Source organism: Lineus longissimus, chromosome 2, assembly GCF_910592395.1.
Source record: "Lineus longissimus chromosome 2, tnLinLong1.2, whole genome shotgun sequence".
In the NCBI taxonomy this organism is placed as follows: domain Eukaryota; kingdom Metazoa; phylum Nemertea; class Pilidiophora; order Heteronemertea; family Lineidae; genus Lineus; species Lineus longissimus.
Genome location: NC_088309.1, coordinates 15,708,338 through 15,996,695, shown reverse-complemented (window position 1 = coordinate 15,996,695; position 288,358 = coordinate 15,708,338). Strand labels below are relative to the sequence as shown.

The 288,358-nt window shown below is 41.3% G+C and overlaps 2 long non-coding RNA genes across 2 annotated transcripts; both read left to right on the top strand.

The window, feature by feature from the left end:
• The first annotated feature begins 57,443 nt into the window (after positions 1-57,443).
• Positions 57,444-286,395, top strand: LOC135482679 (uncharacterized). The gene is made up of 3 exons (XR_010446262.1): positions 57,444-57,482; positions 58,077-58,451; positions 286,302-286,395. It is a non-coding gene; the product is annotated as an uncharacterized LOC135482679 (long non-coding RNA).
• Positions 272,258-278,882, top strand: LOC135483440 (uncharacterized). Its single transcript, XR_010446318.1, has 3 exons — positions 272,258-272,320; positions 273,083-273,152; positions 278,838-278,882. It is a non-coding gene; the product is annotated as an uncharacterized LOC135483440 (long non-coding RNA).
• Positions 286,396-288,358: the final 1,963 nt, after the last annotated feature.

Here is a 288,358-nt window from a genome sequence, read left to right as displayed (position 1 = left end):
CCGTGTAAACTTGTGAAGATTAATCTTCTGCCTGTCGGGTGGTCGATTTGTGACAATCCCCTATCCAGAGCATCGGTTGGTCGATCTGTCGGGCCGTGTACTTGAATTATTATGTTCGACCTGTCGGGTGATATATTTGTGTTTCTTATAAGATAGGGAAACACAGAAATGTGCGTCGCCGAGTTGATTGGTGGGGCGGTGGGTTGGTTGATTTTTAAATGGTATAAGTATGACACGAAACGTATTATATTGTCAAAACTATTATTTATTTCCTCCCAACATATATAGTTACACCTCCATGATGTACCACGTCACACATGCTCAATACAAACATTATAATATGAGGCTAAATTTAACATCGTCCTACTACATTCATCATCATCATCACACAGCTAAACACGTACATAGTGAATGTAAGATGATAAAATGACATAGGTATCGTCTGATACGGGTAGTTGTAAAACAAGAAACACAGAAACGAAACAGAAACACAGAAACACAGAAACGAAACGCAGAAACCAGTCTTGTGGCGAATTCTGGTCTGCAGACTCCATCTTGTTGCCATGGTTGTGGCCGCGAACGCGGGTGTAACTGAAACTGGTATTCAGTCGGAATGGAAGGAGGAATGCTCATTTCCCAATACCCCTTTTAGCCTCATCAATGTGTGCGCAGATTGGCAGCATCCGGCCTTGATCGTGCCCCTGACCAAAAACGGCCCCAGGCAGCAGCTGGGCAGACAAGATTGAGTTACTCCAAGTCCAAGTCTAGTGCCCGCCCGCCCCCCCCCCCACTTTACTCTATTCTAGTCGCCAAAATTGGTCTCTCACGTCTCACATAACGTCGAAATGATTCACCCATGTACTGGTACCGTACCATGCATTTAGTGCTGCATCAAACGGGATTTGTAGGATGATCCTGGTACTTCATGTAAATTGAACACTACAAGGCAAGATGTTGCACTGCACCTTCATTTAAAATAACATGCTGTAGGAATCGAATCGAACCTACCAAAGTACCACACCACCACCTCAAAAGACTTCGCCCATATCGTGCCGCCCCCTCCCCCCCCCCCAAGTTGCTCCATGTATCCCCTCAACAACTCTATTGCATTCCGGCTGGCCGCAACCCACCAACCTCAGATTGGGCAAGGAAAGTATCGGCGTGCCGCTTGATTCCAACTTTTATGAAAACCCGTTTGATTTTCGTTTCTGCGTTTCTGTGTTTCTGTTTCGTTTCTGTGTTTCTTGTTTTACAGCTACCCGTCTGATACGGCCTATCGTTATCAGTCCGTATCTGATGCACTGGCGGTTGCTGCTCCACTTGTACTTGGTCCGGCTGATGGCTGCATGGTTGCCCCAGACGATTGGGTGTCTTGAGAGGACTGCGTTGGAGTGTCGAGGATGGTGTCCAACATATCGGCATGCGGGTGATGCTCCATGCAAATGGCTGACAGTCTGGGTGTCATCTTTACGGTGTCATTGAAAGCTCCAGTGTATGCATCCATCGTGACCCCCCCCCCCTTGAGATATAATAGTCGACCTGTCCGTAAGAGAACCAGGCCAGGGCTTGAAGATCACCGTCGTCTTCCACCTGTCCTCCGTGGTCAAATAGGTGAAGACACCGTATTTTGACATCTTGTCTATCTCATCTGGAAATAATGTTATAGTATTGTAGGTTTAGAACAAAATGATATTATAAAAGTTTTATATCACCGTAAGCATTCGTTATGACAAGGTCCATTAGGGGAGGTTTTATTCCCAATGACTTAACACATCGAGAATGAGGGGTATAGGGTATAGATTATTATATGGCTACATAGCCTTTTTCGACAAGATCTATGAGTTATATCGAATGGGTTTAAACATACTGCCTATATACATGGATGGATAAAAGAGCAATATACAGTACCTTTTAGGTGAACAATCTGTGAGCCGTGTACACATTTTTGCACCTCTGTTGTTGTTGTCAAGGGTCCTGTTTTGATGTAATACTCGGAACCACTTTATCATTCCAAATTCCATCATCTAAAAAATAAGTACAACGGTGTCTGAGTACATCTTAAGTCCACTACACACCAAAACCAGCGTTGAACGCAGAGGAAAACGAAGCGGTTTCCGCCCACATAGAAGGACCAAATCTCACGCGTGAAACGATGCGGGAGGCGCATTTGAAAGGCAAATAAAGCCATTATTTTCACACGTTCTAATTCATTTACCTGTTATTTTTTTACATCTCATCATTAAAATCGGTTATTTTGTGATGGCTTCCCCTTATCGTACAAGTACCAGGGCATATCTCTTTGCTCTTGCTTTCGGCATGGTCCAGCCGGAGTTAAAGTAGTTGAAATATACCCAGTACCACTGCCAGTAAAACGATCGCACCCTCGAGTCACCTTGTCTGCTGACTGGGCGGGTGCAATAGGAACAACCGTCGCGGCGAGCGCATCGAATTAAAGTACAGGAGTCATTTCGGGTAAAATTTTGCCGATTGGCTTTGATGTGGCATATTTATTCAACGTCTATGGAAGTTATTTTCGCGGCGGTGAACGCGCGTCGTTTTTCGCCGTCGCGGCACGGTTTTGGTGTGAACAGGCCTTTATTCATAGTCACTGCACCTCGGAGTCGGAGAGGTGACGGTAGAGTTTTCACTGAAAAATTCTGGAGGACCCCAAACATTAGTGCGTTTACAATTTTGTGTAACATGAATTTCATTCAAGCGTTTGCAATACGCAGCAACCCCCCCCCCCCCCACGCCCCAAACATTCGAAAGATATATTGGGTGGCGATCGTGTAGCTTTCTACGATGTTCAAGGATATGGATTTAACCAATGACCAACCTATCGTACAACTTTGGACCATTTTCACCCAATTTTACGGTAACGAACCAAAATTTCGTATCTCTGGAATCAACAAATTAGAAAAAAAGACACATGAATCGGCGTTAGGGATTGGTCAGGTAGCAGGCCACTGAAAATTAGGTTAAAAAAAGAGGGGCCCATCTTTCGTGAGGACTCAAGGATAACTAAGCTGAAAAACTGCCCTTTCTAATTCAAATGTCATAAGCATACAAGTATAAAAAGAGGGGATTCTTTTTGCCTTCGATTTTTTAAAATTTTTTTTGATAGGATCATGTATCAGATTACTCACACAAACAACAACATCTGCAATTAGTAGTGTTTTATCGAGGATCAGAAAGGGGCAGGGTTTTTGTGAAGATTTATTGAAAATGGCAGGGTACTAAAAAATGAGCATTCAGAGTTATGAAGTACTCATGCAATACCAGAAGCCTGCAGAAGCCTTTAAGACCTCACGAAGCTGACCAGGCATGCCAGATGAATGTGCACATTCATTTCATTACTCATTCTAAATATAACTGTTAAACTTAATCAGATATAGAAGGTGGAAGCGCAGAAAATGGCAGGGTACTAAAAAAAGAGCATTCAGAATTATGAAATATCAATGCACTACCAGAAGCCTACAGAAGCCTTAAGTGTCAGTCCATGATACCACCATGCAGAGGGTGGCAAGGTGGGGGTCAACCGTTTTTAACGAGATTAGGTATGCAAGATCCTTCCACTAAGACATCATTACACAGCAATTCATGACTCTCAAAAATCACTAGCAACCGAGTTAGGGGCAGGCCTAGTTAGGGGGCTTGTTTTAGCTTTTTTCCCCCTATTTTTTGTGTATTTTTGGGTCAATGTTGGGCACTCCTGCAGAGACTAAAAAAGTAGCTGGATTTTCCCCCTTTGTATGATGGAAGTATTTGATGAGATCTTCCATTCTGCAACAGGTCATTGAGTAACACTTCATACTTTGGTCGTGCTAGGCCTAGTAATAATGCATACCTAGGGGCAGTGCTTAGGAAGATCTCTCTATCGACGCTCATATCTCCAACACTGCAGGTCTTTGAATGCTGTGGCTTGCACATGATAAAGGCAATGATACCTACTTTCAAAATCAGAAATAAAATTTCCGGCCGCTTTAACTGTTTTCCCAGGATAAACCAAGGAAAAAGTGCTATTTTCCACCAAAATGACACTCATTGGCTAGTGCTGCCACCTTGTGTACACTTGATGAATTATAAAATAAATGCATAATGAACACATAATTTATGCTTGGTGCTGGCCATGAGGATTAGTAGTTACTGTCAACAACCATGATCACCCCCCCCCATGCCTAGGCCTACTAACCTACTTTAAGTAGGCCTACCGGTAAATAACTCCACTTGCATTTTTCCCCCAAAAAAAGAACAAGCTCATCACTACAAATTTGCCCTTGATGAAAGCCCTTTGGGGAATTGGGCCCCATAGGTCCTGAAATGCTGATTTGAATTTCAAATAACATTTCGGCCTTGGCCTACCTGATGGCAACGTAATTGAATAAGCTACATGTAGCCTTCTTACAGTCCGAAAACCTAAAGAAACCCCCCTGTTGGTGAGGATGCTAATGTTGACCCATTCATTAGCCTGTGTCATGCTGCCAGAGCATGTTGTAAGGGTTGGACCCCCCCCCCCCCCCCCATGGCTAAGGCACCTGAAGGGCATGTGGTATGACCTACTAATACATCTTTATCAACCCATGCAGGGATCATCCTATTCCTAAGAACCTTGCAGAAGTGCTCATTTCACATACTAGTAACACCTTCCATTGCTAAGGAGCCAATTGACCAAAGGTGCAGTTCCTACTGTAATTACTGTTTGATGAGGACAACCCTGCAGTTGGCTGCACCGTCAGAGTACTGCTATTGGAAGTTTTTAGCTCCTTGGTTGGCGGTGAAATGTTCTCCTGGAATTGTACATATACATGTACTGGAATGGAGAAGTTTTTCTTGAACTGAGTTACGGTACTGTCCAGTCCCTTAGGAGAGATCACAACTTTCCACATGCTACACTTGTACCTGTCTGCAGAGGACAGTGCAGCCACCTAAGAAGCAGGGACACTTTTTTTTTACAAATGGGTGATTTATTTACAATCTAATATAATGATACATAGAAAATAGGCTATTTTGCAGACAATAGCCAAACCACTACTAACCACTACTAGGGAGGGACCAATACTAGTAACACCTCATTTACGGTACTACATGTCAGGCCCAAGTGCAGGATAGTATCAGGAGAGAGTCCCACTTTCCAGTAGCAGGCTTGGTTGTTCAAAACTGACATTAGCGCTACTAAGTATACTGACATTAAAAATCTATCTTGGCATTTACAATTGTTTACTGAAAGCCAAAGTTCAAATTTATCCCAAGATATCGCTATAAAATCATTTTTTAACCAAGCCCCGCATTTTACCTGATGAACCATCCGCTAGATATACTAGAACATCAAATCTGGATGTCCTTCATATTGCAGGTTATGTTAGTCAAGGGAGACAAAAACACAGCATGTAACAGTTTTAGGAAATTCACCATGTATTTATTTTAGAAAAAGAGAGATGTATTGTAGAATGCGAACAATGCATTTGCAATCAATGGCGTGGAAAATCTCAGGTCAAGCCTGATGAATGTACATCCAATAAAGTCGTACCCTTTCATTCTAAATCAAGAATTCTTGATGTGTAGCTGACAACTTTCACTGGGCTAATTCTGCCCAGTCATGACTCAAAGACCAACATTTCAGAAAATCTGTCTCCACCCTCTTATCATTTCTCTCTCCCAGCTCAAGAGTGCTTGACCAGCAGTCCTTATGATACTGTTGCAACAACATTACCCATCAAATTTGCCCTTCTGTCCCGTCTGCTAGGTTTTCTAAGGCGTCGGCTGGTTGAACAGAGGAAGAGGCAACAGCGGACTGAAAAAAGATATTGATGGAGAATCAGGTTTGGCTTAGAATCCCTCATTGCCAAGGAGATGGGAGCCAGAATGGCATCAAGGTTTTCAGCTTAGTCCCTCCTCTCTCATCAGTGACCTTCTTACATGTAAGTCAGTCGCTGCAGGCAGAATTAACCGATATTCACTTTGGCTTGCCCCGAATCTTTCCCCTTTTTTTCATTCAACTCACCTCTGTAGCCATGTGTGCTGGTTCTACTTCTGGTTCTACATTTGCCACAGATACTCGATGTTTAGCCTCACATCCTTTACACAGAGCTGAAAAGGCACCAGATTATGGGGTAATGATAATATGATGTGCAATATAATAGTGTGAGGACATGATGATGATGATAGACTTGTTTTGATAATGCGACCGGCCATGCTGATTTTGTACGGCAGTGAAGCATCACCTCCAGTGGCAATGGCAGGGAATCATAACTGGGACTTCCTGATCATCAAGCCAAGGCTCCAATCAACTTCCTAGGAAGAACACAAGTGAAGTGGTAAATCGTTATCACTCAGTTGGTTTTGCACCAAAGTTAGGTTTAGTCAGAGTGGGTATCATTACAGGCCTACTGCTTCTTTTCTACTTCAGTGATTTTGAGACTGATCCCTTACCTGAGCCAACTGGGACAAAAACTCCCCACTTGATGTATATTTCCCCGAGACATCACTCGATGAACTGAACCACCATCTTTTCTGGGCTTCCGACTTGTTTTAAAGGGTTGATGAAGTGGGTGCTGGCATCTCCTTTGCTGATTCCATGATAATAAACTCAACTTGTATCGGTGGTTCGGGCATATTGTGGTGTCCAGAACTGGAGAACTCATATCAAACACGCCAGCACGAAGTGCTATGAGCTCCCATTCACTTTGGACTTGACTGGCTTTCCTGGAGGACATCCAACGCATCAAATGGGAGTGCACGTCCTTCTTACATTGTTTCAAGGGGATCACACTCTTGTCATTGGGGTATGAAGCGTCAGTACCACACTCGATATCTCTCCTTGGATATGACAGCAAATCCACATTTCAACTGTGATTTTTCAGGTTCCATTTTCAATAGACTATCACACAATGTACACGTGCATGTAGACAATGCATTGTAACTGTAACTGCTGTTGTTGTTGTCGTTGCTGGTGTTCGTTTCCGCCTAGACCGCTAAGCCTCCACAGGGGTAATAAAGGCCTCTAGGTTGTTTGAGGGAGTGTGTGGGAGGGGCAAGGGAGAGGGGGGTTCACTAACATCTAAAAATGTAATTTTATTTCGAAAGCATGTGTATTTCGTCAGTTATCTGAGGGAATGGGCAAAAAATGGGCACCAGTGAGAAGAACGCGACTCGACCCCCTCACCGGAAAACCGTAAGGGCGGCCGGATTTTTTTCTTTTGCAAATTAAAAAACAGCATTCTGACTTCCTTACCTGGAAGTGGCATCACCTAAAAAACTGCAGTGTTGGAGCTAAAGGAGAGTTAACATTGCCTTTTTACTGAAATTTGAGATTGCATTGTTTTTGGGACGTACTGTACCTGTCATTAAAATGTACCTGGGGCAAAACAAAAGGCATAAAAAGGTAGCTCAGATCATGTACTTTCAATTTCAATAGGCGGTGTTTAGTGATAATTCTGTTTGATGGACGAAAATTGACAAAAGACTTAGCCTATTTTGAGGGATAATGCATGTTTTTTTAAAAAGAAAATGAGTAGGAAATGGTTAACAGCCGTACCCCAAAACTGTGGGGTTATTTTCGAAACCAATCCACCAGCAGAAAGTGTATATTGCGATGATAGGAACTAGGTTATGCTTTAGGCCCTTTTGACCAAAGACCTTACAGGTCTTTTGCCCCAAATAAGCCTACAACCCCAAAGAACCAATCCACCACAATACACACTTTCTATCATTCATGAGATTCCCAGTGAAGCGTTGCAATGAAATGGTGAGGGAATATACTGTAGAAATCTGTCAGCTTTAACAAAATATCGATCGTATTACGGGGAAAACACTACCTCGTAAACCAGCCAATACGAGGAAAATCCAATTAAGTCATTTCGCAGTAAGTGATTCTCTTAGAAGAGAATCCAATCAATCTGACCTAGATATTCTCTTAGAAGATAATCCAATGACCTAGTTATTCTCTTCTAAGAGAATCTTATTGATTACTACGTTTGCGAAATGAGTGATCTTCAAAGTCCACATAATTTTACTAGTAAATAAATAGAAAATGGCAACAGGATATTTATTAAATACCGAAAGGGCACATAAGATTCCACTTGGTTTAAAAGCTGAGAGGCAGCATCATATCATTACTCATAACCCCTCATCTGCTAACCCCAAAGAAACTTTGTATGTTAGAATACCGGCATTGCGAGAGAATACATTCTTTGTAATGAACCCTTGAAGTTCGCACATCTTGACAGTCCCAGCGTATTCCAATAAATGCTGTAGGCCTACACGACAGCTGTTACAGTGATTAATCATTGTTGCTTGAATCTATTGAAAATATTGTTGACAGAGTCTGCATGTACATGGTAACATATGTTACGAAACAATACTCACGTCCCAAAGTATTACAAAGGTCTATTGTTCGTTAATGCGTTTATCCGACAGAATTTAGAGAAATTATTTTAACGACGCAAAAATAATTTTCAGCGCTGAAAATATTTTCGAAAATTCTGTCGGATAAACGCATTAAGACACAATAGGCCTTTTCATGTCTTTGACAAGCAAAAATAATTAATGACTGCAACATCTGATATGGCCATTGTAATTTGCAAGCACAAATAATTAATGACTGCAACATCTGATATGACCATTGTACAACTGAATATCACTATGGTTTAAAGGCAAATGTTATTCTGTCCATGGAGACATGATGTTAACGTCACACTTTCTCCATCTGGTGAGATTATTCCATTAAAATAAATGGCCTTTTTACTGTCTTCATTATCCAAAACTGAAGTTAAAACCAAACATAATTATTCATCAGCTTCTGGAGTAATAAAGTATTATCCAATAGCAAATCAACATAAAAGTAAATTCACCTATGACTTCTTTAATTTAGAAGTAACTGTTAATACTAATAACTTCTTCCGCCTACAAGAAACTAAGATAACACCTGGGTTTTTGAGCCTGAAAAATAAGAAAGACTGTCTGCGACTGGAAAAGAATCCATTATCGTTTTACCAGAACCAATTTAACATGGCTGTTTGGTTTGCTACAACAGGTTGTGGTATTTCAATAGACGATCACTTGAATCACAGTGACCCATTGATAAGGTCAATTTACAGGTTTCATGTTTACTATCAAATATTGAAGATCATGAAGAATCTAGAGATACCAATTCCAGGTGAAAGTGATTTTAATGAGACAAACAATAACATTAACCGTAGGAAACTAGGAGGGTTATTGAGTGAATTTGGTTTAAAAGACGAATATGATTTCTCGGTGTTTGAAAATAACGGTGGTTGGAGGTCATGGAGTGTACCGGATTACAACCCGAACATAACTGATCCCCGATATTACATCAATGATTCTAAAATCAATTTCTTCCTCATGCAAGTTCATGAAAATAGAATGCCACCGATGTTCAGTAAAGACTGGGATGCTGGAATGGCTAATTTCAAATATCCAGATACCGTCATTAAGTATCATGTGAAACAACACAAGAATGTATTTGATGTAATTACACAAAATGAATGTCAAACCTATCAACAATTCATGATATTTAAATCAAATGGTTTCTCTAATCCTGGAATAGAGAGGTTGAATGACACAATAAGAACATATGTTTACTGTATTCTGGGTGCTCAGGCGTTGACCAGAACACCAATAATTGGAGTACCGGGTACAGAATTGGATGCTCAGAAGGAATTTAACAAACTATTAAAGGACTCGATTAATCAACATCCTGATATTCCCACTTCAATTCAAAGATATCAAAAAGCAGTGAGTGACACTCATACAAGACTAGATTATGTAATAGCACCAGGATTGTATGTAATAGGATCAAATATGGTACTCGTTATTGGTAAGCTGGATAACTACAATAATAACATTTTAATAGCACCAAAAAATGCTAAACCCGGTAAGAATGACATTAACCACAAAAAGACCTTACCACCACCACTGATGGAAGGAAATAGTTCTAAGAAAATAAGAGTTAAGAGTAGCGTTGGTACTGTCAAGACGGACTTCGTCCTGAGAGCAAAGCTCGAGACCAGTCATAAACCAAAGAGTAATGTTGATACACCAAAAACAACTGAAACCTCAATGAATATTCCTACTACTACTAAACTTGACACCAAAGTTGAGAAGGAGGATGATACTCATGAAACAATTAAATTCATGCTTTACTCAGTTGTTGGTACATTGATTGTTTTTATGGTTAGATAAATAAGTAATTATGGCTGAAGGAGGTGAAAATTATGAAATGGATGATTACGATTCACAATTATCATCATCATCATCAGGATCTGATGAAATGATTCTTGATTGGAGAAAGTATAACCTTTATCCAGATTATCGCACAAGATACGACATTATGGCTGAAGGAGGTGAATATATCCAAATGGATGAGATAGATCCTAATACAAGTGAAACCAATAGAACTTTTCAAGATGACGGCACAACATACAACACAGGAGGTGGAAATCTTACTACTGAAACTTCATTCAGTACACCGGAAAGAGTAAGAGGTATTGTCCCTGAATTGATGGAAAAGGAGTTAAGTTACGATACAATAGAGGATAAACTTGATACAGCATTGGGAGGATCAAACTGGAATTATGACAAGAAAAAATTGAGTAATCTTTCACCACACATTAGTTACAATGGAAACAAACTTTATTACAATCCGAGAAATTCTGAATTTGATTTGATAAAAGATAAACTAGAAAACAAAAATTTATTTGAATATCCTGATAAAAATGGAGAAAAGATAAAGTTTATTCCTTTAACTAAGGATAATGGAAGCTTCTATGCTGAAGGCACATTAAAGACTAAGTTTGGTACTAGATTTTTTGACATGATTAGAGGTATGATTGCACCTGACCCACCAGTAAGGGAACCTACATTAGTAACATCTGAAACACAGGCAGTAATTAATGAGGTAAACAGTTCAAACAAACCAATAGATAAACTGATAGATTCTAATGATGATGAACTTAAATCACTGGGTTTTACTGAATATGCCTTGAGAGAACTTAGAGGGTTAAAACAGGCTGGTGATAAACTAGCTGCAGTAAAGAGGGATAAGGACATGCAAATACAAGAACTAGAAAATCAACTTCATAATTTAACAAGAGACTATGTAAAGTCTGTAGAAGAAGATGCTAAAGATAAAGGAGAGTTGAAAAAGCAAATAGATGAACTAAATGACAGATTGCATGAGGAACAGTCAAAGGTATGGAGGTTAGACAATGACAGGGAGTCACAAACTAGAAGAATTAAACGTTTAATTGTTGATGTTCTAAAGAAACCAGATTCAACTATTCCTCTGAAGGACAGAATAAAGTTACTTTTTAAGACGTATGGTGTAACTATTAGCGCCATAATAACAGCTGTTGTAATGACATTTACAACTCTAGGTCTTAGTATCAGTAGTGCTTTAAGTGGTGCCACTAAATCTGTAAAACCAACTCCAGGACCAGGACCATCTCCAGGACCAGACCCAACTCCAGGACCTACACCAGAACCTGGACCAAAACCATCAATACCAGATAAAGTAAAAGAAGGTCTCAAGAAGTTTGCTGAATGGCTAAAAGAACTAGCCAAGAAATCAGCTGCGGCTTTACCGGGAATCATCGGTTCTATCGTATCATTTCTCCTGAAAACAATTGGTGCAGTTGTTGGCTTTCTAGCTGAACATCTGATCATAGCAGTTATTGCTATTGTGAGCTCCATAATTTATGGTTTAATTGGGGGTGTTAAAGCCTTAAAATCACGTAAAACAGTAAAATCACGTAAAAGGTCTTAGGTGACCTTCTATCAAAACAATGTTTAAAAAATAATTATTATGTAAATATGAATAAATACATCTCATTAAAAGACTATTATTCTAGTGAGTCGGACTTCGTCCTGAGAGCAGAGCTCGAGTGGAACAATGAGAATCTTAAAGGATACATTCGTCCTAGGGTCATGGATAGAAATTTTAGTGAAGAAAATGTCAGCAAGAATTATGACAGTGGGAAATTTGATAAGCCTACTGAGACAATCAAAGTAGTCCTGCCAAGAATGAAAGAATATGACGTCAGTACCAACACTAATGCTCAATTCTGCCGTAATTGTAAAAGGTGGACACTTTTTGAGTATCAAAAAAACTTGAATTCAGCAAGGTACGCAGCTAAAACTGTGAAGTATCAATTCTGCACCAATTGCAATTCGACTACTTACGACGATGATTTTAAAACTCTTGAGATCAATATTGACAACAAGACACGTTACTTTGACAGTATTCTAAGGAAACTTGGATGGAGTCGGCTGTCCGAATCGGCAGTTAAGTATTTAAAGGACTTTGTGGAAGGGTATTTACAGTGCTACTTTTCAAGTCACAGAAAATGTCTTAGTAAGCAGAGATATGAAAGTACTCTTCAGTCAGCCCTAAAAATGGGTATTAACACTCTCCCCTCTAAGTTATGTAACCAAGGGTTACATGGTGAAGCCATGCTTTTTAAATTTCACTGTGGGGAATATGATTGGTTTCTTGCCATTGAATTTATTAACAGGGCAATTGGTAAACCGCAATTAACCGATGAGAATATCACTGACCTTAGACTAGTGTACTATGCTTTCCTTAGATTTCTGCATTACTGTGGTGTCAAGGTCACCATTAACTACAAGGTATTTTTACACCAAGCCTTTAAAACGCTGAAAATTGATTATGTAATATTTACACCTTTTTTAACCAACAAGGAGCGAGTAAATGATTTGGAGAGATTATGGTATGATTTCACTCAAAGTATTTTCTTCCAGAATTACAAGGTTGAGAAGGAATATGACCAGGATATTGACAAGCAGTTTGACGTTTTACTGAGTGCCAGTGCAGGTCGAGACATTCACTGCATCAGTAATATTAAGTTTACACCAGCCGGACTTCGTCCTGAGAGCACAGCTCGAGCCGGACTTCGTCCTGAGAGCATAGCTCGAGCTAGTGTTAAGATGCAATAAAGTTGTGAAAACAGCATTTTGCACTTAACAGTCATTTTTCCATAATTTTAAATGAATAATCAGCAAATGAATAGTCAGACATCTGCAGTGATTGAACAACAGATGAAACAGATTGGTGTTATGAGTCCTGAGAGCTTAGCTCGAGTTGGGGCTTCTAACCAACAGAACACTGGTAGTTACCAACAAAACAGAACTAACTTTCAACAGAACTGCTCTACAAATCAACAAGTTTCAAACAAGCAGTTGAATAGTTCAAATTTTGTTAATCCTAGTCAAGGAATAGTTAATCCCAGTCAAGGAATAGTCAATTCTAGTTGCCAACTAGGCTCAACTCGAGCTACGCTCTCAGGACAAAGTCCGACTAGCAATCAACAAAATTTGAACTATTTGACTGATAGTGGCCTTAAAGCCAAACAAGACTTAGAGATTCTAGTTGCAACTGGTAAAAGCAAGGATTTCCTTAATAAACAAATAACTTTTAATGACTTAGATAATATGACTGAAAAAGAAATCTTAAAACACCATAGAATGTATGAAACAAAGATGGCTGCCAGACTTAATGATTCTTTGGGTAAGACAGTAATTACAGCTTACACTAAATTATCAAGGTGGTTATTACCAATAGATGATGAAGATAATCTTTACCATGATCTTAGAAATGATTATTTGATAACTAACGAGTTGGATAAATGGCTTGGATGGTTGAGTTTGAGAATGGGACCATTAACTGCACTTGCCTCAACAACACTTATTACTTTAGGTCATTGTCATGAGGAATCATCTATGAATACATCGAGTATGACTGCATCAAATATGAATACACCAAATATGACTGTCTCTGAATGTGACAAATCAATAGATGAAAGTCTAGATATCACAGGTAGTGATGATAAAGAAGACTAAATTAACCTGGTTATGAGAACATAGTTCGAATTAAATTCGGCCAAGATAAATGGAACTTGAAACTGTAACTGATACTACTCGAGCTATGCTCTCAGGACAAAGTCCGACTAAAGTTTCAGTGTCTAAGAAACCTCGATCAGAGAAACAATTAGCATGGTCTAGAGAACTGGGTAGAAGATCTAAGGAATTTAAGAGGATAAAAAAGGATAAGACGACATTTAAAGTACAGGACTCCTCACCAAAAAACAGAGTTGTGGAAAAGGAGGAAGAAGAAGTAGAGGAAGAAGAACCACAATCTCAAAATACTGATGTATCACTGCGTGAATCTAGTAGTAATACTTATGTCTATGTACTAGGTTTAGGTGCAATTATTTTAGCATCATTTATCATGTTTAAGAAACTTCCTAAAAAAGTAAGTAAAGAGCAGCGATCAGGCTTGAATCGAGCTATGCTCTCAGGACAAAGTCCGAATGAAGCAGTCATGAAGGGATCAATTAACCCTCTTGTTAAACCTGTAGTTAAAGAGAAGAAATGTACTATTCCTTTAATGGAATGATCTCATCAGGTGGTCCGACTTCGTCTTGAGAGCTCTGCTCGAGTCGAGCTTTGCTCTCTGGACCTTGTCTCAGTCAGACTTCGTCTTGAGAGCAAAGCTCGATTCTTAACTCTAAAGAAACCTCTGTTCCTCTGAAATTAACTAGCTTACCATTCTCATCAGTGATTTCGAATTTTATGTGATTAGTACACTTATTTATCGTTTTCTTACAATTCGGTTCGTATCGCTGCATTTTTATTTGGTCACCATCTTCTACAGGTATGATGCAGAAAATGTTAGATGGTTTATTGTTGTAGAGGGTATTAGCTTTGTCAACCAAATTAGCTTGCAGGAATAGATATTTCCTGTAAAAATTGAGTGGTCTTGTGGAGTAGTATTTTCCTTTCTTGGTGAATTTAGTTTGCTTAAAGCCAAACCACTCATTCACCACTGTGAGCTGTTTTTCTATCACCTCTCTTATGGTTTTGCTTATTTGAAAACCTTCTGTGTTTCTCTCAATCTTGATTTTTTCATTTTTATCTAACTTGTCTACTTTCAGAGGGTACTCTTTATCCTCTGTAAGTTCAAGGGTTATGTAATTATTGTTATCACAGTAAATTTTCACATGGCTTATTCCAATTTCTTTTATGTATTTTTGCCATACCTCACAAAACTCACTTAAACTAAAATGTCGAGAGTATGGAAATGTGTATTGAGTAATGGTGTCTTTAGTTGTGGTAGAATCATTTTCCAAATGCCGTTCGCAAATTTTCATGACTTCCTTTTCAAGTGTATCTGTTTCAAGTCCAGGAGCAAATAATGTCCTACACCATAATCTTTTATCTAAGGGCTCATGTTTTGTAATTCTGGTTATTTCGACTAGAAATGAGAAAATCCTTACTCCCTCTGGTAGAAAATCACCTGTCCACCATGAATTGTAAAAGGTTATCGATTTCAAAGTAATGGATTTTATGTCTAATTGGTCTGTTAAGTAGTACTCAAATTTGGCTTCATTACATTCTTGTTCATTGATTATGAAGTCCATTTCTATTTAATTCAAGATATTTATTGAATTTAATAAATTTTAATCTAATAAATAGAATGACTGATAAGAATCAGAAAATACTTTGCACTACATGTGACAAGTACATATCCTACAATAATATGGCTATTCACAGGAGAACCAAAGGTCACTTAAGTAAATTAAATCCGGATTATGTCCCTATTGCTCAACCCCGAGCCCAATCACTGATCCCTAAAACTATGGATAAGAAACTTGCATTTGAGGAAAATGAGCTAGATGGCATAAAGAAAGTGAGTGGAATAGAAATAGTAAAACAATTTGGCAAGCCTGTAGTCACCATTAGTTTGAAGATTGACAGAGAAGCTAAACAAGTGTATGAATACAGAGATAAATTAGAGGAGGTATTATTTCAACTCAATGATTACCATCACAAAATTAGCATATCAGTATTTGCTCAGTTTGATCGTCAGGGTGAAAGTGTAACACACCCCATACAGTCTCCAATGGAAAGCATAATTTCAAGGAACCAGGCAATTTATGCCATAACCAACCAGTTAAACTACATTAAGACACAGATTGAGGAAAGGTACTTTCAAGGTTCTGGACTTACTTTAAATAAAATAGAGTCTTGTAACATGACCATCTGTTCTTACAAGAGGTGTAAAGGTGGTCATTACACTAAATTACCATTTAAAACAAAAGCAGTAATAAATGTGGAATCAAATGACAATAAATGTTTTCTCTGGTCTTTATTGGCCGCTAAATATCTGAAAGAAAATCCAGAGACGGACTTTGTCCTGAGAGCAGAGCTCGAGAGTACATTCAATATCACTACCGATATGCTAGAAATGACTTCGTCACGAGAACAGAGTTCGAAAACTACTGATATCAAAATCAAATCATTTCCTGTATGTATTCAAAAGGATATCCCTAAGATAGAGAGTGATAATAATCTCAAAATTAATGTGTTCAAGTTAGAGAACGAATCGGCTAAGAGCACATGTGAGGCAAAACTAGAACCTCTCTACCTGTCCAAGAATTATGATGATGATGATGTCATCGATCTGTTGTATTTCAAGGACCATTTCATGTACATAAGAGACATCAATCTTTTCTTCAGGACACTAGCTCATAGAGTGTATCTTTGCAGGAGATGCATGAATTACTTTTACAGGAAGTCAACACTAGATAAACATAAAAAGAAATGTGGAGAACACGATTACTGTAAGATTACTTTGCCTCCACCTAACAGTAAATGGTCACAAATTAAATTTGAAAAACACTCATTCAAAAATAGAGTTCCGTTTGTGATCTATGCTGATTTCGAAGCGATAAGCGAACCTTGTTCTTCTGCCGAAGGCAACATACCAGTAGTATCAGTAGAGCCACCTATGATGAAAGAACCGAGTTCAAAGAAACTTTTTAAACAAAATGCATCAGCTGTTGGTGTTTATGTTCACTCAGACTACACACACCTTTACAGTAGCCAGTATGTGTCTCACAGGGGTGCTGATGTTGTAGATGTGTTCTGTAATTGGCTAATCAGGATGGAAGAACAATTCTCTAATTTATTGAACTGTAACTTTCCTCTAACAATGACAGATGAAGACTGGCATAAATATCAATTAGAAACACATTGTTACTATTGTAATCAACCTTTGGGATATGACAAGGTCAAGGATCATGATCACTACTGTGGTAGATATCGAGGTGCTGCTCACAACTCGTGTAATTTGAATGAAAAGAAAGCTATGTTTGTTCCAGTGTTTTTTCACAATCTCAGTAATTACGATTCTCACTTATTTATTAAAGAATTAATGAATAAGCTACCGAAGTACAAGAAACTGAAAATACTTGCCAAAACATCAGAGGAATACATCTCATTTCAGTTCGGTTGTTTCAGGTTTTTGGACTCGTACAGATTCCTGCAGTCCAGTTTAGACAACATAACCAAATCAATGTTGGATGATGATTTTAAAATTACCAGACAGCTGTTCCCAAATACCACTGACTTTAAGCTATTGAGGAAGAAGGGTTCAGTACCTTACTCTTTTTACACATCACATGAAAGCTACAATGTTACTTACCTAGAAAAGTCTATGTTTTTTGACGAATTGAAAAATGAAATGGCACCTGATTCTGCCTATGATGAGGCTAAGGTAATATGGGATCATTTCAAGATCAGGAATCACGGTGAGTTCATTGACCTCTACCTCAAAACTGATGTGATCCTTTTAGCTGATTTATTTGAGAAATTCAGGGATGTCAATTTGAACTACTTTCAGATAGATCCCTGTCACTGTTACTCGGCACCAGGCCTAACCTGGCAAGCTGGTTTGAAGTACACAGGAATAAACCTAGAACTACTGACTGATACCAACATCTTACTTACTTTTGAGAAAGCAATACGAGGTGGAATTTCGGGTGTTATGGGAACAAGACATGTAAAGGCAGATGAACACCACAAACTACTCTACATAGACGCAAATAATCTCTACGGCTGGTCCATGATGGAACCTCAACCCTATGGTAGTTTTGAAATGATAGATATTGATCCACTCGAGCTATGCTCTCAGGACAAAGTCCGACTTAACATGAATGTTATCAGTAAAGAGCAGATTATGGCAATTCCAAGTGATAGTGAAGTAGGCTACTTCTTAGAGGTTGATTTGGAGTATCCAGGAAATATTAAATTTAAGTCAAGGAACTTTCCATTCTGTCCCGAATCTCTCTTTATTGAAGATGATGAATTAAGTCCTTACCAGAGAGAGTTACTGGGCGATGATAAAAGATCAAATGTAGAGAAACTAATACTAACACAAAAGGATAAAACTAATTACATAGTGCATTACAGAATGCTACAATTTTACCTAAAGCACGGAATGGTACTTAAGAGGGTTCATTCAGTGATAAGCTTTAAACAATCAAAGTGGTTAGCACCATACATTGATTTTAACACTAAAAGACGTATGGATTCTAAGACTGATTTTGAGAAAGACTATTTTAAACTGATGAACAATGCGTTCTATGGAAAAACTTGTGAGAATGTAAGGAACAGGGTTGAAATTGAATTTGTATCGGACGGGGAGAGAGCCAGGAATGTAATGGCCAATCCCAGGTTTTCATCGATATGCGTATTTGACGAACATAATGCTGCTATTAGCATGAGGAAAACATCAATGAAATTCAACAAACCAATCTACATAGGAGCTTCAGTACTTGAATTAAATTATTAATGTATGAATTCTATTATGAAGTTCTTCAACCGTACTTTGGTGAGAAAAATATTGAACTGCTGTATCTAGATACAGATTCCTTTGTACTTAACATTAATACTGATGACTTAACTAAAGACTTAAACGAGTTGAGACACTATTTTGACTTCAGTAATTATCCAAAAGATCATCCACTCTATGATACCAGTAAGAAGAAGGTACCTGGCTACTTTAAGGATGAGCTAGGAGGAGTAGAGATGACTGAATTCATTGCCCTGAGAAGTAAGATGTACGCTTACAGGACCAAGACTATGTCTGGAGAGCAAGGCTCGACAAAAGATTACGATTCTAAGAAATTGAAGGGTATTGCCAAGAATGTAGTAAGGAGAAATATCTCATTTGATGACTATGTTGATTGTCTTGAAAAGAGTAGGTCATTTTACCACAAGATGAGACACTTAAGATCAGATAAACACCAAATCTATTTGGAAGAAGTTGACAAAAAAAGCCTCAGTCCTTTTGATGACAAGAGGTTCATACTTGAAGATGGAATAAGCACCTTACCATTTGGAATGTATTATGAAGGCTACATAGATTACAGTGATTCAAACTTCGCTTGAGTCGGACTACGTCCAGAGAACAAAGTTCGATTAAACTAATGAATAGGGTGGGGCTGATGGTAGTGTTACTTGGTGAAATTCATCCCTAACACCGAAGTCATGATAATAGTGATAGTGATACACCACATTAGGATTAGGACGTCGTCCGGGTCCGACTTCGTCTTGAGAGCATAGCTCGAGTCCTGTTTGATTTATTGAACTTTTAGTTTTTCTAGCATCTCTGTCTGTGCTAGTTTTTTTCCTTCTTCTAAAAAAGTCTTCTTTAAAGACTCTACATCAACAGCTGAACTTGCCTCCCTTTGTTTTTTCCTAATGGCATTTTTCATCGAAATGTATTTCTCCTTCTCCTTGAGAATCAAAGTAAACTCATCTGTAGATATGTGAGAATCGGTTAAGGCTTTACTAACCAAATCATTGATTGTGTTCAGTTTTGAAATTGCCAACCTTCTGATATTCTCATGCTTTTCAATTTTCTTAAGAATATTCTTTTTCTCCCAGCCTAAGGCTGATGAAATAATGGCACTACCTATTGTTACGCCACCCAAAGCTAAGCCTATCGGTGCCGTGATGACACCAGCTAGAGCGGAAACACCAACAGATCCGGCTGCTACGCTAGTTAAATTAAGGAAATGGCTAATGCCAGTAATTACGCTAAATGCTTTTTTGTACTTTGAAAATATCTTTCTTCTAAATTCAATCTCGCTTTCTAAGAAACTCTTAACCTCACATATTTGTTGTAGTCTGAAAGCCTGAGGGTTACTTTCTGTATGCTTTTCAGACCTTTCATAGTTCAAATGACTTTCAGAGTTTAAATTACTTAAATCTGGATAAACCTTATTGTCTCCATCCATTTAATTAGTGGGAATAACTAGAATCAGTTGTTCTGTCATTTCTAGTGTTTAGTGTTGATCCTACAGACACTACAGGTTTTTGAAGTACATTAAATTTTAAAGGTTTTTCTGTCCCAACAGGTTTTTCTGTCCCAGCAGGCACAGCAGGTTTTAAAGGTTTTTCGGGACCAGGCTCCAACTTTGACTCTACTTCTGCCTCTAATTCTCTATGAAATCGTTCTAATCTTTCTTTCCAATTACGTGGTCGTTTTGTGTAACCCCAAGTTCTATTCATTTAATTAAGTAAAATAAAATCAATTCACTGCAAAGAGTAAATTTCTTTCAAGTCTATTATTCAACTTAATCATCTCGTTTATGATTTCTGTCTGACTACATATGTTAATGTTCTGGTTCATTCTCATGTTATTATTTAAATTCGATAATCTATCAAGCAGAATCATATTTTCATCACGAAGATAATCCCCGAAATGCTGTGATATCACTATTTTCCAATTTGGTGTTACATCCTGGTCTCGAAAGACAAACCAGTTTTCACTTCTCATTTTTACCATGAAATCCATTGACCTATCCAATTGATCCTTAAATAGTGTGTAGTCTACTTTAGCACTCTTCTGTTTGTTTTGTGTTTTAGACATTGGTCTAATGTTAAACCAAGCAAAGCACAGTTCAGGTTTATCTTTGAATTCCTTGATTGGTAAGACATGATCCAACTCTTCTTCTACTTTTCGAACTCTGTTCTCGGGACTTTGTCCTATTGGAGATAGACTCCTCTGGTACTCTAACCACTGTGAGAAGAAACTGTCTGTACATCCTAGATTGAATGATGAATTACCGGTACACTCTCCCTTAGAAATGCGGTTTAGACCAACCCTAATTTTGTGTCTGTCTCTATTACCATTTTGGTCAAGGTAATCCTTTTTGTAATATGAATTAAAACATGATCTGCAGTTACCTCTATTTCCGTCTTTACCAAATTCACCATCACTTAGTAATTTATTTTCATAACATTTATTACATCCCTTGATTTTACTTGAACCACATTCTTTACAGTAATCAAGTAGTTTATTACGCCTGTTCTTTTCAAAATTAATTTCAGGTTTCTTTTCACAGCACTTAACACAATAAATTGTAGGTCCTGAAATTACTGGTTGTTGCTGATACATAGGTTGCTGCTGAAACATAGGTTGCTGCTGATACATAGGTTGTTGCTGATACACATTGACAGTAGCATTAAATATTGCTCCATCCATTTCTTTCTTTATTTAGTAGGACATTTTTTTTTTAAATTACGTTTTTCGAACTTGTTCTTGTGACTTAAGTCACTTTAGAGACTTTATTTCATTTCAATGATTTGATATCAGAAACTGGTAACCATTCATTGAACTTATCACTGTAACCCTTCCACTTCACTAATCCGTATTTCTTGCCTTTACTGGTCTTGTACCTTAGGATTTTCTCGATCTTGTACTCTAGCTGGTCAGGATTAGGAACATAGCTCAATTCCTCTTCATAGAAATATCCTTGAATTTCTTCTTTGTGGTAATCCTCAAGCTGGTAGACGATAGGGTGAGTAAAGATGATCTGTTTGATTTGGAACACCTCCTCAGTGTAGTTGGGCATGTAACCTTTACCGAAAATGGACTTGTACTTTGAAATTCTTACACTGTCACCTACTTTGTACTTTGGATCACCAAATGTCTCTTTGAGGTGAAGACCGTAAAGATTGTACCACACTGTTCCTTCGTTTTCCATCTTTCTGGCGTCTACAGGTTTCATACCTATTGATGAGTGAAATGTGTTATTGTAGCCGCTGACCAGGTCATCCAGAACGTCAATCCACTTGTCAGTCTCCTTAGCGGTGAAATAACGCCACATTTTTTCTTTAAGGGTTCTATTGAATCTCTCTACTACTGCTGCCTTCTTATCAGATTTTGTGGAGAACCATTCTATGTCATTTTCTGTTAAGAGTTCCTTGAAGTGTTTATGGTAAAATTCTTTACCGTCATCAAACTGGATTTTCGTTGGTTTTGCTTCCTCAAATATCACTTTAAATGCATCTCTGATTTCTTCTCACCTCTTACTCTTAACTGCTAGAGCCCAAGAAAAACGACTAAATAGATCTATGACCGTTAAAATGAATCTGAAACCCTTATTCTGTTTCTCAAATTTTTGCATGTCAACCAGATCTGCTTGCCATTGTTGATCGATGTACGATACCATTGTCTTCCTGAAGGTGAATTTCTTAATGGCCGGTTTGTGTAGTTGGTGAGTTGGTAGTGTTTCTAGAAATTCTTTCACTTCTTTTTTTTTAATAAGTTTTCCTGAGCGGGACTTTGTCCCTAACAACGAAGTTGTGCTCTGCTCTCGTGACGAAGTCATATCTTCCTTGACCTGTTTCCAGATTTTACTCAAAGAACTGTAAGCCACGGGACTCTCAGGGTTGTAGTACAAATCCCTTAGATACTGCTGTGTGTCATCCTTTACATTCATTTAAATGAGTGAAGTATTTATTTACGAGCCACACAATATGTTAATTTCTGGTGTTACCAATTGTGGTAAGACATATTTTGCCCTTGACCTCTTAGAAAAGGAGTATCGGCACAAGTTCCAGAACATAGTAATTTTCTGTCCAACATATTTCAACAATAAGACATATGAAAGGAAATGGATTTACCAAGACAAGAACGTCTACATAGTTAATCCCGAAGCTGTGGCCAGTAATTTGGACCTTGTGCTTCAGTTTGCTACTCTGACCTTTGCTGGTTCTAACACATTATTCCTCATTGATGACTGTGCTAATTTGAGAGACACAAAAAAGAAGGTGTCCCAGTTATGTAATCTTGCCTTTTCCGGCAGGCACTACAATCTCACTGTTTGGTTACTAGTTCAGAAGTACAATTCAGTTGTTAAGGACTACAGAGAGAACATAAGAATTTTAGTATTATTTTTTAATAAGGATGAATCAGCCATGAAAGATGCCTTAGAAGAAAACAGTGTTATTCCTAAGGAGAAAAGACAGTACTACATAGAAGAACTTAAGATGAAAAAAGGATCAAAACTGATCATTAGACTACAACATCCATTTGGATTTACTCTTTCCCATCAAAAATCTTAGTCCTGCTTCTGATCGAGCTATGCTCTCAGGACTGTGTCCGATCATCAGGACTGTGTCCGATCAGTTGTCTTAGTCTTTCTAACCCTAGTAAAATAATAAATTATTAACCCTAAACCACTAAGTCCTAGGATAATCCATAGGTACTCGTATTTCTTCATTTCATCACTAGGTTGGTAGTAATCACTTAATTGTGGTCGCTGAGGTAGTACAATAGTTCTTTCTGGATGTAAATGATTGTAAACAGTAAGTGCTGAATCAGTATTGTTAAAATCAATAGAAGCGTCTCTTTCTCTCTTTAATTCAAGATTAACGAAGTCAATGGTACTTTTCCTATGCTCATCCCATTCTGTGGAGGCCTTCTGTAATTGCTCCTGAGCCAAATCATGTCTTTTCACTTCATATTCATAGCCATTCTTGTCTAGTTTTTTAAAAAGGTAACCGGATCCAGTGAATGCTAATCCATTGATTATTGCAGATCCAAATAACATGCCAATGCCAGCCATTTAATTTCAACGAATTTTAATTTCAATGATGTGTCCCTGAGAGCATAGCTCGAGTTAATACCAATTGGTACTGTACATTATGACCATTAAGATCGATGATTTCACCTTTTTCATCAGTTAAGCGAATATTCAGCTTATTGAATCTTGGTTCACAGGGAATTGCTATTGGTTTCTCAAATGTGTATGCTATTAAATCCCCAAAATTAGCTTCCTTTATTGGTCTTGTGGTTAGCACATCAGATGCTTCACCATTACTTAATACACTATTAGATTCGATTATGTCACAGTGAAAAACAAAATGGTTAATTGGTCTAAAATTGATGGGTTTCTCGCTTACAACATCATCCTTACTTTTATTGTCTAAAGGGTAAGGCCATTGTGATTTCATGCCAAATAATTCATTACTTTTACCAAGAAAATAGATCTGATAATGCGCCTCATTTTTTCTCTTTAGGAAGTGTAAGATGGCCTTACCTGTTGGTTCTTCAAGGTCAAATCTGACAGCACCTCTACTCATACTATTTTCTTTCAACTTATCCGCAAATACTTTTGAAAAGCTCTGTAGGTCATAGAGACCATCTGGTAGCGTAATCTCTGCCACATCAAACCCCTTAACTTTGATTCGGTTATTCTCCCTGGCTGCACTTATGTTGTAGAATGTACAAGGTATTACTGCAAAAGTTAAAGTGATGTTACATGCATCCTGAATTTCAGTCTTGAGATTGACTGTTAAATCACTTGAACTCTGATCTGGATAGTCACTTGAATCTATGTTCATTACAGTAACCATTTACTTAAGCAAATTTTCGTTTTCAAATTTAGCTTTTATCAAATAAGTAAATTATTCTTACTTCATAATATTTTTGGGTAGGATTCCTTGATCGTAAAGGTACTCTAATGTTCCATTACTAATAGCTACAGTTCCTCCCAGTTTAAGAATTTCCTCTAGGTTGGCCTGACTTGGGGGACCAATATTGATTCTCAAGAACCTTTTCAGTAACATAGAGTAACCAATTGTTGTTGATGCCAACAGTACACTTTGATACAGTGTATTTATGATATCTTTCTTTCCTGGTGTATCCATTTAATTACTTAGAAAATCACTAGTAAAACTCATTTATCTAGTATTCAGTGTTGGAGCGAACTTTTGTTCTTGCAGCACCTCAGTGCTGGAGTGAAGCAATCTGAGAATTCTGGATGTTTACCTGGGCGTCAGAAACCACGAATATGTGCATTTTGTATGGTCCCTTTCCAGATTTCTTTGTAATAGATAATTGAATACCATCTTTTGTGTTCTGGAGCTTCTTTCCTGATCCGTGAAGGCGATTATCCTCAGAAGTTCTCAGGTCCAACCATAAACCATAGTGATTAGAATCACCATAGTATTTTTCCATGGTCATGTTACAGTCATGAGTTTTCTTCAAATCTTCAGACATAAAATGTTTCTTGATCTCCTCCCATTGATCCATCATTCTCATTCCTTCTGGGAACACCTGATTGGCAACACCCTCTATTGTGATCTGCACTTTACTTATGTTAGGGTTTTCAAACTTCTCTGAATCTCTAGCTCCATCTACATAGTCAGACACAAATAGTAATAATAATCCTTTAATAGACATTCTTGGAAAGTTGATGTTCTCATTAATTAGTGTTTCATTAGCAGTAACATTGACTGTCTTAAAATGGTCTACCCAATCATAAAATATTGAGAATCCAGAATTGTACTTGTTACTCAATTGACTAGCAATCATTTTGTTGGCTACGGTATCATATTCAAAACAAATATTCTCTAGTTTGTAGCCCATGCTAGCTGTGGTTGTGGTGTCTATGATTTTCTCCTTTGGTGCTAAAGTTATTTCAATGATAACATCTTCTTGAATTGGAAACTTGTAAAATGGAGCATGATGATGGAATAGTTCAAAATCTAATGGTATTTTGTACTTCTTGTCAAACACTTTCTTTAAAGTCTTTTCATTAGCTGTTTCTCCAGTGACATCAGCTTCAGCGACTCCTGATCTTAATTCTCTAAGATTTTTTGACTGAATACCCTGAAAAACTCTATCATTTCTTTCTTCTTCTGTAAACCACAGATCTTTAAATGTAGAATAATGACTGTATTCGTCAAGGTCAAATATCTGCTCTGTTCCCCACTTAACCACCATCTTTGAAATCAGGTTTCTACCAAGATTATTTACAACACTATTTTTAGAATCACCAGAAATGGTTACATCAGCAGACAGATAAAGAGATTTAGGTACAAAGAATGTATTCTCTCGCAATGCCGGTATTCTAACATACAGTGTTTCTTTGGGGTTAGCAGATGATGGGTTATGAGTAATGATATGATGCTGCCTCTCAGCTTTCAAACCAAGTGGAATCTTATGTGCCCTTTCGGTATTTAATAAATATCCTGTTGCCATTTTCTATTTATTTACTAGTAAAATTATGTTACATTTTCCAGGCAAAATTAAGACCTCTAAAAACAACTTGGTTCCACAGTAAATAGAAATACTACAGGTGGCGCCACATGGTGTCAAACTGGTACATCATTCCCCTTACTACACAGATAAACCACCGCATCTAATCCCTTTAAGCAGAATTACATATATCTTTGACTACCGGTAGTTCAAAAATTCCCGCCCATGACGTCATCACCTAGCTCATGAAGAACTGAACAACACACAACACACTTCTTTACTAGAGGACTGTTTTATTCTAGACTAAAAGATTTTGAAAGATATCCTCATGTCATCCTATCAATTTACATGAAATCTATTTTCAAATGTTGGTTTAAAGAGAGTTATCCGCAAAGATAATCAGTAGGGTCCACTCCTGAATGTAATTGGCATTCCCATCACGGCTGTGGTCTGTCAAAATCAGTGTCACCAGGGCACACCAGGGTACATGTGAATGGACACAGTCGTCGTCAACTGGGGCCTACCAGTGGTTGTCTGCAAGATGAATGAAGATTTCAGTTACACACAATCTCACCAGATGGAGGAAGTGTGACGTTAACATCATGTCTCCATGGAATCAATAACAGCATTGTGCAAGAATAATACCAGGAGGCTTACATCTGTGGTTACGGTTGTACAATTGCGGAGCATACATGAATCTACAAATAAAAGATTGGAAAAAGCACTAACCTGTGTTAAAAGTCTTCCTTCATGATTTCTGATTTCCTCAAATCGATCTCTTTCTCAATCGATTGAAGTTCCTGATGGTCTTTGAGAATTTCAAAGGAGAGTTTTTCCATACGTTCTTTTTTCTTTTTAATCTTGTCTAGCAATCGATTTCTGTCCTTCCTGAGATCCCTCAAAATGTCGTTTGAGTTGCCTGGAAGCTTTCGAATCGAAAGTAAACTTTCATAAAAGTGTGCCAATGTTTGTGATCTATCGGTCACGGGCAGAACTTGCGAATTGGACGTTTCCATTGGTGATTGTTGCTGCATTTGCGGCTGAACATGTTGTTGAAACTGTTGTTGCTGCATTTGCGGCTGAACATGTTGTTGAAACTGTTGTTGCTGCATTTGCGGCTGAAACTGTTGTTGCTGGGATGTGCCAGGATTTGAAAAATTGGATCCTTCCATTATTAGAGACTTATGATGTGTCACACAGCGCTTAAATCTGGTGAGAGATATTTCATCAGAATAACATTTGCCTTTAAACCATAGTGATATTCAGTTGTACAATGGCCATATCAGATGTTGCAATCATTAATTATTTTTGCTTGTCAAAGACATGAAAAGGCCTATTGTGTCTTAATGCGTTTATCCGACAGAATTTTCGAAAAATATTTTCAGCGCTGAAAATTATTTTTGCGTCGTTAAAATAATGTCTCGAAATTCTGTCGGATAAACGCATTAACGAACAATAGACCATTGTAATACTTTGGGACGTGAGTATTGTTTGGTAACATATGTTACCATGTACATGCAGACACTGTCAACATTATTTTCAATAGATTCAAGCAACAATGATTAATCACTGTAACAGCTGTCTTGTAGGCCTACAGCATTTATTGGAATACGCTGGGACTGTCAAGATGTGCGAACTTCAAGGGTTCATTTCTCTGCCATTTCTCAATGGATATTTGCAATGATGTATCCTTGGAAAGCTATTGACGTGTACTTTCTGTTGGAATACAGTAAGTCATGATTACATTAACCCATTGAACTCTAGTATTCCCTTACCATTTCACTGCAACGCTTCACTGACCATTTCATGAATGATAGAATATATGTATTGTGGTGTCTGGTTCTTAGGTATTTTGAAGCTAATTTGAGACAAAAAGGCCTGTAAGGGCTTTTGTTAAAATAGCTTCAAAATACCTAGATTCCTACCACCACAATACATATATTCTTAGATGAACTAAATGACAAATTGCATGAGGAACAGTCAAAGGTATGGAGGTTAGACAATGACAGGGAGTCACAAACTAGAAGAATTAAACGTTTAATTGTTGATGTTCTAAAGAAACCAGATTCAACTATTCCTCTAAAGGACAGAATAAAGTTACTTTTTAAGACGTATGGTGTAACTATTAGCGCCATAATAACAGCTGTTGTAATGACATTTACAACTCTAGGTCTCAGTATCAGTAGTGCTTTAAGTGGTGCCACTAAATCTGTAAAACCAACTCCAGGACCAGGACCATCTCCAGGACCAGACCCAACTCCAGGACCTACACCAGAACCTGGACCAAAACCATCAATACCAGATAAAGTAAAAGAAGGTCTCAAGAAGTTTGCTGAATGGCTAAAAGAACTAGCCAAGAAATCAGCTGCGGCTTTACCGGGAATCATCGGTTCTATCGTATCATTTCTCCTGAAAACAATTGGTGCAGTTGTTGGCTTTCTAGCTGAACATCTGATCATAGCAGTTATTGCTATTGTGAGCTCCATAATCTATGGTTTAATAAGGGGTGTTAAAGCCTTAAAATCACGTAAAACAGTAAAAAAAACATAAAAGGTCTTAGGTGACCTTCTATCAAAACAATGTTTAAAAAATAATTATTATGTAAATATGAATAAATACATCTCATTAAAAGACTATTTTAGTAAATGTAGCAATGAAAATCTTACTGGATTCCTTTGTCCTAGGGTTATGGATAGAGCTTTGCTCTCAAGACGAAGTCTGACTCGAGCAGAGCTCTCAGGACGAAGTCCGACTAGGACAAAGTCCCGAGAGCAAAGCTCGACTGAGACACACAAAGTAGTCCTGCCAAGAATGAAAGAATATGACGTCAGTACCAACACTAATGCCCAATTCTGCCGTAATTGTAAAAGGTGGACCCTTTTTGAGTATCAAAAAAACTTGAATTCAGCAAGGCATGACCGCCAGACCCCGTTAGCGAAAGATGAGCAAAATAGGTGGAATGCCTCTCAGCTGGATGTTTATAATAGGTCAGATAAGCTGATTGATTGCACTCCAAGGCCTTCCTCCTAGACATCTGCTATTGGGTAGTTGTAAAACAAGAAACACAGAAACGAAACAGAAACACAGAAACGCAGAAACGAAACGCAGAAACGAAAATCAAACGGGTTTTCATAAAAGTTGGAATCAAGCGGCACGCCGATACTTTCCTTGCCCAATCCGTTGTTATTGTCGTTTAAAAGTAAAATCTGAGGTTGGTGGGTTGCGGCCAGCCGGAATGCAATAGAGTTGTTGAGGGGATACATGGAGCAACTTGGGGGGGGGGGGGGGGGGGGGCGGCACGATATGGGTGAAGTCTTTTGAGGTGGTGGTGTAGTACTTTGGTAGGTTCGATTCGATTCCTACAGCATGTTATTTTAAATGAAGGTGCAGTGCAACATCTTGCCTTGTAGTGTTCAATTTACATGAAGTACCAGGATCATCCTACAAATCCCGTCTGATGCAGCACTAAATGCAAGGTACGGTACCAGTACATGGGTGAATCATTTCGACGTTATGTGAGACGTGAGACACCAATTTTGGCGACCAGAATAGAGTAAAGTGGGGGGGGGGGGGGGGGGGGGGCACTAGACTTGGACTTGGAGTAACTCAATCTTGCCTGCCCAGCTGCTGCCTTTAAATAGTCCCTTTAAATATATGTTTATGTTAATGAGGTTGCAGTAGGGAAGTTCAGCCTAGTGTCGTGCACAAACCATGGAATGTACAAAAGAACAGGACTCGCTATTCGAAGGACTATTTTCTATTTACGCCGTGTAGTACATACATGTAGTGTATTGGGGAGGTCAGTGTAAATAGAAAATAGTCCTTCGAATAGAGAGTCATGTTCTATTGTACATTCCTAGCAGGCCTATGGTCGTGTTCTGGTCATTGGTCATGCCGACTTACTGGCGGCTCATATCGATCATAAAGTCCTCATGCCCTACAGATGGTGGATCGGCATGGTCATGGGTTAGATTCCTGTCCTCGAGATTGAGTGGTGCTTTGGTCATCACTCATTGGTAGACCCATCTGCAGTGCGTCAGTGATCGGGAAGGAGGACCATTTTGTCTTGGAGGCAGAGCCTTTTTAATTGAGATGAAGATGACAACTGATGGAAATTAACATCATTCAGATATGGATGACTCATGGCCCAAGACTGACAGGATGACATCTTTGAGTCCAGCTAAAGCATAACCAGTAACAATGATTTTCAATGGATCACTTTCTTCTTTAATATGAAAATACATGTCAAAAACTACCAGTAAACAACATAGAATTTCTAATTTCAAAGTAGATCAACACAAAACTGGCCCATTAGGGGCACTTTAAAACTATGGAGTGTCCCAGAAATTATGCTTGGTGAAGAAGTAAATGTTACAACATCAGTTACATGACTAATATCAGCCTATGAGCACATGCTTCAATATGTCCCTGAGTAAAGCAGTTTATTGCTTCCTGTGCCTAGTCAGCATCAAGGCCTATTGCAGAATTGTAGCGGGAAACTTTCTGGGACACTGTAGCACTACATGATAAGAGACCATACAAATAAAATTTTCTACCTACATAAATCAACATCAATAACATGACCATTTGCAAAGATTAAGTCAAATGGCCAGGGGCAAATGAGAACACCTGCAGGTACATGTACACCGACCGAGGACGTGAAGTAGGCCTACTTGTCATGCTGCCCTGGTGGCCACATTTGGAATTCGATTTTGCCAAAATGCTGCCCGAGGTGTAATCACACTAAGTTTTAGTGTTACGATACATGACGGTGAAAATACACCACATGTAGTATGAATCAAGCAATGTGATAAATGATTTGAATTAAAATTTACAAAAACAACAAAAATGAGAATTGAAAATATGAATAGTATCCCGAAAAATTACCATGTATGACTACCAGTTAAAACCAGGGATATGGTCCAGTAAATAAATCAATTAAGTGCTCCATTAGATTTGCACACGTTGATGAGGCTAAAAGGGGTATTGGGAAATGAGCATTCCTCCTTCCATTCCGACTGAATACCAGTTTTAGTTACACCCGCGTTCGCGGCCACAACCATGGCAACAAGATGGAGTCTGCAGACCAGAATTCGCCACAAGACTGGTTTCTGCGTTTCGTTTCTGTGTTTCTGTGTTTCTGTTTCGTTTCTGTGTTTCTTGATTTACAACTACCCTCTGCTATTGCACTACAGACATCACCTGCTGTGTTAGGTTTACCTGTCTTACTGGGTTCATTACACTTGGTGCAATATGGGTATGTGGATTAGTGGATTAGATCAATGCACTCAATGTGTTGCTGAATTCGTGCCATGAATTGTTATATAATGTTATATAATGATGAGTCATGGATTGGTCAAGGAACAGTTGCTTCAATGATTGTGATGCAGAGAAGCAGTGTATGCTTCTGCATTGGTTTCTATCTGATGTCCATGAAATTTCGTTCAAAGTCACTCTACAAACCCTTGGCAGATTTGAAGCAATATTCCTGTTTGTCACTGTTACAATACACCTTGGGATTTCACCCCAGACTGACCATAAAATTCCTAGGCCAAGGTCTGCATGGTCTGTGTGTTAACAGAACAGGTAAAGATGAAACAGCATGCTTCATGCTAAACTGGACATTGCATGATAGGCAGTATATCCACACCTGATGCATTGCAATTTTTTTTAGCTTAAGTTGAAATTGGATGGATAGTTCTGACCTGGCTACAGGGAGTCTGTGTCAGTAAGTAGGCCACGCAATAGCATACATTATATAGGCCGCAGGGATGTGTACTATTTTCAAGTTAGGTCGAGATAGAGGCAAGGCTCCTCTCCTGAGAGTAAGAGTGGGGGTGGTCAAATTCGGATGGATGACAGTGAGCCCAGGGTAATCTAGTTGTACCCCATTCTGTCCCACTGCTTTGCACACGATCGCTCTTCGCAGGGCGGAACAATATTGTTTAAAGCCTTCAAGGCCCCTATGTCATTATTGTTTACAGGCCTAACTTGAAAAGCAAGGTACATGGTTTAACCAGTCTGATTAAAAACTATGAAAAAAAAGAAATGTTTTTTCCACATAGGCCTACTATAAACAAACAGTCCGAAAAAGCAGTTACATCCTGCACCATGATCAACTACAATATTGCAATATAGAAACAAGCATCAGACAGGACCAATCAGGTCTTCATCTGAAGCATTGCCATTAGGCCTACATTGAATACACTCTGATTTTGTCAGATGATGTGCCACTTACAGGCAGTAACGATAACAAATTCCGTAACACCTGCTGTGGTAGGTCAGCCAGACATGCCATAGGCTAGATTGCGCTAATCTCTGATCACGCCTGATTACCCTAATAACAACATCATCGGGCAATTCAAAGAGAAACTCCAACCTCACGGCCTCAATGCATTTGCCTTTGCAACCTCAGGTTCGCTTTTTGACCTTCGCTAACGGGATCTGGCTGTAATGGTACGCAGCTAAAACTGTGAAGTATTATTTCTGCACCAATTGCAATTCGACTACTTACGATGATGATTTTAAAACTCTTGAGATCAATATTGACAACAAGACACGTTACTTTGACAGTATTCTAAGGAAACTTGGATGGAGTCGGCTGTCCGAATCGGCAGTTAAGTATTTAAAGGACTTTGTGGAAGGGTAGTTACAGTGCTACTTTTCAAGTCACAGAAAATGTCTTAGTAAGCAGAGATATGAAAGTACTCTTCAGTCAGCCCTAAAAATGGGTATTAACACTCTCCCCTCTAAGTTATGTAACCAAGGGTTACATGGTGAAGCCATGCTTTTTAAATTTCACTGTGGGGAATATGATTGGTTTCTTGCCATTGAATTTATTAACAGGGCAATTGGTAAACCGCAATTAACCGATGAGAATATCACAGACCTTAGACTAGTGTACTATGCTTTCCTTAGATTTCTGCATTACTGTGGTGTCAAGGTCACCATTAACTACAAGGTATTTTTACACCAAGCCTTGAAAAAGCTGAAAATTGATTATGTAATATTTACACCTTTTTTAACCAACAAGGAGCGAGTAAATGATTTGGAGAGATTATGGTATGATTTCACTCAAAGTATTTTCTTCCAGAATTACAAGGTTGAGAAGGAATATGACCAGGATATTGACAAGCAGTTTGACGTTTTATTGGGTGCTAGTGCAGGTCGAGACATTAACTGCATCAGTAGTATTAAGTTTACACCAGCCGGACTTCGTCCTGAGAGCATAGCTCGAGCTAGTGTTAAGATGCAATAAAGTTGTGAAAACAGCATTTTGCACTTAACAGTCATTTTTCCATAATTTTAAATGAATAATCAGCAAATGAATAGTCAGACATCTGCAGTGATTAAACAACAGATGAAACAGATTGGTGTTATGAGTCCTGAGAGCTTAGCTCGAGTTGGGGCTTCTAACCAACAGAACACTGGTAGTTACCAACAAAACAGAACTAACTTTCAACAGAACTGCTCTACAAATCAACAAGTTTCAAACAAGCAGTTGAATAGTTCAAATTTAGTTAATCCTAGTCAAGGAATAGTTAATCCCAGTCAAGGAATAGTCAATTCTAGTTGCCAACTAGGATCAACCAGCAATCAACAAAATTTAAACTATTTGACTGATAGTGGCCTTAAAGCCAAACACGACTTAGAGATTCTAGTTGCAACTGGTAAAAGCAAGGATTTCCTTAATAAACAAATAACTTTTAATGACTTAGATAATATGACTGAAAAAGAAATCTTAAAACATCATAGAATGTATGAAACAAAGATGGCTGCCAGACTTAATGATTCTTTGGGTAAGACAGTAATTAAAGCTTACACTAAATTATCAAGGTGGTTATTACCAATAGATGATGAGGATGATCTTTACCATGATCTTAGAAATGATTATTTGATAACTAACGAGTTGGATAAATGGCTTGGATGGTTGAGTTTGAGAATGGGTCCATTAACTGCACTTGCTTCAACAACACTTATTACTTTAGGTCATTGTCATGAGGAATCATCTATGAATACATCGAGTATGACTGCATCAAATATGAATACACCAAATATGACTGTCTCTGAATGTGACAAACCAATAGATGAAAGTCTAGATATCACAGGTAGTGATGATAAAGAAGACTAAATTAACCTGGTTATGAGAACATAGTTCGAATTAATTTGAGCAAGATAAATGGAACTTGAAACTGTAACTGATGCTACTCGAGATATGCTCTCAGGACAAAGTCCGACTAGGACTACATCCAGCGAACAAAGTTCGACTAAAGTTTCAGTGTCTAAGAAACCTCAATCAGAGAAACAATTAGCATGGTCTAGAGAACTGGGTAGAAGATCTAAGGAATTTAAGAGGATAAAAAAGGATAAGACGACATTTAAAGTACAGGACTCTGTCCCAAAAAACAGAGTTATGGAAAAGGAGGAAGAAGAAGTAGAGGAAGAAGAACCACAATCTCAAAATACTGATGTATCACTGCGTGAATCTAGTAGTAATACCTATGTCTATGTACTAGGTTTAGGTGCCGTTATTTTAGCAGCATTCATTATGTTTAAGAAACTTCCTAAAAAAGTAAGTAAAGAGCAGCGATCAGGCTTGAATCGAACTTTGTTCTCTGGACGTAGTCCTAATCGAGCTATGCTCTCAGGACAAAGTCCGAATGAAGCAGTCATGAATGGATCAATTAACCCTCTTGTTAAACCTGTAGTTAAAGAGAAGAAATGTACTATTCCTTTAATGGAATGATCTCATCAGGTGGTCGAGCTTTGCTCTCTGGACTTTGTCTCAGTCAGAATTCGTCCTGAGAGTTTAACTCTATTCAGACTTCGTCCTGAGAGCATAGCTCGATTCTTAACTCTAAAGAAACCTCTGTTCCTCTGAAATTAACTAGCTTACCATTCTCATCAGTGATTTCGAATTTTATGTGATTAGTACACTTATTTATCGTTTTCTTACAATTCGGTTCGTATCGCTGCATTTTTATTTGGTCACCATCTTCTACAGGTATGATGCAGAAAATGTCAGATGGTTTATTGTTGTAGAGGGTCTTAGCTTTGTCAACCAAATTAGCTTGCAGGAATAGATATTTCCTGTAAAAGTTGAGTGGTCTTGTGGAGTAGTATTTTCCTTTCTTGGTGAATTTAGTTTGCTTAAAGCCAAACCATTCATTCACCACTGTGAGCTGTTTTTCTATCACCTCTCTTATGGTTTTGCTTATTTGAAAACCTTCTGTGTTTCTCTCAAACTCGGTGTGTTCATTTTTATCTAACTTGTCTACTTTCAGAGGGTACTCTTTATCCTTTGTAAGTTCAAGGGTTATGTAATTATTGTTATCACATTTGACCTTAACGTGGTTAATTCCAATTTCTTTTATGTATTTTTGCCATACCTTACAAAACTCACTTAAACTAAAATGTCGAGAGTATGGAAATGTGTATTTAGTAATGGTGTCTTTAGTTGTGGTAGATTCATTTTCCAGTTCGCAAACTTTCTTGACTTCCTTTTCAAATGTATCTGTTTCAAGTTCAGGAGCAAATAATGGCCTTAATTCATCATTACACAATAATTGTTTACCTAAGGGCTCATCATTTTTTGTAATTCTGGTTATTTCGACTAGAAATGAGAAAATCCTGACTCCCTCTGGTAGAAAATCACCTGTCCACCATGAATTGTAAAAGGTTATCGATTTCAAAGTAATGGATTTTATGTCTAATTGGTCTGTTAAGTAGTACTCAAATTTGGCTTCATTACATTCTTGTTCATTGATTATGAAGTCCATTTCTATTTAATTCAAGAGATTTATTGAATTTAATAAATTTTAATCTAATAAATAGAATGACTGATAAGAATCAGAAAATACTTTGCACTACATGTGACAAGTACATATCCTACAATAATATGGCTATTCACAGGAGAACCAAAGGTCACTTAAGTAAATTAAATCCGGATTATGTGCCTCTTGCTCAACCCCGAGCCCAATCACTGATCCCTAAAACTATGGATAAGAAACTTGCATTTGAGGAAAATGAGCTAGATGGCATAAAGAAAGTGAGTGGAATAGAAATAGTAAAACAATTTGGAAAGCCTGTAGTCACCATTAGTTTGAAGATTGACAGAGAAGCTAAACAAGTGTATGAATACAGAGATAAATTAGATGAGGTATTATTTCAACTCAATGATTACCATCACAAAATTAGCATATCAGTATTTGCTCAGTTTGATCGACCTTTGGTCGAAGAGCAGAGCATTGATCGTCAATGTGAAAGTGTAACCCGGACTACGTCCAGAGAGCATAGCTCGACTAGGACAAAGTCCCGAGAACAAAGTTCGACACACCCCATACAGTCTCCAATGGAAAGCATAATTTCAAGGAACCAGGCAATTTATGCCATATCCAACCAGTTAAACTACATTAAGACACAGATTGAGGAAAGGTACTGTCAAGGGTCTGGACTTACACTGAACAAAATAGAGTCTTGTAACATGACCATCTGTTCTTACAAGAGGTGTAAAGGTGGTCATTACACTAAATTACCATTTAAAACAAAAGCAGTAATAAATGTGGAATCAAATGACAATAAATGTTTTCTCTGGTCTTTATTGGCCGCTAAATATCTGAAAGAAAATCCAGAGACGGACTTTGTCCTGAGAGCAGAGCTCAAGGATTACATTAAATATTACTACCGATATGCTAGAAATGACTTCGTCACGAGAACAGAGTTCGAAAACTACTGATATCAAAATCAAATCATTTCCTGTATGTATTCAAAAGGATATTCCTAAGATAGAGAGTGATAATAATCTCAAGATTAATGTGTTCAAGTTAGAGAACGAATGGGCTAAGAGCACCTGTGAGGCAAAACTAGAACCTCTCTACCTGTCCAAGAATTATGATGATGATGATGTCATCGATCTGTTGTATTTCAAGGACCATTTCATGTACATAAGAGACATCAATCTTTTCTTCAGGACACTAGCTCATAGAGTGTATCTTTGCAGGAGATGCATGAATTACTTTTACAGGAAGTCAACACTAGATAAGCATAAAAAGAAATGTGGAGAACACGATTACTGTAAGATTACTTTGCCTCCACCTAACAGTAAATGGTCACAAATTAAATTTGAAAAACACTCATTCAAAAATAGAGTTCCGTTTGTGATCTATGCTGATTTCGAAGCGATAAGCACAACAGTCAATGATAACTCGAGCTCTGCTCTCACAACTCAGACAGATACCACTGTTACCACTAAAACACTTTTTAAACAAAATGCATCAGCTGTTGGTGTTTATGTTCACTCAGACTACACACACCTTTACAATAGCCAGTATGTGTCTCACAGGGGTGCTGATGTTGTAGATGTGTTCTGTAATTGGTTAATCAGGATGGAAGAACAATTCTCTAATTTATTGAACTGTAACTTTCCTCTAACAATGACAGATGAAGACTGGCATAAATATCAATTAGAAACACATTGTTACTATTGTAATCAACCTTTGGGATATGACAAGGTCAAGGATCATGATCACTACTGTGGTAGATATCGAGGTGCTGCTCACAACTCGTGTAATTTGAATGAAAAGAAAGCTATGTTTGTTCCAGTGTTTTTTCACAATCTCAGTAATTACGATTCTCACTTATTTATTAAAGAATTAATGACTAAGCTACCGAAGTACAAGAAACTGAAAATACTTGCCAAAACATCAGAGGAATACATCTCATTTCAGTTCGGTTGTTTCAGGTTTTTGGACTCGTACAGATTCCTGCAGTCCAGTTTAGACAACATAACCAAATCAATGTTGGATGATGATTTTAAAATTACCAGACAGCTGTTCCCAAATACCACTGACTTTAAGCTATTGAGGAAGAAGGGTTCAGTACCTTACTCTTTTTACACATCACATGAAAGCTACAATGTTACTTACCTAGAAAAGTCTATGTTTTTTGACGAATTGAAAAATGAAATGGCACCTGATTCTGCCTATGATGAGGCTAAGGTAATATGGGATCATTTCAAGATCAGGAATCACGGTGAGTTCATTGACCTCTACCTCAAAACTGATGTGATCCTTTTAGCTGATTTATTTGAGAAATTCAGGGATGTCAATTTGAACTACTTTCAGATAGATCCATGTCTCTGTTACTCGGCACCAGGCCTAACCTGGCAAGCTGGTTTGAAGTACACAGGAATAAACCTAGAACTACTGACTGATACCAACATCTTACTTACTTTTGAGAAAGCAATACGAGGTGGAATTTCGGGTGTTATGGGAACAAGACATGTCAAGGCAGATGACCACCACAAACTACTCTACGTAGACGCAAATTATCTCTAGGGCTGGTCCATGATGGAACCTCAACCCTATGGTAGTTTTGAAATGATAGATATTGATCCACTCGAGCTATGCTCTCAGGACAAAGTCCGACTAGGACAAAGTCCCGAGAGCATAGCTCGACTTAACATGAATGTTATCAGTAAAGAGCAGATTATGGCAATTCCAAGTGATAGTGAAGTAGGCTACTTCTTAGAGGTGGATTTGGAGTATCTAGGAAATATCAAATTTAAGTCAAGGAACTTTCCATTCTGTCCCGAATCTCTCTTTATTGAAGATGATGAATTAAGTCCTTACCAGAGAGAGTTACTGGGCGATGATAAAAGATCAAATGTAGAGAAACTAATACTAACACAAAAGGATAAAACTAATTACATAGTGCATTACAGAATGCTACAATTTTACCTCAAGCACGGAATGGTACTTAAGAGGGTTCATTCAGTGATAAGCTTTAAACAATCAAAGTGGTTAGCACCATACATTGATTTTAACACTAAAAGACGTATGGATTCTAAGACTGATTTTGAGAAAGACTATTTTAAGCTCATGAATAATGCGTTCTACGGAAAGACTTGTGAGAATGTAAGGAACAGGGTTGAAATTGAATTTGTATCGGACGGGGAGAGAGCCAGGAATGTAATGGCCAATCCCAGGTTTTCATCGATATGCGTATTTGACGAACATAATGCTGCTATTAGCATGAGGAAAACATCAATGAAATTCAACAAACCAATCTACATAGGAGCTTCAGTACTTGAATTGTCTAAATTATTAATGTATGAATTCTATTATGAAGTTCTTCAACCGTACTTTGGTGAGAAAAATATTGAACTACTGCATCTAGATACAGATTCCTTTGTACTTAACATTAATACTGATGACTTAACTAAAGACTTAAAGGAGTTGAAACACTATTTTGACTTCAGTAATTATCCAAAAGATCATACACTCTATGACACCAGTAAGAAGAAGGTACCAGGCTACTTTGAGGATGAGCTAGGAGGATTAGAGATGACTGAATTCATTGCCCTGAGAAGTAAGATGTACGCTTACAGAACAAAAGATTACGATTCTAAGAAATTGAAGGGTATTGCCAAGAATGTAGTAAGGAGAAATATCTCATTTGATGACAATGTTGATTGTCTTGAAAAGAGTAGGTCATTTTACCACAAGATGAGACACTTAAGATCAGATAAACACCAAATCTATTTGGAAGAAGTTGACAAAAAAAGCCTAAGTCCTTTTGATGACAAGAGGTTCATACTTGAAGATGGAATAAGCACCTTACCATTTGGAATGTATTATGAAGGCTACATAGATTACAGCGATTCAAACTTCGCTTGAGTCGAGCTTTGCTCTCTGGACTTTGTCCTAGTCCGACTTCGTCTTGAGAGCATAGCTCGAGTTGCAAAAATCATTATTCGGACTTTGTCATAGTCGAGCTTTGACCTGAGAGCAGAGCTCGATTAAACTAATGAATAGGGTGGTGCTGATGGTAGTGCTACTTGGTGAAATTCATCCCTAACACCAAAGTAATGATAATAGTGATAGTGATACACCACATTAGGATTAGGACTATTTAGTCGGACTTCGTCCTCGGGACCTTGTCCTAGTCCGACTTCGTCTTGAGAGCATAGCTCGAGTCGAACTTTGTTCTCTGGACGTAGTCCGGGTCCTGTTTGATTTACTGAACTTTTAGTTTTTCTAGCATCTCTGTCTGTGCTAGTTTTTTTCCTTCTTCTAAAAAAGTCTTCTTTAAAGACTCTACATCAACAGCTGAACTTGCCTCCCTTTGTTTTTTCCTAATGGCATTTTTCATCGAAATGTATTTCTCCTTCTCCTTGAGAATCAAAGTAAACTCATCTGTAGATATGTGAGAATCGGTTAAGGCTTTACTAACCAAATCATTGATTGTGTTCAGTTTTGAAATTGCCAACCTTCTGATATTCTCATGCTTTTCAATTTTCTTAAGAATATTCTTTTTCTCCCAGCCTAAGGCTGATGAAATAATGGCCCTACCTATTGTTACGCCACCCAAAGCTAAGCCTATCGGTGCCGTGATGACACCAGCTAGAGCGGAAACACCAACAGAGCCGGCTGCTACGCTAGTTAAATTAAGGAAATGGCTAATGCAAGTAATTACGCTAAATGCTTTTTTGTACTTTGAAAATATCTTTCTTCTAAATTCAATCTCGCTTTCTAAGAAACTCTTAACCTCACATATTTGTTGTAGTCTGAAAGCCTGAGGGTTACTTTCTGTATGCTTTTCAGACCTTTCATAGTTCAATTGACTTTCAGAGTTTAAATTACTTAAATCTGGATAAACCTTATTGTCTCCATCCATTTAATTAGTGGGAATAACTAGAATCAGTTGTTCTGTCATTTCTAGTGTTTAGTGTTGATCCTACAGACACTACAGGTTTTTGAAGTACATTAAATTTTAAAGGTTTTTCTGTCCCAGCAGGCACAGCAGGTTTTAAAGGTTTTTCGGGACCAGGCTCCAACTTTGACTCTACTTCTGCCTCTAATTCTCTATGAAATCGTTCTAATCTTTCTTTCCAATTACGTGGTCGTTTTGTGTAACCCCAAGTTCTATTCATTTAATTAAGTAAAATAAAATCAATTCACTGCAAAGAGTAAATTTCTTTCAAGTCTATTATTCAACTTAATCATCTCGTTTATGATTTCTGTCTGACTACATATGTTAATGTTCTGGTTCATTCTCATGTTATTATTTAAATTCGATAATCTATCAAGCAGAATCATATTTTCATCACGAAGATAATCCCCGAAATGCTGTGATATCACTATTTTCCAATTTGGTATTACATCCTGGTCTCGAAAGACAAACCAGTTTTCACTTCTCATCTTTACCATGAAATCCATTGACCTATCCAATTGATCCTTAAATAGTGTGTAGTCTACTTTAGCACTCTTCTGTCTGTTTTCTGTCTTTTCCATTGGTCTAATGTTAAACCAAGCAAAGCACAGTTCAGGTTTATCTTTGAATTCCTTGATTGGTAAGACATGATCCAACTCTTCTTCTACTATTCGAACTCTGTTCTCGGGACTTTGTCCTATTGGAGATAGACTCCTCTGGTACTCTAACCACTGTGAGAAGAAACTGTCTGTACATCCTAGATTGAATGATGAATTACCGGTCGGACTTCGTCCTGAGAGCAGAGCTCGATTACACTCTCCCTTAGAAATGCGGTTTAGACCAACTCTAATTTTGTGTCTGTCTCTATTACCATTTTGGTCAAGGTAATCCTTTTTGTAATATGAATTAAAACATGATCTACAGTTACCTCTATTTCCGTCTTTACCAAATTCACCATCACTTAGTAATTTATTTTCATAACATTTATTACATCCCTTGATTTTACTTGAACCACATTCTTTACAGTAATCAAGTAGTTTATTACGCCTGTTCTTTTCAAAATTAATTTCAGGTTTCTTTTCACAGCACTTAACACACTAAATTGTAGGTTGATTTTCCATGTTTTGATTCATCATATTATTCTGATTTATCACATTTTGATTTTCCATATTTTGATTTTCCATGTTTTGATTTTCCATGTTTTGATTTAAGATAAACTGATTTATCATATTTTGATTTAACATAATCTGATTTATCATATTTTGATTTAACATATTATTTTGATGCAAATAATACAAAAACTTCTGAATATTCTGATTCATCATATTATCATAATTCATCATATTATTCTGATTCATCATACCATTTCGATTCATCATACCATTTTGATTATCAAATATTGCTCCATCCATTTCTTTCTTTATTTAGTAGGACATTTTTTTTTTAAATTACGTTTTTCGAACTTGTTCTTGTGACTTAAGTCACTTTAGAGACTTTATTTCATTTCAATGATTTGATATCAGAAACTGGTAACCATTCATTGAACTTATCACTGTAACCCTTCCACTTCACTAATCCGTATTTCTTGCCTTTACTGGTCTTGTACCTTAGGATTTTCTCGATCTTGTACTCTAGCTGGTCAGGATTAGGAACATAGCTCAATTCCTCTTCATAGAAATATCCTTGAATTTCTTCTTTGTGGTAATCCTCAAGCTGGTAGACGATAGGGTGAGTAAAGATGATCTGTTTGATTTGGAACACCTCCTCAGTGTAGTTGGGCATGTAACCTTTACCGAAAATGGACTTGTACTTTGAAATTCTTACACTGTCACCTACTTTGTACTTTGGATCACCAAATGTCTCTTTGAGGTGAAGACCGTAAAGATTGTACCACACTGTTCCTTCGTTTTCCATCTTTCTGGCGTCTACAGGTTTCATACCTATTGATGAGTGAAATGTGTTATTGTAGCCGCTGACCAGGTCATCCAGAACGTCAATCCACTTGTCAGTCTCCTTAGCGGTGAAATAACGCCACATTTTTTCTTTAAGGGTTCTATTGAATCTCTCTACTACTGCTGCCTTCTTATCAGATTTTGTGGAGAACCATTCTATGTCATTTTCTGTTAAGAGTTCCTTGAAGTGTTTGTTGTAAAATTCTTTACCGTCATCAAACTGGATTTTAGTTGGTTTTGCTTCCTCAAATATCACTTTAAATGCATCTCTGATTTCTTCTCCCCTCTTACTCTTAACTGCTAGAGCCCAAGAAAAACGACTAAATAGATCTATGACTGTTAAAATGAATCTGTTGCCTTTATTTTGTTTCTCGAATTTTTGCATGTCAACCAGATCTGCTTGCCATTGTGAATCGATGTACGATACCATTGTCTTCCTGAAGGTGAATTTCTTAATGGCCGGTTTGTGTAGTTGGTGAGTTGGTAGTGTTTCTAGAAATTCTTTCACTTCTTTTTGTTTAATAAGTTTTCCTGAGCTCTGCTCTCGTGACGAAGTCATATCTTCCTTGACCTGTTTCCAGATTTTACTCAAAGAACTGTAAGCCACGGGACTCTCGGGGTTGTAGTACAAATCCCTTAGATACTGCTGTGTGTCATCCTTTACATTCATTTAAATGAGTGAAGTATTTATTTACGAGCCACACAATATGTTAATTTCTGGTGTTACCAATTGTGGTAAGACATATTTTGCCCTTGACCTCTTAGAAAAGGAGTATCGGCACAAGTTCCAGAACATAGTCATTTTCTGTCCAACATATTTCAACAATAAGACATATGAAAGGAAATGGATTTACCAAGACAAGAATGTCTACATAGTTAATCCCGAAGCTGTGGCCAGTAATTTGGACCTTGTGCTTCAGTTTGCTACTCTGACCTTTGCTGGTTCTAACACATTATTCCTCATTGATGACTGTGCTAATTTGAGAGACACAAAAAAGAAGGTGTCCGAGTTATGTAATCTTGCCTTTTCCGGCAGGCACTACAATCTCACTGTTTGGTTACTAGTTCAGAAGTACAATTCAGTTGTCAAGGACTACAGAGAGAACATAAGAATTTTAGTATTATTTTTTAATAAGGATGAATCAGCCATGAAAGATGCCTTAGAAGAAAACAGTGTTATTCCTAAGGAGAAAAGACAGTACTACATAGAAGAACTTAAGATGAAAAAGGGATCAAAACTGATCATTAGACTACAACATCCATTTGGATTTACTCTTTCCCATCAAAAATCTTAGTCCCGCTTCTGATCATCAGGACTGTGTCCGATCATCAGGACTGTGTCCGATCATCAGGACTGTGTCCGATCATCAGGACTGTGTCCGATCATCAGGACTGTGTCCGATCAGTGGTCTTAGTCTTTCTAACCCTAGTAAAATAATAAATTATTAACCCTAAACCACTAAGTCCTAGGATAATCCATAGGTACTCGTATTTCTTCATTTCATCACTAGGTTGGTAGTAATCACTTAATTGTGGTCGCTGAGGTAGTACAATAGTTCTTTCTGGATGTAAATGATTGTAAACAGTAAGTGCTGAATCAGTATTGTTAAAATCAATAGAAGCGTCTCTTTCTCTCTTTAATTCAAGATTAACAAAGTCAATAGTACTCTTTCTATGCTCCTCCCATTCTGTGGAGGCCTTCTGTAATTTCTCCTGAGCCAAATCATGTCTTTTCACTTCATATTCATAGCCATTCTTGTCTAGTTTTTTAAAAAGGTAACCGGATCCAGTGAATGCTAATCCATTGATTATTGCAGATCCAAATAACATGCCAATGCCAGCCATTTAATTTCAACGAATTTTAATTTCAATGATGTGTCCCTGAGAGCATAGCTCGAGTTAATACCAATTGGTACTGTACATTATGACCATTAAGATCGATGATGTCACCTTTTTCATCAGTTAAGCGAATATTCAGCTTATTGAATCTTGGTTTACAGGGAATTGCTATTGGTTTCTCAAATGTGTATGCTATTAAATCCCCAAAATTAACTTCCTTTATTGGTCTTGTGGTTAGCACATCAGATGCTTCACCATTACTTAATACACTATTAGATTCGATTATGTCACAGTGAAAAACAAAATGGTTAATTGGTCTAAAATTGATGGGTTTCTCGCTTACAACATCATCCTTACTTTTATTGTCTAAAGGGTAAGGCCATTCTGATTTCATGCCAAATAATTCATTACTTTTACCAAGAAAATAGATCTGATAATGCGCCTCATTTTTTCTCTTTAGGAAGTGTAAGACGGCCTTACCTGTTGGTTCTTCAAGGTCAAATCTGACAGCACCTCTACTCATACTATTTTCTTTCAACTTATCCGCAAATACTTTTGAAAAGCTCTGTAGGTCAAAGAGACCATCTGGTAGCGTAATCTCTGCCACATCAAACCCCTTAACTTTGATTCGGTTATTCTCCCTGGCTGCACTTATGTTGTAGAATGTACAAGGTATTACTGCAAAAGTTAAAGTGATGCTACATGCATCTTGAATTTCAGTCTTGAGATTGACTGTTAAATCACTTGAACTCTGATCTGGATAGTCACTTGAATCTATGTTCATTACAGTAACCATTTACTTAAGCAAATTTTCGTTTTCAAATTTACCTTTTATCAAATAAGTAAATTATTCTTACTTCATAATATTTCTGGGTAGGATTCCTTGATCGTAAAGGTACTCTAATGTTCCATTACTAATAGCTACAGTTCCTCCCAGTTTAAGAATTTCCTCTAGGTTGGCCTGACTTGGGGGACCAATATTGATTCTCAAGAACCTTTTCAGTAACATAGAGTAACCAATTGTTGTTGATGCCAACAGTAAACTTTGATACAGTGTATTTATGATATCTTTCTTTCCTGGTGTATCCATTTAATTACTTAGAAAATCACTAGTAAAACTCATTTATCTAGCATTCAGTGTTGGAGTGAACTTTTGTTCTTGCAACACCTTAGTGTTGGAGTGAAGCAATCTGAGAATTCTGGATGTTTACCTGGGCGTCAGAAACCACGAATATGTGCATTTTGTATGGTCCCTTTCCAGATTTCTTTGTAATAGATAATTGAATACCATCTTTTGTGTTCAGGAGCTTCTTTCCTGATCCGTGTAGACGATTATCTTCAGAAGTTCTCAGGTCCAACCATAAACCATAGTGATTAGAATCACCATAGTATTTCTCCATGGTCATGTTACAGTCATGAGTTTTCTTCAAATCTTCAGACATAAAATGTTTCTTGATCTCCTCCCATTGATCCATCATTCTCATTCCTTCTGGGAACACCTGATTGGCAACACCCTCTATTGTGATCTGCACTTTACTTATGTTAGGGTTTTCAAACTTCTCTGAATCTCTAGCTCCATCTACATAGTCAGACACAAATAGTAATAATAATCCTTTAATAGACATTCTTGGAAAGTTGATGTTCTCATTAATTAGTGTTTCATTAGCAGTAACATTGACTGTCTTAAAATGGTCTACCCAATCATAAAATATTGAGAATCCAGAATTGTACTTGTTACTCAATTGACTAGCAATCATCTTATTAGTAACCGTGTCGTATTCAAAACAAATATTTTCAAGTTTGTAGCCCATGCTAGCTGTGGTTGTGGTGACTATGATTTCCTCCTTTGGTGCTAAAGTTATTTCAATGATAACATCTTCTTGAATTGGAAACTTGTAAAATGGAGCATGATGATGGAATAGTTCAAAATCTAATGGTATTTTGTACTTCTTGTCAAACACTTTCTTTAAAGTCTTTTCATTAGCTGTTTCTCCAGTGACATCAGCTTCAGCGACTCCTGATCTTAATTCTCTAAGATTTTTTGACTGAATACCCTGAAAAACTCTATCATTTCTTTCTTCTTCTGTAAACCACAGATCTTTAAATGTAGAATAATGACTGTATTCGTCAAGGTCAAATATCTGCTCTGTTCCCCACTTAACCACCATCTTTGAAATCAGGTTTCTACCAAGATTATTTACAACACTATTTTTAGAATCACCAGAAATGGTTACATCAGCAGACAGATAAAGAGATTTAGGTACAAAGAATGTATTCTCTCGCAATGCCGGTATTCTAACATACAAAGTTTCTTTGGGGTTAGCAGATGAGGGGTTATGAGTAATGATATGATGCTGCCTCTCAGCTTTTAAACCAAGTGGAATCTTATGTGCCCTTTCGGTATTTAATAAATATCCTGTTGCCATTTTCTATTTATTTACTAGTAAAATTATGTGGACTTTGAAGATCACTCATTTCGCAAACGTAGTAATCAATAAGATTCTCTTAGAAGAGAATAACTAGGTCATTGGATTCTCTTCTAAGAGAATATCTAGGTCAGATTGATTGGATTCTCTTCTAAGAGAATCACTTACTGCGAAATGACTTAATTGGATTTTCCTCGTATTGGCTGGTTTACGAGGTAGTGTTTTCCCCGTAATACGATCGATATTTTGTTAAAGCTGACCGATTTCTACAGTATATTCCCTCACCATTTCATTGCAACGCTTCACTGGGAATCTCATGAATGATAGAAAGTGTGTATTGTGGTGGATTGGTTCTTTGGGGTTGTAGGCTTATTTGGGGCAAAAGACCTGTAAGGTCTTTGGTCAAAAGGGCCTAAAGCATAACCTAGTTCCTACCATCGCAATATACACTTTCTACCAGCCTTCATAGTACCCTAGGACAGGTCTGTGGTAGAAATTACAACTAGATCTGTTGACCCCCCACCTTGCCACCATTTGCATGATCCTGCATGGTGGTATCATGGACTGACACTTAAGACCTCACGAAGCTGACCAGATAAATGTGCAAATTCATTTCATTATTCTAAATATAATTGTTAAATTGAAGCAGCTTGTTTAGAAAGTGGCAGCTCGGTTTCCCTTTAAGTGACACTGACAGAGGAACATGCGTGCCTATCAATCAAGGAGCGGGTTGACAAGACTGAGAATAGTGTTGTACCGGTATTGATTATAATTCTATTTTTATGGCAATATCGATGATTTGACACAGACTTTGTGTCAAAATATTGAAAATAAGGATAACATACTGACATAGTGAACCAAATATCAAAGTGTAAATGGGTGTGTGCATGCTACAATCCAGCCTTTCGTTCCAGTTAATACATTTTTTAATATATTTAAAAAAAAAGAGCATTCAGAATTATGAAATATCAATGCACTACCAGAAGCCTACAGAAGCCTTAAGACCTCACGAAGCTGACCAGATAAATGTGCAAATTAATTTCAGTATTCTAAATATAATTGTTAAATTAAAGCAGCTTGTTTAGAAAGTGGCAGCTCGGTTTCCCTTTAAGTGACACTGACAGAGGAACATGCGTGCCTATCAATCAAGGGGCGGGCTGACAAGACTGAGAGTGAGAATAGTGTTGTACCGGTATTGATTATAATTCTATTATATATGCCAATATCGATGATTTGACGCAGACTTTGTGCCAAAATATTAAAAATAAAGAACAAATACCGGTAGTAATAATATTTTCAATCTATCTAAAAATTAGCATTCAGAGTTATGAAATATCCATGCACTACCACTACCAGAAGCCTACAGAAGCCTTAAGACCTCACGAAGCTGACCAGATATATGTACACATTCATTTCCTTACCCATTCTAAATATAACTCCTAAATTGAAGCAGCTTCATATAGAAGGTGGCAGCGCAGTCCCCCTTAAGTGACAGAGGCCCATGCACGTGCCTATCAATCATGGGGCGGGCTAACAAGCCCGGGTATAGTGTTGATTACAATTCTATTTTATATGCCAATATCAGTGATTTGACATAGACTTTGTGTCAAAATATTCAAAATAAGGATCACATAGTGAACCAAAATAACAAAGTGTAAATGTTGTGTGCTGCAATCCAGCCTTCCGTTCGAGTTAATACATTTTTTTTCAAGTATCAATTTCAAAAGAATGAGCATTCAGAAAATGAAATCTTCATGCACTACCAGAAGCCTACAGAAGCCATAAGACCTCACGAAGCTGACCAGATAAATGTGCACGTTAATTTCATTATTCTAAACATAGCCTTCTCTTGATTTGATAATGAAAACATGAAAACAGCTTAATTTCCGGTAGGCATCTTCATTGGTGGCAGAAGGAAGTGTGAACACATGAAACCAAGTATAAATACAGTACGGTAGATGGTTGGTATATCAAAGTTCGAAGAGAGCATCTTAGTATAGCAATTTAATAGCATTACATTATAAAATCAAACCTACCTTTTTCTGCACCTGGTAGGCCTATGTCATTGACATCACCGGGATCCATCATGCTGAACACAAACCTGAAATAATTGGTGGTGGAGATGGGGTTTAAATATTGTACGATAGTTTAAATCTTAAATGCATTGGAGAATACCGGGGAGAATACAGTCACCCAAAAAACAATCTGGGGGTATCGGTATCACTTAGTATCACAACGCCCTCAAAAAATTTATCTTGTTGTTGTCGGTTGGATTAAAATTTATAACATTTATACGCATGTAGTTACTCTACCAAACGCTACTTCAGTCTGTTAACGTCATAAAGTAGACCTATATGTCATTTGGTTGGTAATAAAGAGTGGGTAAGTTCGAAACTTTAATAGTCATATACCAAGGCAATACGGCCACCGCGCTGACGATGTTTATTATATTTTTTGCAGCGTGGTATTGGCAGGACTCATTCAAATGGGAGAGCCAAGAGTACCAATATAGGGAATGGCTAGGATAGGCTATAGTGACTACTATAGCATACAGTCATGCGCAGTTACACAACGGCAAGTCTTGGAGGCAGGAATGATTTTGCCTATACATACATGTCATGTCTGGGCCGACCGCAAGATCGATGTGCGCGAATCGGTACTAATTTAATTCTAGTCATAGACCTAGGCCTACTTGATACAAGCCTAACTACTTGAAATGAAAATTTTTAGGATTGATATTCAACACATGCGATCGGCCCTGATGTCGCAGGACTGTGAAAAGATAGGCCTTTAAAAGCGCTTTTATAGGCCGAGTACTAAAAACAGTGATACGGTAGCAATTAGAAGCAAATTTCTCTAGATGCAACTGTTGAATCTCAATTAGACTTACCGATAAGGATCGAAAATAACAGAGATAAATGGGCGAAGTACACATCCGTCTTTCAAGATAATCAATGAAAGAATGAAATAAAAGCATCGCATGCGCATTTCGTGCAAATTTCGTTTCAAACGAAGTACGTTTCAAGTTCGTTTGATAGTGCGTTTTCCGTTCGTTTGAAACGAAGTTCGTTTCCAGTTCGTTTGAAACGAAGTGCGTTCGACAATCGTTTCGATTGAAACGAAGTTCGTTTGACAATCGTTTGACGTGCGTTTGAGATCCGTTTCGTGCGATCGTTTGGAAAGCGTTTGGGAAGCGCTCTGATCGGGCGTGTTCGTTTGGGAGCGTTTCGAAATTTTCGTCTGGGGTGTGCGTTTGTTTTCAAACGCTTTTCAAACGGCTGATAAACGGCAGATAAACGGATGATTTTCGTTTGAATTTCGTTTTAGAATAAACGCTTTTTGCCCGTTTCAAACGCGTTTGAAACGAAATCAATTTGGAGACGGCCCCTTACTTAAGGCATGACCGTACAAGTTCGTACAATCGAGCGGCACGATTTCTTGTCGGGGTAGTTCTGGGTTGTAGTTCGGACCAATTTCTGGAAGATTTGCCTCTGCGTGTCGTAGCATGACAGAAGCGACCCCACCTCTAATTCCTCGTTTTATCCAGTGCACCATCTCTAGATTGGTCAATATTTCCAACTGCACCTGTGTACATTTCAACATGGCATGGTATGCAAAGTGAGGCAGGGTTAGAAACTTGCCGGTGTCCATTTGGAAATATTGCATTAACAAATTGCGAAATTGTTCGAAGCAACTTGCCAGCAATAAGACATCGGTAATCAGATACACCAGTAGATAGTCTTTCAGTGTCTCACATGACATTGCCCGCCACACATGTTTTGCATGTTCATAATCAGCCATTGTAATGTCGATCTGATGAAGCGAATCGTAAAACTGATCTCTTGGCGGAAGCGCGTCGAGTTTAAGTTTCTCGATCTCATCCAGGAAATCATAGCAGAAAACACCTTTTCTAGTCATGAGCTGATATCGTTCCTCGTTTCTCTGAACATACTCCCATAAGAGGGGGAACGCGATTGAATTGCGATCCTTTTCACTGCTTATGGTGCTTTTATCATTCTTCATAGAGTCTGCAATCGATGCCAGGGAGGCTTTCATGAACTCAAACGAGTCTTGAAAGACTAATTCTCCATCAAACACAGCTAAATAATGCTCAGTGTTTCGCGGTAAAATCCGTGGAGGTGGTTTCCCACGTTTTTTATTCCGTCGCGCTATGGCCTTTATTAGAAGGTGCTGATCAAATCGTACGCCTCCATGAGCGAAACACGGTACTGATGCTGTTGTTTTCTCACTACCATAAGTCAAGTTACAGCGATTGCACAAAGCGAAGCGGAATTTTCCAGAAAGATGACAATGATCTTTGTATGGAGAGTTTAGCTCGGTAAAAGCCTGTCCACACATTTCACAGGATGTTTGTCGATGAAAGCGAAACCAGTTTTCGCGAGTCATTTTCAAAGGCTGGTTTTCAGTAGCGTTTATGATCTGAATCTCTTGTCGTTGAGTGTCAAGCCAATCGAGGAAGCGTTCGACGCAATCTAGACCGACCCGATGATGTAGTGACGAGTTATACGTTCTATTGGGGTTACATATTCTGATCGCTGCCACAGCAATAGGCACGTGTCTACGTCGATTATTGTCTTCTGGGCAGGGGATTTGCATTGTTTCAAAGTCGTAATAGATGGCAAATCGGCTCATGAACATTTTTTCAAACTGAGAAAAACGGACAGTTGTTGGAGCACTCGGTGTTTTGTAAAGCTGCGCTTTTTGGGAGCAGCAGCTAATCCAATGTTCGGTCCGTCGTTCTTCTGTCGTGAATCTGCAGAAACACGACCGACAAACAAGTTTCTTTCCCTGAGAAACGTTATTACCTAAAAGACGACTTAAACTTTTTATTAGAAAGTAGTGTTTTCGATACAGCAATAGGTCAGTGCAGCATTCTTCTGTTGGGCGACTGGTCAAATTCTTGCTTAGATAGTAGATTCGAAGGGGCGGGTGATCCCTTTTTTGTTTTGTTTCGCTGACTCCAAACACGCTCAGGACTAGAGAGGGATTGTTTCGTTCAAAGATTGCCATTTGACTCAAAGGTGTAGGAAAACTTAAACCCGAAAAGTTAAGCGAGCTTTTCGTGTACCAACTCTCAACTTTATATCGAGGAGGTGGTTGTGTCCACCTTCCCCGATTTTCAAAGAGTAGTAAACAGTCACGGAAACACACATCGTCTTTGGCTTTCGGAGGAGAGACACAAGCGCGTTTTCCACTCAATGATCGGGGTAGTACGCTGTGTCGCCTTATAAACGGATCCAGTGCACCTCCTCGAAAAGGTGTGAAAGCCGATAGATAGAGGCGTAAGCTCTGAACACACACAAAGCTCCAGCCGGACCCTTCGTGGTGGAAAGTATCAACTTTCCCAGAAATTTCCTCTAGCTGTTCTTGAATATCGTCCCCGATCTTGTCTTGTCCTGGATATATACTGCGATTTTTAGTGTTGAACCACGGTTCTGCACTATGCTCTACGAATTCCCTAGCCGTGTTATCTTCGGATCCCTCCGGGTGAGCAACCGGTACCAATTTACTGAATAAAACCTGAAGTTCAACATGATACTTTAAAGCTTCATTGTTTTTTGCAGCAGTGGCTAGCGTCTTTCTAAGCTTCCGGACTATTAACGGACGTGCTACTTTAGTTAAAAATAACTGTAAATCGTTACTCAATCGTACCGGAGGTCCGTAAACATATTTTTGCGCCGTGCGACCTTGTGGTCCAAAAATGTTTTTGAGGCGAAACATGATCTTCGTGAACGTAAATCACAACACTAAACCGGTATATTGCTTTCTTGGATTCTAATCAGTGATAACACGACAGACGTTTTCTCAGATCAATTAGTTTAACTGATTGTCGATTGTCGCCTTCGAAAGTGCATGGTACAAATAACCTTCCCCCAGGCAAAATTCACTTCTTCACCGGATTCGTGGCGAATGTCAATGTCTATCTCATTAAAGAATGTACCATTTAACGGTAAGTATCGAGGACAAACGAAAGCGTGTGAGAGATGTTTTGTGCGATCCCGTGGATTGACAGGAATACTCCTCAGTAAAGGCGTATACACATTGCCGACAGGCGTAGATTTTACAATGGAAGAGTATATGAACAAATTGTACGCATTGTAATCGAGATTTGGTTTGCGAGACGCTTTAATAAGGTAACGTTTTGCGTCTTTCAGTCGTTGATCTGTGGCGATCAAGGCGCTACTCGAAGGTCCAGAAGCTCGTTCATCGGTTTCAGTGTGCTGGTGAGAAGCTCGATCCTCTTGCATGTCCTCCGAGGTGATTTCACTCGGCATAGAAGTAGGTCTATCTATGTGTGGAGTCGTCTGTGGCTCGGACGAGCTCGCCGTGTCCGTGGAAGCCAGCCGAGAAGTTTCAATGTCTTTTTCCTTTTTCCTTCTCTTCGATCGAGTCTTAGAAGCTCCCTCAAAATCCTCTTCTTCAAATTCGGAATTACCCGACGCTGTTTGTTCTCGTCGACGTTTCGTTACGGACTCTTCATCTTGCTGCTTACCCTGGACGATCAACTTGTCCTCGGAAAACGGTCCCTTTGTTTTAGACTCTGTGCCGTCATTGAAAAAGTTCTTAGTATTATCAAATCCTAGAACTTCGGCCACGTCAGAAGATAGCTCAATCGCTTCGCCTTCGAATAGATGGATTTGAGCAAACCCCGTCGATGACAAACGAAATTTTCCCGCCCATATTTTATTTGGTAAATGATCAAGTCGTGGTCGTCGGAGATTGAGTCCTTCGATGAGGTCTTCTGCACTGCCATAGTCCAATAGTTCTTTCCCTGCGGGAATCAAGGGTTGTCGGATATTTGCGTCTCACTTCGCGGTCAATCCATGGCGGATAGCTTTTGTCACGAATAGTTTTCCGCGGAATAAAGCGGTCTAATCCAGTGTTATACACACCTAGCCACTCTGACCACAAATTGTCAATGCCGTCCTGGCCATTTTGCAAACAGAAATCAGAGTTGGGACCAAGCTCGTCACAAAGGAATGACCTTAGACCTGTGTAGTCCGCACGCGTAAAGTCATAAACAACGCGCGAAATTCCAACACGACGGGGCATTCTAGTACGGAAATTCGACACTACGGGAAAATGATCAGAATCGTACATTCCTGGCCATGTTTCCGTGTCACTGAATCGCTCTGGTTGATTTGTCAGAATTAAGTCGAGTATGTTTCCATGCTTATGAGTAGGGTTGAGGACGAGCTGTGTTAACGAGAAATCGTTCACGATATTACAAAACTCCCCAGACACATGAGAGCCATTGACACTAGACACAGTGTCCCAATTGATGCTCGGAATGTTTAGGTCGCCTGAGAGACAAATATTGCTGAATTCTCCCTCACAACTTTTGAGAACGTCCCTGAGGTCCCCCAGGAACGCCATCTGCTCATCGACATTATCCGGTGGATTATAGCACACAATAAGAGCAAAAGGCTCGTCAGAATCTGGTTTGACCTCGCACACAAGAATCTCGGAGTTTTCTTTTTCCAGATCAGTTCTACGGTACGACGGCATGTCCGATCTACATGCCATTAGAACGCCGCCACCACGTTCTTGGTCCTGCGAGTTGCGGTCCCTTCGATGGATGGTGTACGAAGGCGGCAGTATTTCACCGTCTGCTACCTCTGCGTTTAACCAAGTCTCCGAAACACACACGAAATCAAACTGATTACAAACCACCAACTGCTGGAACTGCGCCAGCTTATTTTTCGACCGATTTACAGTTTTTAGACTACGAGCGTTCAGCAACATAAATGAATATTGTGTCATGTAGTGTTAGGTTTGATGTAGGTCCAAGCAATTACAATTTCCCCAAAATGGCCAATTTACAGTACATTCGACCTCTGTGACCTTGAAAAGTAGGTCAAATCAAAGAAGACCAGGGTGACACATTGAATGGTTGTTAGAATTAGATGTACCTATGATATAAAATTGGTGCCAATCGGGCAAGTAATACTAGGAATAATGGCATTTTGTAGAATTTAGGATTTGGCCCCCTCCCTGGAGGCCAAACGGCAAATCAGATCGCACCAAACTTCTGTACCTGAGACCACCTGACCAAGGGGTACATGTGTACTTAATTTGTGATCAATAGTCATTGCAGTTAAGAAACGTGCCATAGTTACGGCCTGACGGCGAATTTACGCCATTTGACCTCTGTGACCTTGACAAGAAGGTCAAATTAAAAACCTGTGTGACATATACTGTATGGTGGTTAGATGTACCCATGATATCAAATTGGTGGCAATCGGGCAAGAAGTTAAGGAATAATCACATTTTTAAGGTTTTTGGATTTTGCCCCCTGGTGGTCAAGTGGTGAATCATATTGGACCAAACTTCGGTCCCTGAGATCACCTGACTAAGGGGTAAATGTGTACTAAATTTGGGATCAATAGTCATTGCAGTTTAGAAACGTGCCATCGTTACATCCTAACGGCCAATTTACACCATTTGACCTCTGTGACCTTGAAAAGGAGGTCAAATCAAAAACCCGGAGGATATATGATGCACCTTTGCTAGAAGTACCTACCATATTTTTTTTCAAAATTTCCCGACTACTATTAAGGGAGATATTGCATATTTTCACTTTTAACGTTTGGCCCCTGGTGGCCAAACCATGAAACGAATCGGACCGAAACTTGGTCTCCAAGGTGTCATTACATAAGGGTACATGTGTACCAAGTTTCAACTCAATAGCTCTAACAGTTACGAAACGTGCCCTGCTAACGGACGACGGACGACGACGACGACGACGGACGCCACGGTATGGGATAAGCTCACCTCTGCTAAGAGGTGAGCTAAAAACGAATACAGGCGTTTATCGGTTTCTTTCTGCTGGGGATCTGTTGACTGAAGTAAAATCCTCGACACAAATTTTCGAGTTCAAAATCATGCCATAGTTTAATTCGCACAAAAATACCAGTTTCTGCAGAAAAATCAGAGAAATAGTCTTGCACAGCAAGAAGTATATGGTTTAAAGGAGACTTCACAAAAAGGCGTACCAATTCTCGAAGTTTTAATCCGGAATTAGTCGGTGAGAAAACCACCGCACCTTGAAGTAGTTTGAAAACGACGTTTTCCGTACAGAAATTATCTCGGTGAGCTTTGGAGAAAAAACGAATTAACTTCGCATCAAGATACGCAAGAATCCGATGAAATCCCTCGTTTCGTAACCAATACTGTGAATTTTTCAAAAAATATATATTAACGAAGAGCCTTTTAGATACAGCTATGGTAAAATCCTCATACCGTTTCGTAGTCCACCCGCGAGGGGTAAGACTAACACGTGCCGTTTTCTTACTGTTAAATACCTTTTTTAGGTCAATACACACTTTCCTTTTAAGTGGTGGTGGCCGAAACTGAAAAACTACCTGGCCTAAGTCACATTTTAAATACGGCTTGACGAGCGAAAAACGCATCTGCCAGATGTAATTATTGAACTCTGTGAACGGCTGCCTTCGTCTCCCTCAATGCAGTACTTACATATCAAATCACTCCGTATTCAAAAAGGCAATTTCACTGAAACGAAAAAAACAACAACAAAATAAGTCTCCCATCAGAACAGAAATCATAGGTAATCACTGGCCTTATGTTCTATTAGTTTAAACATAACTCTCTAAGCAGGAGTTGTTTACACAAGACTAAAAACATACTACTCAAAAGAAACATACTACTTAGAATAAACAAGACTCATTGCCGTGCGTGTGCGAGATCAGTTATAGTAAGTGCGGAGAGCAATATTAACAGTGAGTGTTGCCATCTTTAAATATATTTCGCAATGAATTGGTTCCATGTGGTAGATGTTCTTTTGAGACATTAAAACATGTTTCCCGCTTATTGGTAATCATCATTTGGAAATAGAAAGATTAGACCCTTTTCATGAGAGAGAAACATAAAGACTTACCAAATTTCGTTTATCTCGTCCAATAATCCACAGATCCATGTCGCTGCCTTTATATCAGTTCTTCGAAAACAACTACATTTGGATCATCACATCCAGCCAGATTTAAGCCAAGGGTAAAAAATATTCCAACTTTAAAAGTGCGGAAAAAAGATAGTCGATCCTCCTGAACGTCTAGCGCCGTTAGCCGCATCGAGTGAAATGGGCTGTTGGGGCGTTGATGATATATCTTGACCTACGGTCGCAGGAGATTTTTCTGTGACGTCGTCAAAAATACCGACCATCATTGGTTCAGAGCGCCTAAAACCTCTTGCCAAATGTCATAATTTGAATCCCGGGGTCTACCTAGGGACTTGGCGAGAGTGCAAAAATATAAGATACAGGTATAAAAACAGGAAATACGATTCTCTTGTTTTCAGGTAAATTGAAACTCTTGAACGGAACAAAAACAGACTTCATAATTACCAGTTCCGGAATAACAAGTAATGATACGGTCGTTAATATCAAATATTGATGGATCACAGACCAACAAACTGCGTCGTTACCTTCGTTCGCTTTAAGACCAACGCGTTTCCAATATACAAGATGGAGATATGCCAAATGGGCCAACTCGTTATTGCGTTTGCTGACTTTACTGAGCGTTTCTTTCGGAGGCTTACCTGGTCATATTCAAAGCAGTCCTTTCTGCTGTGGTATTCTGAAACTTAAAAAAGATAAAATCCCCCACATGCGAAAGAGCAGTAGGCAGGGAGAGTAGCAGCCTTCCTAAAAAAAAAAAGATATCGCAGGGATCCCAACATTCCGTGTCATAAACCAGGATATACGCTGTAGTTCCGTTTGCTGATGATTTCTTGGTGATTTTAAACAAACACATTTTAAATGCAAACGCTAATTTTCGTTGCGTTTCCATTTTCCGTTGCGTTTGCAATGCGTTTGATGATTTAAACAAACACATTTTAAATGAAAACGCTATTTTTCGTTGCGTTTCCATTTTCCGTTTGTGCTTGCATTGCGTTTGCATTTAAAATGTGTTTGTTATATACTACTGGTCACATTTCACAAAAGGTCTACAATAGGGAAATGAACAACAAGTCCGTATCAACCTGTCAAGTTCAGATGCGACAAGCGCCTAGTTTTGGTAGAGCGGGTCACAAATGTAAAATAAGCTTCGTGGTTTCTCGGAAACCTAAAAACTAGGTCGCGTATGCGCGCGCACGTTGTGTATCAAAACAGCCGATTCCGGCCCGTGGTTCTGACATGCTGCGAGGATTCAAGTATTGCATGTACTGGGACTAATCAGGAGCAAAAACGCCCGTGACTGGATAGTATAAGCTTGTCCGGGACCTACGATGCTAGTGATTGGATAGTTATTGCCAGTCCTAGCCACTACTGATTCTGTGAAACTCGGGGATAGGAGCTGTATATGACATGACAAACGGAATAGGAAAAACGTGAGTACAGTCTTGATTTTAGATTATATTTTTTTATTTAGTTTTGTGCTCTGCGGACATCGCCGCAACACAGTGTAGGCCTATGTAATGCAATGATGATAGGGTCATCCCTGTGTTCCCCTGTATGACGGTAGTTGATAAAGCTTGGAATCAGTGAAACCATGTAACCAGTGATAAACCTTGGAATAGTCAGTACTAAACCGTGGAATCACTGTGCAAGTTCCGCGTGAAATCGGGCGCGTTCCTTCCACGATTTATACCCACCCAACTGCCAATCTCGTCCCAGCTTACTTTATTGATTGCAATTTGCCAGTAGTTCCAGAATCAACCTTTTGTTGAGGATGACGTCATCATTGAATGCATTGGAAATGTGTTGTTGTCGTTTAAAAATAAACTTATATTCATGATGGGCAGCCATTTGCATGTATCTAATTATTGCTCTTCGATGAAAGCGAAAGTCAGCTTTTGTTATTGTTTTGTATTCCATAAACTAAAATAAAACGTTTTTATTAGAAGAATCATTTGTATATATAATGCTCTGATAAAGCTCAGTAAGAATAATAATAATGGGTTGATAGGAATCCGAGGTATTTTGAAGCCCTTTAGACCAAAGCCCTTACAGGCCTTTGGTCTCAAAAAGGCTTCAAATTAGCTTAGAAACCCCTAAGAACCAGCCACCCCAGTATTATTATTCTTAGGGAATACACTGGTAGTCAATGCATTTTACGAGTAAATAAATACAAGATGGCCACTGGATATTTATTAAATACAGATAGAGCACATAGAATTCCACTCGGTTTGAAAGCTGAGAGGCAGCATCACATCATTACTCATAATCCCTCTTCTGCTAATCCCAAAGAAACTTTGTATGTTAGAATACCGGCATCGAGGGAGAATACATTTTTTGTACCCAGGTCTCTTTTTCTGTCAGCTGATGTAACCATTTCTGGTGATTCTAAAAATAGTGTTGTAAATAATCTTGGTAGAAATCTAATCTCAAAGATGGTGGTTAAGTGGGGAACAGAGCAGATATTTGACCTTGACGAATACAGCCATTTTTCTACATTTAAAGATCTGTGGCTAACTGGGGAGGAAAGGAATGACAGGGTTTTTCAAGGTATTCAGTCAAAAAATCTTAGAGAATTAAGATAGGGAGTAGCTGAAGCTGATGTCACTGGTGAAACAGCTAATGAAAAGACACTAAAGGAAGTGTTTGATAAGAAGTACAAAATACCATTAGATTTTGAATTATTCCACCATCATGCTCCATTTTACAAGTTTCCAATTCAAGAAGATGTGATTATTGAAATAACTTTAGCACCAAAGGAGGAAATCATAGTCACCACAACCACAGCTAGCATGGGCTACAAACTTGAAAATATTTGTTTTGAATACGACACAGTTACTAATAAGATGATTGCAAATCAACTGAGCAACAAGTACAACTCTGGTTTCTCGATATTTTATGATTGGGTAGACCATTTTAAAACAGTTAATGTTACTGCTAATGAAACACTGATTAATGAGAACATCAACTTTCCAAGAATGTCAATTAAAGGATTATTGTTATTATTTGTGTCTGACTATGTAGATGGAGCTAGAGATTCAGAGAAGTTTGAAAACCCTAACATAAGTAAAGTACAAATCACAATTGAGGGTGTTGCCAATCAGGTGTTCCCAGAAGGAATGCGAATGATGGATCAATGGGAGGAGATCAAGAAACACTTCATGTCTGAAGATTTGAAGAAAAATCATGACTGTAACATGACAATGGAGAAATACTATGGTGATTCTAATCACTATGGTTTATGGTTGGATTTGAGAACCACAGAAGAAAACCGCTTACACGGATCAGGAAAGAAGCTCCAGAACACAAAAGATGGTATTCAATTATCTATTACAAAGAAATCTGGAAAGGGACCATACAAAATGCACATATTCGTGGTTTCTGATGCCCAGGTAAACATCCAGAATTCTCAGATTGCTTCACTCCAGCACTAAGGTGCTGCAAGAACAAAGTTCGCTACAACATTAGATTTTTATCCTAATTAAATGGATACACCTGGAAAGAAAGATATCATAAATACACTGTATCAAAGTTTACTGTTGGCATCAACAACAATTGGTTACTCTATGTTACTGAAAAGGTTCTTGAGAATCAATATCGGTCCCCCAAGTCAGGCCAACCTAGAGGAAATTATTAAACTGGGTGGAACTGTAGCTATTAGTAATGGAACATTAGAGTACCTTTACGATCAAGGAATCCTACCCAGAAATATTATGAAGTAAGAATAATTTACTTAACTAAATGGTAACTGTAATGAACATCGATTCCAGCGACTACCCGGATCAGAGTTCAAGTGATTTAACAGTCAATCTCAAGACTGAAATTCAAGATGCATGTAGCATCACTTTAACTTTTGCAGTAATACCTTGTACATTTTACAACATCAGTGCGGCCAGGGAGAATAACCGAATCAAAGTTAAGGGGTTTTATGTGGCAGAGATTACGCTACCAGATGGTCTCTATGACCTACAGAGCTTTTCAAAAGTATTTGCGGAGAAGTTGAAAGAAAATAGTATGAGTCGAGGTGCTGTCAGATTTGACCTTGAAGAACCAGGTAAGGCCATATTAAAGTTCCTAAAGAGAAAAAATGAGGAGCATTATCAGATCTATTTTATTGGTAAAAGCAATGAGTTATTTGGTATGAAAACAGAATGGCCTTACCCTTTAGACAATAAAAGTAAGGATGATGTTGTAAGCGAGAAACCAATCAATTTTATACCAATTAACCATTTTGTTTTTTACTGTGACATAATCGAATCTACTAGTGTATTAAGTAATGGTGAAACATCTGATGTGCTAACCACAAGACCAATAAAAGAAGCTAATTTTGGGGATTTAATAGCATACACCTTTGAGAAACCAATAGCAATTCCTGTAAACCAAGATTCAATAAGCTGAATATTCGCTTAACGGATGAAAAAGGTGACATCATCGATCTTAATGGTCATGATGTACTGTACCAATTGGTATTAACACATCATTGAAATTAAATTCGTTGAAATTAAATGGCTGGCATTGGCATGTTATTTGGATCTGCAATAATCAATGGATTAGCATTTACTGGATCTGGTTACCTTTTCAAGTCACTAGATAAAAACGGTTATGAAGCTGAAGTGAAAAGACATGATTTGGCTCAGGAGCAATTACAAAAAGCTTCAACCGAATGGGAGGAGCATAGAAAGAGTACTATTGACTTTGTTAATCTTGAATTAAAGAGAGAAAGAGACGCTTCTATTGATTTTAACAATACTGATTCAGCACTTACTGTTTACAATCATTTACATCCCGATAGAACTATAGTACTACCTCAGAGACCACAATTAAGTGATTATTACAAACCTAGTGATGAAATGAAGAAATACGAGTACCTATGGATTATCCTAGAACTTAGTGGTTTAGGATTAATAATTTATTATTTTACTAGGGTTAGAAAGACTAAGACCATTGATGAGAAGCGGGACTAAGATTTTTGATGTGAAAGAGTAACTCCAAATGGATGTTGTAGTCTAATGATCAGTTTTGATCATTTTTTCATCTTAAGTTCTTCTATGTAGTACTGTCTTTTCTCCTTAGGAATAACACTGTTTTCTTCTAAGGCATCCTCATGGCTGATTCATCCTTATTAAAAAATAATACTAAAATTCTTATGTTCTCTCTGTAGTCCTTGACAACTGAATTGTACTTCTGAACTAGTAACCAAACAGTAAGATTGTAGTGCCTGCCAGAAAAGGCAATATTACTAAACTCGGACACCTTCTTTTTTGTGTCTCTCAAATTAGCACAGTCATCAATTAGGAATAATGTGTTAGAACCAGCAAAGGTCAGAGTAGCAAATTGAAGCACAAGGTCCAAATTACTGGCCACCGCTTCGGGATTAACTATGTAGACGCTCTTGTCTTAGTAAATCCATTTCCTGTCATATGTCTTATTGTTGAAATATGTTGGACAGAAAATGACTATGTTCTGGAATTTGTGTCGATACTCCTTTTCTAAGAGGTCAAGGGCAAAATATGTCTTACCACAATTGGTGACACCAGAAATTAGCATGTTATGTGGCTCGTAAATAAATACTTCACCCATTTAAATGGATGTAAAGGATGACACACAGCAGTATCTAAGGGATTTGTACTACAACCCCGAGAGTCCCGTGGCTTACAGTTCTTTGAGTAAGATGTGGAAAAAGGTCAAGGAAGATGGTAAACTTATTAAACAAAAAGAAGTTAAAGAATTTCTAGAAACACTACCAACTCACCAACTACACAAACCGGCCATTAAGAAATTCACCTTCAGGAAAACAATGGTATCGTACATCGATCAACAGTGGCAAGCCGACCTGGTTGACATGCAGAAATTCGAGAGTAAGAATAAAGGTTTCAGATTCATTTTAACAGTCATAGATCTATTCAGTCGTTTTTCTTGGGCTCTAGCAGTTAAGAGTAAGAGGGGAGAAGAAATCAGAGACGCATTCAAATTGATTTTCAGGACTTCGTCCAAGGAGCAAAGCTCTAGAGAAGCAAAACCAGTTGTGGCGATACCAGAAAAGATCCAGTTTGATGACGGTACAGAATTCTACAACAAACACTTCAAGGAACTCTTAACTCTTTCACTGCCAGATATTTTTTCGATAAATACCCCTAGTTTGCCAGGAATTGCTGTATTTTGACCATTTTTGTGAAATAAAAATGAAATAGAAATAAAGAAGATATACCAATGAAACATGTCTTATTTTCTTTGTCTATGCTTCCTCTTCATGAAACAATTCAATAATACTTTCTTTCTGAGTGGTATACATTGAAACATTCATCTGGACAAAGGGTAACTTTGCACTTTACACAAAAGTAGCGAGAATCGCGCCTTTTTCCCTTTTTTTGACATACTCTACATTTCTTCTGCTTATGCTTCTTTCCCTCCCCAGCAGGGAACATAGCCTTCTTGTGGACTTTAAACCCACCAATGAGCCTACCTTGGGGGTCATGAATGGGTGCTCTACGGGGTGGTTGGGGTGCTGGAGGGGGGTTCTCATCATCTGAGCTGGACGGCATTTCCTCATCAGTTTTGCATAATTCTTTGATTATTGATAGCTGAAAGTCCAGTAATGACAACTTGTCATTTGGGTTATTGTCATTGTAAATGACATGGGCATTGTGTAAGGACAGTTCTAACAAATATAATACAAGTTTCTTGGTCCACTTGATTGTTTTTCTCACAGAGGGGTAGTACGAAAGCATCTGGTCAATGCGGTCAACCCCATTCATATTCTCATTATAATCTATGACACACACAGGTTTGTTCACATTGGTACGAGCGCCACCCCTTCCCCTGATCTGAATTTCTCTCATTGCATTGTCATGCTTTGTACTTATAACTCTCACAGTTCGATTGTCCTGCCAAGCCATTATAAGGCAACGTCCATTGTCTCTGGCAATAGTATCTCCTTTCTGAAGAGCGTGTCCACGAGTCCCAGCTTCACGAATCTCCAGTGGCTCTCCACGGTTTTTCCTCAGTGTACCAACAACATAGGTGTTCCTATCAAGTAATGTTTCACTCAGAGCAACTGAATTATAAAAGTTATCCATATAGAGTGAGAAGAAGTGTCCCAGTAGTCTGCCACAAAGAGCCATTACTATCTCCCGAAGTGTGTTTCGAGTTCCATCATAGATCTGCAAGTTCCAGCAGTACGCTGTATGAGAGTCTGCAAGGATGTAACTCTTTATACCGTACTTGATTGGTTTCATAGGGTTATAAACCCTGAATGCTAGCCTCCCTTTCCAACGGAGCATACCTTCGTCTATGGATATGTGCTCATTCGGAGTGTAATAAGCACGAAACTTAGGAAGTAATGCGTCCAGGACAGGCCTTATTTTATAAAGCTTGTCTGCGTTGTCAGCAGGCATCGCTGCATTATCGTTGAAATGCAGGAACTTCATCAACAGCTGAAACCTGTTTCTAGACATAGTGTTATTGAAGAATGGGGTGGCGAGCACTTCATCAGTAGACCAGAACATAGATAACTCAGGCTTTTTCGTGATACCAGTCAGCATGAGCAACCCGAGTAGTTTTTTCAACTCATCCATAGTCATAGCATCCCACTTTCGAACTCGTGAATGAGGGGAGGGAATAGCATTCAGACCAGTGAAGTATTGATCTGCATACCTGTTTGTTTCATTTACGATACCTTCCAAGACATCGTCATCAAAAAACAGGCGGAAATGATCGAGTGGGTTATTCCCTAGGTTGCGTGCAGGCCCTCTAGGCCCAGGGTTCCCGTCACAGGGCTGCACCACTGGCTGACGTCCAGCAGGCCCAAATGGATTAGGGGGAAGAACTTGTGGTCTCCCTCTGCCTCTCCTGGCTCTTGCAGGTCCTCCACGATTCTGTTGGCCCCGGGCATGATTTGGTTGACCTCTACCTCGATTTTGTTGACCTTGGGCCCCTCTCCCCCTTCCTTGGTTCCCTCGTCGACCTCTACCTCGTCTACGTCCCCTGCCCTGTCCCCTAGGAGTAGCAACTGGTGCTAGAGGCCCACCATCACTATCTGAATCACCTGAGGCATTCCCTGCATCACTCCCGGAAGTGTCCATGCGGGCTGGACTATGGCCATGGCGTGCCCTTATTCTAGCACCACGGCGTACAGCCCCACGACCCCTAGCTGCATTAGTAGTAGTACTAGGCCCTGGTAAAGGTTCATTATCAACAGTGCTACCATCGTCACTATGTATATCTATATCTAAATCAGGCCTATTACTGCCGAGAGCATCGCCACTTTCACTGTCACTTTGATACACAGGCACATAGTCATTGTCTCTACCATTATCGTTATCAGAGTCAACATCTGGGCCACCAAAATCGCCATCAACAGACTCAACAGCTCTCTCACCTGTATCAAGGCCTTCCTCAACATCACAATCATATTCAGTGTCTGAATCATCGCCAAAAGGATCGCTTTCCGAACCAGAATCAGCGCAAATCTCAGCGACTTCTTCCACAGTGAAAGTTTTCCCTCTCCTGCCCGCCATTTTTGGCCAATGACGTCGCCTCGTAATGCTTACGCACACTTTCGATCGTCTGCTTGATGCCACATGAGTCATACATTGATTCTATGAGCTCAAATCGCCACGCCATCTGCTATAAGACCTTGAACTAAAAAAACGTTGATCGACGTCCTTTGGCAGTCAAGTGATTTATAGCAAAAACGTCGAACGACGTCCTTTGGCAGTCAAAGAGTTAACAGAAAATGACATAGAATGGTTCTCTACAAAATCTGATAAGAAGGCAGCGGTAGTAGAAAGATTCAACAGGACTCTTAAAGAAAAAATGTGGCGTTATTTCACTGCTAAGGAGACAGACAAGTGGATTGACGTACTGGATGACTTGGTCAGTGGCTACAACAACACATTTCACTCATCAATAGGTATGAAACCTGTAGACGCCAGAAAGATGGAAAACGAAGGAGCTGTGTGATACAATCTTTACGGTCTTCACCTCAAAGAAACATTTGGAGATCCAAAGTACAAAGTAGGTGACAGTGTAAGAATTTCAAAGTACAAGTCCATTTTCGGTAAAGGTTACATGCCCAACTTCACTGAGGAAGTATTCCAAATCAAACAGATCATCTTCACTCACCCTATTTTCTACAAACTTGAAGATTATCATAAAGAGGAAATTCAAGGATATTTCTATGAAGAGGAATTGAGTTATGTTCCTAATCCTGACCAGCTAGAGTACAAGATCGAGAAAATCTTGAGGTACAAGACAAGTAAAGGCAAGAAATATGGATTAGTGAAGTGGAAGGGATACAGTGATAAATTCAATGAATGGTTACCAGTTTCTGATATCAAATCATTGAAATGAAATAAAGTCTCTAAAGTGACTTAAGTCACAAGAACAAGTTCGAAAAAAACGCAATTAAAAAAAAAATGTCCTACTAAATAAAGAAAGAAATGGAGGGAGAAATATTTAATGCTACTGTCAATGTGTATCAGCAACAACCTATGTATCAGCAGCAACCTATGTTTCAGCAGCAACCTATGTATCAGCAACAACCAGTAATTTCAGGACCTATTGTGTTTTGTGTTAAATGCTACGAAAAGAAACCTGAAATTAAATTTGGAAAGAACAGACGTAATAAACTACTTGATAACTGTAAAGAATGTGGTTCAACTGAAATCAAGGGATGTAATAAATGTTATGAAAATAAATTACTAAGTGATGGTGAATTTGGTAAAGATGGAAATAGAGGTAACTGTAGATCATGTTTTAATTCATATTACTAAAAGGATTACCTTGACCAAAATGGTAATAGGCAGACACAAAATTAGGGTTGGTCTTAACCGCATTTCTAAGGGAAAGTGTACTGGTAATTCATCATTCAATCTAGGATGTACAGACAGTTTCTTCTCACAGTGGTTAGAGTTCCAGAGGAGTCTATCTCCAATAGTAGAAGAAGAGTTGGATCATGTCTTACCAATCAAGGAATTCAAAGATAAACCTGAACTGTGCTTTGCTTGGTTTAACATGAGACCAATGGAAAAGACAGAAAACAGACAGAAGAGTGCTACAGTAGACTACACACTATTTAAGGATCAATTGGATAGGTCAATGGATTTCATGGTAAAAATGAGAAGTGAAAACTGGTTTGTCTCTCGAGACCAGAATGTGATACCAGATTGGAAAACAGTGATATCACAGCATTTCGGGGATTATCTTTGTGATGAAAATATGATTTTGCTTAATAAATTATCTAATTTGAATAACAACATGAGAATGAACCAGAACATTAACATATGTAGTATGACAGAAATGATAAACGAGATGATTAAGTTGAGTAATAGACTTAATAGAAATTTACTCTTTGCAGTGAATTGATTTGACTTTGTCTTTTGACTTAATTAAATGAGCATAACTTGGGGTTACACTAAAAGACCAAAGAATTGGAAAGATAGGTTAGAACACTTTTACAAAAAACTAGATGAGCTTGACAAGCAAGACGTGGAGAATCCACCAGTTGTGGAGAATCCACCAGTTGTGGAGAATCCTCCTTCTAGGCCTAGGAGATCTACTTCAGGCAGTACTTTGTCCTCAGCAAAAGAGTTGAGCTTTGATCCAAGGATAAAGCCCTCTAATGCTAATAGTAATAAACTTATTTCTGGTGTTGATTCTAGTTTTTCACATTAGTTTTTTTAAACTTAATTAAATGGAAGACAGAAGTAGGCTTTATCCTGATTTGAGTAATGAACAGAATACCGGGACAGTAAACCCGGACTACGTCCAGAGAGTTCAACCAGACCCTCAGTCTTTCAGGCTTAATGCAATTAGTGATGTTAAGAAGTTATTTGAGTGCGAAATTGAATGCAGGAGAAAGATATTTTTAAAATACAAAAAAGCTTTTGATGTGATTACTGGCATAAGCCATTTCCTTAATTTTGCCAGCATTGCAGCTGGCTCTGTTGGTGTTTCCGCTCTAGCTGGTGTCATCACGGCTCCGATAGGTTTAGCTCTGGGTGGCGTAACAATAGGTAGTGCCATTATTTCATCCGCCTAAGGCTGGGAGAAAAAGAATATTCTAACGAAAATTGAAAAGCATGAGAAGATAAGCATGTTGGCCATTTCCAAACTGAACACAATCAATGATTTGGTCAGTAAAGCCTTAACCGATTCTCACATATCTACAGAGGAATTCGGCTTAATACTCAAGGAGAAGGAGAAATACATTTCGATGAAAAATGCCATTAGGAAAAAACAAAGGGAGACCAATTCCAATGTCGATGTAGAGTCTCTCAAAAAAACCTTTTTAGAACAAGGAAAAAAGATAGCTCAGACAGAGATGCTAGAAAAACTAAAAGTTCAGTAAATCAAACAGGACTAAATAGTCCTAATCCTAATGTGGTGTATCACTATCACTATCACCATGACTTCGGTGTTAGGGGTGAATTTCCGCCAGTGCCACTACCATCAGCGCCACCATATTCATTAGTTTAAGAAAGATTTTGCACTCAAGCGAAGTTTGAATCGCTGTAATCTATGTAGCCTTCATAATACATTCAAAATGGTAACGTTCTTATTCCATCTTCAAGTATGAACCTCTTATCATCAAAAGGACTGAGGCTTTTTTGTCAACTTCTTCCAAATAGATTTGGTGTTTATCTGATCTTAAGTGTCTCATCTTGTGGTAAAATGACCTACTCTTTTCAAGACAATCAACATAGTCATCAAATGAAATATTTCTCTTTACTACATTCTTGGCAATACCCTTTAATTTCTTAGAATCGTAATCTTTTGTCCTGTAAGCATACATCTTACTTCTCAGGGCAATGAATTCAGTCATCTCGACTCCTCCTAACTCATCCTTGAAATAACCTGGCACCTTCTTCTTACTGGTGTCATAGAGTGGATGATCTTTTGGATAATTACTGAAGTCAAAATAGTGTTTCAACTCCTTTAAGTCTTTAGTTAAGTCATCAGTATTAATGTTAAGTACAAAGGAATCTGTATCTAGATGCAGTAGTTCAATATTTTTCTCACCAAAGTACGGTTGAAGAACTTCATAATAGAATTCATACATTAATAATTTAGACAATTCAAGTACTGAAGCTCCTATGTAGATTGGTTTGTTGAATTTCATTGATGTTTTCCTCATGCTAATAGCATCATTCTGTTCGTCAAATACGCATATCGATGAAAACCTGGGATTGGCCATTACACTCCTGGCTCTCTCCCCGTCCGTTACCAATTCTATTTCCACCCTGTTCCTTACATTCTCACAAGTCTTTCCGTAGAAAGCAGTATTCATGAGCTTGAAATAGTCTTTCTCAAAATCACTCTTAGAATCCATACGTCTTTTAGTATTAAAATCAATGTATGGTGCTAACCACTTTGATTGTTTAAAACATATCACCGAATGAACCCTCTTAAGTACCATTCCGTGCTTGAGGTAAAATTGTAGCATTCTGTAATGCACTATGTAATTAGTTTTATCCTTTTGTGTTAGTATTAGTTTCTCTACATTTGATCTTTTATCATCGCCCAGTAACTCTCTCTGGTAAGGACCTAATTCATCATCTTCAATAAAGAGAGATTCGGGACAGAATGGAAAGTTCCTTGACTTAAATTTAATATTTCCTGGATACTCCAAATCCACCTCTAAGAAGTAGCCTACTTCACTATCACTTGGAATTGCCATAATCTGCTCTTTACTAATAACATTCATGTTAAGTGGATCAATATCTATCATTTCAAAACTACCATAGGGTTGAGGTTCCATCATGAACCATCCGTAAAGATTGTTAGCATCAATGTACAGGAGCTTATGACTCTCATCGGCCTTGACATGTCTTGTTCCCATAACACCCGAAATTCCACCTCGTATTGCTTTCTCAAAAGTAAGTAAGATGTTTGTATCAGTCAGTAGTTCTAGGTTTATTCCTGTGTACTTCAAACCAGCTTGCCAGGTTAGGCCTAGTGCCGAGTAACAGTGACATGGATCTATCTGAAAGTAGTTCAAATTGACATCCCTGAATTTCTCAAATAAATCAGCTAAAAGGATCACATCAGTTTTGAGGTAGAGGTCAATGAACTCACCGTGATTCCTGATCTTGAAATGATCCCATATTACCTTAGCCTCATCATAGGCAGAATCAGGTGCCATTTCATTTTTCAATTCGTCAAAAAACATAGACTTTTCTAGGTAAGTGACATTGTAGCTTTCATGTGATGTGTAAAAAGAGTAAGGTACTGAACCCTTCTTCCTCAATAGTTTAAAATCAATGGTATTTTGGAACTTCTGTCTCGTAATTTTAAAGTCATCATCCAGCATTGATTTGGTTATGTTGTCTAAACTGGACTGCATGAATCTGTACGAGTCCAAAAACCTGAAACAACCGAACTGAAATGAGATGTATTCCTCTGCTCTTTTGGCAAGTAATTTCAGTTTCTTGTACAGTGGAACCCCGGTTGGCGACCACCCCGGTAACGCGACCACCCCGCTAACGCGACCACGATTCTCCGGTCCCGAATGGTTTCCTCTCTAATTACCATTAAGAGACCCCCGCTAAGACGACCACCCCGGTACCCCGACCGCGACCACTGGCTTGGCCGGTCCCAAACTGAAAATCAACCCCGCTAACCCGACCACCAGGCCTAATTGCCGTAATCGGTCGCGACCGCGGCATAGTAATTAGCACCTCGCTGCCAAGCTTTGTTGAGACGGGGACAATGGCCATGGGAATACATATGAAAACAAAAAATACAATGTGATTTTGCAGGTATGATCAATTGTATGAGTGTAAATGAATAAATAAACTTTCCTTTTCTAACGTTTTCATGGTTTGTTTTCATTACTGAGCCAGTTCAGTACCAGACATGCGCACTCAGCAGCAGCAAAATCATGTGATTTGCGTGATTTGCATATGAACTTATAATAAACGGCGGGTAGTTTGAAGACCACACTTAAGACAATAACAAGCTTGCGAGATGTTTGAATGTTTTATGATATGGAGAACTTGGTTGATTTACTACAGTATCATTTTATATTTCTTTAAATATTTTGACTGAAAATAGATTTGATTAAAACTGTAGCATTACTCAACTCATCATTCACGTGGAATCATACCACAAGTTTACTTCAATCGTCACAAACAGTCGGGTACATGGAGGATGATTCACCAAATAGCCCGCAAATGCGTCACGTCGGGCAGATAATGAAACTTTGTGGATAAAATGAGTTACAAAATTACCTTTTCTAACTCATTCTGAGAATGTAACATGTAATTTTATCGACGAACTGTTCTTGCGAGGCATGATAACAAAACTTTGGAGCGTGCATCATCTCAATCAGGCAGCGTTGCTGTGGGTAGTACAGCGTACACACGCCATGCAGTCGGCAATTTTGGCGGGAAAAATAATCATGTATTTCGTCTGGGGATTCCCAACCTCGCTAACACGACCACCCCGGTAACACGACCACTCCGACCACGGTCCCATGAGTGGTCGTGTTACCGGGGTTCCACTGTACTTCGGTAGTTTAGTCATTAAGTCTTTAATAAACAGGTGTGAATCATAATTACTAAGATTGTGAAAAAATACTGGAACGAACATGGCTTTATTTTCATTCAAATTGCATGAGCTGTGAGCAGCACCTCGATATCTACCACTGTAGTGATCGTGATCCTTGACCTTGTCATATCCTAAAGGTTGATTACAGTAATAACATTGTGTTTCTAATTGATATTTCTGCCAGTTGGACTTCGTCCTGAGAGCAGAGCTCGAGTCTTCCTCTGTCATTGTTAGAGGAAAGTTACAGTTCAATAAATTAGAGAATTGTTCTTCCAGCCTGATTAACCAGTTACAGAACACATCTACAACATCAGCACCCCTGTGAGACACATACTGGCTACTTTAAAGTTGTGGGTAGTCTGAGTGAACATAAACACCAACAGCTGATGCATGTTGTTTGAATAGCTTCTTTGAACTCGGTTCTTTCATCATAGGTGGCTCTACTGATACTACTGGTTCGCTTATTGATTCAAAATCAGCATAGATTACAAATGGAACTCTATTTTTAAATGAGTGTTTTTCAAATTTAAGCCGGTGGAGGCAGACTGATCTTACAGTAATCGTGTTCTCCACATTTCTTTTTATGACTGTCTAGTGTAGACTTCCTGTAAAAGTAATTCATGCATCTCCTGCAAAGATACACTCTATGAGCGAGTGACCTGAAGAAAAGATTGATGTCTCTAATGTACATGAAATGGTCCTTGAAATAGAGCAGATCAATGACATCATCATCGTCATAATTCTTGGACAGGTAGAGAGGTTCTAGTTTTGCGGCATAAATGCTTTTAGCCCATTCGTTCTCTAACTTGAACACATTAATTTTGAGATTATTATCACTCTCTATCTTAGGGATATCATTTTGAATACATACAGGAAATGAGTCTATTTTGATATCAGTAGTTTTCGAACTCTGTTCTCGTGACGAAGTCATTTCTAGAATATCAGTAGTGATATTGAATGTACTCTCAGGATTTTCTTTTAGATATTTAGCGGCCAATAAAGACCAGGAAAACATTTATTGTCATTCGAATCCACATTGATTACAGCTTTTGTTTTAAATGGTAATTTAGTGTAATGACCACCTTTACACCTCTTGTAAGAACAGATGGTCATGTTACAAGACTCTATTTTGTTCAGTGTAAGTCCAGACCCTTGAAAGTACCTTTCCTCAATCTGTGTCTTAATGTAGTTTAATGGTTGGTTATGGCATGCCTGGTTCCTTGAAATTATGCTTTCCATTGGAGACTGTATGGGGTGTGTTACACTTTCACCTTGACGATCAAACTGAGCATATACTGATATGCTTATTTTGTGATGGTAATCATTGAGTTGAAATAATACCTCCTCTAATTTCTCTCTGTATTCATACACTTGTTTAGCTTCTCTGTCAATCTTCAAACTAATGGTGACTACAGGCTTGCCAAATTGTTTTACTATTTCTACTCCACTCACTTTCTTTATGCCATCTAGCTCATTTTCCTCAAATGCAAGTTTCTTATCCATACTTTTAGTGATCAGTGATGGGGCTCGGGGTTGAGCAATAGGGACATAATCCGGATTTAATTTGGTCAGGTGACCTTTGGTTCTCCTGTGAATGGCCATATTATTGTATGATATGTACTTGTCACATGTAGTGCAAAGTATTTTCTGATTCTTATCAGTCATTCTATTTATTAGACTAAAATTTATTAAATTCAATAAATCTCTTGAATTAAATAGAAATGGACTTCATAATCAGTGAACAAGAATGTAATGAAGCCAAATTTGAGTACTACTTAACAGACTAATTAGACATAAAATCCATTACTTTGAAATCGATAACCTTTTACAATTCATGGTGGACAGGTGATTTTCTACCAGAGGGAGTCAGGATTTTCTCATTTCTAGTCGAAATAACCAGAATTACAACAAATGAGCCCTTAGATAAACAATTATGGTGTATGGATGAATTTAGGACATTATTTGCTCCTGGACTTGAAACAGATACACTTGAAAAGGAAGTCATGAAAGTGTGCGAACGGTATTTGGAAAATGAATCTACCACAACTAAAGACACCATTACTAAATACACATTTCCATACTCTCGACATTTTAGTTTAAGTGAGTTTTGTGAGGTATGGCAAAAATACATAAAAGAAATTGGAATAAGCCATGTGAAAATTTACTGTGATAACAATAATTACATAACCCTTGAACTTACAGAGGATAAAGAGTACCCTCTGAAAGTATACAAGTTAGATAAAAATGAAAAAATCAAGATTGAGAGAAACACAGAAGGTTTTCAAATAAGAAAAACCATAAGAGAGGTGATAGAAAAACAGCTCACAGTGGTGAATGAGTGGTTTGGCTTTAAGCAAACTAAATTCACCAAGAAAGGAAAATACTACTCCACAAGACCACTCAACTTTTACAGGAAATATCTATTCCTGCAAGCTAATTTGGTTGACAAAAGTAGGACACTATTAAACAATAAACCATCTGACATTTTCTGCATCATACCTGTAGAAGATGGTGACCAAATAAAAATGCAGCGATACGAACCGAATTGTAAGAAAACGATAAATAAGTGTACCAATCACATAAAATTCGAAATCACTGATGAGAATGGTAAGCTAGTTAATTTCAGAGGAACAGAGGTTTCTTTAGAGTTAAGAATAAAGTTAAACTCTTGTGGTGAAGACAAGCACCTCGGACCACCTGATGAGATCATTCCATTCAGGGCTCAAAGTTCAATTTTTTACTTAGGAGCACACAGCTCCTTACCTCCAAATTTTAGGAGCTGAGTTGCAATATTTAGGAGCTGAATTTTCAGCTCCTTACCTCCAACTTTTGACCTACAGCTCTTGCTGGTCTAGTACTGTATAAGAAAACAAAAGAGACAGCATTATCGCACCGGTAGCCAGTGAATTCTACTAAAACAAATTGTGTTTTTCTCAGGATCAAAATCAGCTGAGACATCCCCTGGACATAACAACGATAGATTACACTATGCAAGGAAGGTTCAACTGTACTGTACTACAGCAGCTGTACTACAGGGTCTTCCCTGGGATTTCAATGAACAACCATGTCGGATTTTCGCTTGGGTGCGCGCGCGGCAAAATAAAAAATAAAAAAAGAAGTTTTTTTTGCTTCAAATTAAGGCATTCTGACCCCTTTTTCTGTCTTCTGGGGCCCCAGGCATAATTTGCATTCTGATGGTGACATAACAGTCACTCAGAACGTACGTCCTTATCCACAATTAAAAAAAAAATTAAATTAATTTTTTTTTTAAGGATGTCGGACCTAGTGGCGCCCTCTTTAATTGTGACAAGCCGACATGGTTAAAACAGCCAGGTAGCCTCTGCCCTAAAGGGACACTTCACTCATTTGGAAATTTAGAAATATCCTTAATACATTCAAATTAATTGATATCTGCAATATTAGGCGTCAGATTTTTTTTACATCAGCGAACAAAAATTCAAATTTTTTCAATGAGTGGAGTCTCCCTTTAACAGCATCAGCAAGTATTAAAAGTCTGCCTTATTTTTCAAACGAGACTAATCATTTTTGGCTCACCGTAGGGGAGTCTATACAATACCACAGTGTCCGTCGTCCGTCGTCGTCTGTCGTCGTCCGTCGTCGTCGTCGTATCCTGTTTCAAAAACAGTGGCACGTTTCTTAACCGCTAAGCCTATGAACTTGTAACTTTGTACAAAGGACTCCCTTGGTCAGATGACCTGTGACACTAAATTTCGATCCGATCTGATTCTTAATTTGGCCACCAGGGGGCCGAATGTAGATATCTAAAAAGCGTCATATCTCGCTTATTAATGACTTGTGTTGAATGAAATTTTTGTGGTAGGTACTCATAGCAAGGATACATCATATATCATAGGGGTTTTTAATTTGACCTACTTTTCAAGGTCACAGAGGTCAAATGGCGTAAATTGGCTGTTTCAGTGTAACTATGGCACGTTTTTCAACCTCCACAGCTATGAACTTGAAACTTAGTACATATAACCCCCTATACCAGATAACCTCTGGTGCTGAATTTCGGTCTGATCTGATTCTCAACTTGGCCACCAGCGGGCCGAATGTGGATACCTAAAAAGTGTGATAATTCGCTTATCAATAACTTGTTTTCAATAAAACTTTCGTGGTGGGTACTCATAGCAAGGATACATCATATATCGTACGGGTTTTTAATTTGACCTACTTTTCAAGGTTGCAGAGGTCAAATGGCATAAATTGGCTGTTTCAGTGTAACTATGGCACGTTTCTCAACCGCCACAGCTATGAACTTGAAACTTGGTACATATAACCCCCTATATCAGATAACCTCTTGTGCTGAATATCGGTCCGATCTGATTCTCAATTTGGCCACCAGGGGGTCGAATGTGGATATCTAAAAAGTGTGATATCTCGCTTGATGACTTGTTTTCGATAAAACTTTTGTGGTAGGTACTCATAGCAAGGATACATCATATATCACATGGGTTTTTAATTTGACCTACTTGTCAAGGTCACAGAGGTCACAATGCAGACACAGATATGGCCGAAATTGCATGTTTTGTGTTTTTCGTGTTGTGGCAATCCAAAGGTCGTGAGTTCAAACCCCGGTCAGGGACGGCCAAAAATATTTTTTTTATTTTATTATTTTTTATCTTTTCCCTTTTGTCTTTTCTGACTTGTATCCTACATTTTCTTGATTTTTTATTTATTTGGTGCCATATCATTAGGTGGCTATCTTGGAAATCATTTTTAGTGATTTGTTTTTGATGAAATTTTTATGGTAGGTACTCCTAGCAAGGCTATATCACATATCGTACGTGTTTTTGATTTGACCTACTTTTCAAGGTCACAGAGGTCAAATGGCATAAATTTGCTGTTTGAGTGTAACTGTGGCACGTTTCTTAAGCAATAAAGCTATGAACTTGAAATTTGGTACACATGACTCCCTACATTATATAACCTCTGACACTGAATTTCGGTCTGATCTGATTCTCGACTTGGCCACCAGGGGGCCAAAACTAAAAAAGGTAAAAAGTGCAATATCTCCCTTAATAGTGACTTGTTTTCAATTTTATTTTTATGGTAGGTACTCAGAGCAAGGATACATCAAATACCGTACGGGTTTTTGATTTGACCTTATTTTCAAGGTCACAGAGGTCAAATGGTGTGAATTGGCCGTTTGTGTGTAACTATGGCACGTTTCTTAACCACTGAAGCTATGAATTTTAAACTTGGTGCACATGATCCCCTAGGTCAGATGACCTGTTACACTGATTTTCGGTCCAGTCTGATTCTTAACTTGGCCACCAGGGGGCCAAAACCAAAAATTTGAATAGTGCCATGTCTCGCTTATTACTGATTCGTTTTTGGTAAAAATTTCATGGTAGACACTATTAGCAAGGATACATCATATATGATACGGGTTTTTGATTTGACGTACTTGTCAAGGTCACAGAGGTCAAATGGCGTAAATTGGTCGTTTGAGTGTAACTATGCCACGTTTCTTAACCACTAAAGCTATAAAATTGAAATTTGGTACACATGACTCCCTATGTCATATAACCTCGGACACTGAATTTCGATCTGATCTGGTACTCAACTTGGCCACCAGGAGGCCAAAACTAAAATAGGTAAAAAGTGCAATATCTCGTTTATTAGTGACTTGTTTTTGATGATATTCTTATGGTACTTACTCCAAGCAACGATACATCACATGTCATACCGACTTTAGTTTGACCTATATACTATACATGTACAATATTTCTTAACCTGGATGAATTCCAAAGCACCAAATATCTATACGGTGAGCACAATGGCCCCTGGCCGTTTCATTATTTGCCTCAGTAGAGAAGTAATAGGAGTAAGTGAAACAAACGCCGGCCCGTTACGGGTAAGTTCAGTGTAAAACATTTCGGCGGGAAATCCTGACGAACACGTGCTACCACGCCCTGGTGACATCTTTCCATGTGACAAATCAAACTCTACTAGGCCAATTTTATCTGCATAGTTAATATCATATGTTCTAGGCAATGTAGGCCTTATTCAAGGAATACATGTTTTGAAGGGACCCGGGAGAAGCTGAGATTGATGCGCCGACGATTCAAAAACATTACGTCAATCAATGACGGGACGGGGTCATCTCAGTGCAACTCGACTCTGCTCGGTTGTAGTCCAGCTCACGTCACATATCAGATGGGCATGCAATACAAGAGATAAATGAATGACGAATCAAGAAATACTTAGGGTAAATGCTACTACTGTTGCACACTAACCATGGCAAAAACGAAAGCTTTCGCTGTTTGGGCTTGCGCTGGCGATCGTCACCAATGGCCATTGTGTTGACAGCCTCAGGGAGTGGATGAATTATGTTAATGAGTTATGTTACCTTTCAATTCCGTGCCGTGGCGCTGTAGTGATGCGTGCTCCGTCTTGGGCGTTATCGACGATGATCGGATTGAGCGGGAAGCGAGTGATGTGGGGTCTACAATCCAAAATCAAAAACGATCGCGCGCCACACCATTTTCAATAATTTGTTCGCAATCTACGGAATACGATCGCTATTGTTTGAATCACTCGCAGACTTGTAAAATGGGTGATTTGGGAGTTCAGTCGCATGTTGTCAAAACAATTCGCAAAAACTGTAAAAAATCAATTCGCAGGTGTGCGAGTACCGGGACATTTCTGGTCGCATTATGAAATTTCTTGTCGCATATGCGACCATTTAGGCGCGAACTTTGAGCGCTGCCATTAAAGGAATAGTACATTTCTTCTCTTTAACTACAGGTTTAACAAGAGGGCTAATTGACCCCTTCCTGAGTGATCCCTTCATGACTGCTTCATTCAAGCCTGATCGCTGCTCTTTACTTACTTTTTTAGGAAGTTTCTTAAACATAATAAATGCTGCTAAAATAATTGCACCTAAACCTACATAGACATAGGTATTACTGGTAGATTCACGCAGTGATACATCAGTATTTTGAGATTGTGGTTCTTCTTCCTCTACTTCTTCCTCCTTTTCCATAACTGTTGTTTGGGGAGGAGTACTGTACTTTAAATGTCGTCTTATCCTTTTTTATCCTCTTAAATTCCTGAGATCTTCTACCCAGTTCTCTAGACCATGCTAATTGTTTCTCTGATCGAGGTTTCTTAGACACTGAAACTTTAGTAGTATCAGTTACAGTTTCAAGTTCCATTTATCTTGGCCGAATTAATTCGAACTATGTTCTCATGACCAGGTTAATTTAGTCTTCTTTATCATCACTACCTGTAATATTTAGACTTTCATCCATTGGTTTGTCACATTCAGAGACAGTCATATTTGGTGTATTCATATTTGGTGTATTCATATTTGGTGTATTCATACCCGATGTATTCATTGATGATTCCTCATGACAATGGCCTAAAGTAATAAGTGTTGTTGAAGCAAGTGCCGTCAATGGTCCCATTTTGATACTAAACCATCCAAGCCATTTGTCAAGTTCATTGGTAACGATGTAATCATTTCTGAGGTCATGGTAAAGATCATCCTCGTCATCTATTGGTAATAACCACCTTGATAATTTAGTGTAAGCTTTAAGTACTGTCTTACCCAAAGAATCATTAAGTCTGGCAGCCATCTTTGTCTGGTAGATTCTGTGGTGTTTTAAGAGTTCCTTTTCTGTCATATTGTCTAAGTCATTTAAAGTTAGTTGTTTATTAAGTAAATCCTTGCTTTCCCAGTTGCAATTAAAATTTCTAAGTCTTGTTTGGCTTTAAGGCCACTATCAGTCAAATAGTTCAAATTTTGTTGATCGCTACTTGAACCTTGTTGATTGCTAGTCGATCCTAGTTGGCAACTAGAATTGACTATTCCTTGACTAGGAGTAACTAAATTTGAACTATTCAACTGCTTGTTTGAAACTTGTTGATTTGTAGTGCAGTTCTGTTGAAAGTTAGTACTGTTCTGTTGGTAACCACCAGTGTTCTGTTGGTTAGAAGCCCCGACTCGAGCTATGCTCTCAGGACTGCGTCCGACTGGGTTTTGATTGATAACACCAATATGTTTCATTTGTTGCTCAATTACAGATGATGTCTGACTATTCATTTGCTGACTGTTCATTTAAAATAATAGAAACATGAGTGTTAAGTGCAAAATGCTGTTTTCACAAGTTTATTGCACTTGACACTAGCTGGTGCTAACTTAATACTACTGATGCAGTTAATGTATCGACCTGCACTAGCACTCAATAAAAAGTCCAACTGCTTGTCAATATCCTGGTCATATTCCTTCTCAACCTTGTAATTCTGGAAGAAAATACTTTGAGTGAAATCATACCATAATCTCTCCAAATCATTAACTCGCTCCTTGTTGGTTAAAAAAGGTCTAAATATTACATAATCAATTTTCATCGTTTTAAAGGCTTGGTGTAAAAATACCCTGTAGTTAATTGTGACCTTCACACTACAGTAATGCAGAAATCTAAGGAAAGCATAGTACACTAGTCTAAGGTCAGTGATATTCTCATCTGTTAATTGGGGTTTACCAATAGCCCTGTTGATAAATTCAATGGCAAGAAACCAGTCATATTCCCCACAGTGAAATTCAACAAGTATGGCCTCGCCATGTAACCCCTTTTCCCGTAACTTAGAGGGGAGAGTGGCAATACCCATTTTTAAAGCTAAGTGGACTGTACTTTCATATCTCTGCTTACTAAGACATTTTCTGTGACTTGAAAAGTAGCACTGTAAATACACTTCCACAAAGTCCTTTAAATATTTGAGAACCGATTCAGACAAACGTCTCCATCCAAGCTTTCTAAGAATTATGTCAAAATAACGAATCTTGTTGTCAATATTGATCTCAAGAGTCTTAAAATCATCATCGTAACTGGTTGCATTACAAACAATGCAGAATTGATACTTCACAGTTTTAGCGGCGTTCCTGGCTAAATTTAGTTTTGTTTGATACTCAAAAAGTGTCCAACGTTTGCACTTACGGCAGAATTTGGCATTAGTGTTGGTACTGACGTCATATTCTTTCATTCTTGGCAGGACTACTTTGTGTGTCTCAGTAGGCTTATCAAATTTCCCACTGTCATAATTCTTGCTGTCATTTTCTTCACTGAAATTTCTATCCATGGCCCTAGGACGAATGAATCCTTTAAGATTCTCATTGTTCCACTCACTAGAATAATAATCTTTTAATGAGATGTATTTATTTATATTTACATGATAATTATTTTTTTAAACATTGTTTTGATAGAAGGTCACCTAAGACCTTTTACGTGATTTTAACCTTTTACGTGATTTTAAGGCTTTACGTGATTTTAAGGCATTAACACCCCCAATTAAACCATAGATTATGGAGCTCACAATAGCAATAACTGCTATGATCAGATGTTCAGCTAGAAAGCCAACAACTGCACCAATTGTTTTCAGGAGAAATGAAAGTAAAGACCCTATTATTCCAGGTAAAGCCGCAGCTGATTTCTTGGCCAGTTCTTTTAGCCATTCAGCAAACTTCTTGAGACCTTCTTTTACTTTATCTGGTATTGATGGTTTTGGTCCTGGCCCAGGTTCTGGTGTAGGTCCTGGAGTTGGGTCTGGTCCTGGAGTTGGGTCTGGTCCTGGAGTTGGTTTTACAGATTTAGTGGCACCACTTAAAGCACTACTGATACTGAGACCCAGAGTTTTCGGAACAAGCTGGGTTTGGTTATTTGAGCTTATTTAGTAAGGAGCAGTGAGTTTGGCCATATGGAGGGTGTTCTCGACTTGTAGGGTTGTATTTGTGGGTTTGGGGTGACAATGGTGGATGGATTTTCTCCTGTGGTGATCATAGGGCTTTAATGATGTGGAAGCTCTCACACGATACTGCACATGTAAAGTGATTTAAGGTTATATGAGTTGATTAGGAGCTGTTTATACTGACATTCAGTTTTGTTGTAGAGTTTGTAAAAAGGGAAAGTTTTATTTGGACAGTTTGAGGTTTGGAGGTGAGAGGTGAGAGGATGCATTGCTTATGAAGGCAATGCGTCCTCTCACATTGTGCTGCAGATGTTAAATGGATGTAGCGGATACAAGTTGATTGGTTCTGTTTGTACTCACATTCAGATAGAAATGTCGTGGAATATCGGACAGTTGTGGTTGACGAGAAGAAGGATGCATTGATGTGATTTTGTCCCTGCTGCATTTGGGCACTGGAATGTGCTGTATGCACTGACGTCATAATTGCAAGAAGTTTGGTGCATGTCATGTTGTGGAACGTTCTGGCATGAAACATTGCACTTGTGAATGTTTTTGGGTATGATACGGCTGCTTCAAATCGTTGACCAAATCATGAAATGAGCAGAGTGAATGCCGGTCGGGCCTAGGCCCACACTAGTACTACTTACTTGACTTCAAGCTCGGTGTCATTAATTACTACAAGCCGCCCAAAGAATACACACGCATTCCTAATGGCTTATGTCACTTGAAACATGGCTCTTTCCACGAACTTACCAGTTACAAGGCGCAAACACCGAAAGTACCGGCCGCTGTGGCTGTCATATTTTACCGCACGATGACATGAGCATACACGTGCATACACGAGGTGTACAACGTCATAAAATCGTGTGTGGTGCAACGTCACAAAATTGTGCAATGTCTGCGTCATCATCGGATCTTGCTAAAAATTATCAGTTCACAATTTCGGACGCGTCATCAGTTTTGATATTCACCGATAAAATCCTTTTTTTCTTCTAAGTCAAATTTCGTCCGCGCTCCTTTTCACCGTAAACTACCTTGAAAATTATTTTGCTAACTATTCCATGCGGTTAAACCGATTGGAGCGGGTTCTATCATAGATAACTGGAGGTCGAAATCCACAACCAGGAATATGACTTATGAAACCATTTGAAGCGGTCCGCAAAAGCCTTCGTCGTGAGGTGGTGCCGCCTGTCGGCGGTTCCGGGACCATTGCGTCTATAGTTGTAAATGTCATTACAACAGCTGTTATCATGGCGCTAATGGTTACACCATACGTCTTAAAAAGTAACTTTATTCTGTCCTTTAGAGGAATAGTTGAATCTGGTTTCTTTAGAACATCAACAATTAAACGTTTAATTCTTCTAGTTTGTGACTCCCTGTCATTGTCTAACCTCCATACCTTTGACATTTCCTCATTCAATTTGTCATTTAGTTCATCTATTTGCTTTTTCAACTCCCCCGTATCTTTAGAATCTTCTTCTACAGACTTTACATAGTCTCTTGTTAAATTATGAAGTTGATTTTCTAATTCCTCTATTTGCATGTCCTTATCCCTCTTTACTGCAGCTAGATCATCACCAGCCTGTTTTAACCCTCTAAGTTCTCTCAAGGCAGATTTAGTAAAACCCAGTGTTTTAAGTTCATCATCATTAGAATCTTTTTTTTTTTTTTTTGTAATTGATAATTTTATTCACCAAAAACACAACTGTTACATGAAGTTCTACAGAATAAGAGGGCATGCAAGTACATAATATTGTTACAATATAAAACGATAGATGGCGACCTTGTTGTTCAAAACGGTTCAGGGTATAGTAAATTCCTTTTGCGGCTACAGATAACAAGGCAAAAGTGGGTCAGCGTGCAATTACTCGACGAAATGTACAGTGTATGTTATGCTATATTTTCCAGGGCATCTATGAGAAGGCCCCATTTCATCATGAACTTATCGTGTCCGAGATAGATCTTTTCTACTCTCGACGTGAACCGTATCATTGATAATAAGTTTCTGAAGAATGGTTGCGATTGTCTGAGTTTACAGTGATACAAGAATTGTTTTGCAATTAAATTGATATGCTGGACCAGTTCCGATGAACGAGGATCTCCCAGAATTACTTCTCGGAGATTTGGTAGAAATTGTTCGCCATGATCCGAGAGCCACTCTGACAATCGCAACCATACTGACTTTGCGTGGGTACACTCAAAAAAGACATGTTCCAAAGTTTCCGTGTAAAAGCCACAGAAGCTGCACATTCTGGATTCGCTAATGCCATATTTATGCAAGAGGGCATTGGTGGGCAAAATACGATGCAGTATTTTTAACTGGAAAAATCGCAATTTGGTCTCCCTCGTACAAATGAATGGAATTGAATAGATTGATGACCAATCAATGTCCTCTCCAAATAAGTTTTCCCATTTACGTTGTGATTTATCCGGACATGTTGCATACATTTTGATCACCCTTTTATAATATATTTGAGTTGGTTTAGCACAGTTTTTGATAGCAGCAATATTTACCGGCATAAATTCGACCAGTTTACATCCGCCTTCCTTTATACGCTTTTTCCAATTCTTTGGTATGGCATCAACCAGAGCCTTGTGCTGCAGAAAGTGTACATTACCCGTAAATTCAGGTGAGAGCTTTTCCCAAGTGAGAAAGTTACCATCGTCATCTATAATTTGATTAATAAATTGTACACCACTTTCGTGCCAGCCTTTGTAAAATATACTCCTCCCATTGATTTTGATATATTTGTTATGAAATAATGGCTGCTTTAAAATGTCCTCAATATTTGAGTTGCGATCTATTTCACTACTGACCAGAGACACCCAAGCACCGAAAACATCCTTCCAGAAGGGGTTAAGTTTGGATAAAAACGAGGAATTGTTATCATTACTATACCAGATAAAGTGTCCACCATAATCCTCTAGAGTGGACACCAGTAAAGTATTCCAGGGGGTAACCTTGTCAAGCTTAATCAGCCGTTTGATCCAAGACAATTTAAGTGATTGACAAAAGAGAGTAACATTTGGAACATTGAAACCAACATTTTCATAGCTATTAAACATTGTTGTACGTTTGATTTTGTCTCTCTTGTTTGCCCATATGAATTCAAAAATTCGCTTTTGGAGAGCGTCAAGAATATGTCTTGGTGGGTTAGGTAGAGCCATGAAAAGGTGTACCAGTTTAGACAAAGCAAGGGATTTGACAATGACGATGCGACCAAATACTGTCAAGTTCCTAGCCGTCCAGGCATTTAAGGTAGCCTGGAAGTCTTTAAGCTTTGTGCGATAATTCGTTTCCGTGTAATCATTGCTATCCAGGTCGAATTTGATCCCCAAGCTTCTAAATGAGCCACGTGTTTGCCATTGAAGAGGCAAATCCGGACGGTAGATAACATCATCATTCAATCCTATTCGAACCACAACTGTTTTATCATAATTAAGATGCAGACCTGAGCAGTCTGCAAATGCCTCTAAAATATGGAGGACAGTGCAGAAAGTCTCCTCATCGTTTTCAAGGAATAAATCGGTGTCATCCGCATATTGACTGATGAGAAATTCAGAACTGTCAATATTGATACCTTTAACATCCGGGTGTTCGACGAGGGCAGCTGTCAGCAACTGTGTTGCCAAAATGAATAGGTAAGGGGACAAGGGGTCCCCTTGTCGCACCCCTCTTTGTACTGGGAAACTGGCTGACAGAAATCCGTTTTGAATTATCCGACTCTCACTGTTAGTATATAATATTGTTATCCACTTTTTAAAGGTATCACCAAAGTTAAAATAATCGAGGACTTTGTCAAGGAAAAAATGACTTAGAGTATCAAAAGCCTTTTGAAAATCGAGCAAAAGAATTAAACCTGCCGCGTTTCGCTTGTCTAGTTCCTGAATTATATCATACATGAGTCTTGTACATTCACCAATATATCGACCTTTCATAAAGCCTTTTTGATGCGGAGATATTAATTTGTCTAAATAAAGTTTCATTCTATTCGCCATGACTCCAGATAAAAGTTTGTAGTCCACATTCAGAAGCGAGATAGGGCGCCAGTTCTTTAGGTAATCTTTAGATTTCCCTGGTTTGGGAATGCAAGTTATCACACCTTGTCGTTGTGTTATGGAGAGTGAATTGTTGTCTAATGCCGCATCAAAAGATCTGACTAAAAATGGGTTAATGTCCGTCCAAAAAAATTTATAAAACTCAACTGTAAAACCGGATGATCCTGGACTCTTTCCGTTTTTCATATTTTTCAATACCTCTAAACATTCCGCACTGGTTACATCACCTTCGCATTGTTCCTTTTCGTCATTGTTCAGTTTGATTAAAAAGTCGCTCTCCTTTGGAAAGAATATACTATCATACTCTGGTTTCGAAGTTACAGAACGGGCCCTATATAGGTCAGCATAAAAGTTCCGTTGCTCGAGTAAAATGTTTTCATTACCAACTATTTCCGCACCATTCGAGTCAATGAGAAGATTCATTGTTTTTTCCCGATAATGTCGTTTTTCTAGATTACAGAAATATTTTGAATTCCGTTCGCCATGTAGATTCCATCTTGCCTTTGCGCGTAACATAGTGCCTTCCACCAACGGTTCTCTGAGTAGTTTTAAGTCATTTTGAACATCCTGAAGGCACTGATAATTGATTTCGTCAGGATTATCCGAAAGATGAGCAAAACATTGTTCAATTGTCTTATTGATATCGTTTTCTTTCTTGTCCAGTTCCTTCTTTTTCGCTGATGAGTATGCAATAGTTTTGCCTCGAATTTGGAGCTTCAACGTTTCAAAGAAAAGTGAGTCCTCAATTTTTAAGGGGAGCTCAGATAACGGAATGTCCGACGGGTAGGGTACAGCTGAGTATTGCGCAATAGTGTCACTTATACATTGTTTTACTTCCCGAACAAATTGTTTATCCCTCAGAAGGGAGTTATTAAATTTCCATAGACCACGGCCCTTTTCATCATTGGGCAGAAACAGCCCTAGTTCTATAACACTATGGTCACTTCTATAACCAGCCTTAATTTCACAATGCTTAATAACATCTGTCAGATCAGAGGAAACTAGAAAGTAATCTATACGACTGTGCTTCCGCCTTGAGTGCCAAGTATATATCCTGGAAGATGGGTTAGTAGCACGCCAGGGGTCAAATAAGTCCAGGTCGTTCTGCATTTCAGCTACAGCTTCATGAGCCTTGACATTGTTTTTTCCGCTTATGTTGAGAGTATCTAGTTCATAGTCTTGGACAACATTGAAATCGCCACCAATTATTAAGCTGCCTGAATGAAGGGTTTCTAGTTTAGATTGAACGGATTTAAAAAAGCTTGGGCAATCTTGGTTAGGGCCATAGACGCTCATAAGGTTAAAGGCTTCACCGCGAACTGTCAGACTTAAAATGAGATATCGCCCTTCAGGGTCAATGAATGTGTTGCCAATTTGAAAAGGGAAGGAATTTCGAAAAAGAATGGCCACACCTCTACTATTGCTGGAGTAACTAGCAAAGTACACCTGGTAACCCCATTCGGCTCTGATATAGCTCTCAAGTTTAGAAGTAAAATGTGTTTCCTGTAACATACAGATGTCATATTCTTTCCTCTTTAACCATGTGAAAATATCTCTACGCTTTTTACTATCCCCGAGACCGTTTGTATTCAAGCTACAAATACGTAGCGAGTCTAAATGTGCGGTCATATAGAGTTAGGTTGCTAGGTCCATGATGTAGGTCGCCACGTGATACAAAAAATAGTCTATGTTCCATATATGATAATAAGCCACTCATTAGAAGAATGTTTTGGTAAAATGTTTGTAAAACTAAAACTACGTCACTAAGGTTAATATATGTATAAAACAACATGCATAATAATAGAATGTTCATCCGAAACAGTCACTGAGCAATTACTAAGAATGGCTCACGGTAAAAAATGTTCATTGATGAGAAAACTCTGTGAGTGTGACCTCAAATGTGCCACTGTAGTAAGTAAGAAACCTGACTCCGGAAACCCGGGTCCGGAGGCCAGTGTTGACAGATAACTATTCCACTGTATCGATGCACAGTTCATCTAAAATAGACACACACTTGGGACTGCATGGTAGAAGTGCAACAAGAGTTCACGAAGCAGACATGTTCATCCTTTAGTCACGGAATAAAGCTATACGTATAGATGCAACGATGAAAAATCCTTATAAGATCCGAAAGAGTCTGGCGAATGCTTACCATTAATCAGCGGACCGAAACAATAATGATGAGTGCATAAAAAGCCTTAATCCTCAAATCAGTCGGAGTATAATCATTTACATAAAATGCCTTTAGGCAATTTTCCTCGATCCGACGAATAACTCAAGAAATGGACTTTTCCTCGAGTACCTGAGTTTAGCGTCAGCCCGTTCGTGGGCCGGAAGATCCTTTTTGATCCCGAGAAGGCGTTTCTTTTCCCCGACCAGCTGTCGTGGAAGATCTTGTACGATGCTGTAACCTTGGTGCTTTTTTAGGCGTTTGGCTGCATTAAATATCATGTCCTTATGAGCCAGGTTCACGAGACGTATGATAATCGCTCTGCGGTTCTCATCCCCACTGGGTAGGCGATGCGCTGCCTGGAATCCCATCATGCCAACTACTGATTTGTCTATTTGCAAAATGTCAATAAAGAATTGTCGTACAAACTTTTCAGTTTCAATGGCACTCTCGTTCAGAGTGCCCACGATTCCGAGGATCCTGATGTTCCATTTTCTGGCCCAGAGATCCTGGGCTATCAGTTCAGCTTCGAGCTTTGAGTAGGTCTCCTTCATAATCCTCTGTTCGTGCTCCACGGAGCCCACCCTCTTCGCCAGGCCCGCGATATCCGACTTAACGCATTTAAATGATAAGTCCAGCTTTTTGAAACAACGTCCAATATCCCCAAAGTCTTTCACAACGAAATCGGTGCCGGAGGAGTCATTCACAAACATATGATCTCTGATGTCCGCCTGGCCATCTTTGGAAGATGGCGGTCGATCCGCCCCCCTTGTCGCTTCCATTGTTTCTGAATCCTCATCCATTCTTGACTTTTTGTTCGGTGTTGGAGGGGGTGTGTTGTTTGAAGTATTCCTATTCCTATTGCGACCAGAGTGGGTCATGCTTTTGACTGATTGAGAGTTGTTTTCTGGTTCAAATGATGTGGTACTTGATGATTTTTACCGGAGCACAGATGACACGTCTCTCTCACTCGGCAGCCATACCGGAAGTCCTCATCATTAGAATCTATCAGTTTATCTATTGGTTGGTTTGAACTGTTTACCTCATTAATTAGTGACTGTGTTTCAACAGCTTGAGTTGATACCGGTTGTGGTTGACTTACTGGTTCCGGGCCTTCCATAGGTGCCATTCTAGGTCCTTCCATAGGTGCTGGTTCATCAGGTGCAATCATACCTCTAATCATGTCAGCAAATTTAGTACCAAACTTATTCTTTAATGTGCTTTCAGTAAAGAATTTACCATTATCTTTAAGTAAAGGAATGATCCAGTATTTCTGTTTATTTAAAGGATCAGTGAATAGTTTAATTTTTTTTTTGTTGTTCTGTAAAGTTTGCGAGTTCTTCATCTGTTGGAAAGAAGTAAGGATCGTTGTTGTACAAACAAATACGTGATGCTAGATTACTCAGTTTGTTATGGTCATATTTCCATCCCGTCCCTTTCATTGCTTCTGCAAGTTTATCCTCTTTAATTAGTAGCCAACTCTTCTCTTGCTCTAGTTGCGGATCAATACTTCTTACTCTTTCTGGAGTTGTAGTAAACGAAGTTTCAGTAGTAAGATTTGTATTACCTGTGTTGTATGTTGTGCCGTCATCTTGAAAAATTCTATACTTTCTCCAATCAGGAAGATCATCCACATCAGGATCGAAATTAGGATCGTAATCATCCATTTCATAATCTTCACCTCCTTCAGCCATAATTACTTATTTATCTAACCATAAAAACAATCAATGTACCAACAACTGAGTAAAGCATGAATATAATTGTTTCATGAGTATCATCCTCCCTCTCAACTTTGGTGTCCCGTTTAGTAGTAGGAGTATTCTTTGATGTTTCAGTTGTTTTTGGTGCATCAACATTACTCTTTGGTGTATGACTGGTCTTGACAGTATCAACACTACTCTTAACTCTTATTTTCTTAGGACTATTTCCTTCCATCAGTGGTGGTGGTAAGGTCTTTTTGTGGTTAATGTCATTCTTACCAGGTTTAGCATTTTTTGGTGCTATTAAAATGTTATTATTGTAGTTATCCAGCTTACCAATAACGAGTACCATATTTGATCCTATTACATACAATCCTGGTGCTATTACATAATCTAGTCTTGTATGAGTGTCACTCACTGCTTTTTGGTATCTTTGAATTGAAGTGGGAATATCAGGATGTTGATTAATCGAGTCCTTTAATAGTTTGTTAAATTCCTTCTGAGCATCCAATTCTGTACCCGGTACTCCAATTATTGGTGTTCTGGTCAACGCCTGAGCACCCAGAATACAGTAAACATATGTTCTTATTGTGTCATTCAACCTCTCTATTCCAGGATTAGAGAAACCATTTGATTTAAATATCATGAATTGTTGATAGGTTTGACATTCATTTTGTGTAATTACATCAAATACATTCTTGTGTTGTTTCACATGATACTTAATGACGGTATCTGGATATTTGAAATTAGCCATTCCAGCATCCCAGTCTTTACTGAACATCGGTGGCATTCTATTTTCATGAACTTGCATGAGGAAGAAATTGATTTTAGAATCATTGATGTAATATCCGGGATCAGTTATGTTCGGGTTGTAATCCGGTACACTCCATGACCTCCAACCACCGTTATTTTCAAACACTGAGAAATCATATTCGTCTTTTAAACCAAATTCACTCAATAACCCTCCTAGTTTCCTACGGTTAATGTTATTGTTTGTCTCATTGAAATCACTTTCACCTGGAATTGGTATCTCTAGATTCTTCATGATCTTCAACATTTGATAGTAAACATGAAATCTGTAAATTGACCTTATCAATGGGTCACTGTGATTCAAGTGATCATCTATTGAAATACCACAACCGGTAGTAGCAAACCAAACAGCCATGTTAAATTGGTTCTGGTAAAACGATAATGGATTCTTTTCCAGTCGCAGACAGTCTTTCTTATTTTTCAGGCTCAAAAACCCAGGTGTTATCTTAGTTTCTTGTAGGCGGAAGAAATTGTTACTGGTAACAATTACTTCTAAATTAAAGAAGTCATAGGTGAAGTTACTTTTATGTTGAGTTGCTATTGGATAATACTTTATTACTCCAGAAGCTGATGAATAATTATGTTTGGTTTTAACTTCAGTTTTGGATAATGAAGACAGTAAAAAGGCCATTTATTTTAAGGAAATAACCCATTGAGCTATAGTATTCCCTAAGAATGATAATATTGGGGTGGCTGGTTCTTAGGGGTTTCTAGGCTAATTTGAAGCCCTTTTGAGACCAAAGGCCTGTAAGGGCTTTGGTCAAAAGGGCTTCAAAATACCTCGGATTCCTATCAACCCATTATTATTATTCTTCAGTAGATATGACAAACATGCACAAGGGAATCACTAAAAAATGAACTTAAATGTCGAATTCTATGTAGTACCAGCCAGCCACCAGCCAGTATTGCTCAGCCGATCTGTATGTGTATCGCTCAAGGAGGATACCGCGGTGACGTCACGGCTTTTCCAAGATGGCGCTGCATATTGTAAACAAACTCGATCCACGGCCAAGGGAAAATCAAGTCATCAAAAAAGTTAGATTTTTCGCATCAAATCAGAGTTATTAGTACTTTTCTGCTATGAAATAAGTCTTCAGACAATAAGCTATCATTTGAATAATGAAAAGTGCTGTTTTGATGGGGAAAAATAGGGTTTTTTAAACCAAATAGCCGGCACCGATCTTCCAAAATTAGCGATGGTTTCAAAACAGTCTCCCAGATATGGGGCAATCTCTTCATTATCATAATGGGATTTGGAGGCATGTTTACAGATTTTACAAGTTCGAGACCTGTTATACCTAAAACTCGCATAGATCCCCATAGATCCCCTCTATTTGTCGAGTTAGCGCCCCTGTAAGATCATGCATTTTCGGACACTAGAACGAAATCTTCCTGCGGATATCGTGGTTTCGGTGATGATTTAAGGAGAAATTGACTGTTCTTAGAGTTGTATGGGACAGAAATGAGTTCATACTTCATGAATACATGAATATATTATGATATGGGCGGGCTTCTAAGTCAAAACAATAACAAACTCAACTGCATCTCTACCGTGTATCGCGTAGTGCATTGCCTAGTGTATTTCGTAGTGTATTTTAGCGGAGACATTATTTCCCATTATTTCCGCACTTTGGCCACGCCAAACGTCTTTTTTATTCGTGGAAGTTAATCTGCTCTGTAAATTTTATTCTACACAGGAAGAATCCATACCAGGTATTGCAATATTTCATGTCTATTGGTGTTTTTGTGTACAGGAGCGCACCAGACAGTGAGACGTGGAGATGTGTTCAGTGCTGGTGCTGTCAGTAGACTGAATCTGATTGGCCATAGCGATCACTAATATGGGTCGGGATCACGTGATGTGACGTCACCGCGGTATCCTCCTTGTGTATCGCTTGGTATCCTCAGGGTGGGACCTCCATCAAGTCCCAGGCACAGTGCACATTGTAACGATAACGATATTCTATCTAGGCTAAGGTGCAAGTACCCCTCGGTGTTTAAGGGCCTAGGTAAACTGAAGAATTACCAGTTGAAGTTTCATATTGATCCAGATGTGAAACCGTCTGTGCAACACAGACGCATTCCTTTCAATCTGAGAGACAAGGTAAATCAGAAACTAGATGAGTTGCTGAAGTTGGATGTCATTGAACCAGTAACTGGTCCAACTTCATGGGTGAATCCATTAGTGTCGGTCTTGAAGCCTAATGGTGACCTACGTCTATGCTTGGATATGAGAAGGGCCAACACCGCAATAAGAAGGGAGAAACACCCCGTGCCTACGGTAGAAGAAAGTTTGTCTGAAATATCAGGGGCCAAAGTTTTCCGTAAACTAGATTTGAACAGTGCATTTCACCAAGTGGAGTTGCACCCTGACAGCAGGGGCATTACCACTTTTTCAGGCCCAAGCTCGCTGTACAGATACAAGAGGTGATTTTTGGGGCCAACATGGCCACAGAAAAGTTTCAACAGTTGATAGCACAGGTGTTGAAGGGTTGTCCGGGAGCCTACAACATACACGACGACATCAGAGTTGTCGCAGATGACTATGCGCAGTTGTTTGGGAGAGTCGAGTTGGTGATTCAGCGTTTGGCTGAACATGGGTTGACATTGAATTTTCCAAAGTGTGCTGTTGGTGAGACCATGGACTTCATGGGCCATGTCATGACTAGCAAGGGTTTGAAAGTGAGTGAGCAGAAAGTGTCTGCCATAGTGAAGGCTCCAAAGCCTGAGACCAAAGCTGAACTCAGAAGTTTTCTTGGTCTTGCTCAATTCTGCTCGAGATACATGAGAAATTTCTCTGTAATCACTGCTCCACTGTGGGAGCTTACTGGTTGTACAGCAGAGTGGAAATGGACATCAGTGCATGACAAAGCATTCAAAGAGACTAAAGATTGTCTAGTTTCAGCACCTTGCATGGCTTACTTCAAGCCAGGGGCTAAAACAAGAGTAGTAACGGATGCGGTACCCGTGGGTTTAGGGGCCATTCTCGAACAGCTTCAGCCTGATGGCCACTTCCATCCTGTTCATTACCTGAGCAGGAAGTTGTCTGATTGTGAAAGTAGGTACTCACAATTTGAGAGAGAAGCCCTTGGTGTAAAATGGGCCTGTTCCAAGCTTGCGTTGTATCTCACAGGATCTTCCTTTGAAATCCTCACCGACCACAAACCTCCACTGAAAGTGTTGGCGCCTAACTCCACACCACCTTCTGCTAGGATAGAACGTTGGCTACTTTACCTCCAACAGTTTAATAACACTATAAAGCACATAAAGGGGAGAGACAACTATGCTGATCCACTTAGCAGGTTACCCATTGAGGATAGTGTTGATGTAGTTAGTGATGAGGCCAGAAGCGAAGACTTCGCGTTCTCTGTAGTAACTGAGTCTTCCTGGTGCCATGGGCATAAAGGAAATCGAGACTGAAAGTCTGAAAGACCCAGGTTTGAAATTGGTAGAGAGGGCTATTTTGACTAAAGACTGGCATGAGTTGAAACATGATCCCATCTACCACATCAGGGATGATTTCTGGGCATATGGTCATGTGATAATGAGGGGTAGAAAAATCTTCATCCCAGAGAGTCTACGCCCCAAAGTTATCAAACTAGGCCATAGTGGGCATCAAGGCATGGTGAGAATGAAGAATAGGCTAAGAGAAAGAGTGTGGTGGCCAGGAATGGATAAGGATGTAGAAACATGTGTAAAACACTGCCATTTGTGCCAACTGGTGGGTTCAAGGCCCAGGCCGGTGCCAATCAGGCCTACTGCACTGCCTGAGGGCCCATGGTTTGACATAGCCATAGATCTGTTAGATATCTCCAATGGAGACCATTTGCTTGTAATCACTGATTATTATAGTCGATGGCCTGAGATTGTGTTTCTGAAGAAGACAGATGCCACACGTGTGATCAGAGCTCTAGAATCGGTTTTCCTCACCCATGGAATTCCTTATTCAGTACGGTCAGACAATGGACCGCCTTTCAAATCACGTGAATTTGAAGCTTTCTTAGACTACCTAGACATTGATCACAGGTGCAGCATACCTTACTTGCCTCAGAGCAATGGGAACGTCGAACGTGCAAATGAGACTTTGTTGAAAATCATTCGAATAGCGAAGCTGGAAGGGAAAGATTGGCGTAAAGAGGTTGAGAAATTCCTGTTTGACTATAGGACGACGCCACATACACAGATGTGTGTATCTCCAGCCAGAGCACTAATGGGTAGAGAGTTGAAATGTAGACTTCCAAAACTGAGGGTTGAGCCAAATAGAGAGGTTACTGAATCAGATTGGCAAGCAAAGTTTAGGGAGCGTGATGCAATCTCCAAACTTAGGCAGAAACAGTATGCGGACAGCCGTAGAAACGCTGAAATTTCTGAGTTGAAACCTGGTGACAAAGTGTTGCTCTTAGAAAATTTCCGTAAGAACAAGCTGATGCCTAATTATGAGGTTGAACCATATGAGATTGCTGAGAAAGTGAGCGGTGCTGTTTTGCTCAAGAATTCAAAAGGTGTAAAATTGTGAGCATTGAACCATGTCAAGAAGTATCACTCAAGCATGTCTGAATCCAGTGTAACAGTGGACACAACTTCTGAGAGTTCTCAAATTCAATCTGGGGAATCTCCCAGAGATTCAAACATCACTGGTGAAGTTAGAGTACAGGAGCGGCCTGAAGTCTCTGAGACTCAGAGCAGCCCTGAGCTGGTTTTGCATGAACCAGATTTGTCTCCTGTTGAGACAACAGTTGTCACAACCACTGAAACTGTGGACACTTCTGAGATCCCAGTTGCACCTCCTGAAAACTCTCAGCCAGTTGAGCCTGTTGAACCAGTGAGAAGGTCAACAAGGGTCAGGACTACACATAGTCGATGGAAGGATTATGTGGAGAAGTAATTTCATACAACTTGTAGATTTTTCTGCATTTTTGGCCATGATTGTGATTTTAAGAGACAGTACTGTAAGGTTAACCAAGTTTTCAGGACATGTTTTTCCTGTGTGTTTTTTTTGTAAATTGTATGTTCTAAGCAAGTGTGTTTAGTCAAAACCTAAATTTGAATATTGATTATTCCAGTTATAGTCAGTTTCTGTTAGTAATTTTGGGACAATTTCAATATGCCTAGTCGGTGTTTGTGAAGACAAAGTTTGCCTTGTCTTCAGGTGTTTTGTTTTCAAATATTTTCAAGTTGAAAAGTTTATAAGAGAGATGAGTTAAAACTTGTCCAGTTTTATACTAAGCTTGGGGGATGTGGTGATATTTGAATCTCCCGCCAATTTGTAACTGAGTTCATGTCACGCATGCGCAGAAGCTATGTAAGCACTTCCGGAAAAGATGGAGTCGTAAATAAAGTAATTCATTTCATTTATTATGGAAATCAATCGTCATCTCCTTCAATCGAGCATCTCACGATAAAAGCAACACGACAGATAGTTGACCGAAGGCCGAGTTTGACGTCGCAGGCCTGAACACTACTGAAAGGGATCAATTTCATACTGACCACTATGTAACCGCAATTTGTATCGTCTGTCGTCTCTCATGGGCCTACTCACCGCTGAATCATCAATGAACATCCTGATACCATTTGTGTAGGCCAGTCATAGTGAAATCACATTAACAGCCCTTTCTATACCATGCATATTCAAATGAGGCAGGCGGTCTAAGCAAGACACCATAGAAGAGCGAATGGAGAGTATATCAGAAACTGACATTAAAGGTCACCTGCAACACTTTCTAACTAAGGGAAAAAAGAATAGGGCATAAGATAACAAACACAGTGGTGAAAACCACATAAATATCGAACTACCCATCTTCAAGTTATGGCAGGTAGAACATTCAAACATTCCAGGTGGTGCAGGAAGAACAAACTGATGATGTACATTGTGCTGTACTGAAATAAAGCTTTTATAGTTTCATGCCTATATTTTGAAATTGTACATTTAAACATGTTCATGAAAAGCTCATAACTGTGACAAGGTAATTAGAATATAAGCATGAAACTATCAAAACTTTTTTTCAGTACAGCACAATCTACATCATTAATTTGTTCTTCCTGCACCACCGGGAATGTTTGAATTACATACTGCTAAGATGAGTAGTTTGATTTTTATGCGCTTGTGTTTCTTATGTTATCCCTATTATTTACCCCAAGTTTAAAATTTTAATAAAAGCGTTTCAGGTCACCTTTAACTCAATTTTCAATTTTGATGCATTTGGTTTGGCCTAGGTGGGTCTCAGATGTTACACTACAGTCTTTTTTCATGAATTATGGTATAAGCAGTTTTTTCTTCCTTGCAGAAAGTGCATGCCACTATCCATCTGTCTATCTGCCCCCAGTTGTTTGTATCTATAGTCCTGATGGAGACACCCCATCCCACTATCATGTTCCCCAATACTCATAACTTTATAACTTGTGCGGAAGTATTTTCCGCCTCTTACCTAGATTGCACAGATCGTCAAGTTCTTGGTTGCAATAGTATTTGTTTTTATACGTACCCAGATTTTGTTTTTGCTCTTGAGGTTCTTTCCTTTTGTGATTTTTCCTACTTCCCTTGTTTCTACCGGCCACATGGGCCACATGACAACTGGGAGTCATTGCAGTGGTTGTGGTAAGCTCTATTGAAGTATCATTCATTGATAAGACATTTAAAGAGCCATTTTTGCTGGTTCAGTTATTTTTAGCTCAGCTGACAAGGTTTTTTCAAGTGTTATTTTTGCTATACATGTACTTACATTAATATGACTTGTACTTTTAGTGTTCTTTATTCCTTATTGGGTGTAACCAACAAGCAAGCCCACTAACCTTTTTAGTTAGGTTCAGAACATCACCTTTTTTTTTCAACTGACTGAACATTCAACACAAACTCACATGTATATCATTTCATAGTACAAATCTCTTTAAAAAAGCTTTTGAACATAAAGTACAGCGGGTTGGATAGACTTGTGCCCAAAGCTGGTGATTGGCAGGCATGCACACCCGTTTGATGCTAATTCGGTGTCGCATTAGCGTCGACTCCTGACAGGGGAGGTTCAGAGTTCAGCACTGCATAAATGTCTGAGTTGGGTCTGTTGGCTACTTATATGTCCGAGTCAGTTCTTTTGGCTACTTTATGTCTGAGTCATTTCTGTTGGGCTACTTATAATGTCTGATTCAGTTATGTTGGCTCCTTATATGTCTGAGACATCTGTTGGCTACTTATGTCTGCAATTTTGATTAGTTCAAAATTAGCTCAGCTGATCTGCTATGCTCCTCCTGGTGCCATTACACTAGACAAACAGCACCCAGCTTCTTTTTGCCTGGCTTACGGATCTTAGGGACGACGTTTCTTGCAATCTCGTTTTATTTCGCGCCGTGGTACTTGCGGCATTAGCAGTGCTCGAAATAAAAAGAACAGATAAACAGAAAAAAACGCGTTTAGGCCTATAGGTCTTTGAAAGCACATTTCGGATATATCCCTCCTATATACCTTTTCTGAATAAATCATCCGAAATGTGCTTTCAAAGACGTTTAGGCCTAACACGTTTTTTTCTGTTTATCTGTTCTTTTTATTTCGCGCACTGCTAATGCCACAAGTACCACGGCGCGAGATAAAACGAGATTGCAAGAAACGTCCTCGTCCCTAAGATCCGTAAGTAAGGCAAAAAGAAGCTGGGTGCTATTTGTCTAGTGTAATGGCACCCAGGGTGCTTATTGTCCAGTCGATCTCGAACCTGGGTACCATTTGTCGGCACCCAGGACGACATCCACCCTTTCAGCGCTAGTTAGGCAGTAATCATTCTATGTAGAGTTTGGACTATACACTACTTGGTGTCCAGGATAATTTTTTCTTCAGTCACTTGAATGCTCTCCAATCAAAATGAAAAATTCCTTTTCTCCCTGCTTTGCATATTGGTAGCTCTTGTCCAGATAAGGGAGGCATGGGCTTGATTATCTTTAATGGGTATTTCCTTTAGTAGTGGTATCATACTTACTGGACTTATGTACTTGTACCAATGGGGCCTTTAACAAATTCTGCAAGTCCATAATTGGGTACTGGGTTGTCTGAAGCTGACCTGAAAATAACCCATCTTTCTTGCAGATATTGCCATTGCGTCCTACGGAGCAGGACAACCTGCAGATATTGAGCCTCCAGCTCAAAATGAAATCGCTCTTAACGACGAACAAGATCAAGATACACCAGTGGTCATGAGTATGTTGATCAAAATTCAGGGTCACCTCACTACTGTCAAGAGAGGGGTCTCAAAGATTTGGCCACATATTTCCACTGCACAGCCTAAACCATGGATAATGGATGAATTTTCTTAGATATATATATCTGATTCAGTTCAGTAGTTTTGACTCGGCCATTTTTGTGAAACAAACTTTCATCAGGACTTTTAAAGGAAAACTATTAATTAAATAATAACATAAATAAAAAACATGTGACGGCCTGTTGGCTGTGAGCAAAACCATCTTGAACTCCAACTTGAGCCAATCGTGAGAGCTACGAGGATGATTTTTCCTTTTAGTTGATCCTACCTGTTTGCTGTGATGTTGTCATATTTCTTTCCACAGCTGTACAAAATGAAGAAGATGATGAGGATGAAGAAGACAAAATTGAGTGTCGGCAACCCAAGAGAAAAAGAAAGCTAATGGTACATGTAATTGATTCGGTTTTGAAACTTAAAATAAGAAGAAAGAAAAAAAACAATGAACCACAGTTCCACAATGCAGTGCCATCTATTGTTGGTAATAACAAGTAGTCTCTCCCTCCCTCTATAAAAACTTTGCATCAATTCCTGGAAAGATAAAAAAACACATTAACTATACTTTTTTGTTTGCAAAGCACTGCTTTGCAAGAAATGTTCCACATCTTATTATGATCCTTACCCAGTAGGAATGTTTCAATCGATTTTAACTTCTGTTTGTGTTACTTGATATCAGTTGCATTTGTTCTTGGGTAATATTTTAGATATAGCGCATTATTAGAACTACATGTGTTACTTTTCAGTTTCAACTAGAGTCAAGTGGACTCCAAAAGAAGAAAAAGAAGTTAGAAGCTACTTTAAAGAATTTTTAGCTGCAAAAAGAACTCCAGGAAAGAAGGCTTGTTTGAATGCGTTGCAGAAATCCAATGCAGCAGGTGGTGAAATCCATAGGCGGAACTGGGATGTATTAAAGAAGAAAGTCAGGAATATGATTCGTTCAAAGTAAAATGCAACTTGTCTAGGAATGTTGTAGACTCATTCAATTTGATATTCTACTGATATTGATATACACCTATTTATAGGCATCTATATATATTGACAAAGATTTAGGTCATTTTGACCTACTCTTTAGGTGTAAGTAGGCCAAGGTCATAAAATCCTATGAAATCCAACCTTCACTTTGTGATCTTTAAATTTATGTCATTGATTAAACTGAACAAGTCTAACATTGTACTCGAAGCATCATGACCTTGACCTTATTTCCAAGGCCACATAGATGTAACCCTAAAATTTCACCAATTTTGTGGCACCTTTTGTCATTATTTGTACTAGACCTAGATTGGCATGGATATGTAGACACCTATTAGACATCTGTACATGTTGAAATGACATTTAGGTCAGTATGACCTACATTTCAGTAAATGGGTCAAGGTCATAAAATACTATGTGTGTCATATTTCAAGAAACATTCTGTGTGTGATCTTCGAATGCGCATTTCAAAATGGTGGCCACCAGCCAATGACGCATCCCTTTGACGTTGGGCTCCTGCTAGAATATATGTTTTTTGCTACCTAAACATCATCCTTCTCAGTGCGCCCTACTATTATGACACATATTGGGTACCTAATACATTTCTTGGCCAGCATGCCACTGTTGGGTACTTCTTGCTTGTTCAAAGTACCCAACAGTGCCATCATCATGTGAGGGACAGCAATAATAAAAACCATCAAACATACTTTTAATCATCTTGAATAGTGTGTCGTCTTTGTGTTCGACACGGTGACTCGGGATCATTATCATTCAGAAGAAAGTACAATCTTGTTATATCATAAAACCAACGTCTTTATTTTCGCGGCACTACATACATAGCTAGCGTACAGGTACTTTTGTTGTCTAAATATTTTACGAGAATCACTAAGTTCTCTTACAAAACACGGGGAAGCGCCACCCACCAGTGCGTGGCTAGGTTGCACCATACAAATAGGCTGCAGGTGGACTAACTTATTTCGATGCAGTATCACATACATGATTGGGATGTTTTGCTGGTAGTAGGTAGATAACCCGTTTTAGATGGTCAGTTTTTCTGATAAAATCATGTTGCAGATAACACTGCTGAAATTCTTGGGGAAAAAACCCTTGGCATGGGCATGTGCAACAGGAGACAATTCTCATGTATTGACTAGGGGGACAGATAGATGAAGACTCGGCTCCAGGTAGACCTGGGCTCTGCATCAGCATATACGCTGAATACCTAGGTATTATCATGAGCAAAACCTTGCCCAAAAATTGTATATATTTCGACAAAATGCGTGTTATCATGTTGGCCAAGTTTTAACTTGAGATTAAAGCCTCGTGGGAATGTAAGAAATTCACCGATCCTGAGATTAATGTACTAATATTTAGCGTTGTACCGATTCGAGGTTGCGACTAAAAAATACTCCTCTTCGGGTGCTGACTTCCTATCAAAACGTGGCGATAACAAATCAAACTAAAATTTATTAATAATTACAGGAGGTGAAATGCTTTAAAAAATATCTTGGTGGATGGCACGCTATATCTTGATTTTGTGTGGCACTGGTCTCCATAGGGGTGCCATTTTCAATAGAAAGTTTGACAAGAATGTGATCGCAATATTGGTCTGACAAGAATATATGCGATCGCAATATGGGTCAATGTTAGAGAAGGTATTGGTCATTGTAATGTTTAGTGTTTATGTGAAGTAAAGTTGCCTCCAACATGTTTTTCATTCCTCCTGTTGTGTAAGTTGTTAAAATAAAGTTGTATTAGTGAAATTTATAATAATGTTCTGTCTTCATCTTGTGTTTTTGTTGTAACGCAGCAGTGCGTTTGTTTTCATCATTTCCAAAGTTGGCGAAACTCAGTAAAAGTGATGATGAGGAATCTGCTGTATCTGTTTCTATCCTACCAGAGCTAACATTGGCAGCTTTCTTTTGGTATGATGCCTCACATCCCACCCTCTATGCTGACTCCTCTGCAGAGCTCTTTCTCTTCCTGCAGGCTTCTTACAGTGCATACTTCTACAGGGTGGCGCAGAATATTTTCCCCCACTGATAAACCCACTAATATCATGATATTTTCATGTCGTTACCTCCAAAATAGGGCAACCCGGACTATTTGGACTGAGGTGATATTTCGATGTTGTTGCCTCTCAAATAGGAAAACACAAGACAATATTTGGTTTTAGTGCAAGACCCACTGATATCAAGGAATTCTGATGTTTTGCCTGCCAAATCATTTAACGTGATACAATACTTGGGCTTTAGTGCAAAAAAACCAACCGATAACATGATATTTTGGTGTTGTCACCTCCGAAAAAAGAGAACCACAGTCAACATTTGGGGTTAAGTGCAAAGACCAACCGATATCGTGGTATTTTGGCGTGGTCACTTCCCTAATCAGATAATACCTGACAATATTTGGGGTTTAGTGCAACTATAAGCAGATACCGTGATATTTTGATGTCGTCACTTCCACATTGGGATAACACCGGACAATATTTCAGGCTCGGTGCAAAGACCAACTGATATCGTGGTGTTTTGATGTCATTGCCTCCCAAGTTGGAAAACGTGGGACAATATTTGGGGATTTGTGCAAAAAACAGCAGATAGCTTGGTATTTAGATGTTCTTGCCTTTCAAATCAAACGTGAGCCAATAGCAAACGTGAGCCAATATTTGGGGTTTAGTGCAACACCAGACAATATTTGGGGTTTAGTGCCAAGTTAAACGGATATCATGGTATTTTACTGTCGCCACCTCGAAAATAGGATAAATCAAGAACACATTTGGGGTTTTGTGCAAAGGCCACCAAGATATAACTTGGTATTTTGATGCTCTCCCGAAGGAGCACATGTTGGATACCTCATGTATCTGACAAATACTTGTTGAGTTCTGGTCCTTCCCCCTCAAGTTGGACAATGCAGAGAAAAAAATTGGGGTTTAATTAGAAGACCAACAGATATCGTGTTATTTTTATGTCACAGCCTCTCATTGGACAACATTAGACCATATTGAGGATGTGGCACTAAGAAAACTGAAATTGTGGTTTTTTGATGTCATCACCTCCCAAATCAGACAACGCAGGACAATATTTGGGCTTTAATCCAAAGGCAAACAGATATCATGGTATTTTGATACTCTACCCAGCAGAGAGCACATGTTGGATACCTCATGTTTCTGACAGGTACTTGTTAGGTACTATGATGTCCTATTTGGTAGGCAACACATCAAAATGCTACGATATCTGTTGGTTTTTGCACTAAACCCCAAGTATTATCTTGCATTGCCGGATTTATGCAAGACCAACATATATCGTAGTATTTTGATGTTGTTGTTGCTAAACCCCAAAATATTGTCTTAATTGTCCTATTTAGGAGGCGACAACTTCGAATATTGTCTGACATTCTCCTATTTCGAGGTTATGACACCAATACCACAAAATCTGTTGGCCTTTGCACACAACCCCAAATATTGTCCTACGCTGTCCAATTTGGAAGGCGACACCAAATACCACGATATCAGTTGGTCTTGGTATTTAACCCCAAATCTTTTCTCGCGTTGTCCAACTTCAGAGGCAACGACCGGTACCCAATAAGTATCCGTCAGACACATGAGGTATCCAACATGTGCACTCTGAGGAGAGCATCAAAATGTCATATCTGTTGGCATTTACACTAAACCCCAAGTATTGTTATATGTTGTCCGATTTGAGAGGCGATACCAAAATACCACGATATCAGTTGGTCTTGGTATTTGAACCCAAATCTTGTCGCGCGTTGTCCAACTTGAGAGGCAACAGCCAGTACCCAATAAGTATCCGTCAGACACATGAGGTATCCAACATGTACTCTCTGAGGAGAGCATCAAAATGCTACGATATCGATTGGTCATAGCACATGACTCCAAGTATTGTCTCGCTTTATCCTATTTTGGAGAAGGCGACATCAAAATACAACGATATCTGTTTGCCTTTGCACTGAAGCCCTGATATTGTCTGGTGTTGTCCTATTTAGGAGGTGACGACAACAAAATACCGCGCTATCTGTGGCGCTTTGCACTTAACCCCAAACATTGTCTTGATGTCTCATTTGGGAGGCAACAACATCAAAATACTACGATATTCGTTGGTCTATGCACTAAACTCCAAAATATTTCCTTACAGTGTACGCGATTTGGGAAGCAACACTGTTAAAATACCACAGTATCGGTTGTTCTCTCCACCATACCTAAAATATTGTCTCGATTAATCCTAATTTGGAGATGGCAACACCAAAATACCACAATATCTGTTGGCCTTTCAACTAGACCCCAAATATTGTGTGGCGTTGTCCTATTTTGAGGTGACAGTACCAATACCACAATATCTTTGGCCTTTGCACTTGTCTAATGTTGTCCCTTTTTGGAGGTGACAACATCAAAATACCACGATATCGGTTGTGGTATTCAACCCCAAGTCTTGTGTTGTCCAACTTAGGAGGCAATCAGTACCCAATAGGTATCTCTCAGATACATGAGGTATCCAACCAGTGTTCTCTGAGGAGAGCATCAAAATAGCATGATATCGGTTGGCCTTTGCACTAAAGCCCAACTATTGTCTCGATTTATCCTATTTTGGAGATGGCAACACCAAAATACCATCTTTTGGCCTTTGACTAAACCCCAAATATTTATCTGCGATGTCCAACTTGGGAGGAGATGTTACCAATATACTACGATATCTGATGATCTTTCAGGGCTGGTCTTTTAACTAAACCTCAAATATTATCCTTTGATGTCCAATTTGGAAGGCGATGACACCAATATAATACGATATATGATGGTCTGTGCGCTATTAAAAACCCCAAATACTGTCTGGTGTTGTCCTATTTGGGAGGTGACAACATCAAAATACCACACTATCTGTCAGTCTTTGCACTGAACCCCAAATATTAGCTTACGTAGTCCGATTTGAGAGGCATGAACATTAACATACTAAGATATATATTTGTCTATGCACTAAACCCCACATATTGATTCGCGATGTCCTATTTTGGAAGTGACGACACCAACACCACGTTGTCAGTTGCTCTTGGTATTAAACCCCAATATTGTTTTGCGTTGTGCAACTTGAGAGGGAACAACCAGTACCCAATAAGAATCTTTCAGATACATGAAGTATCCAAGATGTGCTCTCTGGGGAAAACATCAGAATGAAAAGACATATGTTGGCCTTTGCACTTAACCCCAAACTTTGTCTTGACTTATCCTATTTTGGAAATGGCGACACCAGAATACCACCATATCTGTTGGCCTTTGCAGCAAACCCCAAATATTATCTTTCGTTGTCCAATTTGGGAAGTTATGACACAAAAAAATACCACAATATCTGATGGTCTTTGCACTTCAACCCGAATAATGTCTGTTGGTGTACTATTTGGGAAGTGACAACACCAAAATACCCCGATACCTGTTTGCCTTTGCACTAAACCCCCAAATATTGTGTCGCGTTGTCCAACTTGGGTGGCAATGACATCAAAACACCACGATATCTGTGAACCATTGCACTTATCCCCAAATATCGGCTTGCGATGTCCTATTTGAGAGGTGACAACATCAAGATAAAACGATATCTGTAGAGCTTTGCACTTAAACCCAAACATTGTCTTAAGGTGTCCTACGATATCTGTTGGATTTTGCCCACAATCGAAAATATTGTCCTGCATTAAAACCAAAATGTAGGCTCGATTGATCCTATTTTGGAGATCGCCTAATATTGTCTGGTGTTCTCCTATTTCGATGTGGCGGCACAAATACCACAATATATGTTGGCCTTTGCACTCGACCCCAAATATTGTCCTACGTTGTCCGATTTGGGAGGCGACACCAAAATACCACGATATCAGTTGATCTTGGAATTAACCCCCAATCTTGATTCGCGTTGTCCAACTTCAGAGGCAACGACCGGTACCGTATAAATATCCCTTAGACACATGAGGTATCCAACATGTGCTCTCTGAGGAGAGCATGAAAATGCCATATCTGTTGGCCTTTGCACTAAACCCCAAGTATTGTCGTATGTTGTCCGATTTGGGAGGCGCCAACACCAAAATACCACAACATTAGTTGGTCTTGGTATTAACCCCCAAATCTTGTCTCGCGTTGTCCAACTTGAGAGGCAACGACCAGTACCCAATAAGTATCTGTCAGACACATGAGGTATCCAACATGTGCTCTCTGAGGAGAGTACAAAACTGCTACGATATCGGTTGGCCATTGCACTAAACCCCAAGTATTTTCTCGCATTATCCTATTTTGGAGAAGGCGACATCAAAATACCCCAAGTATTGTCTCGATTTATCCTATTTTGGAGAAGGCGACATCAAAATACAACGATATATGTTTGTCTTTGCACTTAAGCCCTGGTATTGTCTGGTGTTGTCCTATTTAAGAGGCGACGACAACAAAATTCCGTGATATCTGTGGGGCTTTGCACTTAACCTCAGACATTGTCTTATGACGTCTTCTTTGGGAGGCAACAACATCAAAATACTACGACATTTGTTGGTCTATGCACCCCAAAATATTTTCTTAATTGTCCTATTTAGGAGGTGACGACATCAGATATTGTCTGGCGTTCTCCTATTTGGAGGTGACGACACCAATACCACAATATCTGTTTGCCATTGCACTCAACCCAAAATATTGTCCTACATTGTACGCGATTTGAGAGGCAACACTATCAAAGTACCACGATATCGGTGGTTCTTTGCATCATACCAAAAATATTGTCTCGATTAATCCTAATTTGGAGATGGCAACACCAAAATACCACAATATCTGTTGGCCTTTAAACTTAACCCCAAATAATGTGTAGCGTTCACCTATTTTGAGGTGACAACACCAATACCACAATATCTTTGGCCTTTGCACTTGTCTAATGTTGTCCTTTTTTGGAGGTGACAACATCAATATACCACGATATCGGTTGTGGTATTCAACCCCAAATCTTGTCTTGTGTTGTCCAACTTAGGAGGCAATCAGTACCCAATAAGTATCTCTCAGATACATGAGGTATCCAACATGTGCTCTCTGAGGAGAGCATCAGAATATCATGATATCCGTTGGCCTTTGCACTAAAGCCCAACTATTGTCTAGATTTATCCTATTTTGGAGATGGCGACACCAAAATACCATATTTTGGCCTTTGACTAAACCCCAAATATTATCCTGCGATGTCCAATCTGGGAGGAGATGATACCAATATACTACGATATCTGATGGTCTTTCAGGGCTAGTCTTTTAACTAAAGCTCAAATATTATCCTGCGATGTCCAATTTGGAAGGCGATGACACCAATATACTACGATATCTGATGGTCTTTGCGCAATCAAAAACCCCAAATACTGTCTGGTGTTTTCTGATTTGGGAGGCGACACCAAAATACCACGATATCAGTTGGTCTTGGAATTAACCCCCAATCTTGTCTCGCGTTGTCCAACTTCAGAGGCAATGACCGGTACCCAATAAGTATTCGTTAGATACATGAGGTATCCAACATGTGCTCTCTGAGGAGAGCATCAAAATGCCATATCTGTTGGCCTTTGCACTAAACCCCAAGTATTGTCATATGTTGTCCGATTTGGGAGGTGACAACACCAAAATACCACAACATTAGTTGGTCTTGGTATTAACCCCCAAATCTTGTCTCGCGTTGTCCAACTTAAGAGGCAACGACCAGTACCTATTAAGTATCCCTCAGACACATGAGGTATCCAACATGTGCTCTCTGAGGAGAGCACCAAAATGCTACGATATCGATTGGCCATTGCACTAAACCCCAAGTATTGTCTCGCTTTATCCTATTTTGTAGAAGTAGACATCAAAATACCCTAAGCATTGTCTCGATTTATCCTATTTTGGAGAAGGCGACATCAAAATACAACGATATATGTTGGTCTTTGCACTAAAGCCCTGATATTGTCTGGTGTTGTCTTATTAAGGAAGTGACGACAACCAAATACCACGATATCTGTGGGGCTTTGCACTTAACCTCAAACATTGTCTTATGATGTCTTATTTGGTAGGCAACAACATCAAATACTACGATATTTGTTGGTCTATGCACCAAACCCCAAAATATTGTCTTAATTGTCCTATTTAGGAGATGACGACATCAGATATTGTCTGGCATTCTCCTATTTGGAGGTCACTACACCAATACCACAAAATCTGTTGGCCTTTGCACTCAACCCAAAATACTGTCCTACACTGTATGCGATTCAGGAGGCAACACTATCAAAATACCACGATATCGGTTGTTCTTTGTACCATACCCAAAATATTGTCTCGATTAATTCTTATTTGGAGATGGCCATCAAAATACCACAATATATGATGGCCTTTGAACTAAACCCCACATATTGTCTGGCATTGTCCTATTTGGAGGTGACAACATCAATACCACATTATCTTTGGCATTTGCACTCAACACCAAATATTGTCCTACGTTGTTCGATTTTGGTGTCAACAACACCAAAATACCACGACATCAGTTGTTCTTTGCACCAAACCCCAAAACTGTTGTCGTGTCGTTTTGGTCTGGACGGTTCCTGGACGTCTTTGGTCTGGACCGCTCCTGGGCGACTTTACAGTAGCGTCTTATTTTTTCTTCTCGTGTTTTTCACTCCCCACGCTATTTTGGAGTCATCAAGACGTTGATTTGCGGATTGCCGTAAAGTTCAACTTATTTGTGCTTTAAGAACGGTGTGTCATCTTTATTTCGACATGAGGGTTTAACGTTATGTAAGTTCTATGTCTTGTACAAATATCATGTTATTGTGAACCTTAGTTGTGCAAAATCAAGCCCTAAATGCAGCAATGTCGACTAACTTTGAATGCTGCGCCATATTCATACAGTTTCAAGGCCCGCTTAGATTTGGGCGCAGAACTATTGCAATCAGTGGCAAGAGTATGGTCAAATATCTTTAGATACATCCTAAGACAATAAGCTACGTTTCTCATGGTTTTAGGGACAGTATTAGGCTAGCGGTCATGCCCAATTTTCCACTGAAGTTATGTATGGTGATTGCCACAGGTAATTTAGTTTATGTCTGTAAGCCCAGGCGGCAGCACCTGCTGGAAGACAATTTTGATTTCGTCTTCAAGGTGGATGTGACAATCTTTTAGAGTCTTATGTTTGTTCTTATTCTGTCTTTGCAGTTGAACCGCACCCGTACACACCTGTTTTGGAATTAAAGACTTTATGCTGGTACAAATCGTTGTCACTCGTGTTGATTACGGTTAGATGAGACGACATAGTTCAAATAACGCAACAAGATGGATCGTACTGGACTTGATCTTTTGTCGGATGCGACGATAAAATGGCTGGAAGCAGAAATCAGCAGTACTCAAGAACAAATCGATTCGATCTTGGAACAGAGAAGACATAGCACGGCAGGGGAACATCTTCAGCCTGGAGGTGCCAACGCGGTCTTGAATCTTCCAAGCCCCATAGAGACAGTCACGACATTACCTGCTGTGTCTAGAACAGGAGGTAGGACTGTGAGATTTGCGACGGGGGCTGAATGTGCTACAGGCTCGCCGGTCCACGCCCCTGTATTCGAGCGTGAACAGTCACAAGGTGTAGGCGACTCGATGGCTTACACTTCCAGGCCACAACCACGTAGGGATGTGGTCGAACCAGGACCTGTGTACCCTGTTGGTGGCGGTACACCTGTTGTCATCGATTGGAAATCTTTAGTCAGTTTATTTTGGGTCACCCTTTATATCGGTTGTCTCCCGTTCTGGGTTTGTCACGTGATCAACATCGTGCTCTTACGCCATCTTGGATGAACGACCAAGTTCCATCGATTGGGAGCTTGGTGAAAATCGCATTTTTCTGCATCTTATGCAACTGATGATTACCTCCTGTGGGAGCTCAAATGAGAGGAAAAGCCATTAACGATCTGTAAGTGGTAATGAAAAGTCATGACAAATCCTAACTTGGCTGTAGCAAGACCATTTTAGAGCGAGTCTAGAAGGCGATTTCGTCCACATGATATGCCGCTTCCGGATTGGAAGCGCTGGCCAAATTGGCTTGAAATAAATAACTAAATACCCTTTTGAATGATTGTCATGTGTATTCTAGCGTGTCTAAGTGTTCTTTAAATACACCTGTGGCATTCTTACCCATGAATGACCTCGGTGTCGCGATTTTCTGCCCTAAAAATAGGCAACGGGTGCTGTCCAAAAATTCTCTCATTTGGTTCCTGTTTTAATCACCATGTGCCGCCACCATCCAGTGGTGTTTTTCCCAGTGTGGATTTAGTGATTGAGTTTTAATCTGTTTCAAACAATTTTAAGACTGGAGCATAGTGTCTCTGTGTCATTTGGTTGTAATAAATAACTTTAATAAGGATCGTAACAATTTGCTATGTTATACTGGTATTATTATTCAGTTTCTTGGAATGGGTACAACTTTGTATACTTTCAGAAAACCGTCGTCATTGTTGCTGTACATCACTGCATGTCGATGTTGTATGCCATCAATAAACGGTCCTAGACGTCACTTGAATCTTCGGCTCTCTATCTCCCACATCTGTGGTCGAACCAGGACCTGTGTACCCTGTTGGTGGTGGTACACCTGTGGTCGAACCAGGACCTGTGTACCCTGTTGGTGGCGGTACACCTGTGATCGAACCAGGACCTGTGTACCCTGTTGGTGGCGGTACACCTGTACTCATTGGTGGACAAGTTTACTATCCTGCAGCAAGTAGTTATGGGATGCAACCCGGAGCTCCTATTACCTACTGCCCGGCCATTAGCCCTACTCCTGGTGGCCTTTGTGGTTCGTACACACCTAGACCAAGCAGTCCAATGGAAACGTCGGTGATTGGTCAACACATGGGAAAGGTAGCTGAGAGCTTGGAAAGGCTTGCCGTTAAGAACAGTCTTCCGCCCATGGAGGTAGTAAAGTTCTCCGGTGAGCCATGCGAGTACCTAAGGTTTAGGTCTCGCTTCAGACAAATGGTGACCGCCTACGATTTGTCTGAGGAGCAACAGATGTCGAGGCTGCTCCAGTTTGTGGACGGGAAGGCTAAGACGGCTATAAAAGGATTCGAAGGTGTACCAGGGGGTTTAAAGAAATCCCTTGAACTGTTGGAGCAGCGGTTTGGCAGACCACACATGATTTCACAATCCTGTGTGGACTCCCTGACACTGGGACCAGCTATTGCGACCAACGACAAGCAAGGCTTGAGAGACTTTGCTGACAAGGCGCGGATGACCTTTGAAACTTTGCATTCATTGTCAGCAATGAGTGAGATGAACATGTCGAATCTTAGTTTAATAGTGAAGAGACTTCCCCTTCGATTGAGGGGCCAGTTTCAGGACAAGGCCGAAAGGATACGGCAAAGGGGCGATAACCCTGGCCTGAAACACATAGTTGAGTTCATCGAGACTGCAGCCCAAGCAAGTAACGACCCTGTGTTTGGCTTTGTGGGGGAACACCCAAAGTCAAACACCAACAGCAGCAGGCCTAACCCAAGTAAAAAGGGAAATGCACCGAGACCTCAGGAGGGGGCCTCCACCTTCGCGACACAGGTTGCAGCAGACCGGTCAAGGACGATGAAATGTTGGGATTGTGGCGCCGACCATTATCTGATTAACTGTCCGAGCTTCAAGACCAAAAGCCAGAAGCAGCGACATGCCCTGGTGCGATCAAAGGGTTTGTGCTTTAATTGTCGGCGCAAGAATCATGGTGTTGGTGATTGCGGCAGCGAGCAGAGATGTCGGGTGTGCAAAGGGAAACACCACAGCCTTTTGCACAGAGAGAAACCGCCGCAGACTGAGCACATCCGTGCAGAAGAACAAGCAACAGAGCAGAAAGCAGACAAATCGGGGAACTTTGCGGTTACTTATGTAACTAGCAATGCATTAGGACATGCGAAGCCGGACACCCCAACGACTAAGATTGCCTTACAAGTTGTTCCTGTCAAGGTAATCGGTAAAGATGGAGCCACGATCAAGACATACGCACTACTTGACTCTGCAAGTGAAGAGTCCTTTGTAGATAGCAGTTTGGTTAATCAGCTGAACATCCCTAGTATTGGTTCAGAGACTATGGACATATGTACACTGACTGGTGAGTCGTCAATGAGTGTTAGAAAATCCACACTCACTGTGGAAGCTGTGATGGGGTCAGAATCCGTGCAGGTGCCTGTTAAAGTAGTAGAGACGCTGAATATTTCGACATCGAGGCCAACAGATATCTCCAGGTGGAGCCACCTTGAGGGGATTACACTGCCGTGTGTGGATCAGGACAAGGTGTCTTTGCTGATCGGTACCAACTTTCCCGCAGTTCAGGTGCATTTCGAGAGCAGAATTGGCAGGGAAGGTGAACCGTATGCCGTTCGCACAGTTCTCGGTTGGTCTATATTTGGGCCCTTGGGAAAACACCAAGGCAAGTCTGGTGATAACGACAGGACTAATGTGAACTTTATCAAAACTGGTGAAACGATGAATGAGACTCTTGATCAAATGAAGCAGCTTCTTGGGTTTGAAAACTGTCTTGTTCCCAGCCAGAGAATATATGTATTGTGGTGGTAGGAATCTAGGTAATTCTAAGCTATTTTAACAAAAGCCCTTACAGGCCTTTTTGTCTCAAATTAGCTTAGAAACCCCTAAGAACCAGACACCACAATACATATATTCTATCATTCTTCAGTGAAGCGTTGCAGTGAAATGGTGAGGGAATACTAGAGTTCAATGGGTTATTCCATTAAAATAAATGGCCTTTTTACTGTCTTCATTAACCAAAATTCAAGGAAAAAATTCAAGTAAATTATATGTATTATCCAATAGCAAATCAACATAAAAGTAAATTCACCTATGACTTCTTTAATTTAGAAGTAACTGTTAATACTAATAACTTCTTCAGACTACAAGAAACTAAGATAACACCTGGGTTTTTGAGCCTGAAAAATAAGAAAGACTGTCTGCTACTGGAAAAGAATCCATTATCGTTTTACCAGAACCAATTTAACATGGCTGTTTGGTTTGCTACAACAGGTTGTGGTATTTCAATAGACGATCACTTGAATCACAGTGACCCATTGTTAAGGTCAATTTACAGGTTTCATGTTTACTATCAAATATTGAAGATCATGAAGAATCTAGAGATACCAATTCCAGGTGAAAGTGATTTTAATGAGACAAACAATAACATTAACCGTAGGAAACTAGGAGGGTTATTGAGTGAATTTGGTTTAAAAGACGAGTACGATTTATCGGTGTTTGAAAATAACGGTGGTTGGAGGTCATGGAATGTACCGGATTACAACCCGAACATAACTGATCCCGGATATTACATCAATGATTCTAAAATCAATTTCTTCCTCATGCAAGTTCATGAAAATAGAATGCCACCGATGTTAAGTAAAGACTGGGATGCTGGAATGGCTAATTTCAAATATCCAGATATTTTCATCAAGGATCATGTCAGGAGACACAAGAATGTATTTGATGTAATTACACAAAATGAATGTCAAACCTATCAACAATTCATGATATTTAAATCAAATGGTTTCTCTAATCCTGAAATAGAGAGGTTGAATGACACAATAAGAACATATGTTTACTGTATTCTGGGTGCTCAGGCGTTGACCAGAACACCAATAATTGGAGTACCGGGTACAGAATTGGATGCACAGAAGGAATTTAACAAACTATTAAAGGATTCGATTAATCAACATCCTGATATTCCCACTTCAATTCAAAGATATCAAAAAGCAGTGAGTGACACTCATACAAGACTAGATTATGTAATAGCACCAGGATTGTATGTCATAGGTTCAAATATGGTACTCGTTATTGGTAAGCTGGATAACTACAATAATAACATTTTAATAGCACCAAAAAATGCTAAACCCGGTAAGAATGACATTAACCACAAAAAGACCTTACCACCACCACTGATGGAAGGAAATAGCTCTAAGAAAATAAGAGTTAAGAGTAGCGTTGGTACATCAATGACGGACAAAGTCCCGAGAGCAAAGCTCGAGACCAGTCATAAACCAAAGAGTAATGTTGATTCACCAAAAACAACTGAAACCTCAAAGAATACTCCTACTGCTACTAAACTTGACACCAAAGTTGAGAAGGAGGATGATACTCATGAAACAATTAAATTCATGCTTTACTCAGTTGTTGGTACATTGATTGTTTTTATGGTTAGATAAATAAGTAATTATGGCTGAAGGAGGTGAAAATTATGAAATGGATGATTACGATTCACAATCATCATCATCATCATCAGGAACTTTTGAACAAATTCTAGAAATGAGAAAGAATGATTTAATTAATCAATATTATCACGCAAGATACAACACAGGTGAAACCAATAGAACTTTTCAAGATGACGGCACAACATACAACACAGGAGGTGAATATATCCAAATGGATGAGATAGATCCTAATACAGGTAAAATCAATAGAACTTTTCAAGATGACGGCACAACATACAACACAGGAGGTGAAAATCTTACTGATGAAACTTCATTCAGTACACCAGAAAGAGTAAGAGGTATTGTCCCTGAATTGATGGAAAAGGAGTTAAGTTACGATACAATAGAGGATAAACTTGATAAAGCATTGGGAGGATCAATCTGGAATTATGACAAGAAAAAATTGAGTAATCTTTCACCACACATTAGTTACAATGGAAACAAACTTTATTACAATCCGAGAAATTCTGAATTTGATTTGATAAAAGATAAACGAGGAGACTAAAATTTATTTGAATATTCTGATAAAAATGGAGAAAAGATAAAGTTAATTCCTTTAACTAAGGATAATGGAATCTTCTATGCTGAAGGCACATTAAAGACTAAGTTTGGTACTAGATTTGTTGACATGATTAGAGGTATGATTGCACCTGACCCACCAGTAAGGGAACCTACATTAGTAACCCCTGAAACACAGGCAGTAATTAATGAGGTAAATAGTTCAAACCAACCAATAGATAAATTAATTGATTCTAATGATGATGAACTTAAAACACTGGGTTTTACTGAAAATACCTTGAGAGAACTTAGAGGGTTAAAACAGGCTGGTGATGATCTAGCTGCAGTAAAGAGGGATAAGGACATGCAAATACAAGAACTAGAAAATCAACTTCATAATTTAACAAGAGACTATGTAAAGTCTGTAGAAGAAGATACTGAAGACACGGTGGAGTTGAAAAAGCAAATAGATGAACTAAATGACAAATTGTATAAGGAACAGTCAAAGGTATGGAGGTTAGACAATGACAGGGAGTCACAAACTAGAAGAATTAAACGTTCAATTGTTGATGTTCTAAAGAAACCAGATTCAACTATTCCTCTGAAGGACAGAATAAAGTTACTTTTTAAGACATATGGTGTAACTATTAGCGCCATAATAACAGCTGTTGTAATGACATTTACAACTCTAGGTCTTAGTATCAGTAGTGCTTTAAGTGGTGCCACTAAATCTGTAAAACCAACTCCAGGACCAGACCCAACTCCAGGACCAGACCCAACTCCAGGGCCAGACCCAACTCCAGGACCTACACCAGAACCTGGACCAAAACCATCAATACCAGATAAAGTAAAAGAAGGTCTCAAGAAGTTTGCTGAATGGATAAAGGAACTAGCCAAGAAATCAGCTGCGGCTTTACCGGGAATCATCGGTTCTATCGTATCATTTCTCCTGAAAACAATTGGTGCAGTTGTTGGCTTTCTAGCCGAACATCTGATCATAGCAGTTATTGCTATTGTGAGCTCCATAATTTATGGTTTAATTGGGGGTGTTAAAGCCTTAAAATCACGTAAAACAGTAAAATCACGTAAAAGGTCTTAGGTGACCTTCTATCAAAACAATGTTTAAAAAATAATTATTATGTAAATATGAATAAATACATCTCATTAAAAGACTATTATTCTAGTGAGCCGGACTTCGTCCTGAGAGCAGAGCTCGAGTGGAAGAATGAGAATCTTAAAGGATACATTCGTCCTAGGGTCATGGATCGAGCTATGCTCTCAGGACTGCGTCCGACTAGAAATTTTAGTGAAGAAAATGTCAGCAAGAATTATGACAGTGGGAAATTTGATAAGCCTACTCGAGCTCTGCTCTCAGGACGAAGTCCGACTAGGACAAAGTCCCGAGAGCAAAGCTCGACTGAGACAATCAAAGTAGTCCTGCCAAGAATGAAAGAATATGACGTCAGTACCAACACTAATGCTCAATTCTGCCGTAATTGTAAAACGTGGACACTTTTTGAGTATCAAAAAAACTTGAATTCAGCAAGGTACGCAGCTAAAACTGTGAAGTATCAATTCTGCACCAATTGCAATTCGACTACTTACGACGATGATTTTAAAACTCTTGAGATCAATATTGACAACAAGACACGTTACTTTGACAGTATTCTAAGGAAACTTGGATGGAGTCGGCTGTCCGAATCGGCAGTTAAGTATTTAAAGGACTTTGTGGAAGGGTATTTACAGTGCTACTTTTCAAGTCACAGAAAATGTCTTAGTAAGCAGAGATATGAAAGTACTCTTCAGTCAGCCCTAAAAATGGGTATTAACACTCTCCCCTCTAAGTTTTGTAACCAAGGGTTACATGGTGAAGCCATGCTTTTTAAATTTCACTGTGGGGAATATGATTGGTTTCTTGCCATTGAATTTATTAACAGGGCAATTGGTAAACCGCAATTAACCGATGAGAATATCACTGACCTTAGACTAGTGTACTATGCTTTCCTTAGATTTCTGCATTACTGTGGTGTGAAGGTCACCATTAACTACAAGGTATTTTTACACCAAGCCTTTAAAACGCTGAAAATTGATTATGTAATATTTACACCTTTTTTAACCAACAAGGAGCGAGTAAATGATTTGGAGATATTATGGTATGATTTCACTCAAAGTATTTTCTTCCAGAATTACAAGGTTGAGAAGGAATATGACCAGGATATTGACAAGCAGTTTGACGTTTTACTGAGTGCCAGTGCAGATCGAGACATTAACTGCATCAGTAATATTAAGTTTACACAAGCCAGACTTCGTCCTGAGAGCACAGCTCGAGCCGGACTTCGTCCTGAGAGCACAGCTCGATCTAGTGTTAAGATGCAATAAAGTTGTGAAAACAGCATTTTGCACTTAACAGTCATTTTTCCATAATTTTAAATGAATAATCAGCAAATGAATAGTCAGACATCTGCAGTGATTGAACAACAGATGAAACAGATTGGTGTTATGAGTCCTGAGAGCTTAGCTCGAGTTGGGGCTTCTAACCAACAGAACACTGGTAGTTACCAACAAAACAGAACTAACTTTCAACAGAACTGCTCTACAAATCAACAAGTTTCAAACAAGCAGTTGAATAGTTCAAATTTTGTTAATCCTAGTCAAGGAATAGTTAATCCCAGTCAAGGAATAGTCAATTCTAGTTGCCAACTAGGCTCAACTCGAGCTACGCTCTCAGGACAAAGTCCGACTAGCAATCAACAAAATTTGAACTATTTGACTGATAGTGGCCTTAAAGCCAAACAAGACTTAGAGATTCTAGTTGCAACTGGTAAAAGCAAGGATTTCCTTAATAAACAAATAACTTTTAATGACTTAGATAATATGACTGAAAAAGAAATCTTAAAACACCATAGAATATATGAAACAAAGATGGCTGCCAGACTTAATGATTCTTTGGGTAAGACAGTAATTAAAGCTTACACTAAATTATCAAGGTGGTTATTACCAATAGATGATGAAGATAATCTTTACCATGATCTTAGAAATGATTATTTGATAACTAACGAGTTGGATAAATGGCTTGGATGGTTGAGTTTGAGAATGGGACCATTAACTGCACTTGCCTCAACAACACTTATTACTTTAGGTCATTGTCATGAGGAATCATCTATGACTGCATCGAGTATGACTGCATCAAATATGAATACACCAAATATGACTGTCTCTGAATGTGACAAATCAATAGATGAAAGTCTAGATATCACAGGTAGTGATGATAAAGAAGACTAAATTAACCTGGTTATGAGAACATAGTTCGAATTAAATTCGGCCAAGATAAATGGAACTTGAAACTGTAACTGATACTACTCGAGCTATGCTCTCAGGACAAAGTCCGACTAAAGTTTCAGTGTCTAAGAAACCTCGATCAGAGAAACAATTAGCATGGTCTAGAGAACTGGGTAGAAGATCTAAGGAATTTAAGAGGATAAAAAAGGATAAGACGACATTTAAAGTACAGGACTCCTCACCAAACAACAGAGTTGTGGAAAAGGAGGAAGAAGAATTAGAGGAAGAAGAACCACAATCTCAAAATACTGATGTATCACTGCGTGAATCTAGTAGTAATACTTATGTCTATGTACTAGGTTTAGGTGCAATTATTTTAGCATCATTTATCATGTTTAAGAAACTTCCTAAAAAAGTAAGTAAAGAGCAGCGATCAGGCTCAACTCGAGCTACGCTCTCAGGACAAAGTCCGAATGAAGCAGTCATGAAGAGATCAATTAACCCTCTTGTTAAACCTGTAGTTAAAGAGAAGAAATGTACTATTCCTTTAATGGAATGATCTCATCAGGTGGTCAAGCTTTGTTCTCTGGACCTTGTCTCAGTCAGACTTCGTCTTGAGAGCAAAGCTCGATTCTTAACTCTAAAGAAACCTCTGTTCCTCTGAAATTAACTAGCTTACCATTCTCATCAGTGATTTCGAATTTTATGTGATTAGTACACATATTTATCGTTTTCTTACAATTCGGTTCGTATCGCTGCATTTTTATTTGGTCACCATCTTCTACAGGTATGATGCAGAAAATGTTAGATGGTTTATTGTTGTAGAGGGTCTTAGCTTTGTCAACCAAATTAGCTTGCAGGAATAGATATTTCCTGTAAAAGTTGAGTGGTCTTGTGGAGTAGTATTTTCCTTTCTTGGTGAATTTAGTTTGCTTAAAGCCAAACCACTCATTCACCACTGTGAGCTGTTTTTCTATCACCTCTCTTATGGTTTTGCTTATTTGAAAACCTTCTGTGTTTCTCTCAATCTTGATTTTTTCATTTTTATCTAACTTGTCTACTTTCAGAGGGTACTCTTTATCCTCTGTAAGTTCAAGGGTTATGTAATTATTGTTATCACAGTAAATTTTCACATGGCTTATTCCAATTTCTTTTATGTATTTTTGCCATACCTCACAAAACTCACTTAAACTAAAATGTCGAGAGTATGGAAATGTGTATTGAGTAATGGTGTCTTTAGTTGTGGTAGAATCATTTTCCAAATGCCGTTCGCAAATTTTCATGACTTCCTTTTCAAGTGTATCTGTTTCAAGTCCAGGAGCAAATAATGTCCTACACCATAATTGTTTATCTAAGGGCTCATGTTTTGTAATTCTGGTTATTTCGACTAGAAATGAGAAAATCATTACTCCCTCTGGTAGAAAATCACCTGTCCACCATGAATTGTAAAAGGTTATCGATTTCAAAGTAATGGATTTTATGTCTAATTGGTCTGTTAAGTAGTACTCAAATTTGGCTTCATTACATTCTTGTTCATTGATTATGAAGTCCATTTCTATTTAATTCAAGATATTTATTGAATTTAATAAATTTTAATATAATAAATAGAATGACTGATAAGAATCAGAAAATACTTTGCACTACATGTGACAAGTACATATCCTACAATAATATGGCTATTCACAGGAGAACCAAAGGTCACTTAAGTAAATTAAATCCGGATTATGTGCCTCTTGCTCAACCCCGAGCCCCATCACTGATCCCTAAAACTATGGATAAGAAACTTGCATTTGAGGAAAATGAGCTAGATGGCATAAAGAAAGTGAGTGGAATAGAAATAGTAAAACAATTTGGCAAGCCTGTAGTCACCATTAGTTTGAAGATTGACAGAGAAGCTAAACAAGTGTATGAATACAGAGATAAATTAGAGGAGGTATTATTTCAACTCAATGATTACCATCACAAAATTAGCATATCAGTATTTGCTCAGTTTGATCGTCAGGGTGAAAGTGTAACACACCCCATACAGTCTCCAATGGAAAGCATAATTTCAAGGAACCAGGCAATTTATGCCATAACCAACCAGTTAAACTACATTAAGACACAGATTGAGGAAAGGTACTTTCAAGGTTCTGGACTTACTTTAAATAAAATAGAGTCTTGTAACATGACCATCTGTTCTTACAAGAGGTGTAAAGGTGGTCATTACACTAAATTACCATTTAAAACAAAAGCAGTAATAAATGTGGAATCAAATGACAATAAATGTTTTCTCTGGTCTTTATTGGCCGCTAAATATCTGAAAGAAAATCCAGAGACGGACTTTGTCCTGAGAGCAGAGCTCGAGAGTACATTCAATATCACTACCGATATCAAAATCGAGCCTAGCTCTCAGTACGGAGTACGAATCAAATCATTTCCTGTATGTATTCAAAAGGATATCCCTAAGATAGAGAGTGATAATAATCTCAAGATTAATGTGTTCAAGTTAGAGAACGAATGGGCTAAGAGCACCTGTGAGGCAAAACTAGAACCTCTCTACCTGTCCAAGAATTATGATGATGATGATGTCATCGATCTGTTGTATTTCAAGGACCATTTCATGTACATAAGAGACATCAATCTTTTCTTCAGGACACTAGCTCATAGAGTGTATCTTTGCAGGAGATGCATGAATTACTTTTACAGGAAGTCAACACTAGATAAACATAAAAAGAAATGTGGAGAACACGATTACTGTAAGATTACTTTGCCTCCACCTAACAGTAAATGGTCACAAATTAAATTTGAAAAACACTCATTCAAAAATAGAGTTCCGTTTGTTATCTATGCTGATTTCGAAGCGATAAGCGAACCTTGTTCTTCTGCCGAAGGCAACATACCAGTAGTATCAGCAGAGCCACCTATGATGAAAGAACCGAGTTCAAAGAAACTTTTTAAACAAAATGCATCAGCTGTTGGTGTTTATGTTCACTCAGACTACACACACCTTTACAGTAGCCAGTATGTGTCTCTCAGGGGTGCTGATGTTGTAGATGTGTTCTGTAATTGGTTAATCAGGATGGAAGAACAATTCTCTAATTTATTGAACTGTAACTTTCCTCTAACAATGACAGATGAAGACTCGAGCTCTGCTCTCAGGACGAAGTCCGACTGGCATAAATATCAATTAGAAACACATTGTTACTATTGTAATCAACCTTTGGGATATGACAAGGTCAAGGATCATGATCACTACTGTGGTAGATATCGAGGTGCTGCTCACAACTCGTGTAATTTGAATGAAAAGAAAGCTATGTTTGTTCCAGTGTTTTTTCACAATCTCAGTAATTACGATTCTCACTTATTTATTAAAGAATTAATGAATAAGCTACCGAAGTACAAGAAACTGAAAATACTTGCCAAAACATCAGAGGAATACATCTCATTTCAGTTCGGTTGTTTCAGGTTTTTGGACTCGTACAGATTCCTGCAGTCCAGTTTAGACAACATAACCAAATCAATGTTGGATGATGATTTTAAAATTACCAGACAGCTGTTCCCAAATACCACTGACTTTAAGCTATTGAGGAAGAAGGGTTCAGTACCTTACTCTTTTTACACATCACATGAAAGCTACAATGTTACTTACCTAGAAACGTCTATGTTTTTTGACGAATTGAAAAATGAAATGGCACCTGATTCTGCCTATGATGAGGCTAAGGTAATATGGGATCATTTCAAGATCAGGAATCACGGTGAGTTCATTGACCTCTACCTCAAAACTGATGTGATCCTTTTAGCTGATTTATTTGAGAAATTCAGGGATGTCAATTTGAACTACTTACAGATAGATCCCTGTCACTGTTACTCGGCACCAGGCCTAACCTGGCAAGCTGGTTTGAAGTACACAGGAATAAACCTAGAACTACTGACTGATACCAACATCTTACTTACTTTTGAGAAAGCAATACGAGGTGGAATTTCGGGTGTTATGGGAACAAGACATGTAAAGGCAGATGAACACCACAAACTACTCTACATAGACGCAAATAATCTCTATGGCTGGTCCATGATGGAACCTCAACCCTATGGTAGTTTTGAAATGATAGATATTGATCCACTCGAGCTATGCTCTCAGGACAAAGTCCGACTTAACATGAATGTTATCAGTAAAGAGCAGATTATGGCAATTCCAAGTGATAGTGAAGTAGGCTACTTCTTAGAGGTTGATTTGGAGTATCCAGGAAATATTAAATTTAAGTCAAGGAACTTTCCATTCTGTCCCGAATCTCTCTTTATTGAAGATGATGAATTAAGTCCTTACCAGAGAGAGTTACTGGGCGATGATAAAAGATCAAATGTAGAGAAACTAATACTAACACAAAAGGATAAAACTAATTACATAGTGCATTACAGAATGCTACAATTTTACCTAAAGCACGGAATGGTACTTAAGAGGGTTCATTCAGTGATAAGCTTTAAACAATCAAAGTGGTTAGCACCATACATTGATTTTAACACTAAAAGACGTATGGATTCTAAGACTGATTTTGAGAAAGACTATTTTAAACTGATGAACAATGCGTTCTATGGAAAAACTTGTGAGAATGTAAGGAACAGGGTTGAAATTGAATTTGTATCGGACGGGGAGAGAGCCAGGAATGTAATGGCCAATCCCAGGTTTTCATCGATATGCGTATTTGACGAACATAATGCTGCTATTAGCATGAGGAAAACATCAATGAAATTCAACAAACCAATCTACATAGGAGCTTCAGTACTTGAATTGTCTAAATTATTAATGTATGAATTCTATTATGAAGTTCTTCAACCGTACTTTGGTGAGAAAAATATTGAACTGCTGTATCTAGATACAGATTCCTTTGTACTTAACATTAATACTGATGACTTAACTAAAGACTTAAACGAGTTGAGACACTATTTTGACTTCAGTAATTATCCAAAAGATCATCCACTCTATGATACCAGTAAGAAGAAGGTACCAGGCTACTTTAAGGATGAGCTAGGAGGAGTAGAGATGACTGAATTCATTGCCCTGAGAAGTAAGATGTACGCTTACAGGACCAAGACTATGTCTGGAGAGCAAGGCTCGACAAAAGATTACGATTCTAAGAAATTGAAGGGTATTGCCAAGAATGTAGTAAGGAGAAATATCTCATTTGATGACTATGTTGATTGTCTTGAAAAGAGTAGGTCATTTTACCACAAGATGAGACACTTAAGATCAGATAAACACCAAATCTATTTGGAAGAAGTTGACAAAAAAAGCCTCAGTCCTTTTGATGACAAGAGGTTCATACTTGAAGATGGAATAAGCACCTTACCATTTGGAATGTATTATGAAGGCTACATAGATTACAGTGATTCAAACTTCGCTTGAGTCGGACTACGTCCAGAGAACAAAGTTCGATTAAACTAATGAATAGGGTGGGGCTGATGGTAGTGTTACTTGGTGAAATTCATCCCTAACACCGAAGTCATGATAATAGTGATAGTGATACACCACATTAGGATTAGGACGTCGTCCGGGTCCGACTTCGTCTTGAGAGCATAGCTCGAGTCCTGTTTGATTTACTGAACTTTTAGTTTTTCTAGCATCTCTGTCTGTGCTAGTTTTTTTCCTTCTTCTAAAAAAGTCTTCTTTAAAGACTCTACATCAACAGCTGAACTTGCCTCCCTTTGTTTTTTCCTAATGGCATTTTTCATCGAAATGTATTTCTCCTTCTCCTTGAGAATCAAAGTAAACTCATCTGTAGATATGTGAGAATCGGTTAAGGCTTTACTAACCAAATCATTGATTGTGTTCAGTTTTGAAATTGCCAACCTTCTGATATTCTCATGCTTTTCAATTTTCTTAAGAATATTCTTTTTCTCCCAGCCTAAGGCTGATGAAATAATGGCACTACCTATTGTTACGCCACCCAAAGCTAAGCCTATCGGTGCCGTGATGACACCAGCTAGAGCGGAAACACCAACAGATCCGGCTGCTACGCTAGTTAAATTAAGGAAATGGCTAATGCCAGTAATTACGCTAAATGCTTTTTTGTACTTTGAAAATATCTTTCTTCTAAATTCAATCTCGCTTTCTAAGAAACTCTTAACCTCACATATTTGTTGTAGTCTGAAAGCCTGAGGGTTACTTTCTGTATGCTTTTCAGACCTTTCATAGTTCAAATGACTTTCAGAGTTTAAATTACTTAAATCTGGATAAACCTTATTGTCTCCATCCATTTAATTAGTGGGAATAACTAGAATCAGTTGTTCTGTCATTTCTAGTGTTTAGTGTTGATCCTACAGACACTACAGGTTTTTGAAGTACATTAAATTTTAAAGGTTTTTCTGTCCCAACAGGTTTTTCTGTCCCAGCAGGCACAGCAGGTTTTAAAGGTTTTTCGGGACCAGGCTCCAACTTTGACTCTACTTCTGCCTCTAATTCTCTATGAAATCGTTCTAATCTTTCTTTCCAATTACGTGGTCGTTTTGTGTAACCCCAAGTTCTATTCATTTAATTAAGTAAAATAAAATCAATTCACTGCAAAGAGTAAATTTCTTTCAAGTCTATTATTCAACTTAATCATCTCGTTTATGATTTCTGTCTGACTACATATGTTAATGTTCTGGTTCATTCTCATGTTATTATTTAAATTCGATAATCTATCAAGCAGAATCATATTTTCATCACGAAGATAATCCCCGAAATGCTGTGATATCACTATTTTCCAATTTGGTGTTACATCCTGGTCTCGAAAGACAAACCAGTTTTCACTTCTCATTTTTACCATGAAATCCATTGACCTATCCAATTGATCCTTAAATAGTGTGTAGTCTACTTTAGCACTCTTCTGTCTGTTTTGTGTTTTAGACATTGGTCTAATGTTAAACCAAGCAAAGCACAGTTCAGGTTTATCTTTGAATTCCTTGATTGGTAAGACATGATCCAACTCTTCTTCTACTTTTCGAACTCTGTTCTCGGGACTTTGTCCTATTGGAGATAGACTCCTCTGGTACTCTAACCACTGTGAGAAGAAACTGTCTGTACATCCTAGATTGAATGATGAATTACCGGTACACTCTCCCTTAGAAATGCGGTTTAGACCAACTCTAATTTTGTGTCTGTCTCTATTACCATTTTGGTCAAGGTAATCCTTTTTGTAATATGAATTAAAACATGATCTGCAGTTACCTCTATTTCCGTCTTTACCAAATTCACCATCACTTAGTAATTTATTTTCATAACATTTATTACATCCCTTGATTTTACTTGAACCACATTCTTTACAGTAATCAAGTAGTTTATTACGCCTGTTCTTTTCAAAATTAATTTCAGGTTTCTTTTCACAGCACTTAACACAATAAATTGTAGGTCCTGAAATTACTGGTTGTTGCTGATACATAGGTTGCTGCTGAAACATAGGTTGCTGCTGATACATAGGTTGTTGCTGATACACATTGACAGTAGCATTAAATATTGCTCCATCCATTTCTTTCTTTATTTAGTAGGACATTTTTTTTTTTAAATTACGTTTTTCGAACTTGTTCTTGTGACTTAAGTCACTTTAGAGACTTTATTTCATTTCAATGATTTGATATCAGAAACTGGTAACCATTCATTGAACTTATCACTGTAACCCTTCCACTTCACTAATCCGTATTTCTTGCCTTTACTGGTCTTGTACCTTAGGATTTTCTCGATCTTGTACTCTAGCTGGTCAGGATTAGGAACATAGCTCAATTCCTCTTCATAGAAATATCCTTGAATTTCTTCTTTGTGGTAATCCTCAAGCTGGTAGACGATAGGGTGAGTAAAGATGATCTGTTTGATTTGGAACACCTCCTCAGTGTAGTTGGGCATGTAACCTTTACCGAAAATGGACTTGTACTTTGAAATTCTTACACTGTCACCTACTTTGTACTTTGGATCACCAAATGTCTCTTTGAGGTGAAGACCGTAAAGATTGTACCACACTGTTCCTTCGTTTTCCATCTTTCTGGCGTCTACAGGTTTCATACCTATTGATGAGTGAAATGTGTTATTGTAGCCGCTGACCAGGTCATCCAGAACGTCAATCCACTTGTCAGTCTCCTTAGCGGTGAAATAACGCCACATTTTTTCTTTAAGGGTTCTATTGAATCTCTCTACTACTGCTGCCTTCTTATCAGATTTTGTGGAGAACCATTCTATGTCATTTTCTGTTAAGAGTTCCTTGAAGTGTTTGTTGTAAAATTCTTTACCGTCATCAAACTGGATTTTCGTTGGTTTTGCTTCCTCAAATATCACTTTAAATGCATCTCTGATTTCTTCTCACCTCTTACTCTTAACTGCTAGAGCCCAAGAAAAACGACTAAATAGATCTATGACTGTTAAAATGAATCTGAAACCCTTATTCTGTTTCTCAAATTTTTGCATGTCAACCAGATCTGCTTGCCATTGTTGATCGATGTACGATACCATTGTCTTCCTGAAGGTGAATTTCTTAATGGCCGGTTTGTGTAGTTGGTGAGTTGGTAGTGTTTCTAGAAATTCTTTCACTTCTTTTTTTTTAATAAGTTTTCCTGAGCGGGACTTTGTCCCTAACAACGAAGTTGTGCTCTGCTCTCGTGACGAAGTCATATCTTCCTTGACCTGTTTCCAGATTTTACTCAAAGAACTGTAAGCCACGGGACTCTCAGGGTTGTAGTACAAATCCCTTAGATACTGCTGTGTGTCATCCTTTACATTCATTTAAATGAGTGAAGTATTTATTTACGAGCCACACAATATGTTAATTTCTGGTGTTACCAATTGTGGTAAGACATATTTTGCCCTTGACCTCTTAGAAAAGGAGTATCGGCACAAGTTCCAGAACATAGTAATTTTCTGTCCAACATATTTCAACAATAAGACATATGAAAGGAAATGGATTTACCAAGACAAGAACGTCTACATAGTTAATCCCGAAGCTGTGGCCAGTAATTTGGACCTTGTGCTTCAGTTTGCTACTCTGACCTTTGCTGGTTCTAACACATTATTCCTCATTGATGACTGTGCTAATTTGAGAGACACAAAAAAGAAGGTGTCCGAGTTATGTAATCTTGCCTTTTCCGGCAGGCACTACAATCTCACTGTTTGGTTACTAGTTCAGAAGTACAATTCAGTTGTTAAGGACTACAGAGAGAACATAAGAATTTTAGTATTATTTTTTAATAAGGATGAATCAGCCATGAAAGATGCCTTAGAAGAAAACAGTGTTATTCCTAAGGAGAAAAGACAGTACTACATAGAAGAACTTAAGATGAAAAAAGGATCAAAACTGATCATTAGACTACAACATCCATTTGGATTTACTCTTTCCCATCAAAAATCTTAGTCCTGCTTCTGATCGAGCTATGCTCTCAGGACTGTGTCCGATCATCAGGACTGTGTCCGATCAGTTGTCTTAGTCTTTCTAACCCTAGTAAAATAATAAATTATTAACCCTAAACCACTAAGTCCTAGGATAATCCATAGGTACTCGTATTTCTTCATTTCATCACTAGGTTGGTAGTAATCACTTAATTGTGGTCGCTGAGGTAGTACAATAGTTCTTTCTGGATGTAAATGATTGTAAACAGTAAGTGCTGAATCAGTATTGTTAAAATCAATAGAAGCGTCTCTTTCTCTCTTTAATTCAAGATTAACGAAGTCAATGGTACTTTTCCTATGCTCATCCCATTCTGTGGAGGCCTTCTGTAATTGCTCCTGAGCCAAATCATGTCTTTTCACTTCAGTCTCATAGCCATTCTTGTCTAGTTTTTTAAAAAGGTAACCGGATCCAGTGAATGCTAATCCATTGATTATTGCAGATCCAAATAACATGCCAATGCCAGCCATTTAATTTCAACGAATTTTAATTTCAATGATGTGTCCCTGAGAGCATAGCTCGAGTTAATACCAATTGGTACTGTACATTATGACCATTAAGATCGATGATTTCACCTTTTTCATCAGTTAAGCGAATATTCAGCTTATTGAATCTTGGTTTACAGGGAATTGCTATTGGTTTCTCAAATGTGTATGCTATTAAATCCCCAAAATTAGCTTCCTTTATTGGTCTTGTGGTTAGCACATCAGATGCTTCACCATTACTTAATACACTATTAGATTCGATTATGTCACAGTGAAAAACAAAATGGTTAATTGGTCTAAAATTGATGGGTTTCTCGCTTACAACATCATCCTTACTTTTATTGTCTAAAGGGTAAGGCCATTCTGATTTCATGCCAAATAATTCATTACTTTTACCAAGAAAATAGATCTGATAATGCGCCTCATTTTTTCTCTTTAGGAAGTGTAAGATGGCCTTACCTGTTGGTTCTTCAAGGTCAAATCTGACAGCACCTCTACTCATACTATTTTCTTTCAACTTATCCGCAAATACTTTTGAAAAGCTCTGTAGGTCATAGAGACCATCTGGTAGCGTAATCTCTGCCACATCAAACCCCTTAACTTTGATTCGGTTATTCTCCCTGGCTGCACTTATGTTGTAGAATGTACAAGGTATTACTGCAAAAGTTAAAGTGATGCTACATGCATCTTGAATTTCAGTCTTGAGATTGACTGTTAAATCACTTGAACTCTGATCTGGATAGTCACTTGAATCTATGTTCATTACAGTAATCATTTACTTAAGCAAATTTTCGTTTTCAAATTTACCTCTTATCAAATAAGTAAATTATTCTTACTTCATAATATTTCTGGGTAGGATTCCTTGATCGTAAAGGTACTCTAATGTTCCATTACTAATAGCTACAGTTCCTCCCAGTTTAAGAATTTCCTCTAGGTCGGCCTGACTTGGGGGACCAATATTGATTCTCAAGAACCTTTTCAGTAACATAGAGTAACCAATTGTTGTTGATGCCAACAGTAAACTTTGATACAGTGTATTTATGATATCTTTCTTTCCTGGTGTATCCATTTAATTACTTAGAAAATCACTAGTAAAACTCATTTATCTAGTATTCAGTGTTGGAGCGAACTTTTGTTCTTGCAGCACCTCAGTGCTGGAGTGAAGCAATCTGAGAATTCTGGATGTTTACCTGGGCGTCAGAAACCACGAATATGTGCATTTTGTATGGTCCCTTTCCAGATTTCTTTGTAATAGATAATTGAATACCATCTTTTGTGTTCTGGAGCTTCTTTCCTGATCCGTGAAGGCGATTATCCTCAGAAGTTCTCAGGTCCAACCATAAACCATAGTGATTAGAATCACCATAGTATTTCTCCATGGTCATGTTACAGTCATGAGTTTTCTTCAAATCTTCAGACATAAAATGTTTCTTGATCTCCTCCCATTGATCCATCATTCTCATTCCTTCTGGGAACACCTGATTGGCAACACCCTCTATTGTGATCTGCACTTTACTTATGTTAGGGTTTTCAAACTTCTCTGAATCTCTAGCTCCATCTACATAGTCAGACACAAATAGTAATAATAATCCTTTAATAGACATTCTTGGAAAGTTGATGTTCTCATTAATTAGTGTTTCATTAGCAGTAACATTGACTGTCTTAAAATGGTCTACCCAATCATAAAATATTGAGAATCCAGAATTGTACTTGTTACTCAATTGACTAGCAATCATTTTGTTGGTTACGGTATCATATTAAAAACAAATATTCTCTAGTTTGTAGCCCATGCTAGCTGTGTTTGTGGTGACTATGATTTCCTCCTTTGGTGCTAAAGTTATTTCAATAATCACATCTTCTTGAATTGGAAACTTGTAAAATGGAGCATGATGATGGAATAGTTCAAAATCTAATGGTATTTTGTACTTCTTGTCAAACACTTTCTTTAAAGTCTTTTCATTAGCTGTTTCTCCAGTGACATCAGCTTCAGCGACTCCTGATCTTAATTCTCTAAGATTTTCTGATTGAATACCCTGAAAAACTCTATCATTTCTTTCTTCTTCTGTAAACCACAGATCTTTAAATGTAGAATAATGACTGTATTCGTCAAGGTCAAATATCTGCTCTGTTCCCCACTTAACCACCATCTTTGAAATCAGGTTTCTACCAAGATTATTTACAACACTATTTTTAGAATCACCGGAAATGGTGACATCAGCAGACAGATAAAGAGATTTAGGTACAAAGAATGTATTCTCTCGCAATGCCGGTATTCTAACATACAGTGTTTCTTTGGGGTTAGCAGATGATGGGTTATGAGTAATGATATGATGCTGCCTCTCAGCTTTCAAACCAAGTGGAATCTTATGTGCCCTTTCGGTATTTAATAAATATCCTGTTGCCATTTTCTATTTATTTACTAGTAAAATTATGTACATGCAGTGAACAGTGCCAACATCATATATCAGGTAAAATGCACGGAAAAAAGCTATTGACGTGTACTTTCTGTTGGAATACAGTAAGTCATGATTACATTAACCCATTGAACTCTAGTATTCCCTTACCATTTCACTGCAACGCTTCACTGACCATTTCATGAATGATAGAATATATGTATTGTGGTGTCTGGTTCTTAGGGGTTTCTAAGCTAATTTGAGACAAAAAGGCCTGTAAGGGCTTTTGTTAAAATAGCTTAGAATTACCTACATTCCTACCACCACAATACATATATTCTAGCCAGGCCAAGGGGATGTCTGTGGAAGATCGGAAGGCTTTGGAGATGATGGAGGCCAGCACCAAGAAGATCGGTGCTCAGTATGAAGTCGGAATGCTTTGGCGAGACAAGGAGGTGCAGCTACCTGATAACAGACCCGTAGCCGAGAAACGACTGCAGTCACTCAAGCATAAGTTCCTGGATCGAAGGTACGAACAGAAATATCGTAAATTCATTGAGATGTTGATCAGTAGAGGGTTTGCTCGGAAGCTGACTGAAGAGGAGGCTAAGACAAGAGGACCAAGAACATGGTACCTACCACACCATGGTGTCACACATCCCCAAAAGCCTGATAAGGTGCGTGTGGTCTTTGATGCGGCTGCGAAATATCAGGGTGTTTCATTGAACAATCAACTTATGCAAGGACCTGACCTCACTAACAGTTTGCTGGGTGTACTGCTTAGGTTTCGCCAAGGACCAGTTGCGCTTGTTGGAGACATTGAGAAGATGTTCTTGATGGTGAAGGTCTCTGAGCAAGATGATGCCGACTCGTTACGCTACCTATGGTGGGAGAACAGTGGTGATGAGGAACCGGCTGAGTATCAGATGTTGAGACACATCTTTGGGGCAGCTGATTCCCCAAGCTGTTGCATCTTTGGGGCAGCTGATACCCCAAGCTATTGCAACTACATCCTCAAGAGGACTGCTGAGGACTGCCGTGGCGATTTTGCTGAGGAAGCGATTGATGCAGTGCAGCAAAGTGTTATGTGGATGACTTCCTACAGTCATTGCCTGACACTGATAAGGCGATCGAGATGAGACGGGATGTGACCTCAGTGGTGGCCACAGGAGGGTTTCATCTGACAGGCTGGATGAGCAATAACCTTGAAGTTTTGGCCAGCATACCAGAGAGTGAGCGAGCGAACCCCTCCCTTGACCTAGATTTGGATAATCTACCAATATCTAGGACACTCGGACAAAGGTGGGATGTGGAGCGGGACATCTTCCAGTTCAAAGTACTTGACCGCAACAAACCTATGACCAAGCGTGGTGTGCTGGCTACCCTGTCATCTTTGTTTGATCCGATCGGACTGGTTTGTCCGGTGGTGTTAGAAGCAAGGAACTTGATGCAGCGTCTTTGGAAACAGAACCTGGGCTGGGATGACCCGCTGAAGGAACAGGAATGTTTGCTTTGGGAGAGATGGTTGTCAGAGTTGTCCAGTCTTGTAAAAATCGAGATTCCAAGATGTTACACTCTCAGCAGTGAGAATGTACTGGAGATATCCCTACACAGTTTTGCAGATGCTTCCGAGTCGGGATACGGGATGTGCTCATACCTCAGATTTGCATATGGAGAAGGAGGAGTGACCTGCTCATTTGTCATTGGTCGGTCACGATGTGCTCCGGTGAAGACAACTTCTATTCCGAGGCTTGAGTTACAAGCTGCTGTCCTTGCTGCGAGGATTTTCTGTACTCTCAAAGAAGAGCTGACCTTGAAAATCGATTACGTTGTCTTCTGGAGCGACTCCCAGACGACTTTATAGAACATCAGAAATGAAAAAAAGCGCTTTCATACCTATGTAGCAAACCGAGTGGAGGAGATACGTAGCCTGACCAGTCCAGATGAGTGGAGACAATGTCCAGGTGACTTCAATCCGGCCGATGATGCATCCCGCGGTTTGAAGCCTGAGGAGATAACAGTAGAACATCGCTGGTGGAAGGGTCCTGACTTTCTATGGGAACCAGAAAGTTGCTGGCCACATACAGAAGTGGATGCCCTACCAGAAGATGATCCAGAGGTTCGGACCAAGGTTCAAGTTCACCTTGCTGTTGGAGAACCACAGGCCCAGACTAGTTTAGAAAAGGTGATAAAGAACACTGGCAGCTGGCAAACCTTACTCCGTAGGATAGCATGGGTTGTACGATTCTGCAATAGGCTAAGAAGGAAAACCTATGCAACAGGCAACATTCAGCTAGAGGAGCTTGATCAGGCTGCATCACTGGTTGTAAGGTCTGTCCAACAAGAGTGCTTTTCGGAAGAAATCAACCAACTCCAGGAGGGCAAAGGGGTCAAGGTCACAAGTCCGATTGCTGATCTAGGACCGATCCTGGTCAATGGAGAGTTACGAGTGGGTGGTCGACTGACGAGCACCTACCTTATCATCAGATGAAAAGCACCCTCTCATTCTGCAAAAGAAGCATCATGTTAGCATTTTGCTCACCCGTCGATGTCATGAGAAGTTAGCACATTGTGGCAGAGAACAAACTGTTGCAGAGACAAGAAAGAAATACTGGATCCTCGGTGGGCGTGGATTGGCTAAGAGACTGATTTCACATTGTTGGGTGTGCCGTTACCTGAATGCGAGGTCCATGGAGCAAGTAATGTCCGATCTACCGCGTGCGTACCAGGCTTATACCCTATAAGCCGCCCTTCACGTATACTGGCGTTGACTTTTTTGGCCCCCTAACCGTGAAATGGGGCCGCCGTGACACTAGAAAGCGCTGGGGATGCCTGTTCACATGCCTCACTACAAGAGCTGTCTTCCTGGAAGTTGCCCAGTCTTTGAGTACAGACGATTTCCTTCTGGTCCTAAGGCAGTTTGTTAGCAGAAGAGAACCTCCCGAGGAAATACGCTCTGATCATGGATCCAACTTTGTCGGTGCTGACCGTGAACTAAAGTCGTCCATAGATGAGTGGAACCAAGGCCAGATAGAGCAGGATCTACAGCAGCGAGGGATCAAGTGGATATTTCACCCACCGACGGCTGCTCATATGTCGGGCGTGTGGGAGCGCTTGGTGAAATCCACAAAGAAGCACTTGAAAGCTGTAGCAGGGACCAATCTCCTGACTGATGAAGGACTGAGAACATTGTTTGCCGAAGTTGAGGCCATTCTCAATAGTAGGCCTCTTACTGCAACATCCGAGGACGTCCGTGATTGTGAACCTCTCACTCCCAATCACTTCCTTCTGCAGCGGAAGATTACTGGATTGCCACCGGGATATTTGTTAAGCAAGACGGTCTTCTCCGGAAGGAATGGCGAAAGGTGCAGTACCTGACAGAGCTGTTCTGGGAACGATGGATGTACGAATACTTGCCGAACTTACAGAAGAGAGACAAGTGGTCGAAGCAAAGGAGGAACGTCCAAGAGGGTGATGTGGTTCTTTTGAAAGAGGACAATCTTACTAGGAACCAGTGGCCTTTGGCTCGGGTCATGAAGGTCTTTCCAGGAGCAGATGGAATGGTACGATCGGCACTGGTGAAAACCGCTACTTCCGAATATCAACGACCCATCGCGAAAATGTGTCTGATCGAGGAAAGTGTCGCGTAAATTAGAACCAAGCACCGCAGTTTGGTATTTGTGCGCAAAACACTAACCATTTTGTGAATTCTGTTTTTGTGGATTAACGCGTGATATGCAAGAAATCGCCGAGTTTATAGTTGAAATCTAGTTATGAGAGTGTAGGCGGATCGCTGCTCTCATAATTTGCTCCAGTTTGTATCTTGCGCTAGGTTGTGATTTGCGCCTGTTTGTGATTACCGTATTTGTTAGAAAACTAGTAATCTACAAGTGTTAAACGTCAAGGATTATCGTTTAAAATGAGAGTGTAGGCGGATTGCTGCTCTTAGTAAATTGCGCTTGTGATCTTTGATTCGTTTTATTATTCTACTGGTCTGAGGATTTGGCCTATGTAAGACAATCAAGAGTTTGTTGTGAATTATGAACACTCACCTGTAGTTCAGGTTTTGGACTTAGCGCCTGGTTGGGCATTTTCAGCCTGGTAACATTTAACTAGGTTCTACCAGATTCCCGTTGAATTCGGGTTGTGACTTTTGAGAGACACTGATGGACTACTATGCCGTTATGTAGATTAGTTAAATGTTGAGTAGAGACGACACTCCGTTTAATTTTTAAGCAAACACCGAGTTTGAAGTTCGTTGTTTGCTGGGGCCGCTATGTCGTGTCGTTTTGGTCTGGACGGTTCCTGGACGTCTTTGGTCTGGACCGCTCCTGGGCGACTTTACAGTAGCGTCTTATTTTTTCTTCTCGTGTTTTTCACTCCCCACGCTATTTGGGAGTCATAAAGACGTTGATTTGCGGATTGCCGTAAAGTTCAACTTATTTGTGCTTTAAGAACGGCGTGTCATCTTTATTTCGACATGAGGGTTTAACGTTATGTAAGTTCTATGTCTTGTACAAATATCATGTTATTGTGAACCTTAGTTGTGGCGAAATCAAGCCCTAAATGCAGCAATGTCGACTAACTTTGAATGCTGCGCCATATTCATACAGTTTCAAGGCCCGCTTAGATTTGGGCGCAGAACTATTGCAATCAGTGGCAAGAGTATGGTTAAATATCTTTAGATACATCCTAAGACAATAAGCTACGTTTCTAATGGTTTTAGGGACAGTATTAGGCTAGTGGTCATGCCCAATTTTCCACTGAAGTTATGTATGGTGATTGCCACAGGTAATTTAGTTTATGTCTGTAAGCCCAGGCGGCAGCACCTGCTGGAAGACAATTTTGATTTCGTCTTCAAGGTGGATGTGACAATCTTTTAGAGTCTTATGTTTGTTCTTATTCTGTCTTTGCAGTTGAACCGCACCCGTACACACCTGTTTTGGAATTAAAGACTTTATGCTGGTACAAATCGTTGTCACTCGTGTTGATTTCGGTTAGATGAGACGACATAAGTGTCGAATGTTGAACATCAAAATACCATGATATCGGTTGTGGTATTCAACCCCAAATCTTGTATTGCGTCGTCCAACTTAGGAGGCAATCAGTACCCAATAAGTATCTCTCAGATACATGAGGTATCCAACATGTGCTCTCTGAGGGGAGCATCAAAATACCATGATATCTGTTGGCCTTTTTACTGAAGCCCAAATATTGTCTCGATTTATCCTATTTTGGAGATAGTGACACCAAAATACCATCTGTTGGCCTTTGAACTAAACCCCAAATATTATCCTTCGATGTCCAATTTCAGAGGCAATGCCACCACTATACTATGATATCTGATGGTCTTTGGACTAAACCCCAAATACTGTCTGGTGTTGTCCTATTTGGGAGGTGACAACATCAAAATACCACAATATCTGTGGGTCTTTGCACTGAACCCCAAATATTGGCTTACGTAGTCCGATTTGAGAGGCATGAACAACAAAATACTACGATATCTGATGGCTTTTGCACTAAACCCCAAGTATTGTCTAGCATTGACTGATTTATGAAGCAACAATATCAAAATACCACTATATCTGTTTGTCTCTGCACTAAACCCGAAATATTGATTCACGATGTACTATTTTGGAAGTGATGACACCCACACCACGTTGTCAGTTGGTCTTGGTATTAAACCCCAATATTGTTTTGCGTTGTCCAACATGTGCTCTCTGAGGAGAGCGTCAAAATGCCATGATGTCCGTTGGCCTTTGCACTAAACCCCAAGTATTGTCTTTATTTATCCTATTTTGGAGAAGTTGACATCAAAATACAACGATATATGTTTGTCTTTGCACTAAATCCGTGATATTGTCTGGTGTTGTCCTCTTTAGGAGGCGACGACATCAAAATGCCATGATAACTGTGGGGCTTTGCACTTAGCCCCAAACATTGTCTTATGATGTCGTATTTGAGAGGCTACAACATCAAAATACTACGATATCTGATGGCTTTTGCACTAAACCCTAAGTATTGTCTAGCATTGACTGATTTATGGAGCAACAACATAAAATACCACTATATTTGTCTGTCTATGCACTTAACCCCAAATATTGATTCGCGATGTCCTATTTTGGAAGTAACGACACCAATACCACGTTATCAGTTGGTCTTGGTATTAAACTCTAATATTGTTGCTTGTTGTCCAACTTGAGAGGGCCAAAAGATATTGTGGTATTGGTATTGTCACCTCGAAATTGGACAAAGCCAGACAATAATTGGGGTTTAGTGCAAAGACTAACAGATATTGTTGTATTTTGATGTCGCCATTTCCAAAATTGGATAAATCTAGACAATAGTTTGGGTTTAATGCATTGACCAACCGATATCATGGTATTTTGACGCTCCCCTCAGAGAGCGCATGTTGGATACCTCGTGTGTCTGAGGGATACTTATTGGGTACTGGTCGTTGCCTCTTAAGTTGGACAACGCAAGACAACATTTGGGGTTTAATACCAAGACCAACTGATGTTGTGGTATTTTGGTGTTGCCGCCTCCCAAATCGGACAACATATGACAATACTTGGGGTTTAGTGCAAAGGCCAACAGATATGGCATTTTGATGCTCTCCTCAGAGAGCACATGTTGGATACCTCATGTGTCTGACGGATACTTATTGGGTACTGGTCGTCGCCTCATAAGTTGGACAGCGAGACAAGATTTGGGGTTTAATTCCAAGACCAGCTGATATCATGGTCTTTTGGTGTTGTCTCCTCCCAAGTTGGACAACGTAGGAAAATATTTGGAGTTGAGTGCAAAAGCCAACAGATATTGTGGTATCGGTGTCGTCACCTCGAAATAGGAGAATGCCAGACAATATTTGGCGATCTCGAAAATAGGACTAATCAAGACTATATTTTGGTTTTAAAGTAAGACATTATTTTAGGTTCAGGTTAAGTGCATAGACCCACTGATATCATAGTATTTGGATGTCATTACTTCATAAATCAGTCAATGCAAGACAATGTTTTGCATCTAGTGGAAACGCCAACAGATGTTGTAGTATTTTGATGTTGTTGCCACCCAAATAGGACATCGCCAGCCAATATTTGGGGATAAGTGCAATGGTTCTCTGATATCGTGGTGTTTTGATGTAATGGCCACCCAAGTTGGACAACGTGAGACAATATTTGGGGTTGAGTGCAAAGGGAAACAGGTATCGTGGCATTTTGGTGTTGTCACTTGCCAAATACTGAAATAGGACAACACCAGACAGTATTCGGGGTGTAGTGCAAAGACCATCAGATATTGTGGTGTTTTGGTGTCCGTCTCCGTGGTATTTTTGTGTCTTTTCCTTCAAGTTGGACAACGCGAAACACTACTTTGGATTTAGTCAAAAGACCCACTGATCGTAGGAGGGGGGACAAGTGACAATACCCCCTCCCCAAAAATTTTGTCACAGAAAAGAAAAGCCAACTGTGCCATTCCCCAATATCATGGCCCTCTACCCTGATGAAGCACTCACGCCTCACGATGTGGTCAATCCCTCACACCCCCCCCCTCCATCCACAACAATGCTTGTGGTCGGTCCACTCCAATTGTAGTGGTTGTGTTCGCCAGCATATTGTATGGGAAGTAAAATGCGGCTGAGCACAACCACTGCAAGAGGAGAGTTGTGGTCGGTGGTTGATTCTGAAGTGCATTGGTGTGGTTTTCCTCAAGCAGTGTGTGGTTTTTACAGTGATTCCTTCTGGACCATGTTGTTGTGTTGTATTTCCTTTGTACCTGAACTTTGTTGTAACTTCTGGTTAGAACAACTATATCATGTACATGTGATTTGCTTAAATCTTTATTGGCAATGCGAACATGTGAATAGGTGTCACTTTGATCAAGACGGGTACCGTTTGATGTTCATAGAAGATCTGTCTGTGAATAAGTCTTCCAAAGCCATCCCGACTTATCGGTGGTGTGCAAAAAACCCAAAGTCTTTGTCTTCGGGAATACCGATGCACAACGCCGGTAGATTGGCATGTCAAAAGCCTTTGTACATCTAGCCCATCTAGCCCTGATATTGTGCATCCTCGAAAATCCAGAGTAAGTCGTATCCTCCTCCCCTCGTACACGTTAGATAAGCTCGGTCGTTATTGCCGCATGTTGGCCTGGGTTCAGGATGGATATTGTGTGTCCAGTTTGTTACAATGGTGGTTTTCAAAATTTCAGAAGCTTCCAAGGGTGGCAGTTGAAGTACCCAACAAGCAATTTGAGGTAACCAATAATGCTCATTAGACAGGATAACCATTATGTAACGCAATGTGCCAACAGTTTTTTGTACCCAATAGGAAAATAACCAATAAGTCATGGACGTCAGTACCCAATTTATGCTCAGATGTGGGTCGGGCCGTCTGTCTGTCCGTTAAACAGGCACGTTTCAAAACTATGGCGGATAGGCGATAGATTTACCCTCTGAGGCGTTCAGGGTCCATATTTATAAAACTTCTTAACTTAAGTATAAAAACGCACTAAGTGACTTGCTAACTTAAGTGCCTCACTTAAGTTGGCATTCATAAAGCCACTAAGTGATCAGCTAAGCAAAGTACCTCGAATAACTTTAAGTGACTTGCTTTACATTCTGCAAACGTGCCAATGTCGCATTTCATGTCGATTTTTGCGGTTTGGACATGTGCCAAACCTCATCATGGACAGGAAGACAGCGTCATTATTGTGTAATACTTTCACAAGGCCTAGGATATAAGAAATAGGGCCTATAGAAAGTGTCTCCCATACACTGTCTGATTCATGCAGCTTGGCAGATTGCATGAAACATGGATAAGAAAAAGAGGAAGCCAAATTTCTCTGAAGCAGAGAAGGTGCGATTAATCGAAGAATACGAAAAGGTGATGTCCGTTATTTCCTCGAAGTTTTCAACAAATGTAACTACCAAGAAAAAGCATGATGCCTGGGTGCAAATCGCAGACGCCATGAATACCAGGAACCCAAACGTATTGCGCACGGTCGAAGAACTACAAAAAAAATGGCAAAATATGGCGTCCGGGATGAAAGATGAATACAGGGCGTACAAGAAGGAGCTTTCAAAGACAGGTACAGGATTTATTCTAATCTAAGACATTTCATTAGTGTTGCTTCACATTAATCAACAGCTGCAGTTCCTGATGATATCACTGACACACTTGTTGGATATTTATAGGTGGGGGACCCCGACCAGATGAACCATCAACCCTGTCGCAGAAGATCGCAGCTGTGATAGGGGAGGATGATCCGACGGTTTATGGGATTGATGGCGGATATGACAGCATCGAACCTCGGCGGAGCAATATTTCCTTCAACTCACAACCTAGTTCAAGGTAGGCTCCCTTTATTCACTTTAAACAGAGGTGGAGCTGCAGATTTCTGACAATTTTAACAGTTTGAAATGTTCACTGCTACATCAATTTAATTTCATAACTCTTTAGCCATTATTGGCAAATATTTCCAAATTAACATTGCTGAAATGTCAAGGTTGGTGTTTCTTGAACCATATTTTGTGAAAAACTGTCATTGTTATTTCAGTACCATCACCGATGATGAGCAAACTCTACGTCTCAATTATACGTCCTGTACACAAGAGCACAGGTAAGTCTCGGCTGCCGTTGGTCCCCCAAGCAGATTACAACGAATTATGCAAAAACGTGCTCCTCCTTCAGCGTTGCCAAATCCATGTCCACCTGTGCCCGAATCGGAGAATGAAAAACAAAAAAAGGAAAGAAGGAAGAAGATAAGAATGAATTAGTGAGCATGCAAAAGGAGCTATTGATCCTTGAGAAGGAAAGGGCTAACTTGGAGATTGAAAAACTGAAATAAGAAAAAAATAAATTAAATTTAGAAATTGATGTTTTGAAGATAAAAAAGAATAAGTTAGAAAAACAGCCGGCTGAAATTTATTCATTTTCACACAGAAATGATGGTCAATCATTTGGAAATTACGCATACACCTCTCTGTAGAAGTGCATGTACATCTAGGCCCCCAAAGGATGTTCTGTTTGATGGTCTCTTGAAATAAATTTATCATTATAATCTCTCCTTTTTTCTTCGCTTTTACTCACCTTAGAAGTGTTGGTTGACTATTTGGTTCCTCGCAGCTGCTCCGTTAAGTCGACCAAAGGCAACAACATTTTCTACATCGTCATCATCGTCGTCAGGCTGTGGCTGTAGCTCGATTGGCTGTTCGTCAAAATCAGGGAGACCTCTGTCGATGGCAATATTATGCAACATTGCGCATGCAGAAATGATGCCGCAAGCTTTTAACGGTGTATAGCGGAGTTGTCCATGGAGGCAATGAAAACGCCTTTTCCACTGGCCTATTCCCCTTTCTACCAAGCATCGAGTTCTTTTGTGGGAACGGTTGTATCGTCGCTGCTGCGTTGTGTTCGGGTTTAGGAAGGGTGTCATCAGCCATGGTCTTACTGGATACCCGCTGTCGCCTAGAAGGACTTCATTACCCTGCCCGACTTCCATCACTTCGGCTAGCCCACTTTCTCTCAAAATGATCGAATCATGGGTGCTTCCAGGCCATCTCGCTACAACGTTTATGAATCGATAATGAGCATCCATGACCACCTGTACGTTGATAGAATAATAGTTTTTCCTGTTGACGTATCTCCATTCGTGATGAGTAGGGCCAATGATCCAAACATGCGTACCATCAATCAACCCTATAATGCCAGGGAAGTTCGCTATTTCATAAAATGCTGCAGAAATACGAGGGATGTCTTGAAGCGCAGGGAATTTAATGATGTTGTGTAGCAAATGAATCAGTGCATCCGTCATTTGCGTTATAATGCGGCTCATGCTGGGTTGGGAAATGTGTACCGTATCCCCGGTGACTTCCTGGAAACCCGAGGCATAAAATCTTAATGTTGCAAGCACCTTCAGGTCGGCTGGCAAAGCATGGTTTCGGTCTGTTTGTGGCTCGATATAATTCCTAACAGCATCGACCAAGTCAAGACTCGTTTGCCTATCCAATCTGTAGCGTTGATATAATTGCAAGTCGTTGTAGATCTCAAGTGGGTGGACTCTGTCTCGAAAAATTTTCTCACGACGCATAGCACGCCTCGCATCCAAATCCATTTGCACTGCCAACATTAACGCAGCCATCTCTCACGGTGGTTTGCCGCAAAATGAACGTTGTGTTTTGTGACTTCTCCAAACAACTTAAAGTTAAGACAGACCCAGAGGTGTCTCAAATATAAGGGTATGTTTGAGCAAGTCACCAAGGTTAAGTATCATATAGAATTTCACTTAAGTATGTTGCTTAGATTAAGATGGCGTTTAAGTGCCTTACTTTGACTTAAGTACGTTTATGAATATGGATCCTGACCCTTAAGGACTCCTGAATAGACCAAATGTGGGTCCGGCAGGATGAGCGGTTTGGCCACTAGGTGGCACCGAGCGAAATTTTCCAAAAACTTTTCCAGCAGCTGATTTCTCCTAAATCTTTAAGTTGGGGATCATGAATCAAATCTAATTTTATAGAGCAAAGCTTTCTCTTTCATTATCAATAGGCGTGGTTCATGAATTTCTCACCAGGTGGTGTTACTGGCGCAATTTAGTGAGCACCCCCAAGACGAGCATTTTAAATTTATCCCACGTGCAATCACACGTGCAGCGAACGTCACGTCTCGGAGTCTGCGCAGTTCAGATGTAAGGAGACCATGCTATGGAATAGATCGCGTTCTGTCAATTCAGAGGTAAGTTCTCATTAAATTCACAATTTCATAGGCGATAATATTTGGCTGCTTGTGTTATTGCATGTTGATGACATTAGGGAAGGCTTGAATTGTTTAATTGGATGTGATTAATTTGAAATAGTTCGTCGACGATCGTTGAAAAACGATCTGCGAAATGCAGCTTGGTCTGAGAGTCGGTGATCGTCAAACTGAACTGCGTAGTTACATTCCGGCTTTCAGGTAGCCAAAAACTTGAGTCCTGAGCTTCGTGCAGATCTGCAATAAAAGTCCAGGGGGTAGGGGGGAGATGGGTCATACGTTGAAGTATTCTCAGTTCCCAGAAGTGTCAGTTTTCATAGAAATCGCGGGTGAAATTGACTAGGCCGATCCCGAGTCGGAACGCCTTCCACGGCATGCTTTCACGGGTCTCGATCAATAATTAATTCGACATACCTCGTTGAGCCATGAATGGCATTCCTTATTTGGTCACGCTTACTCATTCTTGAACGGACACCATTTTCGTTGTTTTGCTTCTGTTACATGTACCAGGGTTCGGCCGGGTCATGGAAAACCTGGAAAGTCATGGGATTTTAATTTTTCTTCAAAAGGCCTTGAAAAGTCGTTAAAATAGAATAATTTTGTACAAATTCATGGAAAAGTCATGGAAATATGTAACAATGTTGTTTTTAAAAAAAAGAGCATGATTTCTCAAACTGTCTTGTTCTTTCTTACGTTTGGCACTTCAGCGATCAGACATCGGCACAGGACTTGTCGGCCACGTGCTCCGACCAACGCATATATTATAAATGCTGGTTTCGACATCAGCGCCGCCCCGTGATAACAAAGGAAACTCATGCACGGGGATTCCCGATCGAGGTTCCTTGAATCCTTCTGCATGCATTGACGTACACTTCTTGTGTATTATGAAACCTGGGTACGATTGAAATGTTTTGGCACTTTCGGTATGTAAATGACCGTGATTTTGAGATGGATATGCCGGGCAACTGTTCAATTTCGTCTCGAATGTAAGATTGTAAGAGGAGACGGAGTGTTTTTATCGCATAAAGAATGCCAGGAGGAAGCGTTTGCTCCACTGACGATAGTGAGATTAGTAACGAAGACAGTATAAGCACTGTCTTATACGAGGACCGGGATGATGAGCCAACGACAGAATCGACCATGATGTCACCTCAGGCTGAGGAGGCTAGATGTGGTGTTTGCGGGGTTCCGCCCAGGTTATGTGTACAGTGGAACCTCCCTTAGCGGACACCTCTCTATTATGGACAACCTCTCTATTAAGGACACTAGTTTTAGTCCCAAATTGGTTGTTACCATTCAATTTGACCTCTCTTATCAGGACACCTCTCTATCAAGGACAGTACGTTTCAGTCCAGAGGGTGTCCTTAATAGAGAGGTTCTACTGTAATTCGTGCCATTGTAACATTATTTGTGAGAACTGGGAGGTCGTTTTTTCGTTTTCTCCAATGAATCTGACATGTGGGTCAAGTGCAACAGTGAACAGGTAAGAAATAAATGTCAGTCCGATGTGTATGATACAGCACGTAAACAAGTCTCTAGTTCGGCCACTGTTCACTTGCTATACCACATGGGTTCTAAGCATGCGCGCGGGTGTGGTGTTGAATGACTTTAGCTCCGGAATTTTTGCCAAATTCATTTGTTCTCATGACTATCTCGCTATTTATGTCAACTAATCTTGTGTAGTATCGACCCGATGATATTCTGACGGAGTTTCGTGATCAATCATCCATCCTACGTGTCTCTGTAAATACTTTTATTCGGTCTTTCACACTTCGCGCCCAATGCCGCCATCTTGGATCGCTGAGCATTCCACTGTCCGGCTGAGCTAACAACCCTATTCTCGGATTCTCCTGTGCATCCGCCGCTGATAACGAGGAAGGACTTAAAAATCCATGGATCACGGGTACTGTATGCTCTCTTTTTCTGCTAGTTAATCTGTGACTGTGTGTGTTCAGCCCGGTCACCGCTCCCGCAATAACTGCATCGAACGCTACTCCACCAGCTGTCAACTGATTGTTTGTAAACAAACACACGCTGACACACCGGTAACTGCGTATACGGTGCATTACACAGAATCATAGTGTATATCCACTATGCCAACCAAAAACACATCCGGGAAACCAACGAACAACGCCTGGGACAGGCCGCCTTCCAACATAGCTGCTAGTGCCAAGCCTGTAAGTGACACTGACAAGGCTAGTAGTAGGCCTACCCATGAAAAACCTGCTGCTGAACCTGTGCCTGTGGTGAACGTTAACGAAGACGACGATAGTGCCACCCCCGATAACAGTATGGAATGCACGACCAGTATGGAGGAACTAGACTCAGATAAGACTATTATAATAGCATCTGTTGGCCCGGGTATTGGCTCATTATCATCACAGAGCCAACTTGCGGACCGCGCTAATAACAGCAATGATGGAAAGCCCATTAACCCCATCCTGCCGTATGACTCTCTGGCCTTTGATGAGAGTATTAACGCTAGCACTCTCCCCTTAACCACCAGCCAGGCCACTTACTCCTGCGAAATTAGTGAGGCAACCATGAACCTCACGGACAACCCCGACCATACCAATCATGCAGACAGAGGCCGTCCCAGGAATGGTGGTAAACAAGGGATGGAGAACCTTCGGAGAAAATCGCTTAAAATGCATTTCTGGAAAAACCCTTCACAGAGCCAACCCCAGGGGCGCATTCTCTCGTTACCCGATGGTACGCCCGCCCCCCCACAGGACGGAACCAGATCTGACACCAAGAGGAGGAAACGGTACAGGTCGAATTCCAATGGAATGCATAGAGTTTCGTCTGCTCCTGACCTAGCCCGAGCCACCTCTACGCCGACCGCCCATAAGGGTCGCGCACCTTGCCTAGATTGTGGAGATACCATCATACTGGATGCTGAGATCACCAAATGCAATTTTTGTGAGCGCCCTATCTGCAACACGTGTAGCCCAGTCTCGCTGAGTCTTATCCAAAGCATTGACCCAATGATGTCGAATCACATGTACACATGCCCTAGATGCAGGGGCATCTTAACCAAGGGAGAACTGATTCATGATACCCGGGCATCCGCCAGAAGTGATCATTTGAACTCGCGGCTTGATAAACTTAACGACCAAATGTCTACCCTCACCACAATCCTGGGGAAAATGGAGTTGAACCAGACTACCATAATGGAGGCCCTAAATCGTAAAGCGGATGTCTCAGTTGTAGAAAAATTGGCACGTGATGTCCAGGAACTGAAAAAAAAGCCAATTATTGATCGTACCAAATTAGGGGCAGAATTAGAGAACCTAAAAAAGGACATTATTCGGGACATCAATGTTGAGATACCAGGAGGGCAGATTGATATGAAACTAGAGGAACTACGGTCTGAGCTAGCTGATGCAGAGAGGCGTAAAACAAACCTGATATTTTTCAACCTAGAGGAGTCTGGTGAACGCAGAGTAAATGTGAGGAAGGAACATGACGATAAAGCCCTGCTTGACTTCCTATCAGACACTCTAGGCCTGTTCCACCCTCCTAGGCCGAGGGTCATGGTCAGGACGGCTGTTGGGGCTGACTTCAAAGGTCCTAAACCACTGAAAGCAATCTTCAGGAGTGAACACGATAAACAAGTCTGTTTTGACGCATTCCTGGAAGTACGTCGGGCTGCCCCTGATAGCCTCAAAGGAGTACACTGCATCCAGGATAGAACAAAAAAGCAAAGTGACGCATACAAAACCTCCGCAAGGAACAAGATGACAGAATTGAGGCTGGTGAAACTGATCTGAAGATACAAGGTAATAAAATTGTGACAGTGAGGAATAGGCGCAGGCTTCGTCGCGATGCGGAACCGAAGGAAGATGAGAATACCGAGAATAATCAATGACTAGATGGTTCTCCCACAACTGTAAATAGTTCCACATTGAGTAAGGCCCCCGTTGCTGATATTGTACATATCTTATATACTAACTGTGATACTTTCTCCAATAAGAAGGACGAACTAATAGCGTTACTGCAGACATCTGCCCCCGATATTATCTGTATCACCGAGCTCCAACCTAAGTTCGGCGAACCACTCAGGGAATCTGACCTAAAATTACCAGGCTATAGTGCCCCATACCATAACTTAGAGCAAATAGGACTGCGCGGGACAGGCATCTGGACAAAAGAGGGGAGCAACATCGAACCAGCCGCAGTGCATCCCATTACAAACACAGCGTTCAAGGAGTCATTATGGGTCACCATCCCCGCACGCCCAAGACCAGTGACCCTGGGATGTGTCTACAGGAGCCCAAATTCTGACCCCGGTAATTCCTTCGCATTGAATAAGCTGATAGAGGACCTCTGTCACAAGAACTGCAACTTGTTGCTAGTGGGGGATGTGAATTACTCGTCGATTGTGTGGGGCGACCCCAACGCCACGGGAGTGAAACCGCTTGACACGGCCTTCCAAGCAACAGTGATGGATAATCTCTTGTGCCAGCACGTGGACCGTCCAACCCGCTATCGTCACGGCCAGGAGCCCAAAATAGATGATGTCGTTCTCAGCTCAGACCACGACATAATTAAGGGCATCCGATACTTACCCCTCTTGGGACTTAGTGATCACATATGCATGGTTGTAGAAGTCAACATCACACTGCTCCGCAGAGAGGCGGGACCCGAACCAAAACTGCAGTACCACAAGGGAAACTACACACTGCTCCGTGAAAACTTGGGACAAACAAACTGGGATTACCTACACCACGCACCCACATGTAACGATGCCTGGATATTCTTCAAGGATACGATACTCACCGAGATCAATAAATGTGTTCCCCAATCCAAAGGAGGACCACACATACGGAAGGCACCCTATTGTGACCATGAAACCACGGAACTTAGACGGGAGAAGAACCGCACTTGGAGACGGTACACCCACGCAAGCACAGAGGATAATCATCAGGCATTCAAGACGGCACGCAACAGACTTCGTAGGGCCACCAGGACAAAAAAAGCAGACTTTTAGGCCAGACTCGCTGAGGAAAGCAAGAAAAACCCAAAAGCCTTCTGGAGCTATGTACGCAGCCAAACAACAGTGAGAAGAGACATCCCCACACTACGGGATAAAAATGGGACTCATGCCACCACTGACGAGGAAAAGGCAAACATGCTCAGAGCCCAGTTTGCATCAGTGTTTACGAACGAACCGACAGATAATCTCCCCGTCTTGGAACCACCACAGGCCATTATGCCACCCATAGAGATCACAGAGTCCAAGGTAGAAAAAAAACTGAAGGAGGTCAACGTGAACAAATCTGCAGGCCCAGACAGTATTCACCCAAGAATGCTGAAGGAGACAGCAATGGAGATAGCTATGCCGGTAACCATAATCTTCAACAGGTCCGTGAATGAAGGACTAGTTCCTACAGACTGGAAAACTGCCCGAGTTTCTCCCGTCTTCAAACGTAAAGGTGACCCAGCAGAGCCCGTTAATTACAGGCCAATCAGCCTGACAGCGGTGCTATGCAAGATTCTTGAGTCATTCATCAGGGAGGCGTTCCTAGAATTCATGGTATCATCTGGTCAGCTGACTAGCCATCAACACGGCTTCCTGCCGAGGAAGGGGTGTCAGACAAACCTCATTGAGATATTTGATGACATCACTCAGCGACTAGACAACAAGGAGCCTGTCGATGTGATCTACGTCGACTTCAGCAAGGCGTTCGATACAGTGCCACATCGTCGCTTGTTAATCAAACTGCAGGCCATGGGTGTATGCGAACAGTTGTTAAAATGGACACGGAGCTTCCTCACGGACCGTACATAACAGTACAGGGTGTAGCGTCGGAAATGAGTCCAGTGATGAGTGGGATCCCCCAAGGCAGTGTCCTGGGGCCCATCCTATTCGTCCTGTATGTCAACGACATACCACGGATGTTCGACTCAAGTGGAAAGCTTCTGGCAGATGATTTGAAAATCTATAGGGGTATCAGGAGGATCCTGGACAGTCTTATCCTACAGGAGGACATTGACAGGCTGAGCCGCTGGTGCCTGAAATGGCTACTTACCCCGAACCCCGTCAAATGTAGTTGCCTACATATCGGGTGTAATAACCCATGCGTGGATTACTCAATCGGACTAGGCCATGCGAGGACGAACCTAAGAGCTAGCGATGCCGAGAAAGACCTTGGGGTTAAAGTCACTCCAAATCTCTCTTTTTCCCAATACGTCACGGACACTGCAGCAAAGGCAAACCGGATCCTATGGACAATTAAACGTAACGTGTCATCGAGGAGTGTGCCTGTGATAAAGACGCTTTACTCAACACTAGTGCGCCCTCACCTTGAATTCTGCAACCAGGCCCTGTTCTTAAAGCATAAGAAAGATAAGAGCACCCTAGAGTCTGTCCAAAGGAGGGCAACTAAACTGGCCACAGCGATAAGAACCCAGCCGTATCATCAAAGGTTAGAAACGCTGAACCTCTACTCTCTGGCCTACAGGAGAGCTAGAGGAGATATGATTCAGACCTTTAAGTATGTCAAAGGACTTAGTGGTGGGGATGTCGAGAAACTGCTCCCCCCTGCCCCAGTGAACTTACGGCGGACCAGGGGCCACGACCACAAGCTTAAAAAAAGGCGAGTGAACGCCGAACTGAGGCGACTGAGTTTCTGTGAGCGGGTCGTGAACCCATGGAATAACCTGCCAGGCGATGTTGTCGCAGTCAAGACAGTACAGGGCTTCAAGGCCACCCTGGACAAAACTTGGCGAGACCTTAGATTTGACTTTTAAGGGAATTAACGTTGGCTAGGCACCTCATTTTTAATCTCACTGCAATGAAACATACTCTAGAACAAGCTCAACACTATAGCTCAACACCAACCACACCTGCGCGGCTCGCGTTTCAAAAGCATTTGCAAACCGGCAATATCCATATCCACAGGCAACTGCCTTAGATATTATTGATGATGATGATGATGATGATGGATATACACAAGGAATATTCCTTGTGTATATCCATGTGTATTGCAAGTGAACAGTGGTTCGGCCATTTTTTAAAATTTGGTCAATGATGACGAAATTTGACCACATGCTGACCACTTCTGTCTTTTCTTTTAGGTGTGCTGACAACTTTCATCTACATTGCCTCATTCAAAATTGGGTTCTAACCCTGTACAGTGCTGCTCTCGGCTTCCTTGATAATTCTGGATTCTCATGTGGCTGTCTGTCAGGAGGACCGAATTTGTGTTGTGTGTGACGATCTAACTTTAATTTGACATTATATCGTAAGATTGTAAGAGGAGACGGAGTGCCTTTTATCACATAAAGAATGCCAGGCAACTGTTCGTTTAACGAGGAATGGCTAAAGAAGCCGGAATACAAGGAATGGGTGCGGTGTGTGGATGACAATAAGCATAAGGCAAAGTGCGTTGTGTGCACCAAGCCGTTTGATGTGAGCAACATGGGAGAGGCGGCCTTGAAGTCCCATATGGAGGGAAAAAAACACATTGCACGTGTAAATAATAGAAAAAATCCACCCTGATTTCTTCATGGGCTGCTCCTAATTCTCTGGTGAGTACGCCTTCGGCTAGCGGCACTTCCAGTTCCACTACTACGCCAGAGCCAACGGGTCCGATTCCTGTCATGAACACTACTAGGCCTAATAATACTATGGATACATTCGTAACACGATCGGACACACTGAGTTCTGAAATTGTTTGGTGCCTACATGTGGTGTCCTCGCATTCATCGTACAAATCTTGTGAAGAAAGTGCAAAACTTTTCCAGAAGATGTTTCCCGATAGTGTGATTGCTAAGGAGTTTGGATGTGGAGAGACTGAGTGCGCTCGACTAGCAAGATGGGGTATTGCTTCTCATTTCAGGAACCTGTTGACATCTGATGTTAACCGAGCTGAGGCCTTCGTTTTGCTCTTCGATGAGAGCCTCAACTTTCAGAATCAAACAAAACAATTCGACATGCACGTTCGTTTCTGGCAGCTTGACCAAGTATCCACTAGGTATTTCGGTTCAGAATTTCTAGGGAAGGGCGATGCAGCCCATTTGGTGAAAACTTTCCTAGAATGTACTGAAGAAACTCTTCAACTTGGTAAGCTTCTGCAGATAGGCATGGATGGGCCAAACGTCAATCTGAAATTCCATCGTGAAATGGTATCTCACATAGAGCAGAATTATGATAAACGTCTCCTGGACATATGTTCATGTGGGTTGCACCAAATTCATGGTGCATTGAAAAATGCAATGGAAAAAAACGAGGTATTCAAAGGTTTGCAGGATTTCTTCACCAGCCTCTTCTATTTGTTCCATGATGCCACAGCTAGGCAAAGTGAATATGCGTCTGTGACTGGTACTTCAAAATTTGGACTGCAGTTCTGTAAACACCGTTGGGTAGAGAATCTGCCGGTGGTCAGGCGTGCTTTGGATATCTTGCCGGATGTCATCGAATATGTCAAAGCTGTCCAGAAGAAAGACAAAAGGGTGACAAAGCCAACTTGCAAGAGTTACACAGTCGTTGAAAATGCTACCACGGATCCTATGACTGTTCCTAATCCTATGCTGCAGGTTTACATCTCCATATGCAGAGAACTGCAACCCATTCTTGTCAAATATCAGTGTGACAAGCCCATGATACCTTTCCTTGGTGCAGACATATTCAACATGCTTAGGAGTCTCATACAGAGGTTTGGAAAACCAGATGATGTTAAAGCCGTGACCACTCAACGCAAGATGCTGAAATTTGATGCCAAGAAAAGCCGGTGTGATGTGAAGAAGGTAGGTAATACTCAATAATTAAGGTGCGTTTAGCGTATTTTATGCATTGAAAGGGCTGAAAACACATTGAAAATGATGTAGAGGGGGGAAATACGTTTTTTTACTATTAGTGAAAATGACCCCTTGATCTGTTTTATTCACATTTTCGTTAAATCCTGTGCTCTGACCTCTCATCACTTAATGTTAGTTGGACTGATCTGGTAATACTTTACAAGTATTACTGAATATTCATTACTATGTTACAGGTGGATGTTGGTGCTGCTTGCAAAGAATCCCTGCGTCTGTTGCTTACTGAGAAGAAGGTTTCAGAACTGAAGGTAGTCCAACTGCGTACTGAAACTCAGAATGTGACGTCATTCATGGTTGCCTACATGCTGGAAAAGCTACCCCTAAAGCACAGCCTCGTAAGCAATGCATCGTGTCTAGCTCCAAGTGAAATGGTGCATAACAGAGATGAGTGCATTGCACGGATGAGCTACATGCTTCAGGTGAGTGTGAGTGTTCAGGAAACTTTTTGGGGTATCAAACATTAGTAACTGAAACCCTATGACCTCAGGTGTGTTATTATTACTCTTTCACTTCAGGTACTTGCAGAAAAGAAACAGATCTCTTATGATGACTGTGATGTGGTGAAATCACAGTATGTCAGCTTCCTTGATGTTCAGGTTGCAAGGTATTCGTCTTCCTTTGCTGAGTTCAGACCGGAAGCAGACGAGTCCAGGGTAGAGACATTCCTCTATGAGCATCTCCACCAGAAAACCGAGTACAGCAAACTCTGGCAGGCAATGAAGATTGTTCTTCTACTTTCCCATGGACAAGCCTCGGTGGAAAGGGGTTTTTCCGTAAATAAACAGGTATGTTTTTTTAGAATTTAAAGAAAGTTTAATTCATTGGGTAATACATCATACTAGTAACCATGGTAACCTTGCCAATTTTCATTTCAGGTGGTGGCTGTAGCAGATAATTTCTAAGAAGAGGAGGGTTTTTGTTTGCAGGTTAATTTGATTCAGATTAACCAGAGTAACCATTCACACCTTTTATTTCAGGTAGCAGCAGACAACCTCCAGGAAGAGACATTTGTGGCCAGGAGGCTCATTTGCGAGCATGTAAATCGAGCAGGTGGGTGTATGCAATGTACAAATAACCCCTAAACTCCTTGTAGCTGCTGCTGGGGCACGTCAGAAGTATCATATGCACTTGGACGAAGAGAAACGGAAAAAGGAGAGCGTAGAGAAGAGTCGTGGAAAGAAACGCCTGGAAGAAGAGATCGAGGAAGTGAAGAGCAAGAGGAGGAGACTCAATGATGACATAGACAGCATGCAAAAGTCAGCTGATGCTCTCTCTGATCGAGAAGGCGGAGAGAACAGGAAAGCTCACTCTTGTCTCTCAGAGCAATAGTCTAAGGCGTACTGTTGTTACTAAGAAAGTAGAATTGGTAGAGGTGGTGGACAAGCTAGATATGTTACTGCTGAAACTTAAAGATACTTAGGTAGGACCTAAGCAATCTTAAGTTTCAGCAGTAATTCCTTAGTGGATGGATTTCTTCTGATACTACATGTAACTGACTACATGCTCTTGTGCCAATCTGACTCTTTAGGAACATGATGAAGACTGTGTTGATGTACCTACATGTATGTGGCATTCATGTAGCAGCCACTGAGACAATTAGTATTTTCACGATCTGCTATATAGCAAGTACCTTTTTTGGGCCTTCTTTTTTACTCCCTTACAAAAGGTAGTTCCTTGCTAAGAGGTTAAAAGCTTTACCTATAATTCTCCTTTTCGTCAGTAAAATGTAGTTATTAGTATGTTTTAGATAATTGGAGGTTTATATAGAGTTTATAGACTTTATGAACAGTCTTTCTAACATTTTATCATGTAAACATGAACCTTTTATATCCTTACGCCGAAGAAGCTCATACTCCAGACAAGAAAGATCATTTTATTTTCTCAATGTAAAATCCGGTCAAATCCATAAGTTCACAGGATCTCTATCAAGTGAGACAATGGTATGTACAAGTATACTAGTCATAGCACCTGCTGAATATGTTATTTTGATATGAGATACAAAATGCAGACTTTACTAAGGGTTAAAACTTTGTACCCTCACACATGCGAGCCATTTCTTTGTTCAATCCACTCATATGTTTAGTGTCAGATGAAACTGCTGTATATGCAAACTGTCTGTACTTTCTATAAAGGAGTTGTGTCTCCTGTACTTATATTTGATCCTGAAAGACTGGTGTGTAGTTCATGTATGTTTTGTAGGAGTATTTCTGCCCAAGCTGCAGTATTAGACCATGCCATATACATGCATATAGAATGCATGTGTACATGTAATTTGTATAGCATACTTAAATATCCAGAAAGGATGTGATTAGTATTAATTACTGTGTTGTTATATGCGTGTGCACTGAACCTTAACAAAACATTGTTACTTAGAAATTGTATTTTTGTATTTTACAGTCTTTTACGGTGTATTGACGGTGTATTGACAGTAACTGCTGAAGAAAAAGAATAAAAGTGACGCACCCGTACAATTAAAGACATATTCGTTATTGATCCTTCCAGATGGACTTAACAGTAAAAGACATTCTCATCTCGAATGAAAGTCCAGAGCCGAGATGCCGCTAGTGACAGTCTAACGATCCAGAATAAATGTACTTGTACTTGTACTAAAGATCATCCATCGACATGACCGTCCCTCATCAAGCCACAAGAGAGTGACAACACCACGTCGAGTGAGACAAGAGGACTTCACGCAGAGACACGAAGAAGTGATTGCTACAGAGACATTCTATCGAAATTGTATTGATTATTGTATGCTAATCTCCATTACCTTTCAGGTCTTGTGTTTATAAATTGAAATCTTTCATGGTTGAATTGGTCGCCTATATGTATTACAATCTACATGAATGCCTTTTGTATCAGCTCAGTTACGCAATAGGCCCAATGTTGTTCAAAACAGTGATACCTCGGATAGATGTTCAGGTTTAGTTAATGACCCACTGCTGACACTACTACCTTCCATGCTTTAATTTGACCTCGTTATAGGACATTTCTTAGTGGCTGCATCACTTCCTTTCTCAAATTGCCCTGTGGTCATGCTTGTGAAATTGCAGATAAAATAGGTTTTTTAGATGAATCGCAGAGAACCGACCTCATAGCTTGGGTCACTAGAGATTACTGATTAGAGAATTCGATTAAACTACAGGTTTCGTCTAATTGCCAGGTTATCTTGCGTCTTGCACCGCCATGGATCAGCAGGAGCCAGAGCTCGCCAGAAACCACGAGAGATGAAGATAGAGAGAGCAGGATGCAGTCAGAAGAACAAAGCCAGGTTGAGAAGAGAAATGAAGGTAAGGGTGAGAAGCCAGCTGAGGTCAATGAGCCTTCAGGAACACCCCACTCCGAGAAACCCCCTGAAATGATTGAGGTAGTGGAACCCTTCCGGAGATCTTCCAGAGAGAGGAAGCCCACCGAGAAGGCGAGAGAAAGTCAAAGACAAGAAGTACTGGAACGATTTTGGAAGTCAGCAAAGGACTGCAAGGCTTCTGCCAAGAACGTCAAGGAGACCACGGGTCAAGCTACTGCCCTGGAGTTGCAAAGAAGTCTTTTAGAAGAGCTGGAAAAGAGTAACGCAGGACTAAATGAAGCCTATGCTGAGGTAAGGAAATCTTACAGTCATCCCCCTTCAGAAGTGCGTAGGATTGCAGATTCCATCAGTGCCCTCACTGCAGAGGCAGCTGGTTTACTCAGGGGAAGCCGGTCAGAGGATTCTCGATCCCATCGATCTAGCCGAGCATCTAGCCGATCATCACTTAGGAGAGAAGCGGCTGCTCAGGCTGCAGCATTGCAGGCAGAGCTCAAGGCGAAGAAAAAAGAAGAAGAGAAAGAAGAAGAATTGGTGCAAATGGAGCTCGAAGAAGCCAGAAGACGTGCTCAGGATGAGGCTGAGCAAGCAGTAGAGGCCGCTAGAAAGGCTGCCCTCGAAAAAACAAGAAGAGCTGAGGCAGATGCTGTCCTAGCCAGGAAGAAGAAAGAAATAGAGAACCAAAGACTCGCCACGCGACTAATGGTGGAAGAAGCCAAATTGCGGGCTCTGGATGAAGAAGAAACATCTTCAGAACTGAGACGTTTCCCCATCCTTACAGAGCACAAGGAAATACTTAAAAAACCGAACCCGGAACCACGTCCCACAACGATCGTTCCATCTCCACAATCGGTCCAGCCTGCTAGACTTCAAGATGCCAAACCAGACCTGACGCCACTTCCAGAGAACAAAGCTACCACCACCCAGTCCTGTCTAAGGCCAGAAGCCGCAGTGTGGCAACCACAACCTAGTCATCAAAGTGAGATGGCCTTGATCGCAGAAACGCTTGCCAACTCAGTAAATTTAGGACGCCTACCCATTCCCGAGCCAGCTGTGTTCAGTGGAGATGCACTTCAGTACCCCGCCTGGACTGCGTCATTCACTGCCTTGATTGAAAACAGAGGAGTACCCCCAAGTGAAAGAATTCACTAATTAAAAAGATATCTAGGTGGTCCAGCAGGAGAAGCAGTCGGAGGCTGTTTCCTTCTCCGGAGTGATCAGGCATATGAGAAAGCCAAATCCATATTAGAAGAGAGATACGGGAGTGACTTTGCAATCACTGAAGCTTTCAGAAACAAGCTTGATTCATGGCCGAAAATCCAGCCAAGGGACAGCATCGGCCTTAGGAAACTGTCGGATTTCCTGCAGCAGTGCCTAACCGCGATGGATGCTATCCCTGACCTACAGATCCTTAATGACAGCAGAGAAAATCGGAGGATACTTTTCAAGCTTCCAGATTGGCTGGTAAACAGATGGAGCTGTATTGTTGCGAATACTAAGAAGAGGACAGGCCGCCACCCACAGTTTGCCGATTTTGCCAAGTTTCTGTATGATGAAGCAGATATTGCATGTGACCCTATCGTCTCTTTAGGGTCCCTAAAGATAGATGGAGACAAAAGAGAGAAACAAGGCACCCCCCTAAAGCGTAGGGCGGGTGCAAATACTTTGGCTACTGGTGGCAAGAGTGAACCAAAGCCAAATACAAAGAAACCAGAAACAAATACTTCATGCGACTTCTGTCAAAGGCCTGGCCACTCTGTTCAGGAGTGTAGAACACTTCAACATAAACCCAAGTCTGAACAACAAGACTTTATTAGAAAGAATGGGTACTGTTATGGTTGTCTGAAACGGGGTCACCTCTCAAAGGAATGTCCAGCAAGGGCTACGTGCACAAAGTGCCAGAAGTGTCATCCGACCTCCCTGCATGAAGACAGGCCGAAGACAGAAACTACACCAAGGAATGACCCGGCAACGACAAGGCCCCATCAAGCAAGGGAAACTGAGGAAAAAGGCGCCACCGACACAGATAAAGCGAAGGTGGCAATCTGCAGAAATGCCGCCTCGGGAGCCAACTCGATGTCATCCATGGTGGTCCCAGTGTGGATTTCCAGCTTGGAGCAGCCAAGCCAGGAGCTCCTCGTATACGCTCTCATTGATACCCAGTCGGACACTACCTTTGTGGCAAAACAGACTGTGGAGTCGCTAGAGACTTGTGGCAAACCAACACAGCTGAAACTAACGACAATGACAGCCAAAGATAAGATGATCCACTGCAGCAAATTCAAAAATCTGCAATTTAGAGGATTCAAGTCCAACTCCAGAATAAAATTGCCTTTAACATATTCAAGAGAATATATTCCTGTGGAAGAATCCCACATCCCGACATCGGAGACAGCCAACAGATGGCCCCATCTTGCCAAGATTGCTCATCACATGCAACCCCTCCTAAACTGTGAAATTGGCCTTCTTATAGGATACAACTGCCCCAGAGCCCTAGCACCTCGAAATTGTGTCACGGGGGAGGGTAATCAGCCATTCGCAATTGAAACAGTCTTAGGATGGAGCATTGTTGGGGGCGGGGAACAAGAGGAAGATTCTGGAGATGCGATCGGCCTTACACATTCCGTAGTCGCCAAAGCGGTTCCCGAGGATGTTCGTTCACCAGAGAACCAGATCAGTGAAGTACGGTAAGCTTGAAAACACCGATCAAAGAAGAACCCTTGACCCCACAAGATCTTGGCAACATCCTCGCCTCTGATTTCCACGAGAGAGAGCCAAAAGAGCAAACTTGGTCACAGGAAGACACAAGATTCATGAAAATATTAGGAAACCGGACCTACCAGCAGGAGGATGGGTTTGTCACCATGCCCTTGCCGTTTAGACAAGAGAAACCAGACCTTCCTAACAACAAAGCCACTGCACTAGTGCGACTAGAACACCTTCGGAGACGTTTCAAGAAAGACCCAACATACTTCTCTGACTATAAGGCCTTCATGCTCGACAATATAGAAAACGGAGAGGCAGAACGGGTATCTGAGGGTCACCATCAAAGCCAAGGACCAGTCTGGTACATTCCTCATCACGGAGTGTACCACCCGAAAAAACCCGGAAAAATCAGGGTGGTGTTCGACTGTGCAGCCAAGTTTAAAGGCACCTGCCTTAATGATCATCTCCTCCAAGGTCCCGATCAAATGAACACCCTCGTGGGAGTACTCTGCCGCTTCCGAATGGAAAGCATCGCACTGATGTGCGACATAGAGAGGATGTTCCACCGGTTTCTGGTGCACAAGGAAGACCGTGACTATCTTCGCTTCCTGTGGTGGAGTGATGACAATGTTGAAGAAGAACCGGTAGAATATCGTATGAAAGTTCACCTATTTGGGGCAGCGTCTTCTCCCGGATGTGCCATTTATGGCCTTCGGTATGTTGCTAACAAATACAAAGACTTAAGCCCTGATGCCGCCTCCTTTATCCTTCGTGGATTTTACATGGACGACGGTTTGATGAGCGAAGAAAGCGCAGAGAAGTCCTGCAGTCTTATTAAAGACTCCACGGAAATATGCCGCAAAGCGAATATTCGAGTCCACAAGTTTGCCTCCAATAGTCGCGAGGTACTGGAATCTGTCCCTGCTTCAGAGCGTGCCAAGGATATTATGAACCTTAATCTTGCGTTAGACGACCTGCCTATCAAAAGGGCACTTGGGATCGAGTGGTGCGTGGAGTCGGATGAATTCTGCTTCAGGGTGATCCTGAAGGAACAACCCCTGACAAGGCGAGGTATTCTCTCCATGATTTCTTCAGTCTTTGATCCTCTAGGATTCTTGGCACCTTTTATCCTCAAGGGTAAACAGATCTTACAAGAACTTTGTAAGAATGGCGCTGACTGGGACCAACCCCTACCTGAAGAACTGCACCTTAAATGGGAAAGCTGGAGACGCAACTTGCATGATTTAGCGAAGTTCATAGATGTTACAAGCCAGAGAACTTCGGTACAGCTGTACAGGCAGAGCTTCACCACTTCTCAGAAGCGTCCCTCAGTGGATATGGCCAGTGCAGCTATCTTCGCTTGATAAATGCTGAAGACCACGTGCATAATACCCTCGTCATGGCAAAGGCAAGAGTTGTACCGCTAAAACCAGTGACCATCCCTCGGCTAGAGCTCCAAGCTGCCGTTGTGTCGATCAGAATCAGCGACCTTTTGAATAGAGAGCTTGACATCCCGAACATCACGAATGTATACTGGACGGACTCCAAGGTAGTTCTTGGTTATTTACAGAACGAAGCACGCAAATTTCACATTTACGTCGCTAACAGAGTGCAAAGGATCAAAGAATCATCAGACTCAAGCCAGTGGAACTACGTTCGAACAGAAGAGAATCCAGCCGATTTCACATCAAGAGGACTTGCAGCACAAGAACTTCAGATCACCAACTGGTTCAGAGGTCCGACATTCCTCTGGGAAAGAGAGATCCCCAACACTGCAGATGTCACAGCACCAATAACTCTGTCACCTTCTGACCCCGAAGTCAAAAGGGTCAAGACTCTACAGACGAAGAGCCAAGCAGTGACCTCACTCCTAGACAGATTCGGCAAATTCTCCAGTTGGTCTAAACTGCTAGCAGCTATTGAGGCACTCCAAGCCAAGTGCATAAGGAAGCTGGGTGAACCCTCATTATCACTGCAGGAGTCCAGGAGCAGGGCCGAAAGGCTGGTCGTTAGAAATATGCAATGCCAGTACTTTGCAGATGAGATTAAGGATCTGAAGGGAAAAAGGGAACTAAGAAAGGGGAGCAGCCTCTTCAACCTTGACCCATTCTTAGACGAATACGGGATCCTACGGGTGGGAGGAAGATTGAGGAGATCATCAGAGGTTTTCGAGGTGAAACACCCAGTGATCATGCCAAAGGGAACTCATCTAACAGAATTATTCATCCGATACATTCATGAACTGGTTGCACACCAAGGACGCACCATGACTCTCAACAGACTAATGTCCAGTGGAATTTGGATCTTGAATGCCAGAGCCCAAGTGGCATCTTACATATTCAAGTGTGTGGTGTGCCGCAAGTTACGTGGAGAAGCCGCATCCCAGAAGATGTGTGACTTGTCAGGTGATCGATTAGAACCAGCACCGCCATTCACCTTTTGTGGTCTGGATTGCTTTGGGCCATTCCACACCCAAGACGGACGGAAGCAACACAAACGCTATGGACTACTATTTACCTGCCTAGCCCTCAGAGCCGTCCATATCGAGCTACTGGATGACATGTCAACCGATGCCATGCTTAACGCCCTTCGCTGCTTCATAGCTATCAGAGGGAACGTCTCTAAGATTCGCTGTGATCATGGGACGAATTTCGTTGGAGCGCAGCGGGAGTTGGCTGCTGCATTAAAGGAAATTGACAGTGAAGAAATTAGAAGACAACTAGCTGACCAGTGCGACTTTCAGATGAACACCCCACATTGGAGTCACATGGGTGGTGTCTGGGAGAGACAAATACGATCTATTCGTAGTGTTCTCACAGTAACAATCAACCAAGCTCAGGGAAGACTAGATACATCTTCGATGAGGACCCTTCTGTATGAAGCCATGGCAATTGTCAACAGCCGACCTCTTGCCACAGACACTATCAACGACCCTACCGAACCTGAGCCAATCACCCCCAACCACCTCTTGACAATGAAATCAAGTGTCCTTCTACCACCACCTGGTAACTTCGTCAAGGAGGATGTATACGCCAGAAAAAGATGGAAAAGAGTCCAGTATTTGGCCAATCAATTCTGGACTCGTTGGAAAGCTGAATATCTGTCGAATCTCCAATCGAGACAGAAATGACAGAAGACCAAGCGAGAGATTGAAGTTGGTGATGTGGACATTCTGCATGATCAAGAGCTTCCACGTGGACACTGGGAAATGGCAATAGTAGAAGAAGCCTTCAAGAGCAGTGATGGGCTGATCCGCAAACTCAAGCTTTGGATGCCCTCAGAACTAACGAGACAAGGAAAGCGTGTTAGCGAGAACCCACGATTTTTGGAACGACCCATACATAAGGTCACAGTTTTGATAGAAAGGCAGAATCAGTAGTTGGGCCCGGCCCAGCCTTGGTTGCTGAGCATCATCGGATGTCCGTGCTGGATGCGTGGTATTTTTGGCATTTAGACTGATTCCGCTTTGACCAAAAATGTTTTAGTTCGGAGATTTTCCTTCTCGTTATCGTTGTTCGAAAAAAATCACAGGGATTTTGGGTGGGAGTGTAGCAGCCACTGAGACAATTAGTATTTTCACGATCTGCTATATAGCAAGTACCTTTTTTGGGCCTTCTTTTTTACTCCCTTACAAAAGGTAGTGCCTTGCTGAGAGGTTAAAAGCTTTACCTATAATTCTCCTTTTCGTCAGTAAAATGTAGTTATTAGTATGTTTTAGATAATTGGAGGTTTATTTAGAGTTTATAGACTTTATGAACAGTCTTTCTAACATTTTATCATGTAAACATGAACCTTTTATATCCTTACGCCGAAGAAGCTCATACTCCAGACAAGAAAGATCATTTTATTTTCTCAATGTAAAATCCGGTCAAATCCATAAGTTCACAGGATCTCTATCAAGTGAGACAATGGTATGTACAACTATACTAGTCATAGCACCTACTGAATATGTTATTTTGATATGAGATACAAAATGCAGACTTTACTAAGGGTTAAAACTTTGTACCCTCACACATGTGAGCCATTTCTTTGTTCAATCAACTCATATGTTTAGTGTCAGATGAAACTGCTGTATATGCAAACTGTCTGTACTTTCTATAAAGGAGTTGTGCCTCCTGTACTTATATTTGATCCTGAAAGACTGGTGTGTAGTTCATGTATGTTTTGTAGGAGTATTTCTGCCCAAGCGGCAGTATTAGACCATGCCATATACATGCATATAGAATGCATGTGTACATGTAATTTGTATAGCATACTTAAATATCCAGAAAGGATGTGATTAGTATTAATTACTGTGTTGTTATATGCGTGTGCACTGAACCTTAACAAAACATTGTTACTTAGAAATTGTATTTTTGTATTTTACAGTCTATTACGGTGTATTGACGGTGTATTGACGGTGTATTGACAGTAACTGCTGAAGAAAAAGAATAAAAGTGACGCACCCGTACAATTAAAGACATATTCGTTATTGATCCTTCCTGATGGACTTAACAATTCATTTCTGTTCAATGTAAATTGAGAAATTCAAATGTTCTGACAGTGCTGTCATATGTGTATTATGAGCTAGTAAAGCCATTGTGATTTTATTTTAGTAAAGCCATTGTGATTTTATTTTGTGTTTTTTCTTGTGCAATCAAACTTCTATTATGAGCTAGTAAAGCCATTGTGATTTTATTTTGTGTTTTGTTGTGCAATCAAACTTGTATTATGAGCTAGTAAAGCCATTGTGATTTTATTTTGTGTTTATTTGTGCAATCAAACTTGTATGTACCGGTATTATGAGCTAGCAAAGCCATTGTCATTTTGTCATTTTGAATTATATTAGTTTTAAGTAGTTGTTTGATAAATAAATTGCCTTTCAATTTCCAACATTATCAACGGTATGTCACTTTATTGCTCTAGCCTGGCTGCTGGTTTGTGGTAAATTGCATCAAAAAGGTCCTTGAATTTATGGATTTTGGCATGGAGAAGTCATGAAAAGTCATGGAAAAAATTCTTCAACCTAGGGGAAAAACCCTGATGTACGTTTAGGCGTTAGTGCGTATTTTCATATGAATAAATAGGATATGGATGAAATCTGGACTGGACATCATAAGTTTTCCAACGATGTATAAAAATGCCATGTTAAGAATTTTATTGCCGAACGGCGGAAGTCCGTTCAGGCATGCATGGAGGTATAAATAAGAAGTCTGAAAATAACTGGCTTGAGTGTCAAGTGCTGGGCCTATTAAGGTCACAGCAATGGAAATTGGTTTCTTGTCCCTACAAGAGCACATAAGGCCATACCAATGAATTTGTATTGTTTCTTGTCACAATTAGTTACAATTCATAGTCATTGGTTTCTTGTTCTTACCATAGCTCATAAGGCCATACCAGTGAATTTTTATTGTTTCTTGTCGTAGTCAGTTACAATCCATAGTCCTTTGGTCACAGGAATGGTTTTTGGTTTCGTGTGCCTACAGAAGCACATAAGGCCATACCAATAATTTTTTTGTTTCTCGTCACAGTGAGTTAGTTACAATTCACAGTCCTTCGCTCATTGGTTTCTTGTCCTTATCATAGCACATAAGGCCATACCAATGATTTTTTTTATTGTTTCTTGTCATAGTTAGTTACAATTCATAGTGCTTTGCTCATTGGTTTCTTGTCCCTACCAAAGCACATAAGGCCATACCAATGAAATTGTATTGTTTCTTGTCACAGTTAGTTACAATCTGTATTCCTTTGCTCATTGGTGTTTTTTCCTTAGCACATAAGGCCATACCAATCAATTTTTTGTTGTTTCTTGTCACAGTCAGTTATAATCCATAGTCCTTTGTTGCCATTTTGTTTAGAGTCGAGGCATGTGCATTGCTTTCCAGCACTATCGTCATTGATTTGATTTCTTTTGAAATAAATATCATGGGCTACATGGTGTAGGTGTTTACCATTACCATGCACCCAAACTGTTCCACCATGTGCTGTCTGTTTGTTAACCCTAGGTGTGTAACTCTTTTAGTAAAGGAAACTGGTGACTTCTCAATTAGCTAGACCCCCACCTACTTATCGGTCAGACTGGCCTCACACGTCAGCAGTTGAGTTTAAGGTCCAGTCTGCGAGACTAACCCATTCCTACCAACAGAAAACGGATGATTGGGCTAGTTTCTCCATGTGATACAATTTGCATGGATTCTTGTGTGGTGCTGAAAGGCTCCCTCCACAAGAGTAGGCTGCATCCGGTGGCATTTTGCTTAGGTTTGTTAATAGTTTCACTTAGGCAGAATAGATTCGGATAGGAGGCTTTGTTTTAAAATGTAACCCTTTTTATTAGTTGAGCAAACTGGTGCATTCTCCATCATCACACCGTAAAAGTTTTAGGTTTGTCGATCACTCGGTTCTCAAGCCTCAAGGCCATTGACCATTTCATTTCACATTTTATTATTTGCTTTTCTACTTTTAGGTTGTTAACAATACTAATACTGTAATAGGCGATCTGTGAATTCAGTGAAGAAAGAAGTGCCGCATAAAACTAATACCAAGAAATCCAGGTATGTATAGGATACAGTGTGGTTAATGAATTTTGCCTGGTGGTGCTACTGATCAGTTTAGTCACTAGTGTTCATGTTGTCGGGCAGAAGATTTCAGCGGGACATTACGCTCTGTGATTATCTGATTGCACATGCTGTCTCTGAACTGGTGTTGGAGTTATGGGGCATACAAGAAAGGCGGCAGCCTGGCAGCTGTAATTAGTCTCCGTCAACCTACGTATGTAGGGTTGAAAGGAGACTCTTGGTTTAGCTAGGCAAATTCCCCCAATTTATAACCCCGTTCCAGGTGACTACGGTGTATGCAATGCACTGTGTATATCATTAGTGATTGGAGAACCCAGGTGGATTCGTGTTCGCGAAGTTTAGGGAAAACTGGACATTAAGTAAATCAAATAGTATAATGAGTTGTTTATCGAAACATCGGAAATTGGCGGAAGGAACTATAGCAGGTTCCCCACCAGGGGGTTTGGGGGGTCCCCCAACCTAAAGGCGCTGCGCGCTTACTAGGGCACTGCACTAATAATATTATATATGAAATGACAATACTCCATCAACGGTACTGCCTCCCCTCCTCAGTTTGTACATTCCGCGCACGCGGAACAGTGGCTATGTACTGCACATGCGCTTTTGATAATGGCGTCGTGTAAACATCATGCAACACAAGGCGACATAATCCCGGGCCCCAGTCGGACTGTCGCCTACTAAAAAATACCGCTAGGTAATAGCATGTAACTTTCTTTTCCCCATCTTCAGTATGCCTGGTCAAAACAAAAGACAAAGCACCAGATCGTCCTTGTTTACTGAGTCCGAGGATGTAGCTCACGAAAAAGTTTTGAAGAAGGCTAAGGAAGTGAAAGTGAACGAGAAACAGGACCACAGACAGAGCCAGGCGAGGCAAGTGATTGCAAAGGAACATACGCCCTCAACTAGGACATCATTTGAATATATGTATATATCTATTTTCCCAATAAACTTTTCACCAAAACATACTGCCTCCTCCACTTCCCAGAGCTGCCAACCCCTACGGATTGTCCGTAGTTTACTACGGTATTTCGCCGAAATTTCAAATCTACGAAACTACGGATGCCCCTCAAAAAACTACGGATTTTAAAAAAGGGTTAATTTTTTTCGTCCCGCCACTTTTTTGCGACGAGCCCTGTTCTTCGCAACACTCTGTGTGAGTCTTGCGCGACACGGTTTATATGCATGTTCTACTGTACGCAGTCTACGTGCATGCTGCAGTACAAAAACCGTGTTTGTCAGCGCGCAAGCACACCTTCCATACAACATGGCGGCTTCCGCGGGCAATCGGAGAAAGCGGCCCGTTTCAAACGAAAACATGGAAAACGACAAAGAAGATGGCAATTCGAAGAAGAAAAGTGTACAAGTGTTTCGTCCAATTTATACTGAAAAGTGGCCAGTGTTGCTGCCATCAAATTTGGGCCCACAGTATGCACGTTGTAAGGTTTGCGAGTCGGATTTTAAAGTGTCACATGGTGGGCGTGACGACTGTAAGAGGCATGTTGAGGGTACCAGACACGCAGCAAGGCTAAAGGCAAAGGAGGGCACTCGCACGTTGGACAATTTTTTCCCAGGGGGACAACTTCCACCTGCTGTAGTTGCTCGAAACAATCTTGCTAAGAAAACTATCAGCGCAGAAACACAGTTCGTTGGGTTCATTGTTGAACATAATCTTGCAATGTCTGTGGCTGACCATGCCACACAATTATTCCCCAAGATGTTCCCTGATTCGGAGATAGCAAAAAACTTTGCAGCTGGGAGAACAAAATGTTCCCACATTGTTGATGTCCTTGCTGCAGAAACTGTTGAGGACATTGTTCAAAAAATGAGACAAGCACCTTATAGCATGGCTACTGATGGCAGTAATGAAGGTGATAAAAAGTACTTTCCCATCATAGTTCGAATAATAGATGGTGGCATGATCAGATCTGTGTTTGCTTGGCAACCCCACTTGCAAAGGAGGTGCAACTGGGGAGAACATTTATAAACTTTTGAACAATGAGGTGCGCAAGCATGACCTGCAGTGGGATATGTGTCTGGCATTTGGTTGCGACAATGCTAATGTGATGGTAGGCAGACACAAAGGTGTGATTTCATTTATTCGTAAGGAGCATGAGTCAGTAGAACTAATAGGATGCCCATGTCATCTTATTCATCTGACAGCGGAACATGCTGCACAAGAATTGCCCAAACCCTGTAGTGTGCAGGACTTGCTCCGTGACATATATTATTACCTTGATAAGAGCACAAACAGGCTGGAATCATTAGGAGAACTGCAAATTTTCTGTGGTGTCCAACATCACAAAATATTGAAGCATGTTTCCACGAGGTGGCTGTCCCTTGGCCAGTGTATCAACAGACTGATTGAGCAATGGGTGCCCCTTTGGAGATACTTTTACAAGGAGTGCAATGGCTCTACTGAAGCCAAGTGAGTTTACAAAGTGAAATTACTGAGTAATAGTATCATACTTGATTTCAAACTAATCATGCAGTCAGTATCATACCAACTATCAACTACCAACTATTGGCTGTAGTATGCTACTACTGTTTTTTGACATACATTTGAGTCTTAGAACTGACATCATGCTCCGACATGTTCAAGTCTAATATTCCTTATGTTTTCAAAAACCAGGTTGGCCTACCAAGATTTGAAGAAAAACAAATGATACTAAATAAATTTTAAAAAGTCTTTGATATGTTTTCTTCTTCAATCTTTCAGGGACCAGAAAGCCAATGCCCTTGAAAAGCTACAGAGTAGTCAGACACTGTTACGGCATATCGCCTTTAAGTAATGTTGGAGAGCCACATCGCGGCATATTGCCTTTAATTATTGTTGACGTCAGCGCCACCTATATTAGCCCGTGCGCTTTCCGCCATTGTGTTTTCCCGGTACAAAACCTTGCGGTTTTTGCCGATGTAGAAGAAGTCAAATTTAAGGCTAATTGTTCAGAAAAGAGTAGCCTAAAACAGAGGTATGTCAAAATGAATATGTATAGCAACATTAAGTGGCGTAATTTGCCCAAAATAATTAGGTCAGTGCTGTAAAACTGTCTCCAACGACAGCGGACTTCTTGTAAAAGGTTAAGACACATGTACATATCTACCACGCCCAATGTCAAGGCATTGTAGTATCAAAATCGTGGCCACGTGCAATGTTTTTCATATCAGCGTTTTAGAGAGGACATTGTGTCCCTTTGTAGCCCATTTAAAAGCTAGTCTGACAGAGTTATTTGTCTTTGCATATTGGAGTGAAGACTTTCTCTTTAGTACCATTGACTGTTCTCAGGTGGCAGCACCTTGTGGTGGTGTCTTCCAGTTGTCTAATTCTTGTGTCCTGCTAGCTGGACTTTGTAGCCTTTATATATTCATTGTGGAGATGTTAGACAAGTTAAGCTGATGTCCTGGGATTTTGGGGATAATTTTGGCTTACTTTGGGGTGAAGTTTTTGGTGGAGACACTGTCACAACCTGGGACGCTGGGTTGTCACAACCTGTCTTCACGCTCATGTACACTTACATTGTACATCTATATCTTGTCTGGCATCTCTGATGTTCTTGGTTATTTGCTAAAAAGACTAAGGAGTCCTTCCCATTTTGTATTTTCAATTTTTACGTGAACCTGATGTAGTCAGTCGAAAGATGTACCTGTAACTGTGAATCTGCTGTACTTGACAAAACTACACGGTGATACGCTATTAAACTAAGGAGAAGGATCTTTAGACACGTCGTTCGTCTTCTGTTCATGGATGTGACTGTCTCTTACATGGATGATCCTAAGCTGAGAAGTGCATCGCCGCCACAGTAAAAACTCTGTTCAAGACTCTTATCGTAGAATACGGTGAATTCTTAATAAAGAACTTTACCATGTTGTGTGACTTTAACCGTAGTAACTGACTCAGAAGCTACATCATGGCTCAAAGCCAGATTGATCTTGCTAAAAGGGTTAAGTCCGAGAAACTGCTGATGCAGATGCTTACTGCCGAAAAAAGCAAGCTGGAAAAGAGCATACAACAAATGGAAGATGAGCTGAGGTCAAAACCAAGATATTTGACCTCGACTCCGGCAAGTCAGATACCTATTCCAGTGACATTGGTGACACCTGACGCCAGTAACATTGCTGTAAGCGCCCCTCACCACAGTGACGATGAGTGGAGCCCAGTACCCACCCCAAGACGGTCAAAGCCGTCAGCATTGCCACCACAGCCAACGCCTGAGCCAGAGAGGCCCACACCCACTCCAAGACGGTCAAAGCCGTCAGCGTTGCCACCACAGCCAACGCCTGAGCCTGAGCCAGAGAGGCTCACACCCTCTAGAGATCCTCTCAGTCAAGACTCAGAATCGAAAAGAGTTGGTGCAGCAGATGAGAGTATCGCCAAGTTAGCCGAAATCCTTACCGAATCGCAACGTCGGGACCACCTGCCGAGAGTTGAACCAGAAGTCTTCAAGGGTGATCTTCTTCAATATCCGCTATGTAACTCGTCATTTGAGACCATGATCGAAGCTTGTGTTAGCTCAGTGACACAGCGATTACACTACCTGAGTAAATATACGGGAGGTGAAGCAAAGGAGGCTATTCGAGGTCTGCTCTCTCAAGGCACCGCAGATGCATACATGAGGGCAAGGTCGCTCCTAAAGGAAAGGTACGGAAAGAAATTCATAACAGTAGAAGCCTACAAACAAAGAATTGACAGTTGGCCTCATCTTAAGGCGGGAGATGGTAGGGAGTTGAGGAAGTTCGCCGACTTCTTGACAAGTTGTGCTAGTGCAATGAACTCAATCCGTTACCTAGATGGACTTAACAACCCAGATGAGAATAAGAAGATTCTTCGCAAACTCCCACGATATATTGTGGACAGATGGAGCAGGATTGTTGATACAAGGCTGAGCAAAGATGATCCATCCTCCCCAAGTTTTCAAGAATTCTGTGACTTCATCGTAAAGGAAGCCCGGATCGCATGCAGTCCAGTCAGTCTAAGAGGGGAGGACAGCAGTGGAAAACCAGACAAGGCAAAGGGGACCGCTAACCATTTCAAGTCGAAGACTTTGTCAACAGTTGCAAAATCGTCAAAAACTGAGCCGCAGCCTAAATCAGAACAGACCAGTCAGAAGCCTAAGCCAAAGGTCCGCAAGTGTGCCGTATGCAGTAATCCCCATGGAGTCGCAACGTGTCCAACCTTTGCAGCAATGTCTCTGACCGAGCGAAAAACTACAATCAAGGATAAGGCCCTGTGTTATGGCTGTCTGAGATTCGGGCACCGTCGAGCCACATGTAAAACAAAGCTGACATGTGAGGTGTGCTCAAAACTGCATCCAACTGTACTGCACGATAACAATGCGGTAGCAATGCCTCAGACAGGCGTTGCCCCAGATAACGCTAACACTAACTGTGTAAAACAAGGACACAGGTGCTCTCATTCGTTAATCCTACCTGTCACCCTGTATCACGAGAAGGATCCAAGAAGAACAGTCGACGTTTACGCCCTCTTGGACCCACAGTCCGACACTTATTTCGTCTCTGAGAATACAACCAGAACCCTAAATGTTAAAGGATGTGATGTTACCCTCAGGCTAACAACCATGTTAGCTGAAGCCACTGTTAAGTCTACTAAGGTCACAGGCCTCCGAGTAATGGATGTTGATCGCAATTTGGATGTAGGCCTCCCAGTTACCTACACCAGAGACAAAATACCTGCTACACATGGGCAGATACCTAGAGCTGACACTTTGAGAACAATTCCCCACCTGGCAAAGATAGCAGACAAGCTTCATCCTCATCAAGACATTGAAATCGGCCTGCTTGTTGGGATGAACTGCCCTCGACTCATGAAACCTAGAGATGTTGTCCCAGGAGGAGACAATGACCCCTATGCCATTTTGACCGATCTTGGTCGGGGAGTCATTGGTATCCTTGACTGCAGCTGTGAAGATGAAAGCCAAATAGAGTCCGCCTGCAGATCAATCAGTACTGAAGAAGGCAGTTGTCACTTTGCATTCAGAACCAAAGGCAAGGAGATAAGTCCAATTGTACTTAGTGAGTGGTTTGAACGAGAATTTCATGAAGACGACTCCGAAGAGAAGATGTCCTGTGATGATAGAAAATTTCTATCCAAGGCACGAGATGGACTACAGCAGTTAGAAAACGGACATTTTCAGCTGCCCCTGCCACTGAAGGATGACAACATGGTCCTGCCCAACAACAGACAGCTCGCTGTAAGGCGCTTAAATGGTCTGAAACGCCGATTACGCCGTGATGAAGCATATAAGGGAAAGTATGTTGATTTTATGGAGGACTTGTTTGTGAAGGGCTCTGCCGAACCAGCCCCCAAGGAGACCCCTACAGGCCAAGTCTGGTACATTCCACACCATGGTGTACTTCATCCCAAGAAGCCAGATAAACTCAGAGTTGTTTATGACTGCAGCGCTGCATATCAAGGACAAGTACTCAACAGAAACCTTCTCCAGGGTCCTGATCTCACAAACAATTTGACTGGCATACTTTGTCGCTTCCGGAAGGAGCCAGTGGCCTTCACCTGTGACATTGAGGCTTTCTATCACCAGGTATCTGTCGCAGAAGATAGTAGAGACCTTTTTCGCTTTCTATGGTGGAAGAACGGGCAGCTAGAAGAAGAGCCGACCGACTACAGGATGACAGTCCATGTGTTTGGAGCCACATCTTCCCCTGGATGTTGTTATTATGCGCTAAAGGCCACAGCAGACAAGTACGAAGAAAAACACGGAAAAGAGGCTGCCGATTTTGTAAGAGATAGTTTCTACGCTGATGATGGTATCCGGTCTGTCCCAATAACCAAGTCAGCCAAGGAGTTAATCGATTCAAGCCGCCAACTCTGTAAGGAAGGAGGTTTTCGTCTGCACAAGTTTGCATCTAATAAGAGAGAAGTATTGGACACCATCCCTGCTGCAGAAAGGGCAAAGAATATTCAACACGTCAATCTGCTGCAAGACGATCTGCCAGTTGAGAGGACTTTGGGAGTAGAATGGTGCATCCAGTCCGATGCCTTTCGTTTTCAAATCCAGCTCCAAGACAAGCCGTTGACAAGAAGAGGGATTCTATCTAGTATCAGCTCGGTCTTCGACCCCCTTGGACTGGTGTCGCCACTTGTACTGGTGGGGCGGAGGATTTTACAAGGATTGTGCAGTAGCGGCGCAGATTGGGATGACCCATTGCCAGAGGAAATCAAAATGGAATGGGAAAGATGGAGGCAAGAACTCATGATCCTGGCTGGCCTAGAAATACCAAGATGCTACAAGCCTGAAAATTTTGGTGAAGTCAAGACAGTCGAGTTGCATCATTTTTCCGATGCTAGTTTGGTCGGATATGGGCAATGCAGCTACCTTCGGATGATCGATGAAAACAAAAATGTCGACACTGCCTTGGTCATGGCCAAATCCAGAGTCATTCCGTCAAAGCCCATTACAGTTCCAAGGCTCGAGCTTACTGCCGCAGTAACATCTGTCAAAATTAGCAAGTTCCTGAGGCGAGAGCTGCAATATGAAGACCTTAAAGAAGTATTTTGGACTGATAGTATGGTTGTCTTGGGATACATCGCAAATGACGCCAAGCGCTTTCATATATATGTAGCAAATCGAGTACAGAAGATCAGGGACAATACAGCTGTGAAGCAATGGAGGCACATCGCAACCGACAACAACCCAGCCGACCTCACATCTCGAGGACCAAACGCCAGAGAGTTGATCGACAGCCAGCTGTGGTGGAAAGGGCCAGCCTTCCTTTCCACTTTGAAGCCACTCAGTCCTTGCAAGATTGACAACCTTGGTGAAGGGGATCCAGAGATCAAGAAGATGACAACCCTGGCAACTGGAGCTGTAATTGAAGCTGACATAGGCCTACCCCCAAGATTGCAGCGATTCTCAAGTTGGTACAAGGCTAAAAGAGCTGTCGCTGTCTGCCTGAAGTTCAAGGAGAGGTTGCTTAATCGGACAGCAAGGTTTTCTACATACAAGCCAGTGACAGCTGAAGAAATCTCTCAAGCTGAGATGTTGATCCTTAAGACAGTCCAAGCTGAAGCTTACTCTGAAGAAATGCCCATTCTTCGAGGAATTAAAGCTGTAGACGACAATGCTGACCAGAAGGGGTCCACAAACCGAGACAGTTGCAGGAGGCGAGACTTAGTTCTGAAGAAAAGCAGTAGCTTGTACAGACTTGATCCTTATCTGGATGAAAATGACATCATCAGAGTCGGTGGACGGATCGGAAGAGCTAACGTTCCGAGGGGAGTCAAACATCCAGTCCTGCTGCCTAAAGACAGTCACATCACCAGGGTAATAGTCCGGCATTTCCACGAAAGGACCGGTCATGGAGGTCGCAACATGACTCTGAATGAGATCCGAGCCCAAGGATATTGGATAACATTTGCAAGATCCAGCATCACGTCCTGTCTGAGTAAATGTGTCATCTGTCGTAAGCTGAGAGGACCCCCCTTGGGTCAGAAGATGGCCGATTTACCTGAAGATCGCATGAAAGAAGCTCCACCATTTACTTACGCCGCAGTCGATTATTTTGGCCCCTTCCTTGTTCGTCAGGGCCGGAGTGATCCAAAGAGATATGGAGTCTTGTTTACCTGTCTGAGCTCGAGAGCCATACATATCGAGACAGCTAACTCGCTGAGTACGGATTCCTTCCTAAATGCTTATCGTAGATTCGTGTGTCGCCGTGGCCCCGTAAGGCTTTTGAGATCGGACCAAGGAACGAATTTTGTCGGCGCCAAAAGTGAGTTGGCTGCAGCTCTGGCAGAAATGGATGAAGACGGGGTGAGGAGACGCTTACTCTTAGATGGATGTGATTGGATTAAGTTCGAGATGAACGTACCCCATTCTAGTCATATGGGTGGGGTATGGGAGAGGATGATCCGATCAGCTAGAAACGCGCTGTCTGCACTACTTGTTACTCACGGAGACCGATTGGATGACGAAATGCTGCGCACATTGATGGTTGAGGCTGAAGCCATCGTAAACAGTCGCCCATTGACGTGTGTAGATACCAACTCGCCTGACACACCGGAGCCATTAAGTCCCAGCCAGCTGCTTACAATGAAGACAAGGGTCATCATGCCGCCGCCAGGCAACTTTCAACGAAACGACATCTACTGCCGTCGCCAATGGAGGCGTGTACAATATCTAGCAAACGAGTTTTGGTCTCGCTGGCGGAAGGAATTCTTGCCAACACTACAGGAAAGGAGAAAATGGACCAAGTCGTGGCCAAGCCTGGCCATAGGTGACATCGTGTTGGTTATCGATGACGGAGTCGCAAGGTGTAACTGGCCAATGGGGAGAGTATTGGAGACGTTTCCTGGGAAGGACGGACTCGTTAGGAAGGCACGCATACAGGCTGGACAGTCAGTTTTGGATCGCCCTGTTCACAAGTTGATCTTGCTGCTGAAACCAGCTACGCCATCTGTTGTTGAGGATAATACGGACAATTGGGACTGATAATTGACAGACCCGAGATTCCCGAACGGAGAAGCCTGGGATTGTGCTATACTGTCGCGACTGTGAAATCCTATCTTTGGGATGCTTGTAGTGGTGAATTTGGATGAGTAGCCCGTACAAAACATTTGGTGTTGTTTTGGTCATCAAGCTGGTTGTTAACCCAGCATTTTGGTTTTTGTGTTTTTTCTTCTAAAGCGCATTGTGTTAAAATTGGGCTCTTTCCAGATTGACTGATGCAGGCTGATTCAAAGGTGGACAAGTTCATTTAGCCCTTTAGTGTGGGTTTTTCAAGCTACTCTAAGTTCTGTGGATACGTTCAGTTTGAAATTCATATGTTGGAATGTGTATTCTATGGTGGAACTGGAAAACAGGAGCAGACATTGTTTCTTTCAAGGAATAGCTCAAGTGATTTCCTCCATTTTTGCATGGGTAGTCTTGTGCAAGTCGCATACTGTATCGTCATGGTCATGGGGATTCAGAGCGCCAGATTTGGCATTGGGTATATTCTATGCTAAGTTTGGTAGGTTCATTTTGAAGTATGACTTGCTCAAGCTTGCCGAAGTGTTTTTTGGGTTGAATTGTCCGCATTTGTGACAATTTAACATTCCGAGGTTTTCACTATTTTTGATAGTGTGACATTTCACCCAAGGGTTAAAGGACATTAACCGCTTGTCTTTGTGAGATATTTTCGTTGATATTATGAGGACACTTCAGTAGTGTAAATTGATAGGACAATTTAGGAGAGCCATGTTACGGCATATCGCCTTTAAGTAATGTTGGAGAGCCACATCGTGGCATATTGCCTTTAATTATTGTTGACGTCAGCGCCACCTATATTAGCCCGTGCGCTTTCCGCCATTGTGTTTTCCCGCTACAAAACCTTGCGGTTTTTGCCGATGTAGAAGAAGTCAAATTTAAGGCTAATTGTTCAGAAAAGAGTAGCCTAAAACAGAGGTATGTCAAAATGAATATGTATAGCAACATTAAGTGGCGTAATTTGCCCAAAATAATTAGATCAGTGCTGTAAAACTGTGTCCAACGACAGCGGACGTCTTGTAAAAGGTTAAGACACATGTACCTATCTACCACGCCCAATGTCAAGGCATTGTAGTATCAAAATCGTGGCCACGTGCAATGTTTTTCATATCAGCGTTTTAGAGAGGACATTGGGTGAGGTCAAATCTCAGTTTACTAAGTGTTAACACCAGGTGTTAAGAAAGTGTTCCAAAACCCCGAGATTTGACCTCCTCACTTGACTCCTAGTTAACACTTTCTTAACACCGAGTTGACACTAAGTTAACACTTGGTAGACACCTAGGGAACACTTTGATCGCCCAGGTGTTCCCTTAATCTGAGGAAGTGGCCAAGTGTTAAGAAAATGCATTACAGATCGTGTACATCAGGTGTTAACCTCCTGGAGGTTAACACCTGTGAGAGGTCAATTCTCAGAGTTACAAAGGCAGCCATGTTTGCGATTCCTATGTTTCAAGTTGTTGCCCTAAGACATAATAGAAGAGCAGAGAACTTTATTCGAACGCCTGCCTACAGTGGAGAACCGATTGAGCGGCATATGAGGCTCAACCAAGAACAATTTGATCACCTTGTTGATTATTTTCATGGATGGAGGCAGGCTAATCACCAGGGGAATGCCCAAGTCAACGCAAGTACATCTTCAAGAAGAATGAAAACTTTTTTGCACTACCTCGCTTCAGGAGGCTTTCACAGACAGGTCGGTTATGCTGTTGGTTATGCTAAGCCAACTGCAATATTACATGTGACTTAGGTTTCTGACTTTTTCTTTGACATAGCTGCGCGTCATATTTCATTCCCTGAGCAGGATGAGTTTGATCAACTGGCCCAGCCTCTGGTTGATATCGACGGAGTTGAGCAGCAAGTGATTCTTTTCATAGACGGCGTTATTGTGAAAATCCAAAAGCCTGATAGGGCTGGTGATGCGTATTACTGTAGGAGGCCGGGGAAATGTTGCGACTCCATCAACGTGCAGTACGTTGTAGATCGATTTGACAGGGTAAGACACGTTATAAGCGGAGTACCTGGATCGACGCACGACAAAACAGCGGCCGAGTGGTCTCGAGAATTGTTCGACTTCCTTGATCAACTTCCAGAGGAGTATGTTATGCTTGGTGATCCTGCCTACAGGAACCTGCACCGATCTGTGCTGATTACTTTTACTGGAAATAATCTTCGACAGGAACAACTAGATTTTAACAACAGATGCACTCGACTCCGTCAAATAGTTGAGAGGTCTATCGGATGTACTGAACTGATATGGAGGATCAATCAGCTAAAAGAGAATAGGTACGCTGCGAAATATGGCCCTGTTTTTCCATCAAAATGCACTGTAGCAACATGCGTGTTACACAACCTTTACACCAATTTCTTGGCTTGAACCATATGTGAAAGACAAAGACAAAAGTAAAATAACTGAAAATGATTGCTTATTCTTAGTATCCCCAATTTAGTAACTGAAAGAGAAGCCTACTTGGCTGTCCAATCTGTGGCATGTCACTACTTGTAAACAAATCCTGAACCAAAAATATGATGGAATAGTCATGGCTAGAACTGAAGAAACAAAATAGTCTGTTATCACACAACAATTGTACCACTCTGTTTTGTGGGTGTAGTATAGATCAAGCCACCACTATAAAGAGCCATCTATAAAATTAACTAAAACTAATTCCTTGCTGTTAGCGTGACAAATCGCAGTTTCTGTAACTGTTTTCATCAATAAAATGTTGTTCACTCAGCAATCATGGTAATTAATTGCATAAAAAGAGTCTTGTCTGTATGACGGGACTCGGTGCTTGAAAAATCCGGTATTGAGCGGGTTAGTAGGGACTGTAATTTAGTCGGTATCAGGTAATTGTTCAATAATGGTTATTCCTCTCTCCTCCAACACAGCAGCACGGAATAAACGAATCTCGTACACAAGTTCACAGAGCGTATCCCTGATTTCTTTCATCAAGTCACAAGTTTGCTCTTGATGTTGCACAGAAGAGTTCATGAAATCACTTTCGTCCCTGGCCTTCTTTCCTGTGGTCACCGGGGGCATCATTTGTGAAGCAGGACGTTTTTTTCCGGCACTGGTACTGGCATCGGTTCCTGCCTGAACAGTTGGCGTTCCAGACCTTGATGTCGAAGGGGATGGAGTACTCCTATCTGAGCTGATGACAACACCGCGGTCATCTGGTATGCTGCAGTTTTCATCGCTAGGGGTTTGGGGTCGGGAGTTCGTTGCAGATCCTGGCCTAGTGATGCCGGTTGGTGTCATAACAATTGCAGGTCTGGCTGCCCCGCCCTTCGGATAATAAAGTCGATGGAAAGAGTCAAAAAGTTCAAATAATTCACGAGAGTCCTTGAGTTTTAAACCAGGGTGCATATCATCTGTTGCAGCCCCTGAAGCCTGCTGTGTCTTGATGGCATCTCGATATTCCTTCCCTAGGTTCTTAAGCATATTTTCAACCACTTCGGCGTGGGTACCAACGTGGTTCCCTACTGCTGCATAAAATTCCTGGACCAGAGCATTCTTCTTGGCACGACGAAATGCCTCATGGTGATCAATCATGTACTCAAGAGTTTGCATCCTCTTCTCGAGTGTCCACTGGAAGCGTTTCTTCCCCTTTCCGTCCATGATGACTGCACAGATGACAGACAGACACTAAAGATCTACGCATAGTCCAATTCAACCTCTCTTCAACATGGGCAAAGTGCCAGACCTGTGCAACCAGGAAACCAAGTGAAACTAACATCATTATGTAACTGTGGCATGGATTATTTACCACTGACATGTGCCAGGCTTGGCACCTTGCCCATGTAGAAGTAAAGTATCTAGAAGGTGTTAGGAAAGTATTATTCAAGTGTAATCTTGGTGTAACCCAGGTGTCACCAAGGTGTTAACCTGAACTTGGTGTCTAGGGTTCAGGTTAACACTTTTCACAGAGATTACACTTGGATAATCTAGGTGTAGAGTTAACTCTGAGATTTGACCTCGCCCATTGTGTCCCTTTGTAGCCCATTTAAAAGCTAGTCTGACAGAGTTATTTGTTTTTGCATATTGGAGTGAAGACTTTCTCCTTAGTACCATTGAGTGTTCTCAGGTGGCAGCACCTTGTGGTGGTGTCTTCCAGTTGTCTAATTCTTGTGTCCTGCTAGCTGGACTTTGTAGCCTTTATATATTCATTGTGGAGATGTTAGACAAGTTAAGCTGATGTCCTGGGATTTTGGGGATAATTTTGGCTTACTTTGGGGTGAAGTTTTTGGTGGAGACATTGTCACAACCTGGGACGCTGGGTTGTCACAACCTGTCTTCACGCTCATGTACACTTACATTGTACATCAATATCTTGTCTGGCATCTCTGATGTTCTTGGTTATTTGCTAAAAAGACTAAGGAGTCCTTCCCATTTTGTATTTTCAGTTTTTACGTGAACCTGATGTAGTCAGTCGAAAGATGTACCTGTAACTGTGAACCTGATGTAGTCAGTCGAAAGATGTACCTGTAACTGTGAATCTGCTGTACTTGACAAAACTACACGGTGATACGCTATTAAACTAAAGAGAAGGATCTTTAGACACGTCGTTCGTCTTCCGTTCATGGATGTGACTGTCTCTTACATGGATGATCCTAAGCTGAGAAGTGCATCGCCGCCACAGACACGCTTGTACTGCCTGTTTCTTCAGTGTGTGATACCTATGTTTGACCAAGCAAATGTTGTGCTGCAGTCAGATAAGCCAATGATACACAAGATTTATGCAGTTCTAAAGGATTTGCTGAAGCAAGTACTGTTGAAGTTTGTGAAGCAAGGTACTCTATTGCAGCATGATATCCTGAAAATTCAGTTTGATCGGTTAGTCCACCAGAAGGCAGATAAAGACCTATTCATAGGTGAGGCAGCTAGGGAGTACATCCAAACTTCCAAATGCCTTACTCCAGAGAAAGTTGCGGCATTTCACAAGAATGTGAGAAACTACTATATTACTGCTTGTCGGTACATGATTGAGAAGTTCCCTTTCAAAGATGAACTGCTGTTGTATGCAAGGGTAGCTGATGTTAAGCAGAGGGCAGTTGCTGCTTACTCTGCTCTAGAGTACATCTTGGATAGATTTCCAGCCATAGAGGAGTCAGTGGGGGGATCAAGAGACACTATCCAGCAGGAGTTCTCAAATTATCAAGTTGAAGATCTCTCGAATGAGCTGTTGTCTTTGGATAGGGCTAATACCCAATGGGTTGAAATTGGCAAGATTACAGATGGCTTTGGGGAAAAGAGGTACAAGCTATTGCCAGAGGTGATGGCATGCATCCTTGTTATTCCCCACAGCAATGCAGACTGTGAAAGGGTGTTAAGCTCAGTCTGAAAAAACAAGACTGATTTCAGAAAGTCTATGCTGCCCCCAATGCTTCAATCCCTGCTTCAGGTGAAGCAGAATTCAATTGGGCCCTGCCACAGTAGGCTACTTAGTGATGACCTCTTGAAAAAGGCAAAGTCTGCAACTTACCAAGGACTAAAAAAGCAGTGAGCAATGTATTGTATGTCTTCAAAGACATTGTGAAATTAAGATGTGATGTAGGTATAAGGCTATTGAAGCTGTGTGATTTGAATTTGTAAGGAACCTTCTCTACTTAGTCTCTTGCAAAAGCAATCGTTACTGTCGAAACTTGTGCAATCAATTGTTTACTGTATTTTAGTCAAGAAATTTATGTCCATAGTGTTTTAAGAAGTGCATTACCTGGGAGGGTGTATGCTGGAGTAGTGTTCATATTTTTTTACTTTGAAAATTTATTAGTTTCCAGAGGGAAGCCAATCAATTTAATATAGCTGTGTCATAATACTAAATAGTAATTATTTTATTTTTATCTTATAAACCATCTTTTATACCTGTATGTACCATATGTTATGTGTTTTGCTGTTGAAGAATCATTAAAAGCGTTTTCAGGTTTTCAATATTATTTGTGGTTTGCTCTTTGGTCATTTGCCCTCATGCAAAGTGGAGAATGCAGAATCGCCCCCCCCCCCCGGCTTCGTCGACAGTGCACTGTGCACAGAAAAAGGGTGTTTTAACCAAACCTGAGGACTACTGAAGGACACCCTGAAACTACTGAAAAATCTGGAATTTTGTTAGAATACTACTGAAGGAGAAAATCTGGGGTTGGCAGCTCTGACTTCCTCAACAAAGCACCCCACAGTTGACGGAGACTCCAGAGTCTGCCTGCAGACTCAACCGACAATTCTAGTTATATATTGTGCCAGGTCACACATTGAAAGGAAAGTTTTCCATATAACCGCCTTAACATGACATGAAATTTATGTGGTGTGATGGCCTATTAAGTCTGTGAAAGGAAATTACTGGCAGATGATGAATCGAGTGCTTTGGGGGGGGGGGGGCGTGATGCTAGTAGATGATGTACATGTACAATCTTCAATCAGTAAGCAGTATAACTAGTGTGTTATCCCCATGTCTTAAAGGACTGGACTGCTGCCAAAATGTCGTGGACCACGTACTCATCCTTAAAGCTGGCCTCTCACGGCAGCAGTTGAGTTTAAGGTTCAGCCCATGAGATTTCTCAGATTAGACATAGAGGTGTGATCTCTGTATGAATTTAATTCCATTGATGTCTGGTTTGTACGGTGGCTGGGAAAGGACATCACGTTATTTTATTTTTTTCAGCATAAAATTTTTTTCGATGGACTTATTATCTCGATCGATCGAGATATTATCTCGGGCGATCGAGTTAATTATCTCGGGCGATCGAGATATTATCTCAGGCGATCGAGTTAATTATCTCGGGCGATCGAGATATTATCTCGGGCGATCAAGTTATTTATCTCGAGCGATCGAGTTACGAAATCGAGGCCATTCAACACTCAAACCGAGACTGCAATTTTAACCACTCAATTTACGTACATTTCACGAAGCAAAATACTACAGAGCAATGGTACGTATTTGTGTAGTGTGCCCAGATACCTTTAGAATCTGAGGAATTTCTAAAGGAAAAAAACATACAATTACCACAACAACATTTGGAATACCTCACCATTTCATGGCACTGTCCAGCTCAAGCGGATACGATAAATGCAACTCAGCTGAGCGCCAGGCTTATGAGCCTCTTGTTGGATCCAGTTTTGCCCCTCACGGAGTTTTGATTTTCCATCGACGACCTCCACTAGTTTCTTTTTTATTTCTCTATCTTAAGATGTGAAGTGACCGTCTCGAAATTATGGGACAGAGTTCAAATAACGTTTTAAACCCTCTGCAGTAACACAAGTCACGTACTGTTTTTCAGCAACCTCGACCGCAGGTTGGAAAGTGTGCGAATTTCAAACTTTAGTGGTCTAAAGTTTACCCAGAACGATCTTGGGTAACATTTAGTCTTACCCAGGTTGGTCCTGGGTAAACTTTACGCTTACCTAGGACGACATCTACCGATTCGGCGATAGTAGTACCATCAATAATGGCAGGGAAAAGCCATCCTTAGCCGTAATTGTGTAGGGCTTGTTGCTGATAATGCTGGATGGATAATACTACAAAACAATCAGGGAAAAAAGTTGTGTGATAGAAATTATTTTTTTATTGTGCACAATAACTGTACGAACAACATGAGAACAGAATAGCTTACGCGTATCTATTTAATAAAACAGTAATGTTCTGATTACAATTTGAAAAATCACAGGCTACATTAGAAACAAAGTTTTTGCTAAGGCCTTACTTACAACAGTTTCGTGGATGGAAGGTTATCATTCAATTCAAATTCACTAATAATGTTGTCCTTCCATACGTGTGTACGCATGAAATTATCAGCATATTGCAAAAATTCAGTTGTTTTGAAATTGTCATCTATGTTTATCTGAGCATACATTGTACGTGATTATAAGAGCACTTCTATAACTGGTATCATATCTATACTTGCAGCCTCTGCAGCCTCGCCAGGTCCAACTACCCCTACAAAATCCAACACTGCATCATTATCAAGTAAGTCTCTTATCCATCACAGGCTACATTAGAAACACAGTTTTTGCTAAGCCCTTACTTAAACAATTTAGTGGATGGAAGGTTATCATTCAATTCAAATTCACTAATAATGTTGTCCTTCCAAACCTGTGTACGCATGAAATTATCGGCATATTGCAAAAATTAACTTTTGAAATTGTCATCTATGTTTATCTGAGGATACATTGTATAACTGGTATCATATCTATACTTGCAGACTCTGCAGCCTCGCCAAGTCCAACTACCCCTACAAAATCCAACACCAGATCATCATCAAGTAAGTTTCTTATCCATCACAGGCTACATTAGTAGCATAGTTTTTGCTAAGCCCTTACTTACAACAGTTTAGTAGTTGTATTGACATCTCTATTTATCAAAATGAAACCATGAGGTCAGAAAATTCCCTCAAATAGAAACTCTTTTAGAGGAATTTACTTCCTAAATTCAAAATAAAACATTCATTCAAATTTTCCACTCTGCAATATACAAAATGCACACAGTCAGGTGGAATGATATACTAGTACTCATGATGATCAAAATGGCTACTACATCAGCGTTGCATCTACAAATACCTATAATAATTATTAGCTGATTGACAATGTCCCTATTGAAATGTGTGAAGTTTTGACTGAAGTAAACAGATTACATAGGCATCACTGAATACACCATGCTCAAGACCAAGTGGGAAATACCTTTGCCCACAGCAGTTATGCAACCTCCATATAATATATAATCCATTATGACATCAGCTCATCACAGACAGTGATACAACTCCATCCATTATAGCATTAAAGTCTAACAACCACTACACTGTTTTAAATACCTTCGATCTGACTTCTTTCAGTTACTTCTGCAAGCCCATCAAAACTCGTCTTTAGCCCTGACAAAATTAAGACAGTTCACAGACAGGTAAGTCAATGCTTATTAAATTCATTGTTCTACAAATCTATACCTCAAAATGAAAGTCTAGTTGCAGGAATAATCAAAAAATCTTTTGTCTATTATCTATGCATTGTTACAATATGCGTTATATTGTCTTTTGAATGTTCGCGCGCCTATGGTCACATGACCTCCCAAGATTCTTTGTGTAACTAAGATGGCTCCTGAATACAGATTGTTCTCGCAACGCCCGTCTTTATTGTCTTTGTAAAACATAAGAAACACCACTTGAAACATGGTGACAGCTAGATAAACGGAAAGAGAAAATATTATAGACTGTTCAGAAGAACTTAGTTAGTACACTCGCTTTTCGAGAGCGTTATAATCGAACTTTCTAGACATTCGTTTTCGAGTGACGTGCTGCCCAGGCCGTGTCGTTTACGTTAATTAGTCTAGATGGCGCCACCTGACGATCCACCTGCAGGAGGTGCTGCTCCAGCTCCGGTTGCTGCACCTGTGAATTTGCCCCTGACAGGCATTTCCCCACCGTCTGCTCTTGATGTTGAAGACGGTGATGTCATTGGTAATTGGAAACTCTGGAAACAAATGTGGTCCAACTATGTCGTTGTTGCAAAGCTTGAAGGACAACCAGAACAATTCCGAATCGCGCTGTTTCTACACTCGATCGGTGCAAAAGCCCTGAAAATTTATAATGCCATGCAATTTGGTGTGGGTGAGGACAAGAACATTCTAGCTCACATTGTCAAGAAGTTTGACGATCATTTTATTGGAGAAACCAACGAAACCTACGAACGTTACAACTTTAATAGTCGAAGTCAAGGTCCGTATGAAATGATTGTGAGTTATGTCACAGCTCTCAGGACACTAGCTCAAACTTGCAATTTCTGTGACTGTCTTAAAGACACACGGTTACGAGATAGAATTGTGCTTGGGGTGAATGACAATCGTACCCGCAAACGACTGTTGCAAGAACGTGCTCTTAAGCTTAAGAAGTGCATAGACATTTGCAGGAGCATGGAAACTTCAGCTTCTCAGTTGAAAAGCCTTAGTGGTGACAAAGATAAAGCTGACATAAATCGCGTTTCCAGTAAACCATGAAATGGCCAGGGCCATTGTGCTCACCTCATGTGGAGGAAAGATGGATAAAGAGCATGGTATTGTGTCATGTAGTGTTAGGTTTGATGTAGGTCCAAGCAATTACAATTTCCCCAAAATGGCGAATTTACAGTACATTCGACCTCTGTGACCTTGAGAAGTAGGTCAAATCAAAGAAGACCCGGGTGACACATTGAATGGTTGTTAGAATTAGATGTACCTATGATATAAAATTGGTGCCAATCGGGCAAGTCATTACTAGGAATAATGGCATTTTGAAGAATTTAGGATTTGGCCCCCTCCCTGGAGGCCAAACGGCAAATCAGATCGCACCAAACTTCAGTACGTGAGATCACCTGACCAAGGGGTACATGTGTACTTAATTTGTGATCAATAGTCATTGCAGTTAAGAAACGTGCCATAGTTACGGCCTGACGGCGAATTTACGCCATTTGACCTCTGTGACCTTGACAAGAAGGTCAAATTAAAAACCTGTGTGACACATACTGTATGGTGGTTAGATGTACCCATGATATCAAATTGGTGGCAATCGGGCAAGAAGTTAAGGAATAATCACATTTTTAAGGTTTTTGGATTTTGCCCCCTGGTGGTCAAGTGGTGAATCATATTGGACCAAACTTCAATCCCTGAGATCACCTGACTAAGGGGTAAATGTGTACCAAATTTGGTATCAATAGTCATTGCAGTTTAGAAACGTGCCATCGTTTCATCCTAACGGCGAATTTACACCATTTGACCTCTGTGACCTTGAAAAGGAGGTCAAATCAAAAACCCGGAGGATATATGATGCACCTTTGCTAGAAGTACCTACCATATTTTTTTCAAAATTTCCCGACTACTATTAAGGGAGATATTGCATATTTTCACTTTTAACGTTTGGCCCCCTGGTGGCCAAACCATGAAACGAATCGGACCAAAACTTGGTCTCCAAGGTGTCATTACATAAGGGTACATGTGTACCAAGTTTCAACTCAATAGCTCTAACAGTTACGAAACGTGCCCTGCTAACGGACGACGGACGACGACGACGACGACGACGACGACGACGACGACGACGACGACGACGACGGACGACGGACGCCACGGTATGGGATAAGCTCACCTCTGCTAAGAGGTGAGCTAAAAGGTCAAAAGTCTGCGAGTAGTCGAAACAAGTCTAGTTTCAGTTCATCTAAGCCTAACTTCTCTCGTGGAAAACGTGACATTGACTGTAAGTTCTGTGGTTACCATCATGTCAAGGATCGTGAGAAGTGTCCAGCATGGAAGAAAGAGTGTAATCTTTGTCATGGTCCTGATCATTTCTCAAAATGTTGTACGAATAAAGACAAGTCAAACACTCATCAAACCTCTAGGCGTAGCAAGCCTAAACTTAACTTTGTTCAAGACGATTCCCAGTCTGATACAGACTCCGAGATCATTGGTAGTATAAGTTCTGTAGACAATACCAAGTCGTGTGACAAGCAAATTTTTGCCAAATTTCTTGTCGACGATTAGCCCGTGAAATTTCAGATCGATTGTGGAGCGTCCGTGAATGTACTTCCGAGAAAGTACATTGCAGCCCGAGGTGTAGCGAACTGTTCAGTAAAAACTCTCAGAATGTGGAACAATTCTGAAATCGAGCCAATCGGAAAGTGTCGTGTTACTATCCGTAATCCTAAGACTAGGAAAATGTACTCTGTTGAATTCGTCATTGTGAATGAACCGTTTGTGCCATTACTTGGAGCTCAGGCTATATAACAAATGAAGTTGATCACTGTCAATACTTATAGCTTTACTGTTGCTGCTGTGTCTGAGTCCGATCACCTCAAGGATCCGTTGTTGCTTAAGTATAAGCAAGTGTTTTGTGGTGATGTTGGCACTCTGCCAGGTAAAGTCCACCTGGAGACTGATGGTTCAACTAGTCCGAAGATATTGCCGCCGCGCAAGGTACCAGTCGCCATTAGGGACAAGTTTAATGTAAAACTCGATCATTTATGTGATGTGAAAGTGTTGGCCCCAGTAGATGAGCCTACTGATTAGGTTAGCCAATTTGTCGTTGCGACTAAGAAAAATGGCGACCTGAGAATCTGTATCGACCCTGGTCCGCTAAACCAGGCATTGAAAATGGAACACTATCAAATTCCTGTCATTGATGATGTACTCCCTGAACTTGCCAAAGCCCGAGTGTTCTCAAAGTTTGATCTTAAAAATGGCTATTGGCACTGTGAACTTGACTCTGAAAGCAGCCTGTTAACTACTTTTCAGACCCCCAGAGGCCGTTACCGTTGGCTTCGTTTACTGTTTGGTCTCAGTTGCTCGTCTGAAATTTTTCAGAAGCGTTTGTCGCAAGCCCTAGCTGGGCTACCCGGTGTCTACTGTATACATGATGACATTTTCGTCTGTGGGTTTGGTGAAACCGACGAAATAGCGTACGCCGATCATGATGTTACTTTGGAGAAGTTTCTCCAGCTTGAGAACAGAATTTTGCTGAATTTGCCTAAGACTGAACTTAGGAAATCTGAGATCATCTTTATGGGACATCGTGTCACGAAGGATGGACTCATGATGGACCCCAACAAGGTCAAAGCTGTTCTGGAGTTAGACAAGCCGGATGGAGTTGAGTCGATGCGCCGCTTTCTTGGATTCGTCAATTATCTTGCGAAATTTCTGCCAATGTTGTCCGATGTTCTAGAACCTCTTAGAAAGTTGACTCTTAAGGAAACGCAGTGGTCTTGGACCGATGTCCATGACAAAGCTTTCGCTGAAGTGAAGCGTCTTGTTACGATAGAACCTGTCCTAGTGTATTACAATACTAAACTGCCTCTTGTGATTCAAGGAGACGCGAGTGAGAAAGGTTTAGGATGTGTTCTTCTCCAAGAAGGCCGTCCGTTAGCATATGCAAGCCGTGCACCAACGTTAACAGAGACTAGGTATGCTCAGATTGAGAAAGAGATGCTTGCGGTTGTGTTTGCCCTTGAAAAATTCAACCAGTACACGTTTGGCCAATTTACAACCGTACTTAGTGACCACAAACCTTTAGAAAGCATCCTAAAGAAGCCCCTAGTGAGAGCCCCGCGAAGGCTCCAAGGCATGATTTTGCGAGCGCAAAAGTATGATTTTGAAATTCAATATCTAAGAGGAAAAGAGATGTATATCGCTGACATGTTGTCGCGCTCCTACCTCCCCTGTGAGGACAGCACTCAGGTCGAATTTGAGCAAATAAACATGGTGAAGTTTCTTCCCATCAGGTCTGAGAGGCTTGAAGAGCTTCGTGTTGAAACGGCAAATGACAGTGTTTTACAACGTTTAAACCGAGTTGTGCTTAAGGGGTGGCCGGAGCGCAAGGAAAACTTGCCGCATGCTGTTGTGCCTTACTTTCATCTCCGAGATGAAATATCTTCGCAGAATGGACTTCTGTTCTGGGTGAGCGTGTTATTGTGCCCACCAAACTCCGCAGCATGATGACAAAACTAGTTCACACGTCTCACCTTGGAGTTGAATCATGTTTGCGTCGTGCCAGAGAAGCACTGTACTGGCCAAAGATGACCAGTGAACTGAAAGAATACATTCAGTTTTGTGAGATATGTCGTGAATTTGAGAGCTGTCAGCAGAAAGAGACACTACAGAGTCACGAGTTGCCATCACGACCTTGGGAAAGGGTTGGATGTGATTTATTCGAATGGGACAACAAAGACTATCTAATAACTGTAGACTATTTTAGCAATTTCTGGGAAATTGATAGACTTCGTTCTACTTCTAGTGCAGCAGTTATCCGAAAGCTCAAAGCGCATTTCGCACGCTATGGTTGTCCGGAAGAAGTTGTGAGTGACAACGGTGGACAATTTGTCTCTGCAGAATTTGCTAGTTTTGCTCTAAAATGGGATTTTGATCATGTCAAGATTAGCCCGCGTCACAGTCAGTCCAATGGTAAGGTGGAATCCGCTGTAAAAGCCGCCAAGAGGACATTGCGCAAGGCTAAAAAGTCTGGCACTGACCAGTATCTCGCTGTGTTGGAGACGCGTAACACTCCTACACAAGGTTAAGATTGCAGTCCCGCTCAGAGAACGTTCAATCATAGAACACGTACATTGTTGCCCATGACGTCAACAATGTTGCAATGTAAACCAGTGGACTCCGATATTCGTGAGAAAATGGCCGAAGGACAAGCCCGTCAGGCCAAGTATTACAACCGCGCAGCTAAAGATCTGACAAGGCTACAGGATGGAGACATTGTTCGGATGAAACCGTACAAAAAGGGAGACAAGAGTTGGAAACAGGGTGTCGTACAGTCAGGAGATGGAAATCGTTCTTACAAGGTCGAAACTGATACGGGAGTTTTCTGTAGAAATCGAGTAGATCTGCGTAAAACGTCCGAAGCGCCGCTTAGTTTGTCACAACAGTTCGAAGTGATTCAGGATGATGTTATTCTGACACCGGAAATCGATGTGTCTCAGTCTAGTTCTGATAATTCCGAAAGTGTTGTGCCTGACCCTGTTGTAGAGCCTCGCCGCTCCACAAGAGTGAGGCAAAGACCCGCTAAGTTCCATGATTACATGATTTGAGAAAATGAAGTGAAGTGCTAGTAACCTCTCCTTCATAAGAATGGTTTATGCTCTGAATACGAGAGTGTTAAAAGTGAAAGGTCCAAAGCATGAGACAATTTCGATGGTTTTCTGTTATAGACAATAGACAGAAACATTTATGCGCATTATTAACCAGTATTCATTATTCATATATACCGTACAGTTTTCATTATTCATATGTACCGTACAGTTAGCACAATCATTGCTCATTCTTTTGTCCATGTGTATTTCAAAGTGTCATTCTGTTTGATATTTGTCACAGCCACAGTATTTGTTTTGACAAGTTTAGTCAAGTTTTTCCTGTTTCTTATTTGAGGTAGTACGGCAGCAGATTAGTGCCATAAAAAATAAAATATTATCTCGTTATTACGAGATCTTTTCTCGTTATTACGCGATCTTTTCTCGTTATTACGAGATGTTATCTCGTTATTACGAGATCTTTTCTCGTTATTACGAGATGTTATCGCGTTATTACGAGATCTTTTCTCGTTATTACGCGATCTTTTCTCGTTATTACGAGATCTTTTCTCGTTATTACGAGATGTTATCGCGTTATTACGAGATCTTTTCTCGTTATTACGCGATCTTTTCTCGTTATTACGAGATCTTTTCTCGTTATTACGAGATGTTATCGCATTATTACGAGATCTTTTCTCGTTATTACGCGATCTTTTCTCGTTATTACGAGATCTTTTCTCGTTATTACGAGATGTTATCTCGTTATTACGCGATCTTTTCTCGTTATTACGCGACCTTTTCTCGTTATTACGAGATGTTATCTCGTTATTACGCGATCTTTTCTCGTTATTACGAGATCTTTTCTCGTTATTACGCGATATTGGAATAAACACGTGCACGCATCAGGGAGAGTGGGCAAGTTAGCAAGTTAGGTAAGTTTAGCTTTATGCCGTTACATCTTCTAAAGACCCATTGCCCTTTACGGCCGCATGGTCTTGGCAAGGGTCAGGCGAAACAGCGGCTTCGATGTTGCTGCAGGCAGTGTATTGCATCATGGCATTTCCATTCAGTATAGGCCTAATGCTGACCAGTGTACTGAATACACGCATTGTCTTAGGTTTTTCAACGGTTATTCCCGGTAGTGGTTTGCTGGTATCAGGACACTTCCCCCCTGGACATTTGCCCCCCGGACTTCTGCCCCCGGACTTCTGCCCCCCTAGGACATCTGCCCCCCGGATTTTTGCCCCCCCCGGACATTAGCCCCCCCTAGGACTTCTGCCTCCCTAGGACATCTGCCCCCCGGATTTTTGCCCCCCCGGACATTAGCCCCCCTATGACTTCTGCCCCCTAGGACATCTGCCCCCCGGACATTTGCCCCCCGGACATTAGCCCCCATAGGATTTCTGAATACATCTTTTCTATTTATAGTAACGATAATTCTATATATAGTAACGTCGCGGAATGCTATTCCGATGCTTGTGAAGGGATAGGCTTGCGTAGCTAAGCCCGAATAAAAAAAAAGTTAGTTGGCGTCCCCCTTCCTACCCGACAAAGTGCTCGAGAGCCAAAAAAAATGTAAAGTGCATTTTACACTAGAATGTACACCTACCCGGATTTTATCATGATTCAGATTTTTTTTTATTTGCTCAGCAGCTATATTTTCAGCCTTAAAATGAATTAAAAAAAACAAAAACACCTCCCCCTACCCACCTCCTCCCAGAAGCAAGGAAGCTAACCAGCTTTTTTTTTAAGTGGCCTAATGATACTCCTTTTCTGAGAAATGCCTCTGTCATACAATGTTTCTGTAAATCTATTTTTAGTACATGTACATGTATATCTGATGTTTTGAAACGTGTTTGTTGTTTGATTAAAATAGAAAACTTCACATGACACCTCCGTCTCCTTCCACCATCACAACCAATCAAGAAATGAAGTTATAGTACAGGTCAAAGAAGGTAATCATTATTTAAATTATTTTGTGCTGAAAATTACTGAAGGGTGGCCTACCTGCTACCTTCAGTAATTCTGCTACCTTCAGTAATTTTCATTTAAAAGAAATACAGCAATCCTTACCATTCTTACATTTGACCTATGGATTGCCCTGGAGTAATGCACATAAGTATGCTCTTAAATCTATTAATACAGGCCAAAGCTGATCATCCTGCTACTCTTGGACTGACCGACTCATCCAAGTTCTCTTTGACTGTCCCCGGTGGTAAATGTCCGGGGGGCAGACGTCCTAGGGGGGCAGAAGTCCTAGGGGGGCTAATGTCCGGGGGAAAATGTCCGGGGGGCAGAAGTCCTAGGGGGGCAGAAGTCCTAGGGGGGCTAATGTCCGGGGGGCAAATGTCCGGGGGGCAGATGTCCTAGGGGGGCAGAAGTCCTAGGGGGGCTAATGTCCGGGAGGCAAAAATCCGGGGGGAAAGATCCGGGGGGCAGATGTCCGGGGGGCAAATGCCCTAGAATCTGGTTTGCTGTAGGCGGGCAAAGAAGCGGCACATGGCAAGAGCCTTTGTTATGATAGAAGGGTGGGAGTCAATTTCCCCTTGACAATCCCCCGGACCATTGCACCCACCCCCTCCCCGACGAGTTATTTCCCCCAAAACCCTCACGCCAGAGGGCGACTAAGGGGATTGAGTTGTTCCCACCATGGGGAATTGGGTGCGTGTGCGTGAAGGGGGGGGTTGTTCTAGAATTATCCGGGGTGCGTAGTGTGTCGTAAAAACGATAGCTTTTGTACATCATGTTCATGGATTCTATTAGGCCAAATCAGCCGACTTCTGCTTGTCCTGGAACCACCCCAACATCTTTGAAATTCTGCTAGTGTCGACGAAGTTTCAGTGGAAAGTATTAACTATATAGGCCTATAAGATGGTATTTGAGCAAGTTGTACACAGGTGGCTTATGATGAAATGCGAAATGCGAAATAAACCAGCGAAATGGTGAAATAGCGAAATGACCAAACGAATGACCTTAAATTGGATCCCCTACAATACCACCGGTGACTCCCTCAATACAGCATTCCGAGCTTTGTCGGAAATACCCGAGCAATTCAACATACCGGTAGATATCTTCGCGGGAGATACCGGTGTGACAGCGGATATAGTCCCCCCGGAGTCATAGTCCGGTAGTATTGTATTTGACCAATTAAGCAGCATGATCTATTGTACCGCTAACCCTAACCAAAACATTTAGCAATGCGGACTATTGTTACACGGACTATCAGCCCTAGGACTACTATCCCCGTCACACCGGTCTAGGTCCCTCACTGCATGCCGCCACTGCCGTGGCCCCAATTTAGTAGGCCTATGACAAGATATATATATATATATATAGCTTATTTATCGTAATGCAAAAAGTGCAAGTGATTTTCACGAATGCAGTCAAAGAACATCCCAAAAGAACATCCCAACAGCCCTACTCAACCCCCTCCCCCAGCCCCCCCCCCGCGAACGCCAGCCATTTAGCCTTCAAAAACCCCTCTTCCCCAGTACAAATGTTTAGCTGTAAAATTTTTAAGTCCATCACAACAAAAGCACGTGGAGCAGGTGCGACAGGGATAGTAGTCCTAGTGTTGATAGTCCGGGTGACAATAGGCCCGCATTGTCAAAGGTTTGGTTAGGGTTAGTGGTATAATACTGGTATAATAGATCGTGCGGCTTAATCCGTCATATACAATGCTACCCGGACTATGGCTCCAGGGTGACTACATCCACTGTCACACCGGCCCGAGATGCATGGCATGACACAGACATAGTAAGGCATTAGACAAGGATTTTGGGTGGGTTATGAGCCAGGGGCAACTGAAAGGGGCCCTCCTTGCATGGCAAGTTCCGTGCTCCAAAGCCAAATCTAAAGGTTTGAGGTCAATGTAAAGCCCCATTAAAAATTTATTTATCACCCTTTACCTCTAGTCCATTAATCAGTTCTCAATAGTGCAAAAAATGAAATGGCCAGGGCCATTGTGCTCACCTCATGTGGAGGAAAGATGGATAAAGAGCATGGTATTGTGTCATGTAGTGTTAGGTTTGATGTAGGTCCAAGCAATTACAATTTCCCCAAAATGGCCAATTTACAGTACATTCGACCTCTGTGACCTTGAAAAGTAGGTCAAATCAAAGAAGACCCGGGTGACACATTGAATGGTTGTTAGAATTAGATGTACCTATGATATAAAATTGGTGCCAATCGGGCAAGTCATTACTAGGAATAATGGCATTTTGAAGAATTTAGGATTTGGCCCCCTCCCTGGAGGCCAAACGGCAAATCAGATCGCACCAAACTTCGGTACCTGAGATCACCTGACCAAGGGGTACATGTGTACTTAATTTGTGATCAATAGTCATTGCAGTTAAGAAACGTGCCATAGTTACGACCTGACAGCGAATTTACGCCATTTGACCTCTGTGACCTTGACAAGAAGGTCAAATTAAAAACCTGTGTGACATATACTGTATGGTGGTTAGATGTACCCATGATATCAAATTGGTGGCAATCAGGCAAGAAGTTAAGGAATAATCACATTTTTAAGGTTTTTGGATTTTGCCCCCTGGTGGTCAAGTGGTGAATCATACTTCGGACCAAACTTCGGTCCCTGAGATCACCTGACTAAGGGGTAAATGTGTACCAAATTTGGTATCAATAGTCATTGCAGTTTAGAAACGTGCCATCGTTACATCCTAACGGCCAATTTACACCATTTGACCTCTGTGACCTTGAAAAGGAGGTCAAATCAAAAACCCGGAGGATATATGATGCACCTTTGCTAGAAGTACCTACCATATTTTTTTCAAAATTTCCCGACTACTATTAAGGGAGATATTGCATATTTTCACTTTTAACGTTTGGCCCCCTGGTGGCGAAACCATGAAACGAATCGGACCGAAACTTGGTCTCCAAGGTGTCATTACATAAGGGTACATGTCTACTAAGTTTCAACTCAATAGCTTTAACAGTTACGAAACGTGCCCTGCTAACGGACGACGGACGACGACGACGACGACGACGACGACGACGACGACGACGACGACGACGACGGACGACGGACGCCACGGTATGGGATAAGCTCACCTCTGCTAAGAGGTGAGCTAAAAATGAGCCCGGAATCTTTCAGTACAATTTTTTCTCGCGGCCTGCATGGAATCGGAGTGACCATGTCCTTTTTTCTCGCGGCTTGCACGGAATCGGTCCGACAGGAATCGGACAAAAAAAATATCCTGTTGTCATTTCGCCACTGGTTTATTTCGCATTTCATCATAAGCCCACAGGTTATACCCCCTTGGCTCACGATTTTGGATCAAATACTGAGTCGCTTTTGGTTTTTCCTTCCCTTACATGCAGTTGGATGTACATGTAGTCACAGGGCATGAAATAAACGAAGGCCATGAGGCCAGTGGCCTTTGATGCCCACCTACTTGCCTTGGTGCCCTACTCCTCAAATTCCCTTTGCTTTGTTCAAGGCCAGTTTTTCTATTCTAAATGTATTAGAAAAGTGTCCCACTGAAGAAAAAGTTGCAAATTGGCCTTGCCCTCACTTAAACCTATTTCATGACCTGACTGCTGGTCGCTAACCGAAACTAGGCGCTTAGCGAAAATAATTTTGACCGAATTAATACTTTTAGATATGGATGGACTGGAAGAGTTCCTAAATGGGCGGGGCCTGCAGAATGTGGTGGTCAAATTTAGGGAAGATAAGGTAAGAAGCGATCGTCTCATTCTTATCATGAATAACAGGTCAGGAGGATTCTCGCTTTCAGCGTGACGCGTCTCATGGAGACTTGAAGCGAGGCGATTGTCTGATAGACCAGAAAATGGACAACACCATCAGATTGGTATTCATTCAAGCTGAGGGTCTGACCAATATTGTAATTACGGGTCCTTGACTTTGAATCTAATACTGTGCCCCTTTAATTATGATGCATTTCAATAAGTTTGTGGCGTCATTCCCGTTAACGTTGTCGTTCCCGTTATGATCTTAACCTCTAATATTTGAAGTCAGTTCAAGACACGTCACAGCCCTTACACCCCTCCCCAGCGTACTATTCAAAGATGTGAGTCTTGTGAACATTTAGAAAGTTGTGAATGACCCCTTAGCCGATTGCACCAAACGGGAAATATGACGCGGTCTACAATGCATAATTTGCATATATAAATTTTATTTGCTCGCTACAACACCTTCTCGCACAGGTACAGTAAAGCGTTCAACCTGTCCCAGATAAAATCAATGGTTTATGTATTTTTGGCATTTCAGATTGATCATCAAGTCATTTTACTGATGACAGATGCGGACCTGAAGGAGTACGTCGAATTCTACGGTGATCGTTTAGCGGTGACCAACTACTGTCGTCGACTGATAGCCAGTGAAGGAAAGGAGTCCCGGAAGGGAAATATGTTAGATAGACTAAGGAAAAAGCTGAAATTAAAGAGAGGTCATGATGACGCCGATATGGAAGCGGACGATCAAGCTGGCGAAAAAACAACCAGGGTAAAACTGTCATCCATGCATACATTTGGCAATTCTAATGCAAAAAAACATGCGGTTTGTTGAGATTGGTTGGCTGAATCGAGTTTCTGATGCAGGTATCCTAAAGCAGGTACGCTCCAGATGCGGTGGCGGAACGAGAAAGGTCCGTGTAGACAAATGTATGACGTCTGCTGACCTTCTCAGCATTGCCAAAGCCCTTTTCTTTCCGGGAGGTAAATCGGCGCAAGGAGGGGAAGAAGAATATCAGTTTTCCATAATTGACTTCAAGGAAAATGAATTGGACTCCTCCGACACCGTTGGACAGTTGTATGAAAAAACTAAATTACCAATGATGCGATTTTACCTTGCTACTTGTCATATTGTAGATAATTCTAAGGAAATGAAGGATGAAAAATCTAGTGACTCCGTCAGAAAATATGATCTGTTAGAGTACCCGCCAAATGTGGCAGCTAATGTAGTTATACCTAACGATGAGCAAGATTTAGAGGTTCAGTTTGGCCCATTCGGTGATATTGACGATACCCTTTCAGTCACTTTACCACACGCCTCTCTGCATAGCATCCCGACCAGTAGTGCTGTACCCAAGGCTTCAGCTGCACTGGGCTCAGCGCTAGGTTCAGTCAGTCCACTGGGGTCTTTCGAATATTAAGTTGATGACAGTGTCACAGTGCCCTACCAGCCAATTACAACCAGTAGCGCTGTACCCAGGGCTTCATTCGTCACCACATTGCCATCTACAATAACATCGCCAGACATGCCAGACTTCCTTCCAGATTTATTACATGTGCCTGATATACACCCACGACCTGAGGTTCCGATTTTCAGCCCGACACGTGCTGACCAGTTGTTGATCAGACGAGGCTTTACCTTGGAAGACCTCGTAGAAGCATTCGTCAAAGATCCGGACCTGGGTCAAGGGGGGGAACTTCATGTAAGGCGACTGTTGCCTAATGGTGATATCGAAGCTGCGGCTGACATGGGCGGGGTCTTACGAGACACAGTATCAGAATTCTGGGAAGAGTTTTATAAAACATGCACCATGGGCACTAGCTGCAAGGTACCCTTTTTGCGCCATGATTTTGATCATTCCAAGTGGAAGGCTATCGCCAGGATCTTGATGGTGGGATATGAAGCCGTTGGGTACTTTCCGATTCAGCTAGCACCCACATTTATGAAGCAGGTGCTTTCGCAGTCGCTAAGCAATAGCTATCCAGAATTCCGTAATGAATTTTTGGAGATGCTGAATAGCAACGTGTGGGTAATGGACTTTGTATAGCCGATTCTACCAAACTTGCTCTAAACTGTCGCAAGAACGCTAATCTCATGCCCCCTATTTTTTGCGATCGGTAGTGTTTTTAGACATTTTATCATTCCTTGTCATAACTTTCTTCTGGAGATGTGGTTCCCTGAAATGGTAATGACGCGTGCATTGAGATTATGACGATATTATTTGTTTTGTGTAAGCTGACTTTTTTTACTGTCAATGATGTGTGTGCCTAATACGAAGTTTTCGAAATCGACCGGTAGTTTTAATTTTATCATTCTGTTTAAGTTAGTTGTTAGTTTTTTTTTTACTGAAAAAGTAATGATGTGTGTTTTTGATGATGTTGAAATCGGCGGGTAGACGATTTGTTATTTTTTGTAAGCATTTTCACAATAATCTTGTTGTGTGCATAATACGAAGTTGCCGAATTCGATGGGTAGTTATTAATTTTATCATCCTCTTTCGTTAGTTTTATGTACATTGTAAGGTTACTGAAATAGTAATAATGTGCGTTTTTGATGTTGTTGAAATCGGCGGGTAGAAGACTTGCTATTTTGTGTCAAACATTTTTCTAATGTACGTCAAGTTAATGATGTATGCATATTAACCGTACAATAGTGCATATAGCGAAGTTGTCCAAATCGACAGGTAAATAGTCGACTATTCATTTATCATTCTGTTTTGTAAAGTTTTTACTGGAATGATAATGATGAGCGTTTTGGATGATGTCGACTTTTTATTTTTTGTAAGCATTTTCTCTATAATCGTATATTATACTAAGTTGTCCAAATCGGCAGGTAGTCGACTTTAAATTCCGTCTTTCTGTTTTTGTTCGGTTTTTACTTGAAAGGTGATGATGAGTGTTTTGATTTGAGCTTTCGAAATCAGTGGGTATGTGTAGTCTACTTGTTGCGTATATTTGATACTACCATTATTGTTATTAATTGAAATGTTGTAGAATTCGGCGGGCAGATAATCGACATGTGCATTAAGATGGGGTAGGCCAGTACATTGTATAATTCTAGTATAATCCGCGGCCAGTTGATAATATCTTATCACATCTCTGTTCGTTGCTCTTTATTGAGAACTTAGCAATGTGTTCAATTATGTACGATAGTTCATTCAGAAAGTCAGTGTCGCCGTGGTTTTGGAATCTACATGTAGCTCAATGACAACGACTTCTGAATGAACTATACATGTAGCAAAATAGTCAATGATGATGGTAATATCGTGTAGATTTATCTTTGTCTTCTTAAAAGAAGTGTGTGTAATATTGTGCAATAACATAACGATGTCTTAGGTTATTACTCCAAGATGTAATTCAAAAACGATTTGTTTATTCAAATAAATTCAATGATTAATTTTGACAGTCGTCTAATTTGCTGGTAGATTTATAATCAACATGGGACAACAGTCTCTACAAAAGGACCATCGTTCCCTCATATATCATGAGGTTACATAGACTGATAAACACAGGACACATGTATGACACCTTGTAGGTAAATCCCATTTGAATTATGACGGTTTGCAGGGGCGGATCCATGCGCTGAGAAAAGAGGGGGCACACATGATACATGTACTTCGTATTGAAATGTCCTGGTCAATTGCAAAGAAATCCTTTTGAAGTCAATAGTCGTGGTTCCACCTATTCCAAATCCACCAAAAACCCGGGGTTCTTGTGCGTACACATATTTATTGCCGTGTCTAATAAACCCGTGTTTGAAAACCCCGTGTCCATTAGACCCGGCAAGCTTGCCGGGGCTGAAATAGACCCGCCTTTCAGATTGGTGGAACCACAATAAGCTCGGCTTGCTGATTGCATACATAAAAAAACACAGGAGAACCTACGAATTAGATAAGATATAATTTACATTCTAATTGTCGTTGACAGTACATTTCTAACAAACAACAATGACATGGTATTAAAGATACCAACACTTAGTTACATAACATTAGGAAGGAGGGCATACTCTTTTAATCCTGCTGAGATGAATTTGGCGAGCAAAATCATTTTGCTTCTTCTTTGAATTGAATAAACTAGTCAAACCTCGGTCATCAGGGTGCTTAGCATACTTAGCTTCCTCAAACTCTCTACGTAAATGTTCAATCGCTGGGCATTTAAAAATGAAATTGAACTCATTTCCAATACTTCTAAGTTCACACTTTGTACAAATCCTTTCATAGACAAGGGTTGTGCTGTTTTTCCTGGAATTCATTGGTAACTTGTTGGTACTTGTTCTGAAATCAAGTACCGCGAAGCCGCAAGCGCGACCTCTCTTGCCGGTAGGTGTAATATATGTGAGTGTTTCCCGTGTGTGAGTGTTTCCCCTCATTGTTTGGGAACGCTCAAAAATAGATTGACAAGTTTTTCTGTGTATCCCCCCTATTGAAAAGTCGTGGTCTCTCTAGCTGCCTATTGTTTGGAAACACTGACACATGGGGAACAACCACAGATGTTACACCGGGTTTAGTGCTAATGAAATGGAGAAAATAGGTGGAAACGCAAGGTGGGCTTATTTCAAACACGGGTTAGACACGGGTTTCGAAAACCCACCAATTTGGGATAGGTGGAACCACGACTAATAATTTCATGGTCAATTTCAAAGATTTTTTCAGAAATAGAGGGGGCATGGGCCGGCTGTGCCCCCCCTTGGATCCGCGCCTGGTTTGATACAAATTTGCACAACATCCTCACTACTCATACTGGCACATCGCCAAATTGAACCGGTAGAAACTGATGCAGTGACAACTTGCAAATCTGGTCCAAATACATGTACCTCGTTTATCCACACTGTCTCCGTCTAATTCTTGCCCTAATCAATTATTCATACTCACATCAATCGTGATCACGAATTTAAAAGATATTAATGATTACTATCCAAAATCTTGTTCCAAACTTACATGAATGTAAACAAACTTCCAAAGATCGTAGATCTGAATCACTCAAAGCATAGCAAAATGTAGAATGTACTGAACAATGTACATAATGTAAAGCGAATCATGTGTATTGTAGCGAATCTCGGTCTCCTTTTTTTTATAACTGTCTGTGCGTAGGTTTGGACGGTCAGTCATCGTCACGAGACAATGTCACAACCAGGCGTCGTCCATATCGGTCTATAACACCGCCGATATTTACAATAGTGAGTTTTCGCTATCCCGTTCCGAGAACCGATCCGCCGAGAATGACCCAGTTTTGTGGATGACGTCATCAATTGTTGTGTCCCCATTGCCGTTCCCGATCGCGAGTTCCGAGAAAACTGCGCTGGATCTCGTCTGCATTTTCCGAGTTTCACGTCTCGACGTCCACTTCCATTTGTAGCACGAAAAATGGCAAATATATGGGATACTATTCAGGTATTTGTTGTAAATTTGGGCAGTGATGGTGCATAAAGTGCGAGGATGAAAATAATCCTACTGAATAGTGTGTTGATGGGAATAAATCGAGACATTTTTACCATCTTCCGGGACCATCTTCAGCCGCACAGCAGGGCCAGCATACACTACTATCCACGCCCTGCTCACACTGCTCCGACTGCATACACTGTACATGGTCATGCATGGTATGATGGTTGCCTGTCTGGGCTTGCTCAGGCCTGTCCATGCTGGACACTGATAGGGGCGGCGTGTAGCCAGCTTTTTGGTCTTGGCCTTGGGGGGGGCAAAAAATTTTGGTGACCTCGGGGGGGGGGGGCATTTGACATTTGACCCCCTGCCCCCCCCCCCCCTGCTTGTAAAGCATTTTCTAGTCTTTTAATTTTATAAATATCGGGCATTGACTCGGCTAGCTTACGTGCCTGTCCCAAAGGCAAAGTACGAACGTCAACCTCAATGGGCACAAAATATTAACTGTGTTATTATTTTTTCTAGACTATGGAATTTCCACCCCAGCCCCAGGAGAGAGAAGTGAATCAAGATGCAGAAGTTGCAGCAAATGGAAAAGGCCAAGGGTGGGTAGATCATGAACACGTGAACATGACAATGATTCGAATAGAAATGAAATTTAGTGTTTACTGTTTTGGGTAGGAATAAGGTAGTAGTTGTACAAAATTACATGTATTGATGACCTTTGGTAAGAATGGTAGCAAAGAATCCAAATACTTGACTTGCCAAACTCAGCTCGACGCCGAACTGCAGCGCCACTCGCGGACAAAGATAGAACAACTCGACATTTTTTTCACCGGTTTCCTCGCTGCGCATGCGTACCAGCGGAAATCAACAAAAGATGACGCTGGTACGCATGTGCCATTCATGCTTAATTGGTTTTAATGCTTTACTACACAGAGGATAATAAGGGACAAGGGTGAAATCCGACCTGCGCCAATTGAGAGCCATTTCACATCCATATCAGTTGGTGCAGGTCAGATTTCACCCTTGTCTCCTAAATGTCTCCTGTGCAGTCATGCATGAAAACCAGTTAGGCATGACTAGTACCAAATGATGCAGGAAGAGTTGCTGCATAAGTAGAAGCAAAAATAGATTATATATAGGCCTACTAGTATTGGTACACAATAAAACAAGGGGCCTTTTAAAAAGTGTCTTTTTTTTACTCGCTCTGTATTGTGTGGTGGAGAATTCAGAGGCACATTTCTTACTTCCAAATTCACCAGCCCATCTCGCGGGATGGAGGAAACAACAAACTTTCGAATGATAGTACTAAGGACTTGTTAACAAATCTATTTACAATCTGTTGTTACTGATATATGTTATCAAATAAATTTGGTTTGTTTTTACATTGTTATACTTCTTCATCATTCAAATGCTGTAACCCAGAAATTATTTGCAGCTAATTTTTTTCGCAGATTTGCAAAATTCCTTGAAAAAACAGATAAATTTTGTTAACAAGAGGTTGCTCTTTAGTTCAACACCAATACAAGATGTAATTCCCACCTGCAAAATCAGCGAAATTAATCAGCCAGCAAAAATGTCCAGGTTTAGAGTAACACTTTGTGGGGTTGTCTTGGAATCGTCCATGAGCATTGCACACTAGTGTCACTGGAAAGCAGTTGGCCTCATGTTGTTCAGTCAAGTGCCATACCGATGCCAGAAGGTTGTTTCTGTCCTAGCCCCTTATGTAATCGTTGAGACTGGGAGGCTCCAGGTCGAAGTAAGATCCTGTTTGAGAACCATACAGACAGGTATGGATATTCGTTAACAATGCAGCAACCAAATAGAATTTTCCCACAGGTTGGAGGAAAACCTTTAAGTCTTTTTTAAAATCCACAAATGCCCAGTACTTCAGTATTTTCCCAAAGCCCCATTCTACAGAGGTACGAGGAGCAGACATGGCAGCATTGAAGTCCTGCTCATTTTGATTAAGACCTGCGGCCCCTTCCCGAAAAGGCGAGATCAACCACGGACGGATGGGATAAGCAGGATCTCCATACACGCAATAGAATTCTCCATCCCGGGTTCGTGGCAACTGTTCCAGCTCATCATGAAGCCCACTTTCTCTAAGTATTCCGGCGTCATGTCGACGGCCCTCGACCGGCCCCCAAAGATTCGCAATGAGCCCATTTGGTAGGGTGAGCGATTGGAATTTTATATCTCCGGCCACCGCGAAACCGCATAAGAATGGAATACATCACAGGAAAGCTGAAATACTCGGGATTAAGTTGACGAATTTTGATGAAGATTGTATGTACAGAATTTGTGAAAATTAACTTTGCATAAGACATGGTCTATACTTTGGCGGTCCGACGCTAATTTATGTGATTTCACGACAATCATGAAAACAAAAGGGCATGTGCCCGAAAGGCCACCGAAATACACCAGCACCCATAAAAACCGCAAAGGATATGATTATATCCTTAAACATGTTGGATATTCATCTTTATAATCCCGAGAGCACAATCTATTCGTATGTACAGATTTAGAGTTATTTAACTTTTCCCGAAGGGAAGGCATCGACGGAAAGGCGTGGTGGAGATCACGACGTCGTGACCCTTCACACCCTATTTTACTGGATGGTACACGAGGCCGAAAATGCGCTCACTAAAGTGCCGATTTCTTTAGTTCACAACGGATTATCGCAACAGTGATTGTATTCAGGATGTGAAAAAATTTCTCAACGACCATAAAACAAGATCCTAGTAAGTTTCAAGGAGTATAAGTCGGGTTTGTAGACGAAAAGTCTGATGCAGGAAAGAACCACGATGCTTCAATAAAAGAAATATGGCCGATGGCCAGAAACGGGCATGGCCCATAAAAACACCGTCTAACAAGGCAACAAGTTTACTGAACCCAAGATAATTCTAATGAATCATCAACCAATATACATAGCTATTGTTCAGACAGGCAATAACTTCGTCTGGCAATATAAACAATTTAGATTCTGTTCTAAAACCCCGACTTCACCTCTTGAACAGGTCAGACATGATAGTATTAAACTAGGTGTACAAATGTACACAGTGTAACGATGTACGTAGACACAAGTTTAGCATTACGAATAGCACCTCAAAGGGGAAGAAGTGCGCGAAATACGAAATGTCCAAATTTAGCCAATGGTGCCAACATTGGAACTGGTTTTCTACTGGAAGTTCATAACACGGGTGGCGCAGGATATGAAAATGGTTTGCTTGACACAATCTCAGACAAGATAAACAAGAGCAGGAAGGATTCCGGTTGGGTAATTAAACACAAATAGTAGATAATAAAAAAGGACACTTAGGAAACTAGGAAAGCTACTGGCTATGCTGGCAGCTTGATAGTGAAGAGGGTGGAGGAAATTTACCATAAATTCATCACAGATCATATTAGACAATTCACTTCAAGTGATGCACAAAACAGGAGTCTTTGGTGTATTCCTTAGAGGTCGGCCAGAATGCAATTCCTCAGATTAGTATATAGATCGACAGCTTCGTAACGACTCACTGGAGGAAGCCAACCATTGATATCCATGTACAAGACGCATAAGTCAAAGACGTCTCTGTCACACGGATAATGTCCTCGAAATCTGCACTCACTTTTACAAACCGTGATTTCAGCATTTCCAACCGGGATGAGGAGGTCTCTGGCATTGTATAAGTGGGGTACAGAATACATAACAACTGGTCTTCCACTTGGAGCATTATTGTTCCTTTTCCGAGAGATAATGTGTGTATTCCACAAATGAACGACCTCGTCTAACTCGTCCTGAAAGGAAATGCAAATCTATTAGCTGATTAGTTCTTTGTTGGCTGAGCCTCTCAGTCGTTTTTCATCGGACTATGTCGGAATTTTGTTGCTGATGGTACGGTCAGAGCCTAGGCCCTGCTCTAATCGTTCTCTACACAATTAACCTATCGGGATCAGGATTTTAAAGATTTTGCATCCTTCTCAAATGTATGACTGCAGTACAGTCCTCGGGTGACACTGGACATTTTTTTTCTTCAGCCCTTGTATATGATCGTAATATCGCATGTTGTCCCAAAACTAGTATAGGCTATGCATGCGCACCCGCATTTCGTATGCCGACTTATACTGCGACATAGTCTGAAAGTAGTCCCTTTCACAATCGATATTAACAGATGAAAAGGGGTTGCTCCCACGTTGAATATATACACTCTTGTTAGAAATAAGGGTTCTTCAGCCTCTGAAGCGGGATGGGCATTTTTCTTACCGGGAAGCCGTTCGATTTGGGGGATTTAACTCAACGTGTGGGCATACATTTCCTGTGTTTAGAATAACTGTGAATACTAAAACTGTGGATGACCGAGGTCCAGGCAAGATGTCAGATCATTTTGGCGGCATTTATCTGCCGGCCAGAGTACTAACAGATAAACGCCGCCTAGTTTCGCATACTAGTAATCAAACAATGAAGATGACTTGGAGTTCATTAAGTGCAACTTACCTGTAAGACATTCATGAAACAGAACTGAACCAACGATGTATCAAGAAAGTCACCAGAGAAACATCCATCCTCTTTCATTTGTCGCAGCATTAGGATCCAATTCTCAGCACTCTGGCGTCTTAGGATACCCCACCATGATTCGATTCTCTGATTATGACAACTTTTACCGTAGTAAAAACTGTTCTCTCCTGCAAGGAATGTCTGCATGTGTGCAACGTGTCCATTTTCAGTTCCTATGTCAGCACGTGCCTTTACTGGGCAACCGTGTCTTGATTCAACAGTTTCCATATAGTACCCGGCAATAACTCGTGGGTCACTGCTGGTAGAATAAACTTCCAGCCAAATTATGTTTCGAGAGAAGCCATCTATACACCCATTGATACAAAGACCGTACCGTTTCAACTTGTCATATGAATCAAAATGCCATACAAAATTTGGGCCTCGTGAAAAGTATTCCCTGCGAATCATCCTTCTGCTAGAGCGTAATCGTACACCAACTGGATCAAGTATTTTCAAAAGGAGCCGAACTTCCTCCAGAGAAACAACATAACCGCGCTGCACACATCGTAGATGCATCCACCTGTATACATGGATGTCCCCGCCTTGTTGTAGCAATGCTTCGATGTATGCTGCTACCTCGCGCAAATCAGACTTATTTTTCCTACGGTACAGTCCAAGTACACGTAACACACGATGCAACGTACGTTTGCTTATGGTAATGTCATGGTTACCTGCTAGTGCAGCAAGAATTTCACCATTGTTCAGTCCAAGATTGAAATAGAACCGTACAAGAAGTTCCCTCATATTAGGCATGTTAGGACACGAAGATGGTATATGGGTCTATAAAGTACGGACCTTTCCCGCGCTTGATCCTGAGCTTTAATCCTCGATGTTGCGTGCACTTTCGCATCTCGTAATAATGAGAAAAGATCTCGTAATAACGAGATAACATCTCGTAATAACGAGAAAAGATCGCGTAATAACGAGAAAAGATCTCGTAATAACGAGAAAAGATCGCGTAATAACGAGAAAATATCTCGTAATAACGAGAAAAGATCTCGTAATAACGAGAAAAGATCTCGTAATAACGAGATAACATCGCGTAATAACGAGAAAAGATCGCGTAATAACGAGAAAAGATCGCGTAATAACGAGAAAAGATCGCGTAATAACGAGAAAAGATCTCGTAATAACGAGAAAGGTTGCGTAATAACGAGAAAAGATCTCGTAATAACGAGATAATATTTTATTTTTTTTATTTTTTATGGCACTAATCTGCTGCCGTAGAGGTAGTAATCCAAGTTTAGATTATTATTAGTCTGCACAATAGGACTCTTGGACTGTTTAGTTTTGTATGTGCAGTTTTATGTTTTTGATTTGATTTGGATGGTATCATTCAAGGGAAAGGATGATACAATGTGCGTTATATTGTCTTTTGAATGTTCGCGCGCCTATGGTCACATGACCTCCCAAGATTCTTTGTGTAACTAAGATGGCTCCTGAATACAGATTGTTCTCGCAACGCCCGTCTTTATTGTCTTTGTAAAACATAAGAAACACCACTTGAAACATGCATTTCCAAGTCCGCAGACAAAAACATGTCTTTCAGTTAAATGTTCCAAGCAACTGAGAACATATGATTATAAATCTAAACACTGATTTTGAGATCCAGTGAAGTCCCCCCTTTTCATTGCAAAAGCCATCAATACAATATGTACCAGTATATAAGTAACCAGGTCAAAGCCATCAATACAATGTGTACCAGTATATAAGTAGCCAGGTCAAAGCCAAAGCTCCTCCCCCCATTGCAGCAACCCACTTTTCTATAGCTACAGCTCTATATTGCATTACAGTTATTAAATTCCTTTATCAAATGCCAGGAAATCACCGACTACTGCTCTCCACTTGTCCTGACTCAGGCCTTCAGCTGTTGCATGCCATTCACATATGTGCAACAAATGACAAAACTAATTATGACTCCAGCTCCTCCCTCTGGGAGCTGGAGTCAGTATTGTTTTCACTCAGGTTTCTCGTACAATCACGTGACCTCTCCAATGCTCGATAATGCACTCTTTTTTGTCCACGTTTTAGGCCAATCTTCGGCAAGAACATGAAATCTAATAAGCGCAGTACTTAAATCAGATGTTTCCCTCGCCTTGAAAACATTCCTGGGTAATATCCATGGAGATTAGCCGAGTTAATCCACTTTTTCCGTGCTTAAAATCTCTGCCGCTGAATTCTATAAATAGAAACTATTAACATCGCGGCAGTGTGGTTCCCATTGTGCGCCCTCCCACTTCACACCATGTCAGGAAGTTTTACGGAGAGGGAGGGCGTGCGGAAAGAAGAATGGCCAAAATGACGTCAGGTTTTTGCTCCGGCAATGCCTCTTGCCAGACCAGTCAAGCATTGGGGAAAGCATCTTTAATTCAGACAACATTAGAACTAGAATGAAATGGCCAGGGCCATTGTGCTCACCTCATGTGGTGGAAAGATGGATAAAGAGCATGGTATTGTGTCATGTAGTGTTAGGTTTGATGTAGGTCCAAGCAATTACAATTTCCCCAAAATGGCCAATTTACAGTACATTCGACCTCTGTGACCTTGAAAAGTAGGTCAAATCAAAGAAGACCCGGGTGACACATCGAATGGTTGTTAGAATTAGATGTACCTATGATATAAAATTGGTGCCAATCGGGCAAGTCATTACTAGGAATAATGGCATTTTGAAGAATTTAGGATTTGGCCCCCTCCCTGGAGGCCAAACGGCAAATCAGATCGCATCAAACTTCGGTACCTGAGATCACCTGACCAAGGGGTACATGTGTACTTAATTTGTGATCAATAGTCATTGCAGTTAAGAAACGTGCCATAGTTACGGCCTGACGGCGAATTTACGCCATTTGACCTCTGTGACCTTGACAAGAAGGTCAAATTAAAAACCTGTGTGACATATACTGTATGGTGGTTAGATGTACCCATGATATCAAATTGGTGGCAATCGGGCAAGAAGTTAAGGAATAATCACATTTTTAAGGTTTTTGGATTTTGCCCCCTGGTGGTCAAGTGGTGAATCATACTGGACCAAACTTCGGTCCCTGAGATCACCTGACTAAGGGGTAAATGTGTACCAAATTTGGTATCAATAGTCATTGCAGTTTAGAAACGTGCCATCGTTACATCCTAACGGCCAATTTACACCATTTGACCTCTGTGACCTTGAAAAGGAGGTCAAATCAAAAACCCAGAGGATATATGATGCACCTTTGCTAGAAGTACCTACCATATTTTTTTCAAAATTTCCCGACTACTATTAAAGGAGACATTGCATATTTTCACTTTTAACGTTTGGCCCCCTGGTGGCCAAACCATGAAACGAATCGGACCGAAACTTGGTCTCCAAGGTGTCATTACATAAGGGTACATGTGTACCAAGTTTCAACTCAATAGCTCTAACAGTTACGAAACGTGCCTTGCTAACGGACGACGGACGACGACGACGACGACGACGACGACGACGACGACGGACGACGGACGCCACGGTATGGGATAAGCTCACCTCTGCTAAGAGGTGAGCTAAAAACGAATATGTTAATTTGCAAAAGTAAAAGCAGATTTCACCACTAACAAGTCACATTGGAATACGACGGCGCAAAATGTTCTCGCTTTCCTCCTGCTAAAAAAAACGTGTTCCCGTACTCAAGACTAACTCTAACGAAATCGCCCTCAAAACAACCCTGGAGTCATGAATTCACAGATGCTGCCTGTGAAATCTCAGTTCTAGTGTTCCACTTCCTTTTCATATTTCCTAGATATCCCCCTGAATCAAGTTGATGCTTCATGTAAAATTGACATCATTCTATAACTTCAATAGATTCTTCTTATCATTTCAGCATCTTCAAAGACATCACCTTCTCAGAAACCAGACCCTAGCAGCAGTCTCAACACCTATACAGGATATATTCACAATGTCTTGCGTCAGTCATCTCATTTCTGCTTCAATTAGATAAATACAAGTATAGGCGTGTCATCACGTTTCAACCCGACAGATTTAACAACATATTGATAGATTACTGCCAACAACAAACACTTGTTCAAATTAACAAACTGTCATTCATTCCCTCCAGATACTGAAATGAACCAGATTTGAAATTGACCAATACAAGTGTCATTGCTGTCTCTGGCGATAAGCCTCATTTTGCCTGCAAACCACCTGCAGAACTCATCACGGCCATTAAAGATGTTGAATCATTGGCACCGAACAGCAAAATTAACATAATAGCAGTTGTAGTGGAGGAGGAAGATGGGATGCAAACCAAACTGACTGCATATGGGTCCCTCAAGTTGCAACATAAATATGTTGCTGACGCAAGTGGCCTAATTGAATTGTCAGCCTGGGAAAACCATATTTTGACATTAAAGAAGGGCAACACATACAAGATGACAAATGTTGTTGTTAAGTATTACATGTATGAGAACAAGTTCTATCTCTCAACAAGTCCACAAAGTGGCATAACTCCAATTGCACCTCTGCAAAATTATGTGGAAATGCAAACCAACACAATTGAAGCAGAGCTGGTCGGAATTGATGTCATCAGACATTTCCGATGTACCTCTTGCAATGCTCTCAACCAGTACACTCCAGAATTGGAAATAAAATGTGTACACTGTCATATGAGCAAGAAATCAGTGAAAACCGAGAAGATTTATACAGGAGAAGCTAACTTCAATGAAGTTGTAAACCACCGCCCCCACAAACTAACATTCAGTCGTAACTGCCTAGCTGAAGTAGTTAATGCTATCAAAGAAGCCAACCAAGAACAGCACAATGACCTATATCCATCCAACAAGGATATTGTATCCTTTTCTTCTCAATTATCAATCCAACTTTAAAATAGTATACCAGGAACTAACAAAGACCATCATTGACCTCACACCGGTAGAGTAACTACATGATCTCCTTCACACCATTAGAGTAACTACAAAACCAGACCCAAAAATGTGTCTTGTTTTTTGTAACCCACATAAATGCTATTAAAAACCTTTTATGACTCATGAGCCTTTAATTCCAAAAATTTTTTTTTCATAAAATAGAACAATCAAATTACAGCAAATAGTCCATGGGCTGAGTAGGCCCACCTTACACCCCCCCCCCCCTAAAACTGATGAAAATGCATGCAAGTTGTAGTATTTGATCTATATTTTCATATTTTTTATGTTGCCATGGAAAATATAGGGACTCAATACCACTCTTGGGGTGTTTTTGTGGGCGTGGCTCCTTTTTTTTTCTGCGGCCAGTCTTGGGGTGGGGGAAATCTAAATTGACATTACTCTTGACTGGTTTATCATAGGAAAGTGTATGACCCATCCAAATGTTTGTCTTGAGCCACTCTAGACTCCACGATAATCAATATGCAAATTAACCCAATATGTAGGTCAACAGAGGTCAAAAGGTCACGAAATTTAGAGAATACCTAAAATGTGGAACCCGGGCCTGCAAATGTTCCCCGAGGTTCTGAAATTTGGAACAAATGAGCTAGGAGCCTACAATATCTTTTACTGACATCCCTTCATATATTTAATCCACCAATATTCAATTATTTTCAAAACTTATGGCTCTGAGGTTAACGCGAAAAGGTCAAATTTCGGAAATGGTCAAAAAATCTGTGATTTTTATGCGGTAAGGCTATAATTCTGTAACTCATTGATATCCTTTTCTAGATATTGTTTTTCAGCCCTGAGACTGGAGCTCCACCTGTCAAGTGTGACAAAAATCAAACTCAAACTCAGTAGTGCCATCTCTTGCCCATCATGTAAATCACACTAAAACAATAGGAGCATGAAGCATGGAAGCTGAATCTTCTTGAAATGAAATCACTCTTTTTCTCATATTTCCCAAATGAATCACGACTGTCTTGTTGATCAGATGAATGTATAAACATTTACTCATCACGTAAGTAATTTCTTTATCTTATTTGTTGATTAATTAATTGAATTAAGAACGCACAAATCTTGCAAGAAAGTGAAAGTGGCTCTGTGTACACGCTTAGCACTGCTGCATGCAGGTGCATGCCTAGATGTACCGTATGTTTAGGAGTACACACATGTTGTATGAGCTTGTCTAAGTACCTGAAAATCTGTGTTTTTGAATTAAGAAGTCAACAACACCAGTGTAGAATGGTTAAGTATGCATTGTTAAATGGCCATGTTTCACTTATGGTGCCATCCTTGCCTGTTTCAGGCAGCCTGATATCAGCAGAAATGTCAAAAAGAAAGGCGAGCACTGAAAGGCCAGCACCCATCGACAAAGACATCTGCATCATTCACGACAGTAAGACAAAAACAACTGACTTCATACGTTTTTCTAATTTACCGAAACCCCAGGAACGATTGGACCAAATCCTCGAAATCCGGGATAAGAGACAAGCTCAGCCGCCCGGGTCAGTACATCGACAGGATGTCATTTGTGCTCAAATTCCTGAATCCCTTGGTGACAATCATGGTTACCATCGTGAATGTTACTCAAAATTTACCAATCATCTTAACCGCCTGAAACCAAGTGTTGCAACTAATGATGATCGGCCTACAAGTACGAGACAAAGTCGTCACAGTTCAACTGAAAAGATCCTGTTTGAGCAGAACTGTATCTTCTGTAAAAGTTATGGGCGAAAGAAATTCGTGGACAAAGGGTCGTGGACCTCAGAGGGTCTGTCGCACTTTGCCCATGGTGGTGGGGACTCAATACTCCCCATAGCAGAGCAAAGAGGCGATGAAGAACTCGCCACCCGTATTCGAGGATACAATCTCTTTGCTTCAGAGGCACGTTATCATAAACATTGTCGCATGAAATATATCGATACATCAACATGGAAGAGCACTGACGAAGACGCTAAGCAGGATGTCAAAGACCGTGAAAGAACTCATGAACTCTGCTTCTCGAAGATTTGTGAGGTTATTGATCAGAGGATAATCATTGGCCATGAATAATGAAAATGACTGACCTAAGAGACATGTACATTGAACACTTATCAGAGACACTATTTGCAAATCAGAACTATCGAACGGAGACACTTAAAAAGAGGTTGGAAAAACATGAAATGTAGTCCGAAAAACTTAGCATTGTTTCCCTTGACAGAAAGGGTGGGAGGTTGCAGTCTGCCTTAGTGCTCAGCAATGATCTTGATCTTGCTACTGCTGTTAGGAATAGTTGTAGCTTGCTTAGGCCTAGTTCAGATCAGATTGGTGATGTTGCACTTCTACTCCGCCAGATAATCAAAGATGCATTTCTGAAAGCTGATGACATGCCATGGCCACCCACCGCTGGGTATCTACAAACAGTGGATAGTCCAGCACCTGAGAGTTTGCAAAGGTTCCTTCACCTTCTGATTTCCGGTAACAGCTTGTTGCCATCGTCGGAGAAGACAGAGCGTCTTGTGTCTTCTCTTGTTCAAGACATCTGTCGCGCAGCAACAAGAGGAGAATGGAAGCTATCCAAACACATTCTAGTTTGCATGACCTTACGCCATCTTTTCCGAAGCACGCAGCTCAACACCCTCATGAATCGACTTGGGCATGCTGAGAGTTATTCCTACTCACTTGAACTTGAAACTGCTCTTGCAACTGCACTTGAAGAGGCTTCCAGTGTCCTTACTCCCCATATCGTGCGTAACCCTTCTGGTCCAGCAGTGTTCCACAGCGACTTTGACAATTTCGACCAATACATCAATGATATTTCAGGTAGTGGATCAGTACACACAGCCCATGGCATCATGTTGCAGAACGTGCGGAAGGATCAGGTCGTGTCTGATGCACTCATCCCCTCAGTACCGAAGACAGGAAAGAGGTCCTTGGACATCAACGAACCAGACAGTCTCCCTCCTTGTTTCATCAGTCAGAGGAACAGCCCGCAGATGACAATAAAACATCTATCTGTTCCTGAAAGTGAGGGTGCCTTGACGAAATCAGAGGCGGTGAACTTTGCCTGGTGCATTATCAGAATGCAAGGGCAAGGCCTACCAACTCGAAGCTGTCAGTGGGAGGATATCTGCATCTGAAATCCCATCTCTGGACTCAACACAAGAGGAGACGGACACACGAGTAATTCTGTACTCATCCTATGCCCAAGAAGAAGGATACAGCTTCGTGCGTGTTCGAAGTCCAGACACATATATCTTCTTCATTCTGCTCTACTGTGCCCCGAACATGAAGGTTCAACTCCTGTTTGATACTGTCACAGGGAATAGGAGGCGACTGATTGATGTTACGGAGATGTCGAAGGAGTTCACCCCAGTATACTGTGCTGCTTTGCTTGGCCTCCATGCCTTCAGTAGATGCGATACCACAAGTGCCTTCAAAGGAATCGGCAAGGTGAAACCTCTGAGGACTTTACAGAAAAAAACAAAGTATCAGGAAGTCTTCAAATGCCTTGGAGAGTCTTGGGAGGTTACCGATGACCTCTTCCTCACTCTTGAAGAATTCACCTGCACAATGTACAGTACGAGTACAAAGACCAAGGAGGTGGACTGTCTCAGATACGAAATGCTGCAGTCAAAGTGTGGTGGAGCATTGAATTCAAAGAAGAACATAGACCCCTCCTCCTTGCCACCCCCAAGAGTGTTTCTTCAGGAGCATATTAAGAGAGTAAATTATCAAGTAGCAATCTGGAAAAGAGGTCACATCCCAAAGCCGGAAATCCCACATCCAGCGGAGGATCATGGTTGGACGATTGATGACGGCCGACTGGAACCGTGTTGGTTCAAAGGAACTGCACTGCCAGCAAGTATGGCAGACATACTTGAGAAGACCAAGAGAATGAGACAGCAGAGAATAGCGACAGCAGTGACAATGACTATAACAGTGACAGTGACGACAATCATGACAGTGAAGACAGTGACTTTGACTAAGAACTTGGTACCCGTATCTGTAATATGCATCATTTGCATTGGCCATGGTTTGTCACCGGCATCAGGGGGTTAATCCTGCATATTGCATCTTCAGTTGGTATTCCCGTATCTGGATGTATCTGTGAAAATGTCCATTTGACTCCTTGATTATGGTGTACAAATATGTAAATGGCATGTACACACACCACTCCTAGTACATGCTACTTCCATGACTTGACCATTTTGACCTTTAGTATTTGCCTAATTTGCATAATTCAAGAGATAATTTAGGTAAATCATTTAAAATTTTGATTGTTTGAAATGAAAAATAAAGCATTCATTGAATGGTACCTAATTGTTGATTTTGTTGTGGCATACATAACTCATAATCGCCTATTCCTTTACCACAGATTTAAAATCACCATTTTGTTTTACATTTTCGAAATTCGATCCATTTGCGTTATCACAGCGGCATCAGTTTTGAAAATAATTGAACATTAGTGAAGGGATGTCAGTTAATGATATTATAGGCTCCTAGCTCAATTGTTCCAAATTTCAGAACCTCGGGGAACATTTGCAGGCCCGGCTTCCAGATTTTAGGCATTCCCTAAATTTCGTGACCTTTTGACCTCTGTTGACCTACATATTGAGTTAATTTGCATATTGATTATCTTGAAGTCTAGAGTGGCTCAAGACAAACATTTTGATGGGTCATACACTTTCCTATGATAAACCAGTCAAGAGGAAAGTCAATTTAGATTTCCCCTACCCCAAGACTGGCCGCAGAAAAAAAAGGAGCCACGCCCACAAAAACCGCCCAAGAGTGGTATTGAGTCCCTACATTTTCATTGAGTCCCTACATTTTGAAAATATAGATCAAATACTACAACTTGCATGCATTTTCATCAGTTTTAGGGGGGGTTGCAAGGTGGGCCTACTCAGCCCATGGACTAAAACAGACATATTTTTGGGTACGGTCCGATCTGATTCCTCTGGAATACTAGTATCCGTTTAGATCAAAGTTTGTCCACTATGCAGTCTGGGTGAAGACTTCAAAGACCTTTTTTAGTGTCAAATTGACCCAAGGCAAGATGTTCAGTATACATGTACATGTAATAGTGCTCGTTGTATACAAACACTGGTATACTCAGTTACTTGCAATAATTTTACCAGTGCGTGTATCAATAAACAAATATCAGTATCATTATTGCAACTTCATAATTTGGCAGTTAATGTTCACTGCTTCATTCTTATAATTTTGTGAAAGGGACCATCCATCACATACATTTCCTGTAAAAAATGTACAGCAGTATGCTCTTCGGAAAGTTCGCCCACATCATTTGGCCCTCAAGCAGAAGAACTGCTCTTCAGATGGAAATACCATCATGGATGGCCCCTGATATGCTCTTCTTACTTTAAATCAAAATGGTCTTTAATAAAAGTAATCTACATTGGAAGAACTTAACTTCTGCTGTCTATAATGTGTTCCTTGCAATCAACCTCAAAATATATTTTATTTATTTATTTATTTAGTATTGCATGATCAAAGTTGACAGGGAATATTAAGTTCATCCAAAAAATCTTATCAGTCAGATTATGATGTGCTATCCACATGTTCTTCTACTTGTAATTTCCATTGCAGATACTAAATTTGTCCAAACAGCTTATGAATCAGATTATGATGTGCTACTAGCCATGTGTTTTCCTACTTATAATTTCCATTGTGAATATTAAATTTGTCCAAAACATGTTATCAATCAGATTGTGATATGCTGTCTACTTGTTTTTGTACTTGTAATTTTCATTGCGGATATTAAGTTTGTCCAAAACATCTTACCAGTCAGGTTATGATGTGCTATCCACTTGTTGTCATACTTGAAATTTTCATTGCAGATACATGTACATGTATTAAATTTGTCCAAAACATATTATCAGATTCTGATATGCTATCCATTTGTTTTTCTACTTGTAATTTTCATTTTGATTCAACACTGATCCTGTGATTCTTTCTTATTTCAATGCTTATTCCAATCGCCTGCTGGACAGGATAGTCATTTTGAAATAAATATATTTTTCTTAAATATGAATTCTTATTTCAACTTCTTCAGAACACATTTTGGACTACATTCATATTTCCCCACTCCAACCTCCACTCCCCATGCTAAAAGACTGTGAAGCAGGAAAATTCTGCAGCCAGGGGTGCGTTTATAAAGTACGTACTCACTTAAACCCCGATTTTGGGATCCCCTCCCCCTAATGTACAGGCAAAATGTACATGCATGCATCAGCGAACATGACCCCTCCTCCCCCGAGGTGCGTACGTACAGTCCTTCAAAAAAGTAAATGGACACACAAAAATCAAATTTTCTTGAAAACGGCTGGTGATAAATCGATGCGGTTTGCTGCATTTGATAGGGCATTTAGTTGTGCATCATGATATCTACCACTTGGAAATTTGCTATTTTACCTATAAGTCAATTTTTTCGATTTATGAAAGGTCCCAAAATCAACTTTTTTATCACGCATTTTTTGGGGGCAAATTTTATATTGACTGGAAGCTTCTGTTGAGTTATGAGTGAATATCTAAGAAATTCCACAGTTTTCACTTGAATCTGCAACTTATTAACCCATTTGTGCAAAAGGGTTTTGTTACCCGGTCTTCTACTGCGGAGATGCCCCCTTGATATTATTCACCTGGCCCAGACAACCGGAATCATGTCACCATTTCAATGGCCTTGTTTAATATGCCTATGAATATCTCTCCCAGGCCTGGATTTGGCAGCTGGACAATGGGTTCACCAATATTACTTTACCCTCGCGTTTACAATACATCAATGTTAACAACATTTCCACCCCTATTCAAAACATCAGCCAATAAGGAATTAACACTCGGGCTGCATGTTGAAACTGACATAATTGGCTATGGTCGACTTCTCCAAAGTAATTCCAAAGTCAATAAACAAGGTGCAAAATTTTGACATAAAATGCTGTTTTCCCACCAATTAACACAAGATATTTTCATCACCTTGATGGGGACGTGGGTTTTTCATCATGGTGATTCATCCTATCAAGAAAAAGTACGAAAAAAATCGGAAACGAAAAAGTTGATTTTGGGGCCTTTTGTAAATCAATAAAAGTCGGTATTAGATAAAATGGCTAATTTTTATGTGGTAGATACCATGATGCACAACTAAATGTCCTATCAAATGCAGCAAACCGAATCGATTTATCACCAGCCGTTTTCAAGAAAATTTGATTTTTGTGTGTCCATTTACTTTTTTGAAGGACTGTACATCATGAACGACCCCTAGTTTAATTTGGCTGTTTTTGCAGTGTGCTTCTATCAGTAAACAAAATAAATTGCACAAAATTCCTATTTTTACTAGTACCCTCCACTGTTACACTGTGGACGCATAATCCATTAACAAATTCCAGTATAATTGGTAACGCTCGACTAATTGTTTGCGAGGATGTCCCTGGGGAAGACAGGTAGCAGATCTAGCTAAGGTAGATGGTGGAACCATCTGATGCAACCATCTGATATAAGTCTGAGAACTAAATTATCACTACCTGAAGCCCCTATAAATTTGCGTATGAATTGAATCAGGTCATTCCATTCCATAGGTAAGCCTAGTTGATGGAGTACGGATGTCCCCTGTGTATAGGCCAATTTGGAAAAAGCGAAGCCAGTGTGACGGCAGATAAAGTTCCTTTTCACAAAAAGTTCAACCTTTTCTTCTTTTGGCAAAAGACCAAGATGCGTGTCAGCTTTTTAGCTCGCCAGTCAGCAGAGGTGAGCTTATCCTATACCGTGGCGTCAGCAATAAACATCAAAGTTACTGTCATTGACCAAGACGATGATATTGACATACAAAAAACGCCATCAGGACCTACACAACTGATGTGTATGTTGCGGATCTAACAGCTACAGTAAAATTTTCTGTATGGAGTTCATTCATTCCACAGCTAAAACAACACAGCACCTACGCAATCTCAAATGTTAAGGTACGATCTTTCAAAGACAAAAAAATTTTGTCAACTAGCCCTCAGACTCAAATACTCCCAGCCAACCCTTTGACAAATTACAAACAGTGGTCAACAAGAACAATCATTGGAAATCTCATTGCAGTTAGAGTGCAGACAATTGCAGAGTGTGTTACTTGCAAACTGAACATTGATTTAGACAACCCAGATGCATCTTCTACAGTAAGGTGCACGAACTGTAACACAATACAGAAACTAAACATGACACCCGAATTCAAAGGTCTTGCTACTGTGGTAAACGTGGATGCTACAAGTACAACCAAAGAGGTCCTCCAACTTGTTTTCCAAAAGCAATGCTTAAAGGAAGTCATTGATGCAATTGTAGATTCCAGCAAAGGTCTTGATCATACACTCACAACTCAAGATATTGAGCTGTTTCTTTTGGGCTACAACGACAATTTCGTTGTCGAGTTCATTGAAGAACTAAACAAAATAATATCTTTCACAAATTCAGAGTAGCCATTTTGAAATAAGTGGAATTATATACCGATGTACTTACACTGCCCTCCATAAGTTTCAACCCACCCAGCAACCAAATTTGTTTTTTAAAATTTCCCAGGATTCAGTTGTCACCTATCAATGAAATTGCATACAAAGCGTCCTTACATTATTACCAATCTGTCACATAATTTCATATTTGAAAGATCTCACCATTTCATGAAAATCTCCAAAAAAAACAAAATATCGAAAAATGCTAAAAATTTACAGACTGTCTTCGGTTGTGATATCTAATTTTTCCAAATGTCAAAATTAACCTTGGGGTATCAGAACAACAATCAGAGAAAAAAGTAATGAAAAAATACAATTACAAGATATAATATTTGATAATATCACGAACTACATATATTTGAGATTTTCATTATTCCCATGATATTCCTGCCCTTTTCATCTCTTCTCAACGTATTTAACATATAATAAGAAAAATTAAGTCAAAAAAGTCATGTCGCATCCAAAACAAGCTTACTATCAATGATATCATGAAAATAAGATTGTTTTGATATTCCGTGATATTTTGCATTTTGAGTTGAAATTTCTGAATTTTTCTTCGGTCAAATTTAATTTCATAAACCATAAATAGATGTAATAATCTGAATTCCACCCCAGAATTCAAGGATCAGCAGAAAAATAAAATAGTTCCGGCCCCGGAAATAATTTCTTTTTTTCCCATGATCCTATGCGCTATCTTTAACTTCCGCTGCTTTCCGATTTATGGTAGACGAATTTGCTCAGCATGGATCAAGAGACATCCGAGCGAATTAAAGGTAGGAAAGCGAATGAATCGGCCCAAAAGGCTAATTCAGACCCCCTGGGTGGCTACAGCCCTAAAAAGGGGTGGTCAGAGGGGTACAAGATACCCCAAAAACGGTCTGATGAGGGACAAGCCATTTCGGCTCCCTCCAACATGGCCGAGTCCTCGATATGTTCGAGGCATGAGCCCGGATCACAGGGCACTGATCATGAACGCGACAGCTCACCATCGGTGAGGGGTTTGGATTCTGAAGAGGATCTTCAGGTATTTAGTGGGCGCGGTTCAGATCATTCTTCTGGGTCAGACTCCGGACACCGAAGCCGAAGGCGGAAATGTGAGTCCTCGCACTCGCTGTCCAGTAGTGGCAATAATTATAGCAGCTCTGACCATGAGACTGACAGCAGCAGCGCTGATGATTCAGCGGCATAAAGACATCGACGTCACAAACGAAAACATAACCGGCGCCATAAACGCCGATCGCGTTCCAGCTCTGAGGACAGTAGGCACCCCAAGAGGGCCCGGTTTGATCCCTGTAGTGAGGAAAAAAAGAGAGCGTGGAAGCTATCGAAGTCTCAAGAAAGATATGTGCAAAAACATTTTACACAGTTTGTTCCAGATGAGACTATCAAAACTAAAGTGATGGAAGGAAACCCAATCCCAGAAAATGAAATTTTCACTGTTCCTAAGTTGGAAGGGGACATGCTTCCAGCTCAGCTGAGGGATCTGGCCAAAAAGCAAGATGACGCAATGATGAAGTCGCAAGTCAGACTGTTGCAAACAACATGGCCGCTGATGAAGTTGTGGCGGACCATGGAACGGGCCGTAGACAACGACAAGTTGGACGCTGGTGCTCTGCTAGAGCAAGTGGAGAAGGCCATTTTGCTGCTGGGCCAGTCCTGGGTGTGGTCGACTTACAGTCGACGTTTCAACTATATGTCTCGCTTCCTGCGTAGTTACAAAAAAGCGGGGGCAGTAATCAAAGAAAATGGTGAGCTTCTAGCAAAAAACAGAAAGAAGTTGTTCGGATCAAAATTCTATGCAGCCTTGCATAAGAAAGCAAAAGGAACGAAAAAAGTTCAAGAAATTAAGAGAGGGCTAGGGGGCAATCGACCCTTTCGTAAGGGGCCTTCGTCGCGCAGGAGTAGCAACGACGGGGGCTACAAAGCCACATACAATAAAGGGCCAAAGCCAGGCTCGGCCAGAACAGCAACCGCTTACGACAAGAAGCGACCGAACACGAAGCGTGGTGGAAAAAGGTATGTATCAATCGAAATGCGATCCCCAAAGCTTGCCACTGTCTCCAATGCCCGAGAAGGTCAATATGTCATTCGAAATGATACGACTACAAGATGTAGCAGGGGAACTGAAAAAGTTACAGTGCCCTGGCTTGAGGTAACTTGCCATCCAGATGTAAAGGCATGGAAACATGTACTGTATAAACCAATCACCTGCGTGTGTACACAACGTCCCTAACAAAGTGAGCGTGAAATACCGTGACAATGAATTTCAACAGAGTCTCGGACAGGTGAGGAGTGGATCGTGTTGATGAGGACCTGTTGCTAGAGAATGATGAAACTTGTTATCGGTTTTTCATGTTATGTGAATCGTAATCACATTCCTTTCTTCTGAAGTTCACAAGTCCCCTTTTTTTTGTTCCTCTTAATTCAATAAGCCTTCCAGCATGTCCAGACAAGAAATTCCAGTTTTTATTCATCACAGCTTCCACAGTTATCAAAGTAATACTTCTTTTTAGATATTTGATCTCAATGATACGACTACAAGATGTAGCAGGGGAACTGAAAAAACTAGGCTTGCAAAACCCACCTTCGACAGAAGGTCCAGTGGGGGGCAGGATAAAAAACTGCCAACAAATAACCAGCGACCCTCTGATATTGGAGGCAGTGACAGGTTACCAAATAGAGTGGGTGCAGAAACCTCCGAGGAGAACATCATGCTTTTGCCCCAAGTTCTCGGAAGGGGAGACCCGCCAGATAGACACCGAAGTCCAGGAAATGCTAAAAAAACGGGCAATAGTGGAGGTGACCGACCCCCACGAAGTGGAGTATGTGAGCCATCTCTTCCTTCGGAAGAAAAAGGACGGCTCATTCAGACCGGTATTCAATCTGAAGAGTCTGAACAATCACATACAATATCAACATTTCAAAATGGAGACCATACATATGCTAAAAAACCTGATTCAACCGGACGACTTCATGGTCAAAATAGACCTGAAGGTCGCATACTTCTGTGTACCGGTAGCGACAGAAACACAGAGATACTTATGTTTTCAATGGAAGGACAAGATGTACAAATACCTAGTGTGTCCCTTCGGGCTAGCCCCAGTCCCTCGTCTGTTTACCAGACTCTTGAAAATCCCAATAGGCCTACTGAGACGACTGGGCTACCGACTTATGATTTTTTTTAGACGATCTGATCATACTGCATCAAGAACCCGGATATTTGAAAAGCCAGACAACCTCAGCTCTGTGGCTCCTTCAAATCCTGGGTTGGAAAATAAATTGGACCAGGTCAATCCTGGAGCAATGCCAGGTATTGAATTCCTATCTGGGCTTCATTGTAGACACAATCAAGATGCAACTCCTCCTCCCTCAGGAGAAAATAGAACAGATCAGGGACTCGTGCAGCATTATGCTGGGCCAGAAACAAACGTCAGTGAGGGAGCTGGCTGTGCTAATCGGCAAACTGACGGCAACAGTCAGTGCCATCCTCCCGGCGCCGTTGCATTACCGCAGTCTGCAGATGCTGAAGCGGGCAGGCCTAAAACAGTCAAACCAAACTTACGGAGCGCTAGTGACCTTGACACCAGAATGCAGAGCAGACCTATTATAGTGGTGTCAGAATCTCCTGAATGTGAATGGGAAAGCTGTAATCTCACCCAACGCGAACAACGGATGCGTCGAAAAAAGGTTGGGGGGCAGTTCGGAATGGAACAGAAATAATGGCACAGGGAATGTGGACCCACCAAGAAAGTGGGGCACATATAAACGTCTTAGAGTTGAAAGCTGTCCTGATGGCAATCAAAGCTCTGGTAAGAGAGGTGGTAAAAATGCCACATCCATTTCAGGATAGACAACACCACAGCGGTAGCCCAGATAAACAAAATGGGGGGACAAGGTCCCGAGAACTGCTGGCAGTGACAAAGGAGGTGTGGCAGTGCTGCATGGAACGCGGCATTTGGCTCACAGCAGAGCACCTACCAGGGAAAGACAATGTGGAGGCCGACAAGGCATCCAGGGTGTTCAGCGACTCGAGCGATTGGCATCTCAATGCACAGATTTTCTCTCAGGTGGAAAAAATACTGGGGGAACAACAAGTGGACCTGTTTGCCAGCAGGCACAATACCCAGAAATCACAATATGTGAGCTGGAAGCCGGACCCGGGGGCGATAAGATTCGACGCCTTCGCGATGAAGTGGTCCGGGATCAAGGGGTATGCATTCCCACCTTTTTGCCTAATAGGTCGGATTCTGGCCAAAGTGGTTCAGGACAAGGCAGAAATTACACTGGTGGCGCCAGTATGGCCAGGCCAACAATGATACCCGGCATTGCTGGCCCTGCTGGTGAAGGAACCCATCCTCATGCCAATGACAAACGACCTGCTCACCAATCACCAAGGGGAAATACACCCAATGATAGAAAATCAAACAATGCGATTGGCAGCATGGAGAATATCAGGAAACCCAACAGACCACAATGCTTTTCTGAAGCAGCTGCCACACTCCACAGAGGAGGCTGCCGACCAGGAACTGAGGTCGCTTACAACTCAGCCTGGAAAAGGTGGACTGGCTGGTGTGTTGGGGAACATATTGATCCATTTCAGGCCAGTGTGGGGGATGTAGGGAACTTCCTCACCGCAGAGTTTGAACTGGGCAAGGCCTATAGCACGATCAACGGATATCGCTCAGCAATATCGTCCAGGCACCCACCAGTAGAGGGCAAGCCTCTGGGCCAGCACCCTGACATCACTAGGCTGATGTTGGGGGTATTTAACAAAAGGCCACCGGTACCCAGGTACAGTGATACTTGGGATGTTGAGGTGGTTCTCACAATGATCAGAGCGCTAGGCGACAATAACAGCATGGAGATGAAGTCGTTAGCGTCTAAACTTGCCATGCTGATGTCCCTCACGAGTGTGTGCAGGGGGTCTGAGTTGAGTAAAATCAAAAGCTCAAATCAAACAAAAGAAAATGGCAAAGTAGTGTTCCAGATTGATTCGGTCACAAAAACCTCACGGCCTGGGAAGTCGTTGTTAAAACTGTCTTTTGCCCCGTATGACCTTGACCCTCAGCTAGATGTCATGAGGTGCTTGAAAGAGTATCAGATTAGAACTAAGCCATGGAGAGTAAGCCAGGAACAGGTCACTTTCTTGTTTTTGGGGTTAAAGAAACCACACAAACCAGTGGCCCCTTGCACGATTGCTAGGTGGTTGCTGGGCTTGATGGAAAAAGAAAAATGGCCAGGGCCATTGTGCTCACCTCTTGTGAAGGGAAGATGGATGAAGCATTAGCATAGTTTTAAATGTAAGAAAGAAATGAAGTAATGTTTTACAATGAAATTAATTAATCCTGCATTTGCCTAGGCTTAGACTATGACATCCCACTTAGCAGCATTTCAAGGCACCCTTAGGGGAGAGTCCACTATTAACATTTGGGGCCCTGCTGGCCAAACTGAGAATCAGAAAAAGACTGCAGTTTAGTCTAAGAGTATAGGGGTACATTCGTACCAAGTAAGGGATCTGTAGCTAAAGCAGTGACAAAACGTGCCGTCATTGTAAAATGGCAGTGCCATAGGAAAATTTTGACCTCTGTGACCTTGAGAAGTAGGTCAAATCAAAAACTCACATTTATGAAATGTATCCTTGCTAGGAGTACCTACCATAAAAATGTTATGAAAATCAGACCACTATTAAACGAGCTATCAAACATTTTAACTTTGGACATTAAATTTGGCCCCCGGGTGGCCAAACTAAGAATTTTTCAAGATGCCCGCCTGGCATCGATATTGGCTATCACATTTGATAAAAAATCAAGGATTTAGTAGAGAGTACATAGATATACATCCAGATCAAATTTGGTTGCAATCCGATCATTAGTTTCGGAGTAATAGTACTGTGTTTATTTTTCAAGATGGCTGCCTGGCGGCCATATTTGATGTCCGAACGGCCGAAATTTTAGGGGTGGAATAGAGAATCCCAAGATACATGTCCACACTGGTTTAAAACCTTCTAGCTAAAATAGATAGGAAACATGCTACTGTTCAGTGAATCAGCAAACTTTGACCTCTGTGACCTTGAAAAGGAGGGCAAATCAAAAACCCGGAGGATATATGATGCACCTTTGCTAGAAGTACCTACCATATTTTTTTCAAAATTTCCTGACTACTATTAAGGGAGATATTGCATATTTTCACTTTTAACGTTTGGCCCCCTGGTGGCCAAACCATAAAACGAATCGAACCGAAACTTGGTCTCCAAGGTGTCATTACATAAGGGTACATGTGTACCAAGTTTCAACTCAATAGCTCTAACAGTTACGAAACGTGCCCTGCTAACGGACGACGGACAACGACGGACGACGACGACGACGACGACGACGACGGACGACGGACGCCACGGTATGGGATAAGCTCACCTCTGCTAAGAGGTGAGCTAAAAGGAGGTGTAGATACTTTGAAATATAAGGCTCATTCAACAAGGGCTGCAGCAACTTCTAAGGCTAGTTGCCAAGGAATGTCGGTAGAACAGATAATGAAAAAAGCTGATTGGTCACGAGCGAGTACATTCGGACGGTTTTACCATAAAGACATTGCGACGGTTGACACAGCCAATAATGGGCAAAGCTTTCAAGAGAAGGTGTTGACACATGCTTAGGTGTTGAACATTCAGATTATTACATCTATTTATGGTTTATGAAATTAAATTCCAAATTCCAAAAGTGCGCGAAGCGCATGAATTGGAATTATAATTTAATAAGTAAACCTAAATAGATGTAATAATCCCGCCAACCAAACCCGTGAAGATAATTTGAAGGGTTAAAGCATAGTATTGTTGTATGCTTGGCACGCATGAGTCAAAGTTTGATATATGTGGCAGTGTTAATATTTGATTACGGAACAGAAATCCTAAACTAATATACTTCTTTATTATATACTTGCAGGTAAATAAAGAAGATGAAGAGGTGAAGACACGGCCAGGAGCCGGATAATTTTGGTGAGCATTATGGCGAGCAGCAAAGGAGATCTTCATTTACGGTAGTTTAATCAAGGAAATCGGCAGTGATTCCAGTGTTCACGTTACAGTACGTGAATCGTGATTGCCAAGGGAAGTTGGCATGGATTTCAGTTACATTTACGTTTAGCACGTGGATCATGATGGCCAAGGAATTGGAATGGATTTATTTTATATTAAGTTGAAAACATGTAAACTGTGACAGCCACAGGAATTGGCATGGATTTTATTTGACATTATGTTTACAGTCACTCACGGTAATTGTGGATGCTAAGATTTGGCAGATATTGAATGAATATTAAAATTACGTTATATTCTGGAAGATTATAGCACGACGGATCGTGGTCGCCGGAGGAACTGACAGAACATTCAGTTATCATTATGTTTATGGTGGTCAGAATTACGTTCATTGTTGTCACCGAGAAGAGTGACCGTCAAGCTTGACTGGCGACATGTTAATTTAATTGATAGAAGTCCAAGATTGATTATTGGTAGGTATGATGGCATATCATTCTTATTTTGGGTAAGCCTCGTCTCCTGTTACTCAACAGGCAGAGCCTGTTGCAGGAGACACTATATTGGAATCTGAAAGCAGCGGAACTCCAGATGGCGCATAGGATCATGGGAAAAAAAGAAATTATTTCCGGGGGCCGGAACTATTTTATTTTTCCGCTGATCCTTGAATTCTGGGATGGAATTCAGATTATTACATCTATTTAGGTTTACTCATTAAATTATAATTCCAATTCATGCGCTTCGCGCACTTTTGGAATTTGGAATTTGATTCCGCATCACATTGTTAACTCTCACACTCATGAACTTGAAATATCCCTTTCGATTTTTGATGTAGAAATTTTTCGAAAATTTCGAGATTTTGATTTTTTGGAGATTTTCATGAAATGGTGAGATCTTTCAAATATGAAATTATGTGACAGATTGGTAATAACATAAGGAAGCTTTGTGTGCAATTTCATTGATAGGTGAGAACTGAAACCTGGGAAATTTTCAAAAACAAATCTGGTTGTTGGGTGGGTTCAAACTTATGGACAGCAGTGTACATCACACTACTTTTTCAAGTATATTATGTAACCATCACCATTATAGTTTACTGTATTAGGCCTACCTCAAAAATATATATTGTTAATTCCACAGTTGACTATTTTCAAAATTCCATTTATAAAACTAGTACTGCTGGTAATTAAGTCTGCTTAACTAAGTAGACTAGATCATTGCTTATTTTTAGCTCAGCTGACAAAGTCAGCTGAGCTTGTCAAATAAGCTGCTCAGTGGCGTCCGTCAGTCCGTTCGTCAGCTGGTCGGGCCGCCCGTCCGTCCGTCCGTTAAACCCATGGTGCACATTTTGTAACCGTAAGACCTAGAGACTTCAATTTTGCATTTCTGGATACTTCTGGTCAAACTCTACTTTCAAAACAAAATTTGTCGCCATTCGACCTACTTCCTGCGAGCGAGAACGCATGCAGGAAACTGGCCTATATCGGCCTAGGAGCAGCAGAATTAGTCGAAATATGCTTTAATATTAAGATAAAATTCTTGAAAAACTATTTTATTGAGAAAAAGTTCAAAATTTTAATGGGAGAGGGCGCTACCTGCCTTTTAATTATTTCTGCCGATTCAAATTCCCGCCCGATGACGTCAGCCATCAATGAAGTCTCCTATTTGCCAGTTCTCAAAACATGGCAGCTTCACAAGAAAGCAGCAGTAGCTCCAGGAATAAATCACTGTTCACTTCAGCTTCAGCCCCCACTTTATTGTGTTTTGTGTAGTGTTCCTATTCAATCAACGATGTAAGGCCTTATTATGTTGGTTTTAATTGAGAAGGTGCATTATAAGCGGCCTACGAAATACCGAAGCGGAGACAAAATGGCGGCATGTTGTTTACGCCATGTGCAATAATCTTGGAGCTCAATGACACTCAGCTCGATGACGATGCCCGCTACGGGCTAGTACTACGGTCGTACCGGGGTAAGTACCCAATTTTCTTCTTAAAAAGTAGTCTGGTAGGCGATATTATCACTAGTTCGTTTCAGTGGTAGTCATAAGGTCTTTAGGGACTACTTTCAGAAATTCGTTCTTGAAAATTTGGCCACGTTTCTGTGAAAACGATATCGTTAGTGCATGCTCTGTTCGCGATGACATCGCCGATGTATTTTGAAGTGGAGAATTCCGTCAGCTGAGCTTGTCAAGTAAGCTGCTCAGTGGCGTCCGTCTGTCCGTCCGTCCGTCCGTTAAACCCATGGTGCACATTTTGTAACCGTAAGACCCAGAGACTTCAATTTTGCATTTCTGGATACTTCTGGTCAAACTCTACTTTCAAAACAAAATTTGTCGCCATTCGACCTACTTCCTGCGAGCGAGAGCGCATGAAGGAAACTGGCCTATATCGGCCTAGGAGCAGCAGAATTAGTCGAAATATGCTTTAATATTAAGATAAAATTCTTGAAAAACTATTTTATTGAGAAAAAGTTCAAAATTTTAACAGGAGAGGGCGCTACCTGCCTTTTAATTATTTCTGCCGATTCAAATTCCCGCCCGGCAAAGCCCCCCCCCCCTTATTTCTGGCGACCATAGAAAAAAAAGTGCCGTTTTTCATCAACACGCGGTACCATCCCCAGTCCCAGACACATGCCGGCCCGCTCCGGTCTTTGGCGCTATAGTTACTTTCGCTTTCGCTTGAGTCGGAAGTAGTTATCTTTTAATCCTGATGTAGGCGGCAGACGGCTGCCGGCCACCGAAAGCATGTAGATAGCCTAAGCTGCAACAGTCATTGCACAAAAACGCAAACCGCAACTCACGCTTTTTGAAAGTTTTTCACAAAAAAAGGTTTGTATATCCGATACGGTATATATGTATTGTTAGTCGGTATTATATGTATTGATAGTATTAAATCATGATGCTGATATGGTAGACGACGTCTATGGTTTAGTGCACGGCCGGACATTCACAGAATAAACTTGTATAATGAATCAACCACGTGGCTTAGCAGCTGACTTCAGTTCGTGGGCCGACATGCAAGCATAGTATAGCTGCTATGCTTTTGTACCATGATACATGCTATGCTTATTTTGTGTCATGTAGGCCTTTAGGAGGACCCTTCATGCTATGAGCAACTGAGTGAATGGAATGATATTTGTGTTTCAGCTAGAGAGAGCGACAGTCATGGTGATGTTAGTGACTCCACTTCTGCAGCTGTTGGACATGTTGGACGACCACAACCTGCAGCAACGTCTTATGGTGGACACGACCCTGAAGCAACATCCTCGAGTTCCTCTGCACCCAGCTTAGACCAAGATATCAACAACCATGACAACGAAAGGGAAGACTCGTCTATTGCGGTTCCTTCAACGGCATCCAGCGTTGGCAGCGAAGAGACTACTGGTTGGCCTATAGAAGATACCAGTTCAGAATCAGACTCATCAGATTCATTACCAGAGTCATTGATGCTTGACATAACTGAAGGAGTCGAGGCCATCACAAAGAACGTGATCATCGATTGTGAACAGAAGGCCTATTTCATCAAGAATAGGTTACCCGGTAAAGCCTTTGAATTCCAAGTGAAAGGTCCGGAATAAAGAAACGCCGCTGCTGTCCTGATTGGTTCGAACTGTATGATTTCCTGGCCTACTCCAAAGACAAAGATGGCTTATTCTGTTTGTGTTGCGTGCTCTTCCCGGTAGCGGCTCATCAAGGCCGTCGAGCTAATTTACTGGTAACTACTCCCTATCGCAACTGGAAGGATGCAAAATCGGACCTCTGTAAACATTCTGTGTTAGAGTACCACAGAGACTCTAGTGCTCGAATGCGATCGTTTCTCAATACGATGCAAACACAAGGATCTCGTGTTGATTACATTCTTTCTGATGCTGGCGATGAAGCTGTTGAATGGAACAGAAGATTTTTGGAATCAATCATTTGGTGTGTGGAGTTTTGTGGGCGATAGGGGATAGCGTTGAGAGGTCAAATAGACGACGGCAACCCAGGTGATGAAGACAACACCAACATAGGGAACTTCAAGTCGCTGATTCGTTTGGTCAGCCGTACTGATATAGACATGCAGCAACATTTGGACACAGCCCAAAAAAATGCGACATACATTTCCAAGACGACTCAAAATGATCTCCTCCAGTGCATCATTGATTTCATCCAAGGCAAAATAACTGATGAGGTGAATGCCCAAGCCTCAGGCCCATTCTACGGACTCGTCGCCGATGAAGTAACCGATTGTAGTAACTGGGAGCAATTGGGGGTTATTGTGAGATACTTGAAAGAGGACGAACCAGTTGAGCGGCTCATTCAGTACGTTAAATGTGAAAACATAATTGGAGAGACAATTGCCGACCTGATATTAGAATGTATCACTGAAGTACGCCTCGACCCCATGAAGTGCAGATCACAAACCTACGATGGGGCAGGTAATATGGCTGGTAAACAGAAAGGAGCGGCAAACCAATTCCGAACAAAAAGGGGGCTTTCGAAAGCTACGTATTTCCATTGCGCCTCTCATGAACTGAACTTGGCCTTATCTAAAGCTTCTAAAGTGCCTGAGGTACACAACATGGTGTGCTCAATGCAGTCTGTGGGATTGTTTTTCAAGTTCTCGGCAAAGAGACAACGGAGACTAGAAAGATCAATTGAAAATTATTGCGCTGAAGACCCTGGTCGCAATAAGCAGTTGATGAAGATGAAACTTAAGCCACTATGCGAGACGCGATGGGTTGAACGCCATACCTCATTTGATGATTTAGAGTAATTGTATGAACCGTTGTTCGACTGCCTGGACAATATTGTGACTAACAATGACGCTAGATGGGATCCGAAGACGGTGACAGAGGCTAATGGCCTACAAGGCCAGCTGCGAAACGCAAAGTTCATTGTGCCGTTCACAACTTGCCACTACATTTTTGGTTTCACAAAAGGCCTGTCAAGACAGCTCCAAGGGACGGCTTTGGATATCATCACAGCCTACGACAAAGTCAGTCTTGTAAAAGATGAGATGATGGCCATCAGAGATGACTCTGAACATGAGTTTGCAAGGCTGTTCGCCTCGTGCTCCAAGATGGCGAAAATAGGTGGCTTACCCCTGTAGTATAGGCTCTGGGGGGGTTCCTGTGTACATCTCTCTTCTACAGCAAAACTTTGGATTTTCCGGTTCTATATGTTGTCACCCTTGGGAAAAATATGGGTAACACTCCCAGATCAAGTACGTTTTTTTCTGCACAGCCCAGTACGTGATTATGACATGAGGGCAATTGGCCAAAATAGCAAAATTCAGTTCTCATGGAATAATTCAAGAGGAGGCAACCTTAGATTCAAATGTAACATTTATTTATCATGTTTAGATATAACTAACACATTTTTAGCATGGCTCAATACTTTAAATTGTCTTTTTTAGAAAAAAAAAACATAATTAAGGTTTTTTTCTCAAAAAATGACTTTCAGTTTGAAAGGCGCTCAAATTCCGATCACCTCTCATACACCCAATTCTGTAGATAAAGCAACCAAATTTGGTCAAAAGTTTCCTTATGAAGTCCTTTGATAATTTTATGCATCATATCTGTGATTCAGGATATTCTATAGTGACAGCGGGGTCAAATGTCAACAAAGGTTACCCCTACCCCCAAAAAACGGTATAAACCAAAATTGGTTGAATTGGTCTAACTTGAAAAATAAGTGTGATATTAGATTGATTTTGGTGTCAATGTATTGGTTTTTGATAGCACGCTGTTCTTTGGAGCCATAATCAACCCCTTTTGAGTTGACATAATTTGTATAATTTCAAAATGGGTGCTGAACAACTATGGCAATGATGAAGATGACTAAATCTGTTCATGGTCTTGGGCGTGGTGGCAAAATTGTAACTACAGTTCTAAACCATGCAGGACTAGCCATCAGCTACCCGGAGCTGCGTAGGTACCAACATGACCTTGCCACGTTTACAGCACAGCACAACAACGATCGCGTTTCACTGCCGTCACACTTTGATCCTGGGCAATTCACCTCAAGTGCAATTGACAACTGGGACCATGAGGGAGCCAATGTATCTGAACATGACACTGTGACTGTTCTGTTCCAAGACAAACCCCTGTCGTCGACATGTAAACCAAAGATTTCTGACACGCAGGTTACACATGGTCCACAGTCATTCAGTAAAGTACTGAAATGCCAGGTGCTGTCCGACTTTCACAAGCCTGCACGCCGTGCGGACATTCCAGCAACTTACAAAGTGGCCGACCTTCCTTACACTTCGTCCCAAGCCGATGCAGCAAAACTGAAGGATGTTTCTTGGACCCTCGCCCGCTTGAACGTCATTCAGGATGAAGTGTCCATCTACCCTGTGTCACAAACAATGCCATCATGGAGCGCTAGTAACTCTGTTTGGACAGAAGAGGCCATCCCATTAAAGAATCTTGCATTTGTGCCTGTTCTGCCGCATCCAGTTACAGAGTACTCGACAGTTTATACCGCTATGAAGAACTTTCTGGACATTGGTTCTCAGCTGACTCAAAATGAGATACCAATGTATTGTGATGAAGGTGTGTATTGTATCGTCCGTGATATACAACTGCTGAGACCAGAGGAATTCAGGACCCTGGTTCCTTGCCTGGGAACGTTTCACTTAGTGAAAACTGTTTTGAAATGTATCGGCAAATTCCTGGATGGAAGTGGCGCAGACATCACATGGTTGCAGGCTGGTGTTTTTGGCCCCACTGTAATCGAGAATTCCGTTCGACATGGAGGTCACTACAGCCGCTATCTTGAGGGTATGCAGCTCCTTGCTGAAGCCTTTGAACGTCTTCTGTACAAAGCATTCTTCTCCGAGACAGGCATCGACCCATATACACATGAGCTTGCCATCCTGACAAACCTCAAGTCTAGTGTCAAGGAGAAATGCATCACAGGTAGTCAGAAGTATATGGTTCAGTTTGCTGATGCATCAAAGGCGTTGGTCGAAGAGTTGAACAGATTCATTCAAACACGGTCTGATGCCAATGAAAACTTCAAGTTCTGGGCTCAGTACCTGCAAATGATGGATATTGTCCGTGATCTACTGAGAGCTGACCGTGAAGGAATTTGGGAACTGCATCTTGACGCCGTCCAGCGTGCATTGAACCTATTTGCGGCATTCGATTCGACAAACTACTTGCGATGGGGTTCTCTGTACCTTGAAGACATGCGATGTCTGCCTGAAACTGCACCATCAGTTTATGAACAGTTTGTCAAAGGCATTTTTCAATCAAAGAGATACCCGGCCGATTCACTGCTGTTGGAGGAGACCAGAAATTAGGGCAAAGCATAAATCTTTCATCAAAGTGCAGCGATGGGGTCATTGGGCATGCAAAGCAAAAACAGTACGTCGCCCAGTGGGACCTGATATACCATGAAGTGATGGCAGTGAAGAACCTACATCGGCAACACAGTGATGTGATTGATAGGACACACGAGACTTTCAGTCACCACGAATCATCGCAGGCCACAACCAACCGCAAAGAAGGAAATATTCAGGAGATGATGAGATTCATTGAAGAGAAGGGGTCCCCTCTGTCTGTAGACGCTTCCCAAACATTACAAAACTTTGTGACAAAAGAGGTCATGTCCGAAGATATAAAAATTGACATGCTCAATGCCTTATCAAAAGGAAAAGACAAATACCTGAAATTCAGAAAGGAAAGGTTTGTCACCAAGATTGAACGAATAAGCAGTACCATTCACCGTGCAAACTTGAAGACGATGAAAACTCTCCGAAAGAAGCCACAGAAGACTACCAAGACGACAGTGAAGGAGATGAACATCGCTGAGAAAAACATTGAAATTGCTCGGGAGCGTGGCCTTACAACAGATGATCTTCTAAAGTACGATGTTGTTCCCTCCGCAGTGCTGTTCGATGATGCAGGAATGATGACAAAACCAGCAAAGAGCCAGCTACTGAAGGAGTTGGAAACGCACCTAAAAGCGGAGGAAATCACATACAGTCATCGGAAAGATGCGTCATTTGTAGTTGACATCATGGCCACAATCCGAAAGGTTAATGTTACCAAACTTTCCAAGTTCAATGACCTTCTGTCTGATTTCATGTCATTTTCGGCCAAGTATCGTCAATTTGGTCGAACTGACTATGTGTTTGACATGTATTCTGATGACCCATCAGTGAAGGACAGCGTGAGGAAAAGGCGAAGTGACACTGTACCCATCGAATATAGTTCAATAGAGCCATCAACACCACTACCCAAGGACATGAACACTTTCTGGCCTTCCAACAACAACAAACTTCTTCTTGAAAAACTGATCTACAGCCATGTTCGTTCAAATATTGCAAATACCGGTCAGTATCCAATTGTACTTGGCCAGGTGAGTAGAGAGGAAGAGGATTGGAAATGTATTAAAATGCACAACGGAGATGAGAGCGCACTGGCACATCTTCAATCAACATTTGAAGAAGCGGACCTTCGCATACTCCTTCATGTTTTGGACGCGCTCAAGGAAGGACACAAAGTATGTGTTGTCATCTCCAATGATACCGATGTAGTTGTTGCCTTGCTCCACCACATGCCTGTCTTTCTCCAACATAACCTAGAGGAGCTGTGGGTACGAGCTGGAGTTGGAGATAGCATATGTATGTGCCCCTTCATACCTTGTTCGAGCGCATCGGATGTCAACTCTGTGCTGTTCTTCCTGCAGTCCACAGTCTTACAGGATGTGATATCACTAGCAAAGTTGGGACCAAGAAGGCCGCCTTGAAGGCCAAGCCAGAAAAGTTATTGATGCACTTTGGGGGGGGGGGGGGGTGCCGACCCTCTCCAAGCCGTCGATTAGGAATGCAGAATCCTACTTGGTCAAAGTGCTGAAACCAAAAAGCAATGGAAAGACATTTTCAAACTTGCGTGCAGAGATCTTCCATCATGTCAAAGGGAGTTTTCATCACAACCTGCCACCTACCAGCCAAGGTCTCCTGCCACATATCAAGCGCAGCTTTTTCAATGCCTACACTATCATGCATGCTTTGAAGATTCATCAAGATTCTGAACAGGTGATCGCACTGAAGCCAGAGGATTATGGTTATACGCACGATAAGGAACAGCTCATACCTGAGACAACATGGAAAACTCTAGAATCACATTGGACAGTTGTCTGTTCATGCGCTAAGTGTGCCAGGTCAACATGTCCCTGTAGGACCGCCACAGCCAGATGCGTAAATTTTTGTCATTGCAAAAAGGCCTCCCCTAATGACTGCAAAAATTCTGTCGCTTAATAAAGAGTACATTGTAGTTGCGCAGTGTGCCGACGCACCTTCCATCATACACTTAATTACTGAGCATATAAGCTCCGCCTCCTGTCAGGCCATATTTGGATTGACTCCTTACGGTACTTTCTTGACCAATTGTGTTTACTTCCCCTTTTCGGACTTTTCTACCTGTAAAGCCTGTGATGAATAAAGTTAGTTAGCATAAGTATATCGTCGTTGTAACATCTCTCTGCATGTCTTGCATGGACTATACTCTGGACCACGTGGACTATATATGATAAACCCGCAATAGGCCGAACATTTGGTGCATGTGACCAGGATTTTCTCAATACGGACTCGGTCTATCTATCCTCACGTTTTACTCGATATCCCGCTTAAATATGGCTCCAACACCAGAGGAAGTAGCAGCAGACAAGCTTAAACGCATGGTTCACGAGAGAGGCTCGAAACGAGCGACGATGACCAGACTCATCAACAAGATGGAGGACGTGGTGAAGGAACTTAACGCCGAAGCAGCAGTAGACACAACGCTAGACGTCACCAAACTGGATCAAGTATTTGCGAAACTTGCACTGGTCCCTACAAAACTGGCAGAGATTGTGGCTCTTGATAAAGATATCATCAAGGCCACCCCAACCGACACCGTAGACCACGCGGTGACGGAAGCCGAGGAATATACGTCAAACGTGGAAGAGAAACACATCATTCTGAGGAAAAAAACGACAGGTTAGCGAGCCCTAAGCAGCCCAAACCCGCGACTCTAGCCCGGACTCCAGCTCCCACAAACACGAGCACAACGCCAACGGTACCGGTAACAAAAAACGTTCATCTTCCTAAACTCCAACTTTCCACCTTCTCCGCTAACATCTTAGAGTGGACGACATTTTTCGACGGATTTACGGCAGCCATCCATAACAACAACGCACTCGGAAACGTACAGAAATTCCAATATTTACGCGCCCAGTTACAGGGGGAAGCGTCTTTGGCAATCGCAGGATTGCAACTAACCGACGCTAACTATGCGAGTGCGATTGAACTTTTGAGAGAACGATATGGACAGAACCACAAACTAAAAGCAGCCCCCATGAAAGCCCTCTGGGACCTTCCCAAACCAAGCGATGAAATTGACAACGTGAAGAGCTTTTATGATCAACTTGAAAGTCACATCCGTGGCCTACGCGCTATAGGAATGGAGGAGAGTTCCTACGGCGACCTACTAGTGCCCCTCATCATGGAGAAACTTCCACGCCGACTGAGACAACTCATCACCCGTGACCATGGAGCGAGAGACTGGCAACTACAAGATGTCCGCGAGGCGATCAAGAGAGAAATTGACATTTCAATTCAAGGAGACGCCATTCTGGATCTGTGTAATGATTCAAACATTGGATATGCCACACCCACTGCCGCATTTAGTGTTAACACCACCAGGAATACTAGTATGAGTGAGAAAAAACGCGCGAAATGTGTGTTTTGTTCTACTGATAATCATCCCAGCGTCCATTGTAAAAGTGTTACTGATCCAAAGCGCAGATGGGAAATCGTAAAAAGGGCCGATTTGTGTTTTAACTGCCTTGGCAACCATCGGGCAAAGTTTTGCAATTCAACAACCAAACGCCACAAATGTAGGCGACGCCATCATACCGCACTGTGCGATTCATCCCGACAGGCCTCAAATAGATCCTCAAACCCTAGGTCAACCGCAAATCCCAACAATGAACGGGAACAAGCTGAAACCGCCACAACTGTTCACCATAAGTTGGTTAACACCAAACCCCTTATGTTGGGTCCCGCAATTCTGAAATCCGCCGTCGCAACCGCAAAATCTCCGACCCGCTCAACTAAGGTCAACATCATTCTAGATGAAGGGAGCCAGCGCTCCTTCATCACCGCAAAATGCGCCAGCAATCTCGAACTCAAACCGCAATCTCGAGAGATGATAAAAATAGCACCCTTTGGGGCTAACGCCAAAGCCGTACGTGCGTTGGATAACGTCATCGTCCAAATCGAAAAAACCGCTTCTCGAGTAGAAAACGTTCCCATGAAAATGCTCATCGTCCCGAAGATTTCAGCACCGATTAGCACCTGCCCCCAAGCAATCTTCGCCTTACCACATCTAAAGAACCTCAAGTTTGCGGAAACCAGCTCCGGGGACTTTATGGAAATTGACATCCTGGTGCGGACTACTATTGGTCAATAGTTGGAGACAAAATCTTCCGTCCCGCAGAAAACACCCTCGGACCAGTAGCGGTCTCATCGAAATTCGGATATCGCCTATCAGGCCCGACTCCCGCCAATATCGAAGGTCAACGCGATGAATACACGCCCGCACTCCTGACGACCGTTCTAAACGTCCTAGCAAGCCACACCCTTGAAGACAAAATAGCACAATCTTACTGGGACTTGGAAACCATAGGGATTAAAGACGACACTGAAGAAAAAGAAAGCGACTTTCTACTCAATTACCGCGACACCTGCCTTGAACGAGACGACAACGGAAAATACGTAGCCAGACTACCATGGTTGGACAACCACCCAATTTTACCCACGAACTACCACGTCGCCAAAGCAAGGACAAGATCGATGGTACGGAAATTATCGCCTGACCTCCTGAGTAAGTATCAAGATATTATTACCACTCAACTCCAACGACATTTCATCGGCAGAGTAGCAGACGACAACATCAACATTGGCCACTACTTGCCCCACCATGCGGTTCTTAAAGATTCATCTGCCACCACCCCAATCCGGGTAGTATATGACGCGTCCTGCAAGAAGTCAAATGATCACCCAAGCCTGAATGATTGCCTGGACCCCAGTCCAAACTGCCTCAACGAGCTCAACGCCATACTTCTCCGTTTTAGAATGCACCCCATAGGCCTTTCGAGTGATATTGAGAAAGCGTTTCTTAACATCAGGCTCAACGAAGAAGACAGATGCTTTACGAAATTTTTATGGCTCAGTGATCCCAGTGACCCCGAGAGTGATTTCCACACGTACCAGTTTGAAGCGGTCTTATTTGGAACAGTGTCATCGCCGTTTATTCTGCAAACCGTACTGCACACCCACCTTGACGCCGCAACCTCATCCCGTATCGCAGCAGACGTCAAGAACAACATATACGTTTGACAACGTGGTGACAGGTGTCGCCACTACAGACACCGCCATGGAATATTACAACACCGCAAACGCCATAATGAGTGACTGTGGCTTCAAACTCCGCGCATGGACCTCAAATGATGCTACAGTACGCGACCAAGCTCAGGCTGATGACATCAACGAGCAAAGACGAACGTCAGTGTCCTAGGCATGAAATGGGACACCGGTAGTGACCAACTATCATATGCAAAGAAAGCTGCTCCATCCCCAGATATTCTTCTGACCAAAGGCGCAGTCATAAGTCACAGCTCTAGCATTTTCGACCCACTCGGATATATTGCCCCCACGCACATTAAAGCCAAGGCCTTCCTGCAAGAACTATGGCAACACGGACTACACTGGGACGAACCCCTTACAACAGAACTGTCTGAAAGGTGGCGCAAAATCACCATCGAATTGGAAGAAGCCATGAACATCACTGTCCCTCGGAAAATATTGGACAACATTGACCCGCAAAATTGTGAACTACATGCATTTAGCGATGCATCCCCAGCAGACTACGGATGCGCCATCTACCTAAAGAGTGGAACCCAGGCATCTCTCCTCATAGCCAAAACCAGAGTCAAACCGCTAAAAGCCACTACCATTCCTCGCATGGAATTAATTGCAGCACTCACCGGCTACAGACTAGCCAAGTATACGCTAGAAGCACTCCAAGGGTTAATTCCAATGAAAAAACAAGTCATTTGGATCGATTCTCAGATCGTCCTACATTGGATTACAAGCGAAAAGAAACTTCCTGTGTTTGTTCAGAATCATGTGAATGAGCTCAGGAAATTCCCAGGTGAATTTCGCTGTGTGCAATCAAAAGATAACCCCGCTGACCTCCTAACTCGAGGCATCACTGCACAGGAACTGCGCGACTCCCCACTGTGGTGGACAGGCCCCAGCTGGTTGAGTACCGGGATGTACCCACCCACGCCAACACAACTTCTTCATAATGTACTCTTACAGCAAGCCGCCACTACTGATGACGTACCAGACCAGGTACGAGACGACACTAGCGACCACGCCCCAGATGTCAGAGACCAGACCCATCACCCCGCTACAACACCGCTGCAACACCCGGGTATCGCCAAGGTCATTGACGTCACAGGTTTCAGTTCGTACCGCAAGCTTCTCAGAATCACCGCACTTGTCCAGAAAATCGCCAAAGTCTGGATAACAAAGGATAAGACCAATCTCAAGACTCTGATCCAAGCCACTGCACAGGAACCTTCTGCCGCTGAGACACTGTGGATTAAAGCCATACAAACGGACTGCTATCACAATGAGATAGAAATCCTCAAAGGAAGGACCGCCACAGGACCCCTAGCTGGTCGCAGCAAAACACTTGTCAATCAACTTCGCCTATACCTCGATGAGTCAGGCCTGATTCGACTAGATGGCCGACTCAACAATGCCAGAAACAACCTCGACACCAAGTTCCCGTATCTGGTACCACGGAAGCATCTATTCACCGACCTTCTCGTAGGCAGGGCCCATGCCGCCCAATTACACTCGGGAATGCGATCTACCGTGGCATGGCTCCGCCAGCGATTTTGGATTCCGAGAATCCGGGAAGCCGTCAACTCACAACTCCGACGATGCGTCACCTGCAAGCTGATTATGGGAAAGCCCTATAGCAAACCAGAAACTCCGCCCCTTCAGGCCAGCCGCATCCAGCAAGCACCCCCTTTCACTGTTTCCGGTTGCGACTTTACCGGTGCACTAAATGTCAGACCCAAGGAGGGTGGTCCCGAGGCAAAAGTCTACATTGCCCTATTCACCTGTGCCATAACAAGAGCGGTGCACCTTGAAGTTGTTCCCGATATGACGTCACAGACCTTTCTGAATGCCTTTCGACGATTCTGCGCCCGCCGCTCCACTCCTTCACAAATGATTTCTGACAATGGCACAACTTTCATCGCCGCCGCCAATGAGATTAAGCAGCTAATGCAATCACCGGACATCCAGGCCCACATGGCTGACCACCGCTGCACTTGGACCTTCAACCCCAAACGCGCGCCGTGGTGGGGAGGGTTCTTTGAGCGCATGATTGGAATGACGAAGATGGCCATCATTAAAACTCTAAGAAGAGCGCGAGTAACACTGGATGAACTGACAACCTTTGTCACCCAAGTAGAAGGCATACTAAATGACCGACCCCTCACGTACATTGGTGACATGGACATCACTGCCCCTCTGACGCCAGCACACCTTCTCCACGGGAGACAGATAACAGGACTTCCGTACAAAGCTACCGACTTGGATGAACTTGCTGATCCGAACTTTGGAGATAATCTTAACAAACGCGCTAAACGACTGGCGGTACTGATTGATCCCTTTTGGCAACAATGGTCATCGGAATATATCCCTTCGTTAAGGGAGAGACATATTCGATCGAAGCGCGGTCATCGCGAAACCCGCGTAAAAGTTGGTGAAATCGTCCTAGTCCACAGTGATGAAACCAAAAGGGTCAATTGGAAGATCGCTAAAATTGAACGCCTGATCTATGGTCAAGATGGTATCGCACGTGCCGCACAAATAAAAACATCATCGGGAGTGACTAACCGCCCAATAGCGCGCCTTTATCCTCTTGAAGTCACTGCCACTGAAACTGCGCCAATCGCTGCCCAGGTTCACGAGAAACACAATGAAGCCCAGCAAAACACAATGCAACAGGCACCTGTAAACAACAGGCCACCAACACGCAATGCTAGCAAGAACGCCAGAAATAAGATAATGCAATGGGCAAACGTACTTAATGGCAAAGACGATTAAATGATACGTGTTATTTAGTACGAGTGACGAAGTGGCAGTTCAGGACATGTTATTTAGGGTGTGGCACAACGAGATAACTGATCCATAGGACAATATACATGTAATAACAATGTAATGAATATCCGTGTGAACGCGTCACAAGAATTCATATTAGTGCGTTATATAGGACTCTATAGTAGATCATACTACAAACTCATTATTGTCATTCGAACTGTCTCATGCACACTATATTCTGTGTCTTTAGCTGATTGAAATAGGACTTTAGAAATTTGACTACATATACATTGTACTTCGAATTAGTACAAGTCTGCAAGTCTCATATATACATTGTAGTTTTCGCAATCTCCACAGAGCAATTTAGAGATCCGGTTTGAATACAGGACACTTTAGAATTCAAGTTAATTGATCTTGATATAAATACGGTGTAATCTTTCTAGTTTATGATTGTTTACTCTAGGACTTTAAAGTAAAGGTGGCTACATTGACAGCTTGTTTTTACAAGGGATTGGTCCCTTTGATAGCGTACAAGTCATTTTGGTTTCAATGCCAGACACATTTTCCTGCCCTGGGGAGGATGTGCCATCGCACCTTCCATCATACACTTAATTACTGAGCATATAAGCTCCGCCTCCTGTCAGGCCATATTTGGATTGACTCCTTACGGTACTTTCTTGACCAATCGTGTTTACTTCCCCTTTTCGGACTTTTCTACCTGTAAAGCCTGTGATGAATAAAGTTAGTTAGCATAAGTATATCGTCGTTGTAACATCTCTCTGCATGTCTTGCATGGACTATACTCTGGACCACGTGGACTACATATGATAAACCTGCAATAGGCCGAACACGCAGGTTGTAAAAGGTGGTGTTATGACAGTTATATTGGGTTTATGGACATGTAATGAATTTAATGAGGATTAATCATTGAGCTATATTAATAGTTTGGCTGAAGCTGAATTGTGAGCTAAATTTAGTCATCTTCATCATTGCCATAGTTGTTCAGCACCCATTTTGAAATTATACAAATTATGTCAACTCAAAAGGGGTTGATTATGGCTCCAAAGAACAGCGTGCTATCAAAAACCAATACATTGACACCAAAATCAATCTAATATCACACTTACTTTTCAAGTTAGACCAATTCAACCAATTTTGGTTTATACCGTTTTTTGGGGGTAGGGGTAACCTTTGTTGACATTTGACCCCGCTGTCACTATAGAATATCCTGAATCACAGATATGATGCATAAAATTATCAAAGGACTTCATGAGGAAACTTTTGACCAAATTTGGTTGCTTTATCTACAGAATTGGGTGTATGAGAGGTGATCGGAATTTGAGCGCCTTTCAAACTGAAAGTCATTTTTTGAGAAAAAAACCTTAATTATGTTTTTTTTCTTTCTAAAAAAGACAATTTAAAGTATTGAGCCATGCTAAAAATGTGTTAGTTATGTCTAAACATGATAAATAAATGTTACATTTGAATCTAAGGTTGCCTCCTCTTGAATTATTCCATGAGAACTGAATTTTGCTATTTTGGCCAATTGCTCTCATGTCATAATCACGTACTGGGCTGTGCAGAAAAAACGTACTTGATCTGGGAGTGTTACCCATATTTTTTCCAAGGGTGACAACATATAGAACCGGAAAATCCAAAGTTTTGCTGTAGAAGAGAGATGTACACAAGAACCCCCCCCCCCCCCCCCCCCCCCCCAGAGCCAGGACTACTGGCCTTACTATGTATTGTCGGACGCCAAACGCTTCGTGCAAATGTTGAGGCTGAGAACCCCGAGGAGTATTATCGCCGCTGCATCTTCCTGCCATTCATCGACCGCCTGATTTCCCAACTGAATGACAGATTTTGTGGGAGATCAAATGATGCGATAAAGGCCCTGCTTCTAATACCTACCAATCTCGCTAAACTAAATGCAGAAAAAGAGGACACCATCGGCTCCTGCTGTGAAGATGACCTGCCCTGCCGTAGCAACTTCAAACAGGAACTCTGGCTTTGGAGACGTTACTGGTCTTCTGACGATGCCCAACTGCCGACTACCCCATCAGAAACCCTCCCAACCCTCAAAGCCAAATGCGTTGAGAAACTATTTCCGAACATAGTGATAATATTCCGTATAATTCTGACATTTTCAGCAACAAGTGCTAGTGTAGAGCGCACAAATTCAGCCCTGAGATTTGTCAAAAATACCTACCGGTCGACGATGGGTGAGGATAGATTCAACGCCCCTGTCCTTCTCTTCGTACACAGGGATATCCCACTGGATTATGGGGAAATAATTAACATGTACGCTAGTAGGCATCCCATACGGATGCTGTTCGCAAGCCCCCTTGTAGAGAAATAGGCGCATGGACATTTAGTAGTCATTGGGTTACATCGGACCTAGTATACCTTACCTTTGACACTTTACCCTTGAATTAGACTAACTGAAATATTATATTCTTATATAAGTATAAATGATTTCTCTTTATTTTTTAATCAGAGAGGAGTTGATGTTTACATCATTGACATCATTGCTTGGCGTATAGCTGAAGCCTACTTTCCCCTTTCAGATCGCATCACTTAGCATCATTTTCCCTGAAAAGCGACTATTTCTCATGCGATGTCATGCCCCTTAAATAGCCCTCAGGAACCCTGAAATCGCATATACGGGTTTCTAGTTTTAAATTTTTTTGGGGGAGGGCCCCCAGACCCCCGCCAGGCTCCGCCCTCTCGCCCCCCCCCCCCATCCCAAATTCCTGGATCCCCCTGCTACCTGCCTTTTAATTATTTCTGCCGATTCAAATTCCCGCCCGATGACGTCAGCAATCAATGAAGTCTCCTATTTGCCAGTTCTCAAAACATGGCAGCTACACAACAAAGCAGCAGTAGCTCCAGGAATAAATCACTGTTCACTTCAGCTTCGTAATCGATTGTACCCCCACTTTATTGTGTTTTGTGTGGTGTTCCTATTCAATCAATGATGTGTAAGGACCGCTGGTCCAGGTTTCTTGATTTTGATGCCCTTTTGTTTTTGGTCGTTGCTCTTTTGTTTAAAAACTGCACGTGCTTGAAATTATCGTTGTGGTCGTGGCCAGATATAAAGATTTCCAAGAAGGAATGTTGTTTTCGAGATGTTTGGACACTTAAGTACAATTTTGTACAAGATACCGGCAACTGTGTCCGGATACTGAAGGTAACTGATGTTTAACAGAGGCTGTTGTCTCGCTATGCGGGGCTGCAAATGCCTAGGACACTGTTTTTTGTCTGAAGGGTAACTTTGAAGACGGGTTTGATTCCTATTTGATTCCTGTTTATATACTATTATTTTGGGTCCCTATGGTAGGCTGGTGTAATTTGCTTGCCTGCCACAGTGTGTATTCAATATGTTTTAAGTTCCATGATGTAGATAGTACCCCTTTTGGAAGTAATTGTTAGTGTCCTCCAAGTAGGGTAGGTGGCAGCACAGGAACGTATGGGCCGAAGACAGTTTATGAAGACAGGTTGTGACTTTGATATTCGTCTTGTATTATGGTACAGAGCATGTACAAACTGTATTAGTTTAAGGGGCTAATTAAAGCCAAGTTATTGAAATTTTGTAAACTTGTATCTTTCCAGATTTATCATAGAAAAGATTGGATCGATGTCGTTATAACGATGTAAGGCCTTATTATGTTGGTTTTAATTGAGAAGGTGCATTATAAGCGGCCTACGAAATACCGAAGCGGAGACAAAATGGCGGCATGTTGTTTACGCCATGTGCAATAATCTTGGAGCTCAATGACACTCAGCTCGATGACGATGGCCCGCTACGGGCTAGTACTACGGTCGTACCGGGGTAAGTACCCAATTTTCTGCTTAAAAAGTAGTCTGGTAGGCGATATTATTGTGGTGTCCCGAGCCAACCAAATCTGTCTTCGGCCCGTGTTGCGGCCGGGGCGAAAACGGTGCATTGTTGTTGTTACTGTAGTCGACGAGCGAGACGAGACAATAAAGTAAGAGTTGAACATTAAAGCCGATTTGCAAGTTCATTAGTTCACTATATCATGTATATCGAGTACCAAAGAAGGCAAATCAAAGGACATTACAGCGTATAGGATTTAAAAAGAACCCAAATTAATATTGGAAGGCAGGAATAGTTGTGTCATCGCGCTCGGTTGCCGCGCTCGACCCGCGTATTCTGATTCAATGCATGTAAACATAATGGGAGACCATAGCTAGATTTGTCTTGTTGTGCCGTCAAATACAATGAAGCAACGTGTATGTGTACATGATGTGTAAGCTAGTTGCAGACTCGTGACAGCAAAAATAGAGCCGAAAACTGCGTTTGTAATTGTATGTGCGTTCGTATTGACCAACCCATGCTCGTTTTTGTACGGAGGCCGGTTAGGGTGAACTGTTTTTGATATTATTATGCACTGTTCTGAAATCGTGGTGACCTTAGTTTCCGAAGTGAGTTCGATACGCTGGCATGTCGTCAGAGATACATTGATAGTAGTATAGTGTGTCAGTGGGGAGCAGATTATTGCAAGATCAATAAATTAAATTTTGGTCAGGTTAAGTCCACTGAGCTGTGGTTGCAGGCCTATTTTGTGGGAGTTCACAAGTCTGAAGGGTTTATTTTTGGAGACAGAAAGTGTGTTATGTTAGAAAGTAGGTCTTTTAGTGTGATTATTTTTATTTTTTTTTAAAAATTTTTATTCGTTTAAAATACATGTACAATATTTGATATAACATGACAAGACATTGGATTATGAACAAAATAAAACGTACATGCATTACACTGGTAACCATGTAGGTCGAGACCTATTATATGGCACCAGATAATATGGGTTGTGTCGTCGGGGTGCCGGCGACATGCGCACTAAGTGGGCCGACAGTTTGCACAACGGCAGAAAGTGACGAAAGTGCACATGTCGTCGACATCCAAACGATCCAACCTGTCAAAATAATAAACATTAAGGGACGATTTAAAATGCATTTTTTTCAAATTATGTAATTGGACCGGGAGGCTGTTCCACAGCTTCGGTGTCCTCACCCAGTATGAGGCACCGAACGTCTCCGAGTGGAATCTCGGCTGCGCCAGTCGTAAACCGTCGCCCCTTACAGCCGGGGTTATATAAAAACGTGCATTAAAATCCAGGACATTATAATAAGAATCGTGCATAAAAACTAGATCCTTGATTTCCCGACGGTACGACAGGGGCAGCAGAGACTACGCTCGCAGACGCTCCACATATGGCATATCAGGGCCTAAAATGTGACGAGTCACCCTCCGCTGGACACGCTCTAAAGTTTCAAGATCACGTCGCACATGTGTGTCGAATACCACCGTACCATATTCAAGGCGACTACGCACAAGTGATTTATACAACATGATATTCAAATTAACGTCTGCAGTACGCCCGCATACACGCCTGATCATACCCCACATTCTACTTGCACTGCTTGCAATACCATTGACATGAGATGACCATGACAGGTCCGAAGAAAAGACAATACCAAGATCCTTGAATTTATCAACCCGAGACAATGCAAAACCATTGATATTGTAAAAGAAGTGTGTCGGATTTAACTTCCTAGTAACACTCATGACCATGCATTTGCTTGGGCTAAATGTCATGCCCCACCGTTTACTCCAAGCGTACAATTTATCAAGGTCGGTCTGAAGTAGCAGACAGTCGGTTACAGACTCTATCTCCCTACACATTTTGGAATCATCAGCAAAAAGATCCATGGCAGTACCGTCACTAACGACCTCAGCAATATCATTTACGTACAATAAGAATAAAAGAGGGCCTAAAATTGACCCTTGCGGCACACCAGACAGTACATCTAAAAGTGATGACTCCGAGCCATTAATCACAACTCTCTGCTTCCTATTTGTAAGATACGACGTTAACCAACTCAGAAGACGTCCACAGATTCCAAAGGAACGAATCTTATGTAATAAGAGGCAATGGGGAACGGAATCGAAAGCTTTAGCAAAATCCAAATATATAACATCAGTTTGACCCCCACTATCTAAGACCTGGCCCAGTCTATGCTGGAACTGAACAAGTTGAGTGGCCGTTGACCGCCTGTTACAGAAGCCATGCTGGCCTTTATAGACTGACGGACTTAAGACTGGATAGATACTGTTATAAATGCAACGTTCCATTACTTTAGAAACCACAGATAGGAGAGACACGGGTCTATAATTTGAAATCAAATGCTTGTCTCCCTTCTTGTACACTGGCACAACGTTAGCGATTTTCCAATCGTTTGGTAAAACACCTGTCTGCATTGAAACGTTGAATAAAAATGCGAGTGAAGAACACAGTGTAGAGGCACACTCCCTCAGAACACGATTAGAGACCCTGTCAGGCCCACAGGCCTTAGTCTTGTCCAGCCTGTTTAATACCGATTTCACCTCAACTGCTGTAAAGTTAACAGAATCAAGGTTATAATTATCATACATGGTAACCTCAGGTTTTCTCAAGTCGTTGTGATGAGAAAAATTGGAATAAAAATAACCATTGAAGGCATTTGCCTTGCGCAGAGGAGTCACAAAAGACTCATTGCCCAGCTTCGCTGTCTCTGGTACAGAGTTTGATTTGGTTTTTGCGTGATAGAAGTTCCAAAAACGTTTTGGGTTTCTACGCACTTCTGATCCAAGATTGTTTACATTCGCTTTGTATTTGTCACGGGTCAAATTTCTGAGTTCATTGCGCAGGCGCCGGTATTTCCTCCAACTGGAGTCACTGTTCCTGTTTTTTGCGCAGCGGCGGGCAGCATTCACTTTTGTTGACATGCGTCTCACTTCGCGGTCAATCCATGGCGGATAGCTTTTGTCACGAATAGTTTTCCGCGGAATAAAGCGGTCTAATCCAGTGTTATACACACCTAGCCACTCTGACCACAAATTGTCAATGCCGTCCTGGCCATTTTGCAAACAGATATCAGAGTTGGGACCAAGCTCTTCACAAAGGAATGACCTTAGACCTGTGTAGTCCGCACGCGTAAAGTCATAAACAACGCGCGAAATTCCAACACGACGGGGCATTCTAGTACGGAAATTCGACACTACGGGAAAATGATCAGAATCGTACATTCCTGGCCATGTTTCCGTGTCACTGAATCGCTCTGGTTGATTTGTCAGGATTAAGTCGAGTATGTTTCCATGCTTATGAGTAGGGTTGAGGACGAGCTGTGTTAACGAGAAATCGTTCACGATATTACAAAACTCCCCAGACACATGAGAGCCATTGACACTAGACACAGTGTCCCAATTGATGCTCGGAATGTTTAGGTCGCCTGAGAGACAAATATTGCTGAATTCTCCCTCACAACTTTTGAGAACGTCCCTGAGGTCCCCCAGGAACGCCATCTGCTCATCGACATTATCCGGTGGATTATAGCACACAATAAGAGCAAAAGGCTCGTCAGAATCTGGTTTGACCTCGCACACAAGAATCTCGAAGTTTTCTTTTTCCAGGTCAGTTCTACGGTACGACGGCATGTCCGATCTACATGCCATTAGAACGCCGCCACCACGTTCTTGTTCCTGCGAGTTGCGGTCCCTTCGATGGATGGTGTACGAAGGCGGCAGTATTTCACCGTCTGCTACCTCTGCGTTTAACCAAGTCTCCGAAACACACACGAAATCAAACTGATTACAAAGCACCAACTGCTGGAATTGCGCCAGCTTATTTTTCGACCGATTTACAGTTTTTAGACTACGAGCGTTCAGCAACATAAATGAGTGGCCATCCCTGACTGCATGTTCTCCAGCGGAGTTGTCTCGACACATTGCGTCATCCTAGCGGTTTGCATTCGCTCCACGGTTATATCCTTCCTGGCGGTTGTTCGTGTTTCGTGTTACTGTTTGGTTACCCTGAGGTCGATTTCGGCTATTCATTTTATCGTTTCGATTATTCTCGTTGGGGACATATTTCTGTTGCTTGGCGACCACTCGCGAGCCTTTGACCTCAAGCACGTCGCCAGCGCCTGGGAGATTTTTCACAATTGTCCGTATATTATTCTCGGCGATTCTCTGTGACAAAGGCTTATCGTTCGAAATATACACATTACTGTACTGACGACACTCCTTAAGCGATTGTTTAGCGTCCATTATCAGAGATTTGTCCTCATACGACCGGCACGTGGCAATAATCAGGCCTGGGCGGTCATTGTATGAGCGTTTGCGTTCGACTTTTTGAAAAGACAAGTCCTTCAGCTTTAGCCCTTCCCGCAAAAGGGCTTGTGTCTTGTTTGCGACATTTTCATTCTTTCCCTCCTGTAGATTTCGAATCACAATATTCAAAAACTCCGCGGAGTCATCCGACTTTCTTCTAAGAGCAGCCACCTGAGCTTTCACTTCTGCCACTTCCACTTTTACTTTCTCACTAACGATGTCGTTCACCTTGCGTAACACAGATTCCTCAATTGTCCGCTCAAGCGTATTAATCTGGTCCGTAAGCTTTCTCTCTATATCATTGACGTTGCCCGTAAGGTTAAGTATAGCATTCATAATGTCCTTGTTACTGAACGTTTTCTGACCTGGGTTTTTCGGTGTCTTTGTCACAGCCGTTGCACGAATCGGTGAAGACCCCCCGGCGGCGTTAATACAGGAGGGCACTGGTGATGAAACATCATCTGAAGAACCGGTAACGTCAGCACAGCCTACAGCTCCACAAACACTCACATCGGCAAGGACCGTCATATCACTTTCACCTGACACCTTTCGCCATTTTAGAAGCGACCCTATGTCTGTTTCACACAGGGTCTTAGACCGACCACGCTTATTTGCGCGTTCGGGTGCATGCTTTGTCGTGCTTTGTGTTTGGTCTTTGATCGACGCCATCTTGTTATATTCCCAACTCACCAACGACAGTGATTAAGTCCGCCTTTTTCACAGAATAACAACACGTTAACCGACTGAAGCCAAGATATTCCAAACGTGCTGTTCCTTAGTTGATTTATGAGACCCCTGAAAGACTAGTTTGTGCACGTAAAATCGTTGTAAAGTTCGAAAATTTAGGAGCTCCAAAAACTTTCAACTGTTGTTGTTGTTGTTGTCGTCGTCGATATGGATACTCCAATAGGACGTGGAAGGGGGGCGACTACCACATGCCCCAAGTGTCAGAAATGCAAATCACCACCCAAGGGAATAAGAGCCCCCTTACAGAGTATTCCAGTGGGCAGACGAGACCAAAGGTTGCATATCGATTTTGTGGGGCCCATTAATCCACCCTCCAGAAGAGGAAACCGTTATATCATGGTGGTGGAAGATGCATTCACCAAGTGGCCCGAGGCATGGCCAATGAAAAATCAGAAAATCTCCACCTGTGCAAGAGTTCTAGTCAACGAATATGTCTCGCGTTTTGGTGCACCCGAGGGTATACATTCCGACCAAGGGGGGAATTTTGAATCAAAAATCTTCGGAGAGATGTGCAGCTTATTAGGCATTGAGAAGACTAGGACAACTGCATATCACCCGCAATGCAACGGTCAGGTTGAAAACCTGAATAAAAGTCTGAAGAAAATGCTAACAACCCTTGTAGATGAAAAGGGACGGGATTGGGATGACAGATTACCATCAGCACTCATGGCATATAGGTCCAGTATACATGAGTCAACAAAGGAAACTCCTTTTGCAATGACTTTCGGAGCTGAAATGCAAATACCTCTTGACCGCATGAATGGAACATCTACATGTGGCTCTGCTTCCCCAGAAACAACAGTATATGTGAAGGATCTCCGAGAGAAAATTGAAACATCATATCGAAATGCCAGGGACAACCTGAAGACGGCTCAGAGGCGACAGCGACAGTACTATGACCAGAAGATGAAATATTCTTCTTTTTCCCAGGATGATTTAGTCCTCTTCAGAGACTATCATCTTCGGCCAGATGAGGTTAACAAGTTCCACAAGCCATGGAAGGGACCTTATAAGATTAAGGAAAAGATATCAGAGGTGAACTATAGGATTGTGCCTCTCGATGGGAAAACCAAGCAAACAAAAGTGGTCCATCTGAACAACTTGCGGCGCTTCTACATTAGAACGGAGGATGAGCCACGTCGGGTGGATGATCATTGTTGCGTATTGAGATAAGTTTTAGTATTGCCCTATTTTTGGGACACTCTGTATACAGAGTCTACATTATGTTCTTGAGGTTTTCTCTACAACGTGGGTTTTTTCGCTCTTGCCAACTTCTGCCCAATGGAAGTGTTGTTTTGGTAATTTTCTCGCGAAAGTTTACCATTTTTTGCCACAAGCAAATGAATGCAATTTCTCCAAACCCGCAGACTGTGGTGGAGAGGGTCCTCTCAACGTTCTGTAAGTACTGACAAGGTTAAATAATATGTAAAAGATGTTTTTATTTGGGCACAAAGCTGTGCATGTAATCTCATCGGGTGATGCCTGTTCACTTCGGACACCCGCGCTGGTTGAATAGCTCTCTGCTCCAGTTTATAGCAGTCTGTTGATAATCATGTAATTCAATAGGTTCTTGATGATCTTTTTATGAGTTTCTGAGAGTGTTGTCCGTGTACACACTGTTTTAGGCCTAGAAATTGAGGCTGAATTGGGCTACAGGTCATGCCAAAATTTGTCACATGTAGTTCCATCTTATAACGCCAGAGGGCGACTGTGTAGTGTTGGTGAGTTTACAGCTAAGTTAAATTCGGAGTACAGTTCGTCCTTTCCCCTCTCTGGCCCACATAGTTTTAGAACGTTGACATCAAGATCATCTCATGATATGGCTTGGAACGGCTTAGATCTTCTGGCAGACGCCATTGCTCTCAGGATGGAAGAGGTGACACGGGAGATTGAGACCTTGGAGGCAACGGTGCAGAGGACTCCACCAATTCCTGCACCTAGGATTCGTAGGCCTCCCTCAGCTAGGACGGCTTCTTCCCCGATACCTCAGCCGAGAACGACACCAGCACCCAGGCCTACTCCCAGGCCTAGGACGCCACGGCAGCCAAGACCAGTATCGCCCCCTCCGATGTCCAGTGCAGCGCCGCGGTTCATCGCTGAGCCAAGGCCAACACTCGCAAGCCCTAGCATCCCTGCTAGTGCTACGCCACCATTGACATCAGGGAACAGAAGCACATATTCACAAATTGTCGCAGAGCCGAGGCCAGTGCATTCGAGTACCCCGGCTAGTGCTCAGCCGGCCTTATCGTTGCCACGTCCAGACCTACCACCAGATATGAATGCTAGTAGGTTGAATCCAGGTGCTTCGACCTTTCCAAATCAAAGCTTGCTGCTTGCCCGTGAGTTCAGGAAACCAACTATAGTGATAGATAAATTCAGTGGTGACCCTACACAGTACGCGTCTTTCTGCAGACAATTTAATGCCCGAATTGTGAACAATGCGTATTCTAATGATGAATGCATGAGCTACCTATTGCAATTCACCAAAGACGAGGCAAACAAGGTAGTTCGTGGTTACGCCTATTTGGATGCAAACCTCGGGTTTCAAGCTGCGACATCGGAGCTGCAGCGCAGATACGGTGATCCCAACTTTGTTGCTGAATGTTATATCAAAAAGGCTTTGGACTGGCCTCCTGTGAAGGCAGATGATCCTAAGGGATTGGATGAATTTGGAATTTTTCTCCGAGAATGCCAGTTCGCTGTTCAAGAAATTGGGGCCTTGGGAGTGCTTGAATATTCCGAAAACCTACGTAAGCTGGTGGGAAAACTGCCGTTTAAAATGCACGATCGATGGCGAACTATCGTTCATAGTGTACGTGCGAGAGGCGAGCATGCGTCTTTCGCTATGTTGGTCGACTTCGTCTTGGTTGAGGCCAAAAAGTCCAACGATCCTGTGTATGGGCGTAATGCATTACAAAATTCGGCACCGTCATCTGCGGCTGGGGTCAAGCCTGTACCAAAACCTCGACGCATCCTAGAAGAAACTAACACAAGGCCAAGGACACTCATGAAAACTGGGGTAGATCAACCTGAGACATACGCTAAAACTGCTAACGGTAGTGGGGCTGGAGACACACGCAAGTGTCCCCTGTGTAGTGCCGACCACCGCCTGTTTAAGTGTAAAAGATTCTTTGAAATGACTGTAGAGGCAAGGAAAACATGTGTAAAAAATCACAAACTTTGTTTCAACTGCCTGCGCAGTTCGCATGCAAAAAAAACGCCTGCCATTCTCCAGTATGGTGCCGAGTGCAAGGGTGTGGCGCCGAACATCACACATTATTGCATGAAACGAAAGCTCCCGCTGCCAATGGAACCATGGCACCAGAGGTTGTGCAAAATATGTGTTACGCTACCAATAGTGATCAAGGGAAAAAAAGTCTACCTCATTTTCAACTGCTACCTGTGTACGTCTACAAAAATGGGTGGTCTATTCCTACTATTGCAATGCTGGACTCAGCCAGTCAACTGACCATCATCCATCATTCACTCGCAAAGGACCCTCACCGAAAGGCAGTGCACTGAAAATGACTGCATCACACTGCTTTTGACTGAAACCCCCACTGCATATGACTGTCTTAGGCATATCATTTTTTCTAAATGTTTTAAAACCACTGATTTTGACTGAAAGACCACTGCAAAGCACTGCCACCTGCATATCATTATGAACGACGTATTTCAAAAACACTGCCTATGACTGAAAGACCACTGATTTCCACTTCTCCAACTCTGATCGAAACCCGTGGCATTTTCAACATGACTGAAAACCACTGCTTTATGACTGGTGAGATTAAGACTTGATGGCAGTGTAAAGCAGTGGTAATTGCAGTCAAATTCAGTGTTAAATATCACCCATAATGCAACCTGAGACAGGAAGATAGTAAGTTTGAATTTGATAGTCAAACATTCAAGAAATCATGGTAGCTCTTCATATTTCTCGATATTTACCCGAATTTCAATATGAGAAGAGGGGAGTTTTAGTCAGTTTGAATTGGAACACACTAAGGAGCCAAATGAATGCAAAAAGGGTAATCTAGACAGACACTGAAGTTGTATTTTCAGCAAATCAAGAAGGCTGTAGGCCCTATAGGTGTTGTAATCCATGCATACACTGCAAGATATCTGCATGTATCTTCATGCATCTACTGTAGGCCCTATAGGTGTTAATTGTAATGTATGCATACACTGCAAATTATCTGCATGGGAGCTCAATACACATCAATCAGTAGATCATTATTCTACAGGCCGCGTGCAGTTACTTTATTTGGACGTCAATTTGATCTAGCTTCAATCCCTGACATCACTGACAGTAGCTATGTGCCATGTAAAGTTTCAATTGTCTAGTAACCCATCTGACCACTGTCATTATGACAAAGTTTGCAATGACGTAGGTCAAGGACGTGAATTTGTCATCTTTTTACTGTGTCACGTCATCATGCAATGGCGATGTCCTCTATTTGTGCAGATGACGTCATCACTGCCATATTGGACGCAAACACACCGTCTAAAATAGGACAGCAAAAGTAACAGTTCGCTAGAAGTTTTTGCTTTTTCGAACAATTTCTTTGGTTGTCATCAGCACAGGGGGGTCACGTCCCCCAAACCTCTCTCGGCATCCATGCCTGCATGCCATTAAATAAATTATTCATATTAACACTGAAAATGACTGCTCCCTCCAAGAGGTTTTGGAAATGGCAGTCAAAATCAGTGGTGTTTCAGTGTGGATTCAGTGTGCTGCGAAATATTTAAATTAACACTGAACCCCACTGCCAGCCCTGTGCATGATGCATAGTGGGGAGTCATTTTCAGTGTCAAAAGCAGTGGAAATCAGTCAGCCTAAATATTTAAATGAGCACTGCTTTTGACTGCCTTACCACTGATTTTGACTGTCTTACCACTGCTTATGACTCCCTAACCTCTATTTTTGATTGCTGTATAACTGTATGCTTTGGTATTGCGTGACTGAAAAACACTCCCTATGACTGCTTTCCACTGATTTCAACACTGCCATAAAAATGTGAGGTAACACTGCAACCTGACTGAATCCTGACTGATATCACACTGCGTTTCGGTGAGGGGATCTAGGACTAAAAGGTCACAAAAGGGAACTGACTATAAACACTATGAATTCTACTGCTGTTATGGACTCACAGATTGTATCCTTTGGTCTCAAACCTCGTGATGCAGGAAACAGTGCATGCATGTATATTAACGGGGCATATGCATTGAATATTAGAAATTTTCAGTGCACTACTCAAATGTGCAATCCTGAATGGAGTCATTGTAGTGGTCTGAATATTCCCCCTGAAATCAAACCAGGGGATGTAAAGTTGTTGATAGGCCTAGACAATCCAGAGGCGCATGTACAATTAGAGGTAAGGCGGGGTTTGCCCGACCAGCCGTTGGCGGTCCGTACCAATTTGGGGTGGTCTTTAATGGGAGGTGATTGTAACGCTGCGCACACGTCCGAGCCGCCGTCAGGGAACAGAATCGCCTTGGAGGAAACGAACAGAGACTTAGAGGAATTCTGGAGCACAGAGGCATTTGGCGTTTCCTCAAATTGCGCAAAGCCGACCTCTGTGGAAGACACAAGAGCCCAGAAAATTCTAGAGGAGACAACCACCCTTCGTGATGGCCACTATGAAGTTGGTATGCTGTGGCGGGACTCCTACTCAACACTACCAAACAACATCGTTGTTGCAAGACGTCGCTTTGACCTTCTAATGAAGTGATTCAACCAAGATTCCGAGTATGCAAGGCTGTATCATGAAACTATAAAGGGTTATGTTGCCCAGGGTTACGCTAGATTGATGACCCCGATGGAGGCGGCAGCATCTAAACCCTGTACTTGATATCTTCCCCACCATGGCGTGGTAAACCCAAACAAACCAGGCAAGGTTCGCGTGGTGTTTGATGCTGCCTCCTCTTTCCGGGGTCAGTCTCTCAATAGGTCTTTGATGCCAGGGCCTGATCTACTAAATAGCCTTTTTGGAGTCTTGCAGCGTTTCAGGCTGCACGCGGTAGGCCTTGTGACCGACATCCGCACAATGTATCATCAAGTGCGTGTACCCGAATGCGACGCAGACTCATTGCGCTTCCTCTACAAGGAAGATCTGGGTCAAACTGGCCCCCCCACAAACATATCAAATGGTCTCGCACGTCTTTGGCGCCACAATGCGCTGCTTGCCAAGGGTGGTTTTTCAACTCATCAGTGGTTATCGAATAACGCAGAGGTCATGAAGGCCCTCGACAGCTTGGATTTGTCTACCCGGGAGGTCCTGTTCGATCACAGTGAACATGTACTGCAGAGAACACTGGGGATACGATGGGACGTAAACGATAATGTCTTCACCTTCATCAGTCAAGTTAAGGACAACCCGAGTACTAAACGTGGCCTCATCAGTACTATGAGTTCGGTGTTTGATCCTTGTGGATTCATAACACCATTCACCCTCAGAGCAAAACTCCTGGCCCAAGCGCTCTGGAAAACTGGTATTGGATGGGATGATGCTCTGACCCCAGATGTTGACGAAAAATGGCAGTCATGGCTGGATGAGTTGGATCAGCTACCAGGTTTCAAGTTGCCGAGATATCACCCGCATCTTTCGACACGTGCCGACCTCATTGAGTTACATACCTTCACTGACGCGTCAGAAAATGCATTCGCTGCTGCCGCGTATCTGCGCTATGCCACTGAAAGTGGTTACGTGAGTTCATTGCTGGCATCGAAATCGCGTGTTGCTCCGTTGAAGCTCTTGACTATACCGAGGTTAGAACTCCAGGGGGCGCTGCTTGGTGCATGTCTGGCAAAGACGTTGGAATCTGAACTCAAAATACCGCTCACGCGTAAAGTCTACTGGACTGACTCTGAAATCGTTTTCAAGTATCTACAGAATCCGGCGAGGCGTTTTAAACCGTTTGTCGCAAATCGAATTGCGGAAATTTTAGAGCTCACGGAGGTGCCAGAATGGCGTCATGTGCCTACGGACATAAACCCCGCTGACTGCTGTACGCGTGGTCTTTCTATTGATAATTTGATAGGCAATAAACTCTGGTTGCAGGGACCCGCCTTCCTCACCGACTCTGACGAAGCATGGCCTGGTGTAAAGACGGATTCTGGTGTGGGACCAACATTAGAACCTGATGACCCTGAAGTGAAGAGGACTGTTCTCAATTTGGGTAAAGAGGACAATCTTCAAAGTTCTGATGAAGACGATACCAGTCAATATGATGTATCTCAGTTTATTGCAGCTGAGCATATCTCAAACATGACAAAGCTTGTCAGGATGACCGCCTGGGTCCAGCGTGCGATTTGCAATTTCGCCTCAGCCGTCCCTAGATTGAAGCGTGTTGCCTGCAAGGAGCCAGACATTACCGCGAAGGAGCATGAGCAGAGTTTCCAGTTGTGGGTTGAAGTCGCCCAGCGTGATGTGTATGGTAAAGAACTCCAATTTCTGGAAGACGGAAAACCTCTTAGATCCGACAGTGACTTGTTTAGCCTGATGCCTTTCCTGGATAGGAAGTTGAAGTGTCTGCGTGTTGGTGGTCGAGTTGGAAAAGCACCAGTCCCAGATGGTTCAAAACATCAGATTATACTGCCTGCCGTCCATCATATTACCAGACTCATCGCAGACAAAGTCCACAAGGAGTTGAGATATGGGGGACAAGAGCACATAATCGCGGAAATGCGCCAGTCATACTGGCCAGTCAAAGCCAGGCTTGTTGCAAAACAATCAATTCGACGTTGTTTCTACTGCTATATGCGAAAGGTTAGACCAAGAATACCGAGAATGGCCGATCTTCCCCTCTGTCGTCTTGATGTCACCTCGGGAGTATTTCGCCATGTGGGTGTTGATTACTGGGGCCCATGTTGGTAAAAGTACATAGGAGCACAATCAAACGGTGGGGCTGTTTCTTGTCACCTCAAAGGATCGTGTGGCATTTCAATACGCCTTCGGCGCCACATTTTGGCGGGGCGTGGCAGCGCATAGTCAGTTCTGTAAAGAAAGCGTTAAGTGCCACCCTTAAAAACACATTGGTTAGTGACACTGTGCTGCGTACTGCATTGATTGAGGTTGAAGCCGTCTTAAACAGCCGACCACTTACCCACAACAGTCCTGACCCCGAAGACTTCGAGCCACTCACACCAAACCACTTCATCCTTGGAAGGTCCGACAACAAATTGCCGCCTGCCGCATGTGCAGACAAGGAAGTAAACAGTCGACGCAGGTGGCGTCAGTGCCAGGTGATCGCGAATCAAGTCTGTCGGCGATGGCAGAGAGAATATCTACCGACTCTCACAGCCAGAGTCGCTGGACAAAGGATAACAAGTCAGTGGTGGTTGACAGTTTGGTCATGATTATGGAAGACAATCAACCGAGAGGGCAGTGGGATCTGGGCAGGATAACTGCAGTGTATCCCGGGGAAGACGGTAGAGTCCGCGCTGTTGATGTCAAAACAGCATCAACTACTCTTCGCAGACCAGTCGCAAAAATCTGTGTACTGGAGGAACATGCGCATCATCCTCGCGAATCCAACAATAATTGAGTATATTCCTAGTATCGTGTAATGTCGAGTCTGCTCCGTTTTGTCGCTGGGTTTATAGCTCCCTTTACATTACTTCTTGTCAAAATTATCATTTGACTCCTGTTCATGACATGTTTGTAGTCAAAGAACACTTGTTCTGTGTCTAGTCTAGAATGCTGCAGAAAATCTCGTCATGTTGAGATTCATTGTATCAGTATTAATCAACTCCATGTTTTACTTATCTTAAACTGGTTTAGTTTAGAAGTTACCAATTTAGGTGAATTATTTCATGTTTGTACTTTGACTATGTTTATTTGGTTGAACAGCTGTAGGTCTGTGCACACATATAATCATTCTTAAAACAGCAGTAAGTTAGGGCTGACCTGTTTTTATTACATTATTAGTGTTCATATCTTCACTATTCGTCCATGTTATGTACTGTAATGTGCACCATGTTTGTATTTGAGTTGTATTGACTAGTTGAGACAATCATTGGACATTGTAGATTGTTCCTTTTGGTTATATTATCTCGTTATAGTTGTACCACCTTGGTACTATACTCCGTCAGGGGGGCGGGTATGTTGCGTATTGAGATAAGTTTTAGTATTGCCCTATTTTTGGGACACTCTGTATACAGTAGTCTACATTATGTTCTTGAGGTTTTCTCTACCACGTGGGTTTTTTCGCTCTTGCCAACTTCCGCCCAATGGAAGTGTTGTTTTGGTAATTTTCTCGCGAAAGTTTACCATTTTTTGCCACAAGCAAATGAATGCAATTTCTCCAAACCCGCAGACTGTGGTGGAGAGGGTCCTCTCAACGTTCTGTAAGTACTGACAAGGTTAAATAATATGTAAAAGATGTTTTTATTTGGGCACAAAGTTGTGCATGTAATCTCATCGGGTGATGCCTGTTCACTTCGGACACCCGCGCTGGTTGAATAGCTCTCTGCTCCAGTTTATAGCAGTCTGTTGATAATCATGTAATTCAATAGGTTCTTGATGATCTTTTTATGAGTTTCTGAGAGTGTTGTCCGTGTACACACTGTTTTAGGCCTAGAAATTGAGGCTGAATTGGGCTACAGATCATGCCAAAATTTGTCACATGTAGTTCCATCTTATAACGCCAGAGGGCGACTGTGTAGTGTTGGTGAGTTTACAGCTTTTGTAGTTGTATTTGTTTTCAGATCTGAAATATTTTAGTTCTGTAAGTTATGAGTCCTGTATTTGTGTATTTGCAGAAAACTATATCACACCTTACATCGTAAGAATAAAGGTTTGGTCTAAGACGTTGAAATTAAATCCGGAGTACAGTTCTTTTTTCCCTCTCTGGTCCACAATCATCCTTATAAAACATCAGAGAAGAAGGATTTCATTGAGAAACTTGAAATGGAGTCAGCTGCTGAGAACTCTGAGACTGACTCTGAAGAAGAGGTAGAGACTATGCCTTTAGAATTTTTGAAACTGCCTATGGGAAGTCTTGTGAAGAAACCCCAGAATCTCGTGGACAAGACAAGCAGATGTCAAGACCAGATTTGAGGGACCCTCTTGGTGCTGCTTTAGATACGCCAGAAGGGAAGGGCCGCTTTGGTACCCCTAACTCTCAATCTGGTTCCCCCGACGTGCAACGTCCAGGGATGGGACCATCAGATGGCGCAGTAGATCCACCAGATGGGGAATCTGCAATAGATATTCCAAACCCAGACCTGGATGGCACCGCCTCTTCAATTGATTCATCTGTGTATGATCCAGCAGACGAAGTACCCATGAACAAAAATTGCTTAAGACCACGTAATGATATTCAGAGGCCTGCACGTTTCCGTTTGTCAATCGATTGCGCCGCGCGTGACACAAACCAACGCGATTCCGCATCAATGCAACAGAACAAAATGCGATGGCTCAAGCGCGCCAGAAAGTTAAAATTGAAGCGCATCTCAGCAATGACTTAATAGTGAAAACCTGTTTGTAGCTTTAAACAATTCCTGTAAGGGAGATTTCCATTATAATCAATCTCTTAACTTTCAGTTGACAACAATGGATGTGGTGGTGTTGGATGCCCTACCAGATCAGGAATTCATGGAGGCCACGGAAAAGTAATTTGGTAACTGTGAAGGAAAAACTAGTAGAGTTAGTCTGTTCCAGTAATTTAACAAATCACGAATATTTTCCCTTGAGGTAGAATGACTAGATGCTGACTCTGAAAATACAATCTTCGGATAAAGTATACCCAATTTTACTTCTTGGAGATTCCATGTTCAAGCAGTGCAAGCCATCCATTGACATTTACCTAATTGCCCATTCGGGAGAACGGATTGAACATGTAGCTGAGGCTGTCAATATCCTAGTGTTAAAGCAAGAGCGGTTGTCCTGAATCATGGGTTAAACCACACAAGGAACTTAGGAGAACCACAAGAGTTGAAGAAGATTACCTCAGAATTATACCAGACACTCCATGCCAAGTATCCAAATCTGACATTGTACCATCTGCAGCCACCCATACCCCCATCCTTACGAGATAGGCAACACCAAGTTGAAAATGTGCGACGAATCACCCAAATCACCGGGTTTGTTCCGATTCCACATCCAGATCTCCAAGGGAATGATTTTGGAGGTGATAGGTTCCACTATTCGAAGAGTGGATTAGCAAGGGTTGGTGAGCACATCATCTCATCTTCATCTCTTCGTCCGAGGTAACTTGTAACCAGCCTTAAATGTGGAGCTCGCCAAGCCAGGATCGAGAGCAAGTGGACTCATAGAGAATTGAAGAAACCAGGCTGTGGTAAGTTTGTGACATTTTAGTACTTTATAGATATAGTCCTCACATCGCCTTCGTGTATGGGAGGTCAATTATAGCTGCGCCCAAACATTAAAATGGTCTCTCCGACCGGATACGGTTATCACTGCCAGACCTGATTGGATTGGTACCAATGCAGGTGGAATCTAAGGATTTGCAGTATTTGGATAGATGTAAGGAAACATAGACATTTTGTATCGTTCACTAAATTGAAGAAATAGACTCTTCAGTGTGTGCTGGAGTTATAGTATAGACACTCAGTTGCAGCAGAGAGTGAAATGAACACCCTGATTACTGGACACTCGTTTGTACGAAGATACTGCGAGAGGTATTTAGTGCCCCAAGGACTTCATACAGTTCTCAGAGGACAGGCTGACTTTGCCGCTAGTTTTGGACTGCAGCCAGGAAGCCACGTATTTGTAGCGGGTGTAGGCGGACTTAGTGCTAACCGTCAAGGGAATATTTTCATTTCGCAGCAGATTAACAGGACAGAGCCGGACGTTCTTCTGTTGGATCTGGGATCGAATGACCTGTCAGGAGGGTGCGACCCACATCAATTAGCAAGACTGGTGTGCGACCTGTGCGTAGATTTATTGGATCGGACCACTATTGGGGTAATCGTGTTATTTCCAGTTGTAGAACGCCGTCGAAACTGGAATTGCCCCAACACAGAGTTCGACAGGAATAGGCGGATCTTTAATCACCTCATGAGGCTGACATCGCACAGAGACAACCGGATATGTGTCATGCGCCATGATAGGTCAATCCTGGTAAACCTGAGGCCCGGACTCATCAGTGGTGACAACATTCACGTTACATCAAGACTAGGATTGCGCCTGTATCACTTCAGCATCAGGAGAGCTTTGACAGTTGGTCAAAACAGATTCAGAAGGCTCTACCTGCAGTAAGTCTAGGATATTTACCTAGAGCAGTGCAGTGTATCGTGTGCGTATCGGTGAATTACATTCATGTACATCGTCGTTAGATATTAGTTGATTAGTTACTTTCATTTTGTATCTAGAACTCTGTCTATTCATATGTACAGTGTATCCAAGTACAGGCTGTCTAGATAGTCAGATTGGTACTGACTACCTGCATCAGAAAATAAATCCCAAACCTAGATTGCTGTTTTAATATAGAAATCGAGACATAGACGTTATGGCTGATGCATTCCCAGGAACTAGGAGGTCACAGAGAGCAACAAAGTTACCTGCTCACCTGAAGGATTACGTCTTGGGACAATTTCATAGCGGTACCCGATCGCCACCGGCACCATCGACTGCTTCATCGTGTCTAATGGATAGACTTGTGCGGGAGTGCCAGGGCATAGAGCGGGATATTGAGAGATACTGCGACAAGACAGATAGGATCATTCATGATGAGAACAGCAGGCCCATCCTAAAAAAGCTGGATGCGCGTCTTGATCAATCCTTCAAAGAGCTGCTTAGAGTAAAAGAACGGATATTAGACGAGGGAGAGCAGCTGTACCCGGGTGAAGTGGAGGAAACCATCGAAACTGTTGAAGTAGCAAAGGAGAAGATAGAGGACTGCCAAGATAAGATTGCAGTGAGTCTATCCTTTGACCCAGTCAGAACCCCAGGAACACGGACGAGGGTAAAACAGCCAGAGCTTAGCCCTATAAGAAGTAGAGTCCTACACACTCCTGCATGGGGGGAGTCATCCGAGGACGAGACCCCTGATTTAGAGACAACGATGAAGAAGGAGGAAGCTCAAATGAAGAGGAAAATCGCAGAGATGCAGACAAGACAGCATGAACAGATGGAGAAACTAGCTGAGCAGCATGCCAAAGAAGAGGCCGAGAAAAAGGCTCGGGAAATAGCCAGACAACAAGCACTACAGGACATCGCGGCAGAGGAGAAACTCCTCAAACGGATAAAAAAAGGAGAAGCGAGAGCGTGAGGAGACGCTCATCAGAACACGTGAAGTGGCACGGTGGAAAGTGCTTGATGAAATTACAGCTGAGGAGAACAGACTCACGATCGCAGCTGAAGAAAAAGTCAAAATTGCTGCCGATAAGGCCGACCGAATCAGACGTGCAGTAAAAGAGGACCTCGTCAGGCGAGACGTAGGACTAGAAGACCGAGTCATGCCATCGCTAGATGCTAGGAAACCTCTGAAGGTCAAGCCAGAACATATTACCCATAGGATAAAGATGGAGACGACCAACCCTAGGGCTGGGACAAGGCCAAAGACGTCCACCCAAGTGATGACAAGGCAGAGACCTAAAGTTGAGGCTACCCCTGCGACCTTGGATGCTTCATATCAACCCATAGATGAGGATCTCCCTAACCACTCCGATCCATTTACACCGAGATTTGATGAAGGTAGTGAGCTTAGAAAGTTCTTCCAAGGAGTGGCAAAGCCATCGTTGCCTAAGTTTTCTGGAGCCAAAGATCAATTCCATGACTGGTGGGAGCAGTTTGACATTTTTGTGAATCGTGCAACCCCCCAAAAGTGCCCGTCCGCTTTAAAATGATTATGCTGAAGAATAACTTGTCGGGAGACCCACTAGATCTAGTTAAGATACCAGGATACTCGGATATCCAATATGAGATGGTGCTTGACAAACTGAAAACCAGATATGGTGGACAAAAGCGTCTATTACAACGACACATCGAAGCTATCATGGCCATACAACCCCTGAAAGAAGAAAATTTGAAAGGCCTTGCTGACTTTTCAAACCAGTTATTTGACGCAGTAGCGAAGTTGAAGGATGCTGCACTATAAAAAAAAACGGAAGAATTTACAGAAATATTTTTACATATGGTTCTGTAAATCAACAATTTGCCGTGATTTAACCGTGCTTTTTGGTGAATTTAAAGAAACAGCAGTGAATTTAGAAAATTCCTACCTCATCTTATCAACTTTGCTGTACAGATTGCACAAAACTGTATCAGTAAAATCAAATAAAACTTGTGAAAATACAGAAAGTTTGTAAATGAGTATCTTTTCAGTCACTAAAATCACTGTCTTTACCGTTAAAGGACCAGTATGGTAACTAAGGGCAATATTACCAAGCCTTCGGCTGTCAAGTCACCTCCTAGTCTGCACTAACAGTTTCCATCACCAAAAAACACAAAAAATGGAAAAATTCAAAAACTGACGAAAATATCACGTTTCTCCGATGTTGTTTCCGAGTCAGCCTCAACGCATTGATCATCTGCCTATGAACCGATGCACTGTAAGGTGCTGTCTGGAGCCTGGAAACTAAAATCGGGTGTCATCGATGACGTCCGATTGTAGGTGCGACACCCCGCTACTGCGACGTGAATTGAAATGACGTTACGTCGTAATAGCGGGGTGACGTAAACTCGGACTTCGGCGTGCACTGACGTGGCGCGAAACGTCTTTCGCGCCAGAACTTGTGCGTGTTAAAAATAATTAAAAACGCGTTTTTATACTATTTGAGAGTAAATTTTTTTGAAAACCGTCAGGAAGTATGATTTCTCAATGAAAAAAGAGAAGATGAACCATACTGAAATAATAATTAAAGAACTCCTTTAAAACAGGTACTTAGCAGTAATTTTAGATCATATTGAAAGCGCGAGCCGCGCATGTGCCTTGAATACATCCTCTGGAAAAGTGTCGCTGTCACGATCTGAGGTAAGCAGTAAAAATTGAACAATTTCCCACGTTTAACACACAATTGTGATATGTTGCTGCGACATACATAAAGTGCATAAGTTAGTCGTAAGGTTGAACGCATAATTTCGAGTTGATAACTTGATTTGTTTGCATGAATGAGCTCGGAATGTGTGTCGCCGCAGCCGGTATGCTTTCAATGCATTGCCATGCATTGTACACGTGCAAACGTGGTGTTATCATGCATGGTCATTGATGGATGTGTGTATGCCCTGCTGCTGCACAGATGGGGAAGCTAGTAGTAGGCCTATAGGGTTGGCAGTTGCTTTCATAATGTGTAGCTATGCCTACTTAGGTAAAGGCTAGGCCTACATGCTGTAGGGCCTACATCCTTCTAGCTAAGATCCTGACCGTAAGTTGGCGTTGATGGGATTGTTAGATGTTAGATGGCATTTTGAGCACTGTCATGGTGTAACACTGCTGGCTGTCGCTCATTATATCCATGTCTTTGGCTCATAATGCGCCAGCAAGCAGTATGTCACAACACAACAGAGTAATTATTATATTCTTACTTTCAGATCCTGGCTCTGAGTGTATGCTCTTACAACTGCTGTCTCTCCGTCAGTCCACTGGTAAGCTGCTATCTCATTTTTCTACGATCAATCATGTACAAATGCCATCATTGCCATTATAAGTCCAATTCACCAAAGAATTACATGCATCATTACTCACTGCACAGACATTTAAACCGCTCAGATTTTCCATGTGGAGTTCCAGGTTGTTGTAGGTTCTTTAGAGTATATCAGACCTTCAAAACTCATTTAACAAAAGACCATCCTGAATTCAGAAATAAGTGTAAGGATAGGCTACATACGGGTCCTCCTCTCAGGACGCCAAGTCAGACAAACCAGGAGAATGAGGTGAACGACCAGATTGATAGGAATCTTACTTGCCATCATTGCAAGAAAATATGTGATAGTTTTGCTTTGCTAGTCAGTCATGTTCGCAATCATATTGCTGATGGTGTTGAGATGAAATGCCCTTATGGCTGTGATGTGAGGTACAAAGTGAAGTCTTCCTTCACATGCCATTTGTCAGGTCATCATACTATCAAAAATGAAACGGCCAGGGGCCATTGTGCTCACCGTATAGATATTTGGTGCTTTGGAATTCATCCAGGTTAAGAAACATTGTACATGTATAGTATATAGGTAAAACCAAAGTCGGCATGACATGTGATGTATCGTTGTTTGGAGTAAGTACCATTATGGTAACCATAAGAATATCATCAAAAACAAGTCACTAATAAACGAGATATTGCACTTTTTACCAATTTTAGTTTTGGCCTCTTGGTGGCCAAGTTGAGTACCAGATCAGATCGAAATTCGGTGTCCAAGGTGACATGACGTAGGGAGTCATGTGCACCAAATTTCAAGTTCATAGCTATAGTGGTTAAGAAACGTGCCATAGTTACACTCAAACGACCAATCTCATATGATATGTGATGTATCCCTGCTAGGAGAACCTACCATAAAAATGTTATTGAAAATGAATCACTAATAAGCCAGATATCACACTTTCTAGGTTTTCACTTTTGGCCCCCCTGGTGGCCAAGTCGAGAATCAAACCGGACTGAAATTCAGGGTCAGAGGTCAGCTGACCTAGAGGGTCCTTTGTACAAAGTCTCAAGTTCATAGCCTTAGGGGTTAACAAACGTGCCACAGTTACGCTAAAATGGCCAATTTAAGCCGTTTGACCTCTGCGACCTTGACAAGAACGTTAAATCAATGAAATGGCCAGGGCCATTGTGCTCACCTCATGTGGAGGAAAGATGGATAAAGAGCATGGTCTTGTGTCATGTAGTGTTAGGTTTGATGTAGGTCCAAGCAATTACAATTTCCCCAAAATGGCCAATTTACAGTACATTCGACCTCTGTGACCTTGAAAAGTAGGTCAAATCAAAGAAGACCCGGGTGACACATTGAATGGTTGTTAGAATTAGATGTACCTATGATATAAAATTGGTGCCAATCGGGCAAGTCATTACTAGGAATAATGGCATTTTGAAGAATTTAGGATTTGGCCCCCTCCCTGGAGGCCAAACGGCAAATCAGATCGCACCAAACTTCGGTACCTGAGATCACCTGACCAAGGGGTACATGTGTACTTAATTTGTGATCAATAGTCATTGCAGTTAAGAAACGTGCCATAGTTACGGCCTGACGGCGAATTTACGCCATTTGACCTCTGTGACCTTGACAAGAAGTTCAAAATAAAAACCTGTGTGACATATACTGTATGGTGGTTAGATGTACCCATGATATCAAATTGGTGGCAATCAGGCAAGAAGTTAAGGAATAATCACATTTTTAAGGTTTTTGGATTTTGCCCCCTGGTGGTCAAGTGGTGAATCATATTGGACCAAACTTTGGTCCCTGAGATCACCTGCCTAAGGGGTAAATGTGTACCAAATTTGGTATCAATAGTCATTGCAGTTTAGAAACGTGCCATCGTTACATCCTAACGGCTAATTTACACCATTTGACCTCTGTGACCTTGAAAAGGAGGTCAAATCAAAAACCCGGAGGATATATGATGCACCTTTGCTAGAAGTACCTACCATATTTTTTTCAAAATTTCCCGACTACTATTAAGGGAGATATTGCATATTTTCACTTTTAACAAACCATGAATCGAATCGGACCGAAACTTAGTCTCCCAGGTGTCATTACATAAGGGTACATGTGTAACAAGTTTCAACTCAATAGCTCTAACAGTTACGAAACGTGCCCTGCTAACGGACGACGGACGACGACGACGACGACGACGACGACGACGACGGACGACGGACGCCACGGTATGGAATAAGCTCACCTCTGCTAAGAGGTGAGCTAAAAACCCGTATCATATGTGATGTATCCTTGCTAAGAGTATCTACCATAACATTTTATCAAAAACTAATCAGTAATAAGCGAAATATGGCACTATTCAAATTTTTTGTTTTGTCCCCCTGGTGGCCCAGTTAAGAATCAGACCAGACCGAAAATCAGTGTCACAGGTCATCTGACCTAGGGAGTCATGTGTACCAGGTTTAAAGTTCATAGCTTTAGTGGTTAAGAAACGTGCCATAGTTACACACAAACGGCCAATTCACACCATTTGACCTCTGTGACCTTGAAAATAAGGTCAAATCAAAAACCGTAGGATATGTGATGTAATCTTGCTCTGAGTACCTACCATAAAAATAGAATTGAAAACAAGTATTAAGCGAGATATTGCACTTTTTACTTTTTTTAGTTTTGGCCCCCTGGTGGCCAAGTCGAGGATCAGATCAGACTGAAATTCGGTGTCAGAGGTTAAATGATGTAGGGAATCAGGTGCACCAAATTTCAAGTTCATAGCTTTATTGGTTAAGAAACGTGCCCCAGTTACACACAAATGGCAAATTTACGCCATTTGACCTCTGTGACCTTGAAAAGTAGGTCAAATCAAAAACACGTATGATATGTGATATACCCTTGCTAGGAAAACCTACCATAAAAATGTCATCAAAAACAAATCACTAATAAGCGAGATATCACACTTTTTAGATTTCCACTTTTGGCCCCCTGGTGGCAAAGTTAGAAATCAGATCGAACCAAAATTCAGCACCATAGGCTATGTGATATAGGGGGTTATATGTACCAAGTTTCAAGTTCATAGCTTTAGTGGTTAAGAAACGTGCCATAGTTTACACTCTAATGGCCAATTTATGCCATATGACCTCTGTGACCTTGAAAACAAGGTCAAATTAAAAACCCGTAGAAAATAAAATGTATATTTGCTATGAGTACCTACAACAAAAGTTTTATCGAAAACAAGTCACTAATAAGCGAGATATCACACATTTTAGATATCGACATTTGGCCCCCTGGTGGCCAAACAGAGCATCAGATCGGACCGAAAATCAGTGTCAGAGGTCAGCTGACCTAGGGCATTCTGTGTACAAAGTTTCAAGTCCATAGCCCTAGCAGTTAAGAAACGTGCCACTGTTAGGATACGACGACGACGACGACGACGACAACGACGACGACGACGACGGACACAGCGCTATCATATAGACTCCCCTTACGGTGAGCCAACAAGGTTCCTGATAGTGGGACCAGTGATCCTGGTGAAGGTGAAAGTCATGCAGCTGTTGATGATACTGCGTTCATCATTCACGATCAGCATCTGCACAATGGTGACAATCTGGAACATGATGACAACATTGACGTGACTGAGCAGCCGCCCAGCCCGGATGATGATTTCCAAAGTGAAACGGCTGATGAGGAATCTTTAACTCAGGATGCATTTCTTGAAAACATTGCTTTGTTCTATCTAAAATTGGAATCAAAGTTCCACCTTCCTCAGACAGTTGTTCAAGAAATCATTTCAAGTATTAGTGGGTTCTATGATATTAGCCGACAGGAATTGTTGTCACAATTAAAGAAGTCCCTTCTCGATGAAGGAATTCCCCAAGAATCTGTAGAAGGCATCATTCATGAGGTGTTTGATAATGATTTCTTTCAAAGCGTCCACAGTACTGACGGTCCCTTGCAAACAGATTACTGTAGAAAAAAATTCTACAGAGACAAATTTGATTTTGTTGCCCCTGTGTCTGTCAGGTTAGGTAGAGATGGCAATAACGACGAGCGACATTATCAGTATGTGCCCATTAAAGAGACAATAGAGGCATTTTTTAGAGATAAATCGGTGCAAAAGCAGTATGAAACTCAACATGTCTCTAAACCTGGAATATACTCAGATTTCATGGATGGGGAGATTTTCCAACAGCATGGCCTGTTTGGCAGTGATCCTGATGCAGTGGTTCTGTTTATTTATCAAGATGCCTTTGAAGTGGTTAACCCATTAGGATCTGCCCGTAACAAACATAAGATTCTGGCAGTATATCTAACTTTTGGGCACCTTTTTCCTCTTTGTCGCTCAAATGTTGAACCAATGTAGCTGGTGCTGCTCTGTTGAGAGAAAGATTTCAAGTATTTTGGTGCAGAGAAAATATTTGAGAAGCTTGTGGCTGATCTAAAAGACATTGAGGAACGTGGAGTTACGGTACATGGCAAGAAAAATGTATTGGCATCATTACTCTTCATTTTGGGTGACAATTTAGGCAGTCACTGCTTAGGGGGATTTTCTGAAAACTTTTCCACCCACCCTTTCATTTGTCGATATTGTGAGATAAGACGAGTCGAATTTAGTGAAGATGAACCTTTCATTTCTGAACAGAGAACACCTGAAAATTATTCAGAAGCAGTTGAATACTTGCAGGAAACCGAGGAAGTGTCTTACAAAGGAATTCGGTTTTCTTCACCCTTCAATTGTCTGAAATTCTTTCACGTCTGCCAGCCTGGTCTACCTCCCTGCTTGGGACACGTCCTTTTTGAAGGGATTGTCAGGTATGACTTAGCATTACTGATAAAAGACCTTGTAAAGAAAAAGTGGTTCACATATGATTTCTTGAACATATCTATTCGGGTAACTAAACTGAAAGGTTTCGATGACAGAGACAAGCCACCGGAGTTGGCCAACCAAGCAGATAAACTTATTGGTCATGCTGCACAGGACTGGTGTCTTCTTAGAAATCTGCCATTGTTCTTACATGGCAAGATAGTGAACAGTGAAGTTGAAACTTGGCTATTGATACTTCTTCTAAGGCAGATTGTCGAGCTAGTCTGTGCACCCAGGATCTCAGAAGGACAGATATTCTATCTGCAGAGTTTGGTCGATGATTACTTGAGTGATAGAAGGGTGCTGTTCCCTGATCACAAGTTGCGGCCGAAGCACCACTACCTTCACCACTACCCCGAACTGATTTTCAAATTTGGTCCGCTTATAAGATTGTGGACTCTAAAATTTGAAAGTAAACATTCCTTCTTTAAAACACATGTTCGCCACAGCCCAAACTTCATCAACATAACTAAGTCGCTGGCCACAAAACACCAGCTTTTTCAAGCTTATTGTCGTCAAGGGCAATACTTCAGCCTGGGTGTGTCTGCGGATCGTTCCATTCCGTTTTTTCCCGATTTGTACAGTACTTCCCTAGCAAATGCAGTGAAAAAATGTGGACAACATGATGGCAATGATGTTTCTATTTCAGGATGTGTCATAGTAAATGAGATGCAGTTTTCCAGAGGAGACTATGTTGTGGTCAGGTGTCCTGGTGTGACACGATTTAATCTGTCATTTGCTAAAATTGAGTTATTCATCCTGAATGATGATTTTGTCAATAATGGCAAATGCCATTTAATTGTGAGGATACAAACAAGCTGCATAGATCCTGCTCTTGGCTTGTATCAACTTGAAAGTTCAGAGGATGAAATTGAAATGCAATGCATTGATTTCAGCGCATTGCTAGATAGACAACCACTGTCAGCATACAATCGAAGCAACATAACCTACATTGCCCTGAAGCACTCCATTTGCCTCGGGGACTACTTGGGCGCTCAGTAGAATTTGGATGTAATAAAGCATGGTGAGGGTCCACATTCGGTACAATTTTCCCAGAATTATTTCCAACTTCTCTTCTCCACCCTTTGACCTTCCCAATGCAGTAGAGAGAGCTGACGCCCGCAGCTGCTGACTCTGGTCGACCTGACAGGAACTGGTTGAAAACATAATCGCTCCAGTCCAAAAAACAAGGACTACATGTAGTGCGATAAGATGAAAAGTTTAACTATTCACAAAGAAGTAATAATGTTGTCTGTGTTTCAGTTTTTCAGCATGGAGACTGGTGTTCCGGAGAAATGTCTGAGGGACTTCCTAGTGGGACTATTCCCTTTGATGAAAGATTACGAACGTGAGGATATTGCCGAAAAACTTGTGAACGATCTGGGCTGTTGCACGATTGCTGATTTGAAGCTTGCCAAGGAAGAGGAACTCTCTTTCCTGAAGCCATTACAGAGACGAAAAGTAAAACTTGCTGCCACAGAAAAAGCCGAGACTGAAAGAAAGCATGGTAGGCTTGTTTATTTGTTTTTCTTGGGGGGGGGATGCCAGATATAGATCATACAGAACGGCATTATGGCCAGTGCCAGTGTTTTGCTTAGAAAAGCAAATGAAAGGTAGGCAGGAGGCTACTTGAGGTAAAGAACCCCCCACCCCATAGGCAAACCATTGCTGGAAGGCTAATTTTTCTGCACATATTTGTATGTAGACCTTGGTGTTGTTCGCCAAACATATCTTGGGTTCTCGTTACCTTTATCCAAGACTGCTGTAAACATGGTTGATGCTAGCTATCAGATGCTTAGTCACCCACATTTAGAAAGAGTTCTTCTTTACTAAGGATTATTTTTTCAATTGCAGCATTCCAAGTCCCTGATGACTGTCCATCCGTTTCTTCAATTGCGAGCGACAGTGTTTCTTTAGACGACACAGTAATCGTGCCAGAGACGTCAGAGAGTGATGCTGGCAGTATAGCCAGTAGCCCCTCATCATCAGCAGGATCGAAATTACGTGTTCCTTGGGACAAACTTCCGAGAAAGGTCATGAAACTATGCAAGCAGGGCAAACGGCCCAAACCGGCAGAACTACGTGAAATCGTTTGAATTGTCGGTGATGATTTAGCTGATCAGGGGAAGACTAGTCGAGACAGTATAAGGCAAGCTGCCAAGACAATGGTGAGAGAATACCCAGACTCGTTCAAAGACAAGACGATCAGTGGGCGCCAGTTGGGGGACGGTTGGCAATATCTCTTTACAAAGCTTGAGTATAGAATTGGCAATGAACAGGCGCGCCTGAAAACCGAGGCTAACCAAAAAAGGAAGTGGAACGCATCATCAGACTCGGGTGGTCCAGAAGAAGCAAGGTAATTATCATCCTATATTCAGAATTGAGTTAAACTTTGGGGCACTGACCTAAGAGGCCGCAGCAAAATAAAAATGAAGCCAAGAGAAACTAGAAAAAATTGTTTCTCCTTACACAAATACTGATACATACTAAAGTAAAGAGTTCATGTGGGGTGCCTATCTACGGCTCAAATCAAGGTCTTTCAATTGGGAGGGATGTCAACGTCTCACATGATGACTTGGATACCAAAATCTTTAGCATCTAATGAGGATTTGGTGTCACATCCAGTCAGCTTTGGGAGACTAAAAAGGCCTTCCGCCATTAGGAGGGGCATCCTGTTGCATCTTGGTCATGTTGGACTGGGGAGGGGAGTCAAAGACACTTGTCCACTGTTTGGGGTGGCGGAGAATGCATGGCACAAGCCCCCGAAATCTCATTGATTGCTATGACTTTAAAGATCAAAAGTAGGGCTTTTTTTCCATGTAGTACTATCATGCATGTGACCAGGAATCAGCTCGCTTATCTATTCCTGATGTGACTGATTGATTGATAGTAGATAAATCCCGTACATCAACTGACACATATTTACCCCGGTATTTCTACATCATGTATTTCAGTACCAGTACTTCAATGACTGATGAATACGGTTGTGTTGCTGATAGATGGAAACCAAAAAGTTACCCTGATGGCGAGACCCTTGAATCTCTCGAAGAAAAACAGAGCACACCGAAGACGTTACATGGGAAGGCGGACTCTCGTATGGATAATGTGTTGGCGCTGATGAAGGCAACTTTCTGTCTCCAAAGAAAGCAAATTACCGATAACCCTGATGTTATGGAGCTACAACGAGACTGGCCATACTTGTTCGAGATTGAATGCCTTGTTGATCACTTCGAAACACAGACTAACATAAACGTCGATTCTGCCCTTGAAGAGGCCATAGTCGGACGAAACAAAGCCACCCACATTGCCGACTTTATCATGTCAGCGAAGAAGATGAAACAGCCAGGGGCCATTGTGCTCACCGTATACATCTTTTAGTAGGCAGGATCATGCTTAGTTTACAGGTGAATATGGTGAACACAATCAGGCATGAAGACTTTTTTTAGATGTGTATTGATGTCAAGTAATAAGACAGGGCAGTATATATAAGTTTATGATCCAACCAATAATTGTATATGACATCAACAAGATCAATATCGTGTGATTGCTAAGAGTCCCTGCAATAAAAATTTCACAGAAAAAAAGTCATTAATAAGCGAGATATTGCATGTCCTACATTTTCAGTTTTGACCCCCTGGTGGCCAAATCAAGAATCAGATCAGGCCAAAATTCGGTGTCTGATGTAGGAGGTTACATGTACTAACTTTCAAGTTCATAGCTTCAGCAGTTAAGAAACGTGCCATAGTTGCACTCTAACGGCCAATTTACGCCATTTGACCTCTGTGACCTAGAAAAGGAGGTCAAATCCAAAAATCGTAGGACATGTGGTGTATCCTTGCTAGAAGTCCCTGCCATAAAAAATTTATCGAAAACAATTCACTCAAATAAGCAAGATATTACTTTGTTCCATTATGGCCCCCTGGTGGCAGAATAAAGAATCAGATCGGGCCAAAATTCAGCATCAGAGGTTATCTGATGTAGGGGGTTATATGCACCAAGTTTCAAGTTCATAGCTTTAATGGTTAAGAAACGTGCCATAGTTTACACTCTAATGGCCAATTTACGCCATATGACCTCTGTGACCTTGAAAAGTAGGTCAAATTGAAAACCCGTAAGATATGTGATGTATTCTTCCTAAGAGTACCTACCATAAAAAATTTATCGAAAAAACAAGTCACTTATAAGCGAGATATCACACTTTTTAGATTTCCACTTTTGGCCCCCTGGTGGCAAAGTTGAGAATCAGATCAAACTGAAATTCAGCACCAGAGGCTATGTGATATAGGGGGTTATATGTACCAAGTTTCAAGTTCATAGCTTTAGTGGTTAAGAAACGCGCCATAGTTTACACTCTAATGGCCAATTTACGCCATATGACCTCTGTGACCTTGAAAACAAGGTCAAATTAAAAACCCGTAGAATATAAAATGTATATTTGCTATGAGTACCTACAACAAAAGTTTTATCGAAAACAAGTCACTTATAAGCGAGATATCACACTTTTTAGATTTCCACTTTTGGCCCCCTGGTGGCAAAGTTAGGAATCAGATCGAACCAAACTTCAGCACCAGAGGCTATGTGATATAGGGGGTTATATGTACCAAGTTTCAAGTTCATAGCTTTAGTGGTTAAGAAACGTGCCATAGTTTACACTCTAATGGCCAATTTACGCCATATGACCTCTGTGACCTTGAAAACAAGGTCAAATTAAAAATGAATATAAAATGAATATTTGCTATGAGTACCCACAACAAAAGTTTTATCGAAAACAAGTCACTAATAAGCGAGATATCACACTTTTTAGATATCGACATTTGGCCCCCTGTTGGCCAAACAGAGAATCAGATCGGACCGAAAATCAGTGTCAGAGGTCAGCTGACCTAGGGCATTCTGTGTACAAAGTTTCAAGTTCATAGCCCTAGCAGTTAAGAAACGTGCCACTGTTAGGATACGACGACGACGACGACGACGACGACGACGACGACGGACACAGCGCTATCATATAGACTCCCCTTACGGTGAGCCAAAAAGTGAGTCACTGAAAAGCTGGCTTGACCTCCTCAAGGCAGAAGTTGCAAGAACTCAAACTACCAGTCCAAATTAGCAAGGTGTCATCTTCTTACTGATTAGCCACTTTCTTGAAGAGGAGGGCACTTTGTTCCGCTTTTATGGGGTAAGTTAAACTGTTTATGTACTCACCACAGCACTGCCAATACAATGCAGCATGCAGGCCTAAATCATCATGGCTGCAACTTTGTCAGTGACACGATGATACAGTAACAGGAGAGAAAACATCAACTATTGTTTTGCATCATATTCATACATGTCATGCTGATTTTGGTAGGATTTTTAAGGTAGGCCTGCCAGTACTCTGTGGACAGTGTGGTTATCACAAATCTTAAGCAAGAAGCTGAATTGCTAAAAATAGTCTGCTTCAGTCATTTGTCATTGAGGCTTGTGAAAATACAGTTTGGATTTACTTATTTTAGTGTGTAGGCCTACTGCAAGCCAGTACCAAAAAAGTCGAGCAGCGGAGAGAGAAAACAGTTTGTAATCAAAGCGACAGGCCTTGCGCGCCCGCGCCATAACGCGCCTAAAATGAAAATGAGGCGCGCAAAAAAATGTGCGCCTTCCAACGAAAACCGCGCCGCAATTACAGTCGCAAATTTGACTATTGTTTTAACAAATTATTTTGAATAAAATTCATTTTCGCACCATTTTTAATCATTTCATGCCTAGAATGACCCCTGCAAATGGCAAACTCATAGCTCTTTCCATTTTCTCAGGGACCACAAATTGCACCCTTGATTTTAAAATGAACAGCCCCTTTGAGGCGAGCACTTTTCTGCTCGCCTGCAATACTAGTATTTTAAGGATAAGGACTGAAGCGAGCTTTGCTTACATTTAGTAATATTGACATTGAATCTGTTTTCAGGTTGAAGGTAACAAGGCTGCCATTATTGCGGACAAGGGCAAACCACAAACACCTTTCATCGCAATCCTTGGTAAGTTCTCTAAGGCTCTTTACTACCCACCCCCCCCCCCCGACCTTGCTCAACGTCTTTTTTAAAAGCTGAACCTTTACGTTGCTTACAACATTACGTACATCTACTGGTCCAGCGCTCAAAGTTCGCGCCTAAATGGTCGCATATGCGACAAGAAATTTCATAATGCGACCAGAAATGTCCCCGTACTCGCACACCTGCGAATTGATTTTTTACAGTTTTTGCGAATTGTTTTGACAACATGCGACTGAACTCCCAAATCACCCATTTTACAAGTCTGCGAGTGATTCAAACAATAGCGATCGTATTCCGTAGATTGCGAACATATTATTGAAAATGGTGTGGCGCGCGATCGTTTTTGATTTTGGATTGTAGACCCCACATCACTCGCTTCCCGTTCAATCCGATCATCGTCGATAACGCCCAAGACGGAGCACGCAGCACTACAGCGCCACGGCACGGAATTGAAAGGTAACATAACTCATTAACATAATTCATCCCCTCCCTGAGGCTGTCAACACAATGCCCACTGGTGACGATCGCCAGCGCAAGCCCCAGCAGCGAAACCTTTCGTTTTTGCCATGGTTAGTGTGCAACAGTAGTAGCATTTACCCTAAGTATTTCTTGATTAGTCATTCATTTATCTCTTGTATTGCATGCCCATCTGATATGTGACGTGAGCTGGACTACAACTGAGCAGAGTCGAGTTGCACTGAGATGACCCCGTCCCGTTTGACGTAATGTTTTTGAATCGTCGGCGCATCAATCTCAGCTTCTCCCGGGTCCCTTCCAAACATGTATTCCTTGAATTAGGCCTACATTGCCTAGAACATATGATATTAACTATGCAGATAAAATTGGCCTAGTAGAGTTTGATTTGTCACATGGAAAGATGTCACCAGGGCGTGGTAGCACATGGTCGTCAGGATTTCCCGCCGAAATGTTTTACACTGAACTTACCCGTAACGGGCCGGCGTTTGTTTCACTTACTCCTATTACTTCTCTACTGAGGCAAATAAAAATGATTAGTCTCGTTTGAAAAATAAGGCAGACTTTTAATACTTGCTGATGCTGTTAAAGGGAGACTCCACTCATTGAAAAAATTTGAATTTTTGTTCGCTGATGTAAAAAAAATCTGACGCCTAATATTGCAGATATCAATTAATTTGAATGTATTAAGGATATTTCTAAATTTCCAAATGAGTGAAGTGTCCCTTTAGGGCAGAGGCTACCTGGCTGTTTTAACCATGTCGGCTTGTCACAATTAAAGAGGGCGCCACTAGGTCCGACATCCTTTAAAAAAAAAATTTTTTTTTTTTTTTAAATTGTGGATAAGGACGTACGTTCTGAGTGACTGTTATGTCACCATCAGAACGCAAAATATGCCTGGGGCCCCAGAAGACGGAAAAAGGGGTCAGAATGCCTTAATTTAAAGCAAAAAAAACCATTTTTTTTTTTTTAATTTTGCCGCACGCGCACCCAAGCGAAAATCCGACATGGTTGTTCATTGAAATCCCAGGGAAGACCCTGTAGTACAGCTGCTGTAGTACAGTACAGTTGAACCTTCCTTGCATAGTGTAATCTATCGTTGTTATGTCCAGGGGATGTCTCAGCTGATTTTGATCCTGAGAAAAACACAATTTGTTTAAGTAGAATTCACTGGCTACCGGTGCGATAATGCTGTCTCTTTTGTTTTCTTATACAGTACTAGACCAGCAAGAGCTGTAGGTGAAGTAAGCCTACCTGATGGCATACCACATAAAGATATCGTCATCGATTATTTGGAGGAGGATGGGTCAGACTCCGAGACCATTACAGATGAGAGGGAAATGGTCCCCCAGCCCCGCCCGCCCAGGCCTCCACCAGATGCCAATGACAATGAACCAGTCCGTAAAAAAGCGAAGACTAAAGTCAACTACGATAGTAAATTCAGAAAGGAGTGGCTGAAGGAATTCCCGTGGCTCCAGTGGGAAGCAGACAAGGGGACGGACGGTCTAATGTTTTGCAAGGACTGTCGTGCTAATCCAGCGCTTGCCAGGTCTAACCTTGGGTCCACTGCCGGATGCGACACCCATAAGCATGATACCTTGGCCAAGCATAAGATAAGTCGTGCTCATATTTTGTGCAGAGATGCATGTCTGAAAAAGACATCCAAAGCTGCGTTGCCACAAGTTTTCAATCGTCAGGTCACCAACAATCAGCTGGAAGTTGAAAAACAACTAGAGGTTAAGTTCAACATTGCCTACAACATTGCAAAAGAGGAAATACCCTTCACTAAGTTTAAGCCATGGCTGTTATGTCATAAGAAATGTGGGCTCCCGATTAACCCAACATATGATAATGATATCAAATGCGCTGAATTTGTGGGGGCTATAGCAGACCACACGAGAGAAATTCTCAATGACCAGTTGAAGAAGGTTAGGTACCTCTCGATTATCATTGATGGTGAAACAGATGTCAGCAACAAGGAATGTGAAATTGTCTATGCCCGCATCCTGGAGTTGGGATGGCCTGTAAATCGACTGGTCGGGCAGCAGGAGGTTGAGGATGCCCATGCAACAGGTAAGTTAAGTTACCATACTAGGTGATCGATTACACTAGGTCACCCATTCGTAAACACAAGCAATGAAACATGTCTCCTCAGTCACTAGGTGCACGCAGTTGTAAAACAAACGAAGTTACTAATTTCTCTTCACTCAATCTGTCTACATCTAGGCCTATACAATATTCGAAACTAACAATATTAGCCCAACTCAATGATTATTTTTGTTATAGTGAAATTTCAACTCATGTTCACAGGTGTTCTAGAGGCAGCAGACAAGACCTTTCAAGACCTAGCCAGATATGAAGACAACGCCCAACCTAATGTTGATTGGAAGGAAAAGTTGGTGTGCATGGGCTCAGATGGAGCATCGGTGAACCTTGGACACCGGAATGGTGTGATAGAAAAGCTGAGGCAACAGGCAGGACAGCATGTCATCCCATTTCACTGTATGGCGCACAGGTATGGTTTGTTAAATCAACTGTTCAGCACTGACTGTGAAGTCTTCTCTGCTGTATCAAAATACTCCTTGCTCAAATTACCTTTTCAATTTCAGGTTAGAATTGGCTGTCCTGGTCTTGCAGCGAGACGTCCCGATGGTGAGGGATATCTACGACACACTCTTCCTGGTATGGAAAACTTACCATTATAGCACAAAATCTCAGAGAGATTTGGAAAAGCTTGGCAAAGAGCTTGGGGTTAAAGTCTTGAAGGTACAGTACTTGTCTTTGAATGGCTTTTTAGCACACATGTAGGATTCGTCAGTTGCTCTCCCTGATGTTCATATTATTTAACATATTGATTTCAATTCATTTTTCAGGTGTCAAATGTTAAGGGCACAAGGTGGCTGCCCCATGTTCAACGTGCACTTGATGTGTTCATGATGAAGGAGTCGGGCACAACTGGCCAGTTCAATGCAACGTATGTGCACATGGAACATCTGGCAGCCACTCATCCAAAAGCGGACATTTCTGGCAGGGCAAAGAAGGCAAGTTATACTGGTGTGGCAGTAATATTCGGTGAGATTATATTAATAGCTTCTTGTGCCAAAAGTATTAAGGTATCTTTTGTTTATTTCTTTCAGCTTCTCAAGACAATGGTAAGCCTGGACTTTGTGTTTTTCGGCCATTTCCTTGCTGATGTTTTTGCGATCATTTCCTCTCTAAGCTTATTGCTGCAGAGAAATGATCTCATTCTTCAGCAAGCGATAATGGCGGTAAAACACACGATCCAGCAATTAGAGGACCTAAGGACCACCCCAAAAAGGAGGGGGAACAAAGAAAGATTCCTGAATGATGACGCCACTCAGCAGGGAGAATTCCAGGTATGAACACGGTCAGATAATCGAAAACACTTTTGTTGGTATAATTTCTATTCCTTGACATGTGATTAAAGATATTAATTATTTTGAAAATGACATACAAAATAATTGATATATTCAATCATCTTCAATCAACTTCATATTTCTTCAGGGAATCAAGTTGAAGGGTGACGTTGCTCTACTGATCGAGGAAGGTTTTGGACATCAAAGGCTGGCAGCTGGGGTTCGAAATACCATCGACATAGCTCTGCGGGAGATCAGGAATCGCTTCTCTGCCCTGTTAGGGGAGCCTCTTGGCGACAACATCACTGATGAGTCAGCAGCTGCTGTCAGATGTCGCAACATGGTATTCAACCATGATACATGGCCATCAGCTGTCAATGACCTAGAAAGCTATGGATATGAGGAGATGGAATTCCTGCTACGCTACTTTGTTGATTTGCTGCAAAGGTAAGCTCCATACTGCACCACTACGGTACTACTAAATCAAATTGGTGTCATTCTGTCTCTGAAGGGATCACTGACATTGTGCCAAGAAAATGTTCTTATTCAAAGTGATCATTGCTTTACACATCTCTTTTTACTTTTCAGGAACGGTTGCCAGGTAGACGAGGTCCAGGGTGAATATTCAAGGGTTAAAACATTGGTTAATGGCCAGTTCATGGACAAAGGTGTCAGTGCCCTCTGGCACATGATGCTCTTCTATTTTTACTAATAGATATTTCTTTTCATGTATTTTAGAACATGTTGCATTTGGTGGAGATAACGCTGGTTATTCCTATATCCAGTGCACAGTGTGAAAGGGGATTCTCTGCACAGAGGAGGATTAAATCGGATGACAGAGCTGGCCTACATGTTTCAACCACATCTGATCTAATCCGTATAAGTTCTGAGGGGTGCAGCCTGGCTGACTTCAATCCCGAGCCTGTCATCAGAAAATGGTTTAACAGCGGACAGGGGCCACGTAGGCCAAATCTGTACCGCAGCTGGCCAGCAATAGTTTGCGTTGGTGAAGACACTAACATTGCTGTATCAGATGATTGAACTGTTAATCTTGATTGACTGGGTTCATGGTGTCCACTCTGGCTAGGATAATCATCTGGAAATCAGATAATAAGAAAGACAGTAAACAGTATGAGAGAAGAAACATACATGTAGATAAACATTATCAGAATTTTTAAGATTTCACAATTTAACCTGTTGACTGCCTTGAATCTGAAATCTGTAAAAGGTGTAAGTTAGTAAATTACAAGAAATTTGAATAGTGACCTAAAGTCCAAGGTTTGACCTGTTTTATTGTACAACTTGTTTCTTTGGTGAGTTCATTTTATCCGATTTGCCTCTTTCACAGTTATTGGAATGTGAAAAGGAACTTGAATCAGTCTTACTCTGGAATACAGAATGAGATGAATAAATACAGTTATTTTCATATATTTGGTCTTGTTCTTCATCTGTTATATGTTCAACGAACATCATGGCAAGACTTACCTCATATGCATATTAGTTGACGTTTCTTTTCGAGGCCCAGGTAATACGCCAGGCAGTAAAAAAAATCGGCTCCTAAATATTGCAACTCAGCTCCTAAAATTTGGAGGTAAGGAGCTGTGTGCTCCTAAGTAAAAAATTGAACTTTGAGCCCTGTGGTCCATGTCATCTGACCATTTTCAAGGGTATTTTACTAGTCTTGGTGTCCACTTGATTGGGATTAGCCAATCTGTGGTATCAATAATCTCTGGCTTGTTTTTTAAAAAAAGTGGTGCCCTGGTCATTCTTTCCACACCTATTCTCTGACACTGCCACCCCGATTCTTCTTATTTTCCAGGACGGAAGGAAGACGTTTTCCAGGGGAGACTGATATTCTACCTAGTCATTGACGGGAAGGTAGTAAACGACCATCTCAGAACTTTCAGAGAGGCTCTCGTGGCCCTGTTCACCTCATTTTATGCCTTTGCATATAAGTACCCAAAAGAATCTGAAGTAACGATGGAATTCCTTCAAAGGTAAGCATTGTATGTCTTAGGGTTCAAGTACAGTTGAATTTTGATGAAAGGAAATGTTTGGAAATTGATTGGAAACTGGTTATTGACACTGACATTGCCAGCTGGTGTAATACTTAAATTACTAGTGAATAGGAACCAGCAGACATTTTTGTATGGGCAGGTCCACCAATGTCATTATTTTCAAATGCGCCACATCAAGCCTAGCAATATCTATTGGGTGACACAGTCTGTGTTTTCTCCTTTGATGCAATGAGAAATCAAATGTTTGGTAGTCAAATGAAGCTCGCCTATTCACATGACGTGTGTGGTGGGGGGGGACTAGTTAGGCCTTGCTGGTGGCAAAGAAAGCTTCTTATGATCGCAAGGAATAAAGTTCTGTGACCATCATCCTCCATATAAATGGTTTAGGTTGGTGCCATCTGTGAGATTATCAAAAGTGTTCAGCAAGATATCAATCAGGAAATCAGTCAATTTCTTGCACGCTAATTTTGAAAGTCTCAAAATGTAAGTTTATGAGTTGCTCTGTGTCTGGAAGGTTGGCCGTATCACCAGAAGGCAAAGGTCCAGTACTCTCACGTATTGCCTTACACTACCATTACAATACAAGACTATTCCTGTCTTGAGAAATCATCCGCCTGAACCTGTTGCAACCAACATGTCCTAAAAACCTGGCAAACATCAATGTGTGCTTTAAATCATCTCTCCTGCATCAATATTACGCCTTACAGTACTTTCAATTATTTCAGAGAATTCTTTGGCCTGAACCCACGGAAAGAAAGAAACCGAAACAAGAAGTACAAAACGCCAATTCCACCAAAGATAGTAAAATTTCTTGCTGCCATGCTGCAATTCGAAAGTGACTGGAATGCCAAGGAGTGACTTCTGATGTTCGCAAGTGATGAAGCTACTCAGACAATTTAATTCAGCTTCCGTGCATTGGATGACTCCCTACTCGAGAATTCTGTGTATTTGATTTCAATGTTGTAATTCAGGTTTGATAAATGTTTTTGGGATTAGCATTCCCTGATTTTGGTTAAGTATGTCCCTGTGTATTTAGGGATGAGCTTTTCAAAACTTTGTAATACATTTGAACTGTACTGAAAGTCCAGTGAGTAATCAGTATTTTGATGTTATTTTCCAGGTTTATTTCATACTGTATGGATCTTGAACATATTGAAGTGATATACATGGAGGTTGTCCTTGAAACATGTATAGATGGACTGAAATAGTCCATCAACTGTTTGGTTTGTGTATCATAGACCTTTTTTTGCTGTTTTATGCTGTTGACACCACAGTCACTGTGCATAATACTGGTTTAAGTTGATTTATCATCATTAATATGGCAGTGAATATAGCTGAATAGCACCATCATTTCAGACAGATTTTGGCTACATCTTGTAACGTCGAAGGTAAATAAATTTACCATCGACGAGTCGTCGATACATTTTTGTGAGTGGCTTTGTTCCATGCTATTAATGATGTTTATGAGTATACCTACTCTTTGCTTCTGTCATCTTAATACTGCCGGTACTTGAATCGGTTGCTCTTCTATTCACATTCTTTCTCATTATAATTCTAGTGTAGTAATAAGTTTGATATTGGTGCTTCAAGACCAGGGATCGCTGAGTTGGAGTCCATAAATGTACATGTAGTTGAGTTTCAGATCAGCTTTTGGAATTCACTTTAACTGAACTAAGACTACAATACCACCCATGAAGCTACTCAGACAATTTAATTCGGCTTCCGTGCATTGGATGACTCCCTACTCGAGAATTCTGTGTATTTGATTTCAATGTTGTAATTCAGGTTTGATGAATGTTTTTGGGATTAGCATTCCCTGATTTTGATTAAGTATAGTATGTCCCTGTGTATTTAGGGATGAGCTTTTCAAAACTTTGTAATACATTTGAACTGTACTGAAAGTCCAGTGAGTAATCAGTATTTTGATGTTATTTTCCAGGTTTATTTCATACTGTATGGATCTTGAACATATTGAAGGTATAAACATGGAGGTTGTCCTTGAAACATGTAAATATGGACTGAAATAGTCCATCAACTGTTTGGTTTGTGTATCATAGACCTTTTTTTGCTGTTTTATGCTGTTGACACCACAGTCACTGTGCATAATACTGGTTTAAGTTGATTTATCATCATTAATATGGCAGTGAATATAGCGTCATCATTTTAGACAGATTTTGGCTACATCTTGTAACGTCGAAGGTAAATCAATTTACCATCGATGAGTCGTCGATACATTTTTGTGAGTGGCTTTGTTCCATGCTACATTGTATAAATGATGTTTATGAGTATACCTAACTCTGTGCTTCTGTCATCTTAATACTGCCGGTACTTGAATCGGTTGTTCTTCTATTCACATTTTTTCTCATTAATTATAATTCAAGTGTAGTAATTCAAGTTTGATATTGGTGCTTTAAGACCAGGGATTGCTGAGTTGGAGTCCATAAATGTAGTTGAGTTTCGGATCAGCTTTTGTTGGAAACCTTTAACTGAACTAAGGTTGTGTTTGTGTGGAAAAAACCCAGAGATCTGTTATTGTGATTGAGAATTTTTGTTTTGATAACCAGTAATTTTAATAAATGTTCTAAAAATTTACAGAAGTTGCTTGCGTCCTGTCATTGGTTAATTTACAGAAAGTGCTTGAAGCTGAGTCCTTGGAACCATCCGTATTTTTACAGAACTTTTGCTTTATCCAGTATTACACTTCTTCTGTAAGAAAAAGGAACCATACATATTTTTACAGAACTTTTGCCCAATACAGTATTACAACTCTTCTGTAAAAACACAGAATGTATGTTTCTGAAAATATGGTATTCTGTAAAAAAAAAAGTCTTCCAGTAATATTAATCAAGGTTCCAGGGACTCGGCTTCAAGCATTTTCTGTAAATCTACTGCGAATTTTTCTAACAGTGTGGCCAGGAACGCGAACTAGTTGGCCCATCAGCCTTATTCGCAATTACTCTACAGAGGATTCCCAGTACCCTGCTCATACAGTATCAGAATCGCCGCCAACTTACTGAAGAAGAAGATGGACTTGATACCTTTGTGAGATGGCTAGATAAGCAAGTAGCCATTTGACTTGCGATGGCCGAGCTAAAAGAACCATTGAAAAGTCAAAAGTCAGAAGACTTCCGTCGGAAGAAAGGCGTGGGAAGTCATAATAGGAGTCAGGGTCATGCTACGAGTTCAAACGACTCAACTAGACTATCGAAGAGCCAGAAGTCCAATTCTGCCAGCGCCAACCAACAAGAATCATCCACGTCAAAGCCGCCATTCATCTGCCCCCTTTGTCGGGGTAAACACGGGATAGCAAAGTGCGAGAAGTGGCACGCTACAGGAGTTCAAGATCGTTGGGCAATGGCAAAAGAGCACAAGATCTGCTTCAGGTGTCTGTACATAGGACACCAAGGCAGAGTCTGCAAATTGACGAAAAAATGTGACACGGAAGGGTGTACCAAAACCCATCATAGAAGCCTACACCCGACAACAGTTCCATCATCGACCAAATTCGACAAGGTGAACAGCGCATTCGGAGTTGATAGCTCAGGTAAAGTGATCCCGACCAGGGTTGGATTACGCGTTCTACCCATATACATACTCTCAAAAGGAGGACACAACGAAAACTCCAAGCGTTCCTGGACGATGGATCTGATTCGTCCTACATTAGAACTGATGTAGCCAAATCGTTAGGGCTACCAATAGAGGATGCAAATCTAATCCTATCCACGTTAACCAATTCGGAAAGCATCATCCCAAGTGGACCTGTATCGTTCGACACAGAAAGTCTAGACGGGGAGATGAGGGCAACGATTGGAGCTCGCACGCTCGACTCGATGTACGAGGGATTAAAAGCACCCGATTGGACCAGAATCCAGGAAAATTGGAGTCATCTCAGCGGGATCGAGTTCCCCAAGGTTGCAGGAGAGCGAAGGTCGACATTCTCATCGGTTCGGACCATCCAGAGCTAACCATGACCTTGGAGGAAAGATTTGGGAAGCCAGGGCAACCTGTGGCCCGCAAAACGCCACTAGGTTGGACTTGCGTCGGCCCGCTAACATCGACGTCACAGTTCTCGACATCGTCATCGGAAACTTACTGTGCTCAATCCATCGCAATAGACACATCGAGTGATATCAAAACTGATGAGGCAATGCGCCGATTGTGGAACATCGACGCCCTTGAAGGGAAAACCCAAGCGGATGAAACCCCCGAGGAGAGATTGGCGACTGCTAAGGCCTCAGAGTCACTGAAATCTATTGGATCGGAGGGGAGATACCAAGTCAGCATCCCCTGGAAAGAGGATCGACCTAAGTTGCCTGACAATCGCTCAGTAGCCGAGAAAAGGTTAAGGAGTCTTGAGGCTAGTTTGAGAAGACGGCCGAATGTGGCAGTCCAATACCAGGATGTGTTTGAGGATAACGTAAGAAAAGGATATATCAAGGAGATCTTGGATGAGAATAAGTATACCCCAGGATGGTATCTTCCTCACTTTGGCGTAGTAAATGAAGACCGCGAGACAACAAAGGTTAGAGTTGTTTACGATGGAGCAGCGGTTTACGCTGGAACCAGCCTCAATGACCAGATGCTTCCGGGTCCCAAGCTACAGCAAGAAATACTAGATATCCTGATCACATTTAGGCAAGAAGCCATTGCGCTCATGGGTGACATCAAAGAGATGTTCAGCCAGGTACTACTAGACCCTGTGGACTGCAGATACCATCGGATCCTTTGGCAGGCCAAGACCTTCGAGTCCGCCAGACTACCATTTGGGGATCGGGCGTCACCGTTTTTAGCCCAATTGGTAATACGCACTCATGCGGAGAAACACAGCTCGGAGTACCAATTAGCTGCGGAAGCATGTCGCAGAAGTCTATACATGGACGATGCATTGCCGTCCGTCGACCACGTACCAATTGCCAAAGCTATGTGGAGGGAGCTCACAGAATTGCTTGGTACAGCCGGTTTCGCAATCCGAAAATGGATGAGTAACAACATTGAGGTTTTGAAAGATGTTCCAGAGGAGAGTCGGTCACCGGGAATAGAAGACTTGGAGGAGTCAGCTCTCCCATGTCAGAAGCCGTTAGGAGTGTTGTGGAACGCCGAGAAGGATGTCATCGGGTACAAACACAAGACAGTGGAGGTGATAATCGTCACCAAAAGAACCACACTTAGTCTGGTAGCTAGACTTTTCGACCCGCTGCAGCTTTTGGCGCCATACGTTATCCGCGCCAAGATGGTTTTACAAGAGGCCTGGCTAGCGGGCTTAGGTTGGGATGATCCATTCCCTTCCACGCTAGAGAAGTCAGTTCGTACATGGCTAGAGGAACTACCCCAAGTCGAATCGTTTGAAGTTCCTAGATGTTATTGCAGAGGACAACCCGTGACTTCAGAGTTGCACACATTCACGGATGCGTCTAGTCTTGCGTATGCTGCTGTAGTGTACGTCAGGGATTGTTACTCTGATGGTACCATTACAGTTCGTATCGTTATCGCTAAGGCAAGGGTTACGCCTTTGAAATCCGTGAGCATTCCTCGTTTGGAACTAATGGGTGCTGTTCTAGGATTGCGTCTGGCCATCAAGTGCAAGGAGTTGTTAGGCCTGACGACACTGATGTTTTGGACAGATAGCATGGACGTGGTATTTTGGATTCGCGGCCAGTCCAGACGCTATAAGCCATTCATATCACATCGAATCGCCGAGATCCAAGAGGAAACCTGTCCCCAGCAATGGAGGCACGTCCCCGGAAAGAAGAATCCAGAGGACCTGGCGACTAGAGGCGCCTCAATTCATGATCGGATTCACGACAGTTTCTGGACCTGTGGACCAGACTTTCTCCAATTGGAAGAAATCGATCGGCCAACGCCAAAGAACATTGATCAACCGGAGTTTTCTGAACAAGCTCAAGATGAAATTCCAAAGAAGAAAGTTCAGACTTTCGCCACTTGTCATGGAGAAAACACCTTGGTGAATGAATCGATCATCGACGGTCCTGTTATGTTAGTGAATTGAATTCTGTAACATTGTGGTCAGTTACACACTGACCAAATTTTGTGGGGGATGGTGCGGTGTCCCAAGCCACCCCAATCTGTCTTCGGCCCGTGTTGCGGCCGGGGCGAAAACATTACATTATCACTAGTTCGTTTCAGTGGTAGTCATAAGGTCTTTAGGGACTACTTTCAGAAATTAGTTCTTGAAAATGTGGCCACATTTCTATGAAAACGATATCGGAAGTGCATGATCTGTTCGCGATGACATCGCCGATGTATTTTGAAGTGGAGAATTCCCACAGTATGTGCAGTGAATTGGCATGATTCTGTTCGCCTAGTAAGTTTTAGTTCTACGATTCTTTCATGAGTAAAAAGTAGACATTCTAAGCAATACAATAATGTCACTCCCATGAAAATTGATTGGAAATTGAGGGAGCTACGGCATTCTGTTCGGCAACTGGCAGCGCTGAAAAAATCCATTGCATACTGTACAATACCAAATGGCACATTTTAAAAAGCGCTCATTGGACAACGTAGGGAATCACCAGAAATGACGTCATAACTGGTCTAAATAGAAAACTACGGTGGCGCAGTAGAGCACAAGAAAAGGTTTAGCATTAACTTCGTCATGCAAGCTTCAGCAACAAAACGATTTCTCATGAATGATTTACTTGATCATCATCAGCTTGTTTTCCCCTGATAGATAACAAAATGATTTACAATTTCCATCAAAGTGTTCTATTTTGTGTATAGTCACATGATATTTAACTGGCTAGGAGCCAAGCAGTTTTGAATATTCACGGGAAAATACTTCGTACTTGTAAACGAGGCTATGACAATGAGTATGCTCATTCATGGCATAAACTTCATGTTTCGGTAAATATTTTCATACGATGATTTCACCCGAATTGTGGTCAGGATTGAGGAATGTAAGCAAGTACAAGCTGTTTTTGATAGTACATATCACAATGGTAACCGTTGTTGCCAGTTAATTTGGTGTTTTTGTCTGAAATCGCTTCGTTAAATTGCACAAATCCGCGCATAAATTACCGCCGATTGGAAGGGATTTCCCGCTAATGACGTCAACAGAATTCCCGCCTGCATAGCTTGCGTGTTCTGGTCAGGAAATATATTTTTAAAAACTTCGTCAAAATAATGCCTCGCATTCAACTATAAATCCATTGAACAGTGGTGCTTGGTTAGTCAACCGATGACATTTTTTGGGGTGTGATCGGGGATTGTAAACACGTTCCTTATATTGTTTATTATTTATTTGACAGGTTTTTTAAATCCATTGTCAGATTTTGAAAAGGATTTATTTCCGAAAATCAATTGGTCGTATCATGTGGTGCTGCTGTATTTCGTCATCTTCAGAAGGCATGTGCAAGGTAAGTTGATGCTGCTCGATTAAACTAACAGATTGCGTCAAATTTGCAAATGACGTCAATAAATCAAGTCCGAATAGTTGATATCACGGTTAAGTTTATTTTGATATCTTATGTCAGATCGTTGTGAGTATCGTAGTGATTATAAACCGTGCCGAAAATCTAGTCGTGGGATGCTATCTCATCATCATGCGGTCTGTCTGTGTCATGTAGCCAACATCAATCATCAGGACATCATGTACAGACAGTACATACATGTCTACATCGTAAATAAGATAAGATATTTATATTCGTATTTGAATCGGTGATTCAATACTCTGGTGATTTTGGAGGATTATGTTAGATGTTGCTGCTGCCACCTTGTCTGAAACATGATTTCATATCTTGGTTTATGTTGGGAAAAATAAAAATGATGGCCCATGGCCATGGGGTAAACAGCTCTGGGGCCGTATTTACAAAGCCCTCGCATCTTTGCGACCACGCAAATCTATTGTTCACCTGCATACACCCTATTGTTCACTGACTGTAGTGTCGGACAAAAGATAAGCGTGGTCGAAAAGTTGCGAGGGCTTTGTAAATATGGCCCCTGCTTCCAGTCAAGCATGTCATGACAGGTTGTGACTTGGAGACAAGTTGTGCAGGTAAACCAGGTAGAGACAATAGGGAGGTTCAGATCTGGCCCGACTCCCACTCCGACTGACCCTTCAAATCAGATTTTCGAGTCGTGATGCCAGGCCTCTCAATTACATGCTGATAACCGCGTTTAACGTGGTAATAAATGCCAAGGACAAGGTGCCCAAATTAACCCTTAAAAAGGTGCCAAAATTTAAAAAAGGGGTAAATGACCCCCCTGAAGCATTTTATGGCATCTAAAATGCTTAAATCGACTCCAAAATGCCATAAAATAATACCTAAAATCCTAAAATTGTTATTTTGAGTTATATATCACCATATATGTGACCAAATTCAATTTTAATGCGCCGAAATTTAGGCTAACGTCGATCAAAAAACACGAGCCCAAAATGGGGTAAAAAAATACAGAGTGTATAGATCTTCACGTAATTGAGAGGCCTGGATGCAATTAAGCTATTGAGGAAATTTGCTTAAAAGGTGCATTTTGTCACTGCAGACGGGAACAGACCTCCTGGAGGCAAAATATCCCAACCACGATGTCTTGCAGCAGAATCCAGACTCCGACCTGAGTGTCAGTCGGAGTGGGAGTCGGGCCAGATCTGAACCTCCCTATTGACTTATGAGCAGTGACTTAAAAGTATCCTTTTGGTGGGTTTCCTCGTCCACCATGTCCTCCACCGCTGCCACACGCTGTTCCGGACTATAACTCAAGAACCGTTGGCCTGGTCGATATATAATTTCTAGGGTGTGATGGGGTGGGTTAAGAGAAGGCAATTATTGATTTTGGTTGCGATCCGATATTCAATATGGCCGCTAACATGCCATCTTGGATTTTACATTCTTGACCATAACTCGAGAAAGAGTGGTCTGATTGATCTCAAATTGGTCTGATTGATGGTGTTGTGAGGTGGGTGAGGGAAGGGTCGCTATCGATTTTTGTTGCAATCCGATATTCAATATGGCCGCCAGGAGGCCATCTTGGATTTCGCATTGCGGACCGTAACTCGAGAAAGGGTGGTTGGATTGATCTTAGATTTTTATGGTGTAGTGAGGTGGGCGAGAGGCGGGTCACTGTCGATTTTGGTGGCAATATGATATTCAATATGGCCACCAGGAGGCCATCTTGGATTTTGCATTCCAGACCATAACTCGAGAAAAAGTGGTTGGATTGATCTCAAATTTTTATGGTGTAGTGAGGTGGGTTAGGGAAGGGATGCAATCTGTTATTCAATATGGTTGCCAGGAGGCCATCTTGGATTTAGCATAAAGGGTTGTATAGGGGACATACTCAGCGAATGTCCTTATTCGCGTTTTATTAG